At 43.0% G+C, this 288,358-nt stretch overlaps 2 protein-coding genes across 11 annotated transcripts; both read left to right on the top strand.

Annotated features, from left to right (window-relative positions):
* Nucleotides 1-71,888: 71,888 nt before the first annotated feature.
* Nucleotides 71,889-198,581, top strand: TRIM2 (tripartite motif containing 2). 9 transcript variants are annotated; one of them, XM_074993160.1, is made up of 14 exons: nucleotides 71,889-72,045; nucleotides 73,579-73,630; nucleotides 74,223-74,272; nucleotides 138,173-138,351; nucleotides 140,892-141,129; nucleotides 151,662-151,813; nucleotides 152,996-153,176; nucleotides 160,082-160,805; nucleotides 169,689-169,792; nucleotides 170,814-170,981; nucleotides 183,027-183,207; nucleotides 185,908-185,978; nucleotides 192,083-192,223; nucleotides 193,953-198,581. In XM_074993160.1, the coding sequence occupies exons 4-14, from the start codon at nucleotides 138,218-138,220 to the stop codon at nucleotides 194,103-194,105; spliced, it is 2,247 nt and encodes a 748-aa protein (XP_074849261.1). In that variant the 5' UTR covers nucleotides 71,889-72,045; nucleotides 73,579-73,630; nucleotides 74,223-74,272; nucleotides 138,173-138,217; the 3' UTR covers nucleotides 194,106-198,581. The 9 variants fall into 9 exon arrangements, with proteins under 9 accessions (XP_074849261.1, XP_074849264.1, XP_074849256.1 ...); XM_074993163.1 differs by having other exon boundaries at nucleotides 74,031-74,272; nucleotides 183,027-183,195; XM_074993155.1 differs by having other exon boundaries at nucleotides 74,031-74,272.
* Nucleotides 198,582-205,213: 6,632 nt separating this feature from the next.
* Nucleotides 205,214-260,301, top strand: MND1 (meiotic nuclear divisions 1). Of its 2 annotated transcripts, none has more exons than XM_074993166.1 (8): nucleotides 205,214-205,322; nucleotides 217,612-217,677; nucleotides 219,347-219,404; nucleotides 221,997-222,145; nucleotides 243,114-243,188; nucleotides 245,158-245,272; nucleotides 257,353-257,397; nucleotides 260,074-260,301. In XM_074993166.1, exons 1-8 carry the CDS (start codon nucleotides 205,320-205,322, stop codon nucleotides 260,178-260,180), a joined length of 618 nt encoding a protein of 205 aa, XP_074849267.1. In that variant the 5' UTR covers nucleotides 205,214-205,319; the 3' UTR covers nucleotides 260,181-260,301. The 2 variants fall into 2 exon arrangements, with proteins under 2 accessions (XP_074849267.1, XP_074849269.1); XM_074993168.1 differs by lacking the exon at nucleotides 205,214-205,322 and adding an exon at nucleotides 205,658-205,782.
* Nucleotides 260,302-288,358: the final 28,057 nt, after the last annotated feature.

Here is a 288,358-nt window from a genome sequence, read left to right as displayed (position 1 = left end):
CGTGTCTTAGACATGGGCGGCTATTTCAGGATACCACCATATCCCGAAATAGCACCTGCCGTGTAGACATAGCCTGTGTGATTTCATGGAGGTATGTGTGGTATCTTTCGCACCAGACCTCTGATCCTGATTTGGATGCTGCCATGATGGAAATAAATCACTGGGAGAGGAACATTTTGGTGTCTCCCGGCAATGACCCATCTGGCATATCACTGTGGGAAAGCAGTGTTTTCATTTTGTCAAAACAAATACAGCTCTAAAACCTGCTGGGAGGGCAAAAAGAACCAGGAGCCTGGATTCCGTGATGTTTGTTCTGTGTATGCTATCCTTACTGCACAATGAAAGGGCCCTAGGGGAAAAAAGACATCCCACCCCTTGAAGGGGTTTTCACACTGCTGTAACCAGCTTTAATTCTAGCCCCTTGGCAGAAATGGGAGTGTGTATGTCTTTCATGTCTCCTTTGCAACTGGACTCCGGAGAATTGGCTAGAGATTGTGCCCTGGAGCCTCAGCCTGCAACCCTGGAATATGAAAGAGTGTCACAAAGATTTGCAGTAATTAAATGCTTTCTCCAGCAGTTAATGCAATTGCACTGATTTTGGCTCAAAGCTGAACCCTTCAATGTAGACAATAAGTAACAGACGCTGGACTCCAAACCAATCTTTTTTATGCTCTGAGCAGCAACAAAATAGCCTCTGTGAACGAGATGGAGTAAGCAAGAACAATGGCCAGAAAAAAGGGGGAAAAAGTGGTGCCACCACAGGTTAGGGTCCTGAAATAGTTGTAATACAGCATCTACATACACACTGGTACCTAGTGGTATACAGTGGTTTTCAGCAGTAGGTCTCAAAGTTATTTACAAAGCAAGTTGATATGACGCTATTTCACAGATGCAGAAATTGAGGCATAGAACCGTGTACTGTCTTGTTCCAGGGCAATGGCAGAGGGAGGAAAATAAGTGTTCCTAAGTTTGTAACAGCAGTGCCAGGGCTGGTACAAGTGCCTCTCTTTGAAGTGCTAAGAATGCCCATTGCATCATTTCACTGCACACTAGCATAAAGAGGCTAGCAGCTGCACCCCCGTTTTGATTTAAGATTCTTCCCACTTGCTTCCTCCGCCTGCTGCAGTCCCCTTCCCTCCTGTGTCTAAGCAGACCTGACATCAGTCAAGGCACTTGGTGTGTCTCAGCTCTGCTTGAGAAATGTTCAGAATAAAGACAGGGTGTGGACAAAGAAAAAATGGAGGGATGGTTGGCTCCTGCAAAAAAAAAACAAAAAACCCTCCAGCAACACCGGCCACATTTTTTTCCCCACTCTTACTTTTGTGCCAGTCTGGTGGCAACAAGAGACTGAAAATTGTCAGTATCTTACTCCCATACTAGGAGTCCCCAGCAGGCACAGAATAACCAGCTCTCGCAGATGCTCTCCGCACCTCTGAGTCTTAGCATGGGGGGTGTCTTGCAGTAGGAAAAGGGTGAGGGTGTAGCTCAATGAGCTCCGGTATCTGCAGCTGGCAGATAGCCTGTGGAAGCCATTACTGCTCCTAGGGCTAAGTTAGGGAGTCACAACCAATTTCCTGCCACTCCTCAGCCCCCAGGAGCAACTGCATGCAGCAGAGAAACAGGGGCTTAAGAGTTCACCCTTTTTGGGAAAAAAAAAAAAAAAGAACAGAAGGGTACAAAGTGGCATGTGGGACACACGCAGCTTCAGCCACATACCTTAATGTGGGCTGCTGGGGTTGGCAGGCTCCTTGGGAAGGTGTCTTAACATCAGTTCCCACATGCCAACCACCTGAGAGTAAAACAAAGAGCAGGAACATTGCAGTTAATGACATGTATTCACCCACCAAACAAACCGCACACCTCCACTTACCACTAGGTAGTGCTCCAGATCCTGCTGCTCCGCCCCCACCCACTGACCAAACTTGCCATGACTACCAGCCCATGGCAGGGAAGTGGCTCCCAAAGGGACAGCTTTCCAGAAGTTCTCAGCACAGATGATGCTTTTCTCTGAACCCTAAAGAAGATGAGGTGAGAGAGAAAAATTCCATAGTTCAGTTACGAAATAGGGCCAGATGTCCTCCACCCTCATGCGATTTCCAGTGGGTGTGGGTTGCAGGATGATCAGGCTGCAGTCTCCACCATTCTTTTACACCCCTTCTGCACAGCTGTGTTAAACAGTTCAGCAATTTTCTTCTGTCTGAGTCCGAGTTTTCCACCAGGGTTCAGAAGCAAACCATTATTGCAAGGACTGGTTTATGTTTGTTCTTACAAAAAAAAAAAAAAAAGTCCCACTCTAGGGAGTCACAGCTCACGTGTTTCTAGTTTAAACAAGGGAAGGTATGAAGTTAGCTGCCAAAATCTCCTGATCAGTCCCTGACAAAAACACCATCTCATGTGCCAAAACTTTCCAGTCTCTGTCTTTTCCTCTTCCAATTCCATTTCCTGTACTGAGCTCCTTGGCTGCTCCACTCTATGAGCACTCATAGCAGCATTAAATAGATGTGAATGCAAGGATGCTATTCTGCTCTCATTCATGTTTACTTTTCCCCCCCTAAAAACATATTAGTCTCAATGGAGGTAAGTCTGGGGTTGGCAATGGCACAAAGCTTTTGCAATTTTAGCTCCACCAAGGACTTACAGCTGATGTAGCAGCCCCAGACATATACACTGGGAATAGATGGAGGGGGCATGGTCAGGACATTAGGTGGACTGGATGCACAGATTGAAAACATCCTCTGGGTAGTCTAATGACTGGGGCATTTGCTTTCTCTGCTGTGATTCTCCTGTGGATTCTAGTGCAAACATCTATCATCAACAATCTCTTGATACACAAAATCAACCCCTTCCTTAAGTGCTCTATGTACTAGAATCGAGCATAGCTCTTTAAAGGTGAGAGCACAAATGGAGTTAATTTTATTCCTGGCATAGGCAGAGTGGAGTAACTAGAAAGCTCAACTTAGGAGCCAGAGGTGGAGTTCTGGAAAGGGCCCCCAGGGAAGGTGAGAAAGAGCAGAGAAAACCCATTAGAGTGGCCAGTTGTAGTTATTGCTAGCACAGAAACTTTGGTGCAGGTGGACAATTTGTGCAGGATGCAGCCGTTAATTGTACAGGCCCAGGTGAGAATTTGGCCAGGTCAGATCCTACCTTTGATTTTATCATATTCTTGTTTCCCATTTCTGGTGGTGGGTGCTGTTTTTACTTTGTCTGCACTCTAGACTGATCTGCAAGAAAGCCCAAGAGTCCCAGTTAAGGAGCTGCTGGATTTTTTGTAAAAGCACGGTGTAAAAGGTTTTAATGTTTCTGAGCTATAAGCACTCTGAGGCTGCTGCCTCAGCTGGTGTATCTCACCATAGCATGTAAGTAGTCAATGGCAAACTGCTGACTTAAACCGATTGCAGGGCTGGCCCGCTGAAGTTATGACAAAGGTGGAAAAAATAGGATTTTTTTTCTTAAGTATGAATCAAAACTAAATTTAGGGGCTACTCCATAAACTGTGATCCATGAGAGAGCAGATGTTCCTCTCTTAGACATTTAATAAGATCATAGAATGAATAAAAGTGTGACAATAAAGTAGACCCATTCACAGCTTTGTATAATGAGGGAACTGATGAGCATTTGGGAATAAACGGTGTTCCTGAATTACTCACATAGGTGTGTCTGCAGAATAAGCATCTAGAACCCAAATTATGCAACTGAATCCATGTAGCTCAGATGAACATTTCTTTTATTCTGCTAGGTCCTATTTTTTTCCAGTTTTGAACATGGCAATGTTTCTAACCCAGCCTTGCTATCATTTTATTTACAAGCAATGTGGCACCCCCCCACCAAACCGTTGACTGTAACAGATGTGTCCTCAGTGTCACACCAGAGATGCAGCCTTCATTCCATGGGACACCAAGATAATCCTCACCCTTTGGTAAAGCACATCCTTTCTGGAAGGCTCCAAACTCTGACTTGACATAAAAGCACCTCAGTGCTGTCAGAGATGCTGTTCTGGGCAGCTAATGGACATCCTTAGTGCAGGCATAGTGCGCCGTCAGACGTGTTTAATGACAGGCAACCACTAACATCTTCTAGTCAATGTTCTTTCAGCATATATTTTACAGCTGTCAAAACAGGAGGACACCACAGTATGCCACGAAACAGTTCTTAAAGATGCTTTACTGTATCTCGATAGGTGCATCTGCTTAGCATGCTGAATACCAGACTGAACTGTATTTTGGCCAGTGTGTTTGGATGTGGACAACGCTTGCAAATTTCAGATTCAGATGAGCATTTATTAATTCCCTTTTCATGTGCCTGTGAAAGTTGTTACTTTTATTAGTGCAGTCATTAAACATTTAGTCTGATTCTGCTCTCATTTACAGTGACTTAATTCCATCGATATTAAAGAAGTTACTTCTGATTCAAACTAGCTTCTGAGTAATCTAGACTACTTCCCAGTGATTAGAAATATTTTAATTATTTGCCTAAAAACTGCAGGAGTAGTGTTTCCCAGTGCAAAAATAAATCCTTAGACACTGCTCTTCCACCTTGCTGTCCATTCCACAGCTAATTCAGCCCCCTCCTTTCTGCTCCCAAACACACAAGTACTGCATTTCTAACTACAAAACCTACCAAGGGAAGTCTGACATCATCACAGGCTAAGGGTGAGTCAGCCTAGTCAAAAACATAGTTTGGTAATCAGTTTATGACAGTTCAACCCAGCACGGCTCCATCTAAACTGGCAACGTGAGCACCTTGTAAGCAAGAAACTTGTTTCAACATGTGTCATTGATAATGCAATTTGAATGGCAAGTGTACCCGTGGTCCTGAGAGAGAGAGCTGTTACTCAGCTCCATCTAGTGGAGCTATCTGTTATTGTGAGTCCTGTGATTTTATGTAGTGGGACTAGAAGAGATCTGTTTTATTTAATTCTTTCTCTTTATGTAGTCATGATTTAAATGAAAAATAATTACCAAATTATGCACAAAGCTAATTTAAGTAATCATATGTTCACTTGTTACCCTTATCCTTTCCTTCCTGTTGTTGAATCTTCAGAATGGGGGTTCAGGGATTTGTCTAGCTATAGAACAGGGTTTCCCAAATTTTATATAGTTGGGACCCTTTTTTTTTTCAGTACTTTTTTTGAAGACCAAAAATATAAACACCTATTTAAAAAAAGAATGAAAATTGAAGAAATTTTAACTGTTTATTCACAATAATTGTGTACAGAGATAATTTGTATATTTTTCTAAGGATCAGTATTTTTTCCCAAGGAATGGTACTGGGCAACGGACAAACATCCATCTTAAGATGGGATCTTGAACCTGCATAGGGCATCCCAGTGCTTCTGCAATACAGTACTGTACATAGTAATGATTGCAGCAATAAATAGATATGTAGTCACACTGGCTATGTCTACACTACAGAGATCTTTCAAAAGAATCATAGAATCATCATAGAACACAAGGACCGGAAGGGACCTTGAGAGGCCATCGAGTCCAGCCCCCCTGCCCCAATGGCAGGACCAAGTACTATCTAAACCATCCCTGATAGACATCTGTCTAACCGGTTCTTAAATATCTCCAGCGATGGAGATTCCACAACCTCCCTTGGCAATTTATTCCACTGTTTGACCACCCTGATAGTTAGGACCTTTTTCCTAATGTCCAACCTAAACCTCCCTTGCTGCAGTTTAAGTCCATTGCCTCTTGTTCTATCCTCAGAGGCAAAGAAGAAGAAGTTTTCTCCCTCCTCCTTATGACACCCTTTTAGATACCTGAAAACTGCTATCATGTCGCCCCTCAATCTTCTCTTTTCCAAACTAAACAAGCCCAATTCTTTCAGCCTTTCTTCATTGGTCACATTCTCCAGACCTTTAATCATTCTTGTCGCTCTTTTCTGGACCCTCTCTAATTTCTCCACATCTTTCTTGAACTGCGGTGCCCAGAACTGGACACAATACTCCAGCTGAGGCCTAACCAACGCAGAGTAGAGCAGAAGAATGACTTCTCGTGTCTTGTTCACAACACACCTGTTAATGCAGTCCAGAATCATGTTTGCTTTTTTTGGAACAGCATCACACTGTTGACTCATAAGCTCTTCCAGAAGAGTGCATTCACACACAAAAATGCAGGCTCTTTCGAAAAAGCGTGTCCACAGAGACCCCACTCTTTCAAAAGAATGGGCAAGGGATCAAAAATGAAACCTCTGTCAAAAGCAGGGCTCTGCGGAGCTTCTACACACATTTTCTTTTGAAAGAAGCTTTTGAAACAGGGCGCTCTTCCTGAAGGGGGAAAGGAAGAGTGATTTTTAAAGGAACACCAGATTCGTTCAATTTACTTTTGAAAGAATGCTTTTTGTGTACAGATGCTCCAGGGGCTCTTTCTAAAGAACCCCCTTCTTTAGAAAAAACTTTCAAAAAATCTTGCTGGTGTAGACGCAGCCACTGTGAATAAGAACAATGAAAGCAGCTACAAGCCTGAACTGCATTTTGGAGCTGGAATCTGGGGAGTGTTTGGATGAGGATTCAATTCAGACCCATGAGAACAATAAGCTAGGATTAACCCCTGAAAACTGGATCCGTATCCAAACTTTGCCACAGTTTTACATCTTGATTCTGGCTGGGATCTAACCTTGATTTAAAAGGCCACTGGACAGTCAGTTTAAATCCAGAACTTAGGTTCACAAAATCTATGTTGAATAGAAATGTGTCCTCGAAATATCTCAGGGTTCATTTAAATTAAGGGTTTCCCTTTGCAATGCAAACAAGGTACTACTGCGGGGGAAGGGAAGCGAAAGTGAAATGACCTCAAAACAAAAAGTGAATGTAAAGAAAGTTAACAAGAAAAAGCAAATGTGGTTGTTTTCCCCCAAGTTTGCTCATCTTCAACAATCAACAGTGTTAAAGTACAGATGAGACGATTTATTTATAATGCATGAAAAATATTTCTTTAACAGCAATGCTCTTTTAAGGACAGTTCTGGAAACACTGTTCTTGTGGGAAGACACTGTGCTATGGTGATTCTGGGTGCTGTTTTTGTTAAGGAAAGGCTTGTTCTGAATGTTTTTATTTCTTAGTCCTCAGCAGCAAAAAAGCCTTAGGTAGGCAATGCTTGGATCTTACATGCAGTAACATTTTTCATCTTCAGAGAGTTTATAGACATGAACTCATTTGTGGTGTGTTTTAGTTATGTAACTGTTGTTTGTACCACTCCATTATTAACAGAGTACCTGGCGGCCAAGTCAGATCAGGGCCATATTGCCTTGAGCACACACTCCAACCTGGTCAATATAGCGATGGTACTCAAGCGTTATGAAAAAGCCACACTCCTGAGTACTATAACCATACTGATCAAACCTCTGGTGTCAATGCAGCTGTGTTGATTGGAAGTATTCTACCCTGAAGGTATCTATCAGTGGTTGTTAGTACAGCAATGGGCAAATCTCTTCTGCCACCGAAGGAAGTATCTACACAGTACAGTGCTACAGCCCCAGACCCATGCTCCTGTAACACAGACATGGTCTGTGAGAGAGAGAGTGTCCCTACTTTGAAGAACAGAGCTTACATAACGGAAAAATGATGGGCGAAACAGAGAGGCAAGGGGATAGGACGTGATTTGCCCGAAGTCAAAAAGCTCATTAGTAGCAGAATTAGGAATAGAACCAATGTTTCCTGAGTCACACTGCAACACCCAAACCTTTGGGCACCACTGCATGCCATAAATATTTAAAGAGTTGTCTGCAGAAATAGGTAGCCATTTGGGGCTGGTTCAGAGAAGAATGATGTAAGAGAGGCACTCCTCCTGCACACTCTCACACACAGATTTTTTTTTTTTTGCTTGGTCCTTGAATAGTTTCTTAAACCAAAATAAAGTTAATTCTGAGTGAATGCACTCACTTTCTCTTTACCTGTACAAGAGTCGTATAGATTGTCAAGAGTCTGAAGTCAGTTGGGCTGCTCATGTGCCTAGTGTTACAGCAGTTGTGTGTAAATGTGTGCAGGTTTTGAGGCCAACTGAAGTTTGACATCTCAGGCTATGTCTATATTATGAGATAAATTCGACATTTCCTAAATTTGAATTTTTAAGCTCATTCTTATGAATTCAAATTTGTGTCTACAAACCTTCTGGAAAATGGAGCCACCATTTCTCCATGTCAAACTTCTGCATCCCCATTGCCTTATCCAAGTTCAGCTGCGTGAGCAATGAATTGTAGGTACCTATCCTACAGTGCCTAAGTCCCAGTTGATTGTGAGTGTTTCGCATCAGAATCCCAGAATGGCAAGCACCATCCCAGAATTCAGAGCACCTAGTAACTGTGTGAAAATGAATGGGATATTGCACCATTTTCTCCAGCATTTTCTAGGGCACAGTCCTACACAGCAGCCCTGGACCTCAGCAAGGAAAACTTCAATCAAAGACTTAGCAGGTGCAGAATGGTGTTGGAATGAACCTTTGGCCATTTGAAAGTGAGGTTCAGATGCCTCTTGACCTGTTTGGACCTTTCTGAAACTAAAGTCCCCACTGTGATTACTGCATGTGTTATTTTGCACATTTGTGAATCCAGGAAGAAGACTTTCCCATCCATATGGATTCTGAGGCTGAGGCCATCAGCAGGGCTTACTTGCAGCTGACTGCCTAGACATTCACCAATAACAGTGCAGAGGCAGCAGCAATAGGGACACTTTAAAGCACAGCTTCATGAATGATCTGTCATGCACGTGATAGTGATGTGTTTCTCTGTTGCAACCCCAGCCAAGCCCAAACTGATTTGTGCTCCCTACCAAATGTGAACCAATAAATCAGACCTTGTCTTACTGAAAGAATGCTTTTTGCTTGGTGGGATGGGGCTAAGTTGCAGGAAATAGAATGGATGACAAGTGAGGGTTATTTTCCTAAAAAAGGGCAACTGTGCTTTCAGCCATCTGACCTGCCACCCTGTTCCATCTGCTGCCAGTTCTCTGCGGACCTTAGTTTAGCAGCAGAACCCTGTGGTGACAGCCCTGCACCCCCCACTTGCTGCCTGGTTCCATCTGCTGCCAGTGCTCTGGGGACGTAGGCTTAGCAGGGGGACTTGTGCTTTCAACCCTCCACCCACCACACCCACACAGTTCCATCTGCTGCCAGTGCTATGCAGACCTTGGCTTAGCAGCAGGCACCTGTGCTATCAGCCTTCTCTCTTCTCCCCTGGTTCCCCGCAATGATTTGTGTACCTTACCACTTATGCATGCCAAAAAATCACACTGAGCTCAAAATCATGCATTTATTTTTCGGGGGGAGGAGAGGTTTAAGCAGCGGAGAAAAGAAGCTTTGTCAAGGGTGGTGGAATAACCTTTTGCAGTGACCATTGGGGTTAGAGTGTCAGGCTGTCCTTGCCCTCCTTCCCTGCATTTGGGGATCGTGATGCCAGAGGAGGGTGGGTGACCTGTCTTCAGGGGACTCCAGGTAGCTCTCAGAGGAGTCTGCAGTACTACATTGGGAGTTCCTGTGCAGCTGCAGGAGGGAGTGCAGGGCCTCCATTTGTTCATTCACTGCTATTACAAGTTTGCTGCTTGCTCTTGCACGTTCTGCTGACACTCAGCTGTAGTCTGATGTCGCTGAGCTGTACTTTGTTGCTGCTGAGCTGTGTCTCTGGTTATCTTACTGGTTTCTGACTCAGACCGCTCCATGTGCTGCAGGATCAGATCCTGCTTGCACCTTTTTCGCTTCCTTGCCCTGTCTCCCATGCTGGGGATGGCAGCTGAAAAGTAAGTGAAGGTCAAAATTAAGATACAATTCAGACAAAGCATTTCTGCAGGGGTCTCTGTCTCTCTTACCTGGGAAAGATTCTTTTTGCAAGGATTCTTAAGACTTATTAAGGATGGGACTCGAAGCATGCATTGCACAATCCATCATTTACTGTCATTTATCCAGAACATTTCGTTGTGGACATGGTAAACTATTGCCCACTTTCCGGGGGTGGGAGAGGGCTGAAAAGCAGGAGAAGGTGTCCAGTGTCCTGGGGCAGGGGAAAAACTTTTTTTCAGCCATTCCTGGAGCAAGCCTCCACAATGAGCAAGGCCTACAGAGCCCAGCAGCTGCGTGGCGAGAGGGGATGGTGGGGAAGTGTTCAATATCAGCTGCATGGACAGCTGGGTGCGGGGGATCCCTGTAAAGTGAAAAGAAATGCCGGCAGGGAGGGAGGGTTCGTGCTGTCTGCCAGGTTGCGTTGGAGGGGGGGGCACGGAAAAGGCCATTTAAAGGAGAGAAAACTCAAGTATGCTGCACATGCTGGTTTGTGGTAGCCGGGTCCGCAGCCACATGGCAGGGGGGAAGGATTCAATTACAACTGCATGCACAGCTGGTTAGGGAAGGATCCCTGTTAAGTGAGAAGAAATGCCAGGAGAAAGGGACATGTGAGGGGAGAAGACTCGGAGAGCCTGAAACCCACAGGGGAGAAATGGAGTGCTCACTACCCATGTAGAGCAGCAACATGCTCCAGGGAAATGTAAAAGGGCAGGAAACATGGGGAAAAAAATCCAATCCAAATTCCTGTGCTTCTTTAGGTTTCCAAAGAAGACATCATCCTCCTAAAACTAACAGATATGGACAAAGAAGAGCTGCTCATCCTGTGTGACCATGAGCCTGGAAAATTTGCCAAATTGCTATATGGTGCCATGACAGCAGATCACCGTCTGGTAGCCTGGTGTGGCACGGTGTGCTACTCTGGAAGCTGCAATAAGTCAGGTCTGCCCAAAAGCCTTGTGCAAAAAACACAAAAGTGCCTGGATGACGCCTTCGAGGAGATCTCCAGAAAGGAGAAGAGCTCCATCCCCAGAAATATTTACATGATGTTCTGAGGGGCATAGATCCATAGAAAACTTGTACCCATATCCATACCTATACCTATACCTACATCTATACCTATACCTGCCTACAACATGCTTCTAGCATTAAGAAGAAAATACTCACCAGAACAGCTTGGTCCCAGAGGCTGGGGGACTGGCGTAAAGGGGACTGGTGTATGGGCAATCTGCTTGGGGCCCTGCTCATTGCCTCCTTCCTCCTCTCCATTGGCCTCTTCCTTCTGGACACCCAGCTCTTCTTGGATCACCCCTGACTTCAGATCAGGGCCTGCGCAAGTGTTGTGATCAAGACCAGGCAGCGTGGTGGAGTTGGCCCCAATAAGCATGTGCAGCTGTTCACAATAGCGGCAGGCCTGTGGAGATGACCCTTACCGCTGCTTGGCTTCCCAGACTTTTTGATCGGCTTGCTCGAGTTCTTTCGCCTTTGCCTGGCATTGCACTGAATTCCAGGAGTTACCTCTGGCAGTCATCTCATGCAACATGTTATCACAGAGGTCCCCATTTCTCCTGGCCACCCAAAGTCTCCTCTCCACTGATTCCTCTCCGCAAACTTGAAGAATATCCAGAATCTCCTGCTGGGTCTATGCTGGAGCTCTCTTGTGAGCCTGAGAACTACTAAGCAGAACAACTACCCTGAGTGCTCATGATTGCAGGAGATGGCTAACGATGCGATTGCTGACGATGTGGTGTGATGCGATGATGATGGGTAAAAGAATTTTTTCATTGTCGGCACTCTTTATATTTGCACACCTGGGCGCTGATGAATTCAAATTCAAATTTAATCAAAAATTCATGGGCTTCCTGTGGCCTTCTTCCTGCATACATGGATGGGGAGCAGTGGAGAAAGCTGCAGCCATACTTGGCAGGTAGCTGCATAGCTTTGTGGGATACATACGTGACACTTCAGAGGCTAACAAATTTGATATAGAGACATGGCACATCCACACTGGCCTTTATTTAAGATTTTAAATGCAAGCTTGATGCAACACTCACCCAGTTCCAACACTATTATGATATCAATATTAATGCTCCCTAAATCGAGCTAGTGGTATTTACAGTGAAGACAGTCACTTGGTACAATTGAACTAACTGCCCTAAATTTGAATTTATCTCATAGTGTAGATGCATCCTCAATGTCCATGCTAGGGTTTCACTGGTGCTGATGTACAGTGGTAAAAAACATAGACCTCTTTGTAAATCATGAAGACTGAGAGTAAAAGCATTTTTAGCAGTTTATTAAATGGATGCCTGCACAGTGCTTTGAAGATGCAAAGCACTATATAAGCACTAATGTTGTTATTAATAGGTATACTCAGCAAGAAGAATTTGCCCATGGCTGTGATGAATAGCACCAGTCATGCTAACAGCAGTGCAAGAATTTTTAATTTAAAGAAATAGTGGGTTATGCAATGAGGCACGTTTCAGACATGTATTTTACTCTTCTCACTCCTCCTTAATTTTTTGCTCTTTGGTTCAGATTTTCTTCTTCTAGATCCCTCTTTACTAGGGGTTTTTAAAAAAAAATGGATGACGTGCTAGATAGAAAGGGTATCTCAGAGATGATAGATTGCTTTACTACAATAGTACCTGCCCACATACACATAAAGTGAATGCCAGTGTGGACCGTCAGGAGGCATTTCTTCCTAGGCATATTGAGAGGTCCCTGGTGACGGGGTGGGAGTTTATTTCTGTTGTGTATTCTGGGGAAATCACATATTAGGATTACTTAGGCATGGCCTATATAATCACCTCCTGTAATTGTGTGGGAAGAACATAGATGCTGGATTGCAACTTTTTCCTTAAAAAATATTTGGTTTGGAAACGATGCTAATTGCTAAACAGATTGCTGATCCATGCCGTAGATTTTGCCTTGGAAATCTATCATTATTTAGTACCATCTCACCTGTATGGCTGATTTTTTTCTGTGGGGCTTAAAAGGGTGACTGCCTCTTTGCTAAACCTCTGTCCTTAGCCTAGAAACAGTGGATTTCATTTCTTCACAGGGCAGCCTCCTTCTGGGGAAGTATTCTGTTTATCTTTGCCCATTTCTAGCAGGTAAGCACAGTATTGGACTGTTTGTGTTGATGTGTTAATTCTGTAAGTGCAGGTGAAGCAAATAAAACTTTGCAAAGATTTTGCTCATTACAGGATGTATTTAAGTAATTGACTTCCTTTCAGCAGCTTGCAAGTATGTTTTAATTGGCATAATCCTTCCATTATTTTTGTAATTTTAGGAACGTTATGAAGGTTGTGATTGCCTAGTAATGTAAAAAAAGGTGCAAATTTGTAAGTACAGGTGACCTTGCAAGTAAACGTAGCTCTTATTTGTTTGCTTTTTGTTCTACGCAGTTTCAGTTTTTTGAGTTATATAACTGTTCTCTTTGGCTCACAGTCATGAGGTTTCAGGTTATCTATGGCCATGCTATCTTTTGTTGGGGAGCTGATGTATGGCTAATCCATGTGACCACATTTTGTTCCTTATTCTGGAATGTTTGCTGATTGAGATGTTTCCTACAGAGCATTTTATACCATTTTGTCAGCACCTGTTGAACCCCTCTAATCTGGAACTCACTCATCTGGCAGCATACATAATGCAGCATGCTTTTAGATATCCAGGTGACCACTCATCATGGGTGTGGTCACGTTTCCTACAGTCCCATAAAGTTTTTTTACAGTCACCAGTCTTGGTTCTCAGTGTTCTGCGCTGCTATTTAGCTGTAATTTACCCTTAAATCTCTTCTAAGAGCCCAGCAAGCAGTGGATGTATTGGTAATGTGCTAGACCAAGGGTTTCAAAGTGCGAGGTGGGCCCTTTTAGGGGTGTGTGAAATTTTGTAAGGGGGTGCAGCGCGATTAGTTGCTGAGTCTCAGGCTCATCCACCTCATCAAAAATGTTGAAATATGTTACTATTTTTATGTCTGTGTATTCACATTTATATACCGATTGATAAAGTTTTTACATTCTACAGACTTATTTTCCCAAAACGGTTTTTCTCCCATATGAACATGTTTGAAATTTCCATCAGTTTGGATCACATTAGTCAAGTTGGGAGCCAGGGGGCAGCTAGCTGCAGGGACAAAAAGTGGGGCCTGGTGTAAAAAGTTTGCTCACCCCTTTGCTAGACGATATTGATCTCCTGCGGTCAGGCAAATTCCCTTGTTCATTACCAGTCAGGTCCCAAGAGTGCCAGACAAGAGAGGTTCAACCTTGTAATATAAAAGGAGAGAAATCAAGGTTCTGATTCTAGTCTCTGAAGTTGCTTTGAGTGTAATGAGCTAAGGGTTGTTTGCATTGTTGTTGAAGCCATATTGGTCCAGAGATATAAAAGAGACAACGGCTGCATCTACACTACGAAATAAAATCAAATTTAAAGGAGTTAGCTCAACATTAAAATGTCACTATCTTCATGGTAGATGGCATTAGCTTGATTTAGACTGCCTTAATATTGAAAACAAAATGTTGATCTTAAAGGACGGGTATCACGTCAATCTCAAGTTTAAAATGCCGAATAAAGGCTAGCGTGGAAGCACCTTGTCTTTCCTTTGAATTATTAGCCTCCACAAGTGTCCCCTATGTAGCCCACAAAGCTATTGCTGCACCTGGCTCCCAGCTACAAGTGGGAGATGGGAAACTGACTAGGGCTGCTGCACTCCTGCTGTGCGGGGCCAGGCAGCTGCAGCCATGCAGGGCCAGGCACCCTGTGGCCAGGCAGTGCTAGCCATGCAGGGCCAGGCACTCTGTGACCAGATGCCTTTGGGCAGGTGCCCACCCCACAAGCACCCTTGGTCACCTGTGACCAGGCACCCCCAGCCAGCGGACTCCAGCAGCACTTCCACCGGAGGCGGTGAGAGGCAGGGGTGTGGGGTTTTCTTTGGAGAGGATTTTTATTGGGGAGGAGTGTTTTAGGGTGTTTTTGGGGGGTTGTCAATGTTTGGTGATTTCAGTGTGGAAGCAATAAGTCAAATTTGTTGGGAGGCTGTGGGAAGTGAGGATACTCAAAATCGAATGTAAAAAAACATCATTATAAAATCAATGTTAACAAATTCGAATTTATCTCATAGTGTAGCCAAGGTGAGTGAGTTCTGTCAAACAATCCCACTCAGCCACTTCTCACAGTGGCAAAGCGCCATCATGCCGACTGCAATACATGCAGAAAGAAACTGGAAATCCCTGTGTGTTATCACACCCTGTGATTGATGTCAGCTCTGCCACCAGAGCAGCAGGTAAACAAACGATGCCCCAGCAGAGGGCAAAGCCACTCATCAAAGCAAAGGGTGGGAGGAGGGAGAAAGAGAAGACTGTGGAGCTCTTGAGAAGTAGTTGGCAATCAGGGAACAACACTACAAACCTGGAAGACAGGGGTCTGGGAAAGAGGGGGCCTTGGGGAGGAGCTGAGGGGTGTGCTTCCTGGGAAAAGTGTCAGAGAGGTAGCCATGTTAGTCTGTATCTTCGAGAACAAGAAGAAGTCCTGTGTTACATTCCTACTATGATAGAATAAACACAGGGAAATTTACCCAGCTGCCTTCATTAAAGAGCTGACAGTCAACGAACTTGTCTAAATCAGCAAATCAACCTCTTCTATGCCCTCAGGTGCACTTTCTCAGAAAGAACAAGAAGAAGTCCTGTGACACCTTATAGACTAACATATTTTGGAGCATAAGCTTTCATGGGCAAAAACTCATGCATCTGATGAAGCGGGTCTTTGCCCACGAAAGCTTATGCTCCAAAATATCTGTTAGTTTATAAGGTGCCACAAGACTTCTTGTTGTTCTTTCTGGGAAAGTGCACCTGAGGGCATAGAAGAGGTTGATTTGCTGGTTTAGACAAGTACATAGACTGTCAGCTCTTTAATGAAGGCAGCTGGGTAAATTTCCCTGTGTTTATCCTATCATAGTAGGAATGTAAGCTGACATGGAAGGCTCAGATGCAGCCAGACATCATCTTTCCCATAGATCTGAAGAAGTGGGTTTGTCCTACAAAAGGTCATCACCTAAGAACTCATTTTGTTAGTCTTTAAAGCACTATGTGACTGCTGTTTTGTTATGGGAGGCATCAGAGGAACATTTTTATTTAGATGCTGCCAGGACTTGAAAAGGGGGTTGTCTGAGTTATACTCGGAGTATTAGAGCTAGTTTGGAATCTGCTGGCAGCTCCCTGTCACATCAGACAGCTTAGCTCCTGCATACGCTGGCAGACAAAGTGAGGAGTAAAGACTACACAGCTTTTCACATTTTGAAAATAATCCAGTTTTTCATTTGTTTAGCAGAAGTAGCTTTGTTTTATATGAAGGGTGTGCTTTTATCTAGCCATTGTAGCTATTAGTTGGTTGAATTAGACAATATAGCTATAGGACACTTTTACAAAAGATTTAATAGATTTTGAGTCACGCTCACTTCTGGCAGGGTCCTCCAATTAGGCGTTGGAGCCACTCTTGGAATGAAATATATATGTTTTTAAATTTTATGGCACATTTGCAGGTCTTAGATCATACAGCTGTGGGGCGATGGTCATGGGGAGGGAAGGGAGTTACTGCCTTTGACACCAAAGTGGAAGAAAAGGGAAGGGACCTGCTGGAGAACTGGTAACACTTGTCAATTCATTATCCATTTGTTGATTAATGGGGTAAAATCTGAAGTAATTTTTGCCGGTTATTTCTAGCAAGCAGCAGCATTTACCTGCTGAGTATGAAAATAAGCTCACATGCCTGTGAGCAATCTCCATTACGCATTGATTTTTGCCTATTTCTATAACAACTTTCCACAGTGTGTAAAAATAGCCTGTTTCTACTTTGCCTGTGTTTATGTAACCCAGGAGCTGTCTTCAGACTTATAAAGGTCCATCCTTTGCTACATGAACTTCATAGTAGTGGAACAGGTCTATTATTAGTAAACTATTAGAATATATATTGCAGCAGTGCCCAGAGCAGGATCCAGTGCTAATTGCTGTCCGCACACAGAGTAAGAGACAGTCCCTGGCCTGAGGAGCTTACACTTGATCTCTGTGTTGTTCCCTGATGTGTTTGAATGCCCTCAATTTCTGGCAAAAGATTATACTAAGAGACCACTGGGTGGCCTCCTAGGATTCTGCATGGAAAGATATCAGAGCTTTTTGTTATGGTCTCTAAATCAAGAGAGCAGTTTCTTTTCTGGAAATACCATCACTGGACCTAACCAGGTTATTCACAGAATCATGGGCACATTCTCATGTTTCTCAGCTAACATCATATATGCCATCATGCGCCAACAATGCCCCGATAGTCCTACTTCTCTAAATCAAGGGTGAGCAAGCTTTTTGCTTTGGGCCCCACTTTTTGTCCCTGTAGTTAGGAGGCCTCCCCCCGCTACCTATCTAATGTAATCCAAACCAACAGAAACTTCAGTTACGTTCACAAGAAAAAGAGCCCCCTTTTGGTACGTGTAAGAAAATATGTAGAAGGTAAAAACTGGCCACGTCTACATGGCCTCGGTCTTCAGCGCCACTGCCAGCAGAGCTCTGCTAAGCAGGTTTCTGAAAATTGCAAATGGCTTTCCATTTGCATACTCATGTGGCTAATTAGCATAGCCACAAGAGATTTCACTCTCAGCAGAGGGGTCTGCTGGCAGTAAAGAGGCCATGTGGATGTACCTTTGCCAGGAAACCCCCCCTCCGTCACCAGCCCTTTATCCCTGAATAGTATAAGCTTTTGCCAGAAATCTCATGCGGCTGTGCTAATTAGCCATGTGAGTATGCAAATGGGAAGCCATTTGCAATTTCCAGAATCCTCCTTAGCATAGCTCTGCCGGCAGTGGCGCTGAAGACCAGGGCCATGTAGACGTGGCCTTTATTAATCAGTATGTAAATATGAATACACATATCTAAGAAATGTAACATATTTCAACATTTTTAATGAGATGGATGAGCCTGAGACCCAGCAGCCAATTGTGCTGCACCCCCCTTATGAAATTCATGCCCCACTGGAGGGGGCCGCCCCCCCCACTTTGTGCACACCTGGTCTAAATCTTGATGGTCTCCTGGACCTGTCCATTCTCAGCCTTCCCTTCCCTCTGCAATTATAGAGTATCTTGAAGGCAACTACAGCAATTGTTTACGTGGAGAGTTGACAGCAAAGTTTCTCAGGGCAGGAGATGGGGGTGTGGAGGGGTGCAGGAGTTAGGGTAGAGGTTGGGAGGTGTGGGGGAGCTCAAGGCAGGGGTGGGAGGGTGCAGGATGATTGGTGGGGTGTGGGTGCAGGAGTCAGGACAGGAGGCTGGGTGTAGGGGGTGTCTCAGCTCATGGGGGATGGAGTGGGGAGATGGGGCCAGGAGTGTGACCACCTCGCTGCCCAGCTGTCAGTTCCCTGCAGCTGGCTGAGGCAGCAGGGACCATGCTGCCTGAGCTCTGGGTCTGGAGCAGGCACAGGCTGGCCAGAGCTGGGGCCTCTCCTCCCCTCCCCTCCCCTCCCCCAGCTGTCTAACAGCTGGGACAGGGGCAGAGAGAAGGCTGTTTGCAGTCTTGGAGAGAGGAGGGCCAGAATAGGCAGAATGGGCTGCCCATGCCCAGCATTGGCATAGGAACCTCTCCTAGGTGTGATGGCTGGCAACATCTAGTGCCCTGCTCCCAGCCAGCCACTCTCTTTCCAGTGTGTCTCACTGCAGTGCACCAGCTTACTTTAGTCTTTGAAGCTACTTCTGAGCTGGTTATTATTATTTTAGTTTAGTTTTTTAGACTAAGGGAAAGAAGCTGGAAGCCAGGAGCAGACTGTACCCTGCAACCCGCCTGCACTCCTCACGCCTCCAGTAATCATCCCCTGGGTCACCGTCTGAGAACCATTGATCAAAATCGGCATTTCTCTTGTGGTCAGGCTGGGCTTCAGGCGTGATCCATTACTAGGACCCTGCCATATTTACCATCTACTTTGGTCAGTTGTATGACCACAAAAATAATAAATAATTTAATATGTAAGAATAATAAATGTCATTATCTCAGCTATTTAAATCTGAAATTTCGTGGTGGTATAATTGTAAGGGCCCTGGCCAAAAAAAGGACTTGTGTGTGAATGGGGGTAGGAGTGGTTGCGAGTTTATTGAGAGGGCATTGCAGTACTGCTGTCCTCCTGCATTGCTGCTGGTGGCAGCACTGCCTTCAGAGTTGAGCATCTGGAAAGTGGCGGCTGCTGGCCAGCAGCCCAGCTCTGAAGGCAGAACTGCTTCCACCAGCGGCATAGAAGTGAGGATGGTGTGGTGTTGCCACCCTTGCTTATGCACTGCTACCTGCGAAGATGGGCCTTCACTAGCAGTCACAATTGTCTGGCCAGCCAGCTCTGCAGTCAGCACGGAAGTAAATATGGCAATACCATGACCCAATAAAATAACCTGGTGACCTCTTGCAACTCTCTTGTGGGTCAGAATGCCCAGTTTAGAAATGCTGGTCTCCCCTAGGAAAGCTATGTACTCTGGGGCAGGAGTCAGCAATCTGCAGACAACAGGAGCTGCAAGTGCCTGTACCTGTGGGTGCATAGGTAAATAAAGCATCTGGTAGCCTGCCAGGGACTTACCCTGGTGAACTGCATCCGAGCCGCATATTGCACAGCCCTGGTCTTGCACTGAAAATGTGCAAGGTATTTTGCTGATAATAATAAGACAGAGTACCTGCTCTGAACAATTTGCAGGCCTTGTCCCTCCATCATGCACCTCCCAAGCACACCCCTGCTCCAGCATGGGACGTATTACCATTTTCGTTTAGGCTCTGACTGAATGGTGGAGGAAGATGTGCTGTAACAAGAAGCAAATGATGAACTTTACCATGGGCTTTATTAGTTGCATGACTAATTTTTGTTAATTTTCAGGCCTGTTGACAGGGTAAAGCAAAGGGAACAACTGCCCTGGGTCTCAGCAATTGAAAAGGGCCTGTGGTTTCCAGCCACCTTTGCCACTACGGCAGCAGTGGTGGTTGCTACAGCCCCAGGTCCTTCAAATTGCTGCCAGGGCGCCGTGCAGCACTGAGTGCTGGTGGCTCCTGCCCAACACCTTCCGCCTGAGGCCTGGGCCTTCCAGGAGTGCGGGGTCGCCCCCTCCTGCTTGCCCAGAGGCCGAGCAAGTCTTTCAGCTCCTCTGGTTAATATAACATATTCGTATATTTTGGTAACTCTTCTTAATAAAGAGAGAATCAGTGCAGTCTATGAGGGCCTGGTGGAGGAACTGAGTTTTAAGGACCGAGGGTGGAGACAAGGGCCACATCTGGATTCCTAATGATCAGAACGTTACAGCGTCTAGCAAGTATGTACCAGCTGGGGCGTTGTGTGCGCAGCCCTCTGTCAGTGTACGGTATAGATACACTTTCAAAAATGTGGCTCAACATGTCATTTTCACTGCATCTTTTAAGTTTTTGTCAGGGTTATTCTTATAGGCATGTGACACATTTCCAAGGAAGCAGAGCAGAAGGTGAATCTCAGCTGGCTGTAAGTGTTTCATCACAAATTGAATTTCAGCTTTGTTGATAGGGTCACATGTTTTTGGGGCTACTTAATGAGACAAGCATTTACTTTTCATGAGCACTATCCTATGAAATCGAGCAGTCTGGGCTGAGTTTGATTTTTATTTCGTTCTGAAAGTCACAGTGAATCTCCTGAGCAGAGCTTTATGAAAAGGAGCCAAACAAGAGGTCGGAAAGAATCCCTGTGAACCCAGACTGCAGAATTGCTTATACCTCTCTTTATTTCTGCCTCTTCCCATGCATCCTGTACTCTGGGGGAGACACAGGCTGAGTGTTTGACCTCTTGCTGTCCTTCATTTTTCTCCTATTCCTTTTTAGATTTTTATTTATCTCCAATCTTTATTTCCTCATGGCAGAATAAATCCAATCTGTAAGGTCGCTAGCTGAGCAACAGGGATGGGTGTATGGTCTGTTATACAAAAAATAACTAAAACATTTGAGGAGGCTTAAAAGATGAATGCAGAGAGTATTTAGTCTGTGAGTCTGCCTTATTAGGCTTGTCAGTTTGGGGTTTTTTTCTTTCAGGTTTACAATTCTGAATGCCAGAAGCTTCTGCCTAACTCGGGCCATGGAATTTCACCTAGTTACTTCTCTTTTGGGCCAGTAACTTGTGTGTAAAAGCACATCTTACAGAAAGGCGTCTGGTCTTTGTTGACATCTTGAAGACATCAAGAGAGTGTTTCTTCCAACGGTTACTCAAACTAGCTGTTTTTTCTATTGTCTGATTTCAAATTTGAATTTGTCTGGCTTTAACTTATAGTCATAAGTTCTTGTTATGGCTTTCTCCACTGGATTAAACTGATCTTTAGTGCAAGTATTGTCTCCCCAGTATAGGTTTTTATACACTGTAATCAAGTCCCTTCTCAGTCTTCATTGTGATCACTAAACAGGCCTAAAGAACTCAGTCACTGAAAGACATTTTTGTCAGGCTTCCAATAATTTTGGAGGCTCTTTTCTGCTCCCTCTTCCATTGTTCAACATTCTCTTTAAAATACAGACACCAAAACCGTGTGCAGTATTCCAGTGTTGTTCTCACCAGTATCACATATAGCTGTAAAATCGCCTCTCTGCTCTTATTCTGTTGTTTATGTAGCCAAGGTTCACATTCGTCATTTTGGCCTCAGCATTGCACTGGAATTTTAGGTTCAGTTGCTTGTCTATTGTGACCCCTACCTCCTTCTCAAAATCACTACTTTCCAGGATGTGGTCGCTCATTCTTCAAGGAATAGTCTGCATTGCTTATTCCTAGATCTATAGCTTTGTACTTGGCTGTACTGCAGTCTCTTCTAACTCAATGATTCTGTGATTAAAAATGTATTTCGTTTGAATAGGCCTAAGATAAGAAACAATCCAGATCACTCCATGTATGACAGCCATGCCCTTATTTGTCCTCCACCAATTTTACATCATTCCCATGTATTTTATTAACAGTGATTTTATATTTGCTTTCAGATTATCAATAAAATTATCAAACAGCATCCGGGCTAGAATTAATCCTCACAAAAAGCCAAAAGAAATCCCCCATCTGATGATTTTACCAATGATAATTACTTGTTGGGAGCTTTTGGTTATCCCGTTTGCTTTATTGATGTTTTGTAGTGCTAAATTTTTCATCAGAATGTCTCATGGAACTAGTTAAACCTCTTACGACAGTCAGTTACATCTACTCATATACCTTCATCAGGAACATCTGATTGAAAATGGATTTGTTTGAGGCCTATTGTCCATACAACTATGTTGACTGACATTAATTATATTACTGTCTGGAAATATTGACTGCATCCCATATCAGCTTTTCACAGAACTATAGAACACGAAGGGACCTTGAGAGGTCATTAAGTCCTGTCCCCTGCACTCACAGGAGGATAAAGCACCGTCTGGACCAGGGGTCTGCAGCCAAAATAGTGAGAAGAGCCTTTTTTTCAAAGTCAGGTACAAAATCAATACTTCAGAGCTGCATTGCATGTGAATAGGAGACAGCCCTTAATAAAGCAAATCAAATCAGACTTTTTGTCACCCCATTTTAAGAACAGCGTGCGCACAATGATCTATACCAGTTAGAAAGTTGTTACCCCATCTCCAGGCTTTACCCATCTTGGCCCCCAAATCTGCCCTCCTATGCTCTAGCTTAACCCCCAATTCTGCAAACTCACTCCCCACCCCCAGGCTTAACCAATATCAGCCCTAAACCACGCCTCCATTCCCAGGTTTGACCCCATCAATCTGAACCCACCCCCCATGCCCAGGATTTACCTGCCTAAGATGAGAAGCTCTGTGCACTGCTCCTTCACAGCCACCGCCTCACCCCCACTGCTCCGCCTTGCTGACTTCTTCTCAGCGTGGCTCCAGCAGGGCAGGCTTGGCCACCTCTCTCCCCAGCTCTCCTTTCACCATGTGCAGCATGGGCTACTCCCTGCTCTGCCGGCTTCCTCTTCTGGGGCTACCTGCTCCTGCTGATTCCACTTGTGGCCCTGGAGGCTGCCACCACTTGATTAAACCACAAAAAAAAAGGGGGGGTAACCCCCCCCCAAAAATTGTGTTTTACCTGTGGGCATTGTTTAAGTGGTGGCAGCCTGCAGAGCTTCAAGTAGAGTCAGCAGCGGTGGTGCTTGGAGCCGCAAGTGGCTCCTTAAAGAGCCGCATGTTGCTGACCCCTGATCTAGACAATCCCAGACAGTTGTTTGTCTAACCCGGTCTTTAAAAATCTCCAATGATCAAGATTCCGCAACCTTACAACCTAGGCAATTTATTCTAGGGCTTAACCACCCTGGCAGCAAGTTTTCCGTAATCTTGTCCTGGTTTTATGTTGGGCTAACTAGCCTACAGTCACCTGGGTCATCTAGCTTTAACTCTTTAATGTTTCCCTGTTTTTTCAGAAGGTGAATCCTATTGAAACTGATCTTTGCAGGCCCATACCTGATCAGATGACTGGGACCAGTGAAAAGTCCGAGTCAATGTAATTGATACAAAACAGTTTATTGAAAGAGAATTATGCAAGCAGCATAAGGTTAAATAGTGCACATCCCCCTAGTGAGCCTCTATTCCACAAACATATACCCTCAGGAACTACACTGGCTTTGCACAGTATCCTGATTGGCAAACAAAATGGGTATGGAAATTACTGACATCAGGCATACTGGCCTGTAGTTGTCCGAATTGCCTTTGGAGTTTTGTTTTAAAATCATGTCCCACTAGCTACTCTCCAATTATTTGGTACAGAGTTTGATTTAAGTGTTAGTTAACATACCTGTTAGTAGTTCTGCAATTTCATATTTGAGTTTCTTGCAAACTCTTGGGTGACGACCTTCTGATTGTGGCGACATATCACTGTCTAATTTATCAATTTGTTCTATTGACACCTCAATCTGGGACGGTTCCTCAGATTTATCATCTAAAAAGAACGACTCACAAGGGGGAATTTTCCTCATATCCTCTATAATGAAGACTGATACAAAGAATTAATTTCTCCACAATGGCCTTCTCTTCCTTTAGTGCTCTTAGAATCCCAATCGTCTAATGTCCCTGATCTACTTACAAAAACTGAGGCTTTTACTAGTTGCTCTTCAATTTTCTTTATCTGTCTAATTATAATTTTATACTTGACTTGCCAGAGTTTGTTTCTTTTTATTTTCTTCAGGAAAATTAGAGTTTTGGTTTTTCAAGGATGTCTTCTTTTGGCTCTAAGAACCTCTAATCCTGTTGTTTAGCCACGATGTATTTTTTGTACTCTTGCTGTTTTTTGTTTGTTTGTTTTTTGTAATTTGGGGTGTATAGCACACAAAGTTTGAGCTTCTGTTATGGAGTTTTTAAAAAGGTTCCATGCAGCTTACAGTCATTTCAGCCTTATGATAATTTTTTAAATTTGTGTTTAACAGGCCTCCTCATTTTTGCGTAGTTCCCCCTCTTGAAGCTAAATGATGCAGTGGTGGGTTTGTTTTGCAATATTCTAGTCCAAAAGGATGTTAAATTTAATTACGGTATGTTTTCTATTACTTTGTAGTTCAACTACGTTCATCTTATGGACCAGATTGTGTGTGCTACTTAGCACTAAATCAGGAATTGCCTCTCCTCTTTTGGCTTCCAGGACTAGCTGCTCCAAAAGGTCGTCATTTATCGTGTGTAGAAAATTTAACTCTGCATCCCATCCTGCAGCAACATGTTCCCAAGACATTGGCTGAAGTAGCTAGGGGCATCAATCATTTATTAGCAGAGATGTGGGACTGGACGTCTGTTACTGAGCAGACTTTCTAGTCTAATAACAGATACACCTTGAGAAAATGTTCTATTATTATAAATATCTGTATTCACAGGGGGTTCTGAAGGCTGAACAGACTTGTCTTCAGCACCATAACCTAGTGTCTGAAACCTGCAGCTCTGGAGCTGCATACAGCTCTTTAAGGACTTCTTTGTAGCTCCTGACACTATAATTGCAATGCAAAAAATTAAGAAAACCCTCCCTTTTCAATATTTTGATGAATGTCTAAAAGTCCAAAAATGAGCAACTCATATCTAAATAGCAAATGATACATGATCTTGAAATGTTAGGTAACTCTCCCCTCAGTATGTACAGTGCATTGTGGGATATGTGTATGTGCTGTTCTTAAAACAGGGATTGCAAAAAGTATGGTTTGACATTATTTGTTAAGGAACGTCCCCTATTCACATGCATTGTGGCTCTTGAATTATTGATATTTTTTACCAAATTGAAAAAAAAGGCTCTTGTTGCTGACCCAATTGTAACAATTTTCAGATGTGTCGCAGGGTTTCTGCCCTTTGCAAGGCCCTCTTAGGAAAAAAGGGTCAGTTAGCACCTCACAGGCCATCCACAGAAGAGACAGGCTGATAAATTCTAAGTGGTGATGAAGCCCCCTGGGAAGGCGCAGGCTGAACTAAATCCCTGAAGCAGAGAGCAAGAAGGATGTATAGGAAGAAATGCTGCCTAGAAAAGAGGGAATTTGCAAGAGAAGAGGAAACACTTAGGGTGCTACCGGGGAATACAGAGTCTGGCGAGAACACAAGGAGGCGGGTGGTATAATAGCGAGCAGAGGAAGTTCCAGTGGTACCTGAGATGGGGAGAATGTAGGGAGGGGACAGGCAGAAAATAGCAAAGAAAGGTCAGAAGGAGTCCAGCGAAAAGGCCTGGAGCAGATTGTGGTTGCTGGGGACAGGGTGACTGGGCTGGAACCTGGAGTAGTGAGTGGCCCCAGGTTCCACTAGCCGCCACAGAGAAAGTTGCACAATTGGAGCAGTGGATTGGAAGATTGCCCAACATGGTTTATCAGGTGGGACTTTGCCCCTTCCCCCACAGTAGGGTAAATCTATAGTGGCCTGGCTGGAGAGCAGTGGAGTGATGAGAGTCATGGAGTCATGTAGAGGGAATAACTTGAGTCTAGAGAGAGAAAAGGAGAGAACAACTGACAGAGGGGGCATCAGGCTGAGAGAGAGGTGATCTCCAGATAAGCCCCAAAGTGGCACCCCCGAGTTGAGTAGTGTACCGTTACAGAGAGTGCCAGCAAAGCTGGAGTAACATGGCAGTCGTTGCATTGCTCTCTATTCTGAATGCCTTTTGTCTGTACTTAGGACTGATTTTAGTGTGGCAAAATACTTGTTGCCAAAGGACAATTCTGAACACTTTATATGGGAACTGGATGGCTCTGGTTCCAGGTGGCAGGTAGAGCTGGGAGAAAAATTGGTTTCATGAAAAGAACAACTTCAACAAGAGGCTGAGAACTATCCCAATTCTCTTCTCCTCTTCCCCATTAGCCTGAAAAAACAAGAAGTCCTGTTGCACCTTCTAGACTAATAGATTTTTTTGGAACATGAGTTTCGTGGGCAAAGACCCACTTCCTCAGATGAGGATACAGCCTAACACAGTCTGTACTTGTCTCTGATACTTGTCACCTAATAGCCTGGTGATTTGGATGCTGACCCTGAGAGAGGGAAGATCTTGGTCAAATCCTTGCTCCAAACTGGGGATTCTAACCTGGGCCTTCCACATCCCCAGCTACTCTAAAAACTTCTTCAAGATGGAATGGGTAAAATTCAGAAATAGTTTTGGATCCACAGAGACTGTATTTTCTGGCAAGTAAGTTTTTCACCTGAAAATTTTGGCCCAGATTTAGTGTTTGGGGGTATAGCATCTGTCACCTCAGTTCACACTGAGCTTTGGTAGCCACTGGACAGCTTTGGGGTAGCCTTGCATGAACAGAGTTAGTGGTTTCTGTCCACTTCTTAGTGGACGTGGGTGGTCTAATGCAAAAGCCACCACCACAACCAGTTCCTTTCAGGAAGTCTCGCCTGAGTGAGCCATGTCAGAATGAGCCTGAAGACTGAACTGCCCTCATTCAAAGGGGACCCCTTCTGATGTCAGACTGGTGAGGCAGCACCCAAGACCTTTACTTTTGATTTGTTTCAAATGACCTATCAATACCTCTTTCAAAACTATTCACTGTTATCTCTTTTGTTACAGACAGTGTATGAATGCAGCTGAACTTGCCAGAAGTTACTAGCCTGGTGGATGTTCAATAACTTGGTAGGACAAGCCACAGCAGCCTGTCATTTTTATTTGGTGATATGCTCATTAAGTGTTACATGGCTGCAGTTCATGGCCTCAGATCTCAGTGCTGTGTAAATATGACTGCTTTGAAAGTCCTGTACATTACCAGGGGTGAATGCGATTGTCTGTGTGGTTTTGATGGTAACAGACTCTCCCCTGGCCTGAGCAGAAAGAGGCCCTCTTCTTTGTGCTTGATGAGGAGTGTGCTCACTCTGGAATCCGGAGACCTGGCTTTAATTCGCTAGAGATTTCCTTGGATTAAACTAAGAGCAAAGCCCTCATTCGGAACAGTGACATCAGCAACAGCAGCTTGTTGGCAGAGTATCAGCAGTAGCGAAGGATACAGTGATCCGCTTTCCCCTCACCAGAGCACACCAGCATCCGCCAGTTTGTGTTATCCAGACAGTCTCTGACGTGGAATCTCTCCTTCCTTGTGCAGCTCCCAGTTAACTCAGTGAGAGCTGCTTACGCAGATAGGTAGGAAAATTGCTCCTTTCCATACTCTGCCTGTAGAACTTGATAATAAATAGACAAGTATGAATCAGCAGGAAAAATAGGTGTTTTTAAAATTAATTAATTGGAATGAGCTCTTTAAACAGTATCAAGTGCGAAATTCACCCTCTCCCCGCCCCACAATTTTTTTCATGTTCTCTCTTAAAGTCTTTAACACTTTTCTTTCCAAATTATTGCCTCCCCTCTTCCTATTGCCTTTCACCCAATCATCCCCCATGCGTTTTGGGAAGCATGAGCTGACATAGCTGTCACTTTACCATCTACGCGTTTGTATTGATGAAATGAGCACAGGTTTGTGATGTGGGTCTGCTTGCTAACTTGTGCCAGCCCCGGAATATAACAAACAACAGTCTGGTTCAAATTCTGTCCTCAAGCATTGATGGGGCACTCGTTGACTTCCAGTGCTTACCTTGTGTGCATCAGAGAGTAGGTCCTAAGAGCCAATGGTTATGATGGTACACATATTATTTTGGAGACACTATGGTGAATTTAAAACTGCTTAGGTGGCTAGAATTTGACAAAGCATTCGCTGCCAGGCTGGAGAAATCGCAGAGGTGAGTTATGTCAAAAGAAGGGGAGAACTTGGTATTCTTGCTGATTAAAAGCTGAGTAATGATACTTTACACTTCTACCTTTCAGTCAAAGATCTCCAAGGGTGTTTACTATTGTTAGTTTACTCTTTATTCATAGTTTATTGTTAGTTAACTGTTGTTGTGAGTTGGGCATTTATCCTCCCTGTGCTCCAGATGGAAAAAACTAAGGCACAGTGAGGTCAAATTAATTACTATGGTTTCTATACTGGCACAGATGTGCATAAGCAGATGTGCCCTCATTAGCTAGCACTCAAAGTTAGACAGAGGGCAGCAGTTGCTGGCAGACAAAACAGGAAAAGGGGCTATGAGAAGATGAATCTCATATAAATATAATATATATTATAAATATAAATAAATCTTATTTATTATAATAAATAATAAATATATATAATATAAATCTTAGCTGGTCAGTCAGTTCAGCTGCACACTAACTTTTGGCAAGGTTCCTTTATGCCATTTCCAGCTCTAAAACAAAGAACAGATGTAGAGTTTTATTAGTGGCAGAGCCACTTTGCAAGAAAACAAGCTATAAGATTTGTTCAGGAATTTCTCCTGAAACTTACTTTGGGAAGAAAAGACAATTGGTGAGCCATCATGCAGATGTCTAAAGTGCTGTTAAGATTTATGTCTGATGTCTGCTAAGCCCTGAAGCTCCATGATTTTAGTGAGGCATGAAGGTCAGTTGGAGGATAACCTTCTCAATTTATCTTGTCAAGTTGGTTTCAGATGTGGTGTGTAACCAGATGATCAGCTAGTTACAGCTTTCAGATGGCATGGCCTTCAAAACAATGGACTAATCTGTTCCTCTACATTTCACTCTTACTACATTAGAAACACTTGACTATATTAGGGCATAACCTCATAAAAAATAGTTCGTAAATTGGCTGGAGATAGAGGCAAAATCATCAAAGCTAATACAGGTTGAATCTCTCTAATCCAGCACTCTCTTGTCTGGCAATATCTGTAATCTGGCATAATTTTAGTTAGCTGAATGACCTCTTATCATGGGTGTGGCCAAATTTCCCATGGTCCCGTAAGGTTTGTTTACAGCCACCAGTCCTGGCTTTCCATGTTCTGTGCTATTACTTAGCTCTAATTTACCCCAATGTCTTCTAAGAAACCAGTAAGCAGTGGAAGTGTTGGTAATGTGCTAGACAATATTGACTTCTCATAGCAAAGGCTCTCATTTGGCACCAGTCAGGTCCCAAGGGTGCCAGATGAGGGTGGTTCAGTCTGTTGTTCTGGCCTTCTCCCTTAACACCTTTGTGAGTTGGCAGAGGTGGATGTCTAGGGAGATTCTTTTTTTTTTTGTCTGCTTGTTGTTCTGGGCAGCCCCTTATTGTTCTGTTAATTTTTAAAAATGTGTTTCTACTGCCAGGATGTGAGAGGATGAAAAAGCCTCAGAATGAATCATCATAATGGTCGTATGCCTTAAGTGACCATCCTGCAATTATATTCCCATGGGTGGAGTGCTGAGCCTGTCCAGAATCTGGCTGAAGTCAATAGTGTGTTTGCATGGGCACAAGAATATATATGCATGGATCTCAGTTTAGGATACGGGTCTTGCTGAGTAACCCACTGATCTTATAATTTTTACTTTTGTCCTCCCCCTCACGTTTGCCTGTTTATGTTTTGTTTATTGTTTCACTTGTGCAATGTTGAATTCAGATTGATTGATTGGCTCATGGAATGTGCTTTTACTTGTTTTTGTGAAGTTCATAACTAATAATTATTTCATGAAGCACCAGATTTAACTGATCATTTAACTAGATAAATGCTCCTGGTGTGAAGAAATTATTGAAATATTAATAGATGTTATTCCAAGCAGGATGTTGACAAACCAAACAGTGGTGGCTCTCCTTTGGGCAGATATGAAGGTGTTACTGATATGTGGAAAGAATTCTGAATTGTTTGTGAGCCAAAGTCTTGTGTAATTGATGTAAAGACAAAGTCCTTTATATTGTTTCTTTTTAAATTCTTTTATAAAAGATAAGCACATATTAAGATTATTTAAATGTTAAGACCATTCCACATGGGCTTAACGAAAAGTCTATGCAAAGCAGGGACAAGGTCCTCATTGACTTCAACAAGGCTTTGGATTGGGGCCCAAATGCAAAAGGATCAGAAATTAGTTACAAAGTTTTAGATTCTAATGCCAAAACTTTAAAGTTGTGCACCCAGTATTGAGCACCTGAATCTATACTCAGACATAAAAACAAAGGTGATCTGATTCAGAGCCTATGGGACCTATTTGGCTTTAAACCCCTTTTAAGATTCAACTCTGTTTTGATGTTTACAAAATAGTCAACAGTGATTGGATAACCAGTGTGCTGAGACAGTATCAGGCCTTGAGTTTCTGGGAACAAATTAAGACCCTGGGAAATGTGATCCTGTGCTAGACAATAGGCCAGTGGTTCCCAACCTTTTCAGTAACATGGTAAACTTCAATGAGACAAACAGTTCCACAGCACGTCCACTTTTTTCAGCTGAATTGATTGCTCATTAATGTCATGTTACTTACATTTACTATCAGAGAGGTAGCGGTGTTAGTCTGTAGCTTCGAGAACAACAAGAAGTCTTGTGGCACTTTATAGACTAACAGATATTTTGGAGCATAAACTTTCATGGGCAAAGACCTGCTTCGTCAGATGCGTGAGTGGGGGGCGGGGTGGTTTCAGAGCAGTATTGAAAGAGTAGGGTCCCAGTAAAAGGACTTTTACTGGGACCTCACTCTTTAAATATCCCTCTGAAATCACCTCCCCACTCATGCGTCTGATGAAGTGGGTCTTTGCCCACGAAAGTTTATGCTCCAAAATATGTTAGTCTATAAAGTGCCACAAGACTTCTTGTTGTTACATTTACTATGGTTATAGTCTTACAATAGAGGTTTGCACCACAGTAGTGCATACAACAAGATAAGCAAGGATCACACGCATTAATATTTCAAATCTACCACAGAATGCACCATTTTAGACAGTGAGCAAAGACACATTTTCAAAATCTGCTGAATGCCATGCTAGGGATGTTGAGTAAACAAATAACCACTGAAAGCAGGCTCCTCTCCCTGCCAGCCCATTGGAGTCAGGATCTGGCATTTAAACCACATCCCAGCCCCAAAAGACTCCAATCTTCCACCTTGCCAGCAGATAGTGAGCAGAGTGAGTGTGGTGTGAGCTCCCTGACAGCTAGTCTGGGCCTGTGGTGGCTCTGCAAACAGCCACAGGGAGGGGAAATTGGCAAAATTTCACAGCACACATGGCCTGTTCTCAGGGCACACCAGTGTGCTGTGGCACACTGTTTGAAAACCTCTGCAACAGGGAGTACTGAATAATGTAGGCTGCACTCAAATAGTGTTAGTCTTGATGATGAAGACGTAACTCATTCAAGAAACTAATTTCTTTAGTCAGTAACTAAATCCAGTAGTTCAGTACTTGACCTTGTGTCTGAACATTTCAAATCTTTTCCTTGGCCTGAGTAACTCTGCCCTTTTGGAATGATTTCTGCTCACTCAGAAATTTCTCCTCAACTAGGAAATCCTTGAGCATCTCCTTCCTTATATTTGGTCATAGATATAGGTTTCCTGGCCTTAAATTCTGAATGTTCTCTCCATCTGTGGAGAATTCATGACAACCGATCTTTAGTGTGACATTTATTATCATGAGGATGTTGAGCAGCGATAAGTCGAGTGGTATAACCATGAATGTTATGTTCCCATCTCCCTGCTTTCCAAATGCTACTGCATGAAGCAACATCTCAATTTTTCAGGAAGTATAAACATGTTTTAAATTTCAGCCGTAGAAAACATAGGAGTATGTGGGAGCAGAAGCTTCGTAGATGCTCTGCTCAGTGCAGTGTTTGAATAATTATAACCACCTGCTCAGAAGTGACTCTCAGTGTTGCTATCCAATGAAATATATGATTAGAGTATTAAGCTTTTGGAGCGTAGAGTGACTTCTTGCATACGAACAGGACATTGCATGCTTGCTCTCCAGTCTTCACCAGGGCCTGTCAGTACTGCTGCACTACCACTGATAAATAACAGTTCATGAAATGTAGCTTGGTTGACTATTTTTTTTACAATGTAGTGTATGGCCTAGGATTTGGGTGGAATGCTGGGCATTGTATTGTCTTGCATTGTTGGTTTACTCTTGTGTTTTCTTGTTCTGTGCTTATTCATAATAAGAACAGGACCTACTCTTACCATTGAGAAATATATTGTTAAAGAGAGCTAGAAAAAATGTGGACAGCAATATTGAGAGAGAAAGAGGAAAACATGGAATATGCATACAGGAAAAATGTATTGACAATGTTTCTCTCAAAGTGATCTAAAAAGACTTTACATCCCAAAGGCTTTGCTGTTGAAATGGCATGTGGTCATTATGGTCACAGTTAGGAAAAGGGAGCCATTTGGCAGTGTTACCTGCCAGCTCTATGGTTTGGGGAACCAGAGCATGACCACCTGTCAGCCCTGTGCTCTTGGGGAGCCAGGGACTGACACTCATGGAAAATAATCTCCTCCCCCCAGGCCTCTGTTGGAACCAGAAGACTAAACACTGAAACTGGCAGGGGAAGACACACCTAAATCCTACCAACAAGAAACACCCTAGCCTCATCTGTATTGAAGATAAAACAGAGAAATATTTCCATTAGCATACAGAATGCAAAAAACACAGGAAACGCACTGCCTGATGGGAAATCTCTGTGCCAGATGAACCCAGGCCTGCTCACACCCAAATTAGTCATTATCTGACCATTTGTAGTAATGGATCCTATTGATATCCGAAATACTTAAAAAGTCCACTTGCATTGTGAGCTCGGAACATCACTCACAGGCTGTGTCTACACGTGCACGCTACTTCGAAGTAGCGGCACTAACTTCGAAATAGCGCCCGTCGCGGCTACACGCGTCGGGCGCTATTTCGAAGTTAACTTCGATGTTAGGCGGCGAGACGTCGAAGTCGCTAACCTCATGAGGGGATCGGAATAGCGCCCTACTTCGACGTTCAACGTCGAAGTAGGGACCGTGTAGACGATCCGCGTCCCGCAACGTCGAAATTGTGGGGTCCTCCATGGCAGCCATCAGCTGGGGGGTTGAGAGACGCTGTCTCTCCAGCCCGTGCGGGGCTCTATGGTCACCGTGTGCAGCAGCCTTTAGCCCAGGGCTTCTGGCTGCTGCTGCTGCAGCGGGGGATTCATGCTGCATGCACAGGGTCTGCAACTCGTTGTCAGCTCTGTGGATCTTGTGCTGTTTAGTGCAAGTGTGTCTGGGAGGGGCCCTTTAAGGGAGCGGCTTGCTGTTGAGTCCGCCCTGTGACCCTGTCTGCAGCTGTGCCTGGCACCCTTATTTCGATGTGTGCTACTGTGGCGTGTAGACGTTCCCTCGCAGCACCTATTTCGATGTGGTGCTGCGCAACGTCGATGTTGAACATCGACGTTGCCAGCCCTGGAGGACGCGTAGACGTTATTCATCGAAATAGGCTACTTCGATGTAGGCTTCACGTGTAGACGTAGCCACAGACAGACATGATCAGTCTCTATTGTCTCATCTCTGTTTACCCATAATCAAATCCAGTGTTCTTCTTGAACCATCGTCCTGTCCCTCCAAAAACACCTACGCTTGCTCAAGAAACTGTTCTGATGCCTTGATGTAAACACTACATCAGTTCCATTGAGATCTCATCATCTCCTGCCTGATCATGTTGAGGGCACTGCTTGTCTCCTGCTCTCTGGGCCCCCAGCTACCATCACCATCTGGGAACCCCAATCAGTGCAAGCTCCACAGAGTGGTGAGCGTTCTTTCTCCCTCTCGCTCTCTCTGTCTCTCAGCATAGCCTCCTAACCTTGCCTTATGTAATCAGTTATATGGGTTTTTTCACCCGAACAACTGCAATCAGTTTCAATTTAGATTTAATTTTTTTAACTGTTAAATATATAGTCACTACCCAGAAATAAATAACTTCCATGGTTAAACTGGTTGCTTTCCTCTCTTTTCCTTTTGCTCTCTCTTCCTCAGGGGTGTTGTTTTTGCTTCCCCGTTCACTTTGCAACAATGCTTCTTGTATCTATGCAAAAGAGCTCTCTAGTGCCCCCAAACCCTGTGGGGTTTGCTAGTAGAATGGTTATGCTGTGAAAGTGGGGACTGGAGAGTGGGTGCTGAACCATGGTGGCAGCTGAAGGTGCTGTTTAAACCAGCCCACCGAGTACAGGGACATATGAGGAGTCAGCTTGTAAGTGCTGATTAACCAGTCCTCTCAGATGAGCGCTGGCAGTGTGTGTGTGTGTGTGCGCACGTGTGTTCACCTGAGTCCCAGGTGGATCCTGAGAAACCTGTGGATCCTGAGTCTGGCAGAATAGTTCCATTGGGAGGGAATTAGCGGAAGGGAGAAATGAAGCGCCTTAGCAGCATCTGATGAAGTGAGTCTGTGCTCACGAAAGCTCATGCTCAAAACTTTTCTGTTAGTCTATAAGGTGCCACAGGACCCTTCGTTGCTGTTAGCAACACTAGTAACACAAGCAGCACACAGCTAGATTTATTCACCCCCACCACCCTGGTAAGTGTGAATAAATGAGCATACCTCAGAGCGATGGGCAAATCTGGTAAGAGAAGAAACCCCTTTCATTTGTATTTTTGAGTGAAATGGTGAATAAATCAATAATGTGCAGTCCTCTGTTCCACCCAGATTGTATTATTGCTGGATTGGAAATTGCCTCCCCAAACACTAATATCTGTTCTCACTCTTTCTTCCTAAGATTACCCCTAAATCCTATCAAAGGACAGAACCCTTTAGCCCTGTTTGGCATTCGCAACCTAGTGACCTAGTGGCAAAGCTGATAGTTGGTGTACAGACAAATCTCTCTGGCGTGTTGAGAGAACACAATGTGCCTTAACCAGATCCATCGTTTCTCATGATGGTTCTTTTTTTCCTCACAATAACGCCTCTGTCTGGAAAATAACACACAAATCCTAGCAATATACATTGACACTGAACAGAAAGGAGGCTGTCACAATGCATCAGTCAGGTCTGTGCTGTGGGTCTGCCAGCGCCACGGGAATTCTGCGAGACTGAAGAAGGAATGAGTGCTGAATCCAAAGAAAATGAGGACAAGGTAGGCACATAATGCTCTTTTCATTCTGTTTAACGGGTCACATGATATTTTACGTCTTGTCAAAAACTGGCTCTGCCCTCCTGTTAAAACTGCATATTCAGTCACAGTTGGAAAGAAAAAAATAACTCAAGCAGGCAGTTTGTAATATGAGCTTTGATGAGGCAATTTACACTTTGGCAGTTTTCTCTAGCTATCAGTACTATAGTCACATTCAGAGGAGGTGGGTCTGGAATAGTTAACCTTTTGAATATGGAAGATTGTTTAGCACAGGGTGATACATGAAAGATTAAAAAATGTGTTTCTTCTGTTTTGTAATGATCACTGTGCAAACGAGTTGTATAACAAGGCATCCTTACCCTGTGGTTTAAATGATGTGTATCTGTTCCTTCAGTATATTATATATTATCATTTTGAGTTCCATAGCCACAATATGTGTATATTTGTAAACAATATGTACGAAAATGTCTCTTATGCTTTATACTCATTTGCCAAAATTGCAAAATTTTTAACGATTGGATTTAAACCCTGTAAGGTTCATATTTATAAAAATCCTTTGGAAAGTAATCCATAGTTTGATAGTTGCACCATATATTGCCATGGCTAGCCCACACTAGTCTTTTTTGATAAATATTTTATGTGCAAGCCTACAAAGGGTCTCTCTAATACCATCGTTAAACTCTTAAGCAATGGTCCAGAGGCTTTGAAACTGCTTAGCACACAGACAAAGATAATAGGATATAACCTGAAAGACCTTGAAAGATAAGAACCCTAAGGATTTAGACCTAATCCAAAATATATAACCATTAGTTCAGTGATACATGGATGTGTAGTGAAATTGACTTTCAGATTGTGCACAAAGAATGTGGAAGAAATCCAACAAATTCCTGATACAGCTGTCTGCAATCAGCACTGCAAAACCATTATTTAAGTGTTAGAACAAGGGACTGGGCTTCACAAGACCAGGATCTTCCACCCACGGTTAGATTATTTTAGGGAATACAGGCCCATGCCTCAGGTCCCAGCTCCAGGAATCATGTGATGAAAGCATAATCTGAGCTTTCATTTAAAAGTTGCTATCCCTTTAAGTTGTTGAACAAAATTGGACAGTGTGGCAAGGGGAGAGTGAGCCTGCCTCAAGGGGAATGATGCTGAACCTTCCAGCACATGGCACTTGGATGGATGGCCTTTGATGCTATCACTCAAAGGAGGGAAGGGCACATGTCAATGAGGTCACAGGGGACCTCATTAATCCAGCTCCAACTCTCATTCTGATTTTCTGTGTGGCCATGGGCAAATAATTTTAACCTATCTGGACCTCAATTCCTCCTCTGTAAAACCAGGTTAATAAAGATGGGTGAATGTTATAAAGCATTTGGAGACTGTCAGAGGCAGTGCAGTGTAAGCAAAAAATATTATTACTTTAGAGCTGGTCAGAAAGCAGTATTTTGCACAAGGTCAAAAAGTGGAAGGATTTTTAGTTTAATTTTTCATTGACTTTTGTTTTAGTTTTTCATTAAAAAACAAATTATTTAGCTTTCAGATGCCTTTTGGTGTTTAAAACGCACAGTATAAAAATAAAAGAAATATTTGTTTTTTTGAAAACAGGCTATATTCATGGGGTTTTGACCTAAATTTATTGACAACTTCTATTGCACATGTTGACATTTTTAAACAGAAAAATGCAGGCATTTTAACCCCACCTATAGTCTGAGTCAGTGTTACACGAGAAAGAATGGTACAATGAGTAAGGCATTCTGTAGGATTTAGGAGATTGGGATTAGAGTTTGTCCTCCCCCACAGACTCCCTGTATGTCCATGGACAAATCACTTAGGCCGTTCCTACACAGGCCACTTCCAAAGGAAGTGGCATGCTAATACACAGAGCGAAAGCTGCTAATGAGGCACGGATGCAAATTCCTCGCACCTCATTAGCATAATGTCATGTGATTTGGAGTCCGGAAGTGATTCATTCTTCCGGACTCCAAAATGCTGTGTAGAAGCACGGCCCCCAGGGGGTGGGGGGGGGGCGCGCTTCCGGAAGGAAGTCCTTCTTCCGGAGGCCTCTTCTTCCCAAAAATTTCTTCTTCCTTCCAGAAGCCCCCCTGGGGCTGCGCTTCTACGTGGCGTTTTGGAGTCCAGAAGAACGGTCTTCCAACTCCAAATCACGTGACGTTATGCTAATGAGGCATGGGGAATTTGCATCTGCACCTCATTAGCATCTTTCGCTCTGTGTATTAGCATGCCACTTCCGAAGAAAGTGGCCTGTGTAGAAATGGCCTTAGGTTTTCTGTGCCTCCTCCCTATCCATAAAATGGAGAAAATAGCATTTCGCTACCTCCTAAAGGGTTTGCAAGAATAAATATATTAAACACCACGAGGTGCTTGTACGTTGTAGCAATGGACCCATATAAATATTTAGAATAAAGGAGCTAGGCATTCAATAGGCCATCATCCTGAGGAAGGAGACTCATGGTCAAACGAGGCCACAAAGTTAGTACTTCATTACTGCTCTTCAACACTGAAGAATAATACAAGAGTCTATCAGACAAGCGAAGCTCCTTAACCCACGCTCTACATTTTCGTATATTTATAGGGTGAAGGAGCACACAGGCATTTCTCCTTGTACTAAGGACAAACTTATGTGGCCCATTAAACCCTTGCATACTTTGTTCTGAACAAGGCCTGTAAACGTGAAACTCAACCCTTGTTTTTTAAAAAGGCCTGAAATGCAAAACCTCAATCCTAAGTTAATTCTACAAGTTTGTGTTAATGCTGAATGCTTGTTCTAGCCGGGATCTGAAAGCAGTGGGCCAAGGGGAAAAAATGGCTACATATGAAAATGACCCACATTGTGTGTATACCTGTTCACATAAAAACAAGGCCAGGGAAAATCCTTGTATTTATCTCAGGCAACATATACACTTTTTTAATGTTAAAGGCAGTCTGTTTTTACTTGGGGACGATCATTATGGTGGGTTACTCCTCCTAGCACTTTAGATTCTCAGCTGCTAAACTGTACGTGCTCACATCTGAGGGTTCACAACAATATTTAATGTAGTTTTGTTTCCTGATTAAAGAGTTTCAGTAACCATATTTGAAGGTTTTCTTTAGTGCTCATTATTGTAGGTAACCTAAGTGGTTCCCAGGTAGAGCTGATCAGTCTAGTGAGATTTCTAATGAACTTCAAAGAATCTTCTGCTGATCTTTCTCACCAGGAGGAAAAGCATCAGCTCCAAACGCCTCTGAAAATCAATCTGCAGCCAAACATAATGACTCAAGGCCAATGAAGTTTACATCTCCCAGGGCTCTGAGATCCCAGCAGACCAGTCTTATTAATGGGAGCACTTATCTTTTGAAACTGAAGTTCCCTGATTGTAATGCAATTTAGTTTTTCTCAGTAAGAAGTGTTGGTGACACCCAGATCCTTGGGAGATGCACTGGGAAATGTGAAGGAATGAATGCACCTCGTTGCTCTACATCATGTGGGCACGAGAAGGGGTACTGCAGGGTGATGAGAACCCACTCAGAAAAGCAGGAGAAGATTGATAGGCCAGGTCCCGTGGGAATGATGTGACTCTTTGGCAGGAAAAAATGAAACAAGAAACGAAAAGAAGAAGAAATAAACAAATTGAAGAAGGAGAGACTGGAGGAATGTGCAGAAAGAAGGAGAGGTGGTTGGAGGAAGAATGAAGGAAGAAGCAGCAGGAAGATATTTGAGGGAAATATTGAATAGAGGAGGAATAGACTTGGCTAGAGGAAAGGTAAGGAAGCTAGAGTGAGGAAATGAATAAAACAAATGAGCATGAGAGAAAGAACTACCCACTCCGAAAGGAAAAATGAGAAGCTAAAGGATAAAAAAGATCTTCTCACTATGACAGGTGGATTAAAAAAATAAAATGTAAGGGTGCTGAAGCCGAAGAAGCAGCCGAAGAAGCCGAAGAAGCAGCCAAGAAATGTGACACCAAGACGCTGTATCGTATTGTCCGAGAATTAACGGGTGCAAGATGCAATTCCAATGCTCCTAACAAGGGTGAGATGAGAACGGGAAGATCTTACTTAGTAAAGAAGAGCAAGATGCATGCTGGATAGACCACTTCAAAGAGAGATTAAACCAGCCAGCTCCAGCCACAACCTACGATTTTAGTAATTCCAATCCTTCTGACAAACTAGAAGTAGACAGGCGTGATCAATTTGAGGAAACTGATAAAGCCATTAGATCGCTGAAGAATAATAAGGCCACCGGGCTTGTTGAATGCATGCTGGCGAGCATAGTGTGTCCCAAGTGATTGGAGGAAGGGAGTGATTGTTAAGTTACCAAAAAAGGGGAACGTCACTGTTTGTAGTAATTGGAGAGGCATTACGCTCCTATCAGTCCCGGACAAAGTGTTTTCTATTGTCCTGCTCAGGAGGCTTCTGGCCACAGTGGATAATACACTGTGGGAGGAGCAGGCTGGATTTCGGCGCAGGCACTCATGCAGCGAGCAAATTTTCACGTTGCGCAACATCATAAGAACATAAGAACGGCCATACTGGGTCAGACCAAAGGTCCATCTAGCCCAGTATCCTGTCTGCCGACAGTAGCCAATGCCTGGTGCCCCAGAGGAGGTGAACTGAAGACAATGATCAAGCAATTTGTCTCCTGCCATCCATCTCCCGCCTTCGACAAAAGGCTAAGCACCATACCTTGCTAATAGCCATCTATGGACCTAACCTCCAAATATTTATCGAGCTCCTTTTTAAACTCTGTTAGAGTCCTGGCCTTCGCAGCGTAAGTCCTGGCCTTCACTCTGGTAAGGAGTTCCACAGGTTGACTGTGCGCTTTTATTAGTTTTGAACCTGCTACCCATTAATTTCATTTGGTGTCCTCTAGTTCTTATATTATGGGAACAAGTAAATAACTTTTCTGTATTCACTTTCTCCACACCATTCATAATTTTATATACCTCTATCATATCGCCCCTCAGTCTCCTCTTTTCTAGACTGAAAAGTCCCAGTCTCTCTAGCCTCTCCTCATATGGGACCCGTTCCAAACCCTTAATCATTTTAGTTGCCCTTTTCGGAACCTTTTCTAATGCCAGTATATCTTTTTTGAGGTGAGGAGACCACATCTGTATGCAGTACTCAAGACGTGGGCATACCATAGTTTTATATAGGGGAAGTAAGATATTCTTCGTCTTATTTTCTATCCCTTTTTTAATTATTCCTAACATCCTATTTGCTTTACTGACTGCGCCTGCACACTGCATGGATGTTTTCAGAGAACTATCCACTATAATTCCAAGATCCCTTTCCTGATCTGTTGTAGCTAAATTTGCCCCCATCGTATTATATGTATAATTAGGGTTATTTTTCCCAGGCTACGTCTACACGTGCAGCCAACATCGAAATAGCTTATTTCGATGTTGCGACATCGAAATAGTCTATTTCGATGAATAACGTCTACACATCCTCCAGGGCCGGCAACGTCGATGTTCAACTTCGACGTTGCTCAGCCCAACATCGAAATAGGCGCAGCAAGGGAACGTCTACACGTCAAAGTAGCACACATCGAAATAGGGATGCCAGGCACAGCTGCAGACAGGGTCACAGGGTGGACTCAACAGCCAGCCGCTCCCTTAAAGGGCCCCTCCCAGACACAGTTGCACTAAACAACACAAGATACACAGAGCTGACAACTGGTTGCAGACCCTGTGCATGCAGCATAGATCCCCAGCTGCCGCAGAAGCAGCCAGAAGCCCTGGGCTAAGGGCTGCTGCCCACGGTGACCATAGAGCCCCGCAGGGGCTGGAGAGAGAGCATCTCTCAACCCCCCAGCTGATGGCTGCCATGGAGGACCCCACAATTTCGACGTTGCGGGACGCGGATCGTCTACACGGTCCCTACTTCGACGTTGAACGTCGAAGTAGGGCGCTATTCCTATCTCCTCATGAGGTTAGCGACTTCGACGTCTCGCCGCCTAACGTCGAAGTTGGTGCCGCTACTTCGAAGTAGCGTGCACGTGTAGACGCAGCTCCAATGTGCATTACCTTACACTTACCCACATTAAATTTCATTTGCCATTTTGCTGCCCAATCACTCAGTTTGCTGAGTATCAGAGGGGTAGCCGTGTTAGTCTGCTCTTATGTTGATGGAGCTCCGTCAACAGAAGCATTAGTCCTAAAATTTTCGAGGGATAACACTGTCGGGACAAATGCAGAGTTCTGCTGAGACTCTGTAGACAGAATGCTTTATGCGTGTAGCTGCTTCCTGAAGTATGTCAACAGAAGGCCCCTTCTGTTGACAAAACTATCTAGTATAGACACAGACATCAGGAATGGGGCATTAATGACCTGAGTCCCTAGAATTGGCCATCCAAGGTCCATAGTTAATAAGCTTTCTGCCAACATGGATAGATTTAACTGTACAGCATAGAAAAAAAAACCTTTGAAATGAGTTCTAATTGTCTTTTTAAATCACAACATTTATTTTTTACTACCCACTGCTAATTTCTCTGGTTGCCCCAATATGGAGTGCCTGCTGGGAAATCATGAGAGAGGCAATGGGATGAAGGAGAATAAACCCTGAGGGAAAGGAAGTCTTAAATTAAACTTATCTCTTCAGATATATGAATGACATTTTGACCCCTCCAGTAGTGAATGTCAAATAGGAAGAGCATATGGGGTGATACACACTCATCCAACTCTCAAACCAGAGTTGTGTGTGTCTATCCATACAACACACCAGCATTTCTATAATGGCTCTCTCTATCTCAGACCACACTTATTTTCCTCAGCACACAGATTTACTCCCTTTCATTTAGCACGTCAATTGTTTTACTTAACAATTTGAGGTGTTTCAGACTAAGCGATGCTCATAGATTGGTTTCCATGAAGCTCAAACCTTTTACTGTAATTGCTGCTAAAAATACCTTCCTTCTAGAGCGAGAGTAGAAGTATAATGTAATATAGTTTGCAAAAAATGTCTACAGGAAAAGGTGCAGTTCTGTACTTCATAAATATTGTAGGATATAATTATTTGACACCTTAAAGTATTTTCTTCTTTTGGTATTTTATCCCAGACTTTAATGTATCTCTGTAATTTATGCAAAGCAGCTTACTTCTTGGGCAGGGAAGAACTGCATGTCTGGTGGTACCAGGTGTATTAATTTTTCTTTTGTATACCCACATGCAACATTCATCCCCGTTCTCTGAAGCAGAAAATCCTGTCTTGGGCACCTTGTTACTTTATGGCTAAATATTTATTTCAGAAGTCTCAGGAAATTAGAAAAACAAAAGGGGTAAAGAGCAAAACAGTGATTATAAGGGAACTGTGAAGATATTATATAATGTGACAATGTATCCTGGGCAAAATTAAACCAAAATTAGTAGATTTTCTAGTGGTAATGCTTTCTGGAAGGCTAGAAGGACCAGTAAGTTAAGTCTGAAACATTTATTTGTTTCAATTCTTTAGAGTAGCTATGACTGTGAGAGTCTTGGTTGTGACTTGACCAAGTTAAAAGATAGCATTACTCATTCCCATGTCCACAGCACCAGACTTAATAGGAAATCTTCGGTATTGCCCCCCAGAATAAAAGCAAGCCTTGAGGTTTTTCTTTTTATGTTTTTGCATGCAGCTTATTCTCTATCATCAAGTCAAAGATAATAAGCCTTTTATATGGAGAAACGTATCACAGGGATTCCTGCTTCCTACTTCTTGAACAAGCAAGTCATGCAGTATAGTATGCCTGTGTACAGTGCTCATAATTGTGCATTTGGTATGCAGTAAAGAATGCAGTTTAGGAATCAGAAGAATTGTTACTGACTTTCTGTGTGACCTTGTGGCCTGAGATATCTAGGGCTAAATAGTCAAAGGTTACTTCTAATTATGAGTGTTTTTATTTTTGGGCACCAGATTTAGACATTCTAGGGTCCTGTAAAGGTGCTGAACACCCTCCAAGCTCCTAGTGTCTTGTTGGTGGTGACCAGTGTTTTGGAATGGTTCTGGTTTCAATGGATGGGGAGGCAGTGTGAGTCTCAGAGCACTGATATAATGGGTTTTAATTGTTTCTTGTTCAGAAGATAAGCTGTTGGAATCTGAATCTCTCCAGTTGTCTCTAAGCAGAGACAGAAACAGTAGTCCAGCCTGGAGGTGACTAAAGCATGGAACACAATGCCCTTATCCAAAAGGAATGGATGCAGCCTCTGCATAGTGTCTATTTAGATATGGTACGAAAAAGGCATTCCTCATTAGCGTCACTACAGATCTGTAGTCCAAGGTCAGAAAGGGCTATTGTGGTCATCTAATCTGAACTCCTGTACAGGATAGAGCACCCCCCAAAATAATTTCTAATGTGTATCTTTTAGAAAAACATTCCACTTCCATTTTAAAATTCTCAGTGGTAGAGAGTTCTGCAGGGGTAAATTGTTCCAGTGGTTAGTCACTCTCACATTAAGAACCTGTGCCTTATTTTCTGTCTGAATTTGTCTAGTTTCATGTTCAGCTTCTGGATCATATCATCTGCTGGCGGAACAAGCCCACTAATAAATACGTGTTTGCCCTTGTGACAAATAGAGTCCAGACTAACTAGTGTGCCACTTCAACATCACCATCTCAGCAGAAGGGGTGAAGTTATTAGGGAGGCTCCCTGGATAGTTTTTCATATGAAACTAATTGCAAGCCTAGCATTGTACCATCTTTCTAGGGGAAGACTGGGGACCACCACAGTGCATGGAAATACATTGAAATGAAAAAGAAAATCTTAGTCTTTGAACGCAAAGGAAGGGAGGAGTTGCTACTGCCCTGTGTAGCCATGAATTACACATCTGAGAGTGGGGGTGGGGGCGGAATCTGCAAACCCTGTTAAAAGGAAAGAGGTTTGAAGTACAGTAAAGGCTGTCCAGAAACAAGGAGCAGCATCCAAGCAGAGTGCCATCTGTGAAAGGCTGAATCCCCTGCAGGACAGAGGGCCCTCTTGGAAGATATTCAGAGGCCATCACAAATGTGTATTAGATAAGGGAATTTAGCTAATATAGAAGTATAAAGCATGAGATTCTGTCTTTGTGTATTTTCCATGTAACTTGTATGTAGTTACTGTTCCTAATTATTGCACCCGGAATTCTGTGACTCTTTTCCTTTTAAACTTGTTTATTTCTACTACAAGCAGGTCTCTGGTGTGCAGGCTATGCCAAAGTGAACTGATAATGAGGGGCAGGTTTCACTCCTTTGAGGGAGATGTACCAGAGGGGAAAAGTCCAAGTGTCTGGTAATTATGAACTCAGAGAGGTGGATTTGGGGATACGCTGGATTGGAGAGGGGGATTGCTGAGATCAGCTTGCAAGGAATCCTTAGGCTGCTTGAAGACCAGTTTAAAACTTTTGTGCTTGTAGGCTGGCTGTGATGTCAGAGCTCTGAGTCATAAAGCACATCCTTAAAAGACTCAAAGTTACAAGGTGACAGAACTCCTTATTGTTCTGGATGAGCCCCAAAATATCACACCTGTATAGGTATAAATAGACTTATCAACTCACCCCTTAATTGTTTCTTTAAGCTACATAGACTGAGCTCCTTGAGCCTATCACTGCAAGTCTTCTTTTCTAATTGGTTAATCATTCTCCTGGCTCTTAGTGGTTTGAGCCCTGGCCTGCTAAACCCAAGGTTGTGAGTTCAGTCCTTCAGAAGGCCATTTAGGGAGTGGGGTGGGGTGGGGGAGAAAGGGGAGAAGGTGCTTGGTCCTGCCAAGAGGGCAGGGGACTGGACTCGATGACCTTGCAAGGCTTCTTCCAGCTCTATGAGAGGTGTGTGTGTCTCTCTTGTCTGAACCCTTTCCAATGTATCATCCACCTTCCTAAATTGCAGGTCCCAGAGCCAGAGTTTCAAACACAGAAGTAAAATAACCTCTCCATTTGAGATTCCCCTGTTTATGCATCCCAGAGCTCCTTAGCTCTTCAGGCCACAGCATCTCTCTGGGAGCTCATGATCTGCTAATTATCCACCTTCCCCACCCTCACCCCCACAATCTATTTCAGAGATGCTGTTTCTCAAGATAGAGTGCCTGATCCTGTACCCAATCTGCATTACCTCAGCACAAAACCAGGTAGCAAATATAAGTGCAACCAGACTATTTGGCAAATACTTACCCAGAGGTAATACATTTACAGAAAACAAGAAAGATGACTGTGAATCACGCTAGGCCAAAATTCATCCAAGAAGTAATATTCAGCTGTGGTCAGTACTAGTGCTAATTAGCTCTCTGAGGCTCTTGCCCTACAAAAGCAGGATATAATTCCCCTCTAAAGGGTCTATCATATAAACAAATACTAAACTCTACTTGATCTTATGTGGGAAGATGGAGAAGATTTAGTAAAACCAATTGTCAAAAGACACAGGTCCTGCTTGTGTCAACGTAGTCACACCTCTGCAAAGTGAACGTAAATTGCAAACAAGAATGATAGTGTTTTACACTTGCCTTGCGCAAATGTAAATGACTACAAAAGGGGCAAAACAATGGAGAATTGGACCTAATATTCTCATACTGTGATTAGAAGGCCTCTGGTCACATAACCAACAGCAAAGTCAAATGGAAACAAATGTTCAGCAGTTCAAGTATTGGGGCATCAAGGTTGGAACTGGTTATGACCCACATCAGTTTGAGACCAAGTTACTTCAGTATGGATTGTGTTGTTTTGCTCTGTCAGTTTGACAGGATGTCCACATAAAATATTGTCACGCAAGTAATGTGATGTGACAGACTGTGGAAAAACCAGCAACACTTAAACAAAGCAATCCATATGCTTTTTTTCTTTAGCAGAATAGCTGCTCCCCTATTGGAGTCCGAGTATCCTATGTGAAAAAGAGGCATACTCTGCAGAAGCAGGATTAGGATGAAATTCATTCCAGTACAGAGGACCACATGCATTTTAAATTCTTAAAGAGGTGTGGAGGGGGTACTGCGTGAGCCTTTTGCTCTGGGATGAACTTAATCATGAACATATAATGCCTTCAGTGATTAGTAAGTGACAAGAAACTTGTGTTTGTACTACAGTGATAGATACACGGTAATTTCTTGCAGTATATATTAGACTATAGAAAGAATTTGCTGTGTGAAAAGTTAAGTGAAGAAAGAGAAGCAAACCTTAAGACCTATGCTGATTTTCCAAGCTTTGCAGTGATATATATAAACATGGTTTAAGAACATAAATAGAATAGAAAGGTCTCCTATGTACCTGTGACTTTTCCATTGCTCAGATAAGTAAATGGTACATACAACATTGCAGTTTTCATGCCTTCCTTCCTTTCAAGCTAAGTGAAAAAACGGTGTGAAGCACACTGCATATACAAAGATTATATTTATAGCATGTCAGCCAAAGCAAAAGTGATTTTAAAGGCAAGCTCAAAGGTATGTCTATGCTTGCATTTTGGGTCTCTGCGCCAGTGTCTTGTGGGGGAAAAAGGTCAACAAAAGTGGTTCTGGGTGTCTGATCTCATCATCCCAAAGACCATTTCTCTCACTTTCCACTTCCCATTGAAAAAAAAAAGGGGCCAAGGGAATTTTTGTGCTGCTTTTACATTGCCTGTAACACATGATTACAAAAGATAACATGGATCCACAGACACTTTAATGTTTGGTGCAGTGTTTTCTGATGACTTCCCAGACTGCGATGCAGTATATCCTGCCCTTGGAGAATGAATGTGTTGAGGCAGGGGGCATTAATGCACATCAAGATCAGGAGAGGAGGAACGCATAGTTGGTGACAGCACTGGATGAATTGTATACCATGGAGAGCAGTCTCTGGACCTGCAAAACCAGCTCAGACTGGTGGGACCACCTCATTTTGCAGGCATAGGACAATCAATAGTGGCTGCAAAACTTCCGCATGCTTAAGTCTACTTTCATGGAACTTTGTGAATTGCTGTCTCCCGCCATGAAACACAGCAATACCAGAACGAGACTTGCTTTGACAGTTGAGAAATGTGTGGCAATTGCTCTGTGGAAGTTTGCAATGCCAGACATCTACCGGTCAGTGAGAAATCAATTTGAAGTGGGAAAATCTACAGTGGGGGATGTTGTCTTCCAGGTAGCCAAGACAATCGCTAACCTCCTCCTGTGAAAGACAGCAACTCTGGAGAATGTGCAGGACATAGTGGATGATTTTGCTGCCATGGGGTTCCCTAAATGCAGTGTAGCCATAGATGTCCCCATCCTGGCATTGGACCTCTAGGCCTCAGAGTATGTAAACCACAAGGGGTACTTCTCTATCATGTTGCAGGCATTGGTGGATCACCAAGGTTGTTTCACCGACATCAGCGTGGGGTAGTTGGGAAGGGTACATGATGTGTGTATCTTTAGGAATTCTGGTCTGTTTAGAAGGCTCCAGAGTGGTACTTTCTTCCCAGACCAGAAAATGAAGATTGGAGACAAGAAGATGCCCGCAGTGATTCTTGGTGACCTGGCTTACCTCTTGCTCTCTTGGTTCATGAAGCCATACACAGGCACCCTGCTCCCCAATAAGGAGCTCTTCAGCTGCAGGCTGAACAGGTGCAGAATGGTGATAGAATGTGCCTGTGGCCATTTAAAAGCCAGGTTTGGGCGCCTTCTGTCTCTCTTAGACATTAATGAAGAAAACGTTACCCTTGTCATTAAGGCCTGCTGTATTCTTCAGAACATTGTACATACATTGGTGAGGAAGAACATGGGTGAGGCAAAATGGGGAGAATTTCATGCCAGGATGCGGGGCAGAGGCAGATCTCCTGGCAACTAACTATCAGCAACTGGACACAAGGGTGATCAGGAGAGCACAGAAAGATGCATTGAAAATCAGGGATGCTCTGAACACCAGGTTAATCAATACATGTGCAGATAACAACCCCAACCCCAAACCATGGACCCCAAAGCATGTTAACTAATAAATGTGCTTTCTTTTTCTGACCTACAATAGTTTTATTTAGGGGCCACTAATTTCAGAGGAGTGGGTATAGGGTAAACAAAAAGATAATAAAGTCATGTTTGCTAGAATGTTAGCCTTCTGCAGTGGGTGATTCCCTGAAAGTGAAATGCAGGGATCTCTGTGACCCTCCCTCTCTCATTCTGGGGCTCCAACAGGGGGAGGGGTCTGAATATGTGGAGAGAGGTCTGAAATGTGGGGATACAGAGTCCCGACCAGGGGAAGGGACTGACTATGGAAAGTAAGGCATGATATAGGGTATATATTGCACAGGGGGTATACAGTTAGTTCTTTCAAGTATTTCTTCCATTATCTCTGTCTGCCTGGTTATTAGGGACAGAAGTGTAGTATAAATTTTAGTCTGATTGTTCATCATGCTTTTCGTCCATTCTTTCATGTCCTGTCTTTCCTGGGAGGCCTCCAATCATTCTTTTCCCACCATTTCGAAATGCTCAGACATGAGCTCCTGATGGTTCTTCTTTCTCCTATACATTTGGGGTAATCTCACTTCAGGGGAACAGGGGTCACCAGCTCTCTGACTCCTGCCTGCAAGGTCAATTTCTGTTTAAAAAAAAAGGTTGAAATACTAAGGGCATTGTCAATAGCAACATTTTTATCTTTATTCGGAACAACGAGAATACTGACAGAATGAATTGCTGTCTGTCTCTATGGAAGAACATAGGCCCACAGCAAAGTCACTCTGTGTACTCTTAAGGCTGAAGAATGCATGAATCCAAGCAGAAGGATTAGAGCTCTTCTGTAGCTGATGTTCACCATGTAGACAATGGTAAGCTGTGTTCAGTTCACTGGGAAAAAATAATGTGGAAATGCCCCATCCGCCATTTGGATGGGGCATGGCACTGAGCACTGGCGGTTGTGCCATGTGTCTGATCAGCCACCAGCCCGGGGGTTGGAGGGTTTTTTCTGTGTGGGCTTCTTAAAGCAGCACCTTGATTTAAAAGCAGGCTGCTGGAGTTAAAAAAAATTAAAAGTGACTGCAGGCATGCACATGAGCCAGGGCAGGGTCCCATCAGCCACCAGTCTTGGGGGAGTGGGTCTTGTTGTACCATGATTTGAAATCTAGTCAGGCTGCATGAATTTTGCACTGCACTAGGTCACAGGCAAACAATCATTAAAAGTCACTGCAGTGACTCATGAAACTTCTCATGCATTCTAGGTTGCCAAAGGAGACATCAGCCTCCTCAGAATAAGAAGAAGGCATGAGGAAAGAATGCTCATTCTGTCTGGGTACAATGCTGGAAAATTTTCAAGGATGGTCTGTGGGGCCATGATTTCCAGAGCACTTGCTGATGGCTTGGCATGGCAAAGTGACTTACCGTGGAAGCAGGAATAAGTCAGGTGACCCTAAAAATCTTGTGAGGAGAAGCCAAAAGTGCCTGTCTAAGACCTTCAGTGAGATGTCCAGACAAGATCAGCACTCCATCACCAGAAATATTAACAAGCTGTTCTAAGGAAAAGGGGCATAGACCTCCCCTCACAACTGCAAAATACTATTATCAGTAGAAAAACAAGGATACTCACCAGAAGTGCCCTCTCTAGCATCCTGGTTTGCCACCGAAGCCACCTCCTGGGTTGTGAGGATGGGCTCCAATGTGATAAACATGTTCCGGCTTGCAGGATCAGCTTCTGCACTGGACTGCACCCCACTGTCATCCACCTCTTCCTCATCCACCACCTCAGACTCCGCTTAATCCTCCTGGCTGCTGGCAGGATCTGCCAAGCAGCACATACTGAGGAGTCCATGTGTTTTTGTGGGGAAGATGTTGAGTTGGTCCCCAGAATAGTATGCAGCTCATCATAATAGTGGCATTTTGGGGGGGAATGACCCAGACCAACTACTAGCTTCTTTGGGCTTTTGGTAATTCTTCCTGAACTCCTTGACTTTAATGTGGCACTGCTGAGTGTCCCTGGTGCACCCTCTCTGAATCATGCTTTGCAATGTCTTTGCATAAATGTTGGCATTTCTTTTGCTGTTTTGGGGCTGCGTGAGGACAGATTCATCCCCACACAGAAATGAGGTCCTGTATTTCCTGATGGCTCCATGCTGGGGCTCTTTTGTGACCCTGTGAACTCATGGCTACTAGGTGTACTGCAGAGGTGGGCTCCTGATGTCTGCTTGCCACGCTGGCCAGAAAGTAAAGGAAATGAATTCAAAATTCCCAGCCTGATGACCTCTGCTTTCTGTCACGTACTTCCTCATCACCCAGAGAGCAGTGGAGATGAAATGACAACCAGAAAAGACATATCAGGAGCATTGTGGGATAGTTTTGGAGGTGAATAAAATCAACTTTAATAAAGCTGCCATCTGCACTTACACAAGTTGACACTGAAAAATCCATTTTCAATGTTACTCTTAGTGAAGTCAGGAGTACAAAAGTTGACCTTAAGAGCCTCTTAAAATTGACCTATTAAGCGCTATGGTGAAGGCTGATGGTTTATGAAACTGACCGAAGACCCGTAAATCAATATTATCCCATAGTGTATACCAGGCCAAAGGTACTTCTTTCCAAGGCATTCTTATATCCCTAACTTGCAGTAGGCATAGAAAGTTCAAGGGCTTTTTTTTTTTTTAATTTTTATAAAGAGGGAAGTATGTATGAACTTATTTGTTTTTCTGCTCCCCTTGGATTCAAAAACAGCTGAACTTTCTGTTCAGACATGACTATTATTTTTTAAAAAATGAAATCTGAAAAATTTTTGCTTAAAAGGTGAATTTGAAAAATGTAAAAGGGACTGATACCAGGTGCTTAGAAAGAAAATATGCAAGGAACTTTAACAGAGAGGTTTCTGCTGCACAGTGAGATCTAAGTGTTACTTCTTATAATTATCAACAGTGATGAGCAGGTCTGTCAATGGATCAAGGGGAGGGAAAGGGTAGAAAGAGGTAGTTACCTCAGGGATTGGCAATCCAGAAGGGCCCAGTGCTCCTGGGCTACTGCAGGAGCAGTGATGATGACTGGAGACCTTGGCCCTTTAAATTGCTGCCAGAATGCTGCTCAGCACATTTGGGGTGGCTCTTGGGGCTGGCTAGGGGGTTTGTGTGTGTGTGTCAGCGCAATGCACTCCAGGTGGCCTGGATGGCTGGCTGTCCCAGCCCCACCCCTTCTGCCTAAGGCCCCGCCTCTTTCGGGAACATGGAGCTGGCCTCTCTCCCCTACCTTACCCAGGGGCCTGCACATCTGTGAACTCCCTGGCGATGAGCTTCTCAATCCTCTTGTTTCTATAAGGTGTTTTTGCAGACTTCCTACATACTGAAGAAGTGCAGATTCTTTGTGAGGTGAATGTGGCAAAGCGTGTCATATTTCTACAAACTGTTGTCCAAGTATCTCGACATTTTATGATGAAGCAACTTTTAGGTCTTGCCCCGAAGGAAGGACTAACCAGGAAGTGTGAACTATTTCTACATACCAAATTTGTGATAGTTGAAATGTTATGGATTCATATCTTCCACGCGTCCTGGGGTCTCATAAAAAAGACATTGCCAGTCCTAGAGGATATTTCCTGCTTTTATTTCTTTATAGAGAGGAAATTAAGATACAAAAGCAAATTGTTTTATTCTTTGAAGGTCTGATACAAGGCCCTATGAAGTCAATAGGATGACTCACTTTAATTTCAATGGTCAGTAGATCAATCCCTTAGCCAATAAGTGGTCTTCAGAATTATCTGAATATAGGGCTCCAATACCGCTGTTAAGAAGAATCCCAAGTCACAATAAAGGCACAACATGATTCCTGTCATCTCATTGCTTGTAATAGTTTTGCAATGGCCTGAGGCCTCATAACAACTTCTGACCCTATGACTTTGTAACATAGGGATATATTCTTTGAAAAAATGCCTAGAACAGCAATACTTGAGCAAGGATTAAAGGGAGTCTCAGTTTTACAGGAACTGGATTTAATGTTGCAGTCATTTGTTGTGGGAGGAGGATATGTTTGTTAATTTCAGACATTTCAGAAATTTTAGGGGCTTTTTGATGGTGTTTTTTGTGTCTGAAGACAGCTGCGTTCTTTTATCTTAGAACTTTCCAGTGGGGATTTATTCCACAAAGCATTTTTTAGCATACCCAATCAGCTCTGCTCATGGTGGTTTTGGAATTGTTTGCTTAGCTTTCCCTTGCGGCTGTCATCTTGTGTTCCAGGTAGTTTGCAAAGAACTTAACCTCGTAAGTGCTAGCAATATTCAACAAGTAAAAATGGTCAGGTTTCTTATATTTATAGGGTCTGTCTGATTAGCAGCAAGAATGGGGTGACATTGAGGTGTCTGCCATGTTGACATATGCTGCCTAGAATTTAGTGAAAAAATACTGCTATTGCAGATTCAGAAATCAATTTCATACAGTAGCCTGCAGCCAGATCTTCAGAGTTTGCTCACAGCCCTCTGTTCTAACACGTGGAAGTCTTGAATGTTCCAGGATCCTGTGAAGTTGCTGCTGTGAAATGTAAAATTGTGAGTGTTTTCCCTGGCACTCTTGAATTTGGAGGTAAATTTTTCAAACAAATGGGTCCAATCTAGATTTCATGGTGAAATATGAAAGAATCCATATTCTCAACACTTTGAATTCTGTTGTGAATCTTTGTTGTGCATGAAATAAAAGTCTGAAACCTCCAGGAAGAATTTCTTTATTCAAACATGGCAAAGGATGAATAAAACTCAGCAATGTAACTGTAACTTATGCTCTTCATAAAAAAAGAATGCCACCTTTAAACAAGTAACAGAGAGATAGCCGTGCTAGTCTATATACTATCAAAACAAAAGAGCAGTCCAGTAGCATTTTAAAGACTAACAACATAATTTATTAGGTGTTGAGCTTTCGTGGGACAGACCCACTTCTTCAGACCATAGCCATACCAGAACAGACTCAGTATATAAGGCACAGAGATATGGAGTTTGTTCTGGTATGGCTATGATCTGAAGAAGTGGGTCTGTCCCACGAAGCTCATCACCTAATAAATTATTTTAAATTACTCTTTAAAGTGCTACTGGACTGCTTTTTTGCTTTGTTACCTTTGAACAAGTGTGAAAATCATACTTGGGGAAGAAGAAAATAGATGGAAATTTGGTGATACAAAATCAGATAAATACCTCCACAGAAAGATTATCTTGGTGACTTTGTGGTTAGTTTTCTTCTCTTAATACAGTAGACTCATGTTTCATTACTCGTCTCTCACTGCTCAATTTTAGTTGTTTCTGACTTTCTTGATGAAGGTGTGTTAGCATTTCCTTATGTCTGAGCAAGAAGCAATATTAATAATTTACTACATTAATAATCTATGAAGGATTAATCTGTGAGAAGTCTTGTTTTCTGAACAACAATGGGGCAGATGGGAAACTCTTGGGAGATCCAACCCAAAAGTCCCTCTACAAATGGTTTGTTACTACAACAGGGAGTTCAATTTTTTCTTTACAAACGTAGGAACATGGTTATAGATGTCAGGAAAGTTGTTTTTATCTGTTTATTTGAGCACATTCAGTATCAAGGTAGATCCTCATATTTAAACCAAGGCCTTTTTTGTGAGTGGTGAGAGTCTGCTACTCCCAGTGAATTAATTTGGGTTTGTGCAAAGTCATCATTTCTGAAAATCTGGCTCACCTTTTATGTGTCATTCCTTTTACAATGATTGTGAAGCACACAGGTATTATAGAGCTCATATAATACCTGGCTAAAATAGAATTTTGCTGTGCATCATCTTTTCTGGACCCCTAATTTGAGTGGTGTCCAGTGAGGAAAGTGCTATCAGTATTCAACAAGCTAAATTCTAGAAGATGTAAAATGATGACATCCAAATAAAACATGATAATAAGTACTGGTCATTACTTCTTTTTGTAGTTTGAATGCCATTACTTTTTAAAAGCAAAATTGATCTCTGAATTACTGATGCAATTCTCTGGTGTTATCCCAGTGCAATTCTAGTTAAATCAATGAAACTGCACCATATTACCAAGAGGGGAATTTGAAAAGTAGTATTTATAGATGAAGATTGCTTAACAGCAAGCTCCTTGAAATCCAAGGCATGATAGCAGCAGTAATTTAAAATAAAATAAAATAAAATCCCAATTGATTTTGGTTAAAGGCATGAGGCTTATGAAAACTGACAGATTGACAGCTGCATATACTGTGTAGAGAGTTTATTTTGTCTTGCTTTCTGCTTACTGTTGAATACATCCTAATGCCTATATTTTTAATCCTCTGCTGTGCTCCATTCCAGGGATCCTAACTCTTATATTCTGTGCAGGAAATCCTGGCTCTGTTGAAAACAAAGGCCAATTTTTCATTGACTTCAAAGTGGCCAGGATTTCATCCTAAACGTATAAAACTGTTACATTGGAAATCTGCACATTTGTAAACTCATGTTCCTTTCTAGTGTTTTTTTTGTTTTGTTTTGTTTAGTCTTTTTTTCACTTCCTGGCACAGATTTAGAAGCAAAGAGCTTACTAAGATGATACTGCTTTACCAAATATATTACAAAATCTTTACTACTATACTATGAAATACTTAAAAAAACTATTGTATTGGTCAGATGAAAAAAAGTCAGTTTTATTCACTATTTTTGGGCTGTTTTTAATTGTTTGCCGAGGGGGTTGTAATTAGTCTGTACATGATGAAATTGTGAGTTTCTTTTGGAATTGTATAAGAACCGCATTAAATGTCTTGTTAGTCTCAAGCTTTGGCATTTGATGACTCTTCTCATACAGCAAACCTCTGACTGGGTCCCATCCTTTGTAAATTAAAATTTCTCTTTATATTTAACACTTGTGTAAATGCAGGAGGTGAAACGGGTTTTGGGATGGGAGGCTGGCAGTTTTTGACCACCCCTGTAATAACCTCATGGTCCCCTGAAGGGTTACTCACTACCCTCAGTTTGAGAACCCCTGAGTTAAACCTTTCTGCATTTTTTAGCATAGCTTCCATACAATATTTTGTAGGAGAGTCTGATGAGGGTATGCAGCCTCTGAAGACCTCTGTTTACATGTCTCAACAATAGACCTTAGCCTAATTTGAGAGAGCCCACATAAAGGTAAAAATGGAGAAGTTCTCAGAGTTTGTTCAATCCTGGAGGCCGAGGCTTTGAACAAGTTGTTGCCCATGCAATGTGAGGCCTCACACTCCATTTGATGGCATTTCTCTCCTTGTGTTTGTCTTTCTGCCTGCATGTAACATAATAACTTTTGAATGCTCCATGCCAAAATTTCAGGAAATGTTTTAGACGTACAAGGGCATAACAAAATTGACTTTGGAGAACATCAGAAGAGGAAACTGGGAGTGTGGAAATTAAAGACCCTTCTGTTTAGCGTATCCTTCATCTTTAACAAACTGCATAATTGTCTGTAGAGCAAAGAACTGGTTGAGATGGCCATTAACATCATGCGCCATGACGTCCCCCCTTGTTCATCATCCCAATGGAGTTAAAAATATTGACACGCTGAATGACTTCTTACCAGAGCAAAAAGAAAATAATTTAATAAATTACAGACTACTTAAGCATAGCTATTTATGACCAGGAAATAGATTGATATGTGATGCTGGCATACTGGGAACCTAATGGGGAAGGATGGAGGGATGCAAGGGGCCCCTAATGTGGGCAGTGAGCTCAGCCAAAAACACAAATGAAATCTGTGGCTCTCTAGAAACTATAATTCTATGTGGTCACTTGCCTATTAAGAATGGAACAGAAACCACTAACTTATCACAAAACACTTCACTGGTGATGGAAGTTGTCATCTTCTAATCTGGTCTGTTCTTGATCACAACCAGGGATCTGCAGGGGGAAGGCCAACTGCCCAAGCTATCTACCTGGTCCTTGAATTTCTCATAAATAATAGATCATGTTTCTGGAAAAGGACATGTAGTATATTGGCATATGATTCTTACCCTTTATGAAAGGTCCATAACAAAGTGCTGCTCCTAGGAAACCAATCCTCATTTATTGATACCAGCTGGAATCATTAGGGTTGTAGTCCATAATGCAGTAGTGGAGATTGTGTACTGGGCCAATCTGATGTGGATATATTGCTACTGACTGGCATATTACAACTACCAATGTATTCCTGTGAAACTGATGGTTGTCCGAGAACAATTAATACTTCTGGGAATGTTAAATGGTTTTGAAAAGGACCAGGCTCTTACATTTATTTGACCATTTGATGCCTTTGTATTTAAACCGTTCTTAATCTATTTTCACTAATTTAAAAAAACACAGTTGTTTCAATGACTGAATATGGAAAGGGACTCCCTTTGAAGGTGTAGGTCTCTTTACTAACAAAAGATAGTAGTATATTTTCTATTTTGGGAGAGCAGCTGTAATAAATCAGTTATTTGCAAATTGCATCAGACAGGAAGGAGTATTGCAACTGAAGACGGAGAGTGAAATACTTTAGATAAGATCACTGTTTCTCATGGAATAGTTATAATCTGATCTCATAGGCAGTACTTTTCTTAAGATGCCAGCCATGCTTAATTGGTATTAGTGTACCTACTCAATCTGTGGGTGTCAGAATGAGCACACATGTAGAACTTAATGAAGGGTTGAAGAGCATAAAATGGAAATCGCTTCCTCATATATCTTGAATGTTATCAGTAACGTCTGTAACAACAGCCAAAACTGTAATTAGAGTGGCATGTTTAATCAGACCCTAAGATGTGCATCCCTCATAAATGATTTATATCAAAGTGTGACTCAGTTCACAGCAAGCTGACTACTACCATATTTTATTTTTGGAAGAAAGTTCTACAATTTAGTTAATTAAAAAGAAGAAACAATAAGTGTGCTTGTTATTTGGACATAATTTTAGAACAGGCTGTTGCTGGAGAAATATGTTAACTGTGGGCTTCATTCATAACATTTCATCTTACAGTGCTACAAACCAAAATTACAATTATCACTAAAATAGTTACCAATAATCTTTATAATGCTCTGTTGGCATTTATTGTCAAGAATGCAGACTTCTCTCATGCCATTTACAATGCACCTTGTTGTATCAATCGCAAGTGTCTGCCTGCTTAGACGTAATATTGATTTTAGAGGATCCTGAAAAATGCATTTTGCACAAGGCATGCAAGTTGTTCTTTGAATGAACAAAACAAAAAAGCAGTCCAGTAGCACTTTAAAGACTAACAAAATAATCTATTAGATGATGAGCTTTCGTGGGACAAACCCACTTCTTCAGACCATAGCCATACCAGAACAGACTCAATATTTAAGGCACAGAGAAGCAAAACTCGTAATCAAGGTTGATAAATCAGAAAAAATATTATCAAGGTGAGCAAATCAGAGAGCAGAGGGGTGGGAGTGGGGGAGTCAAGAATTAGATAAAGCCAAGTATGTAAAAGAGCCCCTATAATGACCTAGAAAATTGCCATCCTGGTTCAAACCACATGTTAATGTATCGAATTTGAATATAAAAGAGAGTTCAGCAGCCTCTCTTTGAACCAGAATGGCAATTTTCTAGTTCATTGTAGGGGCTCTTTTACATACTTTGCTTTATCTAACTCTTGACTCTCCCTCCCGCCCCGCCCGCCCGCCATGCTGCCCCTCTGGTCTCTGATTTGCTCACCTTGATAATATTTTTTCTGATTTGTCCACCTTTATTATTATTTTTGGTTCTCTGTGCCTTAAATGTTGAGTCTGTTCTGGTATGGCTATGGTCTGAAGAAGTGGGTCTGTCCCACGAAAGCTCATCACTAATAAATTATTTTGTTAGTCTTTAAAGTGCTACTGGACTGCTTTTTTGTGTTGATAATATATAGACTAGCATGGCTTTCTCTCTGTTACTATTTGAACAGAATCAGCCACTCTCCAGCTTTGTGTGGATACAGATGTGAGCGCGTCTGATGTTTAATTTGATCTGCGAGAGCATGAGCAGAGTTGCATTTTGTATCTCTGAGATCTGCGATTGATCATGTATAGTAGTAAGTGATGCTGTTGTCATTGCCTCACTTAGGAATTGCTAAGACTCTTAGGTTCCTGTATCACGAGGGTTCTGTAGTACCTGTGTTGCTCACTGAGAACTCCCAATGAAATCTCTGGCCTTTCAGTACCCAAGACAGCCACTCGACATTGGCTGTGAATGAGCTGATCAAAAACCAAGTGGATCAGATGTGCCTCCAAGTTAGGCATAAGTGACAAAGACAATTAAAATCCATAGGCGTGCTAAAGTTCCATGATCACATGACATAGCCTGACTCTGGAACAGTGGTGAGCAAACTTTTGTTTAGGTCAAGCCCCGCTTTTTGTCCCTGCAGTTAGCAACACCTCCCACCTCACCCACCTCCAGATGGCCCTGGCGGTGAGTGGCGGCCTCCCAGAAGTGATGTGCGGGACTCCCCCCGGTGATGGCAGAGGTCAGAGGCAGTACAGGCAGGTGGAGACAGCAGAGGTTGTGGGGGCGGGAGAGGGAGGAGGATTGAAATGATTAGAGGGAACGTTGGTCTGGGGTGAAATTTTAAAAGTTTCAGTGAACCGCATGAGCCCAGCGCTGGGGAGCCAGGTTAAAGGGGCTTTTTCCTGCCACGCTGTGCACACAGTCCCCTGGCTCGCCACCATGCTGGGGGGCTCCCGAGAGCAGCAGCAGCAGCACGGGCAGGGCCAGGCGCAGCCCCGGGGGCACACAACAAGTTACCCCGGTGCAGCCAGGCAGCATGGGAGAAGGGGTGGAGGAGGCAGCACAGGGGCAGCTGGAGGACTTGCGGGGGTGGGGTGTGCGCCGGGCTTTGTCCATACACAGGGAGGAGCAAGGGCAGGACCAGGGCCAGGGGAGGCAGCAGCAGTGCCTGTGCCCCCAGCCAGGAGCACACACTGGGTGGCCCATTGTGAGTGAGAGCAACTGGGGGGCCTGTACTCCCTCCCCCAGGGCTGGCTTTGTCCCTTGCTCATGACGCTGCAGCTGCGGGGCGTGGGACTTTGTGCCGTCCTCACAAAATCTCACCCCGCTGAGGGGTCATGCACCTCACTTTGCTCACCCCTGTTCTAGAGCAGTGTTTCTCAGCCAGGGGTACGTGTACCCTTGGGGGTACACCGAGGTCTTCCGGGGGTACATCAGTTCATCTTGCTCTTTGCCTAGTTTTACAACAGGCTATGAAAAAACACTGGTAAAGTCAGTATAATCTAAAAGTTCATTCAGACAAGGACTTGTTTCTACTGCCACACATGCCTTACACTGAACTGTAAGTACAATATTTCTATTCCAATTCATGTAGTTGATAATAAGATGGTGGAAACTCAGCACGTTTTCGGCGGTAGTCTTCTGTGATAGTTTTGCAAGTACATAGTTTGTAAGTGAGGAGTAACGGTGTGCAAAACAAGCCTGACTCCTGACAAGGGCACAGTAATCTGGAAAGGTTGAATGGCACTTGTTTCAAAACCTCAGATTACCTTAGAACCAGGTTTCTCAAGCAGTGATATGGGTACCCTTAGGGGGTACATGAGAGAAATCTGGGGGGTACTTATAATTTTTTTTTAAAAGGGTTAAAAAAAAGGTTGAGAAATACTGGTGTAGAGGATAGCACGACTGATAGCACAAATTAACAGGGCTGGATTATGTTCCTACATGCCCCTAGGCACAGCATTTTAAGCACTTTGGCTACATCTACACTACGAGATAAATTTGAATTTATTTATATCAGTTTTCTAATTCTGGAATTTATAAATTCAATTTTGACCATCCTCACTTCCTACATGCTCCCCAGAAAGTCGAGGCATTGCTGCCATGCACACATTGTCTAACATGGACTGTTGCAGTAGTGCATTGTGGGAAGCTATCCCACAGTTCCCTCATCCCCATAGCATTCTGGGTAGGCTCGCTGGTCTTGACATCATCTTTCCACATTGCATTTTCCTCATTCTCCTCCCGATCCCTGAAAACATGCCGATCATGCAGAGACACTCAAAATTAGTAGAAGGAATTTTTGCTTTCACCACTCATTACACTGCCAACACCGGAGTAGCAACTGTATTCTCAACGGGCCATCCACTGAATATTCCACCTCTCATCATTGCAGAAATGTGATCCCTAAAAATAATGCAGGGGCCTGGAATGTTTCTTACGCTGAGAAGAATGTAGGTGTCAGGGATTTTTATCCCTAGGACATTATCGCCCCCATGTGTCAGGGGAAACAAGCCTCTGGCACTGTAAAAACAATGCAGGTACATGGAAAATCTAAAGTCTCATAGGCTGCCATTTAGCAGCACCCCCCCCCCCCGCCCAACGGTCACTCTGAGGCAGTTGTTTTCCCTGGTAACCTGAACTCATGAATAATTCATGAAGCCAGGTTTGAAATGCAGTCCTCCGATTGGCAAAGGGTGAAGGGTTTCCAGAACCTTGGCCGAAAGGAGGACCTGTTTGAAAACCTCGGTGTAGAATCATGAATATTATAATGAGCTAATGAATAATTATGAGGACTCTCTATAAATTCTGAGCTGTCAGCTCAGTCCCCAGCCTTTGGGTGCTGGGACAAGGACTTCACAGACCCTGTACAGGAGAGTGTTGGCTGCCAGGCGTCCGCTGTTCCTGAGGCTAGCTCAATAGAGTGAAGAGCTGAATTCACTGTGGCACCTGCCCTTTGGGTGGCGCTGCTCCTGAGCTGAAACACTGCCGCTGCAGCTCCCCTCAGAGGGAGCGCCTGTCAGCTGTGAAGCAGTGCCGTCGCCCAAGCGCCTCTCCGCACCCGAGCACCGCGTTTGCTTCTAGGAGCGGCAAGTGGGCTTCTTGGTGTACTCACTGGGTGGCGAACTGGCCCGTGGCTCTGGCCACGGGTACTGCATACCCAGTGAGGAAACCGGAAGCCCGCCAACGCCATCTTGCTGTCGACGCTCCTCCGGCCACTCCATCGCCCATGCATTGCTGCTGTTCTAAACCGACTACTCACCGGACCTGGACAACTTACCTGAATTGAACCGCAACCTGGACTGGACATCACTTTCATTGAGACACGTAAACTTTACTAGGCCCGTGGCAGAGCCCGGGCCTCATACACCAAACTAGACATAGACACTTTAGTCAAAGACATTTCAAAGGGCACCAGGACCCCTAGTAGGGGAACAGAGGGTCGCGACCTCTGTTGTGCCATCCTTCGGCAGGGGGAGGGCAGAGCCTGGGGGTCTGACCCCCTAGGGCCAGACCTAAAAAGCCCATAAGAACCTAAATAAGACACACTTGATTAAAATTGTTTGTTATAGTTAGTTTACAATTGTAGTACTAATAACCAATTAGGTATAGTTGTAAGGAAAAGTAATTAAAGAATAGTAAAATAGGACTTTAACTTGGTGCCGTAAAGGCACCCATACCGTTACCCTATCTCTCTTCCCCTTCCCTTATATTTTCTCCCGAGTGGGTCAGAGACCCCGGGAAAGGGCTGGGGTTTAAAGGGGCTGACCGTGGCAGAATCCCAACAGCCCCTACCACCAGCCATTTGGGCCGTGAGTAGCGCCCCGGCCCAGATCCCCACTTTCTTCCCCCTTTTTTTTTCCTTCTCCACTAACGAAATTTTTCCTTTGTGGCAAAATAAAGATAATAATACAGGAAGTCGACATGGAATATAAATGTATAATTGTAAGTTAAGTTTAGTTGTAGTAATAGGTTAAGTATAGATTGGTTTATGTTCGTGTTCTATTGTCGTTTAATAAATTAGTCATTAATTTTTACCCGCTACTCTGTGCCTGGGTCTCTCTGTCTCTGTCTCTGTCTCTCTTTGTCCTGGCCTCTACCTGCCAGAGAAGGAAGGAGGGACCTCAGGTGTTCTTGCATTGCCCCAGAAGTGATTGCGTCTCTCCTCCCGCTCGGTGGGTTGGTGGGATTCCCCCTCCGAGGACCCTGGGTTTTGGCACCGGCTTACCCGCATTTTATTGGTCATCTCTCGCGGGGAGTAACCACCGGATGCTGGCAGTAGGAAGAAAGAATTTTTGGTTTCCCCATGCACTATACTGGTGTTGGGGAGAGTCTTAATGCGGGGTCCTAGACTGTGCAGGAAAAAAAGAATTGTTGGTTTTCCCCCGGTGGCAGCAAACCCAGGTATGGGCCAAACGGGGGTTGGTCAGTGGATGACCAGATGAGCTGTTCTTTCCCTGGTGGCAGCAGCAAGCCCTTTAGCTGCCAGGGTGACTTTTCCCCAATGGCACAAGGCCTGGTATGGGTGAAGGGGGAGGTCAGTAGCTGGGGGATCAGCTGAGTTGGTCCTTCCCCATGGCAGCAAAGCCCCTTAACCACTGGGAAAGACTCCCCTATGGTGGCAGCAAAGCCCCTGGTATCGTAACTGCTGGGAGAGACTTCACCACAGCGGCAGCAAAGCCCCCAGTATCTTCGCTGCCCTCATAGCCCTAAATGTGCGACTGGCAGCATTGCCAGCAACGAACGGCAGCCACATCCTTTTATTGGGTTGGGTTAGGGGCTATCACGTGAAATGGCAGAGCACGGGAAAGACCCAGACTGCATGGTGTCTGTGGGGGGGGCGGAAGGGGATTCACACACAAATGTAAACCACTGAGAAGAAGTTTCCCAGTGTGTTATGCAAACACGACCCCCAGCACAGCCTTGTTGACATGTGGTACAGCATGTGAGGTGCTGGCGCCAGGTGGTGCAGAAAAAAACAACAAGTGTACAGACAGAGCCATGAACTCTCTGCAGGGGCTATTTGAATGGGTAGATTCACGCACACCGCTAACAGCACGGAACGAAAGAAGCCATTTCTCAGGCTTCCATAAACTAACATGAGCCCACAGCTAAAGGCTCGCTGCTCCTGCTTGGAAATTCAGGCTCTTCCTGTTACTGGAGAGCAGCAGTCAGAGCGGAGCACTGAGGGGCATTAGAGGTTACATATGGGACACCTCTGGGGACTAATAAATTCGCTTTTAAGATATGGTACTTCCACACTTGCATTTAATTGAACTTCTGAATTCGAGCTTGATGCTATACCCATCAGGTAACTGCGATTTTGTAATCTTGAGATTAGTGCACCCAAAATCGAGCTAATGGTCTTTACAGTGAAGACACTCACGGGATAAAACTGCCTTAAATTTGATTTTATCTCATAGTGTAGATGCAGCCTTCCCCTGCCCTGCCTACAGCTAACCATTGTGTTTGCTGTAAAAAATGAAACTCTACCTTGTCTTTGCTTTCTAGCCCTGTCTGAAGCAACCCCTCAAAGGAGCACTGCCTGCCCTTAGCTGCCCTCTCTGCAGGTGGAGCACCCCAAGGCAGTGGGAGTGGCCAGTGGCACAGACACCCCGGTAAGGCACAAGTTGGGCTGCAATGAACACTGCTCCAGCCAAACAGGGCCGTCCCTAGGCTGGTGCAGGGCAAGGCATCCCTGCCTCTTTCTGCCCCTCACTACACTCCTTCCCCCAAACCCTCTGCTCCTTCCTCAAAGCCGTTCCTGTCCTGAGCAACACCAGGGATAGTGTGGTCCCAGTGGCACTGCTTGTCAGCCCTGTACTCTCCAGCCCCATGTCCCCATGAAGTGCAGTGTCCCCCAAAGCATGGGGCCCAGAGCAACCACCCTGACCTGTTCCGTGGATGGCGCAGCTCAGCAGGCAGAGCCGGGGCACAGCCCACATGCCCCAAATGAGGGGAAGGGACTACAGCTTTCCTCATGGGGCGTGGTTCCCAGGTTTCTTCTGTCCTTCCCATAGCCTGATGCTAGCCGTGTTCTTCCCTTTACCTCACAGTGATGAGATGCTGTCAGCTCCATCAGCAGCTGCCCTGCCTATTTGTGGCTCATAGCAACTTCAGGTGGGCTGATTTGGACACTCCCCCTGCTCCAACCCTCAGGGTGGGCCACCGGTAATGTGTGCCAGGATCCCAGCCACCAGTTGGAAAGCTGTGCCCTGCTATAAGGTGGGAAAAGGGATGTAGCTGATGTATCTCTCACCTGGGGATAACCACCCTCATTCTAGGAGCAACACTACAAACCAACGTTTCAAACTTGGGTTCCCTTAGTCTGGCAGCCGTAGAATGCCAGCAACCCTCTGCGCATCCAACCGGCTGTGACCGGAATATCCAAAACTAAGGTTGAGCAGTTGGCGTGTGCGTGGTCACACTCTCAGGCAGCTTTGGGGCAGTGAGGGAGGGAGGTGGAAGGGTAAGGGGCTATTGGGCAGGCAGTAGGATGGCAGAGACTGGGAAGGAGCTGAGATGGAAAGAGGCTGCTGTGTGGGAGGGCTTCATCCAGGCTTGCCTTACAGCTTCCTGGCTGTTCCCATGCGACGACATTGCTTTTTGACCTGTTTGCATGTGGCCTCCTGTCTCTATGGTTTGCAAATCCCCTGGGGCTGCCCACTCTGGAGTGGAGGGGGGAAGAAAAGCAGGCAATGGGGTGAGGGGAAGGAGAGGAGCAAAACAGGGGTAGGGCCTCAGGGAAGAGGTGAGGTGGAAGGTGTGGTTTTTAGAAATAAGAAAGCTGGCCACTCCTGGGATGGATGGGGAACATTGGACCTCGAACTTCTGAGGAGTCTTCCCAGCTAGTACTTATTGCAGAATGGCAGGCAGCAGAGACCGCCTTTGTTCCTAGGGTTGAAAGATCAGTTCCACCCAGTTACAAACGCTGGCTTGTCAAAGCTCTGTGTAAATCAGTGCCTTCACTCTATGGCTAATGTACCCTCTTACCAGACTGTTAACTGGCTGGGGTAGCGGATACAATGAGCAGTCTCCAGTACAGTCTCTGTCTCCTAACACAGCCATGAGCGTCTTTCCCCACAAAGAATGGAATCTTCAAAGCATGAAAAGACATTTCTGCAAAACCAGAGGAAGAGACGATACCAGTTAAGTGCAAGGCAGTTAAGTGCACTTCTACTGATTTAATGTTATTGCTGTTTCTTTTCAGCTTTCCCTGGGATTTTTTTTCCCAAGCACGATAGGGCCTGTAGTTCTTAAGTGGTAAATGTGCTAAAAGAGCTGTTTTGGACTGGAGTTCTGGAAAAGACTAGTAATGAATGTTTTGAATAAGAGCATTTGTCATTTCCATTCCGTTTGAAATCTCTGCCCTCCCAAAGTATTACTTTATACACTCTTTATTTGAGGTTAAGTTAAGCCCTAGAGAGGTCTAACTAAAGCTGAGTCATATTGGAACCTAGTTATTTTTATGGATAGTTTTGGTTTGTGTTTGACTGATTTCCTTATGTTACACAAATGAAGACATTCAAATGTGAACATTTGTGACACACAAATGGGGAAGTTAGAGCATTTTACAGTTTTAATCTTTCAGAAAGCCAGCAACATAACAGTAGTTTATTTCTTAAAATCTAGAACTTTTAACCCATAAGAATCAAAACCAGGCAGCAAATGCAGGCTGCTTCCTTAGGTACAAATACATCGCTCACCCACCTTGCTCTAGGCAGGTTCTGACAGACTCAGTTCACATGCTTCCCTATAGAACCCGCTAGCCTGCCGACAGTTCCAAGAAATTCCTGATATTTTAAAATGGTAACTTATCATTTTAACACAGTTTTCATTACACCACAAATTAAGTTCAGAGCTGGTGGAAAGTATGGTCTCCATGTCCCTGAAGCTTTAAAACCTCTGATTTTACCTCAGAACTGACACAGTCAGGCAAGGTGAAGCCATTTGCTTTATGCTGCCCAAGCACTATGCCTCAGTGCTGACGTGAACAGTTTTAAGAGCTAAGGGCAATTTTTTTTTCCCATTCTGTTGTTGTCCTCCTTGCTGAAAGTACTAAAATGAGAGGTCGCATCAATCATGGTGGTGGCTTTGGTGATGTGTGCAAGCTTAATGCTTCATAGATGGAAACACTGAGAGGTGGAAAGATAGCTCTCTGCAGAAAGTCAGTTGAGTCATGGCTGAATGCATGGGGCTGGGGGGTTGGGAAGCATCCTGCACTGTAAAAGGAGTTCTACACAATATGCCTAACCCTACTACAACAGATGGAGTTGCATGGGTTTTGTTTCAGAAGTGCCTTTTTATTATTCCTAGCTTTCTAGATAAAACCATGAGGCATGGATCAATCTTCTCCCCCACCCCACACACACTTTCCTAGAACTCTACAATGCCAAAATGATTACATATGAATTTTATTTTTCTATTAATATTAATACAGGTCAAATCTCTCTAGTCTGGAACTCTCTCATCCGGCAACATCTATTATCTGCCTTGATTTCAGTTAGCCGGACGAGCACTTATCACGGGTGTGACTAGGTTTCCCATGGTCCGATAAAGTTTGTTTACAGCCACCAGTCCTGGCTTTCAGTGTTCGTCACTGTTATTTAGCTGTAATTTACCCCAAATGTCGTTTAAGAGCACAGTAAACAGTGGAAGTGTTGGCAATGTGCGAGACAGTATCGACCTCCCGTGGTCCGGCAAAGTCTCTCATCTGTCACTGGTCAGGTTCCAAGGGTGCTGGACAAGAGAGGTTCAACCTATAGACTGTAAGATTATAAAGCAAACTAGTTTGTCACAAATTTGATAGTAACCAATACAATTTAATTGTATTATCTCCATTCTGGTCTACTAAATTAAAATTAGATCACTGGGCTAATATTTTTATTTTGACTTTATCTAAAATTTTCTCTAGATAAGATTGCCCGAGGCACTGGAGATCTCTTGAGAAGCACATTTCAGGTTGTTTGAGCCCATATGCATTTAATTTTAATGAGGAAGATTCCAGAAAATAACACTGATTAGAGAGAGAATTTTGGATCTCGTTATTCTATTTGATTCTCTGAAAGAAGCGAAAATGACATGTGGCGTTAGAAAATTTTTGAACTGAATTGGAAATGTTTTTTAAATCATCCAGTCTTTATCAGGGGAATGGTGAACTGTCATTGATGTTTCTGTAGCTGGATAACCTGGACTTCACCAATGATCTGGCACTTCTGTCCCACAGCCACCGTCAGATGCAAGAGAAGATGTCAGACCTTGCCAACATCTCAGTTGCGGCTGGCTTGAACATCCACAAAGGGGAAAGCGAAGATCTTGAAAACACAACATCAATAGCACAGAGCCAGTCATACTTGGCAGCAGAGCGCAGGAAGAAGTTGAGTCCTTCACATACCTGGACGGCATCATTGCTTAAGAGAGGGGAACCGATGCTGATGCGAGAGCATGGATTGGGAAAGCAAGAACAGCCTTTCTTCTCATGAAAAACATCTGGAATTTTAAGCAGATCAGAACTCAGACTAAGATCAGGTTATTCAACGCCAATATCAAAAGACCTTCAGGATTCGTCCTTGCTTAACAGTATTGTGGGCTGTAGGATTGCCAATATGTTTTTCAATGAGCTTCATCAAACAAAGCCCATGTCATTATGGCTTGATTACATATTCTCAGAGTCTGCTAACTGACAGAATATTGTTCCAGATTCTGAGCTGCCAAGAAGGGTTTAGACTCCTGGAGTGAGCAAATTCCTTGCTGGGGAGAGTGAATGACAATCTGCCAAGTGAATGCTGCTTCTTTGTGTGTTAGCCTTGCCACAAATATAAATCTTTTTTTTTTCCACTTAGTTTAACTATTCTTGGTCACCTCCTCAGCCAAGTGGCCAGCTGGCCAATCTGAACCAATCTGGAGTCTAGATGGCGTTACCTAGCACAGAATTTTCTCACTGTGTGAAGTGATTTACCGATGAAAAGTTATATAACAGCTAGATTTTTATTATTTTATTAGTGTCTTCGCCAGCAAATGAAAATGGCCCCTGCTTTAAGACTTTGGGACTACTCCGGCTTCTGCTATTGTCATAAACTAATAGGTCTCGTGTCAGTGAGGGATCCAGTATAATGGAGCTTGGCTCCATAACATATCCTCTGGCTCTGCCTCTGATGTATGTCCAGCCTGTAGCCCCAATGTATCCCTTTCTCCTCCACCTGCACGGGACAATTAAGGGACATTGGGTCAGCTGACAGGGGGTTATTGTGCCTTGGCCACACGTACCATAGTGGAGACCTCTTCTACACAGTGGGATTGCAGATTGGAGAATCTGTCCCATTAGGTTTAACCATGTGGCAGTTTATCCATAAATAGCCTGCTCAGGCACTTGCTAGTGCTTCTGGGTTAGGTGCAGCTATAATAGGTATATAAACCTTCTTATTGAGGAAAATAGCAAGGAGCATTATCTCCGGCCAGCGAAGTGTAAAAATGTAACTAGGAAAGCCAAAAAAGAATTTGAAGAACAGCTAGCCAAAGACTCAAACAGTAACAACTTGTTAAAAACATATCAGAAGCAGAAAGGCTGCTAAACAACCCATGGGGCCACATGATGCTAGAGATGATAAAGGACCACTGAAGGGGAAGGGGTGGATAAGGCCATTGTGGAGAAACTAAATGAATTATTTGCATTTGTCGCCATGACTAAGGAAGTGATGTAGATTCCCCAAATTGAACCAGTTAGTTGACAAATCTGAGGAACAGTCTCAGACTGAAGTGTCATTAGAGGACATTTGGGAATAAACTGATAAAGTAAACAGTAATAACTCACCCAGATTAGACGGTATTCACCAAAGAGACCCAAACAAATCAGAGGTGAAATGTCAGAACTCCTGATTGTGGTATGTGACCTAACACTGAAATTAGCTTCTGTACCACATGACTGGAGGAGAGCTAATATGATGAGAATTGTTAAAAAATGATCCAGAGGTGATGACTGCATTTATAGGCCAGTAAGCCTCACTGCTGTCCCACCCATAGGATGGTTTAGGGTGGCCACCCCAGACCCTGCACTTTGGGGGAGCCCCATGGCAGCTTCCCTCATCTGTCCTACGGACATGTCCCAGTGCAGTCCAAGGGATTACCTGAGTGGAGGGGCCAGGCACAGGAGTCAGTCACTGCCCCAACTCCCCAGAAGCCTGCTCCACTCTGCCCTGCCTCATTTCCCTTTCCCAGCTTGCTACGCTCACCTTATTGAAGCACCAGGCATTGGCCACAGTCGGAAGACAGGATACGGGGCTCAGTGGACTTTTGGCTCAGTATGGCCCTTCTTTTGTTCTAATTCGATGTTGTATACAGTGTAGTTGTAGCCATGTTGGTCCAAGGATATTACAGAGACAGTGAAGATTAGGTAGTATCTTTTAAAGCAGTATGTTTCAAACCTGTTCAGGAGGTATCACCTATGGGGTGAATGGGTGGTCCAACCTTCTTAACCATTCTCTGTGCAGACTGCAAGCAAGAATGCTGAAGGTAGGTTGTGGGAGGAGGTGTTTGTTGTGGACCCCACCCACTAGAAATTAGACTGAGCACACAAAACCATTTCATAGAGGTCACTAAACATCAGTGAGTAGATTACCACTTTATGTCAGTACAAGCTTGGGTTGGATTTTTGCACTGCTACTCCAGAAATGAAAGACTCTACAATCCCATTACCAAGACCCAAAGAATCCCATCTTCCAAATACTTCGTTTTATAATCTGATCAAATCCTGTCTTTCCACCTGGGATTCAGACAGGGTGAACTCCTCTGCATTTGTTGAGAAGGTGAAAGAGGAGTAAACACTAATGTGTCTTTTTTGCTCATGTTCCACTGGGATCCACATCTTGCTGACAGCACGATTTCTTTTAGGCAGTTCAGCACATTTTAAGGTATCCTTTTAAGTTATTTCACAGTGGATAGAGAGGCTTTGGAATGCAATATTTCAATTTTGAATATCAGGTATATATTTTGAAGCTAGGGCTGGATTATAAAATACACTGGTCACTGCTGATAATATTAAACACCTCTCAGATAGTTGATAATTCAGTCCTGGGCATTATAATGAACGCTAAGGTAAACAGAAAAATAAATGTCTGCTTTTCAGCACCAAAGGCTCAATAGCATACCTTGTTTAGTTACATTTAGAAACGCTTTTATCTCTCAAAACAAAAAGCAGTCAAGTAGCACTTTAAAGACTAGCAAAATGGTTTGCTAGTCTTTAAAGTGCTACTTGACTGCTTTTTGTTTTGATAGTGTATAGACTAGCACGGCTCCCTCTCTGTTAGTTTTACCTCTGTGTGTGATGCTGTGATAGTGCTCACTGAACTGTCATTTTATTGGTGATGATAATGTGATTTTAGTTAGACTATTGTTCTATTTCTCAACCCCATCAAAACACCCTGTGCCCAAGTTTGGTGATTAAGAATTTCAGTATAACTTTAATTTTTAATGGTAACAGAGAGGGAGCTGTGCTAGTCTATATGCTATGCTATGGTCTGAAGAAGTGGGTCTGTCCCACGAAAGCTCACCTAATAAATTATTTTCCTACTCTTTAAAGTGCTACTTGACTGCTTTTTGTTTCCATTTTTAAATTGACAATCTAGGCCATATACATTTTGTAAGGTTGCCATGGTAACAGTTTCTCTGAGGGGCAAACTGGCTGTCTCGAGTTTCCACAGAAACCACTCCCTGCTGAGACAGGTGCCTTGAAGGGAAAGGAAGAGAATATAAATGAGAGAGACCAAAAGGCACATACAGAGGGATGTCACATGATCTCTGCAGCATACTTATACTATAGGAAGTCAGTTACTTTTTTTTTTATTTTATAGTTTTTCTTTGCAAGACCAGCTTCCCTGTTCTCCAGTTACATAAACTCTGATTTACCAATCCCCCACCTCCATGGAGCTGGGTCTGTGGCTTGTGATTTGGAAATGTTCCAGCAGCGAAATGAAACAGATTACATCAGATGCTAAGATCCAGGGCTCCAAGCATCACTTTGCATGGGAACATTTAACTGGTAAATGAGAGTGTGTATTTTTTTTCTGATATAGAAAAAACATTTTATATATAGAAAATATATAGATATAGAAAAATTTCCTCTTAAAATGGAGAAGGGGATGGCAGGAGTAATTTTTGTTTAATTCTGGAGCATGTGGGTTTTGTTCTGATTTGGGGGTGGGCATGCCTTGTGAGAAAAATGTGTGGTGAAAGGTCAGGTAATAGTAAAAGACATATGAACTTTGGTGTCAGCTTTAGCTAGGTGAGGGGAAAAAAAGCAGTGTTTTTATTTTTAATGTCATAGTGCAAAAGCATTAGCTGCCATTTCCAGGAGCCTTTTCTTCAGGTGAAATTGTGCTGCTTTATTGTATGTCTGCAAGGACAATAACACCATGACATTTGTTCAAGGGTTAATATAGCCATAACTACAGATTAACAGGCTGGCTATTTCATTCTCATCCTATCATCTCCCTGCCTCTTCATGGGGGAAACAGGCTGAAATGGTTATTAAATCTGGCAGCTGAATTGCATGCACGTAGGAAGCAAGTAAAGCAGAGCATATAGAAAATGAGGAGCAGTCAGAGAGCAGCCTTCTTCTCACTGCTACTAGGCTTGAAAGGTAGCCTATAAAAAAGCTCTTTCTCTCCTTTTTGCTGGATCAGTGCACAAATATCGCAAACACAATTGCAAATGTAAGTATTCCTGGCCTATGGCTGCTTTCAGATTGCTAATTAAGGCTTCTGACTCGTGTTCTGGTTGAAGAAGCAGTGAGATGAAAGCCAAAAACATTCCTAGCGAGAATGTTTCTTTGTGGTATTGTAATGGCTTTCAGTGAAGCAGCTAGAGAGAAAAGGGATATTTTATGGAACAAATAGCTTACAACTGTGTTAGTTGATTTTTAGGATGTGTGTACTGCTTTGTTTGTGAAGGGACGAGCCAGAAGTCTGACAAAAATGCTATTAGATAGTATTTGGTCTAAAGGGAGAAAGACAGTCTCTGTATGCAGAGGTATTTACAAGCACAAAGGAGAGGAATTTGTCCTGGCATTTTTCATTTGGCATCCTTTTTGTGTGTTTGTTTAAAAAAAAAAAACATGAAATTGAACTTCTGATTAAAAAATTATATGCTCCATCATCGGGGCATTATTTAGCTTACATCAGAACTAATACAAACTGAAAATAGCAGGGTGAGTAATACTGTAGTGAAATATGAGTGTTGTTTGCTATGAGACATGATTACAGAATAACATGGTGCCTGGGAAGCAATGGAGTTGTGGGTTGCTCAGCACTGCAGACAGGAATTGGAAACAAGAGCACAGGTGCTGGTGTGTATGTTTTGTGCTTTCTGTAACCTGATCGTGGCATCAAAGATAATGTCTTCATTACAATTGCCTGTATAATGCCAGCACTTCTGTACAGCAGCGTAAGTACTCAACCACAGTGAATTTTGGTTTATAGCTAGTGAATTCTTAATATACTGTGAATGAAATCTCCATGTTGAAAACAATCTGCAACCAGAACAGTGTACAAATTTCAGATAATTGCATAAGAAATGCCTGCCATGTCCAGTCTGTTGGAGCTCTCATGTCATGTTTATTTTCAGGGTCTGTTATTTACTAGGGACTGTCGCAGTACTGTAAACCCTTTATGACTTGTGTGAAAATTTAATTACTACCCTTCTTTTAAACAGGTGACCAACATGAAGTGATTATGAAGACTGTGTTTGTTTTATGAATTGCTGTAGAGGGGCCAAATGCATCCCTCATGTGAATCCAGTGATGTCAGTGTAGTTACACCTGGGATGTATTTGGCCGCTTTTGCTGAAATCCAGGCACCACCGATACTTTAATTTCTCAACATATAGATGTCCATCTCCATTGCAGCTACTTCACCACTAGTGGTATATGAAGATGGTCATCTTTGATCACAATCAGTTGAATTGGGTTTCCCCAAGCACGCTGGTAAAAAGCCAACTGCTGAGACAAGTAGTGACCTCTAAGGACTATGTCTATCACAAAAATAGCCTCCATCAAGGGTAGTGGGGCTAGGAAAAGTTTGCCAGGTCTCTCTCTCTCTCTCACACACACACACGGGGGGCGGGGAAGGGATGAGAAATTAAAAACAGCTCTGTCTTTTGGTAGTTCTTCACACTGTACCAGATTTCATCCACAAATTTTCATCTGTGCTCTTAACTGACTGTGATGGAGCCTAAATATAGTTCAGTCACGTGCTGATATGCAGTAAAACTTGCAAATACGTGCACTGACTTTTTAGGCATATACTCACTGAATGCTAAACAATCCCTGCAGTTGCTGGTGCTGCTGCACAGAATCAGAGCTTCACTTTCTACTATGCATGTTAGTGATATTAGATTAAAAAAGGAAAAGGAAAAAAAAGAAGGGCAGAGGGCACCGGAGGCTGAACATCCCTCTGTATGCTACTGTATCTTATCTCTTTGCAGATGATTTTTGCCCTTGATTTGGCTGATCTATTATTTAAGGCTGGCTTTACCCTCAGAGTATTAAAGGGCCGTACAGTCTACCATGGAGAATAGCAGATGTCCAGAGTGAACTGTACTCTCCTTTAGTACTCTGAATACCGTGAGTTATATTTACCCCGGAATTTCAGGTATTCTCATTTCTAAATGCAGGTAAAGGCTGGTATGTGATGGGAAATGGCAAGATATTAATGATGGTAAATCCATAACCCTCTTCATTACGCACTGAGGTACTGAAGATAAATATACTCATCTCCATATTTTCCTGGCTTATTGTCCCTGAGACCAGGGGCCCTGTGGCCCTCCAAGTTACTCTTCGTCACAAAGAAAATTACCCTCCCTATCTTCTTCGTGCACGCTGACCCTAAAACTAGAACAAACTGTGCCCACAGCTGACTGAGAGACTTGGGCCATCATTGCGTAGCTTTAACCTCCATGCTGGTTTTTCTTTTCCCTCAGCTCTCTAAGTAACTCTTCTTCTCCCTCCTGAATCCCAGCAAAAGGAAGCAAGGTAGGTCAGGACCATTTTCCATAAATAGTCTGTTGAATTTTGTAAACTTGTTTGTACCCTCTGTTTTGTTCTCCCATGAGAATGCTTGTGTCTTGAGCTTCACTATCAGAAATCCAATTGGAGAAATGGAATTATGCTCATGCCATAAGAAAAATGCCTTATGACCACTCAAAGGCTAGGCAGCACAGCTGGAAATTTCGATTCTGAGTTTCCAACAGCAAACCACAGAGTAAACAAAAAATGTAGGAAATAGTCACTGAATATCATGGTGTTAGTCCTATAGACAGCCAGTCACTGAGTTTGACTGGGCTGGGTGTGATGATTTCATTCTATGTTTTATTCATTTTACTGTTTGTATCACCATACTGCATGGAAACTGCATTCATGAAATTTCCATCAGCTCCTCTGGGCTCAGCTGGAATTACACAGACATACCTGCAGAGCTTACCCCACTTGGAGGAAGTGAGCTAAAAAAGGAGAGTTTGTCACATGAAGGGATGGTAGCCAGGAGGAAAGCAGCTGCGCCTGGAGGTCCAGCACAAGGGATGTCACGTGGGAATAACATTACTTCTTGGTGGCACTTCTTTGACAGGAGCAGCTGTGTCTTCATCTCCGCAGAGGGCAGCTCTTGTTCAGTGTGAGGTAAGCACTCCCTTTGGAACACAAAGGGGAGCTACTCCTCAGGCACTGGGGTTCTGACACTGCACCATTCACAGAGGCCTGTTGCTCCTCAGCGCAGCTCAGTGTGAGGTTGCCCTCTGCTCTTGGACAAAGTTTCCATCCTCTGCTGAAGTGTGCTTGCTCTCGTGCTCTCTTCTCTTATTTTCAAATTTGAAAGGAGACAGTTATGGTCAAGAAATCCCACACTTCCATTCAAACGACATATCTCCTTAGTGTACTGTTAAATTCCAGTTTAACCAGTTTTGTTGACCAGTTGTATCTGAGTTCAATATGTTTTTCTTTATCGATACCAGTATTGTGGTGTGTGTTTGTTTGTTTTTTTTAAATGACTCATTCACAAGGATATCAAAATCCACTGAAATGTTTTTGTTAGTATGTAACTAAACATAGGCATATGGCATAAAACTTTCTGTGACCTGATTAAGTAGTCCTAATCCACTGGTCATGGTTCCCTTAAGGTTTTTAATATCCATCTATTAAGTTAATGAAGTGTATTTATCTCCATTGAATCATCTCACCAAAACACAAATGTTAATCGTGAAACCATTGTGGGCCATTGATAATGATTGCTTTAAGCCCATTAGTATAGTGCCATTAAGTAATGGAGTATATCCTACTCTATTTAATCACATCACCCAAAAACATTGACATTAAATACCCATGTATAACAGCTATAGTATAGTTCATGCTCGTCAAAAAGTAATTTGGCTCATTCTTTCATGCTGGCTGTGATCCTGCATTGTGATTCGTGCAGGTGGACAAGGTGTCTCTACAGGAGCAGGCTCTTCGCATGGATAACAGGGCCATAATTGATACTTTCTGATGGGGTATCCATTTCCAGTTCCTTTGTTCCCCTCCATCTCAGCTGTAGGTTTCACTAGTGGCACTGACTGGAACACAAAACTGTGGTTTCCTGAAAACTTGTGAGGTGTTGACATTTGTCTCAATGCAGAACAAAACCAAAACTGAGACCCTGAGAACTTTTGCATGAAGGACAGAGGGAATCAAGAGGCCCTGGGATGGCCAATAGCCTGCTTGTTAGAGCACGCCTCTGGCATGCAGAAAACATATTTCAGGTCCCAGTGCTAACTCTCTCTCAACCTCTCTGTGTAAATGACTACATAGTCACTGAGCCAGAAAGAGGGACTGAGGCTGCTGCTACACTACCGTTCTCCCGTCACTGGTGCCATGGTAATGAGGCCATTCGAAGCAGTCTACTGAGGCGCTAACATGCATATTCAGCACCTCATTAGCGTAATAGCAGCTGCACAAACAAACTTCGAATTTCAGATTGACAGCGAAGATGGGGGCAGCTTTGAAACAAGCACCCCCCTTCGACATTCCCTTACTCCCACAGAACTAGATCGAAGTAAGGGAATGTCCAAGTGAAGTATTTATTTCGAAGCTGCCCCATCTGCACTCTCAATCTGGAATTCGAAGGTTGCACTTCAAAATTCATGTGGCTGCCATTATGCTAATGAGTGCTGAATATGCACATTAGTGTCCATTAGCCTGCTTCAAATTACCTCGTTACCATGGCATCTCTGACAGGAGAATGGTAGTATAGCAGCAGCCTGAGAGAGCAGCCTAATGGTTAGAGCACTGAATTAAGCAGGGAAGGGAGTTGGAACCTAGACCTCCCAGAAACCAAGGAAATGCCTCAATCAGTGGGTTATTGGCTGTTCTGTAGTTCCCCTCTTGGCTGGTTTTGACAGAGATTTCATCCTGGACTTAGAAAATTGCACCCACTTTTCTTTTTTAAGCCAGGATGTGAACTAGGACATGCACATAACTTAAGGCCAAACCTGTCATCCAGTCTCAGACAACACTCCTATTCACTTGCAAAACTGCAGTGTATTATGACCTTCAGTTCTGAAGGTTATGCTAAACCATTTATTTAATCTGTACATACTCTCCAGATTATCCTCACCCTGGAGAGGCTGGACAAATTGAATAAATGGGAAAATATAATTCGCCTTTCTACCTGAGCATTTGTGTTATACCCATCACTATGATTTCTAGGCACAATGCATACAGTAATATTGAACACCACATCAGCAAATTTAAGTGTTCTGATTTTTGTTAAATTGTGAACTGTTGTGTGCAGTAACACACCTTTTGGCTTGATTGTACAGTTTATGTAAGTCAGGTGGCACATAGTGTTGTCCCTTCAACAAAAATCTAAACTAATGAACATGAAGAGCCAATGGGGCTGATAATCGGGCCAGGCCACTGGGCAAGGCAGGTGGTGGAGGGAGGGCAGAGGGAGCCCCGCTCCATACCCGCAGAAAGGGTGGGGCCTCAAGTGGAATGGGTGGGGCTTGGGAAGCCAGACCTCAGTGCCGCCCAGACCACAGCATGTCCCCGCTTCCCCCCAGTCCTCAGTGCTTCCTGGAGTGTGCTGTGTGGCACGCCAACACCAATTTAAAGGGCCCGGGGCCCTGGGTGCTGCTGCTGCAGCCACAGCAGTGGCTGCAGCAGCTGGGAGCTCCAAGCCCTTTTGTACCACTGGCTCCAGGGCAATTGTCCCCTTTGCCTTCCCCCGTCGGTGGGCCTGCGAAGGGCCATTGTACCCCCTTGAATGCCTTTTTGGCATCCAATGAGATAAAAAATGTTTTCCTTATATTGCAGAGGACAATGAATAAAATGCTGTTGAAAGATTACCTGAGGGCATGTAATTACTCATGAACCCAGCCTGATCCATATGGATGAAAAGGTATTTCATCAAACTGGCTGGCTAGTAGTTTGAATAGGATTTTGCTGTTCTTATTAGTTAAGGGATAAGGGGGCAGGTGCCTCTTTTTATGAGGCAGTAATGTGGCTCCCAAATGGATAAACTAGAGGGCCAAAGGCCAAATAATTTATCCCCACAACAGACCTTGCTTATTGCCAAGAAGGTCAGACATTTCCCATTATAGAATACCGTTACACACGCTAACCCAGTTTCAAATATGCTATAAACTAGAATGAATCCCAAGTGTGCATATTTAGCCCTTGTGCCTGCCACTCCCAAGTGCTAAGTCTAGTTGTCAGCATCTTGCAGTTCAGTTAACCTTCTACTTTAAGTGAAGCTGACCTAGAAATTTGTCACTTACAGTTGTTGGTTAGGACCATAAACAGAATAAGCTGCACAGAAAAGGTTACACTTGGTGTATGATACAGTAGGGTCACAACATTCACAAGGGTTTCATGCTGAGAACCCTCACGAACGTTGAATTTTGTGAATATGGGGAGGCTCAGAGTCCCGAGGAAGCAGAGTTCGCTAATAATTGAATCTGCAAATGTTACACTTAGGAATGTCATAACCTTGATGTATTGTTCTTTAATTCATTTCTAAAAAGGGAAATCAAGGAGCTGGGGTGGGAGAGGAGTGGGAGAGAAGGGTATGAGATGTCAAGGGTACAAGCTGTTATGCTCTGGACTTGTAGTGATGTGGTACATCACCATGGTTTGACTGGCTGAGACTTGGTCTACACTAGGAAAGTAAGTTGATTGCAGATACACAATTCTAGGTATGGCAATTGCGAGGCTAGAGTTGACTTATCTGAAATCGACTTACCTGGCTGTCATCACTGAGAGAGGTCGATGGGAGAAACTTTCAACCCTCATGATAGCAAGGAGTACAGGAGTCAGCTGCCAACCCAATAGGTTGATTTTGAATGTCCCTTCTCAGCGCATGAAATCGAATCCTGGAAGATCGACCTGCTTAGGGTCGATCTTCCAGGCAATGTAGACATGGCCTGAGAATTTCCTTGAGAATACAGTCAGTGCTGTGGAGCAGTAAAAAGAAAAGCTAATATCTAATTTCTCATAAATTATAGATTTACTGGGTGAAATACCTTTCCCACTGAAGTATAGATGCATAGATATTGTAAGGCTGGAAAGGACTGTTTTGATTATCTTGTCTAACTTCTTGCATTGTAAAGCCAGGGTTGTGAGTTCAGTCCTTGAGGAAGCCATTTAGGGGCCTGGGGCAAATAGATTTAAAAAAAAATATGTCAGGGTTGGTGCTTGGTCCTGCTGAGAGGGCAGGAGACTGGACTCATTGACCTTTCCAGGTTCCTTCCAGCTCTGTGAGATGTATACAGTAAACCATCAAGTTACATAGGGGTTGCAGTCCTGCAACCTCCATGCAACTCAAATTTTCTCACAAGTCAGCCGGGGGGAGACAGGAACCAGGCTGAAGCCTGGTTTCTGGCTCCACTGGGCTTGCAGGAGCTGGGAAGCTGAGCACCCCAGCAGGACTGGTCAGTTTCCTGGCTCCCAGAGTGGTGGGGAGCTAGGAACCAGGGGCAGTGTGGTTCCCAGCTCCCCACTGCTTGCAGGACCCGAGAAACTCACCAGCTCCTGGCTGGTCTGTTTCCTGGTTCCTGCCAGTGCAGGTCAACCAGCATGTTCCTGGGTCCCACAAGCAGTGGAGTGCTGGGAATCAGGCAGAGGCCTGGCTGTCATCTCCCCCCACCCGCCGCCCAAGGTAGAACCAGGAAACTGAACAGGTCAATAGTCTTGGTCAGTTTCTTGGCTCCAGCCAGTAGAGGGGAGCCAGAAACCAAGGGCACACAGGCTTCTGGCTCCCCTCCACTCCTTGGAGCCAGGAAACTGACCAGGGATGCTGCTCTGCTCAGTTTCCCAGCTCTGCCACCTGGTTCCCAGCTCCTCGCCACTCCCAGGACCTGGGAAACTGAGCAGCCCATGTGGGCTGGTCAGTTTCCTGACTGCTTCTTCCTGCCTTCCTGCGTCTGCATGACTATCAGCCTGACAGTGGTGCCACGGGAGGAAGGCAAGGAGAAGGAGCTTCCATAGAGCAGCTTCAAGCTGCACATAACTCATGTTAAAGGGAGTTACGCACAACTTGAAGCCATGTATTTCAAGGGTTTACTGTATTTCATATAATATGGTGGAGCTGGTTGACATGTACATGTTTCATTTGGGGAAAAAATTCATTTCAGAATTTTTATTTGCAGGGTTTATCATATCCATTTTATTACCTTTACAATATTTCATGACATGTCCAATAGTTATCCTATTATAACATACGTGCACTACTACAGATGTCATAACATAATAGTTAAAATGTATTTTTTGAGTTTATTTTATTTTTAAAATAATTAAAGGCAGTTGCTATTTAGTAATCAGTGAAACGTCTTATTTTTCAAGACCATAATGTCTCCTGTCTTCGTTGTAACTTACATTTGTATTTCAATGTTTACATCATTTTAAGAGTAATCATACTGATACGTCATGGCAAAAATAATAAAAATCATCATAAGTAGGTGAGAAAAAAATTGAAGCCAAATATGGACATTTTCTGCAATAAAAATTGAAAAAAAAAGTTTGATTTTTTATGGGACTTTTTTTTCAAAATTTGTAAAAAATGGTTTAATCAAAACAGCTTTTTCCAACAAAACTTTTAGTATATATTTTTTTGATCCTCTCTAATAACACAGGTCAAAAAGCCTCACACAGTAATTTCTAGGTCAATCCCATAACTTCTGTTTGAGTTGTATCATATATTTTAGAAAGATATCTAGTCGTGATTTGAAGACTTCAAGTTATAGGGAATTCACAACCCTAAGTAAATATTCCAATGTTTAACTACTTTGACTGTTATTTTTCTGTCCTTAACTTCAGTGGGGCCACAATATGCCCATTAATTTTAAGGGTTTTTTTTCTTCCTTGAGTGGAGCAAGTGTCTATATACTGAAAGCATTAGTGAGCTTTTTTACGAGAAATATTATAATGAACTGACTGGTGTGTATGCCCTTCATTGGAATGAACCTGAACTGTTTGAATGTGTGTCATTAGTGCTACTCTGCAGACAGTACCTCCACAGTCTAAGGGGCTGGCCTGTTTCAGGAATAGAAGGATTTGTGTTCTATTGATATGAAAATCTGAATACCAATGGTGTGCAATCTAGTGACAAATGGGAGACCCTTGGTGGTCATAGATTGGTTACAATAGATTTAGCCCACCAGCAAATTTTAAATCAGTCATTAGTAAAGGTTTAGGCACATTAGGTAATTACGAAGTAAAAGGTGGAGCAATGAGGCTGAAAATTGGTTAAAGAACTAAACCATCTAAGGCCTGACTTCTATTAGCATGTCTGGTGTTCCTGAGGCTATATATTTACTAACTGTAGGTCAAATTTTGTCTGTATAAACAGTTTTCATGCTGAAATTTATCAAGGCAGAAATATTGCCCTGTTGTTATAGCCTAAGCCTATCATACAGCTCTGCACAGAGGATAGCCCATGCCCTCTCTTTTCCCACCAAAATGGAGCTTGGTTGATGAAGTTTTCAAAATGTGTAAGAGAAATTCTTCAGTGTATTTTCATTTGCTGTTTAACCATCAAAGGGCAATTTTCAAGTAACGCTCAGGGTTGTGACATGGCTAGCTTGGTATAGCATTAATTATGAACACCACTGCCTGGACTAATATAAAATCCTGTACTCCTAGAAATCAGTAGCTATTGATGAGGCAAGAAGCAATCGTTTTCATTGTAATTAGTAGGATGGTAGTGATGGGTTGGTTAGACTCTGTTCTTGACACTTCATGCACTGAAAATAAATAATGGCAGCTAATTCACTATTCCAGATAACCTAGCTCAGTAAAAGTAAACACGGAGAAGACAGTGCACAAATCACTGTTGGTTTTACATCAGGCTTTATCACTGGATGCCAGTGAGTGACTATGGCTTCTTTGGGCTCATGTGCATTTAAAAATAGTTCCGCCCTTTAAAGAAAAATGTGGAGTGTTTTTCGCTAAGGGTAAGTCGGCACTGAGAGGCAGATCCTCCCTCTCACCCGAGTGCAGGCATAGCAGAGAATGGGGACTGAAGAGAGCTGGCTGTAGCTTCCTGAGGATCAGTCACAGAGCCCTGGCACAAGTCAGAGGTGCATGAGAGCAGCTCTAGTGCTCATGCAACTGCACAAAGGTTTCTCCAGCTTCTCACCAGTGGAGAATAAGGCACAGTGGACCTCCTGCCTGATCATGTTCCCAACATTTCCCTCCCCATCCTACACAGGCCCTTTCCCCAGAATGTCCCCATCACATCTCCTCCCTCCCTTGATGACATCTGAGGTGATGGTGGGGGGAGAGTTGCAAGGTGTGTGTCTGAAAGTCATTGGTAGCTATCATGCTCCAGAAAGTTTTTAGAGAACAGAACGTAAAATGTGAGCCAAAGGCCAGTGCCGCAACAACTTGCTGCCAGCCAAATGATAAGCTCCAGCTGCCCCAGAAATAAAAGTAGTGATGTGTGCAGAGCACTACTGATATGTGGCCCTCTGTACTGCCTATGTCATATTGTGACTCATAGGATTTATAAATCAGGTCGATAAAAGTGCGAGAGAGAGAGAGAGCGCACTCACTATAAATTATTGCCACAATAAGGCACAAAAATTAAGAATAGATGCAGGGCTCTCTGTTATGTTGTAGATATAGTTCTTTGGGCCAATAGATTGGAAGTGTGTCTCTGTTTATATGCAGGACTATGAATGGCTAAATGTAAAAATAAGTCTATTGTAGTTTTGTTTATGTACACACACAGAACAGATGCTGCAGTAACACAACTTTAACCAAGAAGAAATTGATAAAGAGCTGGGGTATGGGTGGTACAAGAAATGCCGCCCCGCCTTTTCCAAATTAAATGCTGAATAAATCAACTGATGCTAACAATTGCTGGTTGTTTTATGCGTGACAGACCAATGCTGAGCTAAGACAGGAAAATACAGTGTCAGTGGAATCTGTTTTTCCATTCATTGGGCCCACATCACTCTGTAGGCTGCACTGGTTTCCGCTGAACTCAGGTGGGTGCACTGGAAGGGACTCAATGGCACAAGCTGCCCACAGTCTCCTGTCTCTGAAGGGGGCAGGGATGTTTAAAACATGCTAACACAGCCCCCAAATAGAGAGGAGCAAGCCCTAGAGGCTTCAGGAATGGGCTGATACTCCTTGTTGTGGGCCTACTATACAGTCCTATTTGGTACTTAAAGTGGCCATTGCCTGACTGAAACAACCCTGACTCCTGTCTCTTTTCAAAGTGTAAGGTTTTACACTGTTTCCTAAAAATGATCAGACTCTGTTTTCATCTACTCTAGACATTTGCGGCATAGCTGGGTCGCCTCCAAGAATGCTTTGTTCTCAGTTCTGAAAAGCTTTGTCCTGGGCTTCATAATCTGCATTGTCCCCAAGGAGCACAGCTGTCATGGTGGTTCATAGATTAAATTTGCTTGTCACTGCAGGTGGAGGTTGATTCCTTCATTGCTGGCCTCAACTGGCCTCAGAACCTGAGTGTGATCCAGGGGAGAGACTTGAGAAGAGGCTTGATGAGCTTGTGGCAGAATAAGCCACAGGGGAGGTGGACAGCAGACAGACTTAACCAGGCTCTCAGCAAGGTGGGCCCCCAGAAGAGGCATGGCTGGGGGCTAGCTTCCCTCAATCAGCCCTTCAGCACCACCCAGCGTACACCACCCAGGTCTCTGGAAGCAATTAAAGGGTCCAGGCCTCTGGCTACTGCCATTGCTTCTGCAGTGGTAACAGTGGCTGGGAGCCCTGGACCCTCTCCCGCCTCTGTTCCCCATTGGCGGGCCTGTGGGCAGCCATGTTCTGTCCTGGCTGAACCATGTGAAACGTCTTCCGATTGAGCTTCAGATAACAGTGAAATACAGTAAGCCAGCTTGGAGGTAACAAATGCCTGGAGCATTAAGGTCAAGTCTGGGGGAAAAAGGTACAATGTTTGATGTTTCCTAGCAAACTGGAGATAAAGGAAGGTATATTAAGGTATGACTTGGCAGCATGTGATGTAGAATTTTCTCTTTCACCATCTTTACATCTCTGTCACTTCTCCTGAAAGAAACAGAAGCTTTCTATAATTAAAACTTCATTTTGGTTTTGGTTCTGTCTAGTTAAAAAGCTTCGGGGAATTACCTCTGTTTATGAGAATTTTAGAGAGAAAAAGAAATACAATTTTAAAAATCAGGTTTATAAAAGGTGGGAAAACAAACTTAAATATAGAAAAGCTTCCATTTCTTCAGCAGAGCTAATGTTATAATGTTACCATACCACGATCATTTTAACCTTGCTCTTTTCTGTGAACTATTTTCTTTGCCACAGTATTGGAAGGAGCAGAGGAGATTAAATAGGTGCAAATGCTCGCTCTAGAACAAGTCTATACTATCAGATGGGTTCAGAGAGAACATTCTGAGGCAAACTAATCCATCTGTAGTAACAGCGAGGAAGCCGTGCTAGTCTATACACTATCAAAACAAAAAGCGGTCAAGTAGCACTTTAAAGACTTTAAATAATGTTTAAAGACTTTAAAGTGCTACTTGACTGCTTTTTGTTTTGACAATCCATCTGAAGTGACCAACTGGCTATGCCACAAGATGATGTTGGAGCTCCCTCTTCTGGAAGCATGGATACAAGCTACTTTGTGAGGACCAGGTCTGCAATTTGAGCCCTTGGATTGCTCCTCTGCATGAGGCCACCACTAGCAATGCCCTTTTAGCCATTGTGCCGGCATCTGGGTGGGCAAGGTCCCTGGGGTATATGTTTGCTCCAAAGCACTTCCAGTGTCACCTTGCTTGTATGCAGGAAGTCTAAAACAGTGACCTTCACACAAAAGTTCTTTTGAGCCTCCTTTGGATCAAGGCTAGCCTGCCTCAGTCAGCCCTTTAGTGCTTCCCAGCATAAGTCACCACCTTCTCCCATCAGGGATGGAGCTATAACCAGGTGCTTGAATGCTCTGGAGGCTATTGAGAGGCCATGGCCACCCTCTCAAAGATGCTGAGGAATCCCTCCTGAGCATCATCTGGAACCATGTTGGCTAACTTCACTGGCACAAGTAGCAGAGCTCTCCCTGATACTGGGCTTGGTAGGGTCTCCTTGGGCAGGGGCAGGGGTCATAACTATCTCTCGAGTTACTGCTGCTGGGACACAACCTCTTTCAGCACTGCTGTAGCTGCCTTACTTAGGTCTACAGCTGGGCCAATCATTTGCTCCTGGAATTGCTGTTGGTAGTTGGACTGCAGAGGCCTCCTCTCTGCCATCCACTTTCACCAATGGTTCTAGTATGTCTTACTGGAAGCTCCATCTCAGTGGGCTGGTGTGGAGTCTGTTTCTTTATCGGCCTTGTAACAGGCATAGGGCTTAATTGCCTGCATTCTCTACTAAGTGTAGTCAACCAGCTTGCAGTTTGGGCTCAGCTGTAGTCTCTTCCAGTTTCTTGCAGCTGGGTTCCCTATAAGAACCCCCACTCATGGACAAATTCACAATGGAAAGGGACCTAGGGGTTATGGTGCATGAAAGGCTGGATATGAGTAAACAGTGTGCCCTTGTAGCCAAGAAGGCTAACAGCATACTAGGATGCATTAGGAGGAGCATTTCGAGCAGATCTAGAGAAGTAGTTATTCCTCTTTATTCGGCACTGGTGAGGCCACATCTGGAATATTGTGTCCAGTTTTGGGGCCCCCAGTATAAAAAGGATGTGGATTTGCTGGAGGCAGGTTCAGCGAAGGGCAACAAAAATGATTAAGGGTCTGGAGCGCAAGACCTATGAGGATAGGCTGAGGGATCTGGGCTTGTTTAGCTTACAGAAGAGAAGACTTAGGGGTGATTTAATAGCAGGCTTCAACTTCCTGAAGGGGAGCTCTAAAAAGGAGGGTGAGAAACTGTTCTCAGTGGTGTCAGATGGCAGAACAAGGAGTAATGGTCTGAAGTTGAAGAGGGAAAGGTGTAGGTTAGATATTAGGAAAAACTACTTCACCAGGTGGGTGGTGAAGCATTGGAATGTGTTGCCTAGAGAGGTGGTGGATTCTCCATCCCTTGAGGTTTTTAAGTCCCGGCTGGACAAGGTCCTGGCTGGGATGACTTAGTGGGGGTTGATCCTGCTTGAAGCAGGGGGTGGACTAGATGACCTCCTAAGGTCCCTTCCAGTTCTGTGATTCTGTTCCCCAGGAGCACGAAAAGTCCACTCCAAGGGTCCTTTCTAGGTCATCTTATGTCCAGTCCCTGGCAGTGCTCCTCAGGTCCAGCTAGAGGCCACTGTCAGAGAGCAGATGTCCAGTGGCCCATTCAGGGCTGCAGTATCTGTCTGCCCTAAACAAGGGCAGAGGGCCAAAGGGAAGGGTAGGCACTGTGTCAAGTCTGGGCTTCCCTGGTGGCTGGGCTCCCTAGCAGCCTCTCTTCTTGTGCAAAGTGCTCCCCCTGCTCTGTGACCATCTTCATCTTTTAAGCTCTCCTTCTACAGGTCATCTAGTTAGCATGCCTGAATGGAGATGCTTGTGAGGCTAGCTGTTAGTGGGATAGGAAAAGGTTCCTTCACACCTTGCTACACCTTGCATGGCTTTCTCTGTGTTACTATTCAACTTGCTACCAATGTTTTCCCACCACACATGTTCCCAGTCTCTTGGCCAGCCAGTGCCCCCACAGCTCCCCAGCTAGATAAAGTCTTAAGTTTCCTCCAGACCTACATTTCTATGATATCCTCAAGTTAGTGGGTTCAATAAAGTTATGCCCTGCAAAGGGCATCTTGAGCCTAGCAGGTAATTCCACAATTTCAGATATTTTTCTCTCTGACTGAGAATTAAATGTTGAATTTTGGAATTTCTCATAAAATGAAATTTTCAAAAATAATTCACTTTGGATCAAGTAAAATAATTTGTTCCAATAATATTGAAACAATTTTAAATTTAATTTACTTAAAGTGCACTTTTATTTTAATTTTCATGCTCAGATTTATTTTTTTTTTTTTTTAGGTTTTTAAACTAAATTTCACTGAGATCAACATGGAATATTTTGATTTTCACAAATGGAAAAATGTTCTGCCGGAAACCTTTCAGCTGGGTCCAGGTTTAAATAAAGCTAATTCTAAACCCTTCCCATGCCTTCAAATGTTTCCAACACAAACAACTCCACTGTTTTCTGCCTATCCTGAGTTGTTCACAAGTCTTACCTTGCTTAAGTACTGTTTGTCAGAGTGATTCTTTCAGTTGGCCCCAGGTGCATGTTTCTCTAGTTGCTTGATGGATGCCTGCAGTGTCAGATGCTCTGACTTCTTCTTAACATACATTCCAGCTATTTCCATCTTCTTTCTGGGATAACTTTAGCAATAAGAAGCTGCTCTCTGAAAAATCTTGGCACATGTTATAAACTAATTTAATTTAATACCTGACACTTTTCTGAGGCATTTACTTTCTCAGGCATTTAAGTTTTCTGTCCATACCTTTGGGGGATTGCCTGCTTTCATATACAAATGTTAAAATCAAAATAATATTGCAGTTAAAGATGCACAGTTTAATTTTTAAGTTGTTTGTTTTTTGTGTAAGCTGCCCTGTGCTAATATTACTTTCTTCTGACTATCCCCACAGGCTACCAAGGCATGGGATTGACTGACTTCTTAGACTTTGCCTATGAGCATAATGTTTGTTTATTTATTCGTGTTATTGTAGCAGCCAAAAGCCCTTATCATTGAGATTCAATGCTGCTAGTAACGGTATGAAACGTTTTCATAGTTTCTACCCATTCTGAGACATGGTACTGGAGATCATTGACGCATTGGGGCTTCTTTTTGTCCTCTCCTGAGAACTCTATCAAGGGGACAGAGGGTTGAAGAGAGGAAGAGACTTTAAACCCAATTGTTCCTTTCTTCTCCAGTCTCATTTGTTCTGGTGTCATCAGGAAGACATATGTCTTGGTATGAGTAAAAGAATTGCACAGGGTCTTGCATCTGCAGAATATCTGGTCTATACATCTGATGAAGTGGGTCTTTGCCCACAAAAGCTTATGTTCCAAGTTATCTGTTAGTCTATAAAGTGCCACAAGACTTTCTTGTTGTTTTTGAAGGTACAGACTAACCCTGCTACCTCTCTGATACTGGTCTATACAATGGGGCTGTTTTGAGCTGCAAGGTGTCTGTCTTCTGTTATTCTGAATTGTAGTGATTCTCTCATTTTGTGTGGTTTTAAATTCTGCTATGAGCAGATCCACTCTTCTTCAGTCCATTAACCTAAGCTTTTACCTTCTTTAGAACCACAGGGGATTCAAAAATGCTCTCCTTTAGGCACCATCCTCTCTAAAAGTGCCAAAGGGCTGAGTGCAAATCAAGCTTCCATCTTGGTTGTCTCATATCTTTTACCTCTCCTATTTATGACCAAGAAATATAGCCTAAAACAATTACATTAATTCAAACAGTTCACACAAACCCCTCCGTTCTTTGTATAGTCAATTATTTGGTATATTACTGTGGGAGCATATTCAAGCGTGGCTCATTTAGAACTGGTCTATACTGCAACTGTAATCTTCTACATCATGAAGAAAATGCAAATAGACCTTGTCTGGTCCTAATAAGACGCTTCAGACCCTGCATAGGCCAGAGCTTTATTCTGATCATAGGAATAGTTTGGTCCCAGTTACACTGCAGTGTTTATCCGTATTGTAACAAAGGCAAAGGACAATTACATTTTGATTTTCTGTTACTTGGCTACAGCTGTAGTGTAGGGCCAGGTTCGTTCCTAGGGAAGCACAGGCCTGATCCAACTACCCTGCCCCCCACCCAGTGCCCCAGGTGAAGGGCCTAGGGCACCTCTCCCTACAAGCCTGGTCCCTGTCCTGCTTCTACTCTGCCTTATCCCAGCCATGACACACTCCTTCCCCGAGCTCCACCCCTTCTTGCCCCCTGCCCAAGTAATACAGGCTGCTGGTTTATGGGGACCTGGTGTGAGGTGGTGGCAGTGGAGCAGAGCATTTTGGTATCGTGGCAGTGGGGGGGGGGGGGGGGGGGCTGGTGACCCCCCTGCTGCTGCCTTGTGCCAGGCCCCTCCCCCTGATAATCCTCCAGACTGCCCTGGGCCCGATCCATAGGATGGTTAAGGCAGCTGCCTCAGGGCCTGGGGCAGCCAGCCCAAACCATCCTATGGACTGGATGGCCTAGATGGGAACTGATTTGCAGAAATATCCATATTGTTCCATGTCTGTTGACTTCGAACTTATTTTTCTTTTCTTCCTTACACAGCTTGTAAAATAGGGGTTTGCGTGGTGCGCCAGGATGGCACTGTTCATGTCTGAGTAAATGATTGTCCTTCCTTACTGCCAGGTAATTCCAGTTAAAATGTTTAATTATTTACATATGTCCACAGGCTAGGTAACTAGCAAATTTTTTCAATTCTTTAATAACTGACTCTGGGAGCCTTGCAAAGCATATTGGCTGTAGCGTTTTGCTGATCATGCTTCCATTTCAAAAATTACAATGAAACAGGCCTAACTTTAAATACATGTGGGGCTTGTTTACACTTGCCCCCAACTTTGAACCTCATTAGGCTAATTCTCCCTCGCAGCAACTTCAATGCATCAAACTTCAAGGTGCTGGCACACATGTAGCCGCGGGCACTTTGAAGTGCCCATGCTACTTCGAAGTGTCTTTACTCCCCGAAAGGATGTGACTTTATTACAGCCCCACCTCTAAGCTTTAGTTGAAGCTTTAATAGTTCATGCTTTACGTTGTCAAGGTCTACTTCCGTCCAAATGTGTTAACCAAGAATGTGGCTGTCTTATGGGGAGCTCTCCAAACATAAGAGAAAGCATCGTGTTCTTCTGGAAGTGAATTTGAGGAGAAGAATCCTTCCTGTTGACTCCTTACAGACTCAAATGCAGTTTAAAAGTCTTCAGTTCCCCAAGTTAAAATCTGTGTGCTACAGAATGAAGGACAGATGTGAAGAGATATAATACATCCATGCTTAGATACTTAAAGAGGAGGTTGTGGCAAAAGTTAAATTGTTAAATGAAAGAGAATGGGGCAGCATTTTCCTTTTTCATGTGAGGCTTCAGGAGATCCAGACACACCTCTAGTCTGACCTGGCACATGCTGTACTTTGGCAGGTACCATAAGGGGGTTACATATTTTCATAACAGACCGTTCTCTCTTGAATTAGGAAATGTTCCAAAAGTTCAATGTTCGAAATACACGTCTGCGCTGGGATTCAGACCAATTTTCCTTTGATAGTGACCCCATATTTCAGTACACTGAATCTGCATGTGATCTACCTTTCAGTTCATAGAGTCATAGAAGCATGGGGTTAGAAGGGACCCCAGGAGGTCACCACATCCAACCCCCTGCCTTTAGGGACAGAGCTCTTGCCACCTCCCTAACTAACCCGTTCCAGTGCTTCACCATCCTCCACGTAAAATAATTTTTCCTCATATCCAACCCAGATGTCCCGCACCACAACTTGAGACCATTGCTCCTTGTTCTGTCATCTGTCACTATTGAGAACAGCCTCTCTCCATCCTGACTGGAACCTCCCTTCATGTAGTCAAAGACTGCTTTGAAATTCCCCCTCACTCTTCTCTTCTGAAGACTAAACAAGCCCAAACCCCTCAGCCTCTCCTGGTCATGTACTCCAGTCCCAATGGCAGTTTCTGCCATATACCTTTCTTTTCTGCTATAAGATAAACAGATCACTTTACTTGTGGAGTTTAACTTTTTTCCCCCTGAGTTTTTTAGTTGTCTGAGCTTCTGCGTTATCTGGAAGTAACTTGTGACCCACTTTACAATTGAAAGTGTGCCAATAAAATGTTAAAAATTACAAATTTGTTCAGCATGGGCAATCTGGAAAGAAAAGGACAGGATTATATTCATGACAGCTATTGATGGGGAAACAGGTGAGATTTAAACCATCCAGGTGCTGAGGTATACAAGGAATACAGAGCAAAATGATACCAAAATGGGGGCTGAAGCCTTAAAAGAGAAGGGCACTGGAGAACAGTGAGAAGCAGGCTGGACTGAGGCCTGAAAACAGGAAAGACAGACTCTGGTTCCAGAGCGGAAAAATAAGTAGCGAGTAGAGAGAAGCTGCATGGCCTGAGATAGGGGAAGGGGTAGGGAACACAAGTGAAACTTGAAATTTGATTAAACTCGAAGGCCAGAAAAAAGACAGGGACTGGCGTGAGGATTTTGTGATTTTTTTTTTTTTTTTCTTTTAAACCAAATATTTTTTTAAATTTCATTTCCACTAAACCAAAATATTTTCTTTTTTATTGAGAATTTTTAGAAATTTTGAGTACAGTTCTTTTTCAAAATGTCCATTTAATCAAAAGCCAATTTAGAGTGAAAAAACCCCACATTTAAACAAAAATTAATGTTCAACTTTAGAAGCATGCACTAGTGTTTGTGGCCATGGGGTCAGTAGCTTTGTGATCAAAGAGTGATATCTGCTAGGGCAGTGTTTCTTAAACTGTGTTCTGTGGAAAGCTGGTGTTCCATGAATAACCCACAGGTGTGCCGTGAGCGTTTGTAACAATACACTGATGGTAGATATTGTCTGTTGTTAAAACCAGATACGATGTTACTTCTTCATTGCTATGGTCCCTGATTAAATTACTTCATTTTGTTTTGCTGTATATGTTGTTGTTGAATTTTTTTTTGGTCTGACAACAATTTTTTTTAAGAATTTTCATAGGTGTTCAGCATAAAAAAAATAGTATTGTTTTTGGTGTTCTGCGGTCTCACAAAGCTTAAGAAACACTGTCCTAGGGGACTCAGCAGAGAATTTGTCAATAAAAACACCAACACCCAGGTTACAAATGAGTTTACGCTTGTTGGAAGCAACAGAGAGATAGCCGTGCTAGTCTATAGACTATCAAAACAAAAAAGCAGTCAAGTAGCACTTTAAAGACTAACAAAATAATTTATTAGGTGAGCTTTCGTGGGACAAACCCACTTCTTCAGACCATAGCCAGACCAGAACAGACTCAATACTTAAGGCATAGAGAACCAAAAATAGTAATCGGGGTTGACAAATCAGAAAAAAAAAATCAAGGTGAGCAAATCAGAGAGTAGAGGGGCGGGGGAGGGGCGTTAGTCAAGAATTAGATTAAGCCAAGTATGCAAAAGAGCCCCTATAATGACCCAGAAAATTCACAGCCCAGTTCAAACCACATGTTAATGGCCGTGTCTACACGAGCCCCAAACTTCGAAATGGCCACACAAATGGCCATTTCGAAGTTTACTAATGAAGCGCTGAAATGCATATTCAGCGCTTCATTAGCATGTGGGCGGCAGCAGCACTTCGAAGTAGGCGGGGTCCTTTCGAAAAGGAGCCCTTGTCGGGACGAGATGTGCGGCAGTGAGGCACGTCAATTTCGAAGTCCCCTTATTCCCCTCAGCTCATGGGAATCAGGGGACTTTGAAGTAGGCGGGGTCCTTTCGAAAAGGAGCCCCGTCGGGACGAGACGTGTGGCGGCGAGGCGCGTCAATTTCAAAGTGCCGCGGCCTCCCGCATGTTAATAAAGCACTGAATATGCATTTCAGCGCTTCATTAGTAAACTTCGAAATGGCCATTTGCTTGGCCATTTCGAAGTTTGGGGCTCGTGTAGACGTAGCCAATGTGTCAAATTTGAATATAAAAGAGAGTTCAGCAGCCCCTCTTTCCAAAGTAGTGTGAAAATTCCTATTCAGTAAGACGCAAACTCTTAAGTCATTAACAGAATTGGCCCACTCTGTTATAATGTCAGCTGACCGGTTTGTGGATCAGGAGTGTTTTTATGTCTGTTTTGTGCCCATTAGCTCTTTGTCTAAGAGAGTTTGAAGTCTGTCCAACATACAAAGCATCTGGGCATTGTTGGCACATGATGGCACATATGATGTTAGTTGAGGAACATGAGAATGTGCCCGTGATTCTGTGATTTTCACACTACTTTGGAAAGAGAGGCTGCTGAACTCTCTCTTTTATATTCAAATTCGGCACATTAAGACATGGTTTGAACTGGGATGAGAATTTTTGTATCATTATAGGGGCTATTTTGCATACTTGGCTTAATCTAATTCTTGACTAACGCCCCTCCCCCGCCCCTCTACTCTCTGATTTGCTCACCTTGATAATTTTGTTTCTGATTTGTCAACCTTGCTTACTGTTTTTGGTTCTCTGTGCCTTAAATATTGAGTCTGTTCTGGTCTGGCTATGGTCTGAAGAAGTGGGTCTGTCCCACGAAAGCTCACCAAATAAATTATTTTGCTCGTCTTTCAAGTGCTACTTTACTGCTTCTTTGTTTTTGTTGGTAGCAGTAAGTAACAAGTTTCCTTCAGTAGACAAGGCCCTAAGGACAAAGAGCCAAATTCATCCTTGGCATAATTCCATTGGTGTCAAAGGAATTCTACTGAGTATGAATTTTTCTGAGAAACAAGCCTTTTCACCATAGCCCACTCAATCAGCCCATTCTTGCATTTTCCTTTGATTCTTTATTCTGGCTACACTGCATTAGCATCTTAAAGAAATTGCCATGGGAATCAAAGATGGGATAGCTACCCTTTTTTGTACAAACAGACAAACCGTCTGTTTGCAGCTAGTCTCAGTTCTGCCCCAAACTGTTCAAATCCATCAGGGATGTTTGTTGCCAGTTCCTACTACTCCTAAGATCTAAGAGTAGAAGAGACTAAGCAATGTATGCTGTGTCCATGAGAAGGACATAATCCAATAAATATAATTGTCCACATATATAAACACTTCCTGCAACACCTCCCTCTGCTGCCCCTACTCCATCCCAAATTAGGTATGACACCTTCTTCTTGCAGGCGTTGGGGCAGAAGTGGCTCATGCAAAGGGACTTGACCGGGATGAGTGTCTTCCAGTTTTCTTCCATTGCATTCACAACGGGCAGGGTAAAATAAAAAAGTTTGTGGGTGGAGGAGACAAGCGTGCAGTCAAGACCAAAATTTTGGTGGGGTAAAGAGGATAAGGGAAATTCAATAGCAGTTAGAGGCATGGGCATCTGGTGACCCTGCTGCCCAGGAAGCTAGGCCCTGTTCTCCCCTCCCCATCTGTCTCCACAACCTATATGTGCCCTCCCCTGGCAGGAACCCAGAGTACCCCCACCATAGGCCCTGCCCCCAGCACCAGGAGGGGCCACCCCCAGGCCTGGCACACAGGCTCATCGGTTGTGGACTCACATGTGGCTGAGGAGTCCAAGCTTTGAATGGCATGGGTGTTCACAGTGGGGGCAAAGGAAATGTCCTGGCTCTGTTGGTGCGGCTGCTGCTGTCGCTTTCTTCTTCTCACGAGCATCAATGAGGCGTATGCTTCTCTGCTCTTCAAAGTTGTCATACGCATGTCGTATGAGAGCATGCCAGCCTGTTCGGTCTTTTGCATGCTGCTCTAGCTGATCTGGTTTTAAACCAGCATGAGCAATATCGGCCTTCATGCAGTCTTTATATCTCTTGCAAGGCCTGCCTTGATTCCTTTTGCCCTGAGAGCTCACTGTGGAGGAGTTGCTTCGGGATTCTTGACTCCTCTATTCATATGATGTGCTCTGTCCAGCGAAGCTGGGCTTTCAGAATCATGGCTTCAATGCTCATGGTTCCTGCTCTGTCCAGGACTTCCAGGTTCATAACTCTGTCCTGTCATCGAATGTGCAGTATTGACCTCTGGCTGTGTGTGAAAGCACTCCAGCAGTTTTGTGTTTTCTGTACAAGGTCCAGGTTACACAGCCATACAGGGGACTGGTCAAGACTACAGCCTTGTACACTTTCAGTTTAGTGGACTGTCAGATATTGTGCTGATTCAACACTCGTACTCTCAGACATCTTAGTGCCCAGATGGCCTGGCAGGTTCTGGCATTGATTTCTTTGTCAAGGGAGCCATCATTGGCTATCACACTGCCAAGGTACTTGAACGCCTCTACTGTTTTTAACTCTGTTCCTTCAATAAAGATTGAAGCGGGGAGAGCAGCAGATCCTATACACCCATGCTTTAGACCCAGCTGCCGGCATCATGTGATTGTACCTGAATCCCAATATTCATTTAAAATGAAAGATTCTGTCCCTCCTGATACTGAAGGGAAACTTGACTTGCTTGATGCAGTGATATGTATTGAGTCTGCAGACAGCCTGAAACAATAGCTCTGAGACATGTGAACAGCCCCATCTTTCTTAATGAGGTGTTAATATTAGTATCCACCTTTCTTTGGGGGACTTTGCTTCCCCACCTGAGCAGATACACCCTGGTGACTGGAGTAAATGCTGGAGACCTTGCTGCAATCCCTAAATCTCCAGGTGGGAAGGGGGACTCCTTAAAACTATTCTTATTATTCCCGAGACTCAGGAGGGCCTGCTGCGGGACTTGGGGGAGAAGGCCGTCTTTGGACTGTCGTGGAGGGTTATGCTCTGGCAGAGGACCATGAGGGTGTAGTCACAGGGGACCCTGCTTTGTGGTGTGAGTAGGGAAGTGGCTTACCTAATCTGGCCATGAACGAGGAGTTTGAAGGAAGGATCAGGAGATTATACAGGGATAAATTGATTACAATTCACAAGACAGCTGAGAGAAGAGAGCCAACTAGTCTAAAATATGTGATTGGATGGAAGGACAAAAGAGAGGAGAAGAAGGGCATATCTATAAGTCATTGACAAAAGAGTTGCATGAGAAGTTGTGTATCACCTACACAGAGAATAGGAGAGTAACAAAGATCACAGCCTGTGGCACAACCATAAAGAGTAGCACACCCGCTGAGGACACATTAAAAGCTCAATTAATCAGAAAGGTAAGAGAGAAGCAAGAAAGGGCCAACAGAGTGCTCGGTTTTTAAGAAGGAATGTTCCTCTGGTTTGGGGTGAGGATGGAGCATAGCACTTGAGATTTAGGCAGGAAGAAAAGAGGTCATTAGAGATTTGATGGGACCAGTGTGGGAACGTGATAAAAGGAGCAAAAGGGGCTGGGATTCAGCACCAGGAAGAGGAAGGAGATTAGAATGGGAGGAGGTTAGGGGAATATGCAAGAGGGCAGAGTGAGGTACTAGGCGGCAAGTGAGAAGCCTCAGAGTCAGGTGAAAGAAGGAGAGTGTGCTGGAAAGGGGAGGGGGTGACGGGAGGAAGATCACTGGATTGTGTCAAATTTGTTTGGAAACATCTGTAAGAGTTTGGGCAAAGAGATTTTTTTCTTCAGTGAACATAGGTCACAGCTGTGCTCCTGGTATTCTTTTATTGATCTGAAAGCAGGACCATGCCTGTGAGGTTTCTAAAAACGATTATACGTAAATGAAGCAAATTTCCCCCCCCCCTGAAATGACTTATTGATTCCCCCTCCCCTCTTGCTTTAAGCCTTTTTCTGCTTAATTGGCAATAGTATATCGCTCACTGGCTTCTTCCTAGTCAGCTCTCTGAGTCCCCCTTCTTAAGAATGAAACACAATATCTTAAACAAACAGAATCTAAAGAGGCTAATCATTGGCTCGCATTGTCGTCTGGTACTGCAGTCCCGCCTCTGTGGCTTGTGCTGACAAGCTGTTTGTGTTTTTGCAAGGCCACCCTTTAACTCAGACGCCTGATGGCCATAATGGGACCAATTGTCTGAATGCTGCAGGGAACTGAATCTCCTGATCAGAGAGCCTGTATTTCAGTCTCTGATGCTCCTGGATGGACATTATGGAACCCTAGTAAGTAGGCTTCTAACTGTGCCAATATAATTTTTATCACGGGGCTATGGATAATCCTCATTTAGCAGAACTGGTAAGAAATTGTGATTCAGATGTGCATTTATTAAAATAAATTATATCCTTCTGTCTGAAGTGAAAGAACCAGCTGCTTTGTATGCAGTGTCACAGCAACAAAGATCAGTCTGTTTAGTTTTGAATGAGAATGTGATCTTCCTGGATAAAGAGATAGCAGGATGAAGTTAACATGATGTTAGCTGTTTAAACGTGCTTTTTATTTTTGTCAGCATTTAAACTATATAGTTTGTTATCAGCATCTAGGTCTCTATCAGACAAGCTTACAGAACTGTGGCAGCTTTTGTATTCATAAATACTGGCCCTCAGAAAAGTGTGAAAGAATTAGATAGGAGATGCTGTAAATGTAATGTTTTATAAAAGTGTTATATTCCTACTAATAAAAAATAAGAATCGGCAATTTTAGTGTTCTTTGCTGCCACTGTTATGAAATGTGTGCAGTTACATGAAGGGAGAGACCTCAGAGTAGGGATAGGGTTAGCCTTCTGGATCCTCACCTGTATCCTTTCAATATGGGGTTTTTTTCTTTAAAAAAATTAACTTTTACCACATAATAACAGAGAGGTAGCTGTGTTTGTCTGTATTCTAGCAAAACAAACCAGCCCTCCTGTAGCACTTTAAAGACTAACAAAATTATGACCCCTGCAACAAACTAATTTTGTTAGTCTTTAAAGTGCTACATGATGGCTGGTTTGTTTCTTTAGCACTTAGTGCTTTTCATGTTTGAAGCGTTCTGAGGTAAACATTTCCATCCAGATGAGTACAAACCCAACCCTCTTTGGACAAGTTTGCCCTTGGATTTAACTCTATGGCTTAAAACCATCTGGTAATTTGGGAAAGCTGAGATGCAATCGTTACGTTGGTACAGCATTTCAGGAAAGCACAAGCAAGCCTGCCAGCCTGCTAGCAGGGCTTGTGCTAGATCTTTAGAAATGGCTGCATCACTGAGGCTTTGACATTGTGGCTTGGCCTGGAGCTTGGGTTCTGCATCTAGGTTCTGAACTGAAATTTACTGCCATTCATTCCAAAATGCATTGTAGACACAGGAGGGCTGGAACAATGTGCATAGTGGACATGTTGAGAGCCAGGGAACACAACTGTAAGGTCTATATATAATGCATTCGCTGGTTAACATTTACTGCAGCCTGCACCCCTTTGGTTCTCAAAATAAGTTCTCGCACCCCTTATCAAAAATAAAAAAATGGAGATGGGGGGCTGTATGCTTTAAAATGCATATTAAGTATATGTAAATAGTTTTGTTATTACTCACCACAAATAATAGTACCGTAGGCATGCAAAAATACGCAAGTACTACCTAGAGATGTTGCGGAGTTTTGCTGTGGAACTAAACTGTAGCTGATGCACTAGCAGCAGCTAACTGAATTCATACATAGGTTCGATGAAACCAAGTAGTTGTACTTACGTGCCTGTGCTTAATTTGTGTTTTTGATGATTTACCTTCTAAAAAAATCTGGCATGTCTCATACCCCCAGAAAGAGCATCAAGCATCCCCAGGGGTTTTGTGCACCCCAGATTAAGAACCACTGATATAATGAAAACCCCTTCAAGCCAGGGCTAATGGCAGCACCTGTTCATAGACATACTAAAAGGGGTAAAGTGACTCTCTAAGGCTACACGTGTACAAGCAAGTATTACAACTTAGGCTATGTCTACACTGAAGGTTTTTTCCGACTTTACTTATTTTGACGTTCTAATGTCTAAAGAAGTAATGTTGGAAAAGTGTATACACACAGACAGAGCATTGCCAAAGGCAGTGTTCACACAATAGCTGTGCTTTGTTCACACACATTCCCTTTCAACCTTGAATGTGTGTGTGTGGGGAGATCAGCAAAAGTCCTTCACAGATCTGGAATAACTATTTCAAGGGAAAACCCCTCTTATCTTGAATTATCCTAGTTGACTGTGTGAACACAGTGTAGACAAGCCCTTAGTCTGATTCTCAGTCTGGTACTACATGCACTGCTTGACTGCGGTATCTCATTTTTTGCAAAAATCTCATCACATAGCAGCAATCAGAAGTTATGAGGAATGAGACTCAAAAGGTTGGGTTTGGTTAAGAAAACCACTTTTCCAAACAATGGAAACCACTCAGATTTGCAGTGTGGTAGACCCTCAGAAGAGCAGATTCCTGCAATATTTTTAGTGCTCCATTTTTCTGGCCTGGCTGGAAACATATCCCATAGAAAATTATTTGTTATTTAATAAATAATACAGCCAGCATAACCCTTCATGTTTCCTCTTCCTTCCTCCTCTTCCAATACCCTTGTCTGTGCAGAGATCTGTAGAACAAAGATCAGTTCAGGTTTTGATTAAATGGATATGGGCAAGAAAGACTCTCATTGTAAATTACTATGTTCACCAAATCTAGAACTAAACTTTTTAAGCCAGAGTTCATAAGTACTTTTACTTTAAGTTTGATTTAAATTATCATGAAGTTCAAATTACAAACCAACAAATAAAAGGAAGTTCTTAAGGAAGGCAAGGGGCCGAGTTCTGAGTTCTAAGATGGTGTGCAGGAAAGCTCTCCTAAGCAGCTAGCTGAAAAGTCACTTAATGTGAAAGATTCCCAAGCTACTGTAGCATCTGCATACATCCATCTTTACCAAGCTACTTGGATTTCCACTTGGTGTGGAAAAAGTGAATAATGAAAAGTTATTTACTTGGTCCCATAACATAAGAGTAGGAGTCACCAAATTAATGGGTAGCAGATTAAGAACAAACAAAAGGAAGCTTTTTCTTCATGCAGCGCGTGGTAGGCCTGGGGGACTCCTTACCAGAGAATCTTGTGAAGACCGGGACTTTAACAGGGTTCAAAAAAGAATGAGATAAATTCATGGATGTTAGGTCCATCACTGGCTATTAGCTAGGATGGGTAGGGATGGTGCCCCTAGCCTCTATTTGTCAGAGGCTGGAAATGGATGACAGAAGCAGGATCACTTTGGTGATTACCTGTTCTGTTCACTCCCTCTGGGGCACCTAGCATTGTTCACTGTCGGAAGACAAGATACTAGAGTAGATGGTCCTTTGGTCTGACCCAGTATGGCTGTTCTTACTTATGACAGGCTGACCATACCTAACAATCAGGCCTAATGCCCTTTAGCTCTGGTTGTTCATAGTCAGTGCAAGGAGACTTGCTAGTGCAAGGTCATCTAAGCTTCAATACGTATGTAAAGTAGTGGCTAAATTACTACTAATTTAATTAAATATGACCCCGGTTTAAAATAAAAATTGTCAGATTATGGGCCACCATCTTATTTAGCATCTTTTAGCTAGTTGTGAATTGATGTTCAAGAATCCTGGATAAGCCTAGATTTTATTGTTGAAATGGTAAAGCAAATATTAAATAAGATAGCTGCCAAAATCATAGTTGTTGCCATTGTTGTATTAATTGTAACAAACCTTCTACCAAATGTGACACAGACAGGGTTAAGCATCTGCAGGATAAATGCCTCAAATTAAATTTTTCAGGACATCCTGGTAGATAATGCTTATGGTTTTGTGTGTTTGTATGTAGATTGCTGGAGATTAACAATGTAATCTAGGCTGTATTCATCTCTCTCTGCAGAGTATAGAAAATCATCTGTAAATGGTAGAAAGCCTTATGTTAGTGCCTATAGCTAATTAGGGCTGGTGCTGGGAGATAGGTCTATTTGGAAGTCTCCATAATTGCCTATTGTTTACCTGAAGGGGCAGAAGAGAAGCCTGGCCCTTTTATCCCAGTCAGTTTTCTCTTAGATCTGCTTAAGGTGTTGTGCAAGGGAAGCCTAAACCATAAGGGTCTTTTAACCAATACTCTTAGCCTTTTCTTTTAAAATAAATTTTACCTTAGTTAAGGAGAATTGGCTGTAAGCGAGTTGTTGGATAAGATCTGAAACACTCCTTAGCCTGGGAGGTAAGTGTCTGATAAGCAGTGTCTGATCCTTTGGAATTGGTAGAACTTTTTTTTTTTTTTTTTCATGAACAAGTGATCCTCATCATATTTGTCTTGGGTATCTCGGTGAAGCCCTAATGCTGGGGTGTGTTAACGGAAATGGATTGTTATTTGCTGGATAACCAATTAAGATATTACAGAAGCTGGTTTGTGCTGGCTTGCTCAATCTAGATATTTGAATAACCACTGCTTTAGTGCGATTGCCTGCCCCATTCTTTGCAGTAATCTCTGTTGGCTCCCCTGGGAATCCTGGTCACGCTTGGGTATATGGAATGAGCCGTTTTAATAGGTGAACCTATACTAATTACAGAAATAAGATGTTTCTGTGCCAGGCCAGTTATTGTATGGGCATATCAGGTTTCTTCTAATGCCATCCAAAATATTGCAGCCAGAATAGCAGGGTTGACAGAAAAAGGGAAATGGATTTTTTTTCTTTTCTTTTTCTTTTCTGTGGTTGTGTGTAATTCAAAGAACCCAGACTGGACCCCATTGTCTGTTTTATCAGGAATAAATAATAAGCTCATTGTATTATGTCTAACTGTCAAAAGAAAAGCCGCACGTATCTGGAGTGCAGCATAACATGGCGTGCTCAATAGGAGCCAATTGTATTTGTTTATATTTAGATGAGATACTATGTGTGAAAACAAAGGCTAGAGCCACACTACAGCAGCAGATCGACCTTCTCAGGGTCGATCTTTTGGGATTTCATTTCGTACAAGCGCAAAATGACACTCCCAGGAGTCAATGTTGACCCCGTACTCCTTGCAAGAGGCAAGTAATAAGGAACGTTGAAGGGATAAATGCTCCTGTCGACCTCCCGCTGTGTGGCCGGACATGGAATTTGACTGTGGATAAAGCAATTTTAGTTATGCAATTGGAGTAGCTAAAATTGTGTATCGGCTGTTGACTTCTCTGTCTAGCGTAGACGTTGCCAAAGTGTGTTACAAATATTAATGAACTGACCCTTGAAATTCCCTATAAATCCAATAAATATTATCAATGCATCCTGCAAAAAGGGAAAATGAAGTTCAGGGAAGTTTCATATGCCTAGCAGAAATCTGTAGGAAAGCTGAGAATAGAATCAAGCTCTCCAACCACAAGACCCTTCTTCAGATTCTGTATTTCTGGCAAGCCCTGGCTCTGTTCTGCTTTGTCACTTTCTAGTGCTTGAGTCTTTAGCTGTTAAACACATTTGTAAGGTAGCAGCTTTTTGTGTATTGTACAATGACTCAACAAATAATGGAGAGTATTAATTTGGGGTTAATGGTAACCCTGACTTAAGTGCTGCCTTCTAACTATACTTACTTGTGCCCGAATACATAGGCTGTAAAGATGAGTGTAATCTAATATATTTTATCCTGGCCAGTTCTTGACAAAATGAATGTCAGGCCAGCTCCCTGGCTTATATGCCATTGTCAGGACTCTTGGAAAATGATATCCTTGTGAAGAACAGGAGGCAATTTTAATGTGATGAACTGAATCTGGAACAGTGGCATGCTGAGCCCTCTCTGTGCCTGGTGAAAATAGGATTTGAGGGTGCTCATCCCCTTGCAGTGACAGTGCCTTAATGCATGCAGTGCAAGTTTTGAGGGTTCATTCTTTAAACAAGACACTCTTATCCTTTTTCAGTTAAATTTGAGCTAGGTTAGGAGGAGGCACCTGACCTGCCCCACATGTTTATCAAAATGACTGAGGATAATTGGAAAATAGAATTAATGAGTGCCGCAGAAAACTATGAGTGCCCAAAAGAAACTGTGCATCATAAAAGGGACTGTCTAGCACTTCCCCAAATTTCATCTGGAACACATCAGCACTCAGAGCTCTGTAGCAAAATGGCTTATGTGACATGAAGAGAGTTTTTTTAAATGGAGAGACTGGGATGGACGATACAAGACTTGCACTGACGGGAACTTTCTCCAATTGTTTATCTGGGGTAGAAGGAGAGGTTAGTCCTTAAATAATAGTTTGTATTGACATTATACAACTGCATTGTATAAGCATCAACTAATTAAGCTTCATATTACCCTGTAAGAACTGGTGTCCCTATTGGCAGATGAGGAAACTCGGCAGGACCGGTGAAGTGACCAAATAGCAAATCAGAGATGGAGTTCCTGGTTGTTGCCCATCTTCCTGGTTGTCACCCATCTGCTCATTTGTGCAGACCATACTGTTTCTCTCAATATCGTCTGCCAATGAGATGAATCCTGCTTTTGCACTGGGATTTGTAGGTGTGGAAGGGTTGTAGGCTCAGGCTGTGTCTACACTAGGATATAAATTCATATTTATTTATATTGATTTTTTAATTCTAGAATTTATAAGTTCGATTTTTGACCATCCTCACTTTCTATGTGCTCTCCACAAAGTCGAGTCATTGCTGCCACACACATTGTCTAACACCGACTGTTGCAGCAGTGCATTGTGGGAAGCTATCCCACAGTTCCCTCATCCCCACAGCATTCCGGGAATGCTCACTGGTCTTGACATCATCTTTCCACATTGCATTTTCCTCATTCCCCTCCGGATCCCTGAAAACATGCCAATCCCTGGAAATAATGCCAGGACCCTCAAAGTTAGAAGAAAGAGGATAGAAAACTCTAGGAAACAAGAAATTTTGGTTTTCCCCTGCACTATGTTGGTGTTGGGGACAGTCTTTGGCTTTCCCATTCATTATAAGGCTTCTGTGAAACAACTATGTCCTCAACAAGCCATCCACTGAGTATCCCACCTCCCATCATTGCATGCATGTGATCCCTGAATATAATGCAGGGGCCCAGACTGTTTTTTAAAGTGAGAAGAAAGAGGATACAAAAGTGTATGGAAAAAGAAGCAAGCGAAGCACTGAGGGCCCAGTTGACATGGTCCCTTCATGGGGAATCGGCTCCCCCAGCTCATGAGACTTCCGGGCAGGAGCAAGTCCCGTTATGGGCTTTTCTCTCGCAGCAGCAAAGGTCCATGTGTTTCTTAGCAGCAAGGTCTGGTATGGGCAAAGGGTGGCCTCAGTGCATGGGGGGGCGCAGTTCAGGTGGTCCTTCCCCATAGCAGCAGCAAAACCCCAAATTTTTTTGCTGCCTGGAAAGATATTTCCTCTGTGGCAGCAACGCCCAGTATGGGTGAAGGGAGGATTTAATGGGGGGCAAGTTGAAGTGGTCCTTTCCAACGGCAGTAGCAAAACCCCAAATTTCTTAGCCACTGGGGGAGACTTTGCCCCGGCAGTAGCATGCCCTGGCACAGGCGAAGGGGAGTGTGCAGTGGGTGGGGAGCCCGTTGAGGTGGTCCTCCCCCACAGCGACAGCGAAGCCCCCAGTGTTTTAACTGCCGGGGGAGAGTTCCTCACGGCAGCATCAAAGCCCAGAATATCTTTCCCATCTTTGGAACCCTAACCCCACAACTGGCAACATGGTCAGCACCAAAGAGCAGGCACAGCCTTTTATTGAGTTGTGTTAGGGGCTACCCACGTGATGTGGCTGAGCGCGGGAAACACCTAGCCTGCGTAGTGTCTGTGGGAGGGACAGAAGGGGATTCACACACAAATGTAAACCTCTGAGAAGAAGTTTCTCAGTGTGTTATGCAAGCACAACCCCAGCACAGCCTTGTTGATACGTGATACAGCAGTGCAGGGGCTGGTGCCAGGCAGTGCAGGAAAAAATATCACGTGTACAGACAGAGCCACAAACTCCCTGAAAGGCTATTTGAATGGGTAGATATGGGCTACGTCTACACGTGCACCCAACTTCGAAATAGCTTATTTCGATGTTGCGACATCGAAATAGGCTATTTCGATGAATAGTGTCTACACGTCCTCCAGGGCTGGCAACGTCGATGTTCAACTTTGACGTTGCTCAGCCCAACATCGAAATAGGCACAGCGAGGGAACGTCTACACGCCAAAGTAGCACACATCGAAATAAGGGAGCCAGGCACAGCTGCAGACAGGGTCACGGGGCGGACTCAACAGCAAGTCGCTCCCTTAAAGGGCCCCTCCCAGACACACTTTCATTAAACAGTGCAAGATACACAGAGCCAACAACTAGTTGCAGACCCTGTATATGCAGCACAGACCCCCAGCTGCAGCAGCAGCAGCCAGAAGCCCTGGGCTAAGGGCTGCTGCCCACGGTGACCACAGAGCCCCGCAAGGGCTGGAGAGAGAGTATCTCTCAACCCCCCAGCTGATGGCCGCCATGGAGGACCCTGCTATTTCGATGTTGCGGGACGCGGATCGTCTACACGTCCCTACTTCGATGTTGAACGTCGAAGTAGGGCGCTATTCCCATCCGCTCATGGGGTTAGCGACTTCGACGTCTCGCCGCCTAACGTCGATTTCAACTTCGAAATAGCGCCCAACACGTGTAGACGTGACGGGCGCTATTTCGAAGTTACTGCCGCTACTTCGAAGTAGCGTGCACGTGTAGACGCAGCCATGCTCACAGTGCTAATAGCAGAGAAAAAAAGACATTTCTTAGGCTGTCATACTAACAGCAGCCCACAGCTAAAAGCTCACTGCTCTCGCTTGGAAATTCAGGCTCTTCCTGTCACTGGAGAGCAGCGGCCAGAGCTGAGCACTGAAAGTGGCATTCTGAGTTACGTGCGGGACACCCCTGGAGGCTAATAAATTAGCTTTTAAGACATGGCGCTTCCACACTGGCCTTTAACCGAACTTCTGAATTCAAGCTTGATGCTGTGCCATCAGGTAACTGTGATTTTGTAACCTCGAGATTAGTGCTCCCTAAATTGAGCTAATGGTATGTACAGTGAAGACAGTCATGGGGTAAAATCAAGCTAACTGCCTTAAATTCGAATTTATCTCATGGTATAGATGCAGCCTCAGTCCCAATACACAGCTAGCAGAACAAAGGAAGTATGCTGGAAGATGTCAGGAACAGAATTTGCACAGGCCCTCTTTTAATGCAACCACACTATCAAAAGGCCCAATAGCAAGTAAAGAGTGAAATAGTGCCAGTGCAGTGACTGGAAAGACAGCCATTTTCCACCCAGCCACAGTTCATTGTGCTGTAGAATAGAATCAAGGAAAGGCAAATGGACTTGGAACTAAACTGGGCCATCGCTCAGACCTCCGTGACGTTTTGAAAGCCTTTGTCTTAAATATTTTAGTTGACCCAACTCTGCTTTTTCAGCCTTTAGGACTGTCTTTTTTTCTGGATCCATTTTCCTGGTTCCTAAATGAAAATAACAGAGTCATAGTTCTGGTGAAGCTACGGTGTGAAGAAGTGGGTCTGTCCCACGAAAGCTCACCACCTAATAAATTATTTTGTTAGCCTTTAAAGTGCTACTGGACTGTTTTGTTTTTTTTTTTTTCATAGGAACACAGGAATTACTAAAAACTATGCTGGGGATAGATGTTCCTGCAAGGCTGATGGGGATATAGTTTTGCCATTATAAACAACCTATAGGCATTCTGAATGTGTGACAGTTGTTTTAGTACTGTGTGTATAGTGCTCTGTTAGCCCTGATACAGCAAGAGCAAGTGGGCCGCTTCTAATTTACAGTCAATTAGGCTGGTCATAAAAACGAATGAACAAAGGAGAGTTTCCTTTTAGTATTCAGTGTGGGCCAGTCTGAAATCTTTTGCTGAGCAATATTTGTTGAACAAAACCTGTTTTCTTTCTTGGGGGAGGGGGAGAGGTGAAGAGGAAGGAGCTGAAATGATCAGATGAGGGCCAATTAAAACATTTTGCAACTTTGTATCAAATTTGCCTAATTTTTTAAAGGGAAAAAATCAGAAAAATGTAGATTACTCAATGACAACATTTTAAACTTTGCTTCAATTTTATTTTTAAAAAGGTAAAAAAAATAATCAAATTATGTTCAACTCCAACCTAACATTTTATCTAAAAAAATCTGACACTCTTTTGTTTTGGGTTGATCTGAATCTATTTCTTCCCTTTTCTTTTTTTCAGTCCGGCCACCAAACCGAACAGCTAGTTGTTCATGCAGCTCTGCTCCAGAGAGATGCAGCAGGGCAGGCTGTGCAGCCTAGGGGGAAGGAGAGAGAAAGAGAACAAAAGCAGCTCTATGCTATCTTTGCACTGCCTGAATTTTTCACATGGCCTCTGCTATAAGTTAGAATAATCTCTCTCCTGTCCTTAACCTGTCTTTCCTACCTGGCTGTGCTCTTTCATGCCCCCTAGGCCAGGGATTCACGGGGGATGGTGAGAGGGGGAAAGGGGAAGAGAGAGAGGGTGGGTAGAAGCAGCATAAGACCACACTTGTTGCCTGCAGACAGCTGTGCTGCATTACTTTTCCCCATGTCCTCATCTGACACTATGTCAGGGCTGGGGAAGAGCCCAACTCAGTCCTCTTGTGCTCCCAGGTCCTCTTGAATTCAGGGTTGGGCCAAACTGGGCTGTGTTAACACAAATCATAAATAGATCATCCAGTGATAACACAATACACGGAGGCAATTTCTTCTGCGTTTAAGCCAGCAGAAATGATGCAAAGTTAAAGTGCTTTTCTGCACTATGACTTCCAGATAGTCCATTCAGGTTCTCCTCTCAGAATTTCTGTAGGAAGTAATACCGGTTTTTCTAGCATGGGTGATTTGAAACTAGGCAGGAAATTTTATGGATGCCTCTGCTCCTTCAGCCAGAAAGGAGCTTTAAAATATTACCATCTCCTTCCTGTTTGCCTGGGAGCTGAGTCAGAGGTCAGGGGAAAGCAGCAATTTAATCTCCTAGAAGAGAAATGTCCTCAACTGAGCATCTCTGCATTCTGTCCTGGTTACCTATCTCATAGAGCTGAAAGGGACTTTGAGAGGTCATCAGTTCCAGTCCTCTGCTCTCACAGAACGACCTATTGCCACCCTGGACAGATTTTTTTTTTTTTAATCTATTTGCCCCAGATCCCTACATGTTCCCCTTGAGGATGGAGCTCACCAGTTTATCAGACTAATGCTCAAGCCGCTGAGCTGTCCCTCCCTGGTTGACTCCCATCTCACTGTTATTTCCCTGTGTGGATATTTGCAAAACAGACTGTATAATATCCATTAAGTTTTTAAGACTCTTGCTCCCATTTGCGCCATGAAATGAAATAGCTATGGGGGGCTCCCTTCTGTGCTGGGGCTCCCAGAAACTGAAAACACATAGCTGTAATCTGATTTCCCAGGTTCTCCAGGTGAAAGATCTTTTAAAATGAAAAGGACTCTGCTTACAGACTGAGACAAGACTGCTACTTGTTATAGGCTACGTCTACACGTGCACGCTACATCGAAATAGCTTATTTCGATGTAGGGACGAATAACGTCTACACGTTCTCCAGGGCTGGCAACGTCGACGTTCAACTTCGACGTTGCGCAGCACCACATCGAAATAGGCGCTGTGAGGGAACGTCCACACGCCAAAGTAGCACACATCGAAATAAGGGTGCCAGGAACAGCTGCAGACAGGGTCACAGGGCGGACTCAACAGCAAGCTGCTCCCTTAAAGGGCCCCTCCCAGACACAGTTGCACTACACAACACAAGATCCACAGAACCGACAACTGGTTGCAGACCCTGTGCATGCAGCATGGATCCCCAGCTGCAGCAGCAGCAGCCAGAAGCCCTGGGCTAAGGGCTGCTGCACACGGTGACCATAGAGCCCCTCAGACGCTGGAGAGAGAGCATCTCTCAACCCCTCAGCTGATGGCCGCCATGGCGGACCCCCCTATTTCGATGTTGCGGGACGCGGATCGTCTACATGTGCCCTACTTCAACGTTCAACTTTGAAGTAGGGCGCTATTCCCATCCCCTCATGGGGTTAGCGACTTCGACGTCTCGCCGCCTAACGTCGATTTCAACTTCGAAGTAGCGTCCAATACGTATAGCCGTGACGGGCGCTATTTCGAAGTTGGCGCCGCTATTTCGAAGTAGCGTGCACGTGTAGACGCGGCCATAAGATGTTATAATATCTTCTGCCATGTCCTGTTCCAGTTCTTTCACATTTGTTTTGAAAACTCAACCCTATGGCTATGGCCATACTAGTCCCTCCTTTTGGAGGGGCGGTGGTAATGTGGCACTTTAGAATATGCCAATGAAGCACTGCCAGGAATATGCAGTGCCTCATTAGCATAACGGCAGCCGTGTGCACGCTTCAAAAGTGCCGGTTTCGAAATGCATGCTGCACATGTTGCCGGGGCCTTTCAAAACGGCCCTCTGACTTTGAAAGCCCCTTCTTCCCATTTGGTTGCCCCACTCCTTTCGAAAGCACACTTCCACTCCCATTTCAGCTTCTTTCAAAAGAACATGCGTGTAGACACTTCGCAGACCTTTTTTCGCAAGACCAGTCCTTGTGGCACCTGATTTTTCAATCCCTGGCCTGCCTTTTCGAAAGAGTGGGGGGCTGTGTGGATGCTCTCTTTCAAAAGAGCAGATCTTTCTTGTGTGTGAACACACTCTTTCAAAAGCAGTTCTTCTGGAAGAGATCTTCCAGAAGAACTTCTTTCAAAAGATCCCTATAGTGTAGATGTAGCCACTGTGTTTCTTGGATGAATGATGTTTATGAACAAGAGAGGGGTTTGGAATATACCATGTGTCCTAAATACAATGGCAGGAATATTTGTTTTTTTTTCTGTAAACACACTGAAATGAAAAATTGACTGTCTTGGGAAAAATTCACAAGCATCAGGGATTCAGTATTTGGCCTATTCTGGTGAATATTAAAAGCAAAAAATCGGGGTTTTTTTGCTACCTATGGGCAGGCCAAGAAAGTGAAAGAAAATTATATCTTTCCATTAACCCCTGCACTCTTGGTATGAGTGAAATATGCAGGAAAAGAGGGGGGAAAAAAGGGGACCCATCTTTCTGTCAGGTTTAGAAAGGAAAAGGGCTGTTTGTATCTCTCTGGCTATGAACACACAGCAGCCTTATTTTGAAATAAGACATTCTGGAATAGCTATTTCAAAATAGGACTGCTATACACAAAAATGTCTTTTGAAATAGCACTAAGCTATTTCAAAACAAATAGGCTGTGTCTACACTTGCATTCCTCTTTCGAAAGAGGCACGCAAATGAGGGGAATCAAAATGCAGATGAGGTGCAGATTTACATATCTGGTGCCTCATGTGCATATTTGTCTTCCGAAAGAGCTTCTTTCAAAAGAAGAAAAGCAGTGTAGATGCGGCTCTTTAGAAAGTAAACCCCATCTTCGAAGGAATCCTTCTTCCTTTCTTATGGGAAAAAGGGTTCTTTTGAAGATGGGGTTTACTTTCAAAAAAGCTGCATCTACACTGCTTTTCTTCTTTTGAAAAAAGTTCTTTTGTAAGAAGAATATGTAAATGAGGCACCAGATATGTAAATCTGCACCTCATTTGCATTTTGATTCCCCTCATTTGCATGCCTCTTTCGAAAGAGGAATGCAGATGTAGACACAGCCATAATCTGCACCCATAATGCCTTTTTCAAAATAGGTGCTGTTCAGACAGGGAATAAATAGATACTGAGTTACAGGAGGGTTGTGCTCCTGCACACCCTCATGTAAGTCAAATTTCACACAAGTCATGGGGAGGGGAGCCAGGAAACTTACCAGAGCACCAGCTGCCAGTTGGTTCCTGGCTCCCCGCCACTCTGGAAGCCAGGTGCGGCTTCTCCCCGGTTTCCCCAAGCTGGGGACTGAAGCGGGGAGCTGGGGAGGGGATTTTGACTTACGCAGTTAAATGCAAGTCGAAATTGCACGTATCAGGGGTGGGGGGGCTTACTGTAGTGCTTATCTTAAAAGAGCTACTTCAAAATAAGCCTTATCCCACTTCTTACCAGCACCTGTGTCAAAATAGTTATTTTGACATAGGGGTTATTCCTCATGCAGTGAGGTTTACCGATTTCAAAATAATGCACCCTTTATTTTAAATTGAGTTCAAATAGTGTGTGCATAGTGTAGACCACGGCAAAGTTATTGCAAAATAACAGCTGTTATCTTGAAACAACTGAGCTGTGTGGCCATAGCCTCTGAGTCAGATAATCTGCTCCAGCCAACTGCCTGAACTGAATGGGCTATCACTCCATCATGCTGCAGGCTCTGGTGGACCATCGGGGCCACTTTATGGACATCTGTGTGGAACGTCCGGTCGTGGCCCAGGAGGCGCGTGTATTCCGGACCTCCAGCCTGTACCTCAGGTTGGAGGCCATGACCTACATCCTGTAGCATGAGCACGTGGTCGGGGATGTGAGCCGGCCCTTGTGTGTGGTGGGTGACCTGGGCTCTCCACTGCTGGCGTAGGGCTGCATCAGCCATGGCAGGCACCCTGAGCCCTCCCAGTGGCTTTTCAATGGGCACCTGGCCCATGCATTCACCCCTGTGGAGTGTGCCTTTGCCCGTTTGCAGATGTGCTTTCAGAGCCTCCTGACATACGTGAACGTGGGGGTGGAGGACATCCTGCAGGTTGTGTTCACCTTCTGCATCCTGCAGAACCTCATCAAGGGCAGGGATGGCCCCTTCCCCCAGGCCTGGCTGGATGAGGCCATACCTGCCTATGAGGAGCCCGAGGCGGCCCTTGGGCCATGGATGACCTCACGGCACTCTGTATTCAGGATGTCCATCCTGGAGTTCGTCTGTGAGGCCCTATGAGTGGTTCCCAGGCAGCTGGGGCTGGCTTCTTGTGACCACAAGGTGCTGCATTACCTTGGCCTCGCCAGGCTCCCCCGATCCATCCTCCCTTGAGGCCTCCTCCGCTGCCTCCCTGGGCACCAGAGACATCAGGAGGGTGCTGGCTCCTTGAGCGGGGTTTACGTATATTGCTGTGATGGCCCTTTTGGGGCTCTGGGTACTGTGGGCGACTTAGATAGCTCTTCATATGAAATAAACAATGCTGCAGAAGCAGGTGCACCGTGGTTGGGCTGTACCATTCTCTCTCGCATACACACAGGGGTGCCCTGTCTGCACTGGGGGTAGCATAGGATGGGGATGCGGGTCCGTGGGCGGGTTCCTGCACAGAGTGCACCTCAGGCTTCCATGGGGGTTGGAAGGGCAGTGATCCTTCCAGTGGTGAGGTGGGTGGGTCTGCCTAGTCCTTGGGTGGTATAGCTGGCCAGGTAGGGGGAGACGACGCATCATTCAGGCAGCTGGGCTCAGGGGAACATGACGCCAGCCCTCCGGGAGATGGGCTGGTGGGTGGGGTGTTTGCCTAGGCACGGGGGATCCCCATGTGGACCGTGGTGGCTGGTCCATTCCCAAGGCGGTTCCCATGGATGTGTGGCTCTCGGCACTGTCTGTGGATGCAGGTGCTGGCTGTTGAGGCGGGCAGGCCCACTTGCTGGGGAGGCGCTGCTGCATGGGACCACTAGGGTTGGGGTGTGGCTGTGTGGCCAGCCTGCTGGTGGAGGCAGGGGTTTGTTGTGAATCCATGATAGTCTCCCTGCATGGTGCCTTCACATGTCGGGACTGCTGTGTGCTGTATCTGTTGCAGGGACTGGGGGTGTGGGTGTCTGCCCACCCCGCAGGTGGGTGTGGGGATGTGTGGGTGCCCGGGCCATGTCCCTGCTCATGCAGCACCATTGCCTTGGTGTGACAGGGGTCTGCAGGAGTCATTGCTTCTTTAAGGGCAGAGGGAGCACCAGGCCATAGAGCTTCACTGGTGCTGGGTAGAGTGTCTCCATGCTCCCTGTGGCCAGCACCATGGTGAATTGCTTTCAGAAGAGGGGCTCAGGGAGCATCTATATGTGCTTTCTTCTGGGGGAGGCTCTTCTTGAAATGGGAGCAGAGTACGGACTCCGGAAGAGAAGTCGCATTCTTCCAGAAGAACAGCTTTTGTGTGTAGACGCTCCCGGGATCTTCTGGATGAGCGCCACCTTCTTCCGGATGACTTTGCCAGTGTAGACGCAGCCTTTGAGAACCACTGCTTTAAGAGCACACACACACACACACACACACACACACTAGGTATTGCTTGATGTTGAAGAAAGCGTAAATTACTAGCTATGCTTTGCATGGTGTCGAGTATCAGAGGGGCAGCCGAGTCAGTCTGTTTCTTCAAAAACAACAAGAAGTCCTGGGGCACCTTATAGGCCGTTTATACACAGGCCACTTTCTTCAAAAGTGGCATGGTAATACATGGCCTGAAATATGCTAATGAGGCGTGGATGCAAATTCCCCGTGCTTCATTAGCATACGGTCACATCATTTGGAGTCCGGAAGACTGTTCTTCCAGACTCCAAAACGCCATTTAGAAGTGCGGCTCTCGGGGGGGGTCCTCTGGAAGGAAGGCCTTCTTCTGGAGGCCCCTTCTTCCCAAAAACTTTTGGAAAGAAGGGGCCTCCAGAAGAAGGACATCCTTCTGGAAGCTCCCCGGGAGCCGCGCTTCTACACTGAGTTGTGGAGTCCAGAAGAAGGGTCTTCCGGACTCCAAATGACGTGACCATAGGCTAATGAGGCGTGGGAAATTTGCATCCATGCCTCATTAGCATATTTCGGGCCGTGCATTACCATGCAACTTTTGAAGAAAGTGGCCTGTGTAGAAATGGCCATAGACTATAAGGTGCCACAGGAGTTCTTGTTCACTATACTTTATTTTCCTATTCTGCCTTGGAAGGGGGAAAAATAATACTGATAGTAGCGCTTCAGGATGAAAGCATTGATTGCATTCATTTTAATGTCTCAAAGCTTGAGATGCAAGGTGGGAAAGGTAATGTCTTTTATACCCCTTATGGGGCAATGCCACCTCTCCCACCTTGTCTCATGTGCTAAGACCAATGCAGCTACAATAACATTGGGATTGGTAATGAAAGTTTGTGAGACCATAAAAAGAGAAGTACAGTAATTGAAAACAACAGTCATTGAACTTGGCCTCTACCATAACAACAGGAAGAGGATCTGCATTGCCCAGCTCAGCCATGCTGGAAAAAGTACTTTGTCTTCTACCTACAGAGGGAAACCCTTTCTGGCCTACGAAGCACTCCATCAGGATTAGGTTATTTGACTATACCAAGAATATAAGTGCTGAGAAAAATGAAGTCACCGTATTCCCTTTATTTATTAGTCTGTGATGGGATGACTCACAGCTTCCAACTGTCTCCATTTACTTTTATTTAAGTAAAACACTAACCACTTTATAAACCTACCCCTCCCAAAGAGCTCCGTAAGATTAGTTTATGGCAGCAGCATTTAAAGTGTTCTCTCATGTAAAGCATATATATTGGTTGGGGTGGTGACGGCATGAAAAGATGAAAAGCTAAAATGCAGCTGGAGCCGAGTCTGTTTTTTACGTGGTTGGTGATTTCTTGGTGTTTGAATATTTGTACATGGTATGTGTTTTTGTTGTGTTTTTGTTTTTAATGCAATACATTAAAAGGAGGCCTTGTTTTGTTTGGTGGAGGCTGTTTTTTTTTTTTTTTTTTTTTTAAAAGAAATACATTTAATAAATTAAAATGGGGATTTTTTTAAAAAGAGAAAGGATTGGGGAGGAGAAGGGAAATTTGCTATTTGTGAAAGCCTGATTTTTTTGTTGTGGTATTTTGGTTTGGTTTTAGACTAGATTGTTTTATACTAGAAATCAGTGTGCCATCTATACTGCAAAACTACATGACTAGTACAATCATAAAATTACAAAACATGGAGAATTGAGTAAATTGGAAGGTAAGGATTTTGAGTCAGTTACAGTAAAGTTGTTGTGTTTTGTTTTTGTTTTTTCAAAATGTCTGAATGATGCTTTGGAAGAAAGATCTTTCTTTTAAAGATTTAACATTTGTCCTTCAATTAGGGTGTGAAAACTCGTAAGACACTTTCTCTCAGACTCTTTTCAGGTCTTCCAAGAACACTAGACCACACCTTACATTCCTTAGTTTTTCTAAGTTAAAAAACAAACAAGGGGAAAATCCCTTCTAAATTAAAAGCTACTTTCAAGTCTTCAGTATCCATCACAGAGTAGCAGAAATCCGCTAAAACCCTCTTGCAGATTTTATACAAGTCCTATTATATCAGAAAAATGTTGCTAAGTACTCAAACGTGAATATTTATATTGATTGAAGATATAGGATAGATTTCTGAAAAATGAATAAGTGACTCTGTTCTGTTCACTTTCAACAGCATTTAAGCGCTTTTCCAAATTTTACTTGTGCATTGCCTTTCAATAAGAGAGATCCAGCTGAATTATTGCTAGCTGTTGGATTACATCTTGGGGTCTGTCCATAGACTGGAGAGAGAGAGAGAGCATGCCTGACTAAGAAAGACCTCCAGTCTAGCTTCCAAACTTTTAAAGGAAGTAAATAGGTCAGTATTCACTTTCCCCTTTGTAAATAATGAACTGTTTTGTTTTTGTTTTTCCAAATTGCTAATCAGCCTCAGTCAGACTAGAATTCTTTTTTGTGTTGATCCGTCTGGGAGATTTGTTTACTTGGTGAAGGAGTGAAAAGTGGCTAATGCTTTACACCAGTGGTTCCCAACCTTTTCACTACTGCAGTCCCCAGCAAACATCACCCTCTGCCCCAAAGAAAAAAGTTCACTGACCCAGGTCAAAGCCAATTTTAGGCAATTCATCTAATGAAAAAGAAAACCACACCATAGATTTTTGAACTGCAATTAACATTATCGAAGGACATATTTAATATTAAAATAATAGATTGTAACTTTGCAATGTATTTAAAACTTATTTTCTGTTATTATTTATTTATTATTTTACCTTTTTATTTTTTTCCTGGACCCCCTGCAATCCCTTTATTGGACTCCCAGGAGTCCGTGGACCCCAGGTTAGGTATCCCAGCCTTATACATTCTCTAATGATTTTGGTCCACTTTTGGAGACTGCCTGTAGGAATGTTTCTGAAGGGTAACCATGTTAGTCTACTGCTTTACAAGTACTAAGCAGTCCTGTCGCACCTCAGAGAGACTAACAAATATATTAGGTCATGAGCTTTTGTGGGTAAGACCCACTTCCTCAAATCATCTGGTTTGTTAGTCTTTGAGGTGCTCCACGACTGCCTGTTACTTGCATAGGAATGGTTTGTAATCTTCACTTATGAGACTATTTTAGAAGAGGGCAGGAAAGCTGGCTGTTGCTTTTTCAGTCTGTGTAACCTTAGATTAGTTGCAGGGCCAGTGCTTGGAGAATGCAAGCAAGCCAGGCAGCATATTCCCTCCACTTTTAGCAGCAATTTTCAGCTCATGAAAAACAGATGACTTAATGCGCTGGAAGTAAAAGCAACTGACATAAGAACAGCTCTGACAGCAAATCCCGGGTTAAGAAGGTTCAGGCTGAAGCGAGGTTGTTTTTCCTTTGTTAATTCTTATTACATCATCGATTTGTCCCCAAAGAGAATGGGACATACCATTTAGAAATACCAGAGGATGAAGTTTGAACTTCAGAGGCCCGCACGCTGCAGAGCTACAGGAGTAAATGAAGTGAGAGGGGGAACGAAAAGCCCTTCCTGTGGTTTTGTGCTCAGCTGACAGCCATTTAAAAAAAGGAGAGGCAGCAACCGCGCCTTCCCATTGTCCTTCTGAAGTGTAAGTTCTTTTACAATTGTTTGCTATTATCCTTGTGTTTAATTTGCACTCGGGTGTTCTCTGGAATCCACTCTTGGCTGCTGTGAATTCTGCCAGGGATTCTGCAGTGCTCGTGAAAAAGAAGGCATCAGCTTTTGTTATTTCGCTTCTCGTTGGGCATTGTAGTCCGTTATGGAGTCACACCTTTTTGTCGTTGATGGGCATATCAGGATGGTTGCAGAAGTTAGGTGCTCTTAGCCTTCCTGGCAGAACCTTTGCTGCACTTGTGCACGTGCTGTTTGGAACTTGGCAGAAGGACAATGGGGAATATTTTGACTTACTGCGTGTGTGGAGTGCTGGAAGAGTGAGCTTTTCAGGGAGTGAGTATGATGCTGCATAAACAGCACAGGACGTGACCAGGAAAACAAATGCTTTTTGCTGCTTTTAAAAGGGGGAAAAAAGAATCTGCAGCAAATCCCAGGATCTTGCACGTGAGGCAAATACAAAGCCATTTATTCATCACAAGAACATGTCTTTGCAGATTTGACAGGCAATATCAAGGTACACCTAAGAATTTTAAAAATACCTTCTCCCCTCCCCCCATTGCTGTTTAACCTTTGGAGGTTTGAAACAATTCCATTGCCTTACCATACAGACTCAAGCAAGTTTCTCATGGCCAGGCTAATACCCCTCTGAACCTCCCCAGTCCCTACTCATGCATCTGACGAAGTGGGTCTTTGCCAATGAAAGCTTATGCTCCAAAATATCTATTAGTCTCTAAGGTGCCACAGGACTTCTTGTTGTTCTCGAAGATACAAACAGGGATACCTCTCTGATAATGGCCAGGCTAGTAACTGCTGCTTGTCTGCTTATACTGAAGGATAGGGGTTGCTTATTTTAATTATAATTATCTTGCACAAGGAGCTTCAAATAACATGTAGATAGATATGAGAAACAAAAATCATGTGAAAATTCCAGACCTTATCAATTTACAGTGTGTATCCTTGAATCTGGAACTGTCCTGGGAATGCATCAAACAACCCAACCCATGCTCTCAAACCTTTTATCCTTGAAATATGTTCCAGTATCAACGTGAGAAACAAGGAAAGCCATAGCCTTCCTTGAGGCTGAAATTTCACCAGGCAAATACCATGTACCTGTATACTGAACTTTTTGGGCATATCAGAAGCCTGAAGTGAAAGGTATAACATAGTAGCTAAGTAAATGCTTATTAAAGGAGGGATCTGTAGGGCTGGGAGATGCCCTTTATTACTACAGGGAGAGCTGTAGTGGGTATTGTTGGAGCCTTTCCAGACCCTGCTTCAAAAGAGAGAAATTCCAGACCCTTTAGTGGGAGAGAAAGGGAATGTGGAATTTGAGGGCAGTGGACCTAACTTCACAGTGTCCCATATCAAAACAAAAAAGCAGTCAAGTAGCACTTTAAAGACTAACAAAATAGTTTATTAGGTGATGAGCTTTCGTGGGACAGACCCACTTCTTCAGCCCATAGCCAGACCAGAACGGACTCAATATTTAAGGCATAGAGAACCAAAAACAGTAAGCAAGGTTGTTCATCACTCACCACAGGGCAAATAGCACACTGCATTGTGGCAAATATGGAGGTGGCAAACCCATGGCTCTTGCAGCCTTTAAATGCTGCTCCTCCTAAAGGTGGCATGTGGGGAATGCTGGCAGCCTGCTCTGCGCACCCATCCCACCACTTGTGGGAGAAGCGCATGGCAGCAGTGGTGGCTCCAGCAGCGGCCCCGCTGGCTCTGGCGAGTTGCTGGCATTGACTTGAATGGAGGAGCTGGGGGTGCCTGGCTCTGGGGGAGGGGAAGGGCATTTGTTTGTGGGGGGCAGGAGTGCAATATGGCAAGGTGACAGCTGCAAGTGTGGCAATCTTTGAACTCCTGCTGGACACCACTGGCTTGACTTTTTGTAACTTCTGGAAGAGCTGAGAAAGCAGTGTTGCCATCTCTCATCTTTCTATCGTGGGTCTCCTCAGGGTTGGCGTTTCTCTTAAAAATCTCAGCTCCTGGAGTCAAGTGATTTGTATCAGAATCTGTGTACTTTTTTATTTATTTAAATGAAAGCCTCTAACCATCCTGGTTGTGGGAAAGAGCTGGAAAACACCAGCACCAGAGGTGTAAAAAAACAGAGGCAAATAAAAACCTAGAATGTATAATTTTTTTTTTTTTTAAATCACATTATTTTTAAACCAGTCCTATGGAGTTTTCTTTGGGGGGTGAGTGGACTAATTCAGGGTTTTTTTTCTTTAATTCCTGGGGTTGGGAATACTGAGAAGAGAGCATCCAGCTACTGCTGAGTATGCTGGGTGAAGGTGCAGTCCATGTGCATATGGACACTGCACACAGCTAAACGTAAAAAGAATTACAGGTCCTGTTTTCAGTGAATATTTGGCTGAGTGATCCCTCCCCAACATTCTCCCCTTCCCCCCCACCAAAAAAGGAGAATGGTATGGCTCAGGCCTGGTCCAAACTCCCTAAGATAGATTGAGCTGTTCATTGAACCCCAGGAAACATTTTCAGAAACTTCAGTACATTTGAGTCCATAACAAAACTCACTGTATTTTTTTTCTGTTTTTGGCCTATGTTCTGGGTGATCCTCACCACTGTTTTTAAATAGAATTTTTAAACAAAAATATGGTATATGCACATGTGCCATGTACCCATTACTGATGAGAACTAGGGGTGGATAAATAGTTTAGTTCTGAATATCAGCTTTTAAAAATGAAATTCTCTTTCATGAGCCAGTCATACTGCTTTAATCCAGAGATCTTAAAGCTAACTGACTGTACACATTTTTCAGTTTGGGCCTGCCTTGCAGGTGTCCTCGCCATTTTGCATGCTGCCTGGCTCTGACTGCCTCATGGATTTTGCAGTACACAGCTATGCGCATAGTTTTGAAAATCAAATGATTAAATTTTCTGCTGTAAACAGCACTTGCTCTAATTTTGGCGCATATCTAATTTCACTTCAGTTAATCCACTGTGTTCGCAGGTGGCTTGCATAGTTTTGTAGACAACAGGGATGGGGAACAGTAACTTGAGCAGGAGGAGTGAGGGGTTCACTCTTTTGAGTACTAAAATTATGAAGGCTCTATTACTGGGAGTTGTCTTATGGAGACACAAACTGTGATGCTCTTCTTCCCTTCTTAAGGCTTAATCTTGTGCAAATCAAAGTTCTCCCCTTTCCAGGTTGTAGAAGCATCTCAATATTCTCTTCCTCCTTGTTCCTTTTTATTCACAGCACCATTTTTATCCATGAGCACTATTGATTTCCCAGCCATGTAATCTTTGGTTGCCAGGTTACCTACCAGCACATCTGGTAGGAAAAATAGATTGTGGAGTTTGGTCCTACCTGGCAGAACCAGGTCAGGCTGTCTGTGGGGTTTCCAGACATGGAGGAGAAGGGGGAAATATTTCTGATCTAGTGACCTCATTTTAGCTTGAAGAAGATTGGGTTGTTTTTGGATGATCAGTGCTTAACGTTATCTCAAAGACATACTGGGTCTGTCCTTGCCTGACAATGAAATTTACAACTCAGCAGCTTATGTAAACATATTTCTGATGCTGCTGATTCCTTTGTGGGAAACAATGAATAAAATGAACTACATAAATCCAGGGTGTCCTGACTGAGAACAGGGTTGTGTTCCCACATGAAAGCTGAAATTTGTCCAGCTGCATGAAACTTTCAATATGCATTGTTTTGTGTAAACATGCTGTATTATGTCTTGACACAGGAACAATTTGCACAAAAAGAAATGCTTTGGATGGTAAATTAGGATTCCTCCTTGAACCTGTACTTAAATATTCACCAAGTATATCAGCACTTCAAAATAAGATATGCCTAACCTTGAGAAATTAATGTAGTGCTGATTAGCACTATTTTCTTACGTTATGTACAGCAACAGAATTATACAGAGTTCTCAGAGCAGCAGAAAGGGACATAGAATAATAAATATAAATAGCCACTAATGCTAATGGATCTTATGGACCTTAAATTTCAGTCTCTCATGCTTGTGTGGCCCTTCAGCAGAAATTTGATGTTACTATTTCTCAGTTAAGTACTAATAATATGAAACTCTCTGAGCACTTCTCATTGCTAGATCTCAAAGTGATGTTCACATTTCTGTTACATTATTAATTATGCTTGCACATAAGCAAGGAAGCAAGCAATATGAAGACAAGGTGATGTATTCTCTAGGACCATTGGAATAAAATCAATGTTCGCTAAAGAGAAGAAAAAAGGAATTTTTCAGGATTCTAAGAAACATGACATAATAAAGGGAAAAGAGGACTGCTAAACACAAATTTTAAAGACGTAACACTTCATGGTTTCCTATTTAAAGCCATTTATAGATCATGTCTGAGGCACAGGTAGCCAGCTGGCCTGTGGAGCTGGATAGCTTGCCTATTCACTAACAAAACAAAGCAGCAGAACTGTAGCACTTCAAAGACTAACAAAATGATTTATTCAGTGATGAGCTTTCGTGGGACAGACCCATTTCTTCAAATCAATTTAATTTCTAATACAGACTGATGTAAGTACAAGGGACCAAAAAGAAAAAAAATTGCAATAAAAACTGGTAAATCCAATAAGATAGAAGGAAGGGGGTGAGAGGTGGAATGATGTTAATTGTCCTGTCTGAGATAATTATGAGCATCAAAGGAAGGGAAGCAGTCCTTGTAATGTGTGCAGTAGTTGATGTCTTTGTTCATACCACGTGTTAATGTGTTGAATTTGAATATATACTCTAACTCACATATCTCAAGCTCTAATCAGTTGTTAAATTCTCTGTGTTGCAGGACACAAATTCTCAGGTCTTTAACAGACTGGTCCACTCCACTGAAGTGTTCACTGACAGGCTTATGTGTATGGAGTTTCTTGATGTCTGCTCTGTCCATTTATTCTTTGGTGAAGGTTTAGCCCAGTCTGTTCAATTTACGTGGGGTCAGGGCATTGTTGGCACATTAGAGCACATATAATGTTGCTGGAAGTGCGTGAGAATGTGCCTTTGATCTTGTAACTAGCAGAGTTAGGTCCTGTGATGGTATCCCCAGAATAAATATGTGGACAAAGTTGGCAGTGGGGTTTGTTGCCCAGAAAAGTTCCTACTGTGGTGTAGGCTGTGATTGCTGGTGAGAATCTCTCTCAGGTTAGGAGGTCATCTATAGGTTGTCTCACCCCTTTCCTTCTATCCTATTTGATTTGTAAGTTTTTATTGCATTTTTTTTTTCTTTTTGGTCCTCTGTACTTACATATAGCAGTCTGTATTGGAAAGGAAATTGATCTGAAGAAGTGGGTCTGTCCCATATAAGCTCATCAACAAATAAATCATTTAATTAGTCTTTAGAGTGCTACATTTTTGCTGCTCTGTTTTGTTGGAGTACAGACTAACACGGCTACCTCTCTGCCTATTCACGCAGAGGCAATTGGGGCAACAACTTACAAACTGATGCCAAATAAGAAGGAAGAGTTTTAAAAAATACAAACTAGATGATGTGATGAATTCAAAGGTGCAGGCCTGAGGAGTGATCAGATGTGTCTGTCTTAGTGCTAGTTAGCAACAGTAAAGTTAGATGAAGTGGAGCTAATTTAAGAGATGGACTAACTGCATATGTGAAAAAATGTAACAGTATGTATTCTAGCACTTTTATCTGGTGATCTAGTTAAAACAAACGTAAAAATAAATGCAATTTTCAAAAGGCCAGCTAGACTACTAGGTTTTTTTCCCCACAAACTACTATGCACTGTTTAATATCAGTCAGCAAGATCTGCTATGTGACTTGCTTTAGGAATACGTTCTGGTAACTGGAAGAAAATAAATGATTTAGAAATGAAATGTGAAAAAAATTCTTTTAAAATTTTAATAACTACTATTTGTCTGATCCTCATCTCGCCCTTCTGAAGGCCCTTGTGTAACCCCTGCCTCCATCTGCTGCGGTCGTCTGCTAGTTCTTCCCAGTTGTCCAGCTCGATGTCTACCTCTCTGAGGTCTCTCTTGCAGACATCTTTGTAGCCCAATGAGGATCAGACAGCTAGCAGAGGAGAAGCAAGTGCACAGAAAGCACAATAAGGACTTGACAGACACCCACCACATCTGCAAGAGATGCAGCAAGGACTGTCACTCTCGTGTGGTCTTCATAGTCACAGTAGACGCTGTAAATGAAGCCCTCAATTGAAGCTATAAAGGGCGCGATCCATAGTCTATGCAGACTCAAGGATGCCTACTACTATTTGTGATTGGAAATATTGCTAAAAAGGGCTAATGGGTTGGGCAGCAGAGGTGGCACATAACCAGCCACCGCCTGCCCAAATTCACCAGCCAATTTGGGAGCAAGGGCACTTTGAAGTTGCGTGGGTGCGTCGAAGTGCCTGCGGCTAGATTGCTTGCCACCGCTTCGCTGAAGTTCACGCAGCAAGATTTAGGATAACGAGGCGCTGCATATGCAGCATAGCACCTCATTGGTACTCACCGCTTGGGCTCGTTTACATGCCTGCTTCGAAGGAGGGGGTTAGTGTAGATGAGCCCTTTGTGAAATGCCAAGCTCCCCCTGCAAAGTGCAGAGATATGTGGCAGGTATCTCTAGGGCCAAAGCTTGGTATTTTTGAAAGCTGTTTAATCTATAGGTGCTCTGTGAATGTTCTCTTGCTGCTTACTCTTGTTCTAGTAAGTGTGACTGCTAAAATTAGTTTTAGTGATGACTACCGAGAATAAAGTGGAGTTCTCCAGTTTATTATGTGAAACTGCTGAAGGGCAAAGTTGCCTCAGAGGCATACTTTTGTGCAGGACTTGACCCACTGATGTTGTTTGATAGAAATAACCTATTATTTGTGAAATGTCAGATTAATATGGACACTGCAGCTCTCTCCCCTGTATCCCACATGCAGTTCGCCAGTGGACGTGTTGGTGAAAATCATTATGGGATTAGCTCATGCTAGCCATAAATTCCCAGAACGTTTTAAAGATTGCTTTAGACACAAACCTTGTTTGCTATTTAGCATCCAGTGTGGCCCATTGTCAGCTGCTGAATGGAGACTGGGAGTGGTTGGCCCATTACAAAAAAGCAGTTTCAGAGAGGTAGGTGTGTTAGTCTGTATCTTTGAGAACAACAAGAAGTCCTGTGGCACCTTATAGACTATCAGATATTTTGGAGCATAAGTTTTCGTGGACAAAGACCCACTTCGTCAGATGCAAAAGCAGTTTCTCTGCTCTTGTTGGTCACACCTCCACATAAGCAACTGATAATGGGCCACATCCCCCCGACTGAACTGACTTGATTTCTCTTCTCTTCATGTTCACAACTCCACATTAAGTGCCAATAATGGGGCACATCCACCCTGACAGACTAGACCTTATCAGCTCTGGCCCTCCCCTTTACCGAGACTCCCTCTTTAAATCCTCCTCTGAAACCCTCCCACTCATTCATCTGATGAACCGGATCTTTGCCCACGAAAGCTTATGCTCCAAAATATCTGTTAGTCTATTAGGTGTCGCAGGACTTCTTGCTGTTTTTCACATCTATAATAGAGCCTCCGTCATTTGCAGTCTTCGAATCTGCAAATCCTATCAGTGCACACATGGAAATCAGTAATCTTTCTCCACTTCTCAACAAAGATTTTAGAACAAAATGCTGAAGTTAATTTTTGTACTTTAAGAATTCATTATTTTTATCAAATCTAATCTATTTGCTATCGTGCTATGAACTACAGTAAACTCTTTCCTATCCAGCAGCCCCAGGACAGGGAGGTTGCTGGCTATGCAAATACTCTGGATAATACAGAGGTATACCTAGCAGTGCATAACACTAAAGAAAAACAAGATTAGATATTAAGAAACAAACAGAAATGTAAGCAGAGCACATTATTTATCAACAACACTAGTATTGTACACTGTAAACTTATACCATATTTGCTGTATTTATTTGTATTTACTTTCACTCTACTGTACTTATGGAAAACGTAACTAAAATTTGCTTATGGTTAAAAATGCTGGTTATTTGAGCGTTCCAAATAACAGAATGCTGGATATGAAAGAGTTTATTGTATTTGAAATAATTACAGCCAAATTGTGAAATGTTGTGCTGCACTGTCATTATTTTATTTTTTAAAAGAAATTCCTCACTCCATTCACAAAATGCAATCTTTTGCAGTAGGTCCCAGCGTAAGGATAAATTGATTTTCTGGCTTATACAGAAACTCCAAGTGAGTTTATATGGAGTAGAAAAGAGTTCATTTCTAAGGAATCGTATTCAATCTATAGGTTATATACTTTTATATATTTTTAGTTTTAGTTTTCCTCAGTTTAATCACTACTTGTAACATATGCTAGCCCACTTGCAAGTCAGATGCACCTGAGGGTGAGATATGGCCCGTGTCAGGTCTGACCATGGCTATGCTTTTGCTTTATGTGGGCCAGTGAGAGAGGGTCTAACTATGGTTGTCTGTGAGTTCAGTGCCCAGTAGGGCCTTGGGTTGACAGACAAGCAACCAGCATGTTAAGAGGGCCATAGTGATACTTAATTTTATAAATGGGTGTTGAGAATTTATGCATTTCAGAAGATGAAGCTGATACTTCACAAGTGATCGGAAACACTTGTTGTGATGTATTGTTCTGGCTAGTGAAGTGTCAGCCCTTCCCCCAATAAAAAGTAGGAATGAAAAAGCAGCAAAACAAAATGCTCCTGATTATGCCTGGTAAGGCTCGCAAAGCTGGACAAATGCAACTCTTGTAGGTCTTTTGGTTTCGATGTGCTGAAAATGGGCAATGTTAAATAGACTGACCATGGTGGATAAGGACATCAGCTCGGATCCTGACAGATGCTAAACATTCAGTGAAAGTTAGGACTGTTTTTACTTTTTGGAGTCCAGTCCTGTTTCCAGTTCTCTTAAAGCCCATTTAGTAAGTTTTATTGCTAAAATATTCTCACAGAGATTATGCCTCAGTGTAATTGAAACCACCAACAGATGGAATTGAACCTGGGCCCTTGGGAGCTTACTGCAGGAACTTCTACTCCTTGAGTGCTAAGCCAGTTGGCTCTCAGCTGAAGCCATATTAGAGACTCTTTCTGTCTCTCTGTAAGTGGTTTGAGACAGTGAACCACATCCAGTAGAGAGGTCGGTTATATAATACTACCACATTACGCAACTACATGTGTATGTACCTGCTCATAGAGTTAGTTGGTGCATTTACAGTGAAAGTTTATCCAGGACAAGGGGCCTGGCCAAACCAGGCACACACAGAGTATTGGCACTTATAGACTTGGGATACCTGAGCACTTTTTAAGGAAATTGCTGAGCTGGCAAGCCTCGAGGTTGCTTCCTGCAGTGGACTGTGGAGGAGACAACTGAGTGGCAAGAGCTCACACAAAGATACAGAGGGGGCCGCAGCTACTCTTTCATCTTTGGGCTAGACTAGCTGCTGTACAGGGTCTGTGCTGAAATCCAGCCTGCCCTTGAGATGGCTGCGGGATTCTGCCATGCGTCCTTGCTGTGTTCCTATCAGAGTGTTTACTCAGGCTGTGCACAAGGAGAGGTGATTCGCTTTCCTGGTCTCTGTTTATTTTTTTATTTTTAGCTTCCATTTATTGCTGTGAATCACCTTTCTTTCAGTGTACTGTGGCTTGTTTTCCCAACCCTTTTTCCAAAAGGGTGATGAGGTTTTCTCCTGGTTAGCTGCACTTTACCAAACGGTTATCCTATGTCAGCACTTACAATGTTCCTGCAGCTTTTCATTGTCGAGCAGACCCTGTTGTGACAGAAGGGGTTCTCCCATCCTTGTAGGTAATCCACTTCCCTGGGAGATAAGTTGATGGAAGAATTCACACCACTGAGACACATCACTGTACACATATAACTTTTCAGCCCCCAGTCAGTTTCCTTTATTTTTCTATAATTCCCTCTGAACCAGCCTCCTGGTGTTTAAGGTTCACTTTTGATTCAGTATTTTAGGCTAGAGAGACCATCTCTGGCCCATTAATATTTCAAGCTGCTTAACTGGCATTTTGTTTTCCAAAGTTTTAGGACCTACATTTTTAAAGGTATTCAGGCTCCATGGTGCTCATGTTGCAATACTAGCACTGGAGCTACATTTCAAAATCAGATGGACCTAGCTATATTACTCAGTACTAGGAAACAGTGCATGCCCTGATGACTGGCAACTTAACTGCCAGTGTAGTCATAGCTAGCTGAATGGCAATATTCTTCTCTTGGCCTGCTCACCACCTCTCTGACAGATGGATAAATGCCATTGATGAAGGAAATGTCTGTTATGGCACTACAGCGGCAATGCTGTTGCAACTGTAACGTAGGCATCAGCTACGTCTAATTTTTAAATATTATTTAAGCATTTAGGACCCTAAATTCCAATGGGATTTCGGCTCATGTGTCTAAATCACTTGCAAATGAGATTTAAGTCCTAGATCAGTTAATATTCTAACGCTCAATGCCACAATGCCTAAATACACGTTAAAGATCTGGGACAAACTTTATTTTTATTGTTATGAAATGCACAAGTCTACTGAACGTGTTTTTTGTTTCTCCTGTCTACATTGCCATTCTCACTATTTCGGAGTTCTCACTAACAGCATGCAGCAGTCCTCAGACATGATCTAAACAGGTTCGGTCTTACAACGTGTCCACCCTAGGGAGCTTTTAGTTTCTCAGTATATTCCCTCTGGAGAAGCTCAAAAGTAGGTGAAATTGCCATGCTCTTAAACATGCTTTTCTGTGCTACAGCTCCCATTGAAACTTTTGAATCTGTGGAAGCATGCCTGAAGATTTTTTTTCCCTCTTTTTGTTAAAAGACCCCTAAGGTGAACAAGACTCCATTGTGTAGCTGGTCCTGAAGCAACTGTGCAAACCACAGAATGCTTCAGCTTTGGATTCTGCCAAGCTGCACAGTGTCCTTGTAACCTGTGCACTTGTGCGACCGCTCAGGAGACAATCAAATGTCACCCACCTGACTAGCAGAGTGCTCACAGCTAGATTTTATTTCTACTGGAGGTGCACATTTGTACATGCTTCTGTACATATAAAAATTATTCCACACATGGATGGAGAAACTCCTCAAACGGATGGAGAAGATTAGATGGACTTTTGGAGCTGTAGCATAACTGAAAATATGATTGCACCCTGTCTAAAAAGAATTGTGTGTTTAGCCATGTCTGGCATATCCATAGTTGGGTTCTCCACTACTCTTATGACTACAGTGTAGCTCCTGACTTAATTCTCTTTTGATTTTCTTTTTTAATTTGTATCTCCTCTGTGAATAATGTGACAACTTTCTTTCTTGTTTGTTTTGAACATCCTTTTCTGTGTGTATTTGAATAAATGGAGGAAGCTTTCTGCAGTTAGACAAATTTTAAAATCTACATAGATAATCTCTGACTAATGGATACGACATGGTACCTTTCCTGAGCTGTATGTTTGACCAACATAATCCAATCAAAAGTAAATAAATATGGAAGGGAGGGCTGGCGGTGGGAGGAGCAGTTAGTGGTCTGACTTGGTTGGGAAGGAATCTTTTGACCTAACTTGCTAATATTAATTAGCAACATTTAACATGCTACACACCTTCCCAAAGAACACAAGAACTATGAGGACAAATACTGCCTTCACTGTTGCCGTGATAGGGAGCAGATATGTTTGTCTGGAGGGAGGCTTATAGAAAGATTGAAGGTGGCTCCTTTAAAAGTATGAACCACTGATCGGCAACCTGTGGCTCTGGAGCCGCATGTGGCTCTTTGAGGAGTCACTTGCGGCTCCGAGCGCTGACTGCTCTGTGGCTCCGGAGGCTGGAATTAGGGTTACCGTTACCGTACATCCTGTTCAAACTCTGTCTGACTGGGTTTTTACAAAATTTGAAAATATCTGGGATTTTGCTCAGCACCTGCAAACTCTTTGTGCAGCCCTGGAGCTTTTCCTGGGCTGTGTTTGCCTCAGCTAAAGTTACAGCTGCTCCAGCTAGTCAGCAGGGGGCAAAGTCAGAAACAGAGTATGCAGGAGTAGAGCTGTGCTAGGAGACAGTAGGAGGGCTCCCCCTCCCGCTTTCTGTTTAGGGAAGTATCTGTGGGGGAGAGTTCAGGCTGGGAGCTCAGCCCCTCCAGCCAGCAGCCTGTTTGCAGCCCAGCTGTGAACTGGGTGGCCAGGCCAGCCACTGCTCTCTCCAGCATGACAAACACCCTCCTTTTGGGGGCAGGTCCAGGCTGGGAGCGCAGCCCCTCCACCCGGCAGTGTGTTTGCAGCCAGCCCGCCCAGGCGTTGCCACTCGCGGGCAAGGTAAGCACTCTCCTTGTGGGGGCAGGTTGAGGCTGTGAGCACAGCCCAGCGGGCCGAGTGCTTGCAGCCCAGCTGTGAATGGAGGCAGCCTAGGGCTGGGGAGGAGCAGCTCCCAGGCAGGCCACATTGCTACGGTTACCACACAGCGCTGCCTTGGCCTGATTGCGGTACAGTTACTGCCAGGGTTTTGGACATTGCGCTCAAATTAATTAATCCTGAGATTTTGCCAAGCTCTGGACTGAGGGGAGCAGGAAGGAATTAAAAAGTCTTCAGCTTGGATGGCAAAAGGGTGATCACCTTCACCAGGGGCCATTGGATTCTCTTGCACCTCCTTCCATAGGTCTGTGATGATCTAAGGCTCGGGGTCTGCCCACCACTGACGGATTTTCAGCTTCCCTTCATGCTCTGGGCTGTAAGTCTCAACAGCTAGGATGCTTCAAGAACAAGTTTGCCACTGGCTGCTAATGGGGATCAACCAGATAAGTTTTGGTTCATTCTCCCAATATCTCTGTGAGACCGGAATTATTATAAACCTATTTCACAGATGGGGCAACTAAGGCTGAGAGAGAGAGTGTCAGGCCTCACAAGTGCTGCAAACCTGTGTCTGAAAAAGGGACTTTGGCTGACTTTGTTTTGCTGCCAGTGTGCTTTGAAGGCCACTCTCGCTCTTGGTGATCCGTTTGTGGACTTCTGCTCAAGTTGAACCAATGAAATGCTGGAAAAAAGAATTCATCTCCAGATACCTCAGCTTCTACTCTAAGAGCTAGGCAGGGGGCATGACATTTCGTAAAAGGGGCACAGTGCCAATCAGCCTTCCCTCTGCGGCCTCTGCTGGCTCTCCTCCTCGCCCTGCCATTGCCAGTGAAGCATGGTGCGTAACTTACAGGAGACTGATGTTCACTTCCAGGGCATTGGACAAGCTGGGGGAGGGTCCCTGCTAGTGGCAGGGACAAAAAGTGGGGTCTGACCCCTGCTATGCTGTGTGCTCCTAAATTGACCCCGTTTCTGTGCTCACGAAAGCTCATGCTCAAAACTTTTCTGTTAGTCTATAAGGTGCCACAGGACCCTTAGTTACTGTTACAGTTAACTTCTGCTACTCATTGCCATGAGATAGGACTGAGCTTTGTGCTGACTAGGACTCAGACGAGGGTTAATATTTGCATGGATCACATTACAAATTGCTGCGTATGCGCTGTCCTTAAAATAGGAGTGATGAAAAGTACAGTTTGATGTTACTTATTAAGGACTGTCTCATATTCACATACATTGCTAGTCTTGAAGTATCACAGGGGTAGCCAAGTTCGTCTGTATTTTCAAAAACAACAAGAAGTCCTTTGGCACTTTGTAGACATCTGACAAAGCGGGTCTTTGCCCACGAAAGCTTATGCTCCAAAATACCCATTAGCCTGTAAGGTGCCACAGGGCTTCTGGCTCTCCAAGAATTGATTTTTGTAACCAAATTTGAAAAAAATGGCTCCTCTTTTGATTTTGGTTGCAAACCCTTGGCCTGAACCTTCTCTGCAGGGACAGTCATCAGAAGTACTGAGCATTTATATTTCATATTTATTTCAACTCTAGCTGGTCTGCTCCTCCTGAAAAGCAGGCCCTAAAAAGACAGATTTTCAAATGTTTTTAGGTGTCTACCATTTTGAAAATCTCATTGGGTGCCTTATTCCCATTGCTATACCAAAGATCATATCCGCACAGGTGCTTAAAGACGTCACATTAAAATGAGTCAACATTTCACTGCACTTACCAAAGCACTTGCTATTTGTTCCCTTTGGAAGGCTTGTGTAATTATAAATGTTGAGCAAAATCAGCGTCTGAATTCAGAGTATTTGATACATAGTCACATCATTAGTGCAGAAGTTTAGACCCTCTTAGATCTTCCGGGTAGACTTTTTTGTTTCTCGTTTGCTCATAGGATATCCAGGAGTGTGAACTGGAACTTGGAATTTAGGAGCAGTGAGTGTGGTGGGAAAGAGTAGAGAAGAATAGAAAATGGCAGCAGAAATTCCTGTTGTAACAACAAAGTAGGGAGTCCCGCTTCCTACCCACAGTGAAGGTGGCATGTGCTATCGCACATTTTTCTATTCAGAACTTATTTTGCTAACTGCACAGCAGAAGGGGAGGGTGCAGGAAGTCCCCAAGGGAAAAACTTATTTGAAGCAGCTAGCTAGTAATCAGTGTGCTAGTAAAGTGCGGCGGAATTGTTCAGTCAATTGCTAATCCATTTTCTCTTCACAGAGGTGGGGTGGGGGTGGGAATGGAGGTGGAAGGGAAGAAACCTACAGATCAAACATTAACCTTGCGAGGACAAAAGCATGGAGGTAAATGCTGCAAGCATTCTCTGTCTCAACTGGTTTGGTCATGTCCATGTATTTTTATTTTTTACAAAGAAGAATTGTTATTTGGAGAATGTGAATGTAGAACTGAACTGTAACACTGTCTCATTTTGAGCTAGTGCCATGTGGTAATAGGTCTCAGTGAGAGTGACTGCACCAGTGACTTCTTACAATCTCTTCTTCACCCATATGGTATGTTGTGCATCACCTGCTGTGGTTCCAGGGGTTATCACTGTATTTATGAGTTGCCAAATCTCCAGGGTTGTCTTGGATTTTCTAGCAGTAGAAGATTAATCTTTAACTAAAGGTGATGTTATGGAATGAAATCTTCAGGAATGTGTTCAGCAGAAATTGGCAACCCTGTGTATATTGTAAATACCTGTAGTGATGCCACCGATATCTGTTCATGTAAATCTTGTCACAATAGGTAGCCACTCACGAGAGATTCAGATGCCACCCAGATGATTAGTAGAGCTTCCACTGTTAGGTGTTTTTTGTGTTACTGTGGGTGCACATTCACACATGCCTCAGTGCACAGAAAAAAATATTCCACACATGGCTGGAAAACATATGCACAAGGATGGAAAAGATTAGAGAGAACATTGTTCCCTAGAGTCCTTATGTTTGTGGGAACTTTAATTACGCTTGCTAGCTAGAGCACTTGCATATGACTTGGGTTTTTTTCCCCCACCCCTGCCAAAGAAATGTGGACTCATAAACCTAGAGATGCAAATAGTACTTCAGATGCAAAAAGGCCATGTGCTGCTATGCTAGAGGACAAAGCTAATTTTATTTTGCGTTACTGCAGTAGTTTCTGTATTCAACATCTTTCTGACAAGATCAATGACGTGCTTGTCATATCTGAGGACATAAATTGAAAATAAGCCTTTTCTTTTCTTTTTCCCAATCCTCAGCAATAGCTTTCTGTATAAGTAAGCTATGATTTTTGGACAATAGATAGAATAAGAGAAAGAGGCACAAAACTTTTCATGAGTGATGGGGGGGGACTTTTCAGAAAATTGTCAGCTGAGTTTTCATTGTTCACTGTTCAGGTGGTAATGAGGATAATAATTGCTGCCTTATTATCACTTTGCTTGTGTCTGAGAGAGCTGAAACTAACAAAAATGCCATATGCCACCAACTGAGTATTTATGTGCCAGAAGTACTATTTTTTGTATTCCCTTTTAAAGAGAGGTTCTCTTTCAGCTATATACATCTGGGAAATCACAGACCACTTTTCTCTCTTCTTAAAGTTGGGGCGAAGGCAGGTATTTTGAATACAGTTCTAAAGCTTGGAACATGAGAGTGAACTGCATTAGTCTTAAGTTTTTATCGTCATTAAATGCAAGCACCTTGTAATCTATGTATCGGAGGGGTAGCCGTGTTAGTCTGGATCTGTAACAGCAACGAAGGGTCCTGTGGCACCTTATAGACTAACAGAAAAGTTTTGAGCATGAGCTTTCGTGAGCACAGACTCACTTCTTCAGATGCTTCAGTGAGCATCTGAAGAAGTGAGTCTGTGCTCACAAAAGCTCATGCTCAAAACTTTTCTGTTAGTCTGTAAGGTGCCACAGGACCCTTTGTTGCTGTTTGTAATCTATGGTGACTATACTGATAATCTGTAGTATTCACTCCCTCTAAGTAATATTTGCATATGTACTTCTTTGCTGCATTGGCAAATTAGATGCACAGTGGAAGCTGTCTCCTCCGGTTAATCCTGTAATAACATTCTAGTGACCAAATTCAATGGATCTGCCTGAGCCTTGAAACAGCTGATTGCTGATTAGGGAAAGGAGAAAAAAAAACCCAGCGAATCTTATTGCAGCTCTCTGCTGCATCCCTATCCCACAATCCCTTGCACAGTTTGCTGCAGTCTTTCAGCACAGGCTGAGTGAGAGAAAGCTATGCTAAATAAAGACTGATTGGTTTGAATCATGAAAGAGTCTCCCACTTGTTAACGACCCAGGGAAGAAAAAAAAATCCATGATGACTTCACTGGGCCTCTTCTTATTTCTTCCATTTTTCTTTCCACCTGTCCTCTCTGTGGAATGGAGCATAAGCACCTAGAGCAAAAAAAATATGCTGTGCCTCTAATGTTGACCGTGCTGTCAGGGATTCTTTCACAGCTTCATGCATGAGGCACTTAGAGTTGAAATATTAACAGAATAATGTTTTGCTCATTTGGATTACTGAGGAACTGCAGATCCATCTCTGAAAGGATTTTTATCTTCAGCACCACACTGATTAACTATTTCTCTACAAAGATGGGTAGGTCTGAAATGTTCAAGTTTAATCAATATGATATCCGCTGACTACTACTAGATACGTGTGTTCTGGCAATGTTTGTTCTTTATGATGCCACATGCTGTAGTAAATGAAGATACTTACTCTGTGTTTTAAACAGCAGCACCAGGCTGATTATGAGAGAGGGAAAGAAAGGAATGTTTTTACACAAGTGTATTAGGTTTCTGTAGGCTGCTGCTTAATTTTTGTTTGTATTTTGACCTTATGTGTTCTGAGACAGACTAATTTTAGAGCTGCTGTTGTAACTGGATTGAACTAATCATTTTATTCCTAGGCATGTAAGCAGGCACTGTTTCTGGTTGATGGAAGTTTATCCATCTCTACTGTTACCGCTGAAGCACCATTATTTAGATCCCCCATCCTCTCCTACAGAACTCAGTGCCTGACAGTTCCATTGCAAACGTTGCCATTGGAAACCTATACATTCATAATAGATAAATAGACCCTCTAGGTTCTGTACATCATTGATAAGAAGCTGATGAGGAAAATGATTTGGTTTGGTTGGATAGTCTTTCAGGCGGTGTAGTTGCAGTTCTGGCTGGGTGGAGTTCTTTGATAGCAGTGTCTGCAAGGAGGGAATGTTCTGGCCTTTTATGAAAATGAACTATGGAATTTGAGAAGGGATTTGATAATTTTTTAATTATTTGGTGGACAATACTTTAGAAGTTCATTAAATTCCTATTTGTAGATGCATAGAGGGAACAAATCATATATTTGTGATGTGAGAGTATCTAACCAGTACAACAATTTCCTGAGAGCTGTGATGGATGCTCCAACACTGGCAAGTTTTAAATCTGATGTTTTTCTAAACGATATGTCTAGAAAATATTTTGGGAAGATACATGGCCTGCATTGTATAGGAGGCCAGACAAGACAATCACAATGGAGGTTTCTGATCTTGGAATATATGCATCTGTTATAAGTCTAAAGGATGTTTTAAAAAGAAATGGTAAGAAAAAAATTTGTTCTCTAAAAACTGTGCATGTTTTTAGGATGAATCATTTAGAATGTCATTTAGGGAACCCTAATGAATTTTTTCTTTGTGAAATTCTAATAGTTCTTTTCCGTAAGGGTGGGGCAGCATGCTGACATTTCTTACTGAATTTGTGTTCCCTTTGTAAGGGGTGGGATGTTTTTAACGCAGAACAGGTATTTTTTCTTCTTTGTCCTTTAAAGTGAAAATTGATATGTTTCCAAGCAGAATGATAAAATAGACAATATAAATTTTCAGAGAATGTCATTTTTGAGCACTGGGTGAGAGCTCTTGTTTTTTAATTGTTTTAGCTAAAGTGTTCTGCATTTCCAAGATATCTCTCCTCTAAAATCAGAGTGAGGTTTTGATGTATTTTTTAAGTGATAGTCCACACACCTTGGCTTTACAGATCCTGAGAGAGAGCTATATCTGTTATATGTGGAGACTCCCAAGGTCTTACATTAACCACTGATGGCCATTCTTATTCCACCTGGTTGAGAAGTTAACTCTGAATGCCATTTATAGCCATGTTGGTCCCAGGATATTGCACAAGCTGGGTGAGGTAATATCTGTTATTGGACCAACTTCTGAAGGCGAAAGGGACAAGTTTTTGAGCCACACAGTGTTCTTCTCCAGCAGACCTGAAGGTATTGCCTCATCCAGCTGGTGTCCCTAACACCATTGACAGTGAGAGGAAAAGGCGCTTCCTTATGTTCTGTGAAACAAAGCAGTGTTCTGTTGCACCCAAATGTTAGCCAGTTAGCGCTTCTGCAGTTAGACTGTTTGGAAGTTTAACTTAAACAACATAAAGAGTTCAAGAAGATTTAGCTAAATGTGACCATCCAAAGAAGGTATTCTGTAACATTTTCCTTTTAAAAATTGCTGTTACTGTGACTAGATCCTTAATTAAAATAGCTCTGAAATATAGCTCACCCTATAAAATGCTGCTGCTGCCATAAATAAAATCTCTCTTCAACCCATTACTCGGAAGGTTATTTAGTACAGTCAGCTCTTAGTTAAAGAAGTAGTCCTTGATTATTCCTTTAGTAGTTAGTGGATAAAATCCCTCTCTAGTAAAACTCCATTGAGTTATATCTTGGGATGAATTTGACTCAGTGGGATACTTGCACAAGTAAGGATTGCAGGCTCAGACATTTAATCCCCAATTCCACAAACATGCATTAAACTAATGTATGGAACTATTGGTATGTGTAAAAGTTCAGGCATAAATGTTTGTAGGATTAAGGCCTACAACTGTAATTTGTTAATCTATTTAAGTCTTTTTATATGCCATGACAGGTGCTCACTATTTTTTATTTTTAAAAAGAAAGCTTGCATAGTGAAGCCATTCACATCTGTTTTGTTTCTTCAGAAATAACTTCTCAGTCTGTGTACTCCTTGATGAAATATCTTTTTTTTCCTAAAATCCACAGTCTTTGTCTCCTAAAAGAGTGTGTGTGTATTTACATAAACCAGACAACAGGATGAGAACTGTTCATGATACTTGACTTACAGTGAGATCAGTAACTTTAATTGGTCAGGATGAAGTTATACAGATGAATGGTCTTTGATGATAACTAAGTAAAGTTTCTGCATTCAGTTAAACATTTTAACTGAGTTTTAATGAGCCAAAATTCTCATTGAAATAATGACAGTTTTGCCCAGGTAATAACTGCAGAAATAGACTTGAAGAATAGTTTTGTTTTATTAATTTCATTCACTGTGTTAAATGCTCGTTTTGAAAGAAACATTAAATGACTGAACATGTTACTTGTTGTTCTTGACATGCACAGAAACCTTTATTCTATTCGTAACCTATTTTGTGTTTGGCTTGCAAAAACCTGGTGCTGTATCTAGTGCAGGCTGGCAGTATTTCTGCTTTTCTTTCTATGTTTAGATTTCAGGCTAGTACATACTGGGTCGAAGATGGAACTGTGAATTCCTGCTCAAATAAATTTCCTTAAAATCAAATCTTTGAAACGCCCCAATCCTCCCCGCCCAGTGAACTGATGCATACTAATGTCTGGCTAATGCTGTTTCCAATCTCACTTTCAGAAGCTAGTCAGTTTGGCTGCCTATTTTTAAGCCATTATTTTAACTTGCACTTTTAAGATGTAACATGGTCTCATAATCAGGAGTTTGTGTGAATATGCACATGTAGCTGCATGTATTACACCAGTTGTATCGGTCTAACTTATAGAATTAAGTGCGTTTATGCTGCTGTGAAGAAAACTGAGAAAGAACACTGATCACAATAAAGGTATTACTAGGGGGCTGCACACCCTGCTTGCTATACTTGCCACCTCCCCTCTTTTCCCAGGGAGTCAGGGAGCCACACAGCCAGCCCCAGCCCTCCTGGGACCTCCTCCTACCGTAGCTCCTCTCTCTGCCTCTACCCATCCCACCCTGGTGTGTCGCCACCCGGGAAGGCATGGGGGAGGTTGCTGTGAGTGGCTTTGGTGGGGCACTAAGGGAAGCAGGGCAGAACTGGGTCACCTCCGGCTGTGGGAGAGAGGAGGAGCTGGGAGCTGCCGCTGCCACCAGGCCATGGCAGGGAGGGAAGGTGCTGCTCAGAGCTTCAGCTACTGCTACTGACTCACCTCATCGTCAGGTTGGGCGGCAGGAAGTGGTTCCCCTGTCAGTAGTGGCAGCTAGAGCTTGGTCTGGTGGTGGCGGCTACTTCCCACTCCTGCCCTCCCAGGGCAGTCCGAGGGCGGGTGGCAGAGGAGGGAGGGTAGAGGGTAGAGGCCCCATGAGGGCTGGGGCTGCCTGCACCACTCCCTGACCTCACAGGAGGTCCAGGGTTGGCACTCGCCCTTGGCTGGGTGGTAGCACATGCTCCTAGCTGCTCCTCCTCCTCCCACGTGAGTCCCAGGGCTGTTGCCAAGGTGAGGGGACCAGGGTGGGGTGGAGGGAGGTGGAGGAAAGGAGAGGGAACAGCGGGTGGGGAAGCCATGGCCTGGTTGGGGAGCCACACAGCCCAGCCCTGGCCTTCCTGCCCTTCCCCACCTGGCTCTTCTCCCCACCTGCACCTCCTGGGTGGCAGACAGACTCATTTGTGTGGTTATGCCATTCTGTCACCCAGGAGGAAATTTATATTTTATTTATTTTTACACACACACACACACACACACACACACACACACACACACACACACACGTGTGTGTCTGTGTGCATGTGTGTATGTATACACACACACACGTGTATATATGTGGATATAAACAAATTATTAAATCCTATGCTATATTTTTGTTTCATATATGACCGTATTCAAAGAATGCTCTAGCCATTAATGCTAGAACTGAATAATAAAAACAAGAGAAACCAGAGACCAGTTTCACCTCAATATATATATACATGTTATATTTTATCTCTTTAATTCACAACTGGTTAACGTTTTAATAATGAATACTTTTATGACACTTTGTTCATTATGCAGTGATCCCTAGAGGATTCTCGCTTCCTAGAAAAACAAATACAGCCTGTCTATAGCCATCACTGCCATCCTAATTAATCACACACACAATAGAAAAACAAACCAGTAAAACATACTAATGCAGACTCAACTCAGAGAATGCTGGGTTCAGGTCTAGTAGGTTTATGTGTTTTGCCTTTGTAATAGTTGCTATACGTAATGCAGTCAATAGGATGCCAGACCTTACAATATTTACAAAATACCATGGACCAATCGATGTGGTTCTGAATTTGTGTGGCCATCATCACAGAGGAAATAGGCATCATTGATAAAACAAATAAATATCAAATGTATGAAAGAAACATTTCTTCAATAAGTTTGCCACCCTAAGAATATCTCTAGTGCAGAAACAGCGTTGGGTTTATTGATGAGAAGAACAATGAAGAATTGCTTCTGACCTCGTGCAACACTTCTTTCATACCTGCAGTGGTCACTTGTTTTACTAGCATTTCCTAATGCATTTTAGCATGTAATTTTCAGTTCCTTTTGTTTGCTGCTGCTGCTGCTGCTCTTTTCTTCCCCACATTCTCTTGTTTACTGTTATCTGCTTTATGTATATTGTCTGTCGTTTCTGTATTACTTCACTGGCCTTGAGACAGGTCTTTCTCCTCATGACCCAGTTTTGTAGCCGCTCTCCTAGAAAAGGTGGCTTTCCAACTGCTGCTTCTGACTCCTGTGTCCTGGGGAGTGAAAATTTGATGCTGTGTCAGCAGACTATGTAGTTCTCCCATTTTATGTGATATTTTTGCCATGGGAGGTATGAGCCAATGTCAGTCACAGAAATTTGGGCAATAACTACTTCTTTGGGTTTTTTTTTTTTGGGGGGGGCGTGGTGTGCAGGGGAAATGTTCCATTTCTTACAGCTATTCTCTAGCTATCCTTCCTGGATCTCCTTCTTGCCTCTCTGCCAACTGTCACTGGTGGCAGTTCGTGTCGTGGGCAGGATAACATGCTTATCTCTGCTATTTCGGGTTTCCTACATGTCTAGGCTTTTTCATTGAACCCTTTCATATAATATCTGATCACATTCTCCTTCACAGCAGTCAGTTGGTTCAGAAGATCACACTCCTTTCCCTTCTAGAAACCACCACATCTTTGGCGTTGTGAACGCTGGCAGAGAAACAGTATCAGGAAAATCCTTTTAAAACCTGCTTTGTGCTAAAGTCGTTTGGCTGGCTAGTGCAGTCCAAGCACCAACACTGTACAAACTGTGTTCCACACTCAAGAAAATGGGTATGTTTGTGGAGCACTGGCACAAGAAATGGATCTGAAGCAATCTTTAACAAGGGCCGTGTTCTAAAAGATCCTTACACCTACTTGAATCCTACAGTGTGGACGCATTGACAATGGCTTGAGCAGAAGCAGTCCTGTATCTTTTGCAATGCAGCTGCAGCATATTTCTCCCTCTGAGATGTAGGTTATTATGATTTAGGGTGACAGAAGTGGTTGACTGTTGCCAGGCTGTTGGGGGTGAGATGGCATTTTTAGGAGCTTGACTCTGTCGCTTTGATCTAAGTGGAAATATTGCCCCTAAATCAGGATGAAGTATATTGGTGAACTGAGTATTGAAATTGACATTTTAGGCTGATTTAACACTCTCCCTCTCTCCTTGTCTTCCCACAGTGTGCAGGGTAGAAGGGACCGAGACCCATATGTCAGTGGTCTAGGATGGCCAGTGAAGGCTCCAACATCCCAAGTCCTGTGGTGCGTCAGATTGACAAACAGTTTCTGATTTGCAGCATATGCCTGGAACGTTACAAGAACCCCAAAGTACTTCCCTGTCTGCACACTTTCTGTGAGAGGTAAGAGTTGTTTTTCCCATTTGATGGTTCACCCTTTTCTCTCACAAACCTACAATTACCTTTTAACTAACAATATACCTTCTGTCTGGCTGTATCATCTGGAAGCATGATTCTAAATTAAAGAGTAGGGAGGTGAACTGGCACTATTCATATTGGACAGAGAGCAGGAGACCCTAACAGAATATCCACAATCCCAGATTTTTATTTTTATAAATGATTTGCCCCTTTCCCCTTCTTTCACTCTACCATTCTCTTCTGGTTTTGCTCTGTTAAAAAGATCTATGACCAAACGTTGTTATTTCTCTCTAACTTCGGGTACACCTAATCTTCAAAGGCAGGTGTGTTCTTGGCTGGGGTTAACTAACCAGCATTGGTTAGCTTGAGTTGAAGTACTGGAGGAGACACAGCCATTTGTGTTAGCTCGGGTTAGTACAAATCTAGCTCACTGGTTGGAGCATTAGCCTGTTAAACCCCACGTTGCGAGTTCAATCCTTGAGAAGGCTATTTAGGGATTGGGGCAAGTAGACATTAGGGATGGTGCTTGAGTCCTGCCAAGAGGGCAGCAGACTGGACTACATGACCTCCCAAGGTGTATCTCCAGTTACATCAATAGCCAATATAGACAGCTGCCCCAGGACAAGGTGGGAGAGGAGCCCAGCTCCATGCCTCAGAAAGGGTGTGGCTAAGAGGAGAAGGGGCAGGGGAAAGAGCAGTCAGCTCTCAGAGCTCTTGTCCTGCACAGCCAGAGTAGTGCTGCCACACCACTTCAAAGGGACCCAGAGCTTCTGCTGCCAAGGAGCAGTGACAGTGGACTGGACTTCTGGGCCCAGAGGCAACCATCCTCTTTTCCCCCACCCCAGTGTCAGAGGACCTGTCTATAAGGCAGCCTTTAGCTCTCTAAATCAAGCTGAAATACCTGCACATGAAGGACTTCTGGTTAAAGAAAAAGAACTGTTCGTGAAGGAACCTTACGGAAGCTTCAGTGATACTGAGATCCTGACTCTCTATTTTTAATGGCTTTAATGCAATGTGGAGCTCTATTAAAAACCATGAAGTTTCTGGATTTACACCGCAATGAGAAGAGAATTTGGTGCATAGTATTTAAATCCATGGTCCCTTTTGTTCGCTCTTGTTCTACAATATATTGGGAGGGGAACGTCCTTTGTGTATAACAGTACTGAAGGGCCTCTGTTTCCGAGACTGCCATAGATTTTTAGAAGCCTCTCATTTATTCCACTCTAAATTAATCAATAAAGCTAACATAGGGAGTTACACCCAGCGGCACTGACAGTCACTGCAGTCCCTGGGGGCAAGGCAGGAGGGACCCCAGCTGCAGAGCCAAGGGCAGAAGGGGGGCAGGGCTTAGGGCAGCGAGGGGGAGTGGCAGCACAGTGCTCTGCAGCATGTCAACGAGGCCTAGAGCTGGAGCACCAGGCCCCTTTTGAAATGCTGGACTGGGGGCAATAGCTCCCTTTGCCCCTCCCCCACCAGCAGGCCTCCTTACTCCAATATAAAATATGGCGTGAGACCAGAATCAAGTCAAAAAATATTGATTTGCTACGTAGAGAAGTGATTATCCCATTCATAAATGACCCAGTTTTTAGAAATCCCATATTGCAATTAGCAATAATTATTTTATGGTTTAGGTAATAGCTTGGTATGTAAACATTAATTTTCCTTTGAAAAGAAATGTGAACGGGAGTCTGACTATTCTTTTCACTGTTCTAGTGATTGTCCCCAGTTCAGCTGGCAATATTTTAGAATGCTATTTTTCACCAAATTGTGAAGAGAGGAAAAAGTAAAGTCAATTTAAAAAAAATACAGGTTAGAGTCCTTGGTTTGGCCCAGGAGATTTAGCTTGTGGTAGACACTTATTTTACAAACAGAGTTGTTGGAGAATTAAAGTCAAGTTGTACTTCATGTGAACACGTAGTTCAGGGTGTTTAATTATCACTTTCTATCTAAATTTGCAGTGACTGCTAGCAGTAACATTGCAGTGTACTATTTTCTGTTTTATATGTGTGAAGAGCACAATGGTTTCTCTCAGGTCGTGGTTGCTTTCGACAGTGAACCAAATGAAGTGGATTAGGTCCTTTATAGAAGTTGTGTAGCATGAAATCCTGGCTTCATAGAAGTCAATGTCAAAGCTCCCATTGATTTTATAGGGAACAGGCTTTGGTTCTAAATTATTAAATTGAAAGATTAAAGGAGAAGATGTGTATGGAGAAGACATCATCTAACCAACAAGTACCAATTACAGAGGTACAAATATTTGATGAAAGAGCATATATTTGTCAGGTCAGATCCATCATATGTAGTCTCCTGCATTCTTTGTCTAGGATGTAGGGGTGGGTGGTAAGTTTTTAAAGAAGAAATTTCTTCCTGACTTTCGTGATCGTCAGCTTTCACCCCTGCTATGCACACAGCAGCTGTTGCTGGCTATCAATTGTTATTTCAAAAAAACAAAAATAAAAACAAAAATCCTTGTAAGAGACTTTGGGTCTTGGTGCTACTCTATTTTCCATCTTTCTTCACAATAGGTGTTTGCAGAATTACATTCCAGCCCACAGCTTAACCCTTTCTTGCCCCGTGTGCCGTCAGACCTCCATTCTGCCAGAGAAAGGGGTTTCTGCACTCCAGAACAACTTCTTTATCACTAACCTGATGGATGTCCTGCAGCGAACACCAGACAACAGCATTGAAGAGTCCTCCATCTTGGAGACTGTTACAGCTGTGGCTGCGGGAAGACCACTGTCGTGCCCCAACCATGATGGAAATGTAAGTGAAATGACTTCAGGTAGTGCATAATAAACTAATCACCCTGGCTTGTAATGGTAGTATTTTTTTCATATACCAGGGAACCACAGCAGTTCTCTCTTTGACACCATCTGAACAACAATAAAAACCTTGTTTTAAATTAACAGTACTAGCTCAGATGCCTATTCATTAATAGTTTGGGTTAAAGTATCTTATAATGTTCAGGATATTCTTTTCTTACTGCTCAGCTCACTTGCTATTGTCTCTGTACTGGTTTTATTTGCTTATATTTTAGAGCAGGGATCTGCAACTCTTGCCATGCATGCCAGGAATGGCACATAAGCCAATTTTCATCGGCTCGAGCGGTGGAGCTCAGCCCCCCAGCCCTACCTCCCCTCCATGCAGCTGAGAGCTTGCTCAAAGCCATGCTGTCTGTGGATTAACAAAAGAACAGCTAAAGTTACCAACCACCATCTAAACAATAAAGCTCTGCATCTTTATTTATTCGTTAATGAAGCTGTTGTAAGTAGGGCAATTAGTAACTTTAAAAAGTATCCCCAGCACTCAGACCATACATAGGGGTCAAAAGTCGGCACTTCACATCAGAAAGGTTGCTGACCCCCATTCTAGAGCATGGTAAAACACTGTCAGATTTACAAGACCTATTATGTTGTGTCTATGGTTCCTTCCTAATGTTTCCCTTCCCTTCTAGTGTTAAACCTTGTGCCTTTTAGTATCCTGGAGCAGAATTCTGCAGGTCTCTCACTCTTAGGCTGGGCCCTGGGATACAGTACCTAGCACACCGAGCCTCAGAGGTTTGTACAAAAGTGGCTTATTCTTAGCCATTCTGTTTTCTTCCTACTTATTTTTGATCACAGCACTCCATTTAAAAATCCTTTAGGAGTCGTTCTAGTAACCATGTCAACACAGAGTTTTCATACATAATATTACAGAGCAGCCCTGATTCAATCACAGTTTTACAATTTCCAAATGTTTCATTGTGCCTGGTGTGGAACATGAATGTACCAACTTTTTATCTTATGCAGCCTAAAAAGCAGACCCTGTTGCTTTTCATTGTTGTGCTATGTTTGTCATGTAAGCTAAGAAGTTTGTGCCAAAATCTCAAGGCAGTTTTTCTGAGAACTGTTTTATGTGACTCAGTTTTGGGAGTGATATAATAGAAATGGTAATTTTATCTGCTGGATGCTTGTGTTAGAGTAACAGTTGCCTGTTCTTCCATTAGTCATCTGCTTACTTGACCAAGATTTGGCTTGGAAAATAGACCTATTATGTACTTCAAATATGAAAAAGCAGACTTCAAAAAATGTACTGTATGTCTGTGTGTACTCTGGTTACTGATTGACCAAAGTTTCCATTCACAGTTCTTATTTTATACTTCAATGACAATCTCTCCAGCAAACTGAACAACATTTGCTATAGTTATAGTTTTGGTCACTATATTGGTTGTGAAATGTAGGAAACTTTAAAAACGAGATGTTAGCTGGCTTGCAATCAGTTATAATATTCTGTACTAGCTGATACATCTTTAGTTCTCTTGAGAGCTATTTTAGGTTGTGGTGAGAGTGGCCAGAAGGGGAGCTTATCAAATTTTGAAAATAGGTTAATTGTTTTGAAGGGCCAGTATTGCATGATCTCAGAGATATTTAGTCTTTAGTGATGGGTTATTGGGAGATTTGGGTTGGGAGAATACCTTCAGCCACTACCCCTTTGCAAAGAGATGACATAGCTGTGATATATCAGGGTACAACCTAGATTAGAGAGTAGGTGTATTACCCCTTTCCTGCAACCTTGAGGACCGTGCTGAAGTAGTTCCTATTTGAGGTGCTCACAAACAGCCTGCTGGCATGTGCGCCTCTCCCTGAGTCTCTGTGTGCAGCCTGCCAGCCACACCTGGATTAAACTCTGACTCTGACCAGTCTTGGTTATACTGCAGGCTGCTCTCACTCAACTTTAGCCTCAGATTCCCCACCACCACCAAAAAAATGTATGTTGCGTACTACCCAGCCAGATACAGTACAAATATGTTAAGACTACTGTTCCTTTAATACAAAGATGAAGCTAAACTGGGATGTCCAAGTGTGGTGCAGCGGTAAGAGATTGGCTAGCTGCCCTTCCCTTATCTGTGACCAGCATGAGCTCTTCCAGCAGAACACAAAGTGCTGTCTCATGACCTGACTGAGATGAATCCAGGATATTGGCTGTTTTTGTAACCCTCTCATTTAGCTGGGGTAAATGGAAGGGAAGTTGGGAGCCGAGCAGTATTTGCGAGATCTCTAGTATGGCATTATGGAAAGAATCTTCAGCACTGATTATTGTGTATGTCCAGATGTGTTTCAATTTCTGCTCTAAAATGAGGTGTGGACAATCTTTGTTCGTAGGTCAGATTTCCAGACTCCACTGTCTCTGCCACCCCCCCCCCCCCCAAAAAGGCATCATTCTTATTTCACAGACTTGACTTATTTGACTTAAATCCTTGTACTCCAGGTGGAACATAGGTCATCTACAAGTTTCCTCCATTTCTCTCTGTCTCAGGACAAAACTTCTATCTGACCCCAGGAGTACCCCAGTTGTTGTCTATTTCACAGAGCTTCTCATTTATTCATTGTCCAGTGGTAACAGCTAGAACCTATGAAAACTGATAAGGACTGCTATGAAGAGTCTCCTCTAGGCAAGCTGAGAATGAATGGAGTGAGTCTGTGACAGTAGGTGCTGATAAGGACACCGAAAGTGCATTTGACAGCCTTAGAGAAACATGCTGAGGGCTGAATGTGAAATTTGAGAGAATATGGGACTTTGGGCAAGGGGGAAGGCGAAGAGACTTGAGAAAACATTTTTATGTATCTGTGTTACAGTTGGATGAAAGGTCAATCGCTTCTATATTTATAGAATCAGAGCACTAGAATTAGAAGGGACCTCAAGAGGTCATCGAGTCCAGTCCCCTGCCCTCAAAGCCACATCAAGCATTGTCTAGATCATCCATTAATCCTTCTCTTGCTGCTGTTCGTTACCTTTTCCCATAGGCTATCATCACACAGCAAAGTTATTTTGAGATAACAGCTGTTATTTCAAAATAACTTTGCGAGCATCTACACTGCATATGCTATTTTGAAATAAATTTGAAAAAGTGCGTATGTTATTTCAAATTTCGTAAACCTTATTGCAGGAGGAATAATGTCTATTTTGAAATAAAATAGGAAGAAGCATTCTTTTGAAGATGGAGTTTATTTTCAAAAGAGCCCTGTCTACACTGCTTTTTTTCTTTTGAAAGACTCTTATGAAGAGATTATGCAAATGAAGCACGAGATATGTAAATTGGCACCTCATTTGCATTTTCAGTTTCTCTCATTTACATTTTATTTTGAAAGAGGAGTGCAAGTGTAGGCACAGCCTTTGTTTGTGGTTGTTTTATTTTAAAATAAGCTATTTCAGAATGTCTATTCCGGAATGGCTTATTTAAAAATAACACTGATATGTAGACATAGCCTTATAGTTTGGGTATTGCTTTGCATGACATACCATTGGCTATGTCTACACTACAGAGATCTTTCAAAAGAAGCTCTTCAGGAAGATCTCTTCCAAAAGAGCTTCTTTCGAAGGAGTGCATCCACATGCATAAAAATGGATTCAAGAGCGATCTGCTCTTTCAAAAGAGAGCATCCACACAGCCCCTACTCTTTCAGAAAAACAGGCCAGAGCTCGAAAACAAATACTGTTCTTTTGAAAGAAGGGCCTTGTGAAGAATTTACACATTTTCTTTAGAAAGAAGGTTTCAAAAGGGGCCGCTCTTCCTGAAACAGGAAAGGAGGAGTGATTTCGAAAGGAACACCACATTCTTTCGATTTACTTTTGAAAGAATGCTTTTTATGTGTAGACGCTCCATGGGCTCTTTTGAAAGAGCCCCTTTCTTTTGAAAAATCTTTCAAAAGAACTTGCTCATGTAGACACAGCCATTGTGTTTTTATTATGAAGTGTGTGTGGGGAAAATACATTTGATGCATTATCTGTAAGTATTACCAGACTTCGTATTAGTTTGGAAATTAACTATTTTATGGAAATGATTTGTTTCATTAGTCTAGTGATGCCAGATTAAGTTCATAAAAATCTCCTTGACTAAAATGAGATAAACACTCGTCTGTGGGAGGGAGGTCGTACCTTTTTCATTGGCTTGGTGATTGATTTTTAGCTTAAACTTCTTTTGTTCGTATAAATGGTGTGATCTCTGTGCTTGTGTGCCACTTAAGCTAACTCCCCTCATTTTGCTAACTTATTTATATCCCTCTCTTCATTTTTAAACAAATCCCTTGAGGTGACATCTTTGTCATATGTGCCCCTGTAATAAGAGAAGCTTAGTGTTATATGTCAGAGGCTATTTCCTGTGTTTGAACTATGAACAGGTGCATTCTTAAACTTTTCTTTAAAATTAGGATGATAGGTCACATATACCGTACAACTTTTAAACTTGAATGCCTGAGGTTTGACTCCTACATCATATTTAGACACTGAGATAAGAGTGGCTTTATTTCAAAGGGGTTTAGCAGCTGCAACTCAACTTCAGCTGAGCATAGGAGTCAAACTTTGCACACCAAGGTTTGAAGATTTTTGGTGTAGGATCGTAGAAGTTAGAATCGTGAGAGAATTTTTAGAACCATCGAATTCATCCTCTTGCAACAGCAACATATAGTCCTATGCTAGAGAATATTTCAGGTGTTAAACTGATACTACATTTTCTGTTCAAGTAGAAGGCCAAAAGGAAGTGACTTATCAAGTGCCTGTTTAGAACAAGAATTTATTGTAAGTTTGTGTGGGTGCTATTTGCTACTGTATTATCCTCTTTAAAAATCCACATACCCCTTGATGCTCACAAAAAGTGACTTTAGTGTAATATTAAAGTCCTTGTCATTCCACCCTCTGTTGTACTTCTCATCTTGTCACTCATTCGTGCATTTCATTAGACCTATCATTTCCATTTTCATGCACAAACCATGTTCAGAGTGTTGCTGAGGCCAAACAAATCATAGCGTACATCCGGGCCCACACTCTAATGAAGAATGTAAATAGCTGGCATCCTTTCTGAGAGGTAAGAGCTTTCTGTCTCATGGGGAGCATTTAAAATGCTAGCTGACCTTTAACATAGCTCGAGAGACACACAATATTGGGAATCCGACACTTTTATCTGTCTGTTTGAATTGACATGTAAGTGGTTTTGGTGTAATGTGTGTATGTTGTGTGCTACTCAAACTGCAGTGTAGCTTTGTAAATCTTTTAAAAATATTTAAAGCTTTGCCTGCTGCATTTGTAGTAATTGGTGAATGTTGGTCAGACAAAAGTCAGTACTGCTAGGTTTGCATGACGTGTTGCTGCTTTAATTCAACGGAAGAGCAAGATCAATTAATGAAAAAAATTAAACACAATACAACTTTTGGTTATTTTAATATAAATGTGGAGAAGTGAAGTTTTTGATTGTCTTTTTTCATAAAACAGATGTAAAGGGGCAGAAGATCTGGGAGCCTGGGATAAGTGCCATCTGACTGTAAGAATTTATTTCTTCAGGAGGACTCATAATGGAGCATACAGATTAACATGTTGCTATAATTTTTAAATGATGGCAGTCAGCATAATCCTACACTTAAAAGCAGCTCACTGTGTGACTGGATAGCTTTAAGATGAAATCGATGGTTGGCTCTTTCAAAATGAATAAGCATTGGTCTCATTACAGCCAGTGGTAAAATTCCCTCATTGAGTTCAGCAAAAGCAATGGCGATTGCTGTAGAATACCCAACCCTATAAGACTGAGATGATCTCCTGCACCTGGAAAGCAGGTATTCAATCTCATGTTTTCTCAATATCAATGCAAAAGTGTTTAGAACGCAAAGTTGTCATCAGCAAAAATTCTCAAGTGGTGTCCTTCAGAAAACAAAAGTCAAATAGGACTAAAAAGAACTAAATGTTAAGATTATTGGCAGGTTAGCAAATCTGGGGAAATGAGCTTATATGAGTAGGAGTGACTTTAAACTAAGCCTAAATTGCACCAAAAGTAATTTTTAACTTTGATTTGCAATGTAACTTGTGAGATTGTCTCATATCAGAATGAAAGATGTTTCAACGAAAACATTTTAAAATGTATCTGAGGCAAAGGAATTGCTCTTTGAGGAATATTTACAGTAAACTCTGTTTTAATTGGCATTCTATCAACTAAAATTTGCGAATTTTAGATACGTTTCATATAAGCACAGTACATGTATAATGAAAGTTATAATAAATACAGTATTGTTTTAAGTTAAAGATAAGTAAATTTTAATTACCTTTTCCATAAGTACGTTATAGTGAAAGTAAATAGAAATACAGTACTCCAGTCCCTTGAGGTACACAAGGGTTCTGTTCCATGCAGCCCTTGCGTATCTTGAATTTTGCGTAAGTTGGGGAGAGATGGGGGATGGGTTGGGGCCCTGGGAGGGGGCAGAGGGGTTAAGCCTGGGGTGGATTCAGGCTGCAGGGGGGGATGGGAGGGCTCAGATGAGTCGGGGCAGGCAGGGGGTTGGACCTGAACAGCAAGAGTTTGGGGTGGGGGTTGAGCCGAGCCGGGGGTTGGAATTGGAGGCTGTGGTGGGTGTGGGAGTTGGAGCTGGAGTCCTGCATGTGTGCATGGTGGGGGGTGGGGGCCCCACATGCAGGTTGAAGGCAGAGCCTCACATCCCAGGGTTGCAGGGGATGAGCTGGGGCTGCAGGGGGCTGGGGGGTGTTGAACAGCGTGAACCAGGGCTGGGGGTGGGTTGAACTGGCAGGGGAGTTAGAGCCTCTGCGCATGCTGCTGGAGCCCCAAGTGTGGGGGAGACATGAGCTGGGACTGTGGGAGGGAAGGGTTGAGCCAGGCAGGGGGGTTGAACAGGAGGTGCACTGGGGTGGGATGATTTAATTCGGGGACTGAGAGCCCTGCGCAGTGTGCCGGGGGCTGAGAGCTGGAGCCCTGCGTGTGGGTTAAAGCTGGAGCCCTGTGCGCACTGACCCAGCTGCGTGGCGGCGGGTTGAGCTGGGACCATAAAGGGGCTGGGACCCAAGCATGTGGGGGCAGGGGTTGGAGCCAGGTCTGTGGAAGTTGGAGGGCAGCCCCAGTGTGCTGCTGGATCCCCTGCTGGTGGGAGGTGAGCTGGGAATGCTGGGTCCATGGGGCTGTCAGAGATGGGGGGCTTGAGTCAGTGGGAGAGGTTAAAGGGGGTGAATCAAGATGGCTGTCAAGCGGCACCACTCTGGGAAGCATGGGAAAGGGGGTTTTAGCCCGCCTGACTGCCCACAAGGTGAAAGCCTTCCCCCTACCTTCCCAGAGAAGTGCCTAGTGATGCTCTGTGAAGGCAGGGGGACAGGGGTCTTAGGCAGGCAGCTAGGCAGGTTGTGTGAATGTGAAGCCTCCTAAAGAGAGGCTTACTGTATGAATTGGGGGTCAAACGCATAAGAGCGGGGTTGTATATGCTGGATTCGTGTACTCTGAGACCTTACTGTCTAAGTTTACAGTGTACAATGCTACTGTTGCTGGTAAATAAAGTACTCTGCATACATTTTTGTTGGCTTCTTAATATCTAATCTTGTTTTTCTTTAGTGTTATGTATGGCTAGATATACCTCTCTGTTATCCAGAATATTTAAATATCCAGCAACCTCCCAGTCCTGGGGTGCTGGACATGAAAGAGTTTACTCTGTGTGTATGTGTGTGCATGCATGCACGTACGCATGTGGGCGGGCGTGCGCACGCGCACACACACACACGCGCACGTGCACACATTTCTCTCTAGAATGCAGCCCCTCTTGCTATTCAGGTTTTATCCAATTCTTTGGTATTGGAACAAGGAGAAAGAAGACTACACAGGACTGATCTTTTTTTTCCTGTTTGTCAGCAAGAGGTCTTTGGACAAACCAAACCGTCTGCTGAATTGTTCAAGTTGTAGTTTTAGATGTGTGTTGCAGTTAACATACTAGAATGTATCCTACTGTATTCAGAAAGGGATATGTCAGTTAGTGAAGTAAAAATACGTATTTTAATCATTGTATCTGACAAAAGTATTAAGTCACCGAGTTTATAAAGGCTCAAATATCGTACAGTCAAAGAGCTAAGAAACAGAAGGCTGACATCTTGACAGTAGGGTAGAATATGGGAAAGAAAATGAACTCCAGGACCATATGGTGAAAACTTTCAAATTGGCTGGATTATTTTTGTTCTGTTAATTTCACTATCATTTATAACCATGAATGCCTCCAAGATTTGTCAAGCTTTGAAATCTGGAGTTATATTTTCTGGGACTTAATCCTACTGTCATCCTGAGATTGAACCTCTTGTTGATGATTGATTAGCAATAAACTGACAGATCTCACTGCATGAAGCACCATCATGATTCAAAAGGCCTCATCCTGTGAGGTGCTGAGCACTCTGAATTCTCAGTGAATTGAATAGGGGCTGACAATGCTCACCACCTTTCATGTTTGCTTGATTAGGTCTTAAGTTCTACATATTTTCTTCCTGATGCTTTTTTCTCCAATTGCTCTTTTGTCTTCTCTTTTCTGTGAAATAGTTTCCATGAGCTCTCAACAAATAACTAAACCCTTGCCATCTGTGTTGCCCACATCTTGGAGTTGGAGTAAAGAGGATACAATTGGTGTAAGTGATGGAGAAGCTTAGAGGAAAATACTGATTAATTCTTTTACCTGGATAAAACTCTTCTCTCTTTTACCTCACTAATTCTCAGGATCATCGTAGTCTTGCCAGTTACTTTGTATGGCTCCTATAGGAATTTTTTGGCTCTTACGATGATAGTAGACATGCTTTTCCACACTCAAACTTCTTTGTGTCAACATGCTCAGTACAGATGGCTCTGTTTAAGATTACAGATTGCCAAAAAACATGAGCCTAATTATATGTGAAGCTGACACTATGTTTGGAATTCTAGAGCAGTGGTTCTCAACTTTTTCAGTCACAGGGCACACTTCAATGAGACACAGTTCCACAGCACACCCACTTTTTTCAGCTGAATTTATTGCTCGTAAACATGACACTTATTTACATTTACTGTGGCTAAAATCTTACTAGAGAGGTTTGCAGCATAGTGCATACAATAAACTTAACAAGGATCAAATGCATTGTTTCAAATCTACCACAGACTACACCGTGTTAGACAGTGAGCAGACACATTTTCAAAATCTGCTCAATGCCATGCTAAGGATGTTGAGTAAATGAGTAACCACAGAAAGTAGGCTCCCTTCCCTGCCAGGCCATTGGAGCCAGGACAGGACACAGCATTTAAACCATGTTGCAGCTTCAACGGGTTCCCGCCCTCCCTGGCTCCCCCTTGCCACAGCAGGAAGTGGGGGCAGGCTCCCTGTCAGCTCATTTGGGCTGGGAAGCAGCATTACAGCTGCCACCTAGCATGAACAGGGTCCTGCAGGGCAGCATTTTCCCTCACGGTACCTCTGCAAACAGCCACCACAGGGGGAGAGGGGAAAATTGACCAACTCCATGCCAGCTGGGACTCAGGGAGCCTTGCTCTGCAAAGAGCCACAGTGAGGGGAAATTGACAGAATTTCAGGGCACACTTGGATGGTTATGGTGGTACACAAGCATGCCACAGCACACTGGTTGAAAACCCACTGTTGTAGACCATGCTGCCAGCTTCTCTGTTTAACATACATTCTACGAGTTTCTTTATATTCGTTAATAAACCTGACACTCCTCGTAGTTTTCTAGCTGGAAAAACGCGTAATACCATACTCACTCTTTCTGTGTAAGTGTACTGGTTCAACTAACCTATGGATTTTAAATATGTGTTCCTTGTCCTTTGAATATGTGCAGCTTCTGGCACATAGCCTATCAAAGGTAACTATCAGTTTGGTCTCTAAATAGAGTGCAAACAGCAAACTGTATTACAGGTTGAAATATTTTCTTTCCCTTTTTAAATGTAGATTGTTACTTGTAGATTGCCCATGTAAGATTATAATGATTTTAGGGGATGGGAAATGGGAGATGGAGCTTTTCCCCTTTTGGTTATTGGCTCAGATGTGACTCAGGTCAGTAGCACATAAAGATCGTATTTGGTGATCTCAATCTTTAGTTCCTGGCAGTCTTAGAAGAAAGGCTGTGGATGAATTAGTACCAAGACTTAAGTGACCTGATTTTCAGTGGTGGTTCATTCCATAGCTGAATTGAGACACATTGCTATCTATTGTTACGGTGTTGGGAGAATACTTTTTCAGGCTAGTCTGCTATTTTACTGGCATTTAGTTTCCAGGGCTAACTGATTTGATGTTACTTAACTAAGTTTATTTAAGCAATTATGTTTACTTGTTTGAAATAGTCAATGGAAGCGTCAGTTTTTATGGAGTGTCACAGATTTTAAAACAACCATTTTCTTATGCTTTATATGCTTTGAGCCAGGCTATAGTCTCAGGATTTGGCTAATATATTCAGAATATCCTCCCTGTAATCCAAGAAGTGCTGCAAATGATGCTGTTGCGGCAGTGTTAAATTTAGACCTGCACTCTCTCTTGCACCAGGTGATGGAATTTTACTGCCAGTCTTGTGAGACAGCCATGTGCCAGGAATGTACAGAGGGAGAACATGCAGAACACCCCACTGTACCGCTCAAGGATGTGGTGGAACAGCACAAGGCTTCACTACAGGTCCAGCTGGATGCTGTCAACAAAAGGTACACTGGTTATTCTGGCTCTGTCTTGACTTACTGCTGTGCATTAGGTCACTGGTGTTGCTATTAGTAAAACAACTGCCTAAATCAGTTCACGCTGCTCCTTGTGGAACTGTCAGATCATCCAGTGTAGACCCCTGACTTTTCCTGTGTGATGTGGTTTTGAATAATATTTTTGAATACGTAATATTTTAACAATTTTTTAATGAATTTGGTCATCATGAAGGTGAGGGGCCAAATGCTTTGCATTTTTCTAGGTCGAGAGTAGACAGCTGCTATCCACGTTTCTATGTAAAGATGTGAACATTGCCCTCTCTATTCCAGTCCTGGATTCCTCAAAGAGGGATGAAGCATGGCATTCCTGCTCAGTTGTGTGGCGTGTGACTCTTTTAGTTGAATGAAGATTATAAGAAGGAGGGGAAAAAACTTTTAAAAGTCACAGTTCTTAGTTAAGAGGGAAAGAGTCTGAGTTTTATGGGTAGCTCACTGGCCTGGGACTCAGGAGAACTGGGTTCAGTTCCCAGCATAACCACAAAGTTCCTATATTACATTGGGGAACTGTGTGTTAGTTCTCCACCTGTAAAATGGGGGCAATACATTTCTGCTTCAGAGATGTGGTTGTAAGAATAAAATTGATCAGTGTCTGTGATGCACTCCATTACTACACAGAAGAGGATCGAAAAAATACCTAGATGTCTTCTCCGTAGTAGTGGCTGGGTGGTGTTTATGCACCTAAGAGATGCATAGCCTCCAAGGAAAGTGCATAGAAGTCTGAAGAGAAATATTTGACGTGTGTATATATATATAGACAAAACACATGGATGACATATATTAGAACTTTTTGGGAAAGAGTGAAAGCTGTGGGACGGTTCCCATAACTCACCCCAACAGAAGTGTGAATTAAGGACAGAGAGCCAAAGTCCTCCCTTGTGGAATTCCATCAGTTTCAACGCAGTTCCAACAGAGAAGGTTTTGGCTGTAGTGTGTCATTCGGGCATTATCAAACTTTTAACCTTCTTAAAACAAAGCCAAACTGCTATACAGTAATAAAAGGAGTAGAGTTCTGTTCCCAAAAAACACTGCCTTTAAAAACCACATGCAAATGTGATTGTTTCATCACAGTATTGTAGGGACAAGATAATGTTTTTTGAGATACCAATCTTTGTAATTTATTTCCCCCCACAGACTTCCAGAGATAGATTCTGCACTTCACTTCATATCTGAAATCATACGCCAGTTGGCCAACCAAAAGGCTAGCATTGTAGATGACATTCATTCCACTTTTGATGAACTACAGAAGACTTTAAATGTGCGAAAGAGTGTGTTGCTTATGGAACTGGAAGTGAATTATGGCCTTAAACACAAAGTAAGAGATGCGTTCTCTCCCCAGTGAAATGTTATTGGCTTAATAATACAGTTGGTGCAACAGGGGTACGAAGGCAAGAGGGCACACTGGAAGAAGTGCAGGAGACACTGGAGATGGTTGAACTAGGTTGCCAGTTTATTCTTAAGTGTCTGGCAGTAGCCAGCAGGTAAAAGTATGGTCTGCAGATAATTCCGTGATCATTTCAATATGTATCCAGGGGTTTCCCTCAGCCTATCCCCTGCTGGAACCTTCTCTCTTTCTTCCCCCCCTCCTTCCACCCACTGATGGTTAAAGTAGGATCTAAAAGAAGTGGGAGGTTGTCTTCCTGCTGGTCCGGTCATAAAAGCCGCAACACCCACCTCCCACATCCATTTTTGCTCTTAACAAATACCTTCTTTAACTCCTTTTCCGATCTATGTATCTGACCACTCTATCCTTTTCCTATGGAGTGGTACTCCATCATATGTTCTGTGTTCATTCCCAGCTAGCCCTCTCCCAGAATCCCCTGTGAGGAAGACGAACCATTGAGTAGCCTAGGTTGCCCATTGCTGAGCTAAACAATGACCACATCACTTAACGTGCAATGCAGGCATTATATCTGATATCACATTTTCTTTAGTTTAGAAAATTCCCATGAACCATTTATTAACATACTGTCCTTTAAAGGTACACTTTAATGATCTTTCAGATCATTTTAGATTTTACAAAATCTGGACTGTTTTTTGCATAGGCAAATGCCAGAAGAAATGTTCTGATGAAATTTACTGAAAACAGTAACTAGAAATAGTTTACTTTAAAATGACTAATGCTTCCTTGCAGTGTTTCAAACCCAAATATTCCAGCATCCTATTAATGTACAGTATGACTTTCAAAAATTATGTATATATTGTAAATAAAAGTTAATTGACCAGTATGTTACAGTTATCTAAACTGACTGTCATGGGCATGTGTTTTTAAAGATCTTTGATGTATGTTATTAATACGAGTTACGGTTAGGCTGAAAGTTTTCCTTCTGTGTCATGGCAGAAGACAAATGTTTGGAACAGAATGATTTTAAGCTATAGATACAAATTGGTTTTCTCCATAGTTGTGATTTGTTCCTGTTCAGCTATTGCAGCCTCAAGAGGCTCCTAGTTGATAGGGACTGATCATTAGCTATAGTATAGCTTAGCATGTCCTAAAATAAAGAATAGGAAGCAAAATGTATGGAATTTAGTGGATAAACAATTTTTAGTAAAGAATTGTTGCAAAATGCTTTATAATTACATTGCTGCCAGTTCATGTCACTAGCAAATATTCCTGAATTTTGTCCAGTGGGTGGGGAATAGCAGTAAACAATGTAAAATTCCTTGTAAGCATTTTAAAGTGAAGTTAAAAGTTAATGGTATATGCCAATAATTTATATGTAATTTCTTTTTAAATGGTATATTAAAGTCAGACAAGTTTGAAATTTAAATTTGGTATAAAATTTGTAAATGTAGACATGCACTTTGCTGGTAAACAAATTACCTTAATTCTGCCCCTTAAGTGAGGCCACCCTGCTGCACTCCCATGTTTGTAGTTGAAATATCAAAAATATGCACAATTTTTTCTTACATTTTTTCTATATGTCAGAAGGTTCAACTTCTTGTATTTGAGTAAATCCCTGGATTTTTTTAGGGTGTCATAATTCAGGATTACTTTTCCAATTCATTTCAAATTTGTAAATATATGTAATAATATTTCTACCCTTGTTCCAGACTTGACTTACCAATTCTGAGGTTGATATGACTGTAGATTTTTAGAACAAGGGCTAAAATTGAGTTTATAATGTTCACTTTATTGCAGCCTTAACTATGAAGTTTCTACCTTTTTTAAAATCTACCAAAATTTCAAACTACTTTCTCTGCCCTACACTAATAACTCTTCCCACTATCCTATTAACCCGCATCTTCCTGGCTGCTGTGAAAAGTGTGGAATAGATTTCCATTCCCTGTTTCCTGACAGGGCAGTGGGGCCAATAGCCACCATTGACCCTGGGGAAAGGTGGGAGGGGAGCCCGGCTGTGTGCCTTTGGAAGGGGTGGGGTCAAGGGCAGAAGGGTCAGGGCTTAGGGCAGTCAGTCATCCCTTAGTGCTGCTCCATGTGGAGCAGTAGAGCAGCACTGCCATTATGTTTCAAAGGGCCCCAGAGCTCTGGCTGCGGCCGCAATGCCTAGCCATGATGCAACTGTTCCCTTTGCCCTGCCACTGTTTGTGGCCCTGTAATAGGGAGACTCTCTTTCCTTTCCCCTTTCTTTTGGGTGAGGGACGTTCTTTCTACTTAGCCATTCTGAGAGCTTCCTGTAACCACGCTTCCCATCTGACAGAGGAGAGGGGTCTCCAGGGCTGTTTCCCCCCACTGTAAATGTGGGAGAAGAGGAACCCTCTGAGGCAACTTCCTGCAATCTCCCATATAAACAGGACAATGCCTGTGATTCCAAAGTACCTCTGTGTGCCGAGCTCATTGCTTAACAATGACATGGCCAATCTGTGACTGTTCTCAGGCAGAAGCCGCGTCTACACGTGCCGGCTACTTCTCAGTAGCAGCACCAACTTCGAAATAGCGCCCGCCACATCTACACGTGGTGAGCGCTATTTCGAAGTTGACATCGACGTAAGGCGGCGAGACGTCGAAGTCGCTATCCTCATGAGGAGATGGGAATAGCGCCCTACTTCGACGTTGAACGTCGAAGTAGGGCACGTGTAGCCGATCTGCGTCCCGCAACATCGAAATAGAGGGGTCCGCCATGGCGGCCATCAGCTGAAGGGTTGAGAGACACTCTCTCCAGCCCCTGAGCTCTATGGTCACCGCGTGCAGCGGCCCCTTAAAGCTCCCCACCCCCTGCCTTCCTGTGCAGGAAGCTGAGAGAGCATGCAGGCGGCAGCACAGCCACGCGGCCTGCCTGCACGCCTCCCTGCAGCCCAGAGACACGCTCCCCTGCAACGATGGTCGCCCGCCAGCCCCCCAAGCGCCCCCAGGGCACCCCCCCTCAAGGGGAGCCAGGGCTCCCAGGCTGGCAGCCAGCCAGGGAAGAGGCAGCGGGGCCCCTCGTGGACGGAGGCCGAGCTCCGGGACCTGCTGGGGCTCTGGAGTGAGGAGGAGGTGCTCCAGGTAATGGGGAGCAAGAGGCGGAATGTGGATGCATTCGCTCGGCTGGCCGAGGGCCTGGCCGCCCGGGGTCACCCTGCCCGCACTCCTGACCACATCAGGAGTAAGGTCAAGGAGCTGCGGCAGGGTTACGCCCGGGCCCAGGATGCGGCCAGCCGATCTGAGGCCGCCCCCGTCACTTGCCCCTTTTACAGGGAGTTCAGGGAAATCCTGGGCCCCCGGCACACCTCCTCCCCGCCAGCCACTCTTGACACCTCGGCCGACGAGCCCCAGCAGGCCCCGGAGGTGGAGTCCACCCCGGAGGCAAGCCCCCCCACCCCAGGGGCCCCCCCAGGAGCCCACCCCTGGGATGCCGAAAGAGGAGGAGGAGGGGGAATCCTCCTCCAGCGACGGGGGGCTCCGGATCGCCATCCTGTCCCGGAGCTCCAGCAGGGCGTCCGCCCAGAGGGTGTCCCCTGACCATGGGAGCAGACCATCAGGTATGTACCCCCCCCGGTGCACACCCCCGGGGTTGAGGGGCGGGGGCAACAGACATGACCAGGGCCCTCCACATGCCCAGATGACCATGGCCCCAAGGACAGCAGTGGCATGTCCCTCAGAAGAGTGCATCAGCCCCTGCCCTCCCAGCAGGACAGTGCCATGCCCCATCCCTGGGGATGGGGGGAGTGGAACCTCGGGTCCCCTGGGGGGAGGGGGTGGGACACCCATCATCATCATCAGCATCTCCAGGGGATGGGGATGGGGAACCAGCAGCAGAGGGGTTGGGGGACAAGGGCCACGGCTCGGGGCCCACACTAACAGCTGTCTCCACTCTTCTTCCCCCTCTGTGTTCCACAACTGCACCATCGGAGGGACCGGAGAGCGCCGGCGAGGTGTCAGTGGTCCCGGAGAGCCCACCGGGGCCATCACTGCAGGCCAGCCCCACGGCGGAGCACCGACCAGCCCCAGGGTGGGGACGACGGCGGACCCAGCACCACGCCCGGACGGCGATGGACCCCCAGCTGCTGGAGATCCTCCGGCGGCAGCTGGAGGTCTCGGAGCAGCGCCTGCGGGTGGACGAGCGGTGCCTCCATCTGCAGGACCGGGCGCTGGCTTGGCGCCAGGAGGCATGGGGGGCCTTTATGCACATGTTTGAGTGCATCGCGGACTACCTGGCCCCCCATGCCGCGTCGGCCGCCGCTCTGCCCGCCCTGCCTGCTCCATCCGCCGCTCCACCCGCCGCTCCACCCACTGTCCCACCACTGTCCGCCACCGAGGGGCCTTCCGCCGAGGGGGACCTGGGGCCTGCTGACACCCGCTGGCCATATATGCCGGTTCGCCCGGCCCCCAGCCAGCCCCAGCCAGGGCTGAGGCTGAGGCGAGAGTCGTGCCCGCCAACCCCCAGCGCTGGACATTAGGGGGTGCGGGGCCCAGGACGTGGTCCCCCCGTCCCCCTTTGTACATATCCCCTTTTACTTGTGTTTTGTATATAGTTTGTATTAGACCCCTGTTATTTTATGATACCTGCCCCCCCATGTAAATAGTTCTCCCCTTCCTTGTGTTCCACTGTTTTATGGTTATCCATATAATATTTATATTTGTAGTAATAATATAATAATAAGAATTCACCGTTCTGTGGTTTCACGAATAACAGGTCTATTTTTATTTGCAAGAAAAGTGTGTGGGGGGTGTGCTCTTGGGTGCTTTGTGGTGTGGGCGTAGGGGCAGGGAGTGTTGTGGAGGATGGGGGGGTGCAGTGGGGGGCCTGCCAGCATTCACCCCGCGGCCAGGTCGAAATGGGCCCGCAGGGCCTCCCAGACCCAGATCCCCTCGGGGTCCACCTGGCAACTGGGGGCAGCAGGTGGCTGCACGTCAGCCCTGCCAGCCTCCACAGCCCAGCCCTGAAAGAATGCCTCCCCCTTGCTCTCCACCAGGTTGTGGAGGCGCTGCACGCGCCCACAATCTGGGGGATGTTGGTGGGGCCCGCATCAAGGCGGGTGAGGAGACACCTCCAGCGCCCTTGAGGCGGCCAAATGTGCGCTCAACCACCTGGCGCGCATGGTTCAGGCGCATGTTGAAGCGCTCCTGGCTGGCTGACAGATGGCCCGTGTAAGGGTGGATGAGCCAGGGCCGGAGGAGGTACGCTGCATCTGTGACGACGCAGAGGGGCATGATGGTGTCCCCCACAGGGATCTCCCACTGGGGGATGTAGGTCCCCGCCTCCAGCCAGTGGCACAGGCCCGAATTCCAGAATACCCGGGTATCAGGGGTGCTGCCAGGCCACCCAACATAAATGTCCAGGAAGCAGCCCCGGCTGTCCACCAAGGCCTGGAGGACCACCGAATGGTAGCCCTTCCTGTTCAGGAAGCGTCCTCTGCTGTGCTCCGGAGCTCGGATGGGGATATGGGTCCCATCCAGAGCCCCGAAGCAATCTGGGAAGCCCAGGCTGGCAAACTCCGCGATGGTGGCATCCGGGTCCACAAGCCACATGAGCCTGTGGAGGAGCAGGGTGTTGATGGCGCGGACGACCTACAGGGGAAGGACATGGGAGAGCACCAATGAGGGGTGTACAGGGTGTGTCTGGCCCTCCCCTCCATCCCCAGGGCTCCCCTCCCCTCCCATCCCAGGGCTGCCTCCTCCTCCCCATGGGTCCTCTTACCTCCATGAGGACAGCCCCAACGGTGGCCTTGCCGATGCCAAACTGCTGCCCCACGGATCGGTAGCTGTCTGGAGTGGCCAGCTTCCAGACAGTGATACCAACCCATTTCGCCACTCTGAGGGCACGCCGCATGGCGGTGTCCTGGTGCCTCAGTGCGGGGGTGAGCCACTGGCATAGCTCCAGAAATGTCTGCCGGCTCATGCGAAAGTTCTGGAGCCAGCGGTCATTGTCCCACTTGCCGAGCACCAGCCGCTCCCACCAGTCGGTGCTCGTGGGGTAGCTCCACAGCCGGCGGCGTGTGCGGGGGGGTGCGGGGGGCAGCAGGGTCTGGGGTTGCTTCCTCCTCCCCTGGGGGCAGCTCCTCTTCCACGAATAAAAGGTGATCAGCTGCCTCCTGCATGGCATTGAGTAGGGCGAGCATTGCTCCTGCAGGGGCGGCTGGGTGGACCTCTGGCGGCGGCGGCTGCTGCTGCTGCTGCTGTTGCTGGGGGTCCATAACTGCTTCGCCGAGGTGTGCGTGCCTATGGCTCTGCAAACCACGTGCTGTGCAGGCTGAGTGTGTCTGGGAGGGGCCCTTTAAGGGAGCAGCTAGCTGTTGCCCCGGAAGTGCTAGTCCGCCCTGTGACCCTGTCTGCAGCTGTTCCTGGCACCCTTATTTCGATGTGTGCCGCTTTGGCGTGTAGACGCTCCCCTGCAGCGCCTACTTCGATGTGGTGCTGCCCAACCAGCCCTGGAGGACGTGTAGACGTTATTCATCGAAATAGCTTATTTCGATGTAGCATACACATGTAGACGTAGCCAGAGAGTGCAAATTCTTCTACCACATTCAGCAGAGAAGCATCTGGAACAGTAATGTAACATGCTGCTACCGGTGGAACTCAGAAGCCAGAGCTGCAGGATTTCACATTAGGACGTCTGCACCAAACTGAGTCCTGGTGGTCCTTGAATCTTCCTGTAGCTTACTACTGGGTTCCAAGAAGTTGTCAGAGCGCTTTTTAAAAAGTTGACACTTTTAACATGTACAATGTGATTGATTGTGCTTTAAGGGTTTGCGTACCTATAAATTTGCTTTTGCAGCTTGATGTCACATGATCTTATCCTAACAGGACCTGAACCAGTTGTCTCATGTTACTTTCAGGTCCTCCAGACACAACTGGATACCCTTCTTGAAGGACAGGAGAGTATTAAGAGTTGCAGCAACTTCACAGCTCAAGCACTCAACCATGGCACTGAAACAGAAGTTTTGCTGGTTAAGAAGCAAATGAGTGACAAATTGAATGAGCTGGCTGACCGGGACTTCCCACTGCAGCCCCGTGAAAATGACCAGCTGGATTTCATAGTGGAAACCGAAGGACTGAAGAAATCCATTCACAACCTAGGTACAATTTTAACCACTAATGCTGTAGCCTCTGAAACAGTTGCCACAGGAGAAGGGCTGAGGCAAACTGTGATTGGACAGCCTATGTCAGTTACCATAACAACCAAGGACAAAGATGGTGAACTCTGTAAATCTGGAAACGCTTACCTCACTGCTGAACTGAGCACACCTGACGGGAGTGTGGCGGATGGGGAAATACTTGACAATAAAAATGGCACTTACGAATTTTTGTATACTGTTCAGAAAGAAGGGGACTTTACTCTCTCACTGAGACTTTATGATCAGCATATCAGGGGCAGTCCATTTAAACTTAAAGTGATCAGATCAGCGGATGTGTCCCCTACTACTGAAGGAGTTAAGAGGCGTGTTAAGTCTCCTGGCAGTGGCCATGTGAAGCAGAAAGCTGTGAAAAGACCTGCTAGTATGTACAGCACTGGCAAAAGAAAAGAGAATCCCATTGAAGATGACTTGATCTTCAGAGTGGGTAAGGAAAGCATTGTCTGTCTATTGATACTAGAGTCATTGCATTCAAATTTGTAATTAAGGATACTTCAAGAAAACTGGGTGAGAAGCTAGTTTTAAATCAGCACACTAGTGAAATAGAATAGTGGTTAGATCTGGGGTTTTGAAATTGTTAGGAGAACAGTAAATGAGGCGTTACATGTGATATCGGTCCATATGTCCCTAAAAGAAAACATCTCCAGCTCTGTTGGTCTTGAAATTCCTACCTAATGCATTTATCTCTGTGACAATTTGAGAGAGAAGAAAAAGGACAGAAATTCTCCAATATTTACTGCTGGCTTTAGATTAGAACTTTAATTTATTGGCTCTTGTGTACTGTGAGGTGAAGGATACATTAAAATGTCACATGTCACAATAAAAATCCGACGTTTAGTGTTGTGTCCTAATTGATGTAAGTGGAAGCTGAGGTTTAAATGGAGGAGGTTATAGTCCTACAAGATAAAACAGGGACAAATTTTTGAGGTATCTCGGTGTCTACCTTCTACTGGCACCTAAATATCTTTAAAAATCTGGACCTGAGAATATACAACTTGATTTCTGACTCAGCTGCAACATAAAAATGTATTATTGTTCCTGCAGAAAAGTCTTCTTAGCTAAATTATGGAACTGCCAGTCACAGCTGCGGTGAGGTGGGGTGTTTTGTACTTAATGTGGAAATTCACCTTTTTTGGCACAAGTTGAACCTCTTTAATTTGGCGCTCTCTCATCCATCAACATCTGTAATCTGGCATCATTTTAGTTCGCTGGATGACCACTTATCATGGGTGTGGCCAAGTTTCCCATTATCCCATAACGTTTGTTTACAGCCACCAATCCTGGCTCTGAATGTTCTCTGCTGTTATTTAGCTATAATTTACCCGTAAATCTCTTCAAAGAGCCCAGCAAGTGGTGGCAGTGTTGGTAATGTGCTAGACAAAAATGATCTCCCATGGTCTGGCAAATTCTCTCGTTTGTGCCGGTCAGGTCCCCAGGGTACTAGACTGAAGAGGTTCAACCTGTATATGAAAACTACAGTACTTGTTTTTCCATGCAGAAGAAATTTTCTGAGAACTTACAACTGAATCTGAAAACTTATTTTGAGCTGAAGTTAATTTAAAAAATGGATTCTTAAAGATATTTTGCTCTCTTTGTTAGATCTGTCTTTCATCCGAGTTTTCATAAGAGAATAATGCAGATTTTTTGTATTTCCCCGATACCTAAGACTCCATGAATTCTTGGTCTTTGAAGAAATTCTTTCTTTTGTGTTCTTTCATTTCCTTCCTTAAAAGGGCCTCAGGAGAGTCTTCTTTTTTTAGAGAATTTGAAAACAGTTCATTTCTTTCAAAATGGCTGTTATCGCCTGTTGTTTTCAGTAGAACTGGGTCTACACATTGATCTCATTTTAGACGCCTTTCTCAAAGGACAGAATTGTAGGAGATAGTGGCTATGTCTACACTTAGAGAAAACTTCGAAATGACCACACTAATGGCCAAATCAAAGAATACTAATGAGGCGCTGAAATGCACATTCAGCACCTCATTAGCATGCTGCCGGCCATGGCCCTTCAAAATTGCCACTTTTTGCTCCCGAGTGGCTCATCCAGAGGGGGGTCCTTTTTGAAAGGACCCCACCAACTTCGAACTCCCCTTTTTCCACTTATTTCGAAACTTTCTCGAAGTGTGGACACTGCCAGTATCCAAGTATCCTTTAGCAAGGATAGCCACGACTTGCACTTGCCTTCTCCTTAAAATATTCCTTACCACCACCTGACAACAAAGGAGGCTGCCATGTTCTGTACAGGAAGCTTAACTTTCCCATCCCCTGCTGAAGACGATGGAAGGCAGTGGTTATTTTGAAGGAAGACACATTAACTGAGGTCAGTCTTGGCTCTTGGTCCAATGAATACAATGAGATATGATGGTCATTTTGAGTGGACAGATATTTCTTCGTGAGCTTCTCTGAAACAGAAGAGTTTATTCTTTAACCTCTACTGACAGATTATTGCAAGCTATGAAAAATACCAAAAAAAAAAAAAAGTATAATTAACATGGATTTACCACTCCCTACTACTGCCATCAGATTTGCAGGAAAGAGAAAAAGCTTTGGGCTCTGGGAAAAATATAATGTGTGTATCTAGGGAAATAGAGGGCAATAGAAACTATCTTGTGTATGAGCAGGGAACATGGAATGCTAGAAGCAAGTGAAAACTGGGATGTATGAAAAGGAGACAATAGGTTACAGGACAGAGAAGAAAACTGTGTTGCGTGAGGAGAGCAGGAAGGAGGAGAAAATTGATGTGTCCATTCTGGCTGTTTTATGCTGCTCCAGAACAGTGTCTTTAAGTTAAAATTTACAATTGATAGCACAGATTAGAAACAATAATATTCTCCTTGGTTTCTTGTTTATTATTGATATATGAAAATGGTAATTTTGTTTGCTTAAAAAGGGAAATTTCAAGACAAACTGTTAAAATTGGACTTGGGTTGAGAATATGGATCAATGATTTACGATAAAGGATATTCTGGTCTTCACTGTGTGCTGTAATGAGACCACACTGTCACCACATGATTACATTTGTGGTCTCAGCAGGCTTGTCTGTAGGAATTTCTGGGAGCAGATGCTTTTTTTTTTTTTGTAAATGTGGACTGCCCTCCTACCCCACCCCTGCTCAGACTGAACCTCTTCTGCAAGGCTCCAGCATCCCCCACTACCCAGTCCGAGCACCCCATCTTACCTGCACTTAGCCTGAAACATGCCCTCCCCACAAGTAAATTTCAGTTATGTTTTCTATAAGTACAGTATAGTGAAAGTAACAACTAATAAAATACAGCAAATACGTTATAAATTTACAGTGTACCATACTAGTGTTGTTGGTAAATAAGTAGTCTGCATACATTGGTTTGTTTCTTAATATTAAATCATGTGTTTCCTTAGTGTTATGCATTTCTAGGTATAGCTCTCTATTATCCAGAATGTTTTGAATATCCTGCAACCTCTTGATCCTGGAGCCGTTGGATATGAAAGTGTTTACCGTGTTTCGTTTTAGTCACACCAAAATATCCTTTAGTGCAATTGAAAATGTTCTGACTATGATTCGGGATACAAGAGTGATGTATTGCCTTATCTTGCCTTTGGCTCTTATTAGGGATGCACATTCAAGAGCACCGCATTTAGCACTCCTGCTCCTTTGAATGTCATTTTCCACTGGGCTGTGTGGATGTTGAGCGCACAGCACCAGTTATTGGTCAACAAGAACATTTAATTTCTCTGCCCTTTGCACTCAAACTGCATTCCTTTCTTTCAGTCTGTTTTTTCCAACCCTCCAGCCAACAGGTAAGTGAGAAACACTGGCAGAAGGGGGAAAGCATTCCTCATAAAACAAGGAGGCCTAAGTTAAAGCATCTGAAAACAACTAATCTGATCATCATAAAACACACACTCTTTCCCTCAAAAAAATGGTTTTGAAAGTTTGGGAATTTTCATTTTGAAATGTAATGAGTATCTAACAAAAAGGTGCGTAGAAGGCTTTTCAATGGGACCATGTAAATTTTCAGGGGAGGTAAAAGAATGACCATTGCTCGGAAGTTACAGACTTTCCCCAGTAGAAGTTGTGAATCATGGTTATTGACACAGTTCACGAGAGGCTGAAATTTGGCCTACTAAGGGCACATTGCAGCACTTAAGCCCTTAATGTGGGGCTTAAATAGCACATGAAGTTTTGTTCAGTGCTTTTGTTTGGGGGTGAATTTTCATCAGAGAGAAAATTGTGCTTAATTAAACTTTATTCCTAATTTACACGCAATAGGAAAATAAACAACTTTTAACTTTTACTATGACAGCTGACTGGGAAATTCTAACAGAATACTTTTACTTCTGGATTTTCTTAGAACAAAATGTTTTGTTGGAGATGGTTTGATTTTGGACAAAGTTCTGATGGAAACCAGGTCTATCTAGAAACTTGCCTGTTAGACAGCTTCCTGTTGGATATCTGTCTAGTTTCCCAAGGGCTGTTTGCAGAGGAATCCAGGCTTCTAGGCTCTACTGTTCCAAGAGACAGCTCACTGTGCAGGCTTCCTTGGAACCGGAGACCCCTGGGCTTCCAGCGTCTGTGATACCAGGACAGTCAGCTAGGCAGACTGCCTTGGAGCCTCGGACCCAGGTGTCTCTCTGAGAATTTCAAAGTTTTGGGGGTTTGTTCCCAAACAAAATTTCAAAATATCATCCACCAGAAAACAGATTTTCTTTCTTCAGACAGCTCTATTTTTTCGAGTGGATCTGATGCATGCTATAGGATGGAAACTTACTCAAATCTCATTCATGTCTTACTATCATACACCCTCCTCCTAACATTTGGTTTAGAACTGGAGTAAGAAATGCGTGACACATGCTGAAGGAGTTGGGAAAGAATGTATGTAGTGTGCACACATCTTATTTTATTTGAAAAACAGAATTGTCAAATTTACTATGTAAATCACTATTTCAAAACCTCCATCAGTATATTGAAAAGTGAGGGGAGATTTTATATATAATTTTAAAGCTCCTGAAAATGCACAACCAAATTCAGAAGGAACTTACTATGTGCCAGACTCAATCTTGTTAGCAGAGCCTTCTAGTTGATTTCTGTTTGTTCGATGTGACTGTCTGTCCCTGGGAACTTGAAAGAGCCACACCACAACATCACACAGCTCATCAAATGGCAACAAATTTCTGGTTCCTACATCCTGGAAAAAGAAATGTAACTGCTTATCATGATATAGCAATGAAAAAGTGAGTCTCCTTACTAGTGAACTAGTTCCTTCATCTGCCCTGAAATACTGTTTGTCTGACACAAAAAGGATCTATCAGTTTCTTACTGCTTATTTTGTGTAAGAGGAAGACCAAAGCTAAGATTCAAGGATGCATGCAAAAACGCCACGGGAAAAATTCAACGTCGATCCAAAATCCTGGGAATCTACATCATCAGATCAAAATACTGTTGACGATTGCTACGACAGGGCACTTCATCCATCGATAGTATATGTGCAAGCCACTCAAAAGAACTTCGTCTTAGAAGGAAAATCTCTGAGACTCAAGAATTCAGAAATAGACTGAAATTCGGTTATTGCGATTGACTGTGCAAATCCAATATTGGACTCATAAGCCACTAGAGAAGCTGCAGACTCAAACACTGCCCATAGATCCTCACTGCCGCTGCTAACCACCATCTCTCGAGACGAAAAGGGGCCACAGTAATATTAATGTTGGGTTTTGTTTTTACTTCAAATAGTTAAAACAATCTAGTGCTGGAGAAATAACCATATGGTAATTTGCATGTAAATTTCCTACAGCTCGACGTTATGTGATTTCCCCTAATCTGTGTTCTATGTATGTGCAACATTCTAGACCTGATCCTCAGTTCGTACAAACTTGCCTAGCTACCTTTGCTTCAGTGGGACTGTTCTTTCTTATGCTAGCTGAGGTTACAGCTTCATGGATGCACTGTGTTTTTAATATTTAAATAATAAGCTTCTGAGACGGGCAGTGTATTTTCCTTTCTTGTTCGTACAGTGCCTCCATCCGTGCTCTTAAGAGTATTCAAGACCAGCCTGACAGGAACAAGAAACACAGATAAGTTTGTCTGGACAGCCTTCATAGCCTACTTGACAACCACATTTTATGCAGTGTATAGTATGGCTGTGCACATTTGTATCTATTCCTTCTCAACCACCCACTGCCAGTCCTTAACTTGGCTAGGACTGAAGTCTGTACAGTAAATGCAGGCTGGCCTGTGGTGGGAAAGAGAAGACTTGCTGAAGGGAAATCCAGGAGTCTCCAGTTGCAAGTAGGTTGAACACACATATTCAGATTTCTCAGAAACTGATGGAAAAAGACTTGCTTTGTGCTGAGCTGCACACAGAAGACCCCTCCAACCTCTGCAATAACTTGAGATGAACCAAAAAAGGGGCTGTACATGCTGTTTAATTGCCTCAAAATTTAAAAGGAGAACAGGTAGCAGACATACTCTGTCTTTATCAATAACAAGACAAGAGGTAATGAAAAACTGAATGACAAAGTATGCCCTTGGGAGAGAAAGCACCCTTGACACCCAATCTGAGGGCAAAGCCGTCCATACTCAGTGCTCTTTGACCAGACAATATCCATAAACCTGGAAATCCTGGATGCTCCATCATCTCAGGCATTGGCACTCTCACCACAGATTGTCTGTCTGGATATGTGGACTCTCCACTCAGACCCTATGCTACCAGCACTCCCAGCTTTCTTCAAGACACTACCGACTTCCTTAGGAAACTACAATTAATTGGTGGCCTTCCTGAAAACACCATCTTGGCCACCGTAGATGTAGAGGCCCTTTACACCAATATCCCACATGAAGACGGGTTTCAAGCTGTTAGGAACACTATCGCTGCTGAGACCGAGGCACAAATGGTGGCAGAGCTTTTTGACTTTGTCCTCACCCACAACTATTTCAGGTTTAAGGACAATTTGTACCTTCAAATCAGTGGCATGTCTATGGGCAACTGCAGGGTCCCACAGTATGCCAACATTTGTATGGCTGACCTGGAACAACACTTCCTCAACTCTCATCCCCTAGCGCCCCTCCTCTAATTGCGCTACAACGATGACATCTTCGTCGTCTGGACCCATGGGGAAGAGGCTCTTGAAGAGTTCCACCGTGATTTCAACAGTTTCCACCCCACCATCAACCTCAGCCTGGACTGGACCACACAAGAGATCCACTTCCTGGACACTATTGTGCAAATAAGTGATGGTCACATAAATACCACCCTATACCGGAAACCCACAGACCGCTCTGCTTGTCTACACTCCTCCAGCTTCCGTCCCGGGCACCCTACACGATTCGTTGTATACAGCCAGGCACCTGCATTTGTTCCAATCCCTCACACAGAGACAAACCTCTACAAGAGCTTTACCAAGCTCTCCTCAAACTACAATACCCACCCAAGGAAGTGAAGAAACAGATTGACAGAGCCAGACAGGTACCCAGAAGTCACCTGCTACAAGACAGGCCTTGCGAGGAAAACAAGAGAACACCACTGGCCATCACATACAGGCCGCCATCTAAAGCCTCTCAAGTGCATCATCAGTGATCTACAACCCATCCTGGACAATGATCCTTAACTCTCTCAGACCTTGGGAGGCAGGCCTGTCCTCACCTACAGACAGCCTGCCAACCTTAAACAAATTCTCATCAGCAACTATGGACCATACCAGAATAACTCTAAACCTGGAACCAATCCCTGCAGCAAACCTTGGTGCAAACTCTGCTCAGATATCTTCACCAGCAGTATCATCACAGGACCTAACCACATCAACCACAACATCAGGGGTTCTTTCACCTCCACTTCTACTTATATAATATGTGCCATCATGTGCCTGTAATGCCCTGCTGCAATGTACATTGGCCAAACTGGAGAGTCTCTATGTAAAAGAATAAATGGACATAAATTTGACATCAGGAACGGTAACAAACAAAAACCTGTAAGAGAACACTTCACTTCAATCTCCCTGGACACTTAGTAACAGATTTTAAAAGTAGCGGTCCTACAACAAAAAAAAAAAACTTCAAAAATAAACTCCAAAGAGAGACTTCAGAGCTGCAATTCATTTGCAAATTTGACTCCATCAACCAAGGATTGAACAGAGACTGGGAGGGGTTGGCCCATTACAAAAGCAGTTTCTCCACTCTTGATATTCATATCTCCCCATTAGCTACTGATAATGGGCCATATCCTCCCTGACTGAACAGACCTTGTCAACTCTGGCCCTCCCCTTGACTGAGACTCCCTCTTTATACCTTCTCTGAAACACGCCCCCACTCGTGCATCTGATGAAGTAGGTCTTTGCCCACGAAAGCTTATGATCCAAATTATCTGTTGGTCTATGAGGTGCCACAGGACTTCTTGTTGTTTTTGCAGATATAGACTGACTTGGCTACCTCCTCTGATATTTGACCATATAAGTGGATGTATAAATTGAACTGTGGCTGCAAGGCAATTCAGCTGGTACTTGTACTGTTTTGGAGCTCTCTAATGGACTGTCCACAAGTAATACATTGCATAGTGCAGTGGTCAGCAAGGCAGCTACCTTTCCAGGTAAAGAACCTATGGAGGACCTATTCCCTTAAATAAATAGATATGAATTCTCCACAGAATTGGATGAAATGACCCATGTATTCCAGCAGGGGAACTCCAGTGTCAGTAGAATAAGAGCTTCAAGTTCTAATTTTGTGTTTTCAAGCAGTCAGAACAAGACCATCATATTTTGTTGTTTAACTTGTTACTATTCTAACAGAATTAAGCTGTACTACAACTTTAAAACACATTTGTGGTTGTTTTATAAGCTAGGCTTGCTGTATGCAGGAAAGGGCAGTAAAAAATTAGAACTGTCCCAGGAATTGCAATCCAACCGGATATCAAAGTTCATGGGACAAGCTGTTCACTTGAGCGAAGATACATTGCAGTGCTAAGGTAGAACTTATGTCAATCTACAGCGTTTTAAAAAAATAATAAGTCCAGGTGTCTTGAAATTATTTTCAAGGTATTATCTCTTTTAGTATTTTTAAAAACAAACTTATCTGACACTGTAGAAAATAATTCATTTTAAGGATGGTTCAAATTGTTTCCTGGGTAAATCTAATTATTTACATCAGGGATGAATTTGTGCATGTGAGCAAACACACATGATGTCAAATTGACAGATATAGTAATAGAAGTACCTTGTTTATTCTGAGAACTTGCACAGCTCAAATGGCAGCTGTACAGCGTTGCTGCATTGGTAGGCCTCAACGCTTAACAGATTAGATATATGTAACCTGAATTGTTATATGCTTTGTATCCAATTTTAGGTACCAAAGGAAGAAACAAAGGGGAATTTACAAATCTTCAGGGGGTAGCTGCATCTACAAATGGAAAAATATTAATTGCAGACAGTAATAACCAGTGTGTACAGGTATTCTCTCTCTTCGCCTATCAGTGTTTTACTGTATTAGAGATAAGCTTTCTAAGATACAAGCCTGAGTAGAAAATATAAAGAAGCTTGCTCTTCTCAGCACTCAGGATCTCTCTGCATTTCAGATTCATATCAGATCTGCCACAGCCTGTGCTACAGTTGCTTCACTTTGCATTATATATGAATATAAAGATGAGCTTGATCAGCAGTCATATTAGAAAAGTATTGACTTCCCATTACAAGTTGATATTTCTTCAGTGTTCCCAAATAAAATCCAGAATAAAATACCCAAACTTTTCTGTTGCATAACCTGATTTCTGAGGAGAAACAAGGACTAGTATAGGTTTTATTTTCAAGTATCTTTTAGTTTCACAAAACTCTGCTTAATTTACTCTTCTCTGTGATACTATGATCAAGATGTTTCTTTCTAGAGCAGCAGCCCTGGTAACCACAATGGCCTAGTTTTAGGTGTTCAGATCAAACTGGGTGGGAGGATGAGTGATTCCCCTCCACCCTTCTTTCCATCATCATTGAGGATTTATCAGCTCCATTCTGACTGCACATATGGTTGGAGATGAATGGAACAAAGTAGAATGGTCTCCTCTTTCCCAAGAATACTGGATTCACAGAGCCATCTGCAGTAAAATCTTGTTTATATTAGTGAGCTAAACATGTTTTCAAAGAGACGTGGGATCAAATTTTCATCAGTTGCTCCTAAAGATGCTCCTACAATTTGGCACTCATATTTTACATATTAGCAGCCCACAAAATTTCAGTATCTAATTACCTAAGAGGCAGTAAATTCTGATGTGATAAGCCAGCGGTGAACAACCTGCAGTTCATGGGCCAATGGGCTCCTCCTGCAGCCTGTTTTTCATTTTTACAGTCAGATAGAGGTTTGTAACAAAATTAACATTTCCAGCACTTGAATTATTTTCCTGTTTGCTAAAGACAGGGACATAAGAAATAGATTACTGTGATTCATGTATACTTACTTTTTAAAAATATTCTTCCATTACAGATCTTTTCCAACGATGGCCAGTTCAAAAGTCGTTTTGGTATACGGGGAAGGTCTCCTGGCCAGTTACAGCGACCCACAGGAGTGGCTGTACATCCTAGTGGTGACATCATTATTGCAGACTATGATAACAAGTGGGTTAGCATATTTTCATCAGATGGTAAATTTAAGGTAAGGCTATAATATGAAGCTTTCACTATTTATAAGGGAATAAATTAATGTTTGCTTAATTTCAAGACCTGGAGATGTGAAACAGATTAATAAAGACATTATTTTCTTGCATAAAGCCATGATGTGCCTAATATCGATTTGAATAATAAATAGGAAAATGTCAAAATTGAGATAGGGAGAAATACATGAATTATATTTTAAATTATCAATTAGATGTGTGGATGTAGCACTACAATTTGAAATTGCAAAATATACAACAATAATACACAGTGCCACACTCCAAACAGTTCCACAGGCATATCATTAAGTAGTCTTCGGCACTTTAAAACTTGGAGAGACGGCTAACTGATTCTCCAGTAGTTCATTTTATAGCCTGGAGGCCACAACTTAAGTTGAGTTAAGACCTAAAATTGTATTTAGAGAAAGAACACAGTGCAGGTTAACAGAAAACACATGAAGGACAGCAAATTGATATTTGGTCCCTCAGAACGGTGCATCCAACTCTGTTAACTACATGTATGTCAGCAAAACATATTTATAATTCACCCATTGGTCCAAAGATCACCCCACCACTATATTATGAGTTGTCATATTTTGTGTGCATTGGCTTTCAGGCATCCCAGAGCGAGGGGAGTTATATTGTTTAAGTAACCATAAAACAGGACCTAGGAAAATCTCCACAAAAGGAAAGGGCAAATTCTATAACAGTTATGAATTTGCTACAAAAATATCTTTACTTTCCCTTGACCACAAATAACTGTGGGACAGTGTGTGTTCATGAAAAACCTCTAGTTCTTCTTCTAGTACTGTCCCCAGGGGTGGTTCCCTTTGCATGCTCCACTCTGGGTGTCGGTGGGTCCTAGCACTGGCTCTCGGAGATTCGTCTATAGCTGTGGTTTTGCACCTCACATGCGCAGCTGTGCCTCCTGTGCTACCTGCAGTGCATGTAGCGTGGACCTCTCCAATCCTTCTCCGCTGTCCTTGGCTGCAGATGGAGCTTCGCTCTCTCTCTCTCTCTCTCTCTCTCTCTCGCTGAAAGACAAAGAAGAGTTTGTTAGTTGCATAGTTAGTGTTTGTTCTCCCTATCCAAGGTATGTTTCCTGTTAAAGTTCACAAAAGGAAAAAAAAAAGAAGTTTAATTAAGCTTAGTGCTAGAATTAGTTGCTGCATACTTACCAGGCTTGTCAGGCTTCAAGTGATGTGCAACGTGCAAAGTAGCCATGCTGGCCGCTGACGGGCATGCGTCCTGCATTAAGTGCCTGGGTGAGGGTCACCATACCTAATCCTGCACCCATTGCTTCAGCTGCATGGCAAGGGCCAGCGGAGAGCCAAGCCAAAAGGCTTAAGACTTATCTGTTTGAAAAATCCCTCCAACCACCGTCCCTGGAACAGACCTCCACCGAGAAACCAGCACTGGAGACCAAGGGTATGGACTCTCTGCATCCCTCTACTTGGTCAGCACCCCAGTCACAGAAGCAGGCCCTTCCCCAGCACATTCCTGGCCTTCGGCACCATCCTCCTGGGCCACACCAGTTGAAAAGGCTGCTGCGATGTCCCCAGCACAAGCTAAACCATCACCGCTAAAGTGGGTGCTCGCAGGATTGAGCCGTCAGCATTCAGTGCCTCTGACGTCATTGGCACTGTCGGCCTTGCCGGCTTCAGCCGCCTCTGTTCCTGGGCATAGGGGTCCTCAAAAACTAAGATCCTGCCCTCAGTGCCAGAACCAGAGTAGAAGTGGCACCGCTCCAAGTCTCTCTGCCACTCACATGCGGCAGTGAACTTTGCACTCTGCAAGTCCAGGGCCAAGGCACAGCCCTGTTCTCATGCGGCACTGAACAAGTCATCAAAACTGCATTGAGACGCTGCTTTGACAAAGCCCCTGGCGCCAGAGCGCAGCATGGTATCCAAGCGCAGCTGCGAAGATTTGCCACTACGGGGCACACTGCATCAGCCCCGGCACCACCTAGCTTGCTGCACCATCTGCCCCGGGCATTGACCTCATCCCCGTGTTCATCTAAGTGCTCAGGATTCTTGCATGGCTTGGGGGCCCAACCGCCCAGGGGGAGGAGGGGAGGTTCCAACTGAAGGAATGTCTTTTCCTCTCAGCACTTGAACCCCACACACTCCAACTGGGAAGACGTGCTGCCTACCATGGCTTACTCACAGCCACTCCCACCATGATTTGCACACCACTGCAAGAACTAGCTCCTCGGTGGGCACATTGGCAGGTACTGTCACCCACTTCCATGCTCCACCGGCACTGTCCACTGTGCCCAGGAACCACCCTGTGTCACCGCCACCCACCCTGTCAGCAGCGTATCCACCGTCCCAGCACTCTGAGGCCGAGGATTCCCTGTTGGAGGGTGAAGACAGGTCCCCACTGCAGCACTCCTCCTCTTCTTCACCAGGCAAGGCAGTAATCTTGGACTTGGCTCCCCCTACGGATCAGTCACGGGCTTTCTGGGAGCTATTTCAGCAGGTGGCCCAGGCTCAGGAGAAGGACCTGCAGGAAGCTCTGGTCAAACAGTATAGACTTCTCCACATCCAGCAGCCTCCCATCTCCTACAGAGCTGTGATACCTGTGGACACAGCCATAATGGACCCGACAAACATCATCTGGCAGATGCTGGCATCCATTCCTCCCACCAACAAGAGGGCTGACAAACTCTATTTCACGGCTTCTAAGGACCCAGAGTTCCTGTTAACCCATCTGCAAACAAACGTGCTGCACTGGAAATCGCGTCTGGGAGCTGTCGCTGCCCATTCTACCAGGGCTCTGTCTCCCACGACCTCCTTTCTCTAGAACGTACCTCTTGCAGACAGATGCAAGGTGGCAACATGGTCTTCCAGCAACACATTTGCACAGCACAATGCTCTTTCGTCCTCCACTGCTTCCTCCTTTCAAGTGGGTCAAGCAGTTCTGTTGACTGTAATCATATACTGGGCTCCAAACCCACCTCCAAAATGTGACTACTGCTTTATAGTCACCCAGAGTGGAGCACCACAGGGACACTACTTGAAGAAGAAGAGAAAGTTACTCATCTTGTGCACTAACAAGGATTCTGTGAGATGTGTGTCCCCAGGGGTGTGCCACTTCCCTCCCTCCTTCCCCTGCTTTGGAGCATCCTGCTCTAATTATCAAGTAGAGAAGGAATGGAGGGGCCTGTGCTGTGCACATACCAGATAGCACAAGGAGGCGCTTCCGCACACGCACAGTGTGGGCAACCGCCGCTATGGAAGAATCTCTGAGCATTGGTATGACGACACACCGGCGCCCAGAGTGAAGCACCCACAGGGACCCACATCTCCAAGAACCATCACTACTGCACAAGCTGAGTAACTTCCTCTCTTAGCAGATTGTATCAGTGGCAGCTCTGTGCTGCCCATACGTGGCAAGACAAACTGACCTTACAGTTTGTTGTGACCAAGAAAAATCTCTTTAGAAGCACGAGCTCAGCTGTGTAAGAAACTTTCTGTATGTGATTTTTTTTTTTTCTTCTCCTCATTGAGTATTTGTTAGGGTTGCTCCTGCTTTAGGCAGGACTAGATGACCTCCTAAGGTCCCTTCCAGCCCTAGGATTCTGATTTGAGTGCATGCTTCTATTCCCTAAAGGCTGGCACATGGAAAGGATAAGGACATACTACCATTGTCAGACAGTGGTGTTCTCTTTTAAAACTTCACGCAGAAGAGGCTGTGTTCACATTCCACTTCCCTGTGAGTGTTTTATAGAGGGCCTGATTCCACATTTATTACTCGCATTAAGTAGTTCTTTACTCATGCAAATAGGCTCCCACTAGACTTCAGCTTGGCCAGTTTAGTACTTGTTGAAGGCAGTGTGCCTTGTCTGTATTATGCTTCTAATATACATTAGTTAGCATGTCTTAACTAATGTGTTAACGTCACACTTTAAGCTCTAGTTTAAACAAAGCCCTGTTGATTTCAAAGATGGTATGAAAGAACTAAGGTTACCACACATCAAGGATAAGGCAGAATATGACCCATAGTAAATCACAGATACTATTGTCTGTAGAACATACTTATTACAATAGGTGTTTAAATGCAGCATGGACACACAACATACATATGAAAAATTAAGAGGCAAGAAAAGCTGTTAGATTTGAGATACAGCAACCTGCTGTTTATTTAGGTTATGCCCTTAAAAGGAACAGAGTGAGAAGTCAGCTAACAGTTTGAAAAACAAGAGGCTGTTTGCTGGAGGAATTAGAACCAGGCATCTTTATTGTCCATTGACGTTCACCAACCTGCAGGATAGCAGGCATTGCATTCAGGGTCGGGTAAAATTGGAGAGAATTAAAAGCCGTTTCCCTAAATCTGAGATGGAATCTGCTGGGCTGAGATGGCAGTATGCTCTTCAGTCATGTACAAGACCCGCTGAGAAATCACCTACACACTTATTTATTCTCAGAGTTTAGCTCCAGAGCACAATGTTCTAGCTGGCATTTCCTCACTGTTAGCAACCCAAAATCTCTGAGCTTCTCACGGTGGCCATTAACTATGAGAAAATTAAACTGGGAGGAAATTTCCTAACTTTTGTTGCTCTTTATTAAATAACTAATTCTATGGCAGATGGTTATAATATCATCAGTGACACCCCTTTCAGTAAATTGTGCAGTCTTAGGGTATGTGCAGCTGTAGTTCCTACTTACTCTGCTTTTGCCTGAAGACTTTTGCCTGAAGATGGATAATGAACCAATTGCTGACATTTTTTTTAAACGAAGTAAAGGATCTGTTAAAGAAACAGATGTAGAATGTCTCAGGTATGTGCATGACATATGTGGTACTTCACTTATCAAGGTGAAATAGCTTCCAAAATATTCCAATAGTCAGGAGACCTGGTTTTACTCTCTCAGTGGGGCAAATTACTCCATTGAAGTCAATGAACGAGCTGAAGTCAGACTGGTGTAAAACTGGGGTAACTGGGATCAGAGTCCAACCTTTGGAGTAAGTGGAACATTGTATAAATAATTAACATCTTTTATGTAAACCTGCTTGGATTGGAGGCAGATGCTAGAATGCCATTTCCGCTAGGTCCACCAGATTGAATATAATTTAAATAAACTGGATGGTTATCCTGGAAACCAGTATCTTGTGTGGTGTTCCCTGCCAGCACAGGGACAGGTATTTAAAATGTTAATATTAAGATCATTTGCATAACCCACAGACCATCTTTGTTTGGTTTAGTGTTTTTGTTGGACTGTAGGAGCTCTGCAAAGGCTGAAAAAGTTGGCAATATTTGTGTATATCTAGTTCAAGTCAATGCATCAGACTTTATGGTGCTGGTGGTTAGAATGATTAAATGGGAGAAGAAAACTTAATTGTAATAAAACATGTTTTTACGTAAATACAATGGACAGTACTTGTGAGAGAAATTCAAGACTATTACAGAGGCATTGTATATTTTGTGGTCAGGCTTGGTGTTACGTTTGGAACATCCAAGTTCTGCTAGACTTGCGGTGTAATTTGAGCAAATTGCTTCATCTCATTTCCCATCTGTAAAATGGGAGTAATAATACTTTCCTCCTTCACAGGCATCTTGTGAGGTTAAATTCAGCAATGCTTGCCAGTGCAGTAGTTAAACATATAAAGTATTAATGGTGATTCTGATTGAAGAGTGGCATGCAATACTGGGCAGCTTAACTGATGCAAGGGAATTACCTACTTGTTAGGCTGCAGCATAGATGGTTGCATCAGAGTTTTGTTCTGATCTTATTCTAGATGTCATTTTTATTGCCCTTCTTCTCTTTTTTCCCCTCATTCTAGTCACTCCTCCCTTTCCATCATTTTAACAGCCAGGACAGTCAGTAAGCCAATTTCATTGGCACTCTAGCCAAGCAGCTCCATAATTGCAGGATTTGGTTGGTTTATTGTAGCTGACTCCCATGCTAAGGAAAAAAGTTTCACTTTCCTCATGCTTTGTCTCCGCTAGCCACAGGGATAGAATCTGAAGTTTTTGCAAGGGTATGAAACTTGAATATTGCATTAAGTAAAAATCAGCAAACTACTGCTGTAACACAACACCAAACCTGAACTTCTTACACTGGAGATGGTGCAGCCTAGTGGAAACAGCTCAGGGTTTGACTTGGGAAACTTGAGGTTTGTTCTCTGCTCTGCCACAGGCCTCCTGGGTAATCCTGGCTGTCCTGTGCCTTAGCTTTCCCTCTGTAAGCAGGACCTTTGTATCTTTTTGTAAGCTTGGCAATCCATTGATGAAAAACCTTATATAAGAGCTAAGCAGTATTTTGGACAGAAGAGGAATACATAAAGGTGTGGCATTTTTGGTATGAGCAAGGCCACCTGTTTTAAAAATAGTGAAGCAACATGGGATTACATGTTTAACTCACAAATAAGTGGCAGTAAAACCATTATATTGGATGAGCAAATACATGGGTACGTGTGCAGTAAATATTTTAGAAATATTTGAGTGCTTTAGGAGTGTGGGTTGATACAGATTTTTTTTTTAATTTCTCTGCTCTGCAGGCAACATTTCTATGTGCCATGAATCCAATTGCGTAAAGCACTAGAGAGGAGAGGGCGAAACTGACAAATATTTTAGATGCCTCTGTAGGTTATCAAAATGATTTTTTCTTTGCATATTAACGTCATGACTTACGAGTATGATATGAAGGAATCATTAAAGGCTAAAAGAGAGAGTTCTGGCTGTCTGGGGAGACTTTTTTTACTTCATTTCCAGACGTGTAGTGTTATTTGGTACCTGTCCTTAAACCTATCACTGGTGTAGGGTGGCATTGTCCCAGTGATAGGGTGACAGTCCATCCTGTATTTCACGGAACGGTCCCAAATTTGGGATGCCAAAAAAGGAGTCCCTGCTTATTTTTTATAAGGGACTAATTGTTCTGTATGTGGGCTCTCCCTGCTGCTGACCTTTTCCACCAGCGGCTGCCTGGCCAGAGAGCATTAGGTCACATCCCTGAGCCTCGGGGAAGCAGGACGGGGGAGCGTGGGTGGCTGCTGCTTCCCCAGGGCTCCTGAAGAGCGCTGGCGACTGCCACTTCCCCGGGGCTTGGGGAGGGTTGGCAGCTGCCACCTCCCTCCAAGCTCCGCAGGGCTTGGTGGAGCCAGGAGGAGCCACCCCGCCACCCCATGTCACCCTGTCCTGTATTTGGGAAGGAGATATGGTCTCCCTACAGTTCCAGTCAGGATACTATTCTGATGGGACAGAAGTGTAGAAAGCAACAGGTATTTGGCATGTTGGAGGGGAAAAAAAAAAAAGGGGGAAAAACGTAAAACAGGGGACATTGTTTGACGTTACCAAGACCTTTGAATAATTGCAGATGATTCTTGGCATGTGGAAGGAGAAAGAAGTGGGCTATACATCTGTCTCCCTGCTTTAAGTAACTGAAAAAAAGCTTATCAAACAAAAGTAAAGCTGTACACACAGGCACCCACAAAGATAAGGACAGTGAATTTAGTTCCTTATGTTATGACTTTTTACAGCCACCTGATCAGCACAATTAAGTCTTAAAATCTAACCAATTGAATGGTGTTAGAGGTAAGTCTTAAAATTTTAGCTTTAAAGCTATAAAGCAACTAATGATTTCAGGCACATACACATTCTTGGTAAAGCTGTTTCCACATAAGAAGGGTGAATGGACAAACACATGAAATTTGAAATGCCAGAAGGAGAATACAGTAGCTTACAGTAACTTAAGGGCATATAAAATGAGGGACAGAATCCATTTAACACATTATTTGTGTGACAAATTTAGGGTCCCGCTGCTGTTTTTTCCCTAATGGCAGAAAACTAAAAATGCTGCCAGTTTGCTCATTAACAGAAGTGACTAGATTTCATAATGTTCAGTTTTAAATAATCAAGCCTATAATTCTGAGACTTCCAGGAAGCACAAACACATAAAAATATGTTGCTCCAAACTAATGACATGTCACTAGCATGTTTAGAGCTAAATTTAAGGTGATACTTTTAATAGCAAGCACTACAAACCCCTAGCTGGATTTAAATTCAAAATCTTGACCTAGAAGTAATTAGTTCATTACTTCACTCTTTGCACAGTAGCATACTGTGAGGTTTTATTTGTGTTCTTTTAAATGAAGTCATATGGGCAAGAAGAAACTGTATTCATGAGAACGAATAATTTCCCCTCCCATCCCCTGCAGGAATGTTGATAGGGCTGAAACAGACAATCTTGAATCTTATAGGAAAAAATTTAAATGTAACATTTAAGCAGTTCAAAGAATTATATAGATCTACTGGTTTGGGTCTAGTGGATGGTGTTGCTCGTTACTCTGCAAACCTAATAAGTTTCATAGGTAGGGTAGGACTACATTCATTTTTTTCCTGTGCACAAATCACACTTATTTTTTATGCTTTTCATTTTTCAGTACACTATCATTAGTCTTTTTTTCGAATAGAAATTTACAGTATCATCATCTAAGGAAAGTATAGCGTACAAACCCAAAGCCATGTATTCCCTGTGTGGCAGGAAAAACCCCTTGAAATGAAAAATGGTATCTATGTGCTCCCATCAAGAGAGAAGGGGTCAGGCAATCATGTAGAAGTTGAGACTCCCTGAGGAAATGTAGGTTCTGTTATCTCAGAATAAAAGGCAACTTCTTCATCTTCCACCTCACTCCCTAGCAGTCAGAACGGTTCAAAAGGGATTGCCCCTCTTCTCCTGCATCTGTGCCCTAGTGACGTCACATGCATACACAAAACCATGGAAAGGGAGATGAAGTAAAGACCACATTAAGAATCCCAAACTACCATACGGATGTCTGATACAAAATATTCTGATAGACGAGGGAAACGGGCTCTGAAAAGCACCTTCTTCCTGCCTCATCCTCATACTGTCCTGGTACAGCTCCTCCCAAACCCACAGATCCCCAGCTGCTCCTAAGGGATCTTAGGAAGAAGTCTGTGGGGATTATATTACAGAAGTACTATTTAGCCATTCTTTGCAGGTTGTGTCTGTCCCATCCCATATCTGTCAATCTTAACATGTTAGAGCTGTGCAGAGAAAGGCGTTCTGTTTGACTGATGATTTTGAAATACATTTTTATTCCCGTTTGCACTAAGTCCCACCCCCAAATTTTTTGAATTCTCATTAAAATAAAATGGAGCCCTGGCTCTGAGCAGTCTGAGTTGTGGGGCTTCTCCAGACCTGTGGAACCTGGAAGCCCTAGGGTCCTTATTTCTAGGTCCAATCAACATGGAATTGTCTTCACAAAATGAATGCCTTCCATTTCAATGAATTGCAAATTCTCATGGAACAAAATCTTTCATCAGAATTTTTCTCACCACCTGTACTTGAAAGTTTTTCAAAATTTGGAGATTTTACGCAAATGAGTCAGGGCTCAGATTTGTATCTTTGGTTAATACACCTGGCGGTTTTTACAAAAATGACAGCAGAAGCTCTAATTATCAAAATATCTGTCTGACAAGTAGAAAGCATGAACCAAGCTTTTGAAACATGGGAGTTGCTGTGCTCCTGGGTGGCTGTCGCATTACCTGTATATCAACCAGGGCAACTCAGGTGGCTCTGTGAGGTTCTGGCCTCCTTCTCCTGGACCAGATGAAGTGCTGTGGGTGGATTGTTGAATCGCCTAGGCCTCACTGCAGCTTTATTCTGAACTGGTAAGGGAGTACGGCTGAGTTGCTGGTCCCTAACTGCTGCCTTTCTCTTACAGCTCTCTGCCACTTGGTTCCTAGCTGGTGAGAGGGGTTCTGACTGCGGTTGCTATTCCCTGGCTATTGTTCCCAAGCCCCGCAGACAAAAAGAAATGGTTAACATGTTAACTTTTGTCCGTCTAGCCATAGCTCTGTGTCTATGGCTATGTGTGACTTGGAGGACCATATGTCTTTGTGGTTACACTTTACATTCTGTTCTGTATAGGTTTGTATATGGTACAGGTTGTACCTCCCTAGTCTGGCACCCCTTAGTCCAGGGAAACTGCTGGACTAGGGGATGTCAATGCCAGCTCCTTTGCTACCACCAGCTGAGGGATTCTGCTCCAGCAGTGGCAAGGGGGCTAGCATTCACTGAGCATGGACTGGAGGGGGGACTTTTAGGGGGAAGATACAGGGTGGCTGCAGTGCCCTGGGGGTTGGGGGAGGCAAGGAGTGCACCAAGACCCATGGTAGCAGGACTGTGCTCCTGGCTCCCAACCATGAGACTTTACAGGCACCTGCCTCTTTCCCTGAGCATCCCCTTCTGCGTTCCTCCCCCTCGTTCCCTCCCTGAGCTTGAGTGCCCCAGTTAAGCTATTCTGCAGCACTCTGGAAGCTTAGGGAGGGCCTGGGAGGAGTTGCTTAGTGCAAGGCCCAGCCTATCCCATTGAGTGCTCCAGTACCCATAGGGGTGCGAGACCACATATGGTGCTGGATTATGGAAGTCCCGTTTTTATTTAAAAAAAAAAAGTCTCACCTGCTATCTCCTGTCAGTCTCCCCATTATAACACGCACGCTAAGAATATGCTCTTTAACCAGATTCCAATGTTTTCATCACATTGTGTCTTTTATGTTGAGTACTTTATGCCACTTTCTCATCACCGGCAACCTACAAGAGTTGATCTCTATTGTCGGCACTGGATGGAAGCATCCTTCTAATGTTGCAATATTATTTGCATTGTGACTTTTAGTTCTGTTGGTAATTGCTTTATTGTCACAAGAAATATACTGTTTGAAACATCATTTGCTACACATAAGATGAGAATAGACTGTGTATAAAATTCAGTGTTTGTGTCATTTTTATTTGTAACTACCCCATCAAGATCTTAGCTCTTTGGTATACTTCAAACATAACCCCACATTTCTAAGCCATGAGCAACATAATGTCCACAGGCATATTCTTCAGTATATTGGAAGCTAGTTTGCGCTTTAGCTCCATCAGGTTTTCTTCCCTTTAGTAACAGAGACTGCAGTATGCATCACACGCCATATATCCAGCCAACTCTGATCGCCTAGAGGTCAGATCCTGGGTCTGCCCCTCTCTGTTCCTCTAAGGTAATTGGACTCAGGGCAGGTGATCAAAAGGTAGAGAGGTCCTTTTTACTTTCCTTCCACCCTTGCATCTGAATAAGAGTAGGCAACAGTCTGGCCCACAATTGTTCCTTCCAGATCCTCATCAACAACATAAATTTGATACATAATAGCACCTGAAAGACACAAAACCCAGAGTTACAGACTGACTGGTCAACCGAGCACCATGTGAAAGCAGACGTAACCAATCAGACAATAGCAGAGTTTTAAATTTAAAAACAAACAAACACAAACAAAGTGGTTGTGCCTGTATTGCATCTTAAAGGGAGGCATGTCTGGGCTGCCAGTACCCACTCCAACCACAGGGGAGCAACTACAGTAAGACACTGGGGCCTGTGGCCCAAGGCAGCTGGAACCAGCAGAGCAGGAGCAGCATGGGGGGTCCTGTGCAGTTTTCAAACCTCCTCTCACCCCACACAGCAGGAGGGGGATGTAGTGTTTTTACTCCCCATCCCCCAAGAGGGGGACATATTATTTATGGGTGCTCATGTGCTCGCCTGACCACGCAGAAGGGGACAAGCTTGTAAGCCAGGAAATTCAGGGGCTGCTGAATCCTGGGCTGGAGTGTGAGCTGCTGGGTCTGGAGCCTGTATTGCACTTCGTTCAGAGTTACAAACCTTTCAACATTGCAGGCAATGTGCATTCCTGAGGCATCTGTAACTCTGAGATTCTCCTGTATTTGCACTGGCTATGGAGCTAGGAGTTTGGTTTCATATATGCTTGGCTTCTACAACTGCTGACGAACAGCACACAAAGAATTTAGTATATGCCAGGTTAAGCCTGCCTACTTATGCCTTGCTTTCTGGTAGCTTTCCCTCCTAGAAAGGCCTGTATTTCAGCTACTTTTTCTTCTTTAAACTAAAGGAAAAAAATTAATATTAATAATAAATCTCAATGACAGCAGTTAAACCAGCCACTAAATTTTAGAGGATAAAGTTTCATTTGGCACACCATAGTTATAAAAAGGTTATATGAATTATACTTTGCTTTTTCTTTTTTCCTATTGCAGGCAAAAATTGGGTCTGGAAAACTTATGGGACCAAAAGGTGTTTCTGTGGATCGTAATGGGCACATCATTGTTGTCGACAACAAAGCGTGTTGTGTATTTATCTTCCAGCCAAATGGCAAAATAGTAACCAGGTTTGGCAGCCGAGGAAATGGGGACAAGCAGTTTGCAGGTACACTTGACGGTAATATGTAAATCCCCTTTTCTTGCATCTTCTGCTCACATTTGCATGATGTTTGAGCATGTTGAAGACGCTAGATGTGAATTATTTATTCTTGTCATTTAAAAAGGTATGGGCACAAAGCCAAATTGTGATCTTCGTATTTCAGCAGCAGCACTAGGAAAAGGAAGGGTCTGAGACTTTTTCCTTAAGCCTGCGAGTTGTTCAGAAATTCATAATGCTAATTTCTTTAGTGCTGCATTCTAGGAACTTCAGTCTTCAAAGTCTTTTTCCAAAGGCAAATCCATCTGGAAAGACAGTTCTGAAATGTTATTGTTATATCCTGGTGGGTTCATGTTTTAACATAATATTACTGTGTGGGTCGTTTAATCAGTCAGAAAGATTAAATCATTGGTTCTTCATCAATAACTGTAACCAGTCCTTATTAGCTACCTCTCTTTGCCATTATGTTTCAGGCTGATCACCTAGGGAAGATAGATCATAATGGGCTTTTGACAAATGTCTTGTAATGTGTACACTCAATTTCTGGTATTAGTTAAAACTTATACAGTAAACCCTCAATTTTACAGACCCTGATTTAGTGGACTTTGGAAACAACAGTCGTCTGCCAGTTTCCCCCACCCCCGTTGTTCCTGAAATGCACTAGTTCCCCTACCCCCAAAAAAGTAGGTAAGGCAACTTAGCAGAGTTGCCGCCAGAGCCTCCACGTGCCCCTTCCGCCAGGATGTACGTGGGCAGACAGTACACACGTATGCTCCCCACCCCAGTGGGAGGAGCGCGTGGTGGCTTTGGCGGTGGCAGCTTCTCAGAGTCTCCAGCCTTGGTGACTCCTGCTGCTTGGAGTCTCCAGCTGCAGTGGAGTTTCCAGCTGTGGCTCTGCTGGGACTCCAAGCCCCACATCCTCAACCAGCAGCAGAAACTCTGGTGAGTTGCCGACACTTTTTTAAGGGGTTGGACTGGGGCTGTGGGAGTCTGGCGGGGTGGGTGAGCGTTAGGGCAAATACAGAGTAAACCCTCAGATTTAATGGACTTTCAAGTTTAATGGACAACTTTCCCCCCATTAGTCCATTAAATCGAGGTTTTTTCTTCACAGCACTTCACAGTCTTCAGAGAACTATGCAACTATTAACCAGTCCCATATAGATAAATGAGTACAGTAAAAACTCAGTTTTCTGGCACCCAAATAACCAGCACATTCTGTTAACCAGCATGTTGTGGGCCCGACCAGGGCAGAGCAGAGCTGCATGCCGGCCCCAGCTTGAATATCCAGCACATTTTATAAGAAAGTTTTTACTGGAAATGTTTTTCCCCCTTCTTGACACCTTTGAAAATGGGCATAGAGAATTTAAGTGCAAATTTAGATAGAGAACCATGTAAGTGCAAATGCCTAAGTTAGGAAAATAGCCAGTTACATGTCTAATTGGCCATTTGCATATGTCAGTATCCAATTTGCACATGTAATTGTGAAATTTAGGCATATCCTTTTGTGCAAAACTAACTTTGAGACTCCAAGTAAGTGACTTGTCTAGGTCATGTTACAGGTGTTCAGTCACTTTGGACAGTGTTCCCACATTAGCCTGGAGCTCTGAGTGTGCAGAGTAGGAGGAATAATCCCTTAAATTGTACGCTGGTTTAATCTTGCCAAAAGTGTACTTTCTGGTAGAGTAGGTACCTGCATGTGCTTTGGTTCTATTGGATTCATTATTCTAATGGTGCTTTGTTACATATATAACTGCATATTATTCATGGAAGTTTTGGCTCAAGCACTATTAAATATTGTTACCAAAACTTTCTGTTTTCCTTTCTTCTTGAAGCTTGTAGGTGTAAATTCCTGAAAACAGCTGAACAAGTAATCTGTAACAATTTATGTTCACTGATCAATTTGTGCGCTCTTTCTGCTGGTGGAATACCCAGAGCAGATCACAAGTTACTTGAATTCAGTCATTATTTGAATTTATATATTGTATATATTTTCACATTACTTACTTTATTAATTAATCACAAAACTGGAACTTTGTATTTTGTCAACGTTGTAATTACGTATGTAAATTGCATGGCACTGAGATCTTCTAGTCCAAATACTTGTGTGTTTTAGATTTAGATAATTAGTTTCTACCAAAACGTGTATGTTCAATTGCCCCCTTCCACATGAAGCTGGGTGAAAAATGCATTTTTTTACATTTATACATTTAAGTTAATTTGCTTTACTTATGATAACATCAGTTTTGTGTTTGTCTAAAACTTGATGATTTAGATGTCCTGTGAAAAGTAAGCACAAAGCATGTGGGTGGTTTCATTTCAAATGTGTATCAATCTTTCAGAAAACTTGCTTCCTTCTATACCTTTCTCTATCCCCTGAACATTAGTGTTCTTAAGTACCAGTGATAGTTAATGAGAGTTTGTAACACCATATGATAACCAGTTTGTAACTGTGTGGGGGAGAGGCAAGATAGGCATTGCCGATGAGTTGATGGAGGATATGCCAGTTTAAACGAAGGTACCATCCTACTGGAAAAGTGAGTGAAAAGACTCTTAATTATAAATTGTCCGCTCCCGAGATGACTAGCGATTGCTCAGGCATCTACCTGTATTTTTTTAAAGAATGCAATGGATTTTTGCCATAACTTAAACCATTAAGTAAAATCTTTACTTTTGAAGATTACTTCTTACTATTTTATTTATTTTACCTCTTCTATGTTTCAGGTCCTCATTTCGCAGCTGTAAATAGCAACAATGAAATTATTGTTACAGATTTCCATAACCATTCTGTTAAGGTAATGTCAATTTAATGCCACTTTATTATTTGCAGCTTTATATTAACTTTTAGCATCTTTCCCTCTAAACTAAAATAAAAATTAAATGCTAGTGTAATACAACAAAGTTGTTGGTCCAAGGTCTAAATTACAAACTTGGATACAAAAGAAGGGTATCATTAAGCCCTGGGGAAAAAACAACAAGAAGTCCTGTGGCACGTAATGGACTTTACAGACTAAAAAAGCTTATGCTCTGTTAGTCTGTAAGGTGCCACAGGAGTTCTTGTTGTTTTTGCAGATACAGATTAACAAGTCTAACCCTCTGATATTTGTCACCATTAAGAACTGGGAATGCAGAGATTTAACGGTAATTTTTTAACATAGATATGGTTGGTTTCTTGGATTTGTGTAATTTTTGTTTGTTTGTTTTTCTAATGAAATAACATTTAAAAGCAAGTTGTTAACTGAGATATTTACACAATCAAATTGGGTTCTGTCATTTAGCCATCCTGGCAAATAATTTCTCATATACAGACTTATCCGGCACTCTGATAACTGGCATATTTAGTTAACTGCCATATTGGGTTAGGGCTGCCAGCTGCCTGACTGGGGCCAGCTGCTGTCATGGGGCTGTCATTAGGGCTGTCTGCCACTAAGCACGTGGGGATGCCAGATAATAAAGCTTGTACTCTATGTATTCTGTTACTTATTTTGTGAAAGACTTTTTTCCTACCTTTAAGTATTCTCAGTAAATGTTTCCCTAACTTTTAAATTAATACTAGCATAACACAGAATAGTAAAAGGACACCGAATGTTAAATGTACGTATACACTGTATATGATATGTAATTTTTTTTAAACCAGAGGGACAATTTGTGACTATTTAATCTTAATCCTTGCATAACAGAAGCCATAGAATTTCACTTAGGAACTCCTGCAAGGAGCAGAATTGGTCACTGGGTTGGTCATGTCTATTGCAGCCATAAGAAGAGTCAAGTGGTGGCAGGTTTGGATAATTTTTGCTGATGTCCAGAACGGGATGGAGTCCCTCTGCCCCTTCCCACCTACCTTGTAAGGGTTGTGGGGTGACCATGGGTTTGGGATGTAGGAGAGGGTTTATATATACATTTTATACATACATATATATATATAAATAAAATCATAGAACTGGAAGAGACCTTGAGAGGCCATCAAGTCCAATCCCCTGTACTCACAGCAGGTCCCACCACCACGCCTGACAGATTTTTTTTTTAATTTAACCTGCCCCAGACCCTTGAAAGCCCCTTGAAGGGCTCAGCTCACAGTCCTGGGTTTACAAGGCCAATATTCTAACCACTGAATTCCAGGCTCTGGGGTGGGGCTGAGTGTGGCCATGGATGAGAAGTGTAAATTTTGGGGTGAAGCTGGGGCCAGAGAGGAGGACTCCCCGTCCACCTCCTGGCACTCACCCAAACCCCAGAAGGAAGTTCTCTGAGTTACCTGCCTGGGGCCAGGAAGGTGGGAGTGGAAGGCTGCCATGCACCTCCTCCCTTTCTCCTTTACAGATGTGGCAGTCGGCCAGAGTCTGGTGCCACTCCCTTATAGCTAGTAGGCAGTGGCAGCACCTGGTGAAGGAGTGCAGGGGACCTAGAGCAGCAACCAGCTGCCCAGAGTACAGGCCAGATGAGGCAGCTGGGGTGGGTGGAGGGGCTGGGAGGTAGTGTCAGGGGAGATCTGGAGGGGAAGTAGGTGTGTAGCGGGAGAGAGACCTGGCCCTGACATTGGTGGAGCATGGGCATATGGGCGTACAGCTTACCACCCCAGAAGAGTCCTGGTTCATGACTGCTGAGAAGTCAATATGTTTCTGTTGCCTCAGGTTAATAATATATAGGGCAGGAACAACAGTCACCGTTCAGTGAGGCTGTGTCTACCCATGCCTTCTCCTTTTGGAGGGGGCATATTAATGAGGCAGTTGGGAAGATGCTAGTGAGGTGCTGACATGAATATTCAGTGCCTCATTAGCATAATGGTGGCCACACGTGGTTAGAATGTGCTGCTTTTGGAACTCACGCTGCCCATGTAGACGGGGGTCATTTGGAAGGACCGTCCTGACTTCGAAAGCCCCTTCTTTCTATTTGATTTTAGGAAGAACGGGCTTTTGAAGTCAGGGGGGTCCTTTCAAAAGGCCCCCATCTACCCAGACAGCGTATTTTCCAAAAGCAGCACTTTTGAGTCACTTGTGGCTGCCCTTATGCTAATGAGGCACTGAATATTCATGTCAGCACCTCATTAGCATCTTCTGAACTGCCTCATTAATATGCTCCCTGCCTTCTGGGGTTTGGGTGATTGTCAGGAGCGGCAGGGGGAGGCCTCCCCTCTGGCCCCAGCTCCAGGGCAGCCTTGGTGTATCAGACAGGTGTGTGATCACTGAAGGCTGCTGAGTCTGGAAGAAGTTATGTCTCACCTGCATAATCTTTTTCTGGAGTTGAAGCTTCCTCTCCAAGTTAGAATGCTAGTTTCCCTTTCCTCTCTGCAAAACCATAAACCAAAACCCCTCTACACAACCAAAAAGAATTCTGCTGTTCTTAAAGAAATTCTCAGATGTATGCAGTTTGAATATGCTGGGTGAACTCCTGACTCCAGTGATGTCAATGGAAGATTTGACATAGTCTTTTAATGCATCTGGGATTTCACCCATTGAATTCCTGTTCTGCTGAATATCAAGATTCACATTATACAGCCACAAATCTCAGCGTTCACTTCAGATATGTCACTATCTGATTATTATCACATGAATATTAAAGAACTGCAGTTTATTTTTTTTTAAACCTGGTACTAAATCTTTACTGTTGTGAATTGTGACCTTTCTTTCACATGTTTTTCTGGAATTAGAGAAGCAATAGCAACTCATGTGGTTTGGATTACAAAAGAAAAAGCCAGACCTCTGCAGGGGCCATAAAGCAGACTGGTTACATGGTTCAGCAGCAGGAGGTCTGATCTGATAAATTACACCTTCACCAGCAGGGCGTACTGCAGTAATAGGAGTGACTGCAGAGAGTGTCAGAAACTAGCAACAGCTTACAAGAGACAAAAGCCAGTCAAAAGAGAAGTAAAAAATATGGCAGCTTAGTGAATTTAAAATGCACACATTATTGTCTTTTTAGTTAGATGAAAGAGTTCCCGCTGGGCCCAGATGTGATTCAGTGGATAACAATATTTTGTGTGCTACCTGGATAGTATTAAAAGTAAATTTAAAGGACTTTTAACCTTTTCTGTGTGTACAGAATTGTCAACATCTTGGAAAATTCTGTTCATTCTACACGTTGTACCTCCCTAGTCTAGTGGCTTTGGGACCTGATCAAGGGAATTTGCTGGACCAGGGGAGGGTCAGAACTCCAGGCTTGCCTGGGGGGCTGCCAGCCTGCTGACCAGGCTCACAGACCATCTGCTGCCCTGCTATCTGCCCCCAGGCTGCTGGGCGTGGAGGGCTCTGCTCCAGGCCAGGTTTCCCACCCTCAGGGCTGCTGGGGGGAAGGTTGGACCCCACTCCCGGCGCACCAGCTCCCTGCTGCAGGGCTTCTGGCAGAACTCTTGGCTCCTGGTCTGGAGCAGGGCTGCCAGTGAAGTTCCACTCCCTGCTGCCAGTATACAACCTGGGCACCCCAGTGGGGCTCCTGGCTCCGCTCCAGGCTCCCCACTGCAGGGCTGCTAGAACAGCTCCCTGCCTCTGGACTGGCTGCTGGCAAGGCTTCCAGCCTCATGGCCTGGCTTCCCACTATGGTGTTGCCAGCAGGGCTCTCTGGTCCAGCAACATCCATGATCCACAAGTGTTGTCAGACCAGAGAGGTTCAATCACTAGTAATATTGTGTTTATTTTCTTCTTAAAAGCAGAGAACAAACCCTTAAAATTCACCTAAAACCCTGCACCACACTCCTCCCCTGCAGCTTTAAATGAAAAACTATCCCTTGACAGTAATTGTCCCTCATTTCCCCCATGGATCTTTTGTTTTCTTTTTTTCTCTTCCCAAGAGTAGCTACGCAGCAGCGTTATTTCAAAATAATCCATTCCAGAATAGCTCTTCTGAAATAGCTTATTTCGAAATAACACAGCTACACACAAGAATGCATTTCGAAATAGCATGTCCCGACACACATTGCCTATGTGAAATAGTGCCATTGGCTGCCATTATGGCTTATTTCGAAGTAGCGCTACTCCATGTCTTAACAGTGCCTGTTTCGAAATGGGCATTACTTCTCCTGCAATGAGGTTTACAAAATTCGAGCTAATGTGCCCACTATTTTGAATTAACTTTGAAGTAGCATGTGTGTCGTGTAGATGCTCACAAAGTTATTTCGAAATAACAGCTGTTACTCACCAGAAATAAACACAAGTTATGTATTCATTCATTAGTTCCTGTACTAGCTAAGCACCCCATCTGCAAACAGGCTGTTTGTTTGTTTTTCCTACACTTCGCTGGTCTGCTTTCCTCCTTGTGTCCCCTCAGCTAGGTTATTGTGATTTCCCAGCCATGAAGCAGAGCTGAAAACTACACTTGATGTGATGAGGAAACATCCATAGGCAGGACTAAAGAGAGGTCATTTTTAATAGTTGCAACTGTCCTGGTTTGTCTGGGATCATCCTGGAAAATCATAGTTCCACCCTGAGACCCAGGCAGTTGGAAGAATCCACAGATTTACATCAGAGCCATCCAGGCCTTAGGACCAAGTGGGGTGGCCACCCCACACCTGTGTTTTGGGGGCCCTGCAGTGCAGGGGAGCAAATGCCTGGGGCTGGGCAATGGGTGGCAGCAGCAGCTGCTGCAGGAGATTGCTTCCCTCTGCCCAGCACTCACCAAACAGTGATCTGCCAGTGCCTCCTGAGCCCCACTTCTCTGCAGGTGGCTGGGAGGTCTGCAGCCTCTCACAGAGAAGCAGAGCTCAGCAGGCTTGAAGGGTGCAGTGGTGCACTCCATGGTGGGGGGGCATGAGGGAGGCCAGGGGGAAGAAATGCCCTGCTGCAGATGCTCCTGCCATCCACCACCTGTCCCAGATAATCCCTGGCCAGGCTGGTTGAGAAGAGGGCTAAGGTAGGAGTGTGTCTGAAGGCTGCCGGGGGTTTCCCTGGGCCGTGCTTCCCCATCAGGATGGCCCTGATTTGAAGGAACAGTATGCCCATCTCCAGATTAATATATAAATATACACATCTCGTAGAGATAGAAGGGACTTTAGGAGGTCATTAGGTCCTGTCACCTGCTGTCTTGGCAGGACAGAGCACTTTCCCCATTTTTGGCTCCTCTATTTGCTCTGGATCCCTAAATGGCCCCCTCAAGACTTGAATTTACATCCCTGGGTTTAGGAGGGCAATGCTCAAACCACTGAGCTATCCCTCCTACTTCATGCAGAGAGAGCAGCGTGCTTTATTGTCCATGGCCAGCCCACTGTGATAGCTGGAACATGCGAAGGTCATGCAAAACAATGTCCCTGTTTCATCCCACTGCTGTTTTGCATGCACTCATTAGTTCCTAATGCAGGATCCATGTGCCCGCCCCCTATTACTCACAGCAGTTCAGACCTAAAGAGAGAAGAGAGGGTTTGTCTGCAGATCACAGGTTGGTGTGATGGGGAAAGGCAACATCTCTCTTCCTGAACACATTTCCGTATAGGGAAGAGAAGAGAATGGAGGTTGGTCCTGGCTTTAACTACACATTTTCTCATCCTTTAAAATGGTTTTTGGCTCTTATTGGCTTCTAGAGAGGGGGTACTTCTTTTAATAAACTTGTTAGAGTGTAGGCTAATTCAGGTGTTGGCAGTGAATCCAACCATAATTTCATTCTTGGCTATTCCCCTTCTCCTCTACACCCGTAAAATGAAACGTTAACAATTTAAGCATGGGATGTACTCTAGTGGCTTTTTGATAAGGCAAAACTCTCCCAGAAAATAAAATGAGAAACATAAGTATGTGCATCAAGGGTACATTAAAGACAGGCTTATCAAGTAAGGTCGAGTCTTATGTGCTGTTTAATATCCAGTGTTGTACTTAACTTCAAAAATTATTCTCAGGTCATTCCAGTGGCAATGAACCAGACAACCAGAATTGCTCAGGCTAGCCCAAGATTTAAGTAATCTTTTTTTTTAAACTTCACATAGGTATATAACCAGGAAGGAGAATTCATGCTAAAGTTTGGATCCAATGGAGAAGGCAATGGACAGTTTAATGCTCCAACAGGAGTAGCTGTTGATTCAAATGGAAATATTATTGTAGCAGATTGGGGAAACAGTCGAATACAGGTAAACAAAACGTAATTTTTTTATTACAGTGCTCCTGGAAGGTAGCTGATTGACAGGCCTGGGCACTGAAGCCCTCTGTTTGCCATAAAACTGGCATAAGCTTTAATAAACCTCAGTGCTGACCTGCACAACCACTTTTAGAAGTGGCAAGATAGATTAAGCTCCACGCTCTTTCAGTCTTTAGAATTTTTGCCATGACTCCTAACTAGGCTGATGGATGGAGTTGTTGCGGTAAAGGTACCTATTCTATAAAGCTGACAAACACCACGAGGGTATTTTATGTAGGTCACACTAGGAACCTCAGTCTGAAGGTTTATGGCTTTCTCTAGTAGAGATAACTATGCCAGTTCTACTTGTTGGTATTTTACACAAATCTTGGTGTTCTGTGGGTCTCCGAATGGGGAAACACCCACAGGGCAGTGTTCAGGGTAGGGAAAACTGAACAGTGAAATTACTGGATGGTACAGATATTGGTGCTCTTTGGCAGCCAAATAACTTTTTAATATCTCACAAGAAATACTGGGCTGCCAGATATTTGTTTTGCTGAGAAGCACTTCAAGGTCTGCCTGCAGGCTAAGCTGGCAACCTTTCGGCCATCTGCCAAAGCAGGCACTCTACTCTTTCTCATTGAAAGAGGGCAGGAAGGAGTGGAGATCTAAGCTGGCCCCTATGAGGAGAACAAAACAACTGAAGTGAAGCTTTTCAGGCCTTCAAGGGCCTATAGGCTGAAGATGTGCACTGGCCTGAGACGACCCCTTTTCCTTCAACATGAGCAGCCCATGTCTCCTAAGATTCCCTTTCTCCTCACTGCCTGGGCCTCTCCTATTTTTTAATTTCTTTTCTGGGAGAAAGGCATAGATCCCTTCTAGTCTGTCTCTGCTTAGGCTTTCTCATGGATTTATGGCAGACTCATTTCCCTCATCCAGGTGCTTCTGTTTGCAATTTGGGAGCCTGCTCTCCTTAATCTCTCTGTTTGGGGGATGTGTAGATTGATTGCTCCTATTTTTCTACAAGAGCAAAATGAAAACCCTTTTCTGCTACTGCTACCAGTGGTGCATATTGGTCCTTTTAACATTAAGGCTAAGCTACTCCATAACAATTATACACATCAACTGAAGTCAAATGAGAAATGGTGTACAACTAATGAACACAGGAGATTTATACAGTACTGCAGTATGAAGGCTGTAGTAATGCATAGTCACTATAACTGAAGGTAGAAGACATACTTAATCACAGAGTATGGTTAAGAAAAGAGAAGATGTTGAGAGAACCTCCACTAGCTTTTTATGATTTATTTTTTAACATATGGAGAAATTTGTGGTGAAAGTTGCACTGTTCTGTTCAAGTGTGATCACGGTCCTTTCTCATGAATACGCTCCTTTGCCAGACAATATCTAACAAGAAACTAAATAGATGGGTCAGCAGAGATTTAGCATGAGGAACAGCTGCTGGTTTTATCTTTAATCTGACTCTGTTTATTTCTTGGCAAAGGTACCAGCGGGCTTTCTAATTAATTACAGTGAAAATAAATATGTTTAAATATGAATTCTTATGTTCTGAGACTAGGAAATCAAGTTCTGCTCCCATTTATGTTGATAGAAAACTAGACTTCTGGAAATCAGCGGAAATATTACAAATTAACACTATCTAGCTGAGAGCATAATTCGGCCCATTATTTTTATCCCTACGAATCAATGTAACATTACTTACATGTTTTCTCTCCTTAAAGGTTTTTGATGGAAGCGGATCTTTTTTATCCTACATTAACACATCTGCTGACCCACTTTATGGCCCGCAAGGTCTGGCGCTAACTTCAGATGGCCATGTTGTAGTTGCAGACTCTGGAAATCACTGCTTCAAGGTCTATCGATACTTACAGTAACAATGAGCCCAGGAGCTGCCTGGCCCTTAACAAACAATTGGTCTCAGAGATCCTTCATTGATCTCTTTGTGCAGGATGTGCATTTTAATTATTTTTTAATGCTGAAGGAGTCTCCAGTGGACTTTTCATGTTTATTTCCAAACTTACCATGTTACCTCTTATGTTCCTCATTGACTTTACTGTTGTAAGGGTGGATAAACAAAGCCCTCTTTTGCTGAATTCATTAAGACAATGAAATAGTAAATGTGTGAATTGCAGCTTGTGGAACAGGAATTTAAGTAATTGACTAATTTTGCAAATAAAATAAAATGAAAACATCTAAGCTATTTGACAGGGTTTATTTAACCTGTGAAGTGTAACTCTTGTTCAGAGCTTCCAAATTTGAAACTTGTTATTGTTATGCATTATTTAACCCAGCAGTGAAGACTGGGAGTCTCTTAGACCTCGTTATCATGGTAGTACTGCACATGTAACATTCTTCAGTCTTAGGAACTATAACAAATAGGTTTTTTTTAGTAAAGAAGTAAGGTTGTCATGCAAAATCTTTCCAACTGTATTTGCCAGCCCTAACACAGCTCAGCTTTTAGTGCTATACAAATCCGTGAAAATTCCTTACTCTTTGTGATATTAATGAAGGATTGTTTCATGTGCTTGTTTCCAATCCCTCCTCCTGCTGCGTGTGTTGAAAGGACTTTCTAGAGACCTGAAATTTCTACATCTTTGGAAAAAACTGTGCTGTAATGATATATAAGTTACTGTTGACTTTCTAGTATTGGAGGGATAGCCGTGTTAGTCTGGATGTGTGCTCACGAAAGCTCATGCTCAAAACTTTTCTGTTAGTCTATAAGGTGCCACAGGACCCTTCGTTGCTGTTGACTTTCTGTAGACCAAGAGACCCATTAACACCAAATGAAGTCTGTAGAATCAGGGTCATTTTAATATCATACCCTCTTGTAGGCCACTCTTCCATATATATTTTTGCCATACTTTCTAAAGGCAACTCAATGTATTTGTTAACATATCATATGGGACAGAAAGCCACACAGGTACCCCTTTGGAGGACCTACATAGTACAACCAAAGGAACGTGGTTAATAAGGGTATGGTGGAAGGTTATGAAAGCTATTTAGTGCAAGAGAAGTACATTACAAATGAGTGAACCCAAGCAATTTCTGAAAACCTTAGTCAATGGCATGTTTTTTGAAGACAAAATAAGGACCCTGGGATTTTGGGTGGGTGTGTGTGTGTGTGTGTGTGTGTGTGTGTGTGTGTGTGTACACATGCATGAACACATTTGGTGTGTGTGCGTGTGCGTACGCGTGCATGAACACATTTGGCACAGGAATAAAGAAAGTAAACGTCACTGATCTGGGCAAGCCCTTTGAGTATGGCAGCACTCTGAAGAGACATTCCCCTCTCCCTGGCCCAAATGCCTGCTATACTTCTGAAACCCCAATTTAATTTAAAATGCATACAGTGGACTTACTTAAAATAGAGCCAACTTTTGTACTTTCTCATGTATAATGTGAACCTGCCCATTTTAAGCAGCACTAGCTTATTAGGAATTCTAAAGTTAAGAGTCAAAAGTGTGTTGATACTATACAGGAATACAGGGTCATGCACCCTCTCAACCTTGTGTAGAGAGGCTATGGTCAGTAGTGCCAATGGCTGAAATAATCTTGGAGTAATGTATTTTCTTTCTTTAGAAATCTTTAATTTTTTTTTGAAGAGGAAATGGATGCAGGACCATCTTTAGTACATCTGCAAAATTGAAGTTGTTTTTTGTTAAATTGCTTGTATCAGCTTTTTTCTAAAAGGTTAAATCTGTTGTTTCAGCTCTTTTGAGAACTGTGCTTAATTTTCTATAGAAAGTTTCATGAGCACAGGGCAGTCTATTTTTTTAAATTAAGTTATATTTCTTGGGGGTTTTTCCCCTCCTCTTGCTTATTTTTTGCACATAGAGTCCAACCTGCAAACTCTTGCACACAAGATTAGTCTCATGATTTCAGTAGGATGACTGGCTCTTCTAAGGGCTATGGTATTGGACTGTAAAATGTTACCAACTTTCCAGCTACATTTTGCAGACTTTAAAAAACAATGCAAGTATTATCAAGAGCAAAAGGTATTTTGTGTTTGAGCTTAGTTTGTCCTAAAATTCTGTAGGGGTAATAAAGTCCCAGTATTTCACTATAAGTTAAACTTGAGCACAAATGTAATTTTTTTTTTTAAAGGATCCTTCTAGACAACACTCTGACACTAACAATCAGTCTGGTGTACTTGGAAATTATAAATATACTAAGGAAAAAGAATATTCTGTATATAAACGTTTCAAAAGCATTTATTAACCAAGAAAAAAAGGTTCCACCTATTCTCTGTTAAAGTCTTTGAATGAAAATATAAATAATCTATTCCCGTAGGTCATTTTTAAAGGACAGTATCTATTTGAATCAAAATTTAGATTTTTAAATACTTTTAAGGTTACAATAAATAGAATAGGTTTTTTATGAAAAGAAGAGAAGGAAGAAGAAATCAGTACAGGCCAAAAATCTCCATTGATAGAAATTATGAGACCCACGAGGATCAGCCTCTAAATGATCCGTTGAAAAAGTTCTGTAAAACCCATACTCAAGAATATACCATTTCATGTATACATACATGTATACACACTGATGCTCTAAAGATTTTAAGAAAATAAGGTAGTTCCTTTGATCTGATATTAATAAATAAGGCTTTAATTAATCTGTGTCAATCTGTCACATTTTGATAAAATCTGGAGCTCTTACATATTCCGTTTACTACCAAGCTAGCACACTAAGGGGGTTTGGCCTTCTCCTTCTAGATCTGTTGTGCTGAGTTTTCAGAACTTGTGGTTTAGTACAGCCACTGGTATTGACCAGTGCTGACAGCTGGTTTTAATCTGGATTCTGGTAAACCTGCAAATGCTTTCCAGCTGCAGTTTTAAAAACTGATATCAGACAGTCCCTTTACAATGCTAACCCTATCTACTTGGCACAGGGAGACTGAGAAACCCCTTGCTTTAAAGTTTGGTTTTGAAACCTAATCAGCTAAAATTTTGGGCTATGTCTAGACTAGAGGATTTTCTTAATAAAACCCCCAGAACGTCAAGATTCTCAAGGGCGTTCTGTCGATAGTAAGTCTCTAATCTAGACATAGCCTAGTGATAAAGACCCCAAAGAAAATAACTAGGGCAGAAATTTGGTGTCAGATTCTTCCCTAAGTAACTGCCAGAATTGCACCATTTGGCCTACTGAGTTATTGTCCTCTATTAAAGGCTTTAGGTAGAACACACTTGTATGCCACTTACACTCTTGCTGATCAACTCAACTGAAATCCTAAGGGACTGGCCACACAGAAGGAGTTGTGTACGTATGAGTTCTGTTTAAACTACAGAAGCAATGTCAAAATGTTTTCTGAGGGCTTTATGTTCTCTGTAGCATTTTAGGACAAACTAGCATGCTTCTTCCATTTCAAAAATTAATACATAAAGTATCTGTTCAGTTATCCGGAACAAACACTAATGCATTATTTACACAGCTTAAAATTTCAGCACCATAACTGAAAAAGAAAATGAAGATGGTTTCAGGCAAAGATTGTCTAATGCTGTTGAAGACTTATTAATTAGCAGATACCGGTATGTTCTGTAAAAGTTACAGGGCTTTCAACTTTATAATTATGTTAATATTTTTTATAACTAAGGATCTAGTGTTGCCATAATGAAAACTATAAGTGCCCAATAAGTTATGATGTTGTAAAGAAATGATTTTTGGTTTTGGATGACAAGTTATGTAGTCATGAAATACATTCAGAACTTTCTTGAAGATGAATTGTGAGCAGTGATTATTTGGTCTGTTTGTGGAGACTGTATGAAAGGTATTTTGTAGTTAGAGTAGAATGATCCTAAATTGGTTATGATGTTTCTGATGAATGTACATCACTTCAGTTAATGTTTGTGAGCAACACAGCCTTAACCCCACTGCTTTTGATTTATGTCATTGACATGGCAATGTTCCATACTCTGCATAACGTATCATGATATCCCTGTGCTAGGAGTCGGTATCATTTAATACATTGTACCTTTCCAGTCCTGGAAGTGAATATACATTTTTTTTAAGTTTTGTACATTCCATTTTTTGTAAGTCAGTTTAAAATGTTTTGTGTATAGAACATATAAAGTCTTGCATTCTCAAACTGATACTGAAATATTCTAGACGTTGTTCTTTCTTTTTTCTTTGGAGGACAAAGTACAAACTGTCTGCTTAAGATTGAGGATGAAAGATGTGCATCAAAAAGTGTTTGTATGTGTGTAGTTTTAGCTTCATGTGTGCCATGGTATTTTTGATGCTTTAGCCTACAATAAAAACTTAAAATTTACACCGTCTTGGAAACCTAGAAAAAACCAGTCAAATGTTGTATCCTTACCACGTACAAAAATTTCAAATAATAAAGCTTGTTTCCTCAACTATTTTCAGAGTTGGACTTATGTGTCAAAATATCATATTCATTGTCCTTACAAATATCCCTACTATACTGAAAAAGGGGCAATTGTTTCAAAAGGAAAACCCTTTGCTGTAGCTCACTAGGCAGGAAAACTGTTTCATATGTTTTTTCCCTTATCACATACACACAGAAGAAGGAGAGAGGTTGCATCTGTTCAGCTGTGCACTAGTCTTTTTAGATGTATACTACCACTTGCTCTGTTAACGCTGACTGTAAGGAGCCCTGGTCATGGAGTGAATCCCTCAAATTTGTTTAGATTGGCAGGAGCTAATATTCCTTCTCTTTTGTTTACAATGTCACCTGAAAGTGACAGCAGAGTAATCATGTTAGTGAAAGCAAGAAGAGACATTTCTCATGGCATTGTTGTGAGCACCAGTAGGATGATACTGAGAGCACATGAAAGAGTTTGCCTGTTCTCATTTTCTGTGCCTGACACAACAGCAGCTCCCAGGAGCCAGGAAGAGTAATTATGAGGAAAAGGCAAATTGTGTGAAGATTCTAACAAATCTACTGAGCATATCTGAACATAGATTTTCAGAGGTTCAGAACCTGACCAAATTTTTTGTGGATTTATACAGGGACTGTAACCCAACTGATCCCCCTCCAAATTTCAAGATCTTGCTCCAAAGAATGAAGGCACTGGAGTATCTTTACAAAATAGTAGTAAGAATGTAAAGTAGACAGAACAACATTTTTTCCTCTAATCTTGTTCTTGGAAACAGATGGATCATTTTTGCTGACACTTACAAACAAGCAAAAAAATGCCAGCCCCAGACATGGAAAATTCCAGCCCAGTCAACTCAAATTTGGGAATGTTCTAGGCTACTCTAATCTTACAATGGAAGGTATTAGCTATGAGTTTAGCGAAGGATGCCTATCAGCTCCCCCTTTAATAATGTTACAATGCGTCATTTAACCTGTCTGACAATAACAGTCTAATGACATGGCTTTTTATTCTGGCACAACGCAGTGGAATGCAGTTCTGCCACTTTTACTCCTGGAGATGCCACTTTTAAAAGGTGGCTGGGCAGCACTGAGCCACATGTGGCTCTTTAAGCGGCCACTTGCTGCTCCTGCCACTGCCTCTGGCTTCCTGCCTGCCAATGAAAAAGCAGGACTCAATTTAATTGGTTTAACTACTGGCACAAGCTGTTAAACCAATTAAATTGAGCCCTGCTCTGTCAGCGCAGCAGCTCAGGGAGCTGCCCCTGGCGCACTACGTGGGGAAGCCGGAGGGCTGGGGAGAGCCATGCAACTGTGCAGAAGGGAGCATGGTGGCTGGCAGAGCAGCACTGTGTGGCACTCCTTTTGAAATATAAGTGAATCCTGGGTTGGAGGGGTTAAAGGGTGAGAGCAGTTTGGTGCCATGGGAGAGGGTTAAAGGCTGGGGGCAGTTTGGGGCTGTAGGGGGGGATGGTTAAAGGCTGCCCATGGGTTGGTGCCCTGGGGGGGCAGGGGAGGTTAAAGCCTGGCTGTGGTTTGGGGCCACAGGGTGGTGGGGGGTTAAGGCTGCAGTGGGTTGGGGCTCGTGGGGGCAGGGGGTTAAGGCTGTGGCTAATTGGGGTCGTGGGGACACGGAGGGGTGTTAAAGCCTGGCCGCAGGAGGGGCAGGGGGTTAAGGCTGCTGTGGGTTGGGGCCTCAGGGGGCCTGGGGGCGGGGCAGAGTTCCAGCACCCTTTTTCCTAGGAAAAAAGCAACGTGTAAGGGTAATAGCTGTACACTTAACAGCAGCCTTATTGCCTAACCACATAATAAGAGCTTCCAAAATTTAAATGGGCCTGTTAGCTTCAAAGCCACAGGTTGTTACCTGGTGTGTAAAAGGAGCAGTTGTACTAAATCAACCAGTAGTGACAAATAGTAATCCTTTGTACGTGTCTGAAATTCTGTTCTACATTGTCACTCTAGTTAGTCCACTCCTCCCTACTCCATGTTCTTCTAATTTAGTTTTAATTTGGCATTGATAAATTGGAATATATTAAGAGAATTTAGATGAAATTGCTCTAATTATTTGACCGTGAAGGAGCCCAGAGCTGCCAGAGCTCAGGGCCAACAAATTTGGTTGGAGATTAAGTATGTTCACTCCAGAGAATGTAGCCAGAAAAAGTTTCTATGCAACCATACCAAGAATGTGATCTGCAGCATTTCTAAGAGGAGTATTAGTGGATTGGGTTCAAATACATACAGGCTACGATTACACTAGTGAATTTTGCTGACAAAACTCGTGGAACGTGCACACATGAAATATGTTTTGTTGACAAAACTCAGTACTTTTTCTGGTAGAGCTCTGCCTCTCAGCCAAGAGGCATCACGCTGCTGTCAACAGAATCTGTCGACAAAAGGCTGTGCGGCCACTCTGGGTGGGCCTTCTCTTGACAGACAGGGCATCCACAACAATGGGCAGCCCTGTCTGCTGTGCTTCTGAGTGCCAGTTTTGCTGAGAGCGCAGCCGGGCAGTCCGGCCATTCTGTCGAATAAGCGGAGCGCTCTTTCAATTTGGCTTTTGTGTGTGGCTGCACTCTTTCCACAGAAGCTTTGTTGGGAAATCTCTTCCAACAGTGACTTCTGTTGACAGAGCACTGGAGCGTAATTGTAGCCACATTGGGGGTTTTTGTTGTTGTTGTTTTTTGAGCTGCTATTGAACCAATGCACCAGAATCAGGTTAATGAGTGTTGTGATGCTAGAGGTTTGTTCTGCTAGGTAAGTGGTTTTCAACCAACGGTATGCATACCCTGACAGTAGACAGAGGTATTCCAAAGAGCCCATCAACTAATTTAGATATTTGCCTAGCTTTGCAACATGAGAAATATCAGGCCTATCTAAAATTTTATACAGACAATGACTTGTTTACATGGTTCTATATATTATATCTGTGGTTTTCAAATTGTAGGCAAGTTCATTTCAATAGGGTCACCAGAGCCTGCATTAGACTGACTGGGGCACAGGGCAGAAAGTGGAAGCCCAAGCCCCACCACACACAGCTGAAGTCAAGGCCTGAGTGTTTAAGTGAGGTGAAACTCAGGGTGCAAAAGACAAATCAGACTCCTCCAAGGAGTATGGGAGACTGGAACGGTTGAGAGCAACTATGTCATATGACATGAAACCAAAGTAGTTTAAAGCTCTTAGGGCTTGTTCTTGTTAAAGCAAACATACAGAGCTCCCCTATCAGTGCGAGTACTTCATTAGGAGTAAGGGAAGTCTATAGGAGTTCCTGTTGACCAGCCTTAGTGGAGACAATGCAGAAGCCTGAATTAAGGTATGTTGACTCCAGCTGTGTAATTAACATGGCTGGAATTGTGTACCTTAAATGGATCTTCCACTGTATTGTAGACCTGCCCTGAGCCAGAAGAGGCTGGGAGTACTTGGAAGTTCTAGGGAGTGCCTCGCCATATTCAAATATAGCAACCTGTCAGGGTCCAAACCCTAGTCAAAATAACAAAATGAGATGCGTTCAAAAAACAAGCATGCAAGAGAATTCCTCTTGTGGCTGGGGGAGTGGCAGCACAGGGAATTGTTTGCTGGGAGTCTTTCCCACTGCTCCCATTGCCTGGAGTCTGCCCAATGGGAGAAGCATAGGGATGGTGCCTGGGAACAGCATGGGGCATGGATCCAGCTTAGCATCCCTCCCCGCCCTTCAAACCAAGACCCTGGATCAGCATCGCCCTCATGCACCCACTCCTCCTGAGAGCCTGAGCCCGAACCCCTACCCTGACCCTGCACTCACCCTCTGCCCAAGATCCTCCCATCCCCACCCTGCTCCTGCGCTCTCCCAGATCCTCCTCACCACCCTGTTCTTGCAGCTTCCTTCTCTCACAGACCCTCCACCCCACCCTACTCCTGTCCCCTTCCACACACTAAATGCCTAATTTTTCCCCACCCCAGAGCCTAGGGCACCCCACAAAATCTACTAGCCATGGGCCCCCAAAAGAATTAATCTGACATGTTAGAAGCCCTGAACCTTGGTTCTTCCTCCCACACCCCAGGGGGGCTCGAGCATGAGCAGAGTGAGGAGTCTTGGCTAGAGACCACATCAGTGAGGGTAGGTGGTGGTTTTTCTTTTTGATTCTCATTTTTGTGTGGGTTGTGTTGAGTGAGGTGGGCTGTGGGCCAAAAAGTTTAAGAAACATTGCCCGAGAGCAAAATGTACCATGACCATGACTTGGAGGCAAACAATGTATTGGGTTCAGTAGCTGGACCCCAATAACTACTCACAGGCTACAACTAGATTGCACGGGGTTTTTTCGGCAGAAGTTTGTGTCAGAGGACGTCTTGCGACAAAATTCTGTCAACAGATCGTGTCCAGATGCTAAGGCGCATTGAAAGAGTGATCTGCTCTGTCAACAGAGAGTGGCCATACTGTCTGGCTGCTCCATCAACAAAATGGCCACCCAGAACCGCATCAGCCAGCGTTGCAGGTCACCAATTCCTTCTGGGAGCCCCACTGAGATGTGTGCTTAAAGGGACTGCCCTGCCCCAGACACCCATTCCCTACCTCTGCCGCAGACATGCCTATTTCCTTGAGGGACAGCACAGCTAGTGCAGGGCTTCTCAGTGTTTTCTTGTGGGCAACACAGCTGGTCCCTGGGAACCATGCTGCTGGAGCTGCCCTTGGGCTTGCGGTGGCCCAATACTGACATGCTGTAGCAGCTGCTGAAGTGTGTAACAGCCATCCTGCTCTTCCTCACTGAGGGTGAGTCTAGGTGCTGAAACCTTAACACTTGAGTTAATTGCTGGGAGCAGGAGGACTGGGGGAGCCACCCAGCCTAGCAGCCCCAGTGAAGAGGCTGCAGGAGGAGGAGGTGTGTCTGAGGCTGGGGCTGTTGAGAGATACAGGAGGGGGGTCTAACACTGGGGGAAGTTTGAGGGCTGTAGGGAGAGTCTAATGCTGGGGGCGGGTTGGGGCTGCTGGGGGGATATACAACTGGGGGCTGTTTGGGGCTGCTGGTGGGGTGTAAGCCTTGGGGCAGCTTGGGGTTGCTGGGGGGCTCTAAGGCTGGGGGTGGTTTGTGGCTGCTGGGTGGGTTTAAGGCTGGAGGCAATTTGGGACTGGGGGGGGCAGTTAAAACCTGGCTGAGGGTGAGGTCTGCAGGGCAGGTGGGGGTGGGGGTCTAATACAGTAAACCCTGGAGTTACCCAGGGGTTGTTCCTGCAACCCCTGCATAACTCTAATTTTCCTGCAAGGGGAATGGAGCCAGGAACCACCAGGGCTGGTCAGTTCCCTGGCTCCCAGAGTGACAGGATTTCAGAACCAGGGCAGGCTGGTTCCAGTCTCCCCATGGCTTGCAGGGCTGGGAAACTGATCAGCTCATGGCTGGTCAGTTTCACATTCCTGCCAGTGCAGGGGAGGGAACCAGGCTAAGAGCCTTCTCCCTCTCTTCCCCCAGTCCAAAGGCTGTCAGACAGCTGCCTGTTTGAGGGAAGGGAGGGAGAAGGCTCCAGCTGCGGGTCTCCCTGCCCCCAGCCAGGGACACCATGGCTGGAGCTGAGCCAGCCACAGGGCTGCGGGTCTCCCTGCGCCCCCGCCAGGGACCCTGCTCATATAAGGGGGGAAGTTCATGCATACCGTGAATAAAGGTAGGTATAAATGTTCCTCGTTTTTGCGAGTACTCGTAAGTAAAGTACTCATTGAACAAGAGATGGGTGTATGTGCTTTCCAGAAGTGTAAACTTGGATGAGTGACGTACAGAATCATAGGGCTGGAAAGGACCTCAGGAAGTCATCTAGTCCAGGTCCCCACTTCCAGCAGGATCAACCCCAACTAACAAAAGAAAATGCAGTCTAGGAGCACTTTAAAGACTAACAAAATAACGTATTAGGTGGTGAGCTTTTGTGGGATAGACCGACTTATCTGAAGAAGTGGGTCTGTTCCACAAAAGCTCACCACCTAATACATTATTTTGTTAGTCTTTAAAGTGCTCCTGGACTGCGTTTTGTTTTGATAGAATATAGACTACCACAGCTACCTCTCAGTTACTAGTCAACCCCAACCAAGTCATCCCAGCCAGGACCTGGTCAAGACCGGTCTTAAAAACCTCTAGGGATGGAGATTCTACCACCTCTCCAGGCAACACATTCCAGTGCATCACCACCCTCCTGGTGAAGCAGTTTTTCCTTATATTCAACTTATTCCTCTCCTTCTGTAACTTCAGACCATTGCTCCTCGTTGTGCCATCTCTCACCACTGAGAACAGCTTCTGACGGTGTGGAAGTATTACAGTATTACTAATACTGTAACTGGGGGCTGTTGCCAAACATAAGTGTATGTATTTAATGCCTTTGTACTCCTGGGTAACGCGCCACGCAGCGGGGCACAGCCCCAGGCCCTAGCCTGTGGATTAGAGCACTTGCACATTGGCTGGGCTGGGGCACTTTTGGCCGCGGCCTAACCCGAAGCTCTGGGCCGCGCTTGGAGACTTGTCGCGGGACACCCGCGAGCCCCACAGGAGGCCGGGAAATGAAGCCTGGCCGCTTGCTCGCGCCGCGCCTCTGAGCAGGGGGTGGGCGCGGCGGCCGGGGTAGGACCGGCCTGCGGGCGGTGGTGGGAGATTAAGCAAGGCCGGAAGCCGCCCCGCTCCGCCCTGCAGGCGCTAGGCGGCGCTGTGGGCCGCGGAAGCCGAACCCGCGCTTGGCCTGCCGGCGGCGCGGAAATCAAACCCGGGCGCCTGGCTGGGCCTCCCAGCTCCGGCGGGACGGAGGAGACATGGTAAGCGGCGCGCGGCCGCCTCCGCTCGGGCTCTTCCCGCCCGGGAGCCGCGGACCCTGAGCGGGCGGCTGCGGCAGGAGCCGAGCTCCGGGGCCCTCCCCAGAGCCGGCCGCTGCGGAGGGAGGCTGGGCGGGGGCCCCTCTGGCGGGCGTGGCTGGGCAGAGGCCGGGGCGCCGCAGGGAGGGTGTGGGGTCCCCAGGAGGGAGCTTGTGGGATCTGGCCGGGGCACAGCTCGGCTTTGCTACAGGCGGCCTCTCCGCCCGGGTGGGCGGTCTGTAGGGGCGCCCTTCCAGTTGCTGTCGCGGCCCGGGGGAGGGGTTTGGTATTCCCCAGCCCCAGGCGCCGGGACCATGCAAACGGCCCCCAGGCTGAGCTGAGATAAACGCCGTGTGACACCCGATAAAGTGCTGACGTTTAACGCGATTGACTTGTGGAACTCACCTTCCTTGAGGCTTCCGAGGTTTGGTTGTGTTAAAGGGTTCAGCGTTTATTGGGAGAATGAGGAGCTGCTATTATATTAGCTGGGGAGAGACCTGAAATAGCCACCACTTGCTGCAGGCTGGGAGGACATCCACTATGGGCAGATTATCCCACCATTGTCCAGTACTGGGATTCTTGTACGTGCCTTAGGTACCCCTGCAGAAGACGGGATACTGGATGTCATGGACTGATTAGTCAGTATGGCAGTTCCATGTGTTCCTTTGCTTGGGATTTGGCTGGGTATCCCAAACTGTCCTAACACATTACACACGTTCAACGGCGAGTTTAACACAGGCTTAAAATAATGCAGTGGTCCTGTTAGGAAAGGGACTTTTCTCCTTAATAAAATCAACTGCCTGTTTCATTGGAGTTGCCGCTGCTGTTGGGGTTCTGACGAAGACAGCCGTAAAAGAAATGATGGGTAGACTGTAGAGAGTAGAAACTAGTTGAAGGAGGAAAAAAGAGCAGAGATGTAGGCAGGACAGAATTGTAAGGAAGAACTGAATGTGGATCATGATTAGAGACTTTGAGAGTTGAGCCTTATAAAACTGGGGAGCGACATTATAGTGCTTGTCTTGGGTGCATCAGATACAGTTTATTAGTTGCTGGTCTCACTGCCCAGTGAGAGGAGGAGTGGACTGGTGATTCAAATGGGCCTTACTTTTGGGAGACCTCAGTTCAGTTCTGTGATCTGCTCCAAACTTCCTCTGTGACCTTGGGCAAGCCTCTTGGCATTTCTGTGCCTCAGTTCCATCTGTAAAATAAGGAAAATAGTATTTGCCTCTTGCGTAGAAGCTTGTAAAGAAAAATACATTGAAAGTTATGAAGTGATTGGAGCTCTACTGATGAAAAGTGATAGTGATGTGAAAGATTCTATTGTTAAATTTGAGTTCTGGTAAAGCCTTTGATTCTCTGTTTGTGGTTGATCTTCATGTTGCTTTTTATCTCTCCATTTTCGCTGCTGTTTGAGGTAAGGCAAAGGTAGGTAAAGTTTTCTCAGAAATTTTTGTATTAGGCTATGTCTACGCTAGACATACAAGTCAACTGCTGATATGCAATTTTAGCTACACCAATTGCAAAAGTAAAATTGATTTATCTGTGGTCGAATTCCATGTCTGGCTTTGTGCTGACTTCTCACGCTTCTCTAAGGTGAGTTCACAAATTAAATGCCAGGATTTTTTCCGTTTAAATCCGAACTTAATGTTTCTGTAGCACAGGTCAATTCGGTATTGATTAACTGCACTTCATGTTTCCAATAACATCTTTTAAAGCTACATCTGTTTTATGGCTTTTTCCCTTTTAGATTTCATTATGGTAGTTTGCCAGCAGACCAGCCTAATTTTAGCTGGAGGCTGCCTCTGTTACAACAGGTCATTTAAAAATAACTTGTAATAGGCCCAGTCTTAGTGTATGCACACTGTGCTTCATGTCAAAAACAAAAAGCAGTCAAGTAGCACTTCGAAGACTAGCAAAATAATTATTTTGCTAGTCTTCGAAGTGCTACTTGACTGCTTTTTGTTTTGATAGTGTATAGACTAGCACGGCTCCTTCTCTGTTACTGTGCCTCATGTGGCACATGATTAGGATTCATTGCTGAGTATGGTCCATTGATTGTATCATGAGCTTCCTGGAGTTGGGCTGGGTACAGACAGGGAGCATGACATGAACACTGATCCAGGACTGATCTACGAGCCCCAGTGATCAGTAGCATAGCCAAAAATGTAACGCAAAATGGTTTTATGGGATTTACATGGACAGTTTCTCATCAAGTCAGGAGTGAATTGAGCTTATGACACTGGTAGGCATCCGTCAGTCCCGGAGGACTATGGTGTGTTGTTGCACCCGGGGTTGGATGGAGAGCAGCGTCTAGTGTGGCTGTAAAGTCCGATTCTTGAGTGACAGTCTTTTCCGCACAGAGTACAGGAGAACACTGAGCCCTGGTTGATGGACTGGGTGTGGGACTTCCTCAGGGTTCTTTTCTCTTCTGCTTGTTGTCTGAGGTTGTCTTCATACTGGGACAGTCCTTTTTTCATCCGTTGCTTCCACAGGCATTGATAGGTGGCGAGTGTCTCCCAGGTGGCAGTGCTGATGTTAGCAGTCTTCAGGTCATGCTTGCACACATCTTTGTAGCGGAGATGAGGTCTTCCAACTGGCCTGGTCTCTGTCACCAGTTCACCATAGAGCAAATCCTTAGGTATGCGACCGTTCTGCCCGCGGGAGATGTGACGTAGCCATTGCAGGCGTCTCTGCTTGATCAAAGTGTGCATGGTGGCAGTCCCTGCTCGTTCGAGCACGGTGTTGTTGGTCACCTTATCCTGCCAGGAGATTCCCAGGATGCATCTCAGGAAACGCATATGAAATGAGTTGAGCCTCTTTTCTTACTTGGAGGTCAGCGTCCAAGTTTTGCAGCCATACAGGAGGGTACTTAGTATGCAGGCTCTATAGACTTGTGCTTTGGTGTGCTCTGTGAGTTTCCTGTTGGACCATACTCTTTTTGTTAGCCTGGATAGTGTGGTGGCAGCCATTCAAATACGTTTGTTAATCTCACTTTCAAGGGAGAGGTTGTCAGATATTGTGGAGCCCAGGTAAACGAACTCGTGGACAACTTCCAGCTGGTGATCGTTGATGCTTATGGCAAGTGGATGGTTAGTATCCTGACTCATCACTTGTGTTTTCTTGATATTGATGATAAGCCCGAACTCTTTGCAGGCATCCGCAAAGCGATTCATGAAGTGCTGTAGTTCCTCCTGTGTATGAGTTGTAAGCTGCATCATCCGCAAGAGGAAGTCTCGCAAGCACCTTGTTTGCACTTTGGTCCTTGCTTTTAGCCTAGCCAGCTGGAAGAGCTTGCCATCAGATCTTGTGTGAAGGTAAATGCCCGTTGTGGCTGAACCAAAGGCATATTTGAGCAGGACGGAAAAAAATATTCCAAAAAGTGTAGGGGCCAGAACGCAACCCTGCTTCACTCCACTGTGGATACTGAAAGGTTCGGAGGTGGATCCATCATAGATGATGACTCCCTTCATGTCCTCGTGGAAAGACTTGATGGTATTGAGCAGGGTTGGGGGGGACAGCCAATCTTTTCCAGAATTTGAAAAAGACCATTTCTGCTGACAAGGTCAAAAGCCTTGGTTAGGTCGATGAATGCAATGCATAGTGGCCTTTGCTGTCCCCTGCACTTTTCCTGCAGCTGCCTAAGGGAAAATATCATATTGATGGTAGATCTTTTAGCTCTAAACCCACACTGTGACTCAGGATAGACTCGTTCTGCAAGGACTTGGAGCCTCTTTACTACTACCCAGGCAAAGAGCTTTCCAACGATACTAAGGAGGGATAAACCACGAGAGTTGTTACAGTTGCTCCTGTCACCCTTGTTCTTGTAAAGAGTGACTGTGTTGGCATCTCTCATGTCTTGTGGTACTTTCCGCTCCTTCCAACACTGACACAGCAGCCCATGCAGTTCTGGAATCAGGCTGCTCTTAGCACACTTGAGAATTTCTGATGGAATGCCGTCTTTACCTGGGGCTTTCCCAATTGCCAGTGTGTCAAGTGCCTGGCTGACCTCCAGCGCTGTTGGTACATTGTTGAGCTCTGACAAAGTTGGAAGGCACCTAACGGCATTCAGTGCTGCTTCTGTGACAGTGTTCTCCGAAGCATACAACTCTGAGTAATGCTCCACCCACCTTTCCATCTGTTTGGAGTGGTCCTTAAGGATCTCTCCATTGAGTGCCTTCAGGGGAGCACTGTTGTTTGGAATTGGTCCAATGGCTTCGCTGATTCCATCATACATGCCCTTTATTTTGCCATTGTCTGCACAGGTGTGGATTCTGGAGCAGAGCTGAAGCCAGTAGTCATTAGCACAGTGCCTCGCTGTCCTTTGGACTTTACCACGAGCGGCCCTGAGTATCTGCAAGTTCCTCTTGCTAGGGGATGTCTTGTACGTTGTTGCTGTGAGCTGCTTCTCCTCAACAATGGGCAGCAGCTCTTCTGAGTGTGCTTCAAACCAGTCAGCTGACTTCGTCTGCTTCTTACCAAAAGTCACCATCGCTGTGTTGTAGATGGTGTCCCTAAGGTATGCCCACCTTCCGCTGGCATCTGCACTGATTGGGCCAGGAAGGGCCTCATCAAGGGCACGGGTAAACTGTGCAACCCTCTTGGGGTCTTTGGTCATACAGATGTTGATTCGTGGCCTACCTGCATTCTTTGTTCAATACAGCCTCTGAGGTTGAAGCCTGATCTTGCTGGCAATAAGTGAATGGTCAGAGTCGCAGTCTGCACTGATAGTTGCGAGTCAGCTTGACGTTGCCTATGCATGCGCGCCTTACAAAGATCAAGTCCAGCTGGTGCCAGTGTATGGACCTGGGATGACGCCATGACACACTGTGCTGGGGCTTGGTCTTGAAGAAGGTGTAACACAGAGACTGTGCTGGCAGCAAAGCTCCAGCAGTCGCTGCCCATTCTCATTTAACTTCCCAACTCCGAATTGCCCTAAGCATGTGGGCCAGCTGGAATGGTCAGTACCAACTCTTGCGTTAAAATCCCCAAGAATGATCAGTGGCTCGCGAGTTGGAATTTCTTCGATTGCAATGCTGAGCTCATCATAAAACTTGTCCTTAGCTTCTTGGGAAGAGGTCAGTGTTGGAGCATAGGCACTGATGATGTTGGTCAGGCCTGCAGATGTTTGCACCTGGAGTTGTATAAGCCTTTTCATGCGCCCTGTGGGTGGTGTGATGGAGTCAGTCAGACTATTCTTGATCGCAAAACCCACGCCGTGCTCGTTGGTCTCACTAGGGGGTTTTTCCATCCAGAAAAAAGTGAAATCTTTCTCCTTTAGACTGCCAGAAGATGAGTCTTGTCTCCTGAAGGGCGACAATGTCCATTTTTAACCTTCTCAGTTCATTGTTAATAACCGCTGTCTTGTGGATATCATCTATGTCTTCAAGGTTGTCTGAAAGTCCAGTTATCATGGTTCTAACATCCCAGGTGCCCAGTCTAAGAACCGGGCGCTTTTGTATTTTTTTCTTTTTGTTTGGTGCACAGATTTCAGACCACCTGTTGGGATTGATCCCTAAGCTCCACGCACCCAGTGAAGCAAATGGACTGTGGCGAGACAGCACCTTATTGGCTGGGGGCTGCCCAGTTTGAGGCGGGCAGTAGCTGTCCAATGAGGCTACGATGACCCCTCCCACCGTCGGAAACAACCCCGGCGTCAAGCTCTTCGCCAACGAGCTATGACTTATAACCGGTATGCTGCTGCTTCCCGTGTTATGCCGACGCTGTGAGGCGACGCTGGTGTGTCCTCCCCAGGGCGCGTGGCTCGGCAAATTTTGTTTGGAGGATGAGCTGTTGCCCATGTAGTGGATTCCCCCCTCCATGTTGCTGATGAATCCAAAGGAACGGCGAGACAGTACAGTTTGGCATCAGCAGCATCGCAGGAGTTGCCAGGAAGATGTCAAAAGTAACATCAGGCTGCCTTCAGGTCTCCAACTCCGGATTTTTCCTCAGGGTTAACTCCTGAAGCTCTTCCCTAGAATGGGTGTGACCGCAAGGCAGCGGGGGTTTGAAATCAGAGTTACCTTCTCCTAGGTGAGTGACCGACCAAGGCTAACAAGCCTCACCTGCCCAAAGCAGCCAATTTTAATGTGCCAGTGAGCCGCCTTTTGCCCCTTCTCCTGTCAGTAGAAACGGTTCCACCAGGCTTAAAAACTAAGCCACACAAGAAGGTCAGGAGCTGGACATGGTTGTCAGAGGCTTTTTGAGATGCGCGCCATTGAGGGAATTTTTATAGGCTATGGGAGTTTATCCCCACAACCGCCCTTGGCATGACAACCTTGGAACCGCTTATGACAACTTGTTACACTATCAACACAGCCCCACCAAACATCAAGAATGCCTTTCACATTTGAGTAAACTTAATTATACTGCATGCTAACAGAACATTAGTTAAGATGTCACATTACATTTGCATATTTTTGTTCTCATCATTGCTGGTTACCCAGATATTTGGGGGAAAAGTAGAAGCCTTATTAATTTGTGGTCAATTTGCTGTTATATTTATACAACATTGCTATATAGTAGTGTTTGTATGACCAAAACATCTTTCATAATAATTGTAAATTCACCATTACAGGTAGGTGGCAGAGTTGAATAAATCAGCTGGAAAGAGACAGTTTGTTTTAAAAAAAACACACAATGTAATGAGGCTTTGGTCAAATAAACTTTATTGCAGTGAATTATATTGTCTTACGTTTATTTATCAGCCACTTGTGCACTAAGCCATCCTCCAGTGACCTACAGAAAAATCAGTTGGGGGTCACACACAAGTCAGAAGTAAAATAAAACCCTCACTGACCTGGCCCCTAGCAGAGAGGCAGGAAAAAAAGAAACTCGCTCCCCTTGAGCTATGCCTGTGGAGGAGAAAGGGAGGGAAATGAGGTTCAGGGCTTGTACCAGGGGCCAGATTAATTTTTCTGGGCGCTCAGGACTAGTTGGGCCCTCAAGGAGGTGGTGGAAAAATGAGGGGTTCAGACTGCGGGGGGTCTGGGCAAGAGGTAAGGTGCAGGAGCAGGGTGGGGGTGTGGAATCTATGTGGGAGGGGCAGGGGAATGGAGTGCCAACCTGGGGGTGTAGGTGGCTCCACATTGCCCTTTGCTTGTAGGCCCCCACCCCCTGTCGTTCCCCTTGGCCATGAATCTCAGGCTGAGAGAGTGATGGGGCGGAGCTTCCCTGCACAGGGGTGACTGGTAAAGAAGGATGCAGGGGCCAGGGCACCAGCCAGATGAGTGCGGCTCCTGTGACTCCTCCCTGTACCATGTGATGTAGGGCCTGGATAGCATCCCTCAGGCCCTGCCCTGCCCTGCCCTGCCTCTGCCTCCACCTGTTTCCCCAAGCTCTTTTTCCCAGCTTTGCTTTCTGCTGGTGAGTGCAGAGAGAGCAGGAGGGAGGAAAGAGTCCTGCCCTTCCCCACGTGATGCACCAGCAGTGTGGGGAGTGGAACTGAGTTGCTCTACTTCCCTCTGCAGACATTGGTGCGTATGTGGAAGGGCAGCCTCCGTTAGTCCTGTGGGCTGCCCAGAGGCTCTTTATCTTTGCTTTTCTTGCCTGAAGAATTTGAAGGGCCGGGTGGCCCCTTGGACACCCCTCATGCATTGCCAGTGCCTGCGCTACCTTACCCCACCCAGTGTCCAGCAGCAGCATGCAGAGCTGCTTCCTTCTCCCTCTCCCCTGCCCCCACAGAGCCTGTGGATCTGATGTGGCCCATAGCTTGCCTTGCTTTGGCCTGTGATGCTCAGGGCTGTCCTGCTGCCCGCTGCCTTTGCCCCCCAGCAGGAGCTTGTGCTTCATCCATGGTTTTCCTCCCACTGTCCACGTTGCTGAAGTGCCGGCACTGCTTTGCCCCACTGCAGGAGTTGAGCCCTGTGGGCTGTAGGTTCCTCTTCCCTGGTTTAAAGGAACACTATCAACTTAAAAGGGCATATTTGTGTTTAGAAACATTTTATATCCTATTGTTAAAAGTAACACTCAATGCATCTGAAAGACTGGATAAGAAAATACTTTTCAGTTTTACTTTTTTGTCTTGTACAACTCTTTGTATCTAATCAGTTCCAGTGTTTCCCTTTACATATAATGAGTTTCCCCTGTTAATTGTTTGGTGCAGCATGAGGAAAAGAAAAATATTTGGAAAGTGGAGAACGGAATGTGTTTCAAGAGGTGAATAGAAGTGAACTGCTTGCTAATAGTGACTCTGGTATAATTAACAGAGAGATAGTTGTGCTAGTCTATATACTATGAAAACAAAAAAGCAGTCCAGTAACACTTTAAAGACTAACAAAATAATTTGTTAGGTGATGAGCTTTCGTGGGACAGACCTATTGAGGATGCGAGTGACGTATGAATAAATTTGAATATTTGATTAGGTTAAGTCAATTACACCAGAGCAATGGACTGGACTAAAACTGAGTCCTTACCAATGCTCCCAGGATTTTACCCCGCGACCCTGCTCGCCGTCTACGGTGGGTCTAATCACAACGGGGTTTTAGGGTGTGTGAACTGCGCTGCTGCGGTGTGTTTACCCAAGGAAGAAAATACAAACAAGATGTCAGGTTCAAACAGGGAGACAGGGTTTATTTTATAACTTAAAAGTATGAATTTTGGTAAGCTAAGTTGCACAAAATATGTAAGCCCTTGTTTTTGTGGAATAGGCACAGGATTTGAATACTATGGCTTGTAGCCTTAAACAATAGGTAACTGCTGTAACAGCACTACTATCTAATCCCTCAGCTACTTACTGTGCTTCCGGGACGGACCGTGCAGCCTTCGATGCGTGCTGTAAAATGGAAAGATTAACTTTAGAGCTGAGTTATATTTATTTATTTATTCCTGGATCTTCCTGAGGTTCACCAGGTCGCTCAACCCTTGGCCGACTACCGCGGGGAGCAGATCTTATAAGAATAAGAATTTGCCTGCACTAAGCTAGGTCAATTCTCTAGTTAAATGGGTTGCCCTGCTGGCCAAGCAGGGGAGAGCCCAGTATATGCGGGGTTTCCTACTGAGAGGTTTTCCCCTTAGTTAAGTGGAGGGGTTTTCCTAGTTAAAGGTTATCCCCTCAAAAAATGGTACTGCCTATTTCGACCACCTTGTTATGGTAGCCCTTTATTGCAGACCTTCATTACCCTTAAAGGGTTACTAAGAATACCAGGGTTTACCCTTTATTGGGTTATCCCTGACCGCTCTACCCTCCTAAATAGGGGGGAGCTTATAGCTCTGGATTATAGTAACAACGCAGTTTACCTAACTACCCTCCTGTGTGCATGCAATAGTTTTAGGCTAGACCAATAGCATTGGCCCCCTGTGCCTTTACAGAAAGACAAGGAATACAAAATATAAGGCGCTGATCATGGACTTGGGGAAGTCCCAATCCACCCTCTATTACAAAGCTATATAAAAACATTAACTGCTTACCCAATTATTTAACCCTAAACCCAGACCATGAATACCTCCTTATTCCTGCTCTGTGATCCAGGCGCTGGGCCTGTAGTTCTTTTTGAGCTAGGAAGTTGTGACCCTCACGGCGCGCTTGTACGGCAGCCGCGTCAGGTCAGATAGTAAAGGAGGGAGAAAAAGAGAGCCAGGAGGAAAAACCAGCTTGGTTAACAAAAACCTCCTGTGTTTTTAGGAACGACCGTGATATTTCAGACACCGGCCTGAGCTAAGGTCGGTGACTGGAAGGGCAGGGTCGCTGCTGCGGTTTCCCCATGCAGGGCACCGTTGTTTGGGCGGTGCGGTCTGCCAGGCAAACCCTCCGGATAAAAGAACCGGAGCCTTACTAGTGATTTAGCTCTATGGAGACTGGAGCTCTTCTGGTCTTCAGGCTGGAGCTCTTCTGTTCTTCGACGGCCCACGGCAGCTAGAGAGCGATGACTGACACGCAGGTCAGCTTCGGCTCTTCTGCCAGCGATGTTCAGCTACAGGCTCAGTCCAGCTCTTAGCTCAGTCCTTCTGTAGTCTTCTTTCTTCTTCTGCTCTCCTCCAAGGTCTGGTCTGGAATGCCCCAAGCAGGGCTGCTCTCCTGAATATATGCAGCCTGGGTGGACCTGTTTGACAACCTCTGCCTGCTAGGTCCTCCTCAGTGCCACAATGTATCAAGGGGGCATTTGACTATTACATATGTATGAGGATCCTAAAGTAACCAATCAGTTTGAAACTTTTCAAACCATAACTTCATACATATTCATAGCTCGCCGAATATTAATTACAACTGTCATTTTCTAACTGTCATTCTCCGGCGGCCATTTTGGATTTCTAAAACTCCATTTTAACAGTGAATATGGTTTTTTAATTTATCTAATTTTGATGTGGTTTGTGAGGGAAATATGTCACCACTGCTGGTAAAGCAGGTTATAAGTTTAAAATGCTTAGCTTAAGAGCTATTTGGTCAGGATGCAGGGCAACCATACAGACACCACAGCTCATGGACAGGGACATATAAATCACCTCAGAAGAGGATTTTTCTACAAGACCCACTTCTTCAGAGCATAGCCACACCAGAACAGACTCAATATTTAAGGCCCAGAGAACCAAAAACCTTCATTACTATTTTGGTTCTCTGTTCCTTAAATATTGTGTGCAGTATGTGACCTCTTACTTAAATCAGCTTTTGTACTCAATGACTAGAGGACAACTAGTATGGCTTTAGATTTTGAAAAGTGTTCCAGAAGTGATCCCAGCAATTGCAGGCCAGTAAGCCTGACTTCAATACCAAACTCTGGAGAATCAATGTGGATTTTGTAAAAGGAAATCAAGCCTTGCCAATTGACTAAATTCTTTGAATGGATCAGCAAACGTGGTGGGGGATCCACTGGATATATGTACTTAGATTTTCACAAGGCCTTTGACAAGGTCCTGCACCAAAGCCTCTTCAGATAAATAATCATGGGATTAGAGGGAAATTCCTCTCATGAACTGGTAATTGGTTAAAAGGAAACAAAGTATAAGAATAAATGGTCAGTTTTCAGAATGGAGGGAGGTAACTACAGATTGGATCTCCCATGGTCCAACCCCCTCCCTGATACCTGACTGTTCCTGAATGAGGGAATTTGCAGGACCAGTGGGAGGTCCACTGTCATTGGCCCACAGCCTCTTCAAACCTTGTTGGCCCCCTCCCACCTCCAGCTCTGGCCCGGATGCTGCAGCTCCCTGCTGCTGGCCCCAATGCCAGAGACCCTGGCTAAGCCCATCTACTGCTGGCCATGGGCTCCGTGCTGGATACAGCCTCAATGCCAAGGTTAAGTTCAAAGCAAACAACAAAGAGTACAAAGGGACAACACAACAGTGAGTGGGCAAATAAATGGCTGAATAGGTTAAGTGCTGATAAATGCAAAGTAATGCACGTTGGAAAATGTAATCCCAACTATACATGTACGATGATCTCTAAATTAGCTGTTATCACTCAAGAAAGATCTTGGAGTCATTGTGGACAGTTCTCTGAACACATCCACTCAGTGTGCAGCAGCAATCAAAAAACCTAACAATGTTGGGAATAATTAGGAAAGGGATAGATAATAAGATAGAAAATATCATATTGACCATTCTTAGTTTATTAAGATAATATGACTATTAAATGAGAACACTGGAAAGAGGATAAGAAGGCAGACACAGTATCTGATAACTACTCCAAGTGGTATTTTAAAATGGCTTAGATTGCACATCGATTGTCATTTTAACAAGAAGGAGAAAACGATATAGCAGTAAATGAGAGTCAGACAAAAAACTACTGGAATTGCCATTTCTTGAGTTGGTAAGGCAAGGTAGACAAGGAACTATGGGGCTGCATTAAAAAGCCTTGGAAACTACCTTGCAATAAGGCAGTGAATGAATTAGATTATACGACAAATCAGTCTTGCAAGGATCAAAAAGGAGCTAGGTAAAATCATGTAGACTAGGTCCATCAATGGCTATTAGCCAGGAGTGGTGTCTCTGGCCTTTGTCAGAAACTGGTAATGGGTTACAGGGAAGGCCTCTGTTGAAAGATAGGATGCTATGCTAAAGAGACCTTTTGTCTAACCCCATACTGATGTTCTTTTGTTAAGTTCCATACCTAATGCCTTTGAAACAATATGTTTTTAATGGATTAGTCTGAATAGTTTTCCTTTGTGAAGAAGTGCAGTTCTAGTCAGTATGGTGGTGATGGGGTAGAATATTAAGGAAGATGTCAAGTAAATGCTTCTTTTAAAGGTAATTAGTGTGAAATCTAAATGCAATGTTAATTCTCAAGATAGTATTGTAGTACTGAGTACGTTTTCTATTTTAGTCCAAGAAAAAGGGACTAAGCGTTGAAGAGAAGAGAACCCGTATGATGGAAATATTTTTTGAAACAGTAAGTGTTTTGATTTTTGTACAATTTCCTGGCTGTTGGGAGCATCCATAATTTGCCAGAGTGACTAAGTGGCTGGGGCACTGGATTGTGAATCAGTAACCTTGGTTTCAGATGCTGCCTCTGCCACTGTCCTGCTGTATAGCTCTGTGCAAATCACTTCCCTATTCTGAGCCTCATTTTCCTTATGTGTAATGTGTAGATCAGGGGTCAGCAAAGTGCAAGGGTGGGACTCCTTAGAGGGAGCATGAACTTTCATAAGGGCGATGCAGCACAATTGGCTGCTGGGTCTCAGGCTCATCCGTCTCATTAAAAATGTTGAAATATGTTACTGTTTCATGTATTTATATTCACATTTGTATACTGATTAGTAAAGTTTTGCATTCCACAGATATATTTTCTTACATGTGCCAAAAGTTTGGTTTTTTTTTTCCTCATATGACCAAAACCAAAATCCGTGAGTTTGAATTCCATTTGATAGGCTGGGGGGCGCTCTGCATGGACAAAAAGTGGAGCCCGAAGTAAAAAGTTTGCTCACCTCTGGTGTTGATAATACTGATCATCTTTATGTAGTGCTTTGAGAGTGGCTGAGTGAAAAGTGCTTCAGTTATTACTGTAAGGAAAAAAATACGTATGTGATTCCATCATGCTGTTAAACTTTTTTACTCAGCTTTATTTTTTGTAGGGCACATTTGTGTTGTGTGTGTGAAACTGTCAGTTGCTGATAATGGTGAGAGGTGCAGATGAACATGTACTAAGCAGAGTTTTGGATAAATTGTTTTGCACTGGTTCAACTGTGTTTCTATGAATTCCTTTGTCAGCAATAGATAAGTTATTGACTGTTAAGTGGAAAACAAAAAAGGTTTATTTTTCATGTGGTGTAATGGTTCCAAATTTAGGTACAATAGTCAGGAAATGCTAAGTTAGAATTCCCATAACATCAGTTAATTGCTGTGCTTTATGTATTTCTGTTGTACTTTGCAAACATTTTCCTGTAGAGGGACTGGCACGTGTAACGGAGATTGCTGCACTAATCCTGTTGATCTGGTACCTTCACAACCTTCATTCCACGTGTGAGTGAGCAGCAAAGTATAATTAAACAGAAGTTAGAGAGATCTCCAGTATTTGCTTTGTTCCTCAGGCTCCATATATTGTCACTTTCACTTTGTTGTCACAGGAAGCAGATGAGTTAATTAGGGATGCCCAAATCAGACTATAGGGGAAAATAGGAAGTGGGAGGAAGAGATTGCACCTCAAAGAGGGCAGTTGGAGGGGAAGACACATCTTTGTGTTTGTGACATTAACAAAATATGTTAAATAACATTTAAGTTATTAAACTTATTTTGATGCTACGGTGCAAAGTAGCCAGACTAGGAGCTGAGAATCTGGCCATAGCATGCTCTATCTTGTGGAGCATGGATTCTAAATTTAGATACAAAGCAATTAATTAGAGTGACAAAGAAAAACTGGACACGATAACTGAGGCTTCAAGAAGATAAAATCACTTTTTATTTTTCAAAATACTTTAGCTTTAACTTCAGGAGCAGTTGGTGTGTTTCCTGGAGTAATGAAAGAAGTGTGTTAGGTATTCTACTTGATAATTTGTTGGAATTAATTTAGTATGGGACATAGACATGACTAAGAAGTGATGTGTCTTTTGTGTTTTGTACAGAAAGATGTGTTCCAGTTAAAGGATATGGAGAAGATTGCTCCCAGAGAGAAAGGAATTAGTGAGTACCAACACTTTAAAAAAAAAAAAAAAAAAAAAAAATACTTGTTTAGACATTCAAGATCCAGTCATGTTGTGTTAATTTTTATGTTTTCACATAGCCTTGACTTCAGCATCTTCATAACAATAATATTCAACAAAAGAAAAAAATATTTAGCTGTGAGTAGTAGTGGCTTATTGTGGTAGCCTAGCTTAGTACAGGAGTAGAAGTTACGTTTTATGCATAAATGTTCCAACTTTATATTACAAGTACAGTAAACCATCGATTTTAGAGACCAAGATTTAGCAGACTTAAGCTGCGTCTACACGTGCACGCTACTTCGAAGTAGCGGCAGTAACTTCGAAATAGCGCCCGTCACGTCTACACATGTTGGGCGCTATTTCGAAGTTGAAATCGACGTTAGGCGGCGAGACGTCGAAGTCGCTAACCCCATGAGGGGATGGGAATAGCGCCCTACTTCGACGTTCAACATCGAAGTAGGGACGTGTAGACGATCCGCGTCCCGCAACATCGAAATAGCGGGGTCCTCCATGGCGGCCATCAGCTGGGGGGTTGAGAGATACTCTCTCTCCAGCCCTTGCGGGGCTCTGTGGTCACCGTGGGCAGCAGCCCTTAGCCCAGGGCTTCTGGCTGCTGCTGCTGCAGCTGGGGGTCCGTGCTGCATATACAGGGTCTGCAACTAGTTGTTGGCTCTGTGTATCTTGCACTGTTTAATGAAAGTGTGTCTGGGAGGGGCCCTTTAAGGGAGCAACTTGCTGTTGAGTCCGCCCCGTGACCCTGTCTGCAGCTGTGCCTGGCTCCCTTATTTCGATGTGTGCTACTTTGGCGTGTAGACGTTCCCTCGCTGCGCCTATTTCGATGTTGGGCTGAGCAACGTCGAAGTTGAACATCGACGTTGCCAGCCCTGGAGGACGTGTAGACGTTATTCATCGAAATAGCCTATTTCGATGTCGCAACATCGAAATAAGCTATTTCGAAGTTGGGTGCACGTGTAGACGTAGCCTTAAAGAACAACAGATACTGCCCCCCCCCATTGTTCCCAAAGTCTGCTGGGGTCTGTAAAATCATCTTTCCCACCCCCACAACAAAAAAAAATGTTCAGAGACTTACTGCTGGTGAAGCCTGGAGGAGTCACCACCTCCTCCGCCAGAGCTGCCAGGCACTTCTCCCACGAGGGGTGGGGCACATACATGGGCAGACTGGCACTTACATACATGGCTCCTCCAGCGACAGCTTGTCCGGGCTGTGTTCTGGCCGCGCATGGCAAGGCAGCATTGGCCGCACGTGGCAGGCTGCCCCCTTGAAGACTTGTAATTGAATACTTTTCCAATAGATTCACGTAGATGCTGACAATGACACAATTTTAAGTCCACAAAAGATTATTTGTTAGCTTAATGAGTTCATATTTACCATGATTTGGGGGGAAAATATTTCCTATGATGAGTTGGAAACTTTCTCTTGTCTAGTGTGGGGTAAAAGTTGTCAGTTTTTCAAGAATAAACGTTACTTCCCTTGGAAATGTTTCTGCCCCTTCTGAATATGTGTACTGCATATAAAGTAATGCAACATTATCCTTTTGAGTTTGCAGGCAGGGAGCTCCAAAATCTCTCCTGCTGATTCATACTTCACCAAAAATAAACATTACATGCAACGTTAAGCAATTGAACGTTAAGAAATGCTAGAATTAAGGTTTATCCAGACAACTTCTAATTTGCCCTCTTGTCTGATGATTATCTCATGCTACTCCTTTTCACAGATTACAGCCTCATTTAGTTAAACTTTGCCTTGCAGTTTGCTACTTTTTTCCATTTTCATTCTGCCAAAAAATTTGAATAGTTTAAAAGTGTTTTTGAATCTTAAAATAAATATTAATGTCCTAGAGAAATTTAAACCAATAACATTATGCAAACAGCATCATGGAGGCATATTTTACAACAAATAAACCTGTCCTTGAATGAATTATGGCCCGTTCGAGTGCATCTTTCCAACTTTAGAGACCAAGAGAGTATCAGCCCCTGTAGAAGCAACTGGGAGACTGCCCTTTGCTCCTCCATTTACCTTACTTACCACCCCAGGCCTGGCTGGTATTTTTACGCATAATTGACCTTTTGCAGGAATGTTTTCCCTCCATAAAGTAGTACTTGTTACTTCAGGAAAGGGGATTGCTAATCTCACTTGCTCTCGTACTTTTTCATTATTGCTGCATTCCAAACTGGTCTGGATTAGGGGAAAAGTCAGGACCCATAATGGAACATGTCAGGTAACAAATTGTCTTCCTATTGTAGAATGCCCTATGCATAATATTGCCATTGACTTCAAAGGGATTCTCTGAATGGAGTGACTGTGGCACAAGATTTTTTTAAACATCTTCCATATAACATATGAAAAAGGAGAAGGGCATTCAGAAATATGTTTGTGGATTATGTGCTCTATTTATGTTGCTGTAGTTCTAAGCAATCTGGAGTGAAAATGAAAATAGGTTTATCACGTTGTCAGTGACACTGATATATTTGATACTCAGTCATGTTTTAAAATAATGTGTAATCACCTAACACAGACAATGAAGAGAGTGACTTTTTGTTTGTTTGTTAGCTGCCATGTCGGTCAAGGAGATCCTGCAAAGTTTAGTTGATGATGGTATGGTGGACACTGATAGGATTGGAACTTCCAATTATTTTTGGGCTTTTCCAAGTAAAGCTCTTCATGCCAGGAAGCGTAAATTGGAAGCACTGGAGACTCAGGTATATTTGTTTTGAGAAAAGCACTTGTTTGTCTAAATGGCTTTCCTACAGCCCTTGCTGCATCTACCTCAGTTGTTGCAGGATATATTGCCAGCAGGTCCACTGGCACCCAGCTAATAAAGGCTTTTTCTTTCTTTCTTTTTTTTTTTTAATCAAGAGCCTATTTGTAAGCATGACCACACTGCCAGAATCACACATGGGCTGTGTCTACACTACGAGGTAAATTCAAAAGTAAGGCAGTTAGCTTGATATTACTACATGACTGTCTTCACTGTGAATACCATTAGCTCAATTTAGAGAGCGCTGGTGTCGGTATCATATTATCGTTGGTACCTCATGGGTATAGTGTTAAGCTCGAATTCAGAAATTTGATTAAAGGCCAGCGTGAAAGCACCACGTCTTAAAATGAAGTTTAAAAGTTTAAAATGAAGCCTCCTGAGGTATCCTGTATGTAACCCACAATGCCCCTCAGTGCTCTGCTCTGGCCGCTGCCCAACAGGTGCGCAAGAATTAGGTAACAAGAAGACCATGAATTTCAAAGTGGGACCAGGAAGCCTGTGGCTGTGGGCTCATGTTTGTATGAGAGGCTGAGAAATGTCTGTCTTTCATTGCTGTTAGTGCTGTAAGCACATCTGCCCACTACAAATAGTCCCAACACAGAGTTCGTGGTTTGGTCTCTACACTTATTTTTTTCTGCGCTGCCTGGCAGTGGCAGCAAGGCTGTTGTGGGGGTCATGCTTTCATAAGAGGCTGAGACACTTCTCAGCAGTGTAAGTTTGTGCACACCCCCTCCCCCCACAGGCATCACACAGTTGGGATCTTTCCCATGCTCAGCCACATAACATGGTTAGTCCCCAACCCAAGAAAAGGACGTGCCTGCAGTTCGGTGCTGACCATGCTGCAAGGGAGCACCATGTCCTGGCTTGTGCGCATTTAGGGCTCCAAGGGTGGGAAAGAATGTCAGGTGCTTGGGTCTGCCTGGGGGAAGTCTACCGCGGCATCTAAGATATTCGGGGGGACTACTTCACCCAGCCTCCACCCTAAATATACATTTAGGGCCTCTCTGCACACACTTTCACATTCTTGCCGAATTTAATGAAATCCTTCTTAATTCAATTACAGAAAAAAGACATTTCTGTTAACTTTGCCATCTTTGTTGATACCCTACATTTCTTTCCTTCCAACTGGAAAAATGGACATTTGCCTAACATGGGAGGGGAATGAGGACAATGCAGTGTGGGAAGACATCAAAGACCAGAGAGTATACCCAGAATGCTACGGGGAAGAGTGCACTGTGGGATAGGTTCCCACAATGCACTACTGTAACAGTTGATGTTTGCCATTTGAGTGCAGCAGCAATAAGCCAACTTTGTGGGGCGGTGAGGATAGTCAAAACTGAATTTATAAATTCTGGAGTTACAAACTGATATTAATAAATTCAATTTTATCTTGTAGTGTAGACGCAGCCTGGCTTTAAAAAACATTGTCTACAGTTGAAAAGACTTGTTTTTTGTTCCACTGATGCAGGAAAACAATGTGGCCCATTTAGTTTTGATTCAAAACATTTTTACATGGGAAATTATTGGACAGTATGTATTTTTCTTTGTATCTCACTATATGTTGTGGCAGGGTGATGTCTAAAGTGCCTGCCTGCTCTGAGAACTAAAATAGGCAGCACTTTGTTGGGATGCCCTACCTTGGATTTCTGTTTCTGACTATTAGCTTTAATTCTCAGGTACGCTGTCAAATCAACCCTTCCTACACTCCTTTTAAGGGGAGTTGACCAAAAAGATCACAGTGTTCCATATGAGAAGCTGATTGCCTTTTGATCTAACATTATTGTTGTATATTTTCAGTATAATTTCTATTTGATTGGGTTTATTTAAAAAGACATTCTTTTTGCTTGTATGAATAGCTGGTCATGAGAGAGACTTCTATTCATCGCTTGCATTTATATAGCATATTAAAATAACCAAAACTCAGAAGGCAACTTTTTATAAGAAACATTATGGTCTGATCGTATGACATTTCTTTTCATCTGTTCCTTCTGATTCCGTACAATTAACTGATTTTTCCGTGAATGGGTTATGGATAGAAAATTCTTATTGCTGACCTGTGGTAAATATTTTCAGATTTATTTCTCAGTTATGACTCTTGCACCATCAATACAACTTGAGGTATAGTGTTGCCAAGTTACCTTTTTTGAGACCTTAATGAAGTTTTGAAAAAATGTGCTTGAGCTGTAGCATGAAATGGTGAGCAATTTCCACATCTGTCTTCATAAACTGCCATAAGATCCTTACCAAATAAATGCAATTAGCTCTGCAGTAGATTGGGGCGCACAAAGCGGGGGCATCTTGGGAGCGGGGTGTGAAATTTTGTAAAATCTTGATTGAGTTTAATTAAATTCTGCTGCTCTTTTCTGGGACTTCCCTATATTTGGTATTCTGAGAATCGCCTTTTTTTTTTTTTTTTTAATTAAAAAAGCAAGGCCTGAGTGCTTTCTTGTGACCGCATTTTAGGTATTTTTGCTGCTTCATCTAAACTGTCTTAAGCGGTTTCCCTTGTGAATTATAGCATCCACACATGGCTACTCCTTTTAAAAATAGGCTCACCACGTGCTGGGCATGTTATGTGATCCAGTGGTTTGTTGTTGGGCTCTATATATTCTGGGATTTTTCTGTTGATTCATTGTATGGTATCTCTTGGAATCTACTGAGATGTGAGAAGCTGTGACTCTGATCCAAAGTCCCTTTCCAGGTTTTTCATAATTCCTATAGTTTTCCCAAGCCAGCACAATGTTAAAGCGCTGTAAGGCAGCATGGAGAAAACCCTGCAATTCTGACCATTACTAATAGGAATCGGGTGTTCCAGAAGTATTGGCCGTAGTGTAGGATGAATTGGAAGGCGGAAGCTAGCCTGGCTACTGAATCAGAACTCTTGCCCTCATCTCTGTTCCTGGTTCCGCTACTGACTTGCAAGGCAAGCAACTTATCTTTTGTGTCTGGGCTCACCAACTATTATAGTGGATTTAAGCAACCGTTCCCTCACAGGTATGTTGTGAGACCTCAGTAACGTTTTAAAGCCTTACAACACCCTTTTTTGACTTCCAAGATGGTCAAATGAAAGGCAGCGTGTGGGTGCAGATTATAACATGAACTGCTTGCTAAGCTCAACAGAATGATCTTACTATATTTCAGGGCATGGGGAGGGGGTGGAAATTAAATCCATTTTCACCACAGGCCACTATCACTGTGCTGGTTCCTGTTTGGCCTTTTAACAAGGTTTTTAGTTCTTTGAAAAACTAGATCAGTTTAACTGTACTCTACTGACCTATTTTGGAATTAGGTTCTTAGCAAAAGTAGTAAAATTCATCACCTCATTAGTGTTCAAATGAGACAAGACAGCTTAGGAGATCTACAAACTGCTTGATTAAAGAACTTTCTGCAATATAAATAAGCAGCTGAGCAACCAGTTCAGTGTGTGCCAAAACTCCAGCCTTCCTCACCCAAATACACCAGTAAAACTGCCTTGTAGAATACAAATGATTTGGTTTTGGACATGCTGTTTCAAGTCTGACTTAGTATAATTTATTTAAAAGAACATTCAGCCAGCTAGCTGAATAATAAAATTGATATGCCAGCTGGCAATATAATGATTACACATACCTTATAAATGTAGAGACAAATTCTCAGGAAAGTGTGTATGTTTTTCTTTCTTTCTTAAATTGATTAATATCCTGCAGTGATGATATTATTCAGTGTGATTTTTTTATTTAAGACTTTATGTATATACCCTAATTATACTTTACTGTGATGTAGCAGTCCTAGCGTAGTTATAGTAATATAAGGGTGCTTTATATCATTATGGCTATTCTCATGGGAGGTGGAATAAATTACACTGGTATGAACCTCTTCATATCAGTCTAACTGCATTCACAATAGGGGTAATACCAATGTAGAACTAATACTAATGTATAACTACTTTGGGGATGGGGAGAAATCGCATTCCTAGCAGTTGTAATTAATGAGAGGTAGCCATGTTAGTCTGTACTCCAACAAAACAAAGCAGCAGAAATGTAGCACTTTAAAGACTAACAAAATGCTTTATTCGGTGATGTGCTGTCGTGGGACCTGATGAAGGATTTGATGAAGTGGGTCTGTCCCACAAAAGCTCATCACCGAATAAAATATTTTTTTAGTTTTCAAAGTTGTAATTAAATTGATCAAAAATGTATAGGTTGGGCCTTAGACATTCTCTACATTTGTTGGCCTCGTTATCCTGTGTTATTGAAGGGCCATGGAATTTTATAGTACTTCTGTGAGAAAAGACAAATGACTTGTTTGTTTCCTTCTGGATCATCACCGTTCTGTACGTAGGCCTTTCAGAAGAAAAGTTGTATTTCAATAGTGGTAGCTCTTATTGGACACTTATTTTACATTGTGTCTATGATTACTGACTTAAAATGGTTAGTCGCATCTAATTTTTTATGTTCTTGACGTGAGCACTTGAAGACTTGTGTTTAACAATTCTTAAATCCTGTGAGCAAGTCTCTCAAAATATCATGTTATAACAGAAAGCAGCAAATAATTCTAAGTCATCAGCTCATTTCTTCAGCACATCACATGCGTTTGATTATGGTCATGCCAGCTCTAGTATGATATGTTTCCCTTTTGTCTCTCTTTTCAGGACCCATTTGTAGGGTACATTTATTGTTCACTCCCCTCATCAGTTTCAGAATCTGCGAAATGTTGGCTTTCATTATAGAGTGGGGTGAAAAAAGATAGCAGTTAGAGGGTGAATTTTCTCATGTGCACTGCATTTAACTGATACCATCCAATCTTGCTGCATCTGTTCTGGTCTGGCTATGGTCTGAAGAAGTGGGTCTGTCCCACGAAAGCTCACCTAATAAACTATTTTGCTAGTCTTTAAAGTGCTACTGGACTGCTTTTTGTTTTGAACATCTAGGGTAAATTTACAGCTAAATAACAGTGCTGAACAGTGAGAGGGAGGACTGATGGATATAAAAAAACTTCATGCGACCATGGGAAACATGGCTACACTCATGATAAGTGGTCATTCAGCTAACTTCAGTCATGCTGGATTATGGTGGTTGCTGGATGAGAAAGTTTAGGATTAGAGAGGTTCACCCTTTAGCAAATGTAGCTGTAGTGAAGATAGAATTTTGTCAGTGGTCAATGTTTGTCTCCTAGTATTCATAGTGTAGACAAGACATTTGTTTGCAGAGTCTGAATAAATAGTTGTGTGAGAGTGGTGAGCTCGCTTCCCCCACAATATAGCACTGTTGGGCAGGAGATGACAGAGATGGGACGGAAGGCAAGGTAGGTTGGTATAATTATGTAGCTCAGGAGTGTGGATTTTTCATACCAATACACGCCTGTTCTGTAGACCTGGCCTAAATTTCTTTTTTCAGCTTTAGACTCTGGTAGCTAGGATGATTTAACACAAAATAAAATAAACACTGATGCAAAATAAACACTGATGCATCTGCAATTTGAAACTATGGGCCAAATTCCTTCCTGACCGATACTTCTGCCTAACCAGCTAGTGCATGTTAAGATCTATCCTAGTTCCCAAATAGGTGTTTTTCTAACATGTTCTAACATACTTTGAAATCCTTGTGAGGAGAAGCCTAGGGGCAGTCAGTTTAGCAACTGCTTTTGCCACTTGACACTTGTTTTTCTTTTAGGAATTACAAAGCCACACCCAAATTATTCATTATTCAAATTATTCAATGCATCATTAAAGACCTACAACCTATCCTAAATCATGATGCCACACTCCAGAAGGCCTTAGGTGACAGGCCTGTTCTTTCCTATAGACAACCTCCTAACCTTATGAGGATTCTCACTAGCAACCACAGGCTATACCACAATTATATTAATCCTGGAATTTGTCCTTGCAACAAGCGCCATTGCCAATGTTGTCCACATATTTATTCTGGAGAAACCATCGCTGGATCCAACCATGTTAATTACAGAATCGGGCACATTCTCCTGTTCCTCAGCTAACATCAAATATGCTATCGTGCCAGCAATGCCCACACACTATATTGGGCAAACTGCAAACATTCTTCCCCAAAGAATGAGTGGACACAGAGCAGACATCAAAAATCTCCCAATACACACACCTATCAGCCAGCACTTTAATGGAGAGTGGGCCATTCTGTTAAAGACCTGAGAACTTGTGTTCTGGAGAAAAGGGACTTGAACAACTGTATACAGAGAGAATGTTCGGAAATAACATTCATATTCAAATTCAACACATTAACACTTGGTTTGAACAGGGACAGCAATTACCTGACCTATTATAAGGACTCTTTCACATACTTTGATGTTTGACCTAACACTCACTCACCTTTCCTGCCCCTTGCCCCACTCTTTCTGCTCTTCTATCTGATTTGTTAACCTTGATAACTATTTTTGGATCTCTGTGCTCTATATATTGAATCTGTTCTGGTAAGGCTGTAGATCTGAAGAAGTGGGTCTGTTCCAGGAAAGCTCATCATCTAATAAATTATTTTGTTAGTCTTTAAAGTGTTACATGACTGCATTTTTGTTTAAACCAAATTATTCAGCAGCTCACTAGCAATGGAACCTGACTCACCTATTCAGAACCAAGAAGATAAAGCACTTTGTTCTTTGATTTTTCAGTGTTGTGGTTCAGCTTTCAAATGGACTGCGTTGTGTTTGTTTGGGAGGAAGGGAGGGGGGAAACGCTACGTTATCACAATTAAAGCACTGGGTAGCAAAACTGGGACACAGTTGTAAATATGCTGGAATTCTGTACTTTACTATCACTGGAGAACCTTTAACAGTGTGCAACAGTGTGAGATTGAAAAATGATAGTGGTAGACAAGACTTGAGTATTCCCCTTTCCAATTGTTTCCAAACTCAGCGCAGTACTAGAAAGTCCACAGAGAACAGAAAATACTTCTTGGCAGTTTTTGTTTTGGACTCCCCTCAAAGCAGTTTGCTTCTCTAATGACATAAGGAGTTCAGGATTAAATTATTTATTTTTAAATGGACATTTTCTGAGAAGAACCTTTTTTAAAAATTGAATCATAATGCATTTTGTCACTTAGTAGGCATTTTCCATCCTTTTTTTTCAGTTCTTAGTGAACAGTATGTAAACTTGCTAGGCAGTGGTCCTATTGTGGTATCAGAGACATGGGAATTAAACTTAGTTAATAATTCCTTTTCCATTGTGGATGTCACTGTTGTTTGGGTGCTGGGTCCCCCCACCCCAGCTTGCTCTTGGTTTTCCGCTAACCATCGGGGTGGAATTGTGGCCTCACTGAAGTCTATGGCAAAACTCCCATTGACTTAGGAAGAGTCCTGATTTTACCACTGCTTTCTAACCCAGTTTCCATTTTCAGAACCACAAGATGATTTGTGAATAGTAAAGTTGGCAAACATCTCCAATCGTAAGATTTCTGCATCAAATCTTTTTTCCAAGAGGTTATAGAATAAAAAGTAGCAAATTAACTTCTGTCAAGAGAAATATTACTTATGAAGTTGAACAATTGTTTTCTAAACAAATTTCATTGATGGGAGTTGGCAAAAAGGTTTTATTCCAAACTCTTCCCAGCGGCAGATCCAGATATCTTGCATGCCAGAGTTTTAAGAGTTGACCAAGGAGTTCTCTAGGTCATTGTAGGTTTTAGGTAAGACTTGGAATGCTTAGGAAGTTCAGGGAACTGGAAGAAAGCTAACATGACAATATTTTAAAAGGCTAAATATAGACCTGTTAGCTTGATATTGATTCAAAGCAAAATAGTGGAATAGTTGGCATGGGACTTGATTGCTGAAGAATTAAAGGATACTAATATAATTTCAATCAGCATGTTTTTAATGGAAAATGTCAAACTAATTTGTTATTTTTTATGAGATTGGAAGTTTGGCTGAAAGGTAATAGTGTTAATATATATTTAGGCTTCTGTAAGGCATTTGTTGGTGCTGCATGATTAGAATGATGCAACATTAATACTGCACACACTAAATGGATTAAAACTTTTGCCTCAACTAAAACTAATAGAACTATGTGTACTGTAACAATTACTTGTTCTATTGTGATGTGTAGGCTGTGAATACAATTGACCGTATCTTTTTAATGTTGGCATTAGCTTCCAGCTTAGCATGGTTTATAAAATTCTATTTAATTCTCAGTTCTGGATCTGTTTCCTGAAAAGATCCTGAGACTGTTTTTGTTTAAAGCTAAACTGTTGTCTTCCAATATTTGTTACCTTTTTGTATTTTGTATCTTTTAAAATACAAGTGCTTGAAATGACTCAGAATTCAGTAAATCTCACTATGACTACAGGTCATCCCCCCACCATCAACTTATGCCTCGATTACAACATGCAAGAGATACATTTCCTGGACACTACAGTACTAATCAAGGATGGCTTGATCAGTACCACACTGTACCAAAAACCTACTGATCGCTATACTTATCTACATCCTTCTAGTTTCCATCCTGCACACGTGACTCGATCCATTGTTTATAGTCAAGCTCTTGGATACAATCACATTTGCTCTGATCCAACTGACAGAGACCAAAAACTACAAGAACTTTACCAAATATTCATAAACCTAAACTACCCACCAGGAGAAGTAAAAAAACAAATCGACAGGGCCAGACGAATATGCAGAGACCAGCTACTCCAAGATCGGCCCAAAAAAGCCAAGAACAGAACACCACTGGTCATCACCTACAGCCCCCAACTCAGACCACTGCAACGAATTATTAAAGACCTACAACCTGTCCTTAATCAGGATGCCACACTCCAGAAGGCCCTGGGTGACATGCCTGTTCTCTCCTATAGACAACCTCCCAACCTTATGAGGATCCTCACTAACAGCCACAGTCTATACCCCAGGAATACCAGTCCTGTAACCTTTCCCTGCAACAAAGCCCGCTGCCAGCTTTGTCCACATATCTTCTCTGGAAATACCATCACTGGACCTAACCAGGTTACTCACAGAATCACGGGCACTTTCTCATGCTCCTCTACTAACATCATATATGCCATCATGTGCCAACAATGCCCAGATACTATGTATATTGGACAGACTTCTAACTCCCTTAGACAAAGGGTCAGTGGGCACAAAACAGACATCAAAACACTCCAGATCCACAAACCACTTAGTCAACATTTTAATGGAATGGGGCATTCTGTCAATGACCTAAAGGTATGTGTGTTACTGAAGAAGAATTATGGCACTGTTCTGGAAAGGGAAACAGCCGAGCTGGCTTTTATATTCAAATTCAGCACATTAACACATGGTTTATATTGTGATGGGAACTTTCCGAGTTACTATAGGGGCTCGTCTGCATATGTGGCTCAATCTAATTCTTGACCTTCCCCCCACCCCTCCACTCTCTGATTTGCTCACCTTGATTATCTTTTTCTGATTTGTCCTCCTTGCTTTCTATTTTTGGTTCTCTGTGTCTTAAATATTGAGTCTGTTCTGGTCTGGCTACGGTCTGAAGAAGTGGGTCTGTCCCACGAAAGCTCACCTAATAAACTATTTTGCTAGTCTTTAAAGTGCTACTTGACTGCTTTTTGTTATGACTACAGGGTGAACCTTTTTGCTCTGGCATTCTATAGTCAAGCAACGTCCATGGTGCAGCATGATTTTAGGTAGCTGATTGTCCTCTTATGGGTTTTTGACCAAGTCTCCTTTTGCCCTTTGAAGTTGTTCACAGCCACCAGTCCTGGCTCTCAATGTTCTGTGCAATCTGTGCAGTTATTTAGGCCAGCCCTGAATATCCTTGACTGTGGGGATGCCCCTGCCCCTTAAATTGATGGATGGGGTTGTAGCTGAGGGACCAGTTGACGTGGTCCCTTCAGGGGCATTTTGTTAGCCCCGTCCCCCTCCACCCCCCCACACTTGGTGCCCCACTGAAAACATAGCAGAGACCAAGCTCCCCAGCTTGTGTTGCCTATGATTGGCTATCCAGCCCCAGAAAGGCTCCTGTTAGCATGGCGCAGGCACCAGACTTCCCCCTGGCCCCCAGAAACAGCCTGCCCCTGAAAATCTTGGCTGCAAGGAGAGACTTCACCACGTGCACGCCAGGACATGGTTCTGTCCGGCAGCATGGTTTGCACTGCACCACAGACACATGCATTGGGGCAGGGGTTAGCCTGTGATGTGGCTGGGCAGGCGATAGACACCCCAGGTGCATGGCGCTGGGGGTGGGAGGCTGCCCCTGTAGAAATGTGAACTGCAGAAAAGACGTTTCTCAGCCTGCTGTACAAGTAGCTTAGCCACCATGTGCTGTGGTGGGACGGGCTGGCACCAGCACTGAAAAGTATCTCGGCCTCACCTGCTGCATCCTGTGCAAGGAAGAAGCCATCACCCAGTGCTGGGGCTCTATTTTCATGGCTACATGCAATTGCTGCGCTGATCATAAAGAAATAAATTCAAAAAGGCCCAGGTGTCCACTTCAATTTTCCTGGCTTCCAGCTGCCGAATTCAAATTTGCGGACTTCCTGTGCACTTGGAGAGTAGCAGAGATGGAAGTGGCTAGAGCAGACAACAGGGGACGTTGTAGAAAACATAGAAGACATCTCTGGAGGCTAATAAAGTCAATTTAAATAATTGCCATTTCTCCACTAGCATTAATTCTACCTTTTAAATTCAAATTTGGCACTATGCCTACTCGCATGGTCGGTGTGATAACATTGACGTTAGTGCTCCCTAAAATTGACCTAATGATGTTCACAATGAAGGCAGTGACATTGTAAGATCGAGCTAAATGCCTTACAGTTGACTTTATAATGTAGTGTAGAAGGGACTTACTGGACACAGGTATGGTCTTCAAAATGAATGGAACAATAAAGGTTCACAAGGTGAATTTAAGGCCATTCACTTGTCTGACCTGTGAATAAAGCATCCTCTGACTTCAGTAAAGCTAAATTTCAAAAACTTGATTTGAAGCAGAGAATTATTTTAAGAAAAGTATCACACAGGCTGCGTACATTCACAATTGGACAGCAAATTGTTACAGTACACATAGTTCCATTGCAGTCTGTAATTAAAATTAAAGTTGACTTTAGAAGTGACAATTACTTCTAGCTTATGAAATCAACGTAAAATAGAGTAACAAATGCAGATGTGAAAGTCTGGTGTCAAATTGCTAGATTAAGTTTGTGAGAGTCCCACTCTGGGATTTCTGACATGCTTGTAATATGCAAATGTAAACCTTAGAATTATTGTGTATTCAGCTTCCAGAATAATTTCTTGAATTATATTTGTGCTCTTTTTAGACAGTAACTGGATGTGGAATATAACTATTAGTCCATTTTGAGCAGCTCATAATTTCTGGGATTGTGTGTGCTTTGTGTCTGACACTTTGACAGTCTTTATCCAAATGGGTAAAAATAACAACAATTGAAAAGCCCTTTAGGTAGAAGTTGTCAAAAGAACATTTTTTTTCTTCCTTCCCCAAAATGTCAGATGTATGTGGTGACTCTTTGATTGCTGCTTCAGCTCTTACTGTAAGATTGCTTGTAGTTGTAAAGTGAGTATAAAGAATGAGGCATTTCTGCTTGTTGTTGTTTTTGTTCAGGTTGATTTGGCATACTTGATATGTGAGTAGACAGCCGTCTGTCACTTAAGTCTTTCCAACAATGCCAGCTCTGAAAGCAGTTAGAGAAACTTAGTTCTTCCACTTGATCATATGCATTCATTCTACCTTTTTGTCACGTCCATCTTTTGTCTAATTAAAAAAAAACACTTGGTTTGGAGTTATTTTCTGTTTTCCAACTGTAGAGTTTACAGCTAGCATTACAAATAGAAAACACAAAATAAACATCTAAAACATTTTTTCTGAAGATGCATTAATGATTTAAGTGTTAGAGGAAGTAATCCCAGCTTAAAATGCTACTACTAAACATTGCTTCCTTTCAAGTATTGGAATTCAGCTAAGGCTGTGAGGGTTGTACTTGTGACCAGAAGATGTAAGTCAAAAATTTCAGAAACAGATATTTTAATATTAGACTCTGAAGTTCGTATTTTGGTTATTAGGTAAGGGACCCGAATTTCAGTCATACTGGATGGTAACTTCAGTAGGCGTTCATGGCTGCTCAGTGAAGTTGAAATGTAGGCCACTTAGGGTATGTCTTCACTACCCTGACCAGGTCAATGTTCTGGGATTCAATTTTGCGTGTCTGGTGTGGATGCATGAACTCAAACTATCGGGGTCAACAGCCAACCCCTGTACACCTCAGTCTCATGTGGAGTAAGGGAGGTCAGCAGGAGGGTTTCTCCTGTTGACCTCCCTCATTTGCCACATCCGGAATTGTATACTGAAAATCAACTTTAAGGTTTCGTGTAGAACTGGCCTTCATCTTAGGCTCCTAACTTTTAGGCACCCAGTTTGTGAAAGGAGTCAATGTGTTTTTCCAGTTACAGTTCCCTGCAAAAATACCTTCCTTTATTCACACTCCCTACACAAGCACAAGAACAGATTTATACCAATGCACCTCTAGAGCCCCGTCCGGGGCTATTCTACCTACTACCCAAGATCCACAAACCTGGAAATCCTGGATGCCCCATCATCTCGGGCATTGGCACTCTCACTGAAGGACTGTCTGGTTATGTGGACTCTCTCCTCAGACCCTGTGCCACCAACACTCTCAGCTATCTCCGAGACACCACTGACTTCCTGAGAAAACTGCAAGACATTGATGACCTACCAGAAAACACTATCCTAGCCACCATGGATGTAGAGGCTCTCTATACCAACATCTCACACAAAGATGGAATAAATGCTGTCCGGAACAGTATCGCTGATGATGCTACAGCACATCTGATGGCTGTGAGCTCTGTAACTTTATCCTCATACGCAACTATTTCAGATTTGGTGACGATATATACCTCCAAATCAGCGGCACAGCTACGGGTACCCGCATGGCCCCTCATTATGCCAATATTTTCATGGCTGACCTGGAACAGCGCTTCCTTAGCTCTCACCCACTAACATCCCGTCTCTACTTACGCTACATTGATGACATCGTCATCTGGACCCATGGGAAGGAGACTCTGGAGGAATTCCACCAGGACTTCAACAACTTTCACCCCAACATCAACCTCAGCCTGGAACAGTCCACACAGGAGATCCACTTCCTGGACACCACCGTGCTTAAACACGATGGCCACATCAATACCACCCTGTACCGTAAACCCACTGACCGGTACGCCTACCTTCATGCCTCCAGCTTCCATCCCAGACACACCACACGATCCATTGTCTACAGCCAAGCACTAAGATATAACCGCATTTGCTCCAACCCCTCTGACAAACACCTACAGTATCTCTACCAAGCATTCTTGAAACTGCAGTACCCACCTGAGGAAGTGAAAAAACAGATCAACAGAGCCAGACGTGTGCCGCAAAGCCTCTTACTACAGGACAAGCCCAAGAGAGAAACCAACAGAACACCACTAGCCATCACCTACAGTCCTCAGCTAAAACCTCTACAGCGCGTTATCTGGGATTTACAACCCCTCCTGGACAATGATCCCCCACTTTCACAGGTCTTGGGAGGCAGACCAGTCCTTGCCCACAGACAACCTGCCAACCTGAAGCAAATCCTAACCAGTAACTATACACCGCACCACAGTTACTCTAATTCAGGGACCCACCCATGCAACAAACCTCGTTGCCAGCTCTGCCCACATATCTACACCAGCAACACCGTTACAGGACCTAACCAGATCAGCCACACCACCGTGGGTTCATTCAGCTGCACATCTACCAGTATAATTTATGCCATCATGTGCCAGCAATGCCCATCTGCTATATACATCAGACAAACTGGACAGTCTCTACGTAAAAGAATAAATGCACACAAATCTGATATCAGAAATGGCAATATACAAAAACCCGTAGGAGAGTATTTCAATGTTCCCAGGCCACACAGTAGCAGACTTAAAAGTAGCTATCCTACAGCAAAGAAATTTCAGGACCAGACTCCAAAGAGAAGTTTCTGAGCTACAATTCATCTGCAAATTCGATACCCTCAGCTCAGGCTTAAACAAAGACTGTGAATGGCTGGCTAAATACAAAGGCAGCTTCCCCTCCCTTGGTGTTCACACCTCCAGATCAAGGTAGTAAGCCTCACCCTTGCTGACTGAGCTAAGCTTGTTATCCCCACCCTCACTCTGGCTTATTTATACCTGGCCCTGCAGATTTCCAAGACCAGCATCTGATGAAGTGAGTCTGTGCTCACAAAAGCTCATGCTCAAAACTTTTCTGTTAGTCTATAAGATGCCACAGGACCCTTCGTTGCTGTTACAGATCCAGACTAACACGGCTACCCCTCCGATACTGTTCCTTTATTCAGGAACTCCTGATAGCATGACTATTGCTACTTCATTCATTAATTCTATTTCTGCTCACTAGTGCTATTAATGTTAAAAAAAATGTTACCTGACACTGTTTGTCAGTCTTTACACTTATCACCTGTTTTGTATTTTTCTAACAGCAAGTAAATTCTTAACTGAATTCGGCTTAAGAGTGTTATTTAACTCAGTGCTGATAAGGGAAAAGTGCGTACTTCCAACTCCTGCTCTATATGTGAGGAAAGTAGTAAGTGTTCAGATATAAAATGTAGCTCTTTAGTCAATCATCATATTCTTCAAAGGGTATGATATTTGCTTTTCTGGAAACTAGTATTAAGAACAAAATGAAACTGACTAAAAGCATCAAACCTTAAAAAAAAAAAAAAAAAAAAAAAGGGGGAGGTGGGGATTTCTGAAAACAACAGATATTATTTTCTAACCTGATCCGTTCAATTTATTACCTGCTGGCTTTATACGAAATGCCTAAAAAACATAACAGAGCAAAATAGGAGTTTTGAATATGATTAGTTGTCCATAAATTGTCCAACACATTTGCTTTTTGTCATGGATGTAAACCATAATTGATCAGTTCTGAAAATCCTTTGCAGTTCAGTACAGGTTGAACCTCTCACCTGGCACCCTTGGTACCTGACTGGGGCTGGATGAGAGAATTTGCTGGATGATGGGAGGTCAATATTGTCTAGCAGCATTACACACGCTTCCACTGCGAACTGGGCTCTTAGGAGACACTTGGGGTAAATTACAGCTAAATAACAGGATAGAATGTTGAGATCCAGGACTGGTGGCTGTAAACAAACTTTGAGGGACCATGGGAAGCTTAGCCACACCCATGATAAGTGGTTGTTTGGCTAACTAAAATCATGCCAGAGAGTTCAGGGTTAGAGAGAGTCAACCTGGAGTAGTAAATAGTACTGGTGTTGGGGAAGAAAGTGGGGAGAAATTGTTTTGTATGCCACTCTTCCACTATGAGTTATGTAAGACAACTTCAGTATGAAATTTTTGCCACAGTTGGATTTCCCTCTTCTCCCCACTTTCCCCATTGATAAATTAATTCTTTGCAATATAACAGCCATCTGAACCAATCTGTCTGTTTATGGTACAATCAGACTCATGCAAAAAGAAAAGAGCTTTTGTACTAAGTGTTCCATGTCTCCTCCCCACACCCTGGAAGAAGAGGCTTCCCTCAGGAGTCTAGAAATGTAGTAGGGCTGGTTTCTTCTTCTTGTTCTCCATTCTTCTGTTCTACGCGTCATCCCTCTTATGATATTCTTCCCCATCTTTGGAAGTCTATGATGCAGACTTGATTGGCTGGAGTAGAGATTCTTCTTATTCACTCTGTCACCTTATGCTCTCATTTCCTATGTTTCACTATGTTCTGATTATTTTCTTCCACTCTTTCACTCGGTCCAGATTTCATCCCTTCATGCCGCTCAGCAGGTTTGGAGCATTTGCCCAATTAATGTATATGAACTTTCTCCTCTCCCTTTTGGTTTCAGAAGTTTCTTTAAAAACTGATTTTTGACAAGGTATATAGTAAACATGTCCATCCTTTGTCTATACTTCACTGAAACTGTAGTGTTTTTCTTTACCCAGTGTGTCACAGTGGGACATGTTCACACTGGGGTTCATTTTAGTTATTGTGCAGTGTTATGTGCTGCAGTGGCATTTGATGAATTAAGGTAGTAACTCTTGAATTGGTGATCTCTGGAGAGCAGAGCAAAACTGTCTTGTACACTTCATCACAGATATAATGCTTCTATTGTGACTTTTCTGGCAGTGCAATTTGCTAGCAGACTTCTATCTTAAGTCTCTACCCAGCTTTAGCCAGCAAGCATGTGACTGGATCTAGATGCTTATAAGAGAAATAACTGTATCATTGGACATTTGGGTCTGCAGCTAAATGTAACTGAGTAGTACAGCAGAAATCAATTCAGTATAGTAACTTCCTTTAAAAAAATACACACACACACACACACACACACACACACACACACACACACACACACACACACACACACACACACACACACACACACACACACACACACACACACACACACACAAAATATAATTGGAGATACACATCTCCTAGAACTGGAAGAGACTTGGGAGATCATCTAGTCCAGTCCCCTGCCCTCTTGGCAGGACCAAGCACCATCCCTGACATCTATTTGCCCCAGTCCCTAAATAGCCCCCTCAAGGGCTGAACAACCCTGGGTTTAGCAGGCCAATGCTCAAACCACTGAGCTATCACTCCCCCTTTTAGACTGATATACTTTATATATGTGTGTATTGCTTTAGTTAATAAATGGAGACTGCTATTTTTGTAGTGGTGTATACGCATTTAGTACAAGGATTATGTGTTTTGTTCTTTTACTTATTGGGTCTATTTTTAACGTTTTCTTGTGTGAGTTGCACTGCTTTAGTATACTTACGTTTTGTTAAACTGCTTTCTGGCTTCACCTGATAACTTACACTTGCTTATACTGTAATGAGAACAAAATATAGGGCTTGTCCACACTAGCCCCCTCCTTCGAAGGGGGCATGTAAATGAGCCCGATGGGTGAATAGCAATGAGGTGCTGCGCTGCATGTGCAGCACCTCATTAGCATAATTCTCGCTGCATGACCTTCGAAGCGCTGGCAAGCAGTGTAGCCACGGGCACTTGGAAGTACCCCTGCAACCTCAAAGTTCCCTTACTCCCAAAACTTTTTGGGAGTAAGGGAACTTCAAGGTTGCACGGTTATTTTGAATTGCCCACGGCTACGCTGCTTGCTGGTGATTTGAAGTTAGCAACCTTGAAGTTCACGTGGCAAGAATTATGCTAATGAGGTGCTGCATATGCAGCATAGCACCTCATCATTGATATTCACCAGTCAGGCTTGTTTACATGCCCCTTTCGAAGGAGGGGACTCATGTAGATGACCCACCTGTGTAATAAATGCTTTAAAATTACCCTCTCCTCTATACATCCCATGAGATCCATTTTATCTAATCTCTTCAATGATGGGCAAGATTTCTGTAAGATAGGAAGCAGTGTATCATTTTTGTGTGCGTGTAGTTCTTTTTTTTTTATACAAAAGTTGTGCATTTTTGTTTGAAGGAAATACAGTTAGGGGTGATCTCTGGGTTGAGGCAAAGCATAGATAATTTCAGACCAGAAGGAATTAATTTAATTTGACTAAATTACGAGCATCTGAAAAAGGAATGTTGGAATTTGGTAACTATCATGTGAGCTCTCCCCACCTGCTATGGTGGTATGTCATCTTACCATCTTTGGTTAGGTTTCTTGACTGAAAGAAAACCAACTATGATTATATTTCTTTTAAAGATCAAAATGGTGCCAGTGTATCATGAAAATATGCTCTTGGTGGTTGGAATACAAGACCTTTGGTTTGATTTCTGTCCAATATCCATACTGGGGTCTATGATTGTATGATTTAAAGCAGTTTTATAGCAGTTTTATTTTGATAGGCAATTTACGTGGTTGGAGGGATATTAGTGGTTAGAGAGGTTGAGAATTTGGGATCTAGAAGGAAGATATCCAAGAAAACATTTCACTATTGCTCTCCAAAATAAGAGGTCATCACTTTTTAAGATAATGCATATATTGTGACAGATTTCAGGAAGGTTTGTCTCTAATTGTACAACACAAAAGAGTAATGGATGTGAGCTGTGAAAACTGCTGTTCTTATGCTGGGGAATGAATAGACATTCCTCTTCTAAGCACGGAGTTCTAGGAATTACTTTTATGCAATATATTGTAAATCTTCACTGTCCATTTATATTTTTACTTTTTTTTTTTGCAAACTGAACTGGAAGGCAGACAACAGACTTTGGAAAAAGTGCTGACCAAGCATGATCTAATTGGTCATCCCATCAGAATTTGTTTATTTTCAATTTACAGTTTTAAGCTTAGTGTTTGTTTGTTTGTGTTTTTGTCTGCTTGAATAAAGAGCCCATCTATAAATATTTGTTACAAATTCTTACAGGCACTGTTCAAGTGACTCAGTAACCATCTCTGGGTCAAATTAAACTGATTAAGCTTCTTGAGAATCATTCTTTTGGCTCTTCTCTGAACCCGCTTCAATTTATCACTCTCCGCCTTGATTTGTGGACCCCAGAACCAAACACAATGTTTCATCAGTTGCAAATACAGAGGTGAAATAACTTCCTTGCTATTTATGACTCCCCTGTTGAAGCATCTGAGGATTGCATTAGCATTTTTGGCCTTTGGTGGGTCCACTGGGAACTTGTGTTCAGCTCATTATCCACTCTGACTCCAAAGTCCTTTTCAGAAACCCGGTTTTCCAGGGCAGAGGTCCCCTAGCCTTTTAGTATGGCCTACATTTTTTGTTTCCAGATATGACTTTATATTTGGCTTCATAGAAACAGAGACTTTGCTTGTACCAAACTTGCCAGGTGATCAAGATTACTCTGTGTCCTCTCAATTATTTGACATTTCTGCAACTTTTTGTCATTTGCAATCATTATAAATTTAATCTTTACCTAAGTTACTGATAAAAATGTTAGGTAGCAAAGGACTAAGAATCGATCCCTATGGGATCCCATTAGGAACATAACAGACAGATAGTCGTGTTAGTCTATATTCTATCAAAATAAAAAACCAGTCCAGTAGCACTTTAAAGACTCAACAAAATAATCTATGAGGTGATGAGCTTTCGTGGGATAGACCCACTTGTTCAGCTCATAGCCATGCCAGAACAGAAACATGTTCTCTGATGATTCTTCACTGTCAATTAGCTAGATTTGAATGCTTTTTAATGTGTTCACCACTATTTGCCATAGATTTCTTCCTGTCTCCTTTTGTTTCCCTTATCAATTTCTGACCATTCCTAATTTCTTTTAGTATTATTTACTGTCAAATTCTTCTTCTTTCTTGTTTGTTATATGCAGTAAACCCCAAGATACGCATATCTCAGGTTAATGCAACTCTGAGTGGCAGGAAGCTGATGCCTGGCTGCTGCACTGGTCAGTTTCCCAGCTTCTGTCAGGGCGGCAGCCAACTGGGCTGCTGCCACTGACAGGAGAGGTTTCCCCACTTCTGTCAGTGGTGGCAGCCGAGATGCCCGATTCTGTTAATGGAAGAAGGGTTCTTTCAAAAACGTGGTTTGTTTTCCAAGAATTCCCATCTACACAGCTATTTTTGCTTCCAGAACAGGCTCTTCTGGAAACAAGATCGTGCAAGAATAAGCAAATGAGGTGTGAGATATGTAAATCAGTGCCTCATTTGCATTTACAACCTTGCTCATTTGCATTCCCCGTTCAAAAGGAGAACGTAGTGTAGGCCTAGCCTAGCCTGTAAACGATTCCCAATTATGATTAACTGGTTAAGTTCTCTGGTTAAGTTCTCCCACCTGATTTGGCTCATAGTTGTTTTCAGCTTTCTGAAATTGGCAGTTCTATAGCAGTGCAGTGTGAGCGTGCACATAGTTGCAGCCTTTTTGGTCCCAGGATCTCAGAGAGACAAAGTGTATGAGGTAATACTTTCATTGGACCAACTTTTGTTGGTGAGAAAGATAAGCTTTAGACTTACACTGAGCTGCTCTTGTGTGTGTAAGTACTTATTTAGACTTCATATTTTTCATATATAATGCAACAAATTTGATCAAGACTAGATTACTGGTACCTAAGATATGATCAGTTTTTAGATCAAGGTGTCCTAATTCTCCCATGTAGTAGTCAAGTTTTCTTAAGTTAGAAAATTGCGACCTATAATTTCTAGAACATCTGAGGATGCTTTAGTACTAGCAGCATGAGATTGTAAGCATATTTACTTCCCACCCAACCTCCTTGTTCATGAAGCCTTTTTTTCCTGAACAGTATAGGTAGGTGCTTAAAGAGCTAATCATACTGTTTCTTAGTGTGATTTGGTGGACCGTAGCAGGCACCAGCAAGTACCCTATCGTGTTTTCACTGAGTCTTCACTGAACTTGTGCTTATTTTCACTGGTGATGGTGAGGGGGAGTAGTTGAACTTAACATACTCTAAAATGGAATTTTTTTTACGATTGCTCAGTGTATTGGTAGATCTAGCTCAGAATAGGAAGTAATGTTTGACAACGGATGCTGTATAAATAAGTAGTTGTGCAGCTTCCTCAACACATACTGGGAGACAGTTTCAGCTTTAGCATCAGTGTAATGGAACAGAATGGGAACAGGATTTTTGGGGACCACAACTTTGCATTCTGTGGGCTCACTACAAACCAGGTGGTTGGGGCAGTCCCCAGGGGTTACCAGATTTTGTCCAGTTTCAGAAACAGAGCACATGGATCTGTCACAATATGCACCCATAAGTCATTTCTTGCTGGAGTAGTGGTGCAGCAGGGGAAGAGGTAACTGCAGCATTAGGTTTCTGTATCATGGAACCTCTCTTATATCAAGGTTGGTTTCTTGGATTTGGTGTGAAACAGGGTTTTGGGCTGCTATTGATAATGGAATGAGGAAATAAAATTATGTGCCGTGAATGACAGTCGATAAATATGTTTATAAAATGTGACCTTTAAATAGTTGCTAGAATCCAATCAACATACTTCATTTTTCTTTCCTCAGTTGGCTGAAAGTAGCCAAAAGAAAGAGAGGTTACAGCAAAGTATTGAGAAATCAAAAATCGGACGCCAAGATACTGTAAGTTTTTATTAAGGAATCTGACAGTAAAGCTGGACAACCTGTAGATGTTAACATGTTAGTTTTATATAAAAGTAGTTAATCTTAATAGATGGGTAAATATTGGAACAGAGGGTGAGGGAGAGGAAAAAAATCAGCTCTTCCCATCTCTTCTGATGCCCAGCTGACTTTGATCTTTAGTGAGAATCATTGTGCAAAATCTGTGATTGCTTGAAAGCTGCTCTTTCTAGATTTGGATTATATTGAAAACACAGAAAATAAAACTAATCATACTTCTGTGCCAAAATGCCCAGAAGAATCTGAATGGCCAAATGAATAGGGACCTGAGCAAATAGAAAATGTGTGTCCCTAAAACTGATCTGTGGGCATCCGCATGTACAGGTGTGAATACCTGCAAATATCTGCAGATTTGGAGGGTTCTCAATACAAAATTTGTCTGCAGCTGTGAAAATGAGCTCTGGATTTGCAGTGCTCTACAGATAAATCTAGCTATCTGTGACCTTAAATGGCTACTTAAAGTTTCATATCTTGATTTTAATCTGATGAAATCTAACTACAATCCTTCTATTCTGAAACTATAGAAGAAATGCTGTCAAATAAAATTTAGCATGCCTATGAAGCAGCACGCTTTTGGTGCATTGTTTCATCCAGTATCCTGCTTAAACTGAGCATTGGGGCCCGTGATGTAAATTCTGACTGATCGGTACTGCATTTGAAGTCGATGCTTCTAATGTTCTTTGGAGGGACATTATAGATGTTAAATATTTTTAATTAATTTTTGTACGTTGAAGTTTGCTGCTGCTGTAAAATGATGTGAAACAAAAGGCAAGGATTTTGTTGGAAACAGTCATTCCATTAAAAAAAAAACTTGAAAACATTAATATTAGGCAGTCAAGTTTCTAGGTGTCAGAAAATGTGAAAGTTACGGATTAATGTGTTATGATACAATCTTGAATTACATGATTGCATGCTATTTCTCAGATAATCATTTTTCTACAGCTTACTATAAATGTGTACAATTTTGTAACAGATGTTTGTCACTATGACTAAGTGACAGTGTGGTACCTTTAGTGATGTAAAATAATGTAAAGTGTCTTTTAAAATAGGCTATATGTTTTATCCCTCATTTGGTATTCTAAAGAGTAATCAGTTACTATAGTAAAGAATCTTTCTTAGTGTGGTGCTATATCCACACCTTAACATGTTTAGAATGGAAGTATGTGGCTCTTCGAAGGAATATGTTGATTTTAACGTTAAGTAAGAATTACCTGTCTCACTTGCACTATTCACAGGTGTCAGACTAAAGTCCAGGATCAATTAACAGAATATTTAATTGATTTAATACTTTTTATATTTCTGTCTCTAGTTAATCTAAACATGAATTTGATTGTTTCACTGATATATAGGCATTGGCATATTCTTAGTTGCTCTTTATTTAATAAGATTACATAGAATACTGTGCTTACAGTGGCCGTGTCTACACTAGCCCCAGACTTCAAAATGGCCACGCAAATGGCCATTTCGAAGTTTACTAATGAAGCGCTGAAATGCATATTCAGCGCTTCATTAGCATGTGCTCATGGGAATAAGGGGACTTCGAAGTAGGCGGGGTCCTTTCGAAAAGGAGCCCCATCAGGACGAGCGGCGAGGCGCGTCAATTTCAAAGTGCTGCAGCCGCCCGCATGCTAATGAAGCACTGAATATGCATTTCAGCGCTTCATTAGTAAACTTCATTAGTAAACTTCGAAATGGCCATTTGCGTAGCCATTTCAAAGTTTGGGGCTACCGTAGACGTAACCCGTAAGTGCACAGGTACGCTAACACAATAGGATTCGGAGCAATCAGTGTATCTGATATTTTTGGGGAGTAAAATGATATTTGCATTTTGCTTAAATGAGCAGCAGTACTATAATCACTGTCTACTCAGTTTTCTTTGCTGTTGGTTTCTCCCAAAATACTTGGAACCCAGGCAGAACGTGCTGCCCTGATAAAGGAACTTGCTGGTCTCCGACAGAAAAAAGAGCAGCTAAAGGCAGAAGCAGACAAATACAAAGAATGTGATCCAGATGTTGTTGAAGAAATCCGTAAGTTGCATATTGTGTGGCTTTCATGTGTTAAAATTTCACAAACAATAGAAGTCCAGTTAATTAAACTTATGGTTTTCAAGGTCTGGTAGGCGAAGAGCAGCCAAGGAAGAGCTAGTTTTATTTTCAAATACCGTAAATAGGAAAGCACATGTCTTATTGTAATTAATTTTATCTTGATTTAAGTTTCTAGTCACTGATCTCTTGAAGCAAACAGTTGAGCAGTTAAACAAAGTAATTAAAAATAAATAATTTTTGTTATTTTAGGATTAATATAAGGATTATTGGTGTGTACACACACACACACACACACACACACACACACACACACACACAAAAGTCTCTCTCTATATAGAGAGTATAGTACCCTTTTGTTTTTTTAAACTCAGTGGCTCCCCTGCCCCCGGCCAATCCTGCGGCTGGGGTTGCCAGCACATTATAAATATTCACAAGGGAATGGGAGTAAGGCTGTTCTTATTATATATTCTATATAAACAACTTCTGTGGTACACATATAGTAGGATGTATGAAAATAAGTGTATTCTTATCACCCTCTCCCCTGGGGTCACAAGATTGCTCTTACTAGTGGCACACTTTCAGTAATGGAGAGGAAGGATGCTCTTGCGATTGGGGCATTGGTGTGGGACTCAGGAGACCTGGATTTATTTTCTGACCTCGTTGCAGGCCTTCTGTTTGTCATTAGGTCAATAATTTAACAGTGTTGTACCTCAGTTTCCTACTTGTAAAACTGAGATCTTAGTACATCTGTTTAGATTATATGCTCTTCTCAGAAAGGACTGTGTCTGTACATTACCTGGCACAGTGATGTACAGTAGATTAGACATATGACCACACTTAGCTATTCAATATTTTCTTAATTTTTTTATCTCATACATTGACAATTATCCCTTTGTGCACTGAGTGAGGCAACTGTTTTATGGGAAGGGAGAAAAAACATGTGACCATATAATTAGAGACTGTCATCATGCCAATTCACAAACGGGAGAGGGGGACTAAATTAAAGCCTCATGAGTAACCTTTGTTCTGGTATTTCCTGTCTTTAAAATGGTCGACTTTGCAACATTTATCTTTTACTGTGTTTTGGTGTATGACTTTCTAAATCTAAAATTAAATTCGAGAACCCTCCAGAACATTTTATGCATTTCTATGATGCTCTTCCTAGCCCGACAGGGTAATTTTGAATCCTTAAATCTTCCTTTTCTCAGCACAGAACTTTAGCGTTCCTGAATTAACTACAGTTGCTATCAGCATGTGTAAGATGTTATCCTCTGTGGGCCAGACATTAGAAGATAATGGCACCATTTTACAGAGAACATAGCCAAGTATTTGGACTGGGTAACCTTTTTCCTCCAGGCTAGTATGACCAAATAGTTGAGATTTGGTCTGCCACATTGTAGATCTGGATTCTGTTTCCAGATTGGCCAACTTTTCTCCATGAGGAAAAAGCCTTGAGCAATAACAGCGATTGTGAAGGCCACAGGAATAATTAAATACCAATCAGAAGGAATATAGAACTGCACTGTTGAACACCATTGAGGCTCGACGCTGACTTCAGCGTGCACAGGTACAAAGCCATGTTCCCAAGCCTACTGCACTTTTCCCGGAGGCTGAGGGTATTAGCATTTGGAGGCAGAAGTAGCTGAAGGAGGAGATAGTTCTGCTCCAGAATGGGGACGGACAAAATATTATGTGGGAAAAAGAGAGAGTGTGGTGCACACATAGTACTAATAGAAGGCTCAAGGCATTTATCAGTAAGCCAAAGATGATGTGAACCAAACACAGAGGGGAAATTGATGGTTTTCAACAGCTCATAGCTCACACACAGCTGAACAGATTTTCACATGAGCACAAAAGGTAAGTCTGCCAATTCCCTCAGCCATCTGGGTGCTTAGACCATGAGCTCACTTGGGTTATGCTAGAAGGGAAGCAGGGCAACTGTGGGCCTTTACTCCTGATACACACTTGAAACCAAAGAGAAACTGAGACTGTTTAGGGCACCTCAAGAACCTCTCAGCTCCTTGGAATAGAAGTTCCAAGTAAGAGTATGCACCAAATATCATCTCTTTGCTTCTCATATTTACTATGAAGACAAAGTTTAATAATGGGTTTGCATGGAATTATTTACCATGTGGGTGCATCTACACTAGCCGGTTACTTTGAAGTAGCTGGCACAAGGTTGAAATAGCACGTGTCGCGTCTACACGTGCTGTGCACTATTTCGACATTGAAATCGACATTAGGTGGCGAGACGTCAAAATTGCTATTCCTGCCCAAAGATGGGAATAGCGCCCTGCTTCGACGTTCAACATCGAAGTAGGGCATGTGTAGCTGATCCGCATCCTGCTACATCGAAATAGCGAGGTCCTCCATGGTGGCCATCAACTGAGGGGTTGAGAGATGCTCTGTCCAGCCCCTGCAGGGCTCTGTGGTTGCCATGTGCAGCAGCCCTTAGCCCAGGGCTTCTGGCCACTGCCGCTGCAGCTGGGGGGTCCATGCTGTGTACAGCTGTGTGCATGGGGTCTGCAACTTGTCGGCTCTGCAGACCTCGTGCTGTGCAGGCTGTGTGTGTCTGGGAGGGGCCCTTTAAGGGAGCGTCTTGCTGTTGCTGCAGAAGGGCTAGTTCACCATGTGACTCTGTCTGCAGTCTTTGCTGGCCCCTTATTTCAACGGGGAGTGCTTGTGTGTGTGGACGCTCCTCATTTCCTTCCAGGGTGGCTCCTTTCGACGTTCCCCATCACTACTTCGACGTTGAACATCGATGGCACCAACCCTGGAGGATGTGTAGACGATACACATCAAAGTAGCCTGTTTTGATGTTCTTACTTCAAAATAGGCTACTTCGATGTAGTGTGCTAGTGTAGACATAGCCAGTGAAACAGTAGAATATACACAGATAAACATGCATGCACACACACAAGCAACTACAGCCATTTCTCACCATCAAGATTTCTTATTCTTAAACCATTTCATTTAAAGGAGAATTTAATGTCAGTCTATATTAATATAGCTTTTATAGTTGATAATTGAAACAAAACTGAGGATATTTAGTTATGGTGTCTTGGTTACTCTGTGCATAGTACAGTTACCCTTAACAATAATCATGTACATGCTAAACACAAGTGTTCATGTCTGAGAGGAGGCTTTTAGAGGAAGATCATCAGCATTCCTGTTCAATCAGTGTGTTTTCTAGTGTGCCTGAGTTGTTGTAGTTCTAGCTTTGGAGTGGTGCGCTGAATGTATTTAGAGGCATTTTATTCTAAAGAAGAAATTTGTAAACTGTATATATAACTTTGTGAATAAAATTAGGTTTGTTCATCAGTTATGTTGCCGATGGGTGGGATTTCTAGATGGTACTGTCTCGAAAGCTGTAATTCTGAGTCTATGGGCCTGTGGTTGAGGGCCCTACAAATCTCTGGATATTTGATTTATAGCTGTGGCTGCAGGACTATGTTTGCTGTTTGGATGTGGGGTACAAATTTTGTATCCACCCAGGGCACTGGTTAATGGTCTGTGTGACTACCAATCCAATTTGGGGCTAGGCTATCCTTCAGAAATAAATAATTGCTTCTGCAGTAGTGTAAGGATAGTTTTTGGCTATTTTGAGCACAGTGGGGTAGTGGATGCTTTTTAATGAAATTTGGCTTCACTCCAATCTCAGTCAGCGTGTGTAATAAGAGGCAGAATTAATGGCAAAACGAACATTACACTTCATTAAGAGAGTCATTGATATTAACTGGAATGAGAAACAGGAATTTTTTTAGCAAATAAGAAATTTCCTGTTTTAAGCTCCTGATTCATGAGTAGACCACTGGAAATAGACACCATGGAAATTCTATGCTATGGTGTGGATTTAGAAGTATCTCCAGATGATGTTTGCTTTAGTACTGTTTTCAGTACCTGTATTTCAGATTTTTAATTTTAAAACCAAACTGTAGTTCTAACTCCTCGGCAGGTGAAGACAACTTTCCACTTGTGAATGGAAGTAATATTCTCTTGCTGAGTCCATTAACAGAATGAAACAATTTTGAGAAGTGTAAACTGCACATTATGATTTTGAGAATTAATTTTGAATGAGACTGATGATTAAACTGTTTCACTGCCGATTCTTTGGGTAGGAGCATCTAGCTGTGGGCGTTAGCCACTGCTTTTGGAATAATTTGAAAGAGAATTATTGCAAGATTTAAAGATTTAGAAACTACTTATTCCATCAAGTATTGGATTTGTTTGTTATTTAACATAGAATTACTATTTCCAGAAGGCATTTGGGAATTTCAATGGGGAATAAATGAGTTTAAGGAATGGGGACGTTTTAAAAGTGACTGAAGTAAGTCAATTATACTTAAAGTTCTCCAGAACACGAAGTGCATATATAGTAAGCTTCTATATCCACCATCCAGCGTATAGGTTGCTGGATACTTAAATATTCTGGATAATAGAGAGGTATACCTACCAATGCATAACGCTAAAGAGAAACAAGGTTAGATATTAAGAAACAAAAATGTGTGCAGAGTACTTTATTTACCAACAGTAACAGTGAACACTTAAACTGTATTAGCTGTATTTATTCATATTTATTTGCACGATACTGAACGTATGGAAATAACTCAAATGGTCAAAATGCTGGTCATTTGAGAATTCTGGATGGTAGAATGCTGGATATGAAAGAGGTTACGGGATAACTATTAAAGTTTTTGTTTGTTTTGAAAGTATATTGCTTAAGTTTTTGCCTAAAAATATCTTAGCATATAATATGTGGCTATTTGTATGTTTTGGAGTGGGGACCTATGTAGCACGCTTATTAAGCGCAGTTATAGTTAGAAAAGTGAATTTGTGCAAATAACTCTAAGGTCAGACCACTGAGATGAATGGGAGTTGAACTAGATTCATAATGAGATTTTTCTGACAGCATCCGGATTCACTGAGCTCATTTTCCTGATAAAAAGATGTTTTGTTGTTAGCAACCATGCAGTATGCACCTGATGGCCAGTAATTCAGTTTTGTTCTTTGTACCTTGTGCACTGACACTGCTGGTATAACTGCTGCAGTTGGAATGTAGTTAACAATTCTGTTAAAGAAACATGAGCCAGAGTTGAATCCACCCACATCAGAACTGGCTTTACGGTTTAACTGAAGTCTTCTTTTGTGAGTGAAATAAGCAGATGTAATTGAACATACATATACCACTTTCATAAGCAGGTGTTATTTTTAGGTAATCCCATTTCTGAGGTAATTGTACAAGAATGCATTCATTTTTAACATTTGAAAACCTAGGTAAAGACTTCATAGATCACAAGTAACTGCAGTTTTTGTCAACCAAAAATAGAGAAGTCAAGTTTGAATAGATGCTTTTGTAAGGAAACTAGAGAACCTTAAACTACTGCTCTCTGGTGTTGTACATGTTCAGTGTCTAGAAAATTCCTTTCTTCTCTGTTCCAGTCAGTATGGAGTAGAAACTAAAGGGGCAAAGAGTGTGAATCTGAGTGTATAGATGTGTACATGATATTTATGCTTAAGACAAATTCAAACAAGTCAAAGTGACTAGGCCTCTCTGAGAACTTGTATCTCTGCCAAATTTATTTTAAAATGAAGCTGTTTTAGCTAGCTAAGCAAAAAAAAAAAAAAAAAAGGCTTAATTTTATATATTTCACACCGGTATATCCAAGGACTTGCTTGATACCATTTTTTACAGCTTTGGCATGTAGGGGCAGGAGAGGGGAAGCCCTAAACTTTTTTCTCATTGTTCTAAGAAAGAAGGAGAAATTGAATTCTGTAAGGAATGCATTTACAAAAGTTGTAGGAAGAAGTGAAAGTCAGGGTTTGTGATGGAATGTCTCATTCAAACTTTGAAGCACAGATTTTGCAATCATCTTGTGCACAGGGTTCTGCCTAAATGGATTCAGGTGCAGGATCAGGCCTTTAAACTAGCAGCTACAGCCAGTACTCTCTGTTTCAACCTGGAATAATTGTATTTACCCTGATATTTAACTGAATTATGGACAAGGTTTTGTTTTGTTTTGTTTAATCACTGTTGTATTGTAATAGAAAAAGTGTTGGAGGAGTGGGATGAAAGAGGATGAGGGGGGTGAAACAGGTGTAAGTGCATTAGTGTCTAAGCTGGTAAATCTTCATAGCAATTTTGTGGAGCTGATATTGTAGGTAGGTAAACACATGGTGGGTTTGTGATGTGCACAATTGGCTACAGCTGGCTCAATGGAGAACATCATAGTTTGCAGCCTCGGGATTTGATCAGTGCCAAATGAGATAATTTTCCACACCATGAAAGGTCAATATTGTCTAGCAGCATTACCAACACTGCCACTGCTTACTGGGCTTTTACAAGATATTTAGGGGTGTATTACAGCTGAATAACAGCACAGAACACTGAGAGCCAGGGCTGGTGGCTGTAAACAGATTTTATGACACCAGGGGAAACTTGACTACACCCATGATAAATGGTCATCCAGCTTACTAAAATCATGTCAGGTTATGGATGTTACCGGAGAAGTGTGCTGGATTGGAGAAGTTCAATCTGTAGGTTACTTTGCTTTCCACTAATAAACACAGTTCACTCAACTCTCTGATGCAGATATTTGACTGTTTGAAAGTAATCTGCAAAATAAAATTTAAAATGTTGGTTTTATGCTCTTTTTGCTGCTGCATGTTTTATAAAGTAGACCTGGAAATGTATTTCTGGATTTTTGAATTATTCTTTATTTTTTCCATGAAAATATCAGGACTTCGTCTCATCTTCCCTGATAAAATGTGTCAGCAGTCTCATATATATTGGGAGCTTTGTCATATCTTCATTGGAGCTAGATTTGCACTAACTGTGAGCTTGTCTAAACTAGGGAAATTTATTGTTTTGCACCACAGCAGACCTGTAATGTGGAGAGACAGTACTGAGCAGACTGTACTGATGCAAGCCTAGTCTCACAAATGGTACATGTGTATGCTGGCAATTGATTGTAATTTCCTTCTACCTCTGTGGCAATTTTACTGGAATTATCAAGGTATTAGATTTGTAAACCACCCCCACCCCAGAAAAAAAGAATAGGGAGATGGAAGAACTTTGAGGCTATGTGGAAGTAAAAAAGTCTTTATTTTCCTCCTGACGTGTCCTAGCTGCAAAGTACATGGGGGAGGGAGCAGGTAACATCAAGTGCAAGTAATATGGACAAATACATACTGTATGCAGTAATGTAATAGAAATATCAATGGTCTCTGAGGGTACTCAGGAATTGCCACCGTGGTGAGATGTATTTCCTGAGACTTCACAGCAAGGGTCTGTAATTAGACAACCATGGCTAGCCTCTGCCAGCTAACTATACCTCATGGGCCTTGGGCTAAGAGGCTGTTTAATAGTGTTGTTGTTTTTTGAACTGGAGCTTGGGCTCCAGGGTCCTGTAAGGTGTGAAAGTCTCCGATCTCAGGCTGCAGCTTTGACCTAAACATCTTTAACCCACCATCTTGAGTCAGTTGGCACAGGTCAGCCATGGGTTTTTAACTGCAATGCCAGTGTACCAGAAATAAATTCTTTTGGTTTTTGGTGTTTGTTGAAGTGAAAGCAAATACTCCCACTGACTTCAGTGAAGACTGGATCAGACTCTAAGTCAGTGTAGTTTCTCTTTCATAGATGCACTGTTTCCTGCTTGGATTAGATCTTTGCTGCTTGAGCAATAGAAGAGGTGTGGTGTTGGTTATAAGAGTTGTGAGAATGAAGGACTAGGATTCTTTTTAATATATCTTGAAGGCTAATTGTGTGTGCACACACATCCAGGTGTGAGTGCATGACACTGTGGACGCATTACATGTATACCGATGAGATTTGACAGTGTAGCCTTTCCATAACGGACGTAAGGAGCTGGTACTGACTTAACTTGACAGTCTTTATTTTTCAATAGGCTAACAAAGATTCTAAGCCCTTTAAAAACAAAACAAAACAAAAACCAAATATCCAGAAAAGAGGATTAGTTTACCAGAAATGTAGCGTACACTGTTATCTCACCATATAGACAGAGGTGGAACTATTTTATACATTTGCGTAGGGGTTATTTTCAGGCATGAGAAAATATAATTCAAACACATGCTGGGTGGATTCAATCACAGATGGCTTGCGCTGTGTCAGACTCCATGTCTTTCCAAACTCTTCTAACACACAATGGTTGTTAAGCTAGGGGTATGAACACCTCCCCTCCCCCACCCATCAGGTGAATTTCCTATTAATCACAACATTTTCTAGTTTCTGGACTTTCACTTAAGAAACATTTCCAGCCCTTGTAAAGATAACATTCTCAATTTAACTAGCTACAGTAAAGAAGATATTTAATGTGTCATTTTAAATGACAAATCAAATGTGTGTGCATTGAATCCAGTTTATGGTATAGTGAACTTTAAAATATTACAACATATTTGATACGATGGCTGTAATCGTGCCAAGAATTCTGGTAAAGCAGAGCACTGGGTCATGTTCTTTACTCTGATTACAATGGAAACTTCGTATTTGGGGAGAAATGGTTGCTCATGCTGTCAATTAGATTTTTTTTGTCCCACTGTTTGATAGTCTGTTGGTGTAGTTCAGTGGACTCTCATTTGCATAGGCATTCGCATAGGAGCTGTTGCCCTGCCTTCTTTCTCATGGACTTTCCTCATTGCTGCAAATAGTCTGTGATGACAAAATGCAGCATCTTGTCCATAGCTAAGCAGGCAGGAATTGCAAGGCAATCAGGTTAGCGGTGTGCTCTGATGTATGTCAAGTGTGTAAGTTCTGCAATGCATCTGTGGCCAGTGGCCTTGGAAGTGGCATTCATAATAAACCTGAACTCAGAACATGAGCATGCTTTCATTAATTGGCATCTTATGTCACATGGTACACAGGAATAGCCTAAAGATGCTTCTCTGAGAGGTCAAAAATTAGTGAGAGAGGAGAACCTGACACGTTGTGCTTGAAGGAAAAGGTTTAATGAATTTGTCAGTAGCAGAAGCCTTAGACCCAGGGAAGTAGAAAATATTCCACACAAAAAGTAGGAGAGCATATAGAAGATTAAGATTAATAGACAGTTCTTTCTGTTGCTACCATTTTGATATTTATATACAAAGGGAGACTCATCAGTGAATTCTTTTTCTGTAAGTACAGGGTTTTGACACCTCCCTTCAAAAGTGGTACTAGGAAGCCTGCAACTAACAGTGCACATTAGCCTGTGAAAATAATTGCAGCTACTGTTACTCCATACAACAGAATTACATTCCACAATGTACAAGATACTTTATTCTAAAAATACTCAAGATGTTAATTATATTTTGTATTACCTGGTAACAGTTCTGCTGGCTGGCTGATAACTGTCCTTGGAAGGTTGCAAGTTTTCTCTGCCACCTCAGTGAACAAATCCGTAATAGCTGCCTGCAGAGATACTATGGTAGCTCAGATTATCACTAGCTGCTACTTGTTTTGTAAATCTAGTTATTTTGCCTTGGGAGACTTGGCACTTCATTATTCTCAAGGGTAAGATCTTGAGCGTCTTCCTGTTGGAGATCATATTTTGTGCATGAGAAGGTTAAAATGAGCCTTAGGAGTGGCCTGGAAGGAAATGTGAGCAGGGTTAGAAAGGGAATTCAGTACAATTCTTTCTTTGCTGCCTAAAAATTTGAAGGAAGAAGATCAATATTCAAGCTTTGTCTGCTGAGAGTTTTCATCATTTATTAGTAACATTGCCAGGCCTAGGTATGTTACTTTTCAAACCATCTTTGAACATCACCTTTAGAGATGACCTGTGACTGATTTTTAAACAAAAAGTTGGCTTGTATCCTTTTTTGCTGCCTTATGTCTAAAGAGATCTGTGTTCGGTTTTCTTAACCGTAGAAATATCAAGAATGTCATTATCAACACTACTTTTCTAGTGCGACTCACTGGGTGTTTTGGAGCATGTATGTTGTGATTTTATGCACCTTAACTGAAAGTTCAGGGCTGTTTAATCTTTGTCAAAGATTAGTTTTCTAAACAGTGTTACCAACTCATTGGAACTGAATAGGCTCTAGCAAAACAAAGTTGGAAAGTGTGAGTAAAAAAATCTCTTTCCCATCTTAATTGTTTAGGAAGTTTTATCAGGTTTATCAATCCTTGCCATGTAAATGACAGAGAAAAAACAATAATTGTTACCACAGTGAGCTTAGGTAAAACAGCATCAGAAACATCAGATGTCTCCACTTAACAAGGAGTTATTACAAGAGTGAGCATCTTTATAGTACCTTTGAGGTGTTTCTGGTAATAATATCAAAACAAGTAAAATCTCTTCACCTATTTGACAAATCAAACATGTCTATCAAATGTTAATATTGAAAAGAAATTGGACAGTTGTGCTGCGTCTTTTGTGCAGGTGACTGCACTTTGTCTCATTATTGACTAAATAATAATTAAATATCTAAACATCTATTTATGCTCTATTTGCTGAGTATGTACTATTATTTGAAGAGGTACATTTCCAAACCCTCCTCACAATGGGTCTATGTAACATGCTCTTGTTTAGGTAAGGATAAAAAGTGCACTTTCAAAACATTTTAGCTAACGTGTTTTAAAACACTAGTATTAACTAAGGTTTACAGATTTTTAACATATAAAAGTAAGTACAGATGAGTTCTAGTTTGGGGTACAACTTTCCCTGTTTTACGCTTGAGTTTTAAAACTCATTTTGAAAACTGCACATTTTAACCTAGAGTACATGATCTCTTATTTTATAGATAAGCTATGAGCCAGGCCACACAGTGCTTAAAATGCTGATGCTGCTAGTAGGTTGTCAGTGCTAGCATTCCCATTGATGGAGCTGCTGAACCAGTGGTAACAATAGAAAATTCTCAGAACAAATGCCAGTGCAGAGAAGAGTATAGAATGGCTCAGGACAGACATTATCTTTAAAAAAAAACAAAAACAAACACACACAAAAACCTCTTTTCCGTTATATAGCATAAAGAAGCAAAAAGGGCACAAGCCCTTTTATTCATTTCATAGGCTATCTTTAAAGAATTCAGAGTGTTCACCACAAATGTTTACTACATTCTTCAGATTACTGACTGCAGCACACAGGGTTAAATAATGAGTGCCAACCTTACCATGTGCCAGGTTTATTTTGCGTGATAATTAAAATTTGCCTACTGTAGGATATGACAATGAATACCTTATCTTGTATTCATTCTCAGTACCTCTTGGGAGAAACTTTCTACTTCATAGTGACCATTGTAAATGAAATACATCATGTGAGTGCTAGCAAGGCTGACTAGAAATGGTCAAGCTGTATGTAAGTGTAAGAAATATGATGATTCTGATAAGTTCCCAGGCTGACAGAGGATTTTTGTCAATAGGGACAAGAAGATTTAACAAACTTTCTTAGAAAGTGGTTTGTGTCATAGAAAATCTTTTAAAGCTAATTGCAATGGAGATGGCTTTTTTTTTTTCTTTTAAGTTTAAACTCTACGTTTGCTATCCAGAAGCATTATTCAGTCTGTTTTTCATCACAAGAGTCCTTACTATCCGTGGTGGAATCCTGAGACACTTTCTAAGGCCCAACTGATTTTCCCTCACAGGCCATTAGGGTTGCAAGGCATTGAGGTACAGGGCATGCTGCCACACCTCTCGGTTTTCGTTCTGGCTTCCCTGTGTCCTGGCCTCTGCTTCCAGCTCTGGCTAAGCTGATAACTCTCCCTGACCAGACAGACCAAGCACCATTTGCAGAGATGGCATCCAGTCTGGGAGAGTTGGCAGTCCTGGGTGTGACCCCGCTGTGGGGCCGTGAGGGGTGTGAAACAAAGCAAGCAGAATCAACCAGAATTATTTTCTCTTAAAATCTATCCTTAAACATACTTATGCCCCTTCAAATGATGTCATTTATGCTCCTTGGTTAGTGATTTTTCATTAACCTAGTTATAAAGAAATATTTGAAAACCACAGGTGAATATTTTTATAATGGTCAGTGAGTTCATAGGAACTGTCGATATAAACATAAGCTCACTATCTTGCACTTGTTAAATTATATGACTGTGTTTTGTATGTACATAGCTTTCTTCTTTTTCAGGTCAAGCAAACAAAGTTGCCAAGGAAGCAGCCAATAGATGGACGGGTGGGTATGCATTTACAATGCTCAACAAGATTCCTAACTACAGGGCTTGAAGCTCAATTCCAAGTTCTGCGCAGTGATTTATAGGGCTTTTAAATTATGTCATTTTTCAGACAAAATGAACCTTGTGTCTAGAAATGCAGGAAAATAAACCCCCTAAAAATATACTCTCATGGAGATGTAACTATGTTTCTCTTATGTAACTCAAAACCCAAAGGTAGGATTTTTCCCCACCCAAAAAATGCACAGCAGGCTTCCTTTCCTAATAAAAGCCTGGTTTTCTAGATTTGAGTCTGGAGATAATTTCTACCATTAACAGATTTCAACAGCAAGAATTATTGGCATAATTTTTAAGATGAATCGAAAACCACGTGGTTTATTTTATTTAATCTTAATTTGTTTAATGTTTGTTTTTAAAATGTACAGTGCTGTACATAGATTTTTTTTTTTAAATCTTGGTGTGCATACAGATTCAAATATGTATGTGGAGTGGTAAAGTTATTCTTGCTTAGAGCAGTTCATTTGATCAGAATTTTGATGCAATCTATATACTGTTAGTTATTGCATTATATTTTTATGGAAATATTTTACTCACTGTTTTCCCCTCCCTTTTGCCCTGCTGCTGGTTTGTATTTACATATTGCCCTTTTGCAGAACAAACGACGTGTGCTTTCATTTTTCAAAGTATTAATTGTCGGAATATTGTTCGTAAATGGTATTCAGAATTTTCCCTATTGGCTGCAATAGCAAGTGAATAGCCCGATCTTTTCTAGAAACAGAAATAGTAGACAATAAATTGTATTCCATAGTTTTATGAATATAGAAAAGAATATTAATGACTATTTCTTCTTGTTTATATCGTGTCTTTTGAACTGAATTGTTGTGGTTAGTGCCCTCTTATGAAACAGGAAAAAGTATTTATATTTAAAGATGGTTTCTGTATGGGTATTGTGTTATCAAGACTTCCGTTTTCTGTCTAAGACGTAAAACTGGTTGCACATAGTAACATATCTGTGCTTAATACCAATTTTATAATCAAACGTCGGTAAAAGTTGATTGCAAGGATACATTGTCAAAAGTAGCTTGATAGATAATTCCCCTTAAACTAAACAGTTGTGCAGTTGTAGAGATTAACATAAGAATCAAGTAATCTAGTTTTATATTAATTGAAGTTGTCATGTTAAATAAGGCACACTGAATTATTATTATAAAATACAATAATCTAGTACAAAAACTTATCAAAGCTTAGGTATTTCTAAGTGCACTTTTATTTTTTCAAACTAATTCCTTATTAGGCAACCCAAAAAGGGAAGAACTGTCTTACTTTGTTTTAAGCAAAATGTTGACTTTAGCTGGGAGCAGATCAATTGCTAATTCTAAAATTCCCTTGTGTAGCATTAGCCCACATTCTTCCGTGGTTAAAATACATTTACAAAAGAACTAAATAATTTTGCTTCAAGGAGTTAACTTAAAACCAAAAATAGGCAAAAGCCTTGGTCATATGCCTTTCTGTTTTGCTATTTTATGACAATATATGCATTTTCTACATGGCAATATTTTATCGTGTTTGTTTACAGTTCTCTTCTACCAGGCTAAATGAAACAACAGACCAAGATTTAGTAATCAACATGTAGCAGGACAAATCATGTTCAACTTCATATTGTTAACTTATTTAACTGTTGGATGGTAGCAGGAGAGCATGTTTAGAATGACTTTTCAGAAGATGATTAACTAAACTAATCCTCTGAACAGTGCCCCACATTGTTCTAGTGGCTATTTAAAGTCATCCACAATACACTGCTTCTGAGGACTGTCTTGAGAACTTTTAAGACCCAACCCTTATTGCATTACAATTCTAACATTTTAGAATAGCCCCTTGAAGGTCTATGGCAAAACTTGCAAAGGTTGTTAGCATGATTCAGTACGGATGTACTAAACTCTTCACCAAACTGCTAGGCTTTCTGGTACACACCAGCCCTACAATGACTGGTGATCAAGTAAAATCATCAGAGTCAAGAGTTATTTGGGTAACTGAGGAGAAAAAAACAATCTAATGAAGACATTTCAGTTTGGTTTTGTTACATATATTTGACTTCAGTGATAACACTTTCACAGTTTAAATTTAACAGAGGCCACAGATGATTTACATTCTGTTGGACATTTAGGAGATCCTGTGGCTTAGTAAGTGAACACTAGATTTGATGTAGCTAATGTTTCTAGGGTGCAAGTAATCAGATAGGAATAGCTTTATTTAAAAAGTGCACATCTTTTCAAGTTCTACTCAAACTTTGAAGAAGCCCCCGTCCCCAAGTAACAACTGCATGCACCTATTTTTAATAATCTTTTGAGTAATATGTTTAACTGTACAAAGAAAAATAGCTTCAGAATCTATAGTTAAGGGCATAATAGTGACTAATTTTTGAGCATCATTTTATTTTTATGCCCATATTTATACCAGCCCCGTTTTGCCTCATTAGCATTTGTAACACTGCTTAGTTATTCCTAAAACAGAACAAACATTTCACTTCTTCTTCTCCTCTTAGTCCTGCCTAGTATTCAGAACTTCTCATCTCTGTTCTCTTTTGGCTATTTCCAGAAGTGGTGAAGAGTTTATGGTAGTGATAAATGTAGTGCTGCCCTTCTGCTTGTGAATTGAAACATTTTCCACTCTGTTCACAGATAATATATTTGCAATAAAATCTTGGGCCAAACGGAAATTTGGATTTGAAGAGAACAGAATTGACAAAAGTTTTGGGATTCCAGAAGACTTCGACTATATTGATTGATGTGTTACTCACACAAGTGTACATAGATTATTTAATATTGCTCAGTTGACATTTGTCTGTGTTGCTTTTCAAAACAAAACTAAAAGTCCCCTTCTATTAGTTGCACTTTTCACTAATGTTAATAAAATTAAAAAAAAAAATTGGCAGCTTTTGTTGTTTGTTTCCCCATTTACTTCCTGAACTCTCAACACCCAGTGCCAGTGGGAGACAGACCAGCAATCAGAGCACGTTGTGTGGGCTGGTTATTGTCAGAAGGTCCTCGTCCTCATGTTTCTGGTTGATTTTCATAAGAATCAGGAGGAGTTCAATCACAAGGAAACCAAAATATCCAATGAATCTAGGCATGGTTAGCAGTTGGACTCTGTGGAAGAGTCTATAGAATGGGAATAATGTTGGAGGACTTGTGAGGAAAATTTCCATGGATGTGAATGAGGACAAATCATTCTAGTCAACCAGTATACGTCCAACTAACTTTGTTGATGTTGATACTCTGAAATGTGAATAAGGATAATAAAGTTGCAGAGAGCTGACAAATTGATCTGGATAACATAAGAAATAATGACACAAGCTACTAATTATCCTGAGGTACAACATTCAAGAGCTGATGGTGGGAAGTAAGACCGAGGTAATATTACTAAGGAACAACGAATAGCTCTTGAGATAAGCAGATTGGGGAGTAGACTTGCTTCCTGAAAAGCAACAGGTGCAATTCATAGAAGAGATCTGAGAGGAAGCAGTACATAAGCTTGGTGTAGTCCTCTAGATGTATTGTTGCTTGGCCACAAAAAAGAACTGATCCCAAACTGTCAGATGTGCAAAGATCATGTGTTTCCATAATGCAGCGATTCTAAAACGTATGTATGGGTGATTCCTTTCACACAGCAAGCCTCTAAGTGTGACCCTGCCCTTATCAATTAAAAAGACTTTTTTTCTATATGTAACATTATAAATGCTGAAGGCGAAGGGGGATTTTGGAGTGGAGACTGACAGCTTGTGACCACCATGTAATAACCTTGTGATCCCCTGCCACAATGGTTATTATACACTTGACTCACAAGGGTAATGTCTTGCTGCAGCATCAGCTGTAGGAGGTGCCTCACATGCACCTGAGCCGCCAACGCAACCTGTTGAGTGTGAGTGAAGTGGCCAACTTCAGTATGGCTTTTTCAAGTGCTGTTGGTATCAGATACTAAAGAAAAGAATGAGAGGTGGGCTGGAAAGCTTAAGGATATATATATAATTTTTTTTATCATCAACCTCCTCCCTTCTATTTTGTGTAGTGGCTCCAGGGTATTGGGAGACCAGTCTTGCCGACACCTAAGTAGATTTTATGAACCTTATGTTTCTGTGTATGCCATTCTGATGGCTTTTACCACAAGTCTCTCATCGGTTTTTGCTTTGGCAGACTAATACATTGTTAGCACTTCTGTTTGTTCTAGCAGATGTCCACATGGACCTAAATTCAAGCCTTACTACATCTTCCCCTACATTTAGCAAGTGTCCATGCTGTTAAGAAACTTTCAATTAACTGTTGCATTTCTCTCCTTGTTTGCTTTCCTCTTTCATGCTTGCTCTTTCTGTGAGAATGCAGTCAGGTGTTACTGGTAAGCCTGAATGTCTCTATAGTAACTCACTTCAGAAGTCTTGTCTGAACAGCATCTGGGAGTGTGGGAATTGTCTTGAAAGGTCTGAGGTAGGACCCTCATAATCTTCCACTTCTAGCCAACTTGGCAACTCTACAGCAATGTGCAGGATGCTGCATGTCAAAATGGGGTTTCACATTGTTACAGGCTTGTAAAGCAAGGTGCTACCTGATTATCGAGACCAATGTTGCTCAACATTTTTATCTAAAGTATCCATTTTTAAAAACAAACAAAAGGTACCCCCAGACTTCTCTCACGTACCCCTAAGGGTATGCATGCCACCAGCTGAGAAAAAAGTTCCTAAGATAATCTGAGGTTTTGAAACAAGTGCCATTCAACTTTTCCAGATTCCTGTACCCTTTTCAGGAGTTAGATTTGTTTTGCATACCACCAAGTTACACTTCACTTAAAAATTTCGTACTTACAAAAATGTGCAAAACTGTCACAGAAGACTGCTACTGAAAACTTGCTGACTTTCTACCATCTTATTATTTAATAAATGAATTAGAATAGAAATATTGTACTTAGGTTTCAGAGTAAAGCATATGAAGCAGTAGAAACAAGTCATTGTCCGAATGAACTTTTAGATTGTACTGACTTTACTAGTGTTTTGTATGTAGTCTGTTGTAAAATGAGGCTAATATCTAGATGACTTCATGCACCACCTGGAAGACCTAGGTGTACCCCTGGTTGGGAAACACTGATCCAGACATGTATCAGAGGGCTAGCCGTGTTAATCTGGATCTGTAACAGCAACGAAGGGTCCTGTGGCACCTTATAGACTAACAGAAAAGTTTTGAGCATCAGCTTTCGTGAGCACAGACTCACTTCATCAGATCTGATGAACAGCAACCCTTCGTTGCTGTTACAGATCCAGACATGTGCATCTCTGTTTCAAAATGCTGAAAGATCTCTCTCTGACTGAAGTGGTATCCTGATGGGCAGCACCAGGATTTTATTAGGCATTTTGCTAATAAACGAGGCTAGGGACCTCAGGGTGATGTTGACATGATTAGAGTATAGCAGCTCTATCTGCCTCTTCCAAATCCTCTGAGAATTACATCTGAACCTGAAGAGTAATTTGTCTCCAACTCCATGAATCCCACAAGCATTCTATGGATCAGGTGTTCCATGCAAGATTAGTCATTTATACATTCCAGAGTCAGAGGAGCTTGCAAGCATGTACTTTCATGCTTGGTGTATCATGTCCCTAGAGGGTGGATCTGATCTCTCATGCAAGTGTCTTGACAATTGAACCTAAGGACAGGCATCATTTTAATAGTGTGGGCATGGGCACTCAGGCTTGGTTTTTTACTTTTGGTATGAGATGAGACATACTGTGACACATCACTATATCAAAACTTTTTACTTAAAAACTAGGCGGCTATGCCCAATGCTCTCTATGCTCACCAAATCCCCTCTTTTCCGGGGGGGGGGGGGGGGGGGGAAGAGCCTGGGGAGCTGCATGGCCAGCCCTGGCCTTCCCAGGGCCTCTCCCTGTCTCCACCCCCAGGTGGCAGATATGTGTTTCTGTAATCTTGTTGTTCTGTCACCCATGAGGAAAATTTCTTTATAGAGAGAGATGTTAAATTGAGGCATCTGTCTGAACGTTCTTTGAAGACTCGCCTTTTGAGCAGCCTTTTGTAGATTTCTCATTTTGTTTCCCATTTTATCATATTTATACTTGAATCTTCCATATCAAGAAAGCTATGGCTAAAAAAAAAAATTAATTTTAACTCCATGAAAACACTGGGCTTTAATTTGTTAATAGTCTAGCATTTTTCCTAGTTTTTTGCATCCTGATTTTAGCTAAGTTCTCAATCAGTCTTGTAGAAGCTAAGTAATGTAAGAATTCCTCCACATGAGTGCAAAATGGATCTATAAAAACTGCGCAGTGAGCAAAAATGCATTTTCTATTATCCATCTGCAGTTTTCTTGAAGCATTCTATTGCATATAACACTTTGAATATATTTCCTGCCGTTAACCCAAGTTTTAAAAAAAGTTAAATGTAATTCCTGATATTACATCTGCCTTGAGGTCTGTCAGTTTTTGTGGTTCTTTCATTCATGTATAAAAAAAGCTGTATTTTTATTGTTTAATAAAATACAGGGTTTTTTAATTCTTCCTGTTTTGCAAGCAAAATGCGCAAGCACAATGCAGCAGGAGGGCAAAACTGGCTACAGTGAAACACTCAAATGGGTTTGAACTGTGGTCAAAACTATAAAGTAAACAAACAAAAATATTTAATTTACCAGAATTTTACATACGCTAAGCAGCAAGATAGATGGGAAGTTTTCAGATTAAAGTGTTTTTGTTTTGATTGACAAATGTCACTTTAATCAGGATTAATGAAGATTAAAAATGGGGGAGGGAAAATAGATTTTTTTTATACTTGTAAAGGTCTCCATTAGCTTCAAATTTTTATTAATGTAATTAATATGTAACACTTTGAATTTGGCCCTATTTAGTTAATAAGTAGTCTTGGTATAAGCCAGAACAGTTGAGTTGAGTGCAGTTGCAGTTGCTCTGGCCAGGCTTGGATATAGGCCTTTTTAAGTGTCATACTCTTCTTGATCTTCACTGACTGATGTGTAAACACAGTGGTGACACAGTTTGTGTCTGCAGGGCTTTGAATGGTTCTCCTCTTTCTAGGATTTTGGATTGTACTATGGGATGCTGACAGATGAAGAGCTATTTTTGTTATCAGCTCTTTATTGAATTTATCTGAAAGGTGACATCCTTACTTGGAGAAATGCCAAGAATAGATGTAAAACTCTTCTCTGGTGCTGTTAACCATAAGTGGTGTCAAGCTAGGTTGGCATCGTTCCAAGGAAGAGTACTTGTCTACCACAGGAACAATGGCTCAAAAGCCCTGTGCTTATTGAGACTGAGAGCCACTGCTCTCTTCAGAGTAACAAACAGCTCTGAAGAGAGCCATGAGTGTATGGGGACAAAGCTTAATTGAGATTTGCATTTTTCATTTTCTAATTAAACTCTTAAACTAGGTTTGGAAATCGACTTTTTTTTTTCCTGCTGCTGCTACCCCAAAACTGGAAGAGTCTTGGCTCTCTACTTCTGCAGGCTGTCTCTGCTGAAGGCTCCCTGCTGGAGCAGTCAGCAAACAGATATCAGTGCCAGCAACAGTGCCATTAGCAGATAGAGGATGAGGGCTGAGGGAGTCACAGGTGTGTCTTATTTGAACAATGAGATGAGACCAAGTTCAAAGCCTACATATAGCCGACATACATCTGGAGAAATGATTTTAATAAAGTTAAACAGGAGAGAGAATCCTAGACAGTACAAAGGTGATTATATTGTGTTTGGGGTTTTGTGACTTGCTAATACTATAGAAGGTCCACAACCATAATTTCGTGTGTTTGAAAATGTTAGTAAATGAGGCCATGGACATTTGGAAATCAAACAGCTGGGATATGTAAAAAAGACATGACTTTCCATCCCCTGAAACTAAAGCAGCAAAAAGCCCAAGCCCAAAACAAAACCCAAAAAAAAAAAAAAAAAACCAACCCAGAAACACGTCTAAAGAAGCAACTGTATCTCAAAAAGCCTTGGAAACATCTTTGTCATGGCCATGTTAATTGCAAGATACAAACAAACTTACACCATTAGTGAGCCCCTACTACCGGCAGTCATGGATGTGTGGAACTGTAATTGGGGACCAAGCAGTCACACCACTGACAATATCTGTGAAATAAGGCCATTGCCATCTGCTGACTCATTAATGATCTTGCAGAATACTTCAAGGACCAGCTGACAGAACAAGTTAAGAAAAGTCAGCGTTTAGCATTGCAGCTTGAGAAATCCACAGACATAGCTATTAGCATGACTCAGCTTCTGTGTTTTTGAGAGATTTGTCAAGACAAGTGCAATAGAGGAAGAACTTCTTACTTTACACGGAAATTCCAACCTGAACAACTTTTGAGGAAATGGTCACAATCCTCAATTCAGACAGGAGGAAGTTCTTTAGTGAGCTTTATATGTGGGGTTGTGCATTGTGGGGTAGCAGCCCTGTCCAGAAGGAACTGTGGGGGTTGCAGCACAAAGAAAGTTGCATCAGCAGCAATTTGAGCTTACTGCAAAATTCATTGTGAACCTTTGAGTCCTTCAATGTTGTTCTTAAATTTGTTAATTTTATAAAATCCCAGGCAGCGAACAAATATGGGATCTGACCGTACTCCATGTATGTTTGACAGTGGAGTCAGGTGGCTGTTCTGTACGAACGTGTAAGTGTCTTTGAACGGGATGACAAAATTAGAATGTTCCTCCTTGAGAAAAGAGAACTTGCAGATTACTAGTATAATGTGGAATTCTTCTCTACTTTAGCTTACCTCATGGACATAATTGACAAACGAATGCACTGAACTTAAAGATAAGAATGCAAGTAAAATAGATATAAAAGAGAAAAATTAAGGGATTCATGAAGTTTTGGTTTTGGAGATGCCAAGTTAAGAAGGGATTAACAAGCTATTTCCAGGGTTTTCAGAGTTTCAGAACGGAGTGAAAGTGACCTGAGAGTGACCAAAAAGCTACTAAAGATCAAATAGTAACTCATTTGTTTGAGTTGTAGTTTCATTCTGATGAATATTTTCATGAAGTTAAACATGAAACTAGATCAAAACCTGTTCTTGGTAACTATTGATTTCATTCCAACTTCAAGTATCTGGGCTCAAGAAAATCTCTTAACACAGACCAAATTTTCAAATCTAATAAATTAGGACTTCTGGATCACTGTTAAAAGAGAGTACAGAGACTCAATAATGAGGCTATGAAAGTAATTCTTCCATTCACTTCCAGTTGTCTCTTTGAGTCTTAGTTTTCACCACTAATTTCTAAACAAAGCTAAAAATCATTTAAACTTACTGCCAGACATATGTTTTCCATTAGAAATTCCATCAAACATTATGCTGCTATGCAGTTAGAAACAAGACTGTTCTTCTCACTAAAATCTAGGGTGGGTACAAACATATTTTAAAAAAAAATCAAAGATTCATCCAAACTATTGTGTCTCTCTTGAATCTAGAGTCAAATTTAAAAAAAAAAAAGCTTGTGGTTGTGAGAAGCCATGAAGTCTTAAAGTATCTGCCAGGAGGTGATAGTATTTTTTTTTAAATAAATGTGTTAGTGGGAACCATAGCATTTCAGGGTGTGGATTTTTACGTTGCTTATCTTTATCTTAGTCTGGTGTGAACACGCCAGTGCCCCTACTTCACCAACCAGGTTGGGTGCATCCATATAGTTTGTAACTTGTTGCACGAGGACTTTGAGACACTTGAAGCTGCTATCTCTTTTAATGCCGCGGTTCCCAGCCTTTTCCAGATGGGGACCTATTTTGACAATTCAGGAAGATTTGGTGACCCAAGACAATTCGAAAAACAGGGAGAAGCAGTGCCGTAAGTGGCTAATTTTGTGTCTGAAGAAAGAATATAAAATTGTGCCCCCTCATGTTTACATATTCATGGTAGTTATTTCGTAGAAAAAAAGAAAATACATTAATAAAAAATCTGTTTATTATTATTATTATTTATTATTATTATTAGATCTGAGTTGTGGGGGAAAGAGCCTCATCTCCAAACTGCTCTTCCCTCTCCCCCACCTTAAATCCCACACTCAGAGGCTGGAGGTTCTGGGTGAATCACACTCAGGGGCTGTGGGGAGATACAGACAAAAAATGAAAACTGACAAATCAGCTACACAGAAAAGAAGTGGGGCAAAAGAGGGGAAGGGTGGAGGAGGCAAAAATTACTTACTGCATGGGTTTTTTAAGTGGCTTGCCTCGGGTGGCTACGAATATCAAAGGTGGAGAAGCTGTCTTTGTAATGCGTAATTGCCTCTCTATTGATAGAGAGAGCTGATGGATGTGGCAGCATTGAGGAGCTGCAAATGGCTTCTTTAAGAGCCACATGCAGCTCTGAGCTGCTGACAACTCTTAAGTCTAACTGCCACCCATGTTTGAGTCCCGATCCATAGGTTGCGAATCCCTGTCATAATGTCTATCATGACAGCTGGGAACAAGGACTTGTAAAGAATTTTGGTGCTTTTGGGTAATTCAAAATTCGAGAAGGAATTGAGGATGTCCAGCAGGCCAGCTGCAACCGCAGTGCTTTGTGGTTTCCTGTCTCTGTTGTATGTATGAGGAATCATTATAGTTCGCATCAGTATAGCTGCATTTGAAGTAAAAGCTTACTCTGAGTTTGCCATTATGGCATGTCCTTGTTAGAGATGAAAAAAAGTTGTGCGTGGTTCATGCAAACCTTTGTTCAAGTGGTACAGGCTTGAGAAGTTGCTTGCAAAGTCGTTTGCAATAAATTTTGTCTCACAGATACCGCAGTAGACAGATAGTTACAGGCAACCTGAGTTCTCTTTTAAACCTCCCATTGAGCAAGACAAAGCTGTGAGCTAGAGAAGAAGAGAGGAAGCACACCACTCAACTTGCTTGTGTCCACGTGTGGGATACAAATGCAATGTGTGACAAAGACCTAAAATAAGGGGGACGAATTACACATGCAGAAAACTGAAATGCTCATTTCTTTAATGCAAGTAACTAGTTTTCTATTATCTGAATTTCCATACAAGTATCTTTCAGTAATAAGTCAATTGAAAGCTACTTGGGATGAATGGGGACAAGGTTTTCTTGTTAGAGAGGCAGTCCACTTGTAAATCACATTAATGTCTACATGATGTCTCTGACCTACAGAAGGGGCATTGTGCAAATTCAACATTTTCTAAATGATATTTGATTTTGTACTCCGATCGATTTAAATTCACTGAGCACACCACACTTAAAATACTTTCCTCCCTCATGCACCGTACCTCCTCCTCTGAAAAAAGAAGGGAAAGAAAAAAGGTTTTGTACAATTTCTTATTGTATTTGTAATAAAAATTAGCACAAGTAGCCAGTTGTAATCCTGAGTTCAAAGGCAGGGTTTTTTAAACAGTCCAGTGTAAAAGGAAAGTGAAAAAGACTCTCCTGCAGTCACCCTTGTGGTTCTGTCACTCTGTATGGTATATGCCTTCCTCCTTTTTTTTTAAATTGCACTGTAGGTTTTTTTGCCCATGTAAGGTAAATATTTTGAGCTGCTGTAGCAAAGTCAGCAGGTCAAGCCTCACTGTGATTCAGGTTTAAAATTAAACAGCTCTTAGTGCTGACATGGAAGAAGCAAATGTGTTTTTAATATGTGCTCACAATTGTGTTTACAAACATCTGAAATAATCTTGGGTTCCACCTTTCAAAGTAATGCACAGTGACAAGTAATTAGTGCAAATGGAGATACAGACTTTTGATAAACCTACTATTTCACACTGAGTTTGAGTAGACGCTTTGAGCCAAAACTGGCAAGAAAACATTTTTTAAAGTTGTTCCCACTGTGTTCTCCAGCTACAAATATTTTCTTACCACATTGTCTGTGAAATCATCTGCAGGTTTTCTTTCAAGCATATTATACAGAGCCTTTGCACAGTATCAAGTTTGACTCTTGGCTTTCTTATATAGCAAGCTTCCTGCAACACTCATCAAAATATTCTAGTCAAAGGGATTTACCTGAGTAAGGTATATATCTGGGCTGGATATGTGTTTAATTATATGAATTTCCTTTTCAACATTCATGATTAATATGTATATTGTGACGTATGTGTAGATTTCAAAGCCCTTTACAAAGCTTTGTTATAGGTCACATTCTACAGGTGGGGAAATTGATGCAAAGAGAGGCACGACTTAGATGATGAACCAATAGCAGTTGTAAATGAAGCCTATGAGAAAAGTATGGCTCATTCTTCAGAGAGGCACAGGCCACACATCCCAACATGAGATCGTTTTATAGAAGATTGGCTGAGGATAGTCTTAAGGAGTTTCCTGCCCCCAGATTCATCCCACAGGAATTTCTAAGAACAGAGCTGAAATGACCACGTTACTTACATTATTATGCAGTAATTTCGTAGCACTATCAGATTTTCATATAGGATTTTATACGCAACCCTACCAGCTTATAGCAGGAGTAACCCATTTGCTCATATGCCCACATATATGGGCCCATATTAAATCGCTCTCAAGCGCCTGGATTCTGCAGAGTTTGTAGGTATCTGTTATGATTAGCTGGGTATAATATTTCTTCAAATATTCATGTTTATGGGATTGTGTTATTACAAGCAGCACTATTGCTCCTTTCTCTTTTTCCTTGTCTTTACTCATTCTGCCTCCTCTTTTTTTCCTTTCCCTCCCCTCCTTTTGCTGTTCCTCTTCTCTGTTATACTTGTCAGGGATTGTCTATCCTTAGTAGTCTGAAGCAGCAACATACTGGTTTCAGTAGAAATGGTAATGACACCGAGACGTGCACAGTGCATACAAAAATAAAATCAACCTGTTAAAATTGTATGCACAGAAGGTTACATGTCAGGAATTTTAGAGATCAGCTAGAAACTTGTAAATCGGGGCACGTATGAGAGCAGCTGAGAAAACATACCTACTTGCGACTCTGTAAAAAGTCTCATAAAAACCTTTAAATGCTCCCTGAACAAATGAACATAATCTTTTCTTTGCAGATGAAGCAGTGACATACTGACCAAATCCGACAAGGTACAGCTGGTCAGAAATATTTTTTCCTACTGAAAAATTTTATTTGTTTATCCCCTCCCTGAAGTAGCTTTTGTTTTCAACTTCCCAACAAAAAACTGAGGATACATTTACACTTACCAAAAGATCAATGCAGTGATGGCCAATCTTCTGAGGTTCAGTGTAGTGTACCTCGTGAGGCCATGCTACTTCGAATCATCAGGCTCCACTGTTGACCCTCCTACTCCTTGCTATCGGGAGGAGTAAGGTAAATTGATGGGAAACTTTCTTCTGTTGACCTCCTGCTGTGGGGATGGCACAACAGATCAATTTCCAATGACAACTCCAGCTATGCAATCCATGTAGCTGGAGTTGCATATCTTCAATTGATTTTTTTCATTGTAGTGGAGATCTGGCCTCAGATATTTTTGAGTAAAGCAAACAATGTCTGTGAACGTTTTCATGGAGTTGAAGACCTCATTTTCTCCTTCTCAAGATGTAGTTAGCCCAGTGGTAACTGAGCATTTGTGCAATTTTAAAGACTGGGCAAAAAAAAATTTTTTTTTTTTGATAGAGCTGCAAGAGTTGTGGTTTTCTATTTCCTGGAGTGTCATGTAGAATAACTCTATTTTTAATGGACATAGGTGTTTATTGCGTACATTCTTCATTATGAATAGTAACAGAGAGAAAGCCGTGCTAGTCTATACACTATCAAAACAAAAAAAGCAGTCAAGTAGCACTTTAAAGACGAACAAAATAATATATTAGGTGAGGTTTTGTGGGATAGACCCACTTCTTCAGACCATAGCCAGACCAAAACAGACTCAATATTTAAGGCACAGAGAACCAAAAACAGTAATCAAGGTTGACAAACCAGAAAAAAATTATCAAGGTGAGCAAAGCAGAGAGCAGAGGGGCGGAGGGTAGGGGAAGTCAAGAATTAGATTAAGCCAAGTATGCAAAAGAGCCCCTATAATGTCCCAGAAAATTTGCATCCTGGTTTAAACCGCGTGTTAATGTGTCAAATTTGAATATGAAAGAGAGTTCAGCAGTTTCTCTTTCCAAAGCAGAGTGAAAATTCTTTTTCAATAAGACGCAAACTCTTAAGTCATTAACAGAATGGCCCACTCCATTAAAAAGTAGACTAACTGGTTTGTGGATCAGGAATGTTTTGATATCTGTTTTGTGCCCATTTTGTGCCCATTCTTCATTATGTGTTCCAAAAAACTCAGAAGTATAGACTTTCACCCTACAGGCTATGCAAATTATCCATATTAATTATTTCACATGAGTTCTAGAGTTTTTTTAAAGGCAGATGAAGGATGATTTTGTAGCTTATTCTCCACCAAAAATTTCGTTCAAGGGTTTTCTTATCTGTTGGATGATTGTAAATGGGATACCTGAATTATAGAAAACTTTTTGAGTAGGAGAAGGATGTTTGGAACCATAGTAGATAACTTCTCTGTGTGCTTATTTGCAGTTTAAAGTTCACTCTAGATTGGTCAAACAAGAAAGGGAGCACTTATTTGTTCCGAGTATGGAAGAAAATTTCTCAGTTTGAGAGAAACCTGAGAAAATTTCTGGGTTTTATAACATGTTTATATTTTATCCCACAGGCAAGTTCATTGCTAGCAAATCTTTGTGGGAAAGGAATCTGGTATGGAACTTTGAGGAAGAGTGGGTGTAAAATTTTTGGAGGCACCTTTATAGTTTTCAGTTTGTGGAAAACAGAATTCAAAAACTTTATTTAGTCCTTACATTGATACATTGTTTTCACTTGGAGATGAATCACCAGTGTCCTCAGAGTTAAAGCAACCCAGTGTGTTCCAGCTCTGTGGCAAAATGGTATCAAAAGTTTTCAATCAAATTGGCACTTTTATGCACAGGTGTTTGTACCTTACTCATGTTATGTATGTTTTGGTTGAGATTATTCAATGACAAATCTCATTTAAAGTACGATACAAACTGTGGTGTAGTCCTGTCAGATGAAAGTATTAGTTCACGGACTCTGTTGCTGCCTAGGTTAAAGGCGATTAAAACTCTCCCAGCTCTGATCTACCTTAGCTTTATTCAAATGGATTACTGAAGTTTTGAAACCTTCTAATTTTTTCAAATCTTGGGTCTGTTTTGTTTTGCATAAATGCATAAATAATTGCAGGGGGTATGGAGAGTCTACTTGGAGTAGAATGCATGTCTAAGCAGGCTATAGTAATTTGGGACTCACACTTTACCACGTATGGGAAGACATGGGCTTGGAGTATGCCATCACCTGAGATAATGAGAAGGAACAAAGCCATGAAACACTCTAGCAATTTTAAAACAAAAAGCAGTCAAGTAGCACTTTAAAGACTAGCAAAATATTTTATTAGGTGAGCTTTCGTTCTCTGTGTCTTAAATATTGAGTCTGTTCTGGTCTGGCTATGGTCTGAAGAAGTGGGTCTGTCCCACTAAAGCTCACCTAATAAACTATTTTGCTAGTCTTTAAAGTCCTACTTGACTGTTTTTTGTTTGTATAGACTAGCATGGCTTCCTCTCTGTTACTCGAGCAATTTTGTTTTCCAGCTGACTTGAGTAGTCTCACCTGACTCGGGGAATGAATGCATTTGTCTGATCAGAGAGATGCTGTAATTTTGGGACCTTCTGAGAATGGAGACAAGACAAGGGGGTACAAAAGACTTACACTTCTTCAAGTGATTGCTCACGTGCATTCCAAGTTGGGTGCATGCCGGCACATGCCCAGTTGCCGGAAGCTTTTTGCCCTAGCTGGTAGCCCTAGGGTCAGTGCGGCACCTCTGGAGTGGTGCCCGTATGGCTGCCCATATATGCACCATCCACCCCGCCCCCCTTCTCATTTCCTTCTCGCCGTGCTGTCAGTTGCTGAAGCTCCCTCATTGTTGAGCGTTCGCTGGTAGCCTTTATTGTTTTAATTAGTTGTGTATAGTTTAGATAGTTGTCTTTCATAGGTAAATAGCTCTTCTTAGCACCTACTGAGCCAAGGTGGGTCTTTAACCCCACTCGGCGCCTCGGCACCAGGGGATGCCTGGCTCCCTGGGGTTTAAAAACTGTTCAAAATGTGGCAAATGAATGCCCAAAAGTGACCCTCATAAAGCGTGTTTGAGTTGCCATGGTGAGGCACATCTCCGGGAGCGCAATTCTATTTGCAATGCCTTCAGGCCTAGGACTTTCAAAAATAGAGCTCAATGGCTGAAGGTTCTACTAATGGAATCAGCCTTGTGCCCGGACATTTTCCCGGCGGGAACTCAGAGTGCCGCATCGTCGATGCAGACCGCTCCGGCACCGTCAGTGCAGTCGAAGGTTCCTGGCACTGAGAGGAGGACTCGGTGCCTAGCGCCTCCCAGCACCATAAGAGCCAGTCGCCGGTGCCTCACAAAAAGAAAAGACGGGACCGGGGTCGATCCCAAGAAAGAAGGAGGCAAAGGCAAGCTTCGGGGGTGTCCACCAGATCACACCATGACCAGCATCATGAAGTGTGGGTGTCGACTCCAGCGTGAGGAGGGAGCCCGCGCTCTCCCAGACTGCCCTCGATGCTGGAGGCCTTTAGTGCTGCGCAAGGCCTCCTGCAAATTACAATGCTGCTACAGACACTTTACCGGGAGCCTTCATCACCCCAGTTCCAGGTGCCTGGTCAGGTTCTAGGGACCCCGACATGGTCCCTGATACTGGTGAGACTCCAGCAAACGGTCGCCTCCCTTGGTACTATGCAGATGGTGCAGAGTGCGCAAGAACCAGTGGGAGCTACAGGACCTTCGGCACCGTCGTGGTCGTCAGCGTCAGAGTCCACGTCAGAGTCAGACTCATTTTATTCCAGCTCAGCTCGGAGCGGGAGTACGAGGTCATCGCGATGCAGCGGGCATTGATTCCACTCCCAACACCCCTTAGAGGGGGAGTGGTGAAGGCCCCCCAAGATGCCCCACAATGGCCCTTCTGGACCCCATTGGTGATCCACAAGGCACCGGGGCGGGATGCGGGACTCCCCTTCAGGGCACCCAGCACTCTTCAGGTGCCGAGATTGGCACCGACTGCTGCTTTGGGGGCCCCGCTGAGAGAGCAGCGGAATCGTCGGCACCGGCACCCATGATGGCTCCGGCACCAGTGCAGTCAGAGGCAACCCAAGTGTGGGCACCGCCCCTGCAGGCACCGGGCACCGTGGTGCAGTAGGCAGCGGCACCGACCGAACCAGTGCTGTCCCAGGTGCAGAGTGGCCCCGTCTTCATGGCACTGTACCAGAGACAACTAAGGGGCCCTTCACCCCAGGCACTGAGCATGGCACCACGAACCATGGTGCCAGGGACTCAAATGGAAGTGCTGGAATCCCCCTCACCGGTAGGCTTGGAGGGCGTGATGCCCTTGTCCTCCCCAGATGAGGCATTAGCTGGATCCTCTGAATCCCCGGTACTGGAGGATAGAAGAGCGTACCAGCAGCTGTTGAAGAGGGTAGCCCAGAGTCTGGGGGTGCAAGCGGGAGAGGTCAGGGACGAAATAGACGCTGTTACAAATATCCTCTCAACATCTGGACCATCCAGGGAAGCACTGCCCATTATAAAGACAATTGCCAACACAGCGAAGACAGTGTGGCAGACCCCGGCCTTCCTGCCCACGGCTAGGAAAAATGAGCACTGATATTTTGTCCCAGGCCAGGGAAGTGAACATCTGTTCACCCATCCTCCTTCTGACTCCCTTGTCGGGGATGCTGTGAACAATAGGGAGAGGCAGCGGGTCCAGGGGCCATCCCCTGAAAACAAAGAGGCCGAAAGATTAGACCTGTACAGTAGGAAAGTTTACTCTACAGGTGGCCTCCAGCTGAGAATTGCTAACCAGCAAGCCATGGTTAGCAGGTATGCGTACAATACGGCCAGCTCCATGGACTGTTTGGCTGAGCTGCTCCTGCCAGACACCAAGTTGGAATTTAGGGCCCTGGAGGAGGAGCAGAGACTCCTATCTAGAGTGGCACTGCAGGCCGCCCTCGATGCAGCCGATGCGGCCACCAGGGTCATGGCCTCAGGTATAGCCATGAGAAGGGGGGCATGGCTTCAGGTCTCGGGACTCTCGCAGGAGGTGCAGCTGTCCATTCAGGACCTCCCTTTTGAGGGCCCCTCCCTATTTTTGGAAAAAACTGACAAGAAGCTTCATAATATGAAGGACTCACGGACCACCCTACGCTCACTGGGTGTATATACACCGGTGACCCAGAGAAGACATTTTACCCTGAGGCCCCAATTCAGACAGTTCCCACAAGAACAACGGGATGGGAACAGGAGACGGAGCGACCATAATAGAAGTCAGGGTCGGCAGACACAGGACCAGAAACCTCCACCGGGGTCTAAACACCAGTTTTGATGGGGCAGTTGGGAGTGACACACCTGCCACCCCCACAGTTCCAGCTCAGTATTTATTTTCATGCCGCCTATCCCTATTCTACCATGCATGGTGCTGCATAACGTCGGACCAGTGGGTCCTCTGCACGGTAGAAAAGGGGTATGCTATCCAATTTTCTTCCCATCCCCCTTCCCTGTCCCTCTTCAGGGACCCCTCTCACGAGACAGTTCTCAGGCAGGAGGTTGGGGCTGTCCTACAAAAGGGGGCTATAGAGCAAGTTCCCCAAGAATTCTAGGGGCAGGGATTTTATTCCCGTTATTTCCTAATCCCGAAAGCGAAAGGGGGGCTACAGACAATCTTGGACGCTGCAAAACCTGAACACGTTTGTGAAGAAGATGAAGTTTCATATGCTGTCCCTGGGCACACTTATCCCAATGCTGGAACGAGGGGACTGGTTTGCCACTCTCGACTTACAAGACGTGTATTTCCATATAGCAATTTATCCACCTCACAGGAGGTTCTTCCAGTTTGTGCTAGGGAAGGACCATTACCAGTTCACAGTCCTTCCGTTCGGCCTCTCCTCAGCCCTGAGAGACTTTACCACATGTATGTCAGTAGTGGCAGCCTTCTTACACAGGCAGGGAGCGCACCTGTTCCCCTACCTAGATGACTGGCTGATCAGGGGTCAGCCAAAGAGAGAGGTGATGAGACATGTCCAGCTGATACAAGAAATGTTCAACATGTTAGACCTCCTAGTGAATGAGGCAAAGTCTGTGCTAGCCCCAACTCAGGTCATGGAGTTTGTGGGCGCCCGACTGGATGCAGAGCAAACCAGGCCTTTCTGCCCCAGAGCAGGGTCCAAGCCATGGCGTCTTGCATCCAAGGTCTGATCAGGTTCCCAACCATAAATGGCCAGGGGATGCCTCAGACTGTTGGGACACATGGCGGCATGCACGTTCGTAGTACAGCATGCCAGGTTACGAATGCGCCCCATCCAGCTGTGGCTCGCCTCAGTATACAGACTTGTTAGGGACAACATAGACAAGATAGTTACAGTCCCCTCAAGAGTGTTAGCAGCATTGCACTGGTGGCTAGAAGCTGGGTCGGTCTGCATGGGAGTGCCCTTCAATCTCCCACAGCCCTCTCTCTCCCTGGTCACAGACGTCTTGGACCTGGGCTGGGAAGCATACTTGGGGGACTGACAGACTCAAGCTCTGTGAAGCAAGACCGACGCTCAGCTCCACATAAACGTGCAGGAGCTCAGAGCAGTTTGGCTGACGTGCAAAGTGCTTCAGAGCAAACTGAAGGGGCAGTGTGTCGCAGTCACCACTGACGATACTGTGGCAATTGTGCTGTATAAACAAACAAGAGGGTGCACGCTTGTTGCCCCTGTGTCTCGAGGCCCTCGTGCTCTGGGACTTCTGCATCCAGCACTAGATTCTCCTGAGGGCATTCTACCTGCCTGGGGCTCACAACTCCCTTGCAGACCGCCTCAGCAGGTCCTTCATGGACCACGAGTGGTCATCAGACACCCAAGTACTGAGTTCAATTTTCCAGAGGTGGGGACGTCCCCAGGTAGACCTCTTTTGCCACTCATCTCAACGCGAAGTGCAGGACGTTCTGCTTTTACCAGAACCCAAGTACAGGCTCTTGGGCAGATGCCTTCAGCATTCGTTGGTTGGGTCCATTGCTGTACACCTTCCCACCGATACCACTCATCCACCGAACACTGTTGAAAATTTGGTCAGCCTGAGCATCAGTTATCCTGGTGGCCCCAGCCTGGGCTCGACCCTCTTGGGATGTCTACTCGCGCCCAGGAGGTGCTTCTGCTGCACCCAGACCTGCTGACACAGGAGGAGGGGAGACTGCGGCACCCCAATCTCCAGGCACTGCATCTCACAGCAGGGAGGCTCAATGGCTGAGACCAGTCGAACTGGCCTGCTCCGAACCTGTCAGGGAAGTATTGTTGAACAGCAGGAAACCCTCTACGAGGGTAACATATGTAGCCAAATGGAGAAGGTTTACCATATGGGCCACTCAAAAGGAGTTGTCCCCAGGAGAGGCCCCAATATGATATATCCTAGACTACTTGTTGGCCCTAAGCCAGACAGGGCTGTCACTACCCCCGCCTCAAAATGTACTTGGCACCCATTTCGGTGTTTCACCCAGAGGCTCGGAGGTCATCGGTCTTCTCAGATCTGGTGGTGAAAAGGTTCATGAAGGGAATGGAAAGAGTCAAACCACAGGTTTGGGCCCCCCTGCGAAAATGGGACCTTAATTTGGTTTTGTCTAAGCTGTCGGCTCCCCCATTCGAACCTCTCGCCTCCTGTTCTATGTTATTCCTTACCTACAAGGCAGCATTCCTGGTGGCCATTACCTCAGCCAGAAGGGTGTCTGAGCTCAGGGCCCTGACAGTGGACCCACTTTATATGGTGTTCCACGAAGATAAGGTCAGGCTGAGACCCCACCTGGCGTTTCTGCCTAAGGTGGTCTCCCCTTTCCACATTAACCAAGACATCACCTTGCTGGTATTTTACCCAAAGCCCCATGCCTCCCCTAGGAGCAGAGCTTACACACTTTGGATGTCCAGAGGGCACTGGCCTTCTATATGGACAGGACCAAACCCTTCCGGAAGTCACAGCAGTTGTTTGTTGCAGTAGCAGACAGGATGAAGGGGCACCCAGTCTCCTCTCAGCGGATCTCCTCCTGCATAGTGGCCTGTATCAGAGAATGCTACAAACTGGTGGGAGTTCCCCCTCCCCCGATCAGGGCTCACTCCACAAGGGCACAGGCATCCTCTGCGGCATTCTTGGCCAAGGTCCCTATCTAGGATATCTGCAGGATGTCCACTTGGTCCTCCACTCACACGTTCGCAGCGCGTTACGCAGCACGCACGGGAAGACGCTGCGGTGGGCAGGGCTGTCCTACACTCCTTCCGGGTCTCCGACCCTGCCTCCTAGGCACTGGCTTGCATTCACCCAACTTGGAATGCACGTGAGCAATCACTCAAAGAAGACAAGACAGTTACCTGCTCTGTAACTGGTGTTCTTCGACATGTGTTGCTCATGTCCATTCCAAAACCCTCCCACCCTCGCCTCTGTCAGAGTAGCCAGCAAGAAGGAACTGAGCCGGGGGTGGGTCGGGCAGTGCATAAATGGGTGGCCATATGGGTGCCACTCCAGGAGGCGCCGCACCAACCCTAGGGCTACGGCTAGGGCAAAAAGCTTCTGGCAACTGGGCATATGCCCATCGCACACCCAAATTGGAATGGATATGAGCAACACATCTCGAAGAACACCAGTTACAGAACAGGTAACTGTCTTTTTCAGAGAGACTGGAGACCCACTACTATATTCTCTTCAAGAAGGGGAAAAACACAGAGAATGAGTTTTTTAAACATGTAATTTCAGATGCTTGCCTCTGAAAATACATGTTTAATGGAGAAGCAAGCACATTGGATACCAAAAAGACAACAAAGTAGACTTCATTTTAACCCATCCTTTGGCTTTTCAGTATTTTATCTATTTTCACTCTGGTCTGTAAAGCGTTACTGTGGTTTTGGTTGTTTACCTGAGCAGGATGCTAGATGCTTGACAAATAAAATAATAGTGAGGCCTCCAGCCCTGAGCATAGCCATTAATCAAGTAGGCAATACAAGCAGTGATAACCCTTCTGGATGCCGACTGGTAAACAGCCCTTTCCAAAGGAAGCAGTAAGCTTTTCTATTGTTGTGCACGCATGGGCAGTGAGTGTGTAGGTAACTCTATTGTGAAAAAAAGTCTAGTTTGTGGAATCTCTCCTCCTTGAAATGTCCACAAACCCTCCAAGGCTACATCTACACTACAGCACAATTTCGAAAGGTGACCTTTCGAAAGCTACCTTCCAAAAGATTGCCCTTCGCAAGTACGCATCTGCACACAGAAAGCAGATGGATATCATGAACTGCTCTTTCGAAAGACAGACCAGCCTGCTCTTTTGAAGGAGAGTGTCCACCCGGCCCAGGGCGCTCTTTCAAAAGAAAGGGCCAGGAAACGCTGTGGATGGGTTCACAGGATGGACAAGCCTGTCTGAGGAATACAGCCAGACACTCCCTTAAAGGGCCCCTCCCAGTCACCCTCATCCTACACATGCTGAGGGCTGGTTTGCCACCCAAAGCTATGCAGATGCCAAATATCAAGAGAAGCCATTTTAAGAAACATTATTGATCCCCAGCATCTCCCAGTGTTTTACCCCTTGAGGTTGTGGTTAGCCTGCTGGCCACATTGTTAGCTGCCATTCTCCAGCGGCTCTGGGGAGCCATCCTGATAGCCACCCTGCTACAGGCCATCTGCCGGGGGCAACGCCTGTGCTCCCTCCGCTGGGTCAGGCAGTGCATTTTGTGTGTAGATGCTCGCAGGATATTTCAAAAGACTGTTAATGTAGAGGTGGACCAAGTGTTTAGCTCCTTGAGGATTATCATTAGAAGAAGCCTCTCTGTTGTACCTACAGAGCAAATGATCCCACACCTATCCCTAAACAAGTTGTGGTTTTTCTGTGTTTGTGTTTTGTATTGAGGCCTTAGAATAAATGTTCAGCCATGTCTAGTTGCTTCTTCTGTACTGCTTTTTTTGGCAATAGCAAAAAAGCTGTTTGGGGTGTTTTCTCAAATAGCTCCAACTATGCCTTAACTGTAATATTCCAATAAGGTGCCCGCTGTGTGAGTCTGGAAGAGGTGGTGCATTAAGCTTTCATATACTTTTAGTACCACTTTATTTTTGAGGTGAGGAGAGACACCAGCTCTGTGTGTTGTCCCACATTCTCTCAATTTCTTTGTGCCATACATTCTTGGTGGCCTGGGGTGGAAGAGAGGAACCCCTGAATCATCCCTCACTTTACAATAACATTAGTGTCTCTAAGAACAAAGGAGCAGTAAAAAGCGTAATAAATAAATAACAATTTTGTTTGGTTCTTTACTGATTGCACTCCCTAATTAATTTTCTCTGCTCTCTTTGGAGCTGATGGGTAAATAATATCCTCAAAACTGGGGAAGTTAAGGAAGAGAGGTTTAGTAAGTTGTATGCCTGTGACAACGATCAAACTCTCTTCCAGAGCCAGGTTTAGAATTTGACAGTTCCTAGCTTTTGATTTTATTCTCAGAACCATTAACTCATGCCTCTTTTTAAAGAGGTTAAACTCTATTATTGGTCTTTCTTCACCCTCTCATGCCCTGAAGTTTTAGATTGGACATCCTCTTATTTTCATCCCCATTAAAACGTTCTTTCTTTTATACTTTTCCTCTAGCAATACAAACTGCGATTCTCCTACAATGTTCCGTTTATGCATCTCTGATATGCTGCTGCTACCACTGCACATATTCTGTATCTAACTTGATGATAGTGTAGATGATGAGAAGAAAAAGGAATTTAATTTCAAATCTTGCTCCTGTTTTGGACTGTTTTAGAAGTTACCTTATTTCAAGAATGAATAGATGATAAAATTGTCTGAACCTCCTATTTGTACTGAGAGCTGAGAACTACAGCTACATGAATGAAAAACAGTCTCTAAAACGTTACTCAGGTGTGTCATACCCTGAACTCACCTCCCTTTCACTCCTTTCAGTGACTTTCACCTTCCTCATCTGTTGGTTTGTGTGTCTTGGAGCCTACGCAAAACAGATTTTTGTGGGGTGCATTTTCCCCCCTCCTTGATTTGATACAGATCTTCACAAAACATAGTCTCTGTGTAAGGAACAGTAGAAAGAACTATGTTGAGATCTTCAGATTAATAGTGTTTCTTTATTATGGCACATTGAGGGAGGGTCTGAGTTCTGATACAGCATTGCTAGCCAGTGCTCTCCTGTGGCGGTTGGTACTTATTTGCGCTGTAATAAGAGTTTTCCTGGGTAATCATCTGATTTGTTACTTGGTGAACAGCCATTTAAAATTTATTTACAGAAAGAATCACAGAGAACATGCTGATCTCTTAAGTATTGCCAGAAAACCCAGTAGCAACTCTTTCATAATAGTTTGGTGTATGGGAAGATGTCAGTTTTTCAATCCAGTACATTTCAGCGCCCTCCATTTTTGTTAGACACTGAGGCACTGTGAATTGGAAGGCCAATCTTTGATCCCCTTTTCTCTGAGCTATCAAGGAGGTGCAAGATGATTCATTATTAAAATGAAACAATTTGTGCCAAGAAGTGAATGCTCTAGCACGGGAGGGAGAAAACTTTTTGTGTCAGGCTCCACTTTTCGTCCCTGCAATTAGCAGGACCCCTCCAACCTGTCTAATATTATCCAAACTGATGGAAATTTTGGTTATTGTCATATAAAAAAAATTCCTTTTCCGTGTGTGTGAGAAAATTAAGCAGAATGTAAAAACTTTAGTAATCACTATGTAACTGACTACACATACATAAAAACTGTGACATATTTCAGCACTTGTAAAAAGATGGATGGGCCTAAAACCCAGCAGCTGGTCATGCTGCACCCTCCTTAAGAAACTTCACCTTTACTCCCCGCAGGGGCCCACCCCCCACTTTGAGCACCCCGGCTCTAGCAGGCACTGGAGGAGAAACTCCATTCATAAATCAAGTCTGGTCGACAAAAGCATCACTTATGTAAAATGGCAGACTGTGTTTTACAGGCTGTCTTGATTTCAGAATCTATGCAAATGAACCGAAGCCTGATTGGGCTGACTTTCTCATCCCTTGCCGCTGTTCCTATCCTACCAAGAAGCAAGATGCAGTATTTTTCCTCTTACTCCTGCCACCTTTCGGGGGCCCTAAAGTCTCCCCTCTGGTGGTTACAGCTTGGGTCAGGTAGTCAGGATCATTAGCTTCTTTTCCCAGCTCTATAAATTCCTTTCTGTGTTGTTATGGATACTGCTACTTAATTTAATTCCACTTTTTCAATACTGTCTACACAGCCCCCACTCTTTTGATAGAACAGGCCAGGGATCGAAAAATCCGGCACCATGAGGACTGCTCTTTCAAAAAAAAAAAAAAAAAAAAGGCGGGGGGGTGGAACCTGGAGCATCTACACGTGTTTTATCCCAAAAGACACTTTCAGAAAAAGGTGCTCTTCCTCTTCTGCCTGAAAAAGTGCTGCGTTCTTCTGATTTAATATCAGAAGAACTCATTTTGCATGTATACATTCCATGGGATTTTTCGAAAGACCCCCCAACTTTAAAAAAAAAAAAAAGGCTTTGTGTGCAGTCATTTTCACTGTTTTCTTCTGATGTTGTTTCATGAAAGAACCAACCTGACAATAGGGGGAGGTAAACAGGAAATCTTACTGTAAAACTATAGTAATTGTCAGGCATTTTATGTTTTTCAAAATCCAGTCTGCCAATTATGCCTTTTAATTTAACTGCAGATGAGATTTTAATTTGCTCAGAAAAAAAGAAGTAAAAATATTAAACTAATGAAGTTATCACCATGAGGGGAGTGCTTGCTTACAAGCTACATCCAGCCTTATTTCACTGTTAGGCTCTGTTTCCTACAGCAGCACCTTCTACCACAATTTTTTCCAACCAACATCTTTCTTTTGAATTCTGTATTCTGAATGCTCTGGGTCTGAAATGTAACCACCCCCCAAAGTCACAACAGTTCCGCACAGCAAACTTTCCCTGTGTCGGTTTGTAACTAAGAAACTTTATTTTAGGCGATGGGGGGATACTCCTTGATTTTTCTCTTTTTTTGTCCACAGAGGCTAGTTAGGGAGAGCAGCTGTTACTTGTTCATCGTTCACTTTTAAAAAACCAGTTTCTGCAATATCCTTTTGATTTTTAAACTCAGTTTCTATAGAAACTCTGTCATAGCAATAATCAATTCACCAGTGAAAAGATAACAATTTTCTCTCTCAATAATTCCACAGTTAGTATCCATCAATTCCCTGTTGATTTGAATCTTTACTTATCACTGATCAATATATTTGTTTGTCTCTTTCTCCATCCATCTCGGATAGGAATGTCACAAACTGATAACTCTCTTGCAATACCTATTTTCTGTTCTTTTCCTCTATAATTTCAAATCAGTGCTTGTGCTTCAGGAATAAACATTAGGGAGATGTATGTTCTGGGATTTTACTTTGTAGTACATTCACCTTATCTTTTAGCTAAATCATGTGAACTCACACATCTAATTCTCATATAAACTAAATAACTTTGTTGAAGTGTTCTGTGTAGCAGGTCTGTGATCTTATAAAGCAAGAACATTTGCAATGCAATGTTGCAAGGCTCTACCTTATTATTTTCTAGTATCTTTATCTGCACAGAAAATCTTCTGCTAACCGACTTGATGACTGGTGATAATGAAGTGGTGTAATGTCTGGTATGTTACTGAATATTTCTTGAAGAAAGTTTGAAATTCTTCAGACGAATTGATAACTGAAGTTGGTTGTACAACAAATCAATCTCTCTAACCAAACCTTATGTGGGAAACATGTTCTGCAGCATCTTAACTGTGACATAATTTGTCATTGGTTCATATTAGAAATAAGGCAACTTTTATTCAACTGGAAAGGTAATTGCATACATACTACCATGAAAAGTGATAGATTCTCACATTTTTAATATCTTCATCTCAAGACTCTGATGTGTTTCTGAAAGAGATGCTGTAGCTAAACAGATGTTATTGTGCCCAATAAAGGAGTTAACTGGCTGAAATTCTATGGCCTGTTTATACAGGTTAGATTAGATGATTAGATGAGCTAGTGGTCACTTCTGGCATTAAAATCTGTCCATAGATGTATGAGCTCTGGCATCAGGTATCACCTACAACAAAATACTTTTCCATATTCTTTGCCAAGGCTTAAGAGTTCATATGTGTGAATGACATGGAATTGTCTCTGGCATTATTTGTTGACTACTGCAAGAGAGTAACCTTACTAATATTGCTTTCAACACTTTTGTCCAAGTCTAGTCTAGTGTAATCCAACTAGCACCCTAGCAAGAGTACTGCTACTCTGATTGTATTATAAAACATTGTTTTGTATTGACAGTTCACTTCGTCTAAGAAATAAAGACAGAATTTTGAATTCCTGATATGATTTAGTTAGAGAAGAGCATGGTATACTTCTTTAAATGAAATTTCTTTTGTTTCTATGCCTCCCTTACGGTAATTGCAGGACTGTGATTGATTGTTCTTTGTCCCCTGTTGGTAGGACAAGACCTAATGGACTGAATCTGCAGCAAGGATGGGGGCAGGAGGGGTCATTCAAACTATACGGCTATCTAAGCTTTGAAATGGGCTTCTAAGGTAGGTTATGGAATCCTGATCATTGGAGATTTTTAGGAACAGGTTAGACAAACGTTTGTCAGCTAGGGTTTTAAGGTTGCTTGGCGCCATCTCAGCCCAAGGGCTACACTAGGTGACCTTTTGAGGTCATGTCAAGCCTGACATTTCTATGACTTAAGAACTAATGCTTTTTCAGTTTGAGACTACTGCTTTCCAGCTTTTAATGCTCTTGATAGAAATGCAGCAAGTTTTCTTTATCATCTTTATGTATGTGAGAAATGTAAAGGTCCTATCCCCTACTGGAGGAACAGAGTCTGCTAATATTAACAAAGACTGGATTAAAATGGGCCTATATATTGGAACTATTCAGCTTTGCTTTTTCTTCTACAAAAATCTCATTTTTCTTAATATTCCAAACATGTTTTACATGTCTGACACAGTCAAGACATTAGATGTATTGATGTAGACTAAGTTGGAATACATCCATAGTAGGTTAATATGTTCTCAGTGTTGATTTTAGGATATATAAAACATAGGTGCAGTATTAGAAACTAGTTCATTTATTGGAAAATAACTAGATTTCAGCTTTATGTCTTTAGTTTCTGCTGATGTATTAAGAGCTTGGTGTGCTTTGCTTCCGTCTTTCCTTGCCAATGTTACCTTGAGTAGCCTCTTTTTCTTCCATATTTTTAGGTTAGTGCTCAATAGATTAAAAATCTTTTTCTAAATTTACTTAGTTATGAAAATTCAGTGTAGCGTTCCAATACAGCATTTGTACCAAACAAAGGTGTATTAGCTAGTTATCTTGCTGAAGATTCTTATGAGCTAGCATGGATCCTAATAAGCCTTACTAGGTTGGTAAGGAGCTAGAGTTCACACATCAATGCTCTGCACCCCAGTCTTTAGGTTTACGTCAGACAAGAAATAAACATAGCTGAGTCATACATCTTACTGTTTACAGAAAATACCTAAATTCACCTTCTACTTTTTACCTTTTAAAAAGTGTAATTGTCCTCTCTGTTGTTTATAAATAAATACCATTGACTATAAACTTTTCCCTGCTTTTAAAATACATGTCTCTGCTTTGCCTTGGTTTATTTGTCTTTCTGTGGGGGAACCATTCCTTGTCGACATTATTTAATTATTTTGTAATTATCCATACCTCATAGCCACAGGTAAATCCAAGCAATGGGGCAGCAATTCTGATATTTGACTTGAATAATGAACCACCTCTTTATTCATTCCATTATGGGTGAAGAAAATATTATTCCAACAAATGCCTTTAAATAGCATTTCTACTTGAAGTGGTCAGTCATTTTGATGAGTGCAATGTTCACTTTAGGTAATTGGCTCCCTGTGCACTGCCAGATCTTTAGCCCCCCGACTCTTCAAAGCTTGGTGCTTAAATAAACCAAAAATAGAATTAACAGACAGACCCTTTCAGCATTTTTATGCTGCTGGTATAAAACTTTCTCCTTTTTTTCAGGGCACTCTGAGAAAATGAGAAGTTGCCCGTTGGGCCTTTTATAAAATTCTCCAGAGTATTAAATAGTCTGTTTTTACGACTGCAAATAAATTTCATTCCAAGAATGCATTATTCTGTTGGCATTTCTGCATCAGTTCAAGTTAATAAGCGTCATTTGACTTGCAATAAGAGTTAAGATAATATGACTGCTCTTTAACAATGATAAATGTATATATAGCAAATTTACATGGTATTTTACAAGAATACCTAATCCCTGACCTGAGGAGTTCAGAAACTAGGAGCCTGATGTTGCCTATATCACATGGGATCTTTTGTCCTGTGCCCAGTTCAATTATAATGTCAGAGGGCAGATTCTCAGGAGGAGGCATTTGGTGGAGTTCAGAGTGAAGAGGGGAAATTTCACAGTTTTCTGATGAGAGAACTACAGGGCCCAGCTGGTTCTGGACATTTTCCCTGACCTACAAAGGACAGGAAAAGGTGCCATGTGTTAGACGAATCCCCAGATAGCTATTGTACACTGCAGGGGTAGTACAATGAAGCATCAGTGAGCGCCAGGATTTGTCCTCCTGGGTTGTTGCTGAGGAGCTGAGGGATTATGCCAGAATAAATTCATAACAGGAGATGAAATTATTAAAGGAGTCATTACAGTTACAGTCAGAGATGGAATAAATGTAAGACTTCACAAAACACATTCAACTTACCAAATGATTACAGAGAGTATGGGAGGGAACCCCACAAAACCCCTCACACAATTTTTAATAATGGTTTCTCCTGTCACTGTTCAGGAAAGGACTAGTAAATTCCCAGCCTGGAATTGAGTATCTAAGAACTTTCACATTGGAGTAGGCACCATAGCCAGCTGGTAGAGATTTGGAGATATTTCATGGTATGAAATAGATAGTTCTGGATCAGTAGGAGTGGAATGCTTGCCGCTGTATTATGCTTTCACCTTTAACAGTGACTCTCCTGGGGATGGGGTCTTACCTACCGTCCCCCCAAAATTAAATCATTAAAAATAATTCTAGCCTCAGGAATACATTACAAGTTTACTGAATTAGAAAGAACTGACACTTTTGTGACCAATGATAACTATATCCACAATTAAGTTGAACACTATTATGAATGCATCAGGATGCGTGGTAGTGTCTGTATTTTTGTGTTTAGGACTAAACTAGTAGCTTGTTAGCAGTATCTTGTACATAAGCAAAAGAAAAGTGGCATGAGAAGTGATTCTGCTGAGGTGAAAATCAAATGGAAAATACGCATTTTAATAAGCCACTGGGTAACGATATATGAGTGGAATAACATCAGTTGTAATCTGATATCCCTAACGAATGAGGTGAAAACTAAGTGCTTGCTCCAGTGAGCCAAAAAATAAGAAGCCATGCAAGTCAAGTGTGTAATCAGCATGATGCATCATAAAGCTGAATGTGCAAAGCCCTAAAGTTACATGTTGAATAGTAATATTTTTAACCAAAAATGTTTTCATAATATGCAAGGCTTTGCATCCACATTGCACATTATAAACAATAAGCTATTTGTGTATGTAATTGTCCTCCGTATATATACATATATGAAAAGTTTATCTTGAATATATGATATTAGTAAAATAGATTGGTAGATGTTTTGATAGATTGGACAGAAAATATGTACTTTGGTGATCTATGTTTCATTCTTCTACTGTTCTGAAACTACAGCGGTTCCAGATCAGTTCCAGATATAAGAAAGTAATTTATAACCGTAACAAAATTTGGTAGCGTTAAGTGCAGGAAGTGCGGACAAAGTTTTCAGAAGTTTCCTTAACTTGGCATTTTTCTAGGGCTGTTAATTAATGTCACAGCTACTCTTTGTCCCCACTGCCATTATATGGCCTTTGGGCACAGCAAAGTCAATTTTCTGTGTGGTATGCAGGGAATTTAGGGATATGGCTC

Source organism: Carettochelys insculpta, chromosome 4 (assembly GCF_033958435.1).
Source record: "Carettochelys insculpta isolate YL-2023 chromosome 4, ASM3395843v1, whole genome shotgun sequence".
Classification (NCBI taxonomy): Eukaryota; Metazoa; Chordata; order Testudines; family Carettochelyidae; genus Carettochelys; species Carettochelys insculpta.
The sequence above is the reverse complement of the archived record's forward strand: the minus strand, read 5'-3'. Positions and strand labels throughout refer to the sequence as shown.

Bases quoted from the DNA above. Each gene is read 5' to 3' on its own strand.
- TRIM2 (XM_074993159.1), top strand. From the start codon at position 138,218: ATGGCCAGTGAAGGCTCCAACATCCCAAGTCCTGTGGTGCGTCAGATT. The intron at 153,177-160,081 runs GTAAGAGATGCG...TGTTACTTTCAG, and splicing joins ATTATGGCCTTAAACACAAA to GTCCTCCAGACACAACTGGA. The intron at 185,979-192,082 runs GTAATGTCAATT...AACTTCACATAG, and splicing joins TCCATAACCATTCTGTTAAG to GTATATAACCAGGAAGGAGA.
- MND1 (XM_074993166.1), top strand. The intron at 219,405-221,996 runs GTGAGTACCAAC...TTTGTTTGTTAG, and splicing joins TCCCAGAGAGAAAGGAATTA to CTGCCATGTCGGTCAAGGAG. The intron at 245,273-257,352 runs GTAAGTTGCATA...CTTCTTTTTCAG, and splicing joins AGATGTTGTTGAAGAAATCC to GTCAAGCAAACAAAGTTGCC.